Below are 288,358 nucleotides of genomic sequence, written 5' to 3' on the forward strand. Positions count from 1 at the left end.
TGGTACTGGCACAAGAACAGACAAATAGATCAATGGAATAGAATAGAGAACCCAGAAATCGATCCAAACCACTATGCCCAATTAATATTCGACAAAGGAGGCATGAAAATACAATGGAGTCAAGACAGCCTCTTCAATAAATGGTGTTGGGAAAATTGGACAGATACATGCAAAAAAAATGAAACTAGACCACCAACTTACTCCATATACAAAATAAACTCAAAATGGATAAAGGACTTAAATATAAGACGGGAAACCATAAAAATACTAGAGGAATCCATAGGCAGCAAAATTTCAGACATATGCTGAAGCAATTCACTGATACTGCTCCTAGGGCAATGGAAACTAAAGAGAAAATAAACAAATGGGACTACATCAAAATAAAAAGCTTTTGCATAGCAAAGGAAACCATCAACAAAACAACAAGAAAGCTCACTGCATGGGACAACATATTTGCAAATGTTATCACCGATAAGGGTTTAATCTCCAACATTTACAGGGAACTCATACAGCTTAACAAAAGGAAGATAAACAATCTTATATTTGTTTTTAAGTTAAATTTACTTTTGTGTGAATTTTCTAAAAGCAAAACCGATTGCCCCCATTTTATGAATGAATGAGGATTGTAGACCTGGCAGGGGAAAAAGGGAAAGGTGGTGACCACTGAGCTTCCATCATGTTCAGGAACCTGGTGAGGAGCTTTCCATGCATTGTTTCCTTAAATGGAGCTCTTTCATACCAACAACCAATAGGTAATGTCAAACACACACACACACACACACACACACACACACACATTGCCATGAGGTGGGAGAGACATTTTTTAAAAAAATACATTTTATTGATTTTTTACATAGAGGAAGGGAGAGGGATAGAGAGTTAGAAACATCGATGAGAGACAAACATTGATTAGCTGCCTCCTGCACACCCCCTACTGGGGATATGCCCGCAACCAAGGTACATGCCCTTGACCGGAATCGAACCTGGGACCCTTTAGTCCGCAGGCCGACCCTCTATCTACTGAGCCAAACCAGTCAGGGCTCGAGAGACATTTTTTTTTTAAACTTTATTTATTTTTTTTTTACATCCGGAATGCTGGGGGGAGTTTTATAATTTAGTCTTTCTTTCTCTGAAATATAACTGAGACAGATGACGTTACAAAATCAATAAAAGGAAAGGATTCTTTAACAAAAAACAATAACAACAGAGCAATGAGTATACCATTTTCATGAAAAAAGTGCCACCTTGAAGAGTCAGTAGGGGGATGTTAAGTTGATTGTTATCAAGGTATTGTGCCAATCACAGGGCATATGTTGTCAGCCTTGTCTTTGTTGGCTGATTTCCCCAAATGGGAATGAAGGAAGGGAGCTGGCCTGTAAGGGAGAATGGAGATGGACTCCAGAGTCAACCCTGTGGCTTTGTCAGGCTGCCCAGAGGCTCCTGGCCAGTGAACATGCTGCTGGGACAGGGGCATGCCCAGAGTCTACGGAGAAAGGGCACAGGGGCTCTGTATCCTGCCCCTGTGCCCCAGATCGTCCCCGGTGTGCCTCTTCCTTTAGCTGCTGCTAATCTGCATTCTTTGTATTAAAGCTGTAATAAAAGTGCAGTGCTTTCAGGGAATTCTGTGAGTTGTTCTAATACGTGATCAAACCTGCAGGGATAGTGGGAATTCCTGAATTTATAGCCAGTCAGTCAGAAACACATGTAGCCTCTGAGACTTGTGATTGGCACCAGAGCGGGGAGCAGTCTTTTTGAAGAATTTGCCCTTCACCTGTGGGGTCTGTGTTAATGCCAAGTAGTGTCAACATGGACACTTGGGGTGGAAATGGAACATAATTACACTTTTGCTTGTTAACACCACTTTTTATTTCCCACATGATGTAAAAGATAGATGCATAAAATCAAAGATAGATGCAATAAATCTTAATTTGGCACAGAATGGATAAAGATGAGGACAGAGCTAGGCAAAGGAACACTCTTCATTGCCATTAAAGGTGTTGATCCCACACACCAGGTGAGTGAGACTAGTGTGTGCAGAACTCCTTCTGCCTAGAAGCCCTAGAGGCACACCTGAACACACCTTTTTCCTTATCCTCTTCACTTGCCTTTGCCAAGGAAAGCAAAGGTACGTTTCTCTTTGAGGTCTAGAGCTGGTCTACTTGGCCCTTCCCAGATAGGCTTGTTTTTAAGCAAGAGCAGCCACAAAGAGACTTCCAGAAAAATGGAATGTCAGAGAAACCATTTACCTAGGGCCATCTGTGTTGCAACAGTTGTTCTTGCTTGAGACTGTTCTGTAGTAGCACTCCTTCTGGGGGGCCCAATCAGAAGACTAGAAAGTGAAGGAGCCAGGCCCAGCTATGATTTAGCCCCACCTGACACATGAGACAGCAGAACCAGACATGGAGAAGATGTATGACCTGCATTACTGGTTTACTTGCTTTGTTTCTATCCTTTTCTGTTGTTGTTTTCACTGTATCCATTAGGGTTGGGAGGAGGACCAAATATTATCATTATTTAACTTGACTCTTAAGCCTCCAATATTTTTATTAGGTTTTTAAAAAAATAAAGTAAACAAACATATTTCCCAATGTTCTGTGGAATAATAATGCTATTAAGCATCTCTATAGGCAAAAAGTGAATCCTTTGTTTACTGAAGGCATAGAAAATTCTCATTGTTAGACATGCCCTTCCAAGATGTTGGCCAGTTCAAGCAGCCTTGCTACTAGAACAAAGAAACTGCCCAACCCAAGAGTTTCTTATCCATCCATCCATCCACTCATATACTCTAAATAATTTTGGGAGGGAACCTGGAATAGAATAATATGATAAAAAAATAAAAATATAGTTCATTAGCCCATGATTTAAAAGATCATCAACCTTTTGATATATATTTTTCTGTGCTTAACCACTCAAATATTTATAACACTTGAGCCATTCTTACACTCTTTTATAATTTTGTTTTGGGGTTCACTTATGTGAATATCTTCCGTATTGATAAATATTTCACTGTATCATCATTTTCATGGCTTCTTAGTATTCCAGCCTACCATATCATGCCATAACTAGTCTAAGTGTTCCTAGAGGCACACCTGTACACACACCTCATTGTCCATTTAGGTCAGTTCTATTGCATATGTACCTTATGGGGCTTCAAGTGTGTGTGCTTCATCATAGACCCAGAGGGCAGGATTCCAGGATCTCAAGGTGCCAAGAGAACCTCTTTCTAGGTGTCTCAGTAGCTAATGTACTCTGCTGAATGATGAATCTGAAATGTGGCCAGCTTCTCCTTACCCAAGTTACATCATCCCAACTTTGCCAATCTGCTCTTTTGGGGTCACTAGATTCATGGAGTTTATTCCTGGGTGAGTCCTTCTACCAAGGAGACAGATGCCTCAAGTCTTGGAGCAAAAATTTCTTCTTTGGCAGGATCCTTAAGTCCATCTGCTACGAGGGCTCCTGGTATAGTTTAACTGTTACCTGAGTGGCCCAAGACAACAGAGCTTCCATCATGTTCATGTCCGTAGACTTGAGTATCTTGATTTGCTATGTAGAGGAATCCCCAAAGGTCTGGGATGGACTATTGTACCCTGAGCACCAGGAACAAGCTCCCCAGAATTTGCCTTATTTAAAAGAACTCTGTAGCCTTGCACCTCAAGTGTTGAGTCCTTAGACAAGTATCAGCTTTCCTGAGAACTTGTTTGAAATGCAGATCTTGGCCCCACCCACCCCAGAGTCACTAAATCAGAACTACAAGTTCAAGAAGCACTGCGCCATCCTAGCTGACACAGTATCCCTGGCTTGTCATTCAATCCCCAGAGGATCCAACTGAGCCTAATCCTGGAGGGCTAAGATTAAAGCTGGACTCCAGGCCAGAGCTTCTTCATAAGGTGCACACACATCCCCTGGGGATCTTGATCTTGATGACATGCAGACTCTGATTTAGTAGATTTGGTTTTGAGCCTGGGATCCTGCATTTGTCACTCGCTCCCAGGTGATGCTAATACTGTTGGTCAATGGACCACATTTCAAGTAGCAAGAGACTTGTATTTCTTAAAACTTGTCAAACTGTAAATATCACCAAAGCACTTACTAAAAATACAGATTCCCTGGCCATACTCTAGACCTGCTACATCAGAATTTACCAACTCCTCAGGTGACTTTTGCAATTAGATAAAGTTGAGGAATACTAAGAGAGGGAGAGCAGAGCTAAATGTACTCCTTAAGGGATGAGGCACTGAGATGCAGCTAATAGATACTGACAGGCACCAATGGACACGCCCTTGTCTCTCACCCACAAAGCGAAGGGGGATCTGTGTTTCGTCTAGTGGTGATTATCAGGTCAGGATTTGCCCCTGTAATTGATGCAGAGCCTCCTGGCTTCTCTCTCTGGTGCCTCTTGAGTGTTTACAGCATTTTCATGGACTTCAACCCCAGACTCCATGAGCACAGACTGGCAGTCCCACTACAAGGCAGAGGTCCCCAAAAAGCCATTCACTCTGCTAATGGTTCTGTAAAGGAATTGGCTTCTTGAGCCAAGGAAACACACAACACTCCACTGCATGGGAATCAGAGGTTCTCAGAGGAAAAATGAGAATGTAGGGAGTGGCAACGCTCTGAGTGTCTGTCCCTTCCTTGGACTCCTGTGTCTTGTTGCTGTCACCATATTGATGACCTGCAGGGCATGCTCATTCTCCTTTTTCACTAGCTCTAGCACAAAACAAAAGCCACTAATTCATTTATTCTCCCAAGGAGCGAAACCCACCAAAAACCAAAACAACACACGCCGTTTTGTCTCGGTTACAGGACAGGGGTGCTTGAGTCTGGTCTCAGTGCTGACATGGAGCTAAGAGAAAGAAAAGGTGGCTGGTTAGTCAGGAATTGGCCATTGGCAGCAGTTTCCAGAGCCCTTGCACTGGCTTTGTACGATGGGATCAACAACCGTGTGATGGAGTTGGCAATGAAAACTACAACAAGGAGGATGATTATCAGCAGACAGTTCAAACCCTAGGCACACATTCTCCAATAACTGTTAAGCATGTAATATTTGCTAATCACCTGATTAGATGCTGCAAATTCAAAGGATCAAGATAAGTAATATAAAGAGCATATCTCCTAACGTCTGATATAAAGTAAGCATATTGTTAGCTATTAGCATCGCAAACCCACCTCCAGATTGACTATAACAAGGCTTTCCATTAAAAAAAATCATAGCCCCAAAGGTGAGATATTTTGCCTGAGATGCTTAATACTCAACCGATAGGTCCTGCTTCACACTGCAAGTAATGACTTGTCTTTTTCCTTTGAACAGACTGACTTCATATTACTTTAGGAAAGATTCATTGAAACAAAGAAATAACATACCCAAGATATAGTGTTTTTAAAAACATTTTTTTAATGAAGAAATAATTCCATTCCAAAATATAGACACACAATTAAATAGTTTAATCACTTCAAAATATAACATGTCCCCAGGAGGTTCCAACATACACACACACACACACACACACACACACAAAACAATACTTAACAGCAATACAAAAAACCCATACAATAGTAGTTCTGTTACAATACCAATGAATATCATGAAATCTTTAGGGTCTCTGTATTGGTTACTTCAAATGGTGTCAAATTACAGTAGTCATAATTAAAAATGTCTTACAGTTAATTAGCCTCAAGATATGACGCTTCTGATTCCCCCCCCCCCGCCCCCCCCCCCCCCTCTTTTTGGTTCAAAAGTAAAAATGCCCTTTCTTCTGAGGACACTGGAGTTCTTGTTTGTGGCTTCTTGCGTGGAATCGAACCAAGGTGATTGCAGCAACCAAAAGTTGCCGTATTTACAATGTTTATCTACAGTGAACAGCCAGGAACTAATAAGGGTAGACAAAGATGATCAAAATAAAGGCGGACATCAGTGCTAAATTATGATGCAACAGTTTGGCTCATGCATATAAGAAAATACATAGTATATCACAACAAAGGCCACACTCTTATGCAATTAAGTTCACATTACTACTTACAAATGAACCTTCCCTGCCTTATCATTCGAGAATCCATTTTTCACAATCTCCAGCACATCTCCCTCTGACCAACCAAACGTACCCCGACTTCCGTCCTGACCAACCACAACTGATTCCTGAATCCCATACAGTAGACTTCACCCTCCTCCCTCCCTCCGTGAACATGGCGCTGTGGAGGAGGGTTGGCTGTGTTAGACCAGTGCTCATATAGGCCATCATCCCTGATGGAGATGGGTGTGCAATGCATGTGGAACAAGGAACACCCCCGCAAGGTATAATTGTATCTAATGCACGGGACAGGTAAGACCTGCAGGGTTTGCTCTCAGAACAGGCCCCAAAAGTAAATTTGGAGAACCAAGGAGAGAAACCCGCCAAAAACCACCACAAACCAAAACAACACACGCCATTTTGTCTCGGTTACAGGACAGGGGTGCTTGAGTCTGGTCTCAGTGCTGACGTGGAGCTAAGAGAAAGAAAAGGTGGCTGGTTAGTCAGGAATTGGCCATTGGCAGCAGTTTCCAGAGTCCTTGCAATGGCTTTGTACGATGGGATCAACAACCGTGTGATGGAGTTGGCAATGAAAACTATGACAAGGGGGATGCTTATCAGCAGACAGTTCAAACCCTAGACGAACATTCTCATGTAGAAACCACAAAGGGACAACAGATGCCAGCTCAGTCCAGCCGGTGGCTGCCTGCCACCTGCAGGGTCACAGTTCTGAGTTCAAGAACTACCTGGCTATGATTGAGAGCTGATAGCAATGCAGGTAGCTGGGATGTAGTGGTTTTAAGTATTGAGTATGAGGCAGCAGGGACCATCTGCTCCATCTAGAGAGGTACGGCTTCACAGAAGATGGGCAGTGGAAAGGAGATGAACATGAAGAGACATGGACAAAACCCGCAATGAAATCCACCTGCGCAAAGAAATCTGAGAACTGTGCAGTGGTGCCACTTTGGTGTCAGCCTGGTTCTCTGGAAGGTCTGGTTAAGCCCATCAATAGCTAGGACGGGCTCCTTACTAATGTCAACCAAGAGCTTTACTATCCCCAAGGCAAGTGATGTTGTTCTAAAGGGCAGCCAAGGAGAGGGTTTCTGACCAAATGCAGAGATGGGGACATCTCAGGGACTCTGGAGAGGGAGCAGGAAGATGTCAGGATGTGCGTTCTCAGCTGGGCACCCGCCCCCGACTGTGTGGGGTGGGAGGAGGTTTCTGCCAGCTCGGGAAGCAAATCAAATTGCTGAAGCTTTAAGGTTGACACAGGACCTTCCTTGTTTATTCTGAGTAAGGCCTTTGCAGAGACTTTACAACTTCATCCTACAGCAGTGGTTCTCAACCTCTAGTGCATCAGCATGACCCGCGTGCTTCATGAGACACAGATTGGGGGCCTGACGCCCAGAGTTTCTGATTCTATGGGCCTGGGTTCGGGCCCAAGAATTTGCATTTCTAAATAAATTCCCAGGTGATGCTGATGCACTCGGGTCCAGGGAACACACTTTGAGAACCACTGTTCTAAAATGATGTTCTCTTCTTTCTTTGAAGGGAGGGCAGGAATCCCAGAGCAGCTGCCGATTTAAGCACGATGGATCTAACATATTGCAGGATTTTTATTTGCATCAAGTCTTGAAAGAGATGGGTTATTTTTTTTTCCATTTCCCAAGAATCCCTAAGGGAGGTTGTTAGTGCTCCTCCAAAAGGGTCCTCATAAAGGACCATTGACAGTCTTTCACTCTCCCTTCTTCGACAGCTTTTTTGCACACCAGCTTTTCCCTGAGTGCAAAACCCCGACGCCACGGAGAAGAGCCTGTTTCCTTTCTCGTGACCACAGAAGGCTGCATGCAGAACACTGGGGCGCCAGCGAAGGCAATACACATTCAGAAATGAAAGGAGCGAACGTTTTTGCAAGCGCACTTTAAGCCTGTACAGTGAGAGCTGAAGGCCTCCGGACGACCTGACGGGGGGCGGGGGAGGGGAACCTGTGGGCGAGCGGTGCGGTGAGACATGCTCCCTAAAGCTAAACCGAGAGGAACAAGCCATGGAAGAGCAGAGACCACTGCAGTCCGGGTGGGGGTCGTATGGCACCTGTGGTTTATAGACAGCTTTAGTCACGAGTATTTCAAAACATAGTTCACAGTTTTAAGAAGATCTGTGCTGATTTTAAAAACTAGATTCTATATAATTTGCACGTTGTCTTATTTTGAATATGATCTCTATTTGGAAAAAGTATTTACACTAAATTCTATGGCTGATTCGCTAGAATATCTTGAAAGAAAACAACCTCCAGTTGGAAAGAAGCCCACAGACTGGGTTATCCCGGTGTGTTTGGCTCCAGTCGCTGCTCACAGGACTTGGAGGCCCTGGCGGACAGTGCAGGCCCCGGCCCTCCGCGCCTGCACACTCAGGACCTAGGTCCTTCAGGGTCAATGGATAACTACAAGGGGTTGTTTTGTCCCAATTACTGTGGAAAACAATGTACATCGTATAATAAACTGGTTTGCTAAAATCTCAAAGAATTCAGAAATCAAATCCTAGCTATAAACAGTATTAATATTGTCATTGTAAACGGAACAGGTTCAATATCATGTGCAAATGATATTGAAAATGCTTGTTAAATACTGCCATCGTGAGTAACAGCAGCGTGGTTTTTTGTTTTGTTTTTTTAACCAGGGATGAGCCATGTTATCGAAGATGTAGCTGATAAGTTAGCTTTGAACAGAAGTCTTTTTTTTTTTTTTTCCCTTCTTAACACACACACCTATGAACTACACATCAGAGAACGAAACATTAGCTGCACTACAGTCAGCAGAGCACGTCTTTAGGGGCGGGTGTGCCGGGAGCTGCTGCGCGGGGTGGCTCCTCTCCCAGTCGCTGCCAGGCTGCTTCTCCTCTGGGTGGGTGGTGGGCGCAGCGCTCCCCTTCGTCACCAGCGCTCATGTTACTCTCATCATCTGTCTGACTATAGTTTGCCTGGGAATAAGGAATGTGTAATTTTTTTAAAGATGAAAACTGTTCTCTAAGTCAGGAAGCTTAGGACCCTCCCTTTCCCCTGAGACACAACACACACATACACACACACACACACTCACACACACACACACGCGCGCGCGCGCGCGCGCGCGCACACACACACACACACACACTCTCTCTCACACACACACTCTCACACACACACACTCTCACACACACACACACGCACACACACTCACACACATGCGCGCACGCACACACACACTCTCACACACACACCCTCCACTCACTTCCTCTGATAATCGGGGATGAATGTCTTGGGGTAGTGTGTGCTATGTATTGCACCTTCTGAAAGAGGACAAGAACCTCCTGTTGAGTCCCCTGCTCAGTGGGGACTGAGAATATATTTTTTCTAAGAAGTCACTACTGATATTTAAATAATGGGCCCCTGTGGCCACTGGGGGTTAGAGCGATGCAGAGCTGTCCTTTGGACAAGGAGATGAGAGCACTGGCTCACCAGCAAAATGCCCTGCTCATTTTTTTTTTAATCCACTTTTGATCTTCAAATTCCCCAATTTCTGAAGCTAGGCTCTGGCTGGCCGGGGAGAGTGCAGTCGCATGCGGCCAGAGGGCTGGAAAAGGACAAGTCCAAGATCTGAGTGGGCCCAATGGAGCTGTGGTGGACTCCGTGTTGAGTGCTAACCCCTGTGTATACATTTCTTCCGAAGTGGCCAGTGGAGAAGCAGGAAACCAGGTGTTCTGGCTTTTTGTGTTGCTAAGTGTATATTCACCTTCAAATAGGCCTCAGGCTCTTTTTGAGCAGAGGATGGACTTCCCCTGCCTCTGGCGTCCCACCTTGTGGCCTTTCCCCACGGGGGCTTGGTGGGTGGAAGCCAATGAACTCTGAGCTGATGAAGTCGGCTGCCTTTAGGACCCTTGGGTCAGAGGTGCCTGTCCTGTGGGATAATTTCTGGTCTTGCCGTACAGTCAGAAAGTCAAATAGATTTAAAGACCATGAGCTGCTCTAGAATTCCAGCTGTCTTTCTAGGCTACGTCCAGACAAACTGCAGGGTTCTGTCGGGTTGTAAATGAATTTTGCCCGAGTGGTTGATTCAGTGACAGGCCGGCTCACGTTTAGAGTCCTGTGAATGCCATCTAGGCAGGTACAGGATGCATTAAATGGCAGAGGCCACAGCTGTGTTATTTGTTTTTACTGCCAAATTTGTAGCAAAGATGAAACATTGCCCAGGAACTTTCAAAGTACTGAAATATGTGGCTTTTAGGTACAAGAACCAAATGCCACTTTTTATCTGGGTTCACATCAAGGACAATTTATTAGGCTTTTAAAAATATATATTTTTCTAAGAAGTCACTACTGATGTTTAAATAACATGCAGAACAAAAATAATCAAATTGCCAGAGCTCAGCGAAGGAGACTGCTATTAAAGGAAAAAGCTCGCTCCTCTGGGACTAGCTTTGTTAGAACTGGAGCGAATATTTTCAGAAACAGCTCCTGAGAATGTTTTCACTGTAGTTGTAAATGTATCAGGAGAGCAGAAGGCAATGAGGTCAATAAGATCCTTCCATTCACACCGAAAGGGCCTCACAGACCCAAAAGCTTACTCCATTGTAGCAATTATGCCATGAATTTTACTTGCTCAGTCTTAACCTGAGGACTGAGACAGGAGGTGTGTAGTGTGTGAGCTAGAATGTACTCTTTACTAATTGATGCCACAGCAACCCAGCACTGACTTCCGGTCTGGTCGAGCCTTCGGTCGTAATCGGTTGTTAGGACCCTGGCTCTTTATTATATAGATCACAGTTTGATTGGTTGAATGGATGAACAGACACTTAGCATATTAGGCTTTTATTATATAGGAAATATGTATATCTCCTTTTACAATTTAACAGCCAGAGTTGAGTTTACTATCAACTACAGACTTATGGGATTCCATGGTTGGAAAAGACCGCATAACAGCAGTAGATATGAGTCCTTGGGCCAGTGCAGCCAGATAACTGAGAGAGGTATTAGTTTTGATCTGTAATGAGGGGCATCTAAGTGGCCACCAGCTGGGGCCAGAGAAACCATCTAGACATATGGGACAGTGGAGCTGAAGGTGTATGGAACCATTGCACATAGCTGAGCCCTAGCCTTGTTTATAAAAATTCGAGGGAGCAAACTGGTTCTGAGTCCCAGGGGTTCCCGTACGCCTACATCATTGCTACAGCAGCTCCCATGAATCGCGTATAAGGCACGGAGCACAGTGCCAGGCACATAGGAGTGTGCTCATCAACGTTACAGTGTGCCTGCCACCGTTAAGGTCTCTAAGAACTGGACCTCAGTGAGGGAGTCTCCTCTGTGGTGTAGGTATTATCATGCATGTTGTGCAGAGGGAGTGGAGGCTCACAGAGGTCCCCTAATTCATCTGAGGTTATGCTGCTTGGACTTGCGGAAGCTCCCACTTGAACTTGGGTAGATTAGGGACCAGAGCCTAAGCTTCAGACCACCACCCTCCATGGTGCTGCCAGTCAAATGCTGTTCTCTCTCCATTAAACATTCCCTGAGGATTTCCCACATGTGTAGGTAGGTGGGCAGGCCCTTGGGGGAAAGGCTCACATGCCATATCAGTGACTGCACCCTCCTGAATTCCACAAAGGGTTCGAACCAGCTATTCCCAGCATAAAAGGCTGCAGAAGTTTCCCTCTGTGTCGTGCTGCTTTTATCTTTGCCTTTGTTTCGGTTTTGCTTTCGCTTGTTAAGGACACCTCTCTGACATGTTGGGCCCTGAGAACAGCAAGACCCAGGAGCTGACCCGTCTCTGGAAGTGCTGAGCGAGCCTGGACTGTTGCTTCTCAGGGGATGGAGAGGCTCAGACTCGGGTGCTCGTATGGACCGGTGATGTGGCTACGTGGCCCCGGAAAACTTCGGGGGCATATCTGGTGTTGGAGAAGTTTCTGTGCCATTTCCCCTAATGAATAGAGTTAAAAAGCCAGCTCCCAAGGTCGTTTGTCAAATCTCCCCGGGGTGTAGCGGGATGCCCCATAGACTGGGCTGGGTCTTTGACAAAAGCAGGGAAGGAGAGTATTTTATCACAGAGAAACGCCTACGAGAGTGACTGTGAACTTAGGTTGCAAGTTATGAGAATTGAGTGTACAGTGGCCACGTTTCCTCCTAAATCAGAGGGTACTTACTTGAGAGGAGAGTGATAAAAGGATATTGTATTCAACCTTGCAAGCTGACCTGCGGGTGACAAAGGACACAAACAAGAAAGGTGACATGTCAAGTCTGTGATGCAGTCAAGCAGGTGAATTATTTTGTTGGAAGCCATGCACAAAGACAGAGAAAGAGAGAGAGAGAGAGAGTCCAGTGAATGACAGCAGCATCTGAGCCACCAAACAACCATCATCTATAAACACAAGCTCACAGAGCCGTCCAGGAAAACCTCTACAACGCTCTCCTGGGCATATGTCTTTAGCGGGGACACACGGGCCTGTTATAATCTCCTGGCCCCTTTCGTCGCCTTTACTTTGAAGTCACCAGGCATGGGAAGGAAAGGAGAGAGAGAGGCTAAAGATTTACCAGAGATGGCAAAAGCTCCAACTGGATCCTAAGCCATTAACAGACTTTCCCTTCATCCTACTCAGACACGGTTAAATTCCTGATTCATTAAAACAACAGCAACAAATATCGACTATGTTATATGGAATGGCTGCCTCCCTTTAAAATAAAACCTAGAGCCTGGCCAGCATGGCTCAATGGTTGAGTGTCGACCTATGAACTAGGAGGTCATGGTTCAATTCCTGGTCAGGGCACATGCCCGGGTTGCGGGCTCAATCACCAGTAGGGGGTGTGCAGGAGGCAGCCGATCAGTGATTCTCTTTCATCATTGATGTTTCTCTCTCTCACTCCCTCTCCCTTCCTCTCTGAAATTAATAATAAATAAGTAAATAAATAAAATAAAACCTAGAAATCCGGTTACTGTTGCCACCCAAATCCGGAAACTGATATGAGCTCCAAGATGGAGGCCTACCAGGCGCCTCCAACAGCAAGAGCCAGAGTATTGATGATTTCACTGTATCTCTCTCTCCTTCTAGGCAGGAGCGCCAAATGAGCCATGTGCGAACATCCCTCAGATTCCCACGCACACCCTGGCAGCTTCGTCCAGGCTAATTTCCTCCTGTGGATGGGGCCATGGAAATCACAAAGAAAGAGCCTTCTCCGTGGGTCTGGACCTTAGGCGACTTTGTGTCTGCAGCGCTGAAGCATGGCATTACATATCTAGTCACTGGCTTGGCTATTTTTTATGATGGGACCCACATGCTACTTGCTTCTGAAATGTGGGTGTTAAGCCACAAGGGCAGATGGAACACCCCAAAGAGGCCAAAACTTTGCTTCTGGTGTTGGGGTGGGGCTGAGGGCTTCAGTTGTCCTCTTGCTACATTCTTCTTGGGAAAATATTTCAAAACTTAATTTATAAACATATGGGAAATAGAAGAGACTTTGTTCTCTCTGCTACTCTTTTACTAACAGAGAGAGCCGCTGCTGAGCTAAGAACGTGGAGAAAGCCTGACAGTGAAATAACCCGCTGGGGCCTGGGGAGCAGCAGGTCTGACAGGAAAACACCCATGAACCCCCTGAACCCCAAGAAAACAGGGTGGGCTACAGGGAAAGGAAACAGACCAGAAAGACCCACGTGGCCGTGGCGCAGCCTCCGAGGGGAGAACGCATCCCTTCAGGATGAGCTACTGCACCTGTTACGTTCAGTGAATTCTCAGGTGGATGAGTGTAGTCCAGTCTATACGACAATCTGTCCATCCACACTCTGCGGATCCTGGGGCCTGCAGCCCCCCAACATGCCTCGGCGAGGTTTGTCGCTTGCCTGCTACTTACATTTCCCATGAGGTAGGTGGTGTGGGAGGCTGAGGACCAATGAGGAGATATCTTTATGCTGATTCAGTTGCCTTGTGCCAGATCAAGGCATAAAGATATCTCCTCATGTCCCATCTAGGAGGACAAGCGTCTTTGCTGATGATCCAGGAGGGGTATGGACTGTTAGACACCAGGTTTCTGCAGTGTGACAAGACCCTTTTTCACTTTCCAGATCAGAAGTTATCACACAGGGTGAGTGATGGCTATAAGAAATGGAATTTTTAGTGTCTAGAATACATGGACTAAGGAATATAGTCAGAGTATTCCAGAAAGGGAGGGTGGGAGGAAGAAGGCACTGGTTTATCCTAGCTATGTAAAAGACCCAGCCACCTCGGGGCTGGGGCGGAAGTGGGGGATGGTGTGGGCCCGGCCCAGGTACCTGGTAGGCCTCATCCTGCAGCTTCTGTTTCAGGTATTCCTCCATCTTGAGCTCGTTCTCTAGCTGCCGGACCGAGTCATTCTCGTAGTTCTCCTCCTCGGGCCGTGCATAGGGATCCCCATCTTCTGTGACCCTGGGGACGAACCACAGGTGGGGTTTTGGAGCAAATCTTAAAGGGAAAGTCTAAGTGAAATTCATGTGTGAGCTGTAGTTTGCAGGGAACATTTTATTTGTCTTCCAATTCACTTCAATTCAGTGTCTTCTGTTATCAAACAGGAAACTTAAAAAAAAAACCACCTTTGGAAATGTAGGGAAATAGATGGTCAAGGCATTCCCGTGCAGTTTTCCTATGGCGCTGTGGTGATCATAGGTCATCCATGTTTTTCTAGGGTTTACAGGAATGAGAGCCCTTTCAATATTTGTCAGTCTTAGAAAAAGCAGCTTATCTTTCAGGAGCATATAGTTTTCCTGATATGGGGATTTTTAAAAAAATTTATAAATGAAATCCAAGAACGCTTTCTCTAAAGAAAGTGAGCCCTCTAGTGAAATAACGCTTGAGGACACTTGTTCCTAATTTAACCTTCTCTGCATTCTGCATGCGTGTAGGTGTGCTTTATTTTCATAGTGGGATCAAGTCTCAGAATATCAACCAATCATTGTCAGCAAGTGTAACACTCTAACCCACAGCTCTTGATCTCAAAGATGTATATACCAGCTCTAAATCTAAGAAATCCACTTAAGTTGTCCAATTTCACTATGAAGTAGATAAGAATGACCTCCTTCACCAATGTGTGACTATCTCCCTCTATTCACCCCATATTAAAACACCCTCTAAAATGAAGAGTGGTCAAGGAGAAGTTTCTGGAGGGGAACTTAAATGCCATGGCTAGTGTTTATTTATATCTATACAACATGGTCTCATTATTTTTAGAGGTTTGGGTCCAGCATGAATAGGTCTGCGAGGCCTCTATGAGCTTTCTCTACCCAACTCCCGTGGCCGGAACTGCCACCAGCATCCTAGGGACAGTAGTGTGGGGTGGCTTTAGCTACAGTCTTGGATCTTAGGATCCAAATGAGAACATTTTAAGTAACCACCTTGTAAAAGGTTAATCATAGGAAGTCAAATGGGTATGTGTTTACCAGACTAAAACTGGTGATAATGACATCACCATTTTGAGTAACAAATAATTCTCAATGACAGAGGAAAGGACAAGAGAGCAAACTAAAATTAAAAGCAGCCCTGTTAAATGACGCTATAACTGATGTGTTCTGCTCTCACGCTCGGCCTCTCCGCAGCTGGCTTCCCCAGCATGTCTATTTATAATTCCCCATCGTGACTGGTCAGTCTTTCACTCCCTGCTTGGATTGGGAGCCAAAACACCAGGAAGGCCTCTGTTTAGTTTCTCCTTTGGGTCTTTAAACAGCCGTTGATTTTGTAGACAAGTCCTCAGTACTTTTCACAGGAAGCACCACCACCTTCTGGAGGTGTTTGGAATGGTGAGCAATTCCCCTTTCCAGCCTTGTGGTGAACCTCTGCCCACACTTATCACAACCCCGTGAACCCCGCTCTCCGAGAGGCCCCTCTCCTTCCCCGCCTTTGTTTTCCTCTTTCCCCTCCCACGCTGGGCTCTGCAGCTCTGGCCTGTGTCACCCTCGTTTCTTAGCTTCACCGAAAGTCTAGTGGGGACGTCACTGATTCTGCTGGCTTCTGTCAGGGCACAGAAGCCTTATTGGGTGAAAACCTTCGCAAAATGTCTTTTAAGGGTCAGATTTGTACATATTCAACAAGTCAGCCACATTGGATTTCTTTATAATGAGATTTTATACATTTACAGTCTCATGCCACATAACGAAGCTTTGGTCAAGGACCCACCGTCTATCTGACCGTGGTCCCATCTCTATATATAAAAGCCTAAGTGACCATTATGATGGGTCGACCAAATGACCGGTCGCTATGATGCGCACTGACCACCAGAGGGCAGATGCCCAAAGCAGGAGCTGCCCTCTGATGGTCAGTGCGCTCCCACAGCTAACCTCCCTCGGCCAGCCAACCTCCTGTGGTCCCTCCCCCTGGCTGGCCGGCCCCAATTGGCCCCTATCGGCCCTGATCGCCGGCCAGGCCAAGGGACTCCACCCATGCACAAATTCATGCACTGGTCCTCTAGTGAGATTATAATGGAACTGAAAAATTCTTATTGTGTCCTGACATCATTGTTGTCATGTGTTTGTGGTGATGCTGGTGTAAACTGAACTACTGCTCTGCCAGGTGTATGAAAGTACAGCACATACAATTATGTACAGTACATTATACTTGATAATGGTGATAGGCGACTGTGTTACCGGTTTATGTCTTTACTATATGTTGTAGTGTTATTTTCTACTTATAAAGAGTTTTCTGTTAAACAGTATGCTGTGTTATGGTGGCAGTGCCCCTAACATCTCCTGGTTACCTTGTCTCTGATGGCATCAATTTCTCTTGTGCTTGATTTAACCTGATGTTATTTTCTACAGCGACACACTGTAGCGGCTTGTGGCCTAGGAGCAATCGGCTGTACCACGGAGCCTAGGTGTGTAGTAGCCTGGATCACCTAGGTTTGTGTAAGTGCACTTTATGATGTCTGTACAATGACAAAGTCGCTTAACAATGCATCTCTCAGAACATGTCTGTCATTAAGTGGTGCGTGACTGTATATATTTCGATTCCTATTGCTTATATGATGCTGTTCAACCTGTTCTGAAGAGGAGCCTCCAGCATCATTGGGTCCTCCAAGTGCAAATACCGAAGATTCTGAAGATAAGATGACTGACCTCCTCAACTGGTCTGTGAGCCCTGGAAGGTTGGGAGTGATTTAAAAAAAAATACTAGTTTGTATCAAACCAGCACAGTTGCTGAGGGGAGTCAGGCTCTCAGTAAGAACTGGTTGTTTTGGTTACTGATAACTCTCTGGGAATTGTGAGGGGAAGTCACAAGGCCAAAGGCAAACGTCGCCCCTCTACCTCTTCTGTCAGAAAAGGAAGCTGCATCATCTCTTCTCAAAAGAAAGATCAAAACAACCATGTTTTCATTTTCCTTTGCTCCCGACAGTGTCCTGTTACCGAGGCAATACCCCCAAGCAGAAGGTACTCACACATCACTGCGCATGGTGCCTGGGGCAGCTCCACCGTGCATGTACCCTGGTTTCCGGGCGTGGATTTGCGCTAGGAAAGCCTTTTCCGAGGTTGGCGATGGAACCAGATCCTCAAACTGAGTCCTGGCAAACTCAGAATCCACATTACTCTCCGTTTCACTCCCCACCTCTATGAGGTACAATTGAAGAAATAAAGAATGACTTGTTAGAGTCTGTGATCAGCAGGTACAGGGCGAGGCTTAACATAAACCAACCTGCGCTGCATAAAATATTAGCCAGTTATTGTAAGTCAAGTAAGTGTTTATTTCAATTCCAAATGAAAATGGAAACTGAACATGAGTTACTGTAAAATCATTTGGTATACAGCATTGTATTTTTTTTTAAGTATCGGTAATGTTATAAGGAATCTTTTGTGTTCTAATAAATTACAACTTCTGTTTCGCTTCTATATAGTCTTCAGTAAAACTGCTAGTTTTGCTTAATGTTACTTTAATTTAGGAAATATAAACCCGAAGTATTACATTCACTTAATATTTCAGAGCATTATCTATAATAATAAAAGCATAATATGCTAATTAGACCAGACGACCTTCTGGACGAAGCTGGGGCTGTGAGGGAAGCCCGGGTCCTGGGTGCCTGCCAGCGGCCAGAGGGAAGCCCGGGTCCCAGGTGCCTGCTGGTGGCTGGAGGGAAGCCTGGGTCCTGGATGCCTGCTGGCGGCCAGAGGGAAGCCAGTACCGGCAGTGGGGGGAAGGAAGGCCTACTCTTGCATGAATTTTGTGCATTGGGCCTCTAGTAAGAGTATAAACTAATAGTACTTGAGACTTCTACAATAAGAATAACATTTTTAGTAATCTCCATGATATATTAACTACTGCCATTTTTATCCTATTTGGTAATCTTAATCTAATATAGCAGTAACAAGTTTCATTACTTTAATTCTTATTATAGAGATTTTAAGAAATTTAAATCCCATTTTTGTAATATTGAAGTTTTATTTCTTATAGTTGTTGTAATCTCAACTACATGAACAGTCAAATATCTTGCTATGTGTGCTTTAAGGAACAGATGAGATGCATTAGTAACTGGTAGGATAATTATTTGAATATTCATTATCTGAATGACATTTTTAAAGGTCTGTGTAGCATTATGAGGATAAAGAGACTCTCACAATTTTGTGCTATTTATATTCTGGGCAGATCTACCTTTAGAGATACTGCAAAGGTAAATTTCAGGTTAGCCTCATTCAAATAGCCATACATTTCCAAAGAACAGAGTCGAAATTAGTAAATAAAACATCTGACCTTATGAAACCACTTCTGTATCTTGTCACATGAGAGATGTTAACAGTGACTCTCTTTGGCTTCTTGAATTATAATTGAAATTTTTTTTATCTATTCTTTTCTACACTATTAAACTTCCTGCATTAAGCATGTATTAATAATGTTCTCATCAGCTAATAGAAACATCAGTTAAAAACCTGAATATGGCAACCAAATATCACATAGATCTTCAAGAAAATCTTTTTATATTTGACAGTGAGCAGATCTCTCACAGAAGCCCCGAGAACTATTGGGTTCCTCTGCAAAGAGCAGACAAATGAGGGGACCAGGGACACACCAGAGTTGAGCTCTTTCACCAGAGAGGACATGGTGTTAGTGATGGAATCCGCGGCCACTAGCAAGTCATTCCTTAGGTTTCTTCTTGAACCTTAAGTGAAGAAGAAATGACAATAAATAAATAAAAATCGAAGCTTTTCCTTTTCCCGAAATTTTAGGCTGTTGATCATTTCCAAGGCCATTCCCAAGTAAGAAACATTCCACGGCGTCTCCTTCACAGATTCGCCGTGGTCACCTCTTAGAGAGAAGGACACTGTGCTCAGGGCAGTGGCCTCTGGCGTAGGAAGACATGGCAACTGATGGGGGTTCATGTAATTTAGTGTCCAAACTGGGACAATTCTGCAAGCGAGTGAGGGAGGTGTGAGTAATAAGACGGGGTGACCCAGGGAAAGCGGTGTGTGTGATGGCTCTTCTGAAGAACAACCCACACAGACACAAGTCCAACTTTTGCCAGGAGAGCTGCACCTTCCTAGCTGCCTCGATCATTTCAGCCACTACCTCGTGGCCGAGCCCGCCGGATTCTCTCTCTATCACCGCAGCCCTTGTGTCCAATCAGGCCTCCCCGAGCTCCCCCTCCCCTTACGGGTACCTCCTGGGAACGGGAGCCCTGTGTACTGAACGCCCCAGAGCACGGAAAAGAGGTGGGGATTCTTGCTCTGGCTGCAAGGCATGCGCACAGATGTATGTCGGGTACCCTGAACTGGAACTCAGCCCATGTTTCTTCATGGTAGAGAGAGATTAGCATGCTGTTCCAGGCACACTGAGGGTGAGATGGGTCTCTGTGGGCTGGCCTGGGGACGGGCAGGGCTGAGATGGAACAGAGGGCTGATCACCATCATCTCTGGGAAAAAAGGGACCAAGACTCCAAATATCTGACTTACAGATGAATGTATGCAGCACAAGCTCTTTGTGAGCTTGGCCACATTTCATTCTGTCACTTCTCAGAAAGTACAACTACATTGGTGGAAGGATAGATACATGAAAATTTAAAAAAATCCTAGTAGTTAGATGAAACAGTAGTTCTAATAGGAAGCTCAAACTGATTTAAAATTTCCTTAAAGTAAGATTTAGGGAAAGGACATTTTTCCTTCTAAAAATTAAAGTAAAGCCTAGTTATTTTGTATAACTTAAATTATTTTCTTTTTCAGGAGAAAAAGCCCTATTATGGATCTTCCCTTTCCCCTCATAAGAGAGAATACATCATTCTTCCCCTTGCAAAATGTCAGATTGTTGTCCCCAAACACAATGGGTGAGAGGGCCTGTTCCCTCACACTTTTCTATATCTGGATATTATTGATTTTTTAAAACATCTTTTCATATTGTTATTGGTCATTTATAATTTCTCTCTGTTCATATCCTTCACCTATTTTTATTTTGGGGATGTCTTCTTCTTACTGATCTCTACATGCTTTATGTCTAACGGAAATAAAACTTAACTACCATATATGTTGGAAATGGTTTACTCAAAACTATTTTATTTTTGGTCTTCTGACTTTTTGCCTTCGGATAAATTCCCAGAAGTGGAATCGCTGTCTTTCTTGACCTCAGATCCATAGGTAAGAACCTGGAAGAATGCCATGCATGATAAATTGGTAATTTAAAGAAAATGCAAATTATGAACCAAAATAAGCATTAGCTTATTTGTGTGAAAAATAAAGAGTATATGTCTATAAAATACACTTAAACATATCTATCTATGTATCTATAAGTGAAAAGTTGAGAATGACCAGACTATTAATTGTGTTCACTTCTAGGAATGAGATCAGCAGGGTGAGGGTCTGCAGGAGGATTCCCAGCCCCCCCCCCCCCCCGCCAATTTTTTCCAAATTTAAAAAATAATGGCAAGAAAAGTTTTAAAAATTGTTAAAATATTTTCAAATGAGTAAAATCACTTGCCTTGGGCTACGTCCAAACCATGAGTGTGTAAATGGAAGAGGCCACCAGTGAGAGGATGCTGTTTGCCACCTCCCTTCAGCGTTGCGCTCCTCTCTTAACTACGGAGGCCTAACCGGGTAGACCAGTAGTTCTCAACCTTCCTAATGCCGCGACCCTTTAATACATTTCCTCATGTTGTGGTGACCCCCAATTTCATTGTTACAAATGGAACATAATTAAAGCATAGTGATTAATCACAAAAACAATATGTAATTATATATGTGTTTTCTGATGGTCTTAGGCGACCCCTGTGAAAGGGTCGTTCGATCCCCAAAGGGGTCTCGACCCACAGGTTGAGAACCGCTGGGGTAAACCCATAGTATAGAGGCAGATCTAGCTCTTAAGAACATCTGTAGAATGACTGCCCTTCCTTCTTGATCACAGGCTAAAGAGCTGAATTGTTTCATCTCAATCTCGAGTTTGCTTTCACGCAGAGATGCAGGAAATGAGATCTTTCAGAATTTAAAACATGGATTCCATGGATAGTTTCCTGTGATATTCGTGAAAGGATTTCCCTTCCCTTAATGGGCAAAGACGCATAAGAAATGGGGCCGGGCAACAGAAACCTCAGGAAGGAAAGACGGTGAGCGCAGAACAGATTCGACCAGAGTTTCTAAAACTGCTCCCGGCCAGGCTCTGCCACACGCCACGGAATAGCCTAGAAGATGCCCGGCTTTAGACTGTTCAAAGCACCGCGGTGACTTGTTTATCACATAAAAGCAGAACACAATAAAAAAATAAAGCCACTTACTTTGTGCAAACGCCTCCTGCACGTCTCCCCCTACCCCTGTGAGAGAGTCCTGAGGCGTGTGGGCTGGGGTGGAGCAGGTGGACGCAGACCGCACGGGCATGGGGATGGGCCTGCTGATGGTGTGGCTGGGGGAGGAGCGAGGAGAGCCTGCCCCCTGGGTCTGGAGAGACAATGCGAGCCGTTAATGTGTTTTCCCAAGAACACGCCACATGCCACCCATCCCCAAGGCCTCAGTCAAATGTTAACAGTCACAATGACATCTCAAAGCTGGAGGAAATCTTAGATTGTTGAGATGGGCATCCTAACCTTTGTGGCAGGTGCAGGAGATGTGGGACCTTATTATATTATCTGAACTTCCGGTTGTATCTTGAAAGCTAAGAATATCAGTAGAGCATTGTTCGCTACTATATGAGCTGGGTCCCCGGGTCATGAAGTTACTGTTAAGCAGCGGTAATGACAAGGTGTGCCTATTTTTTCCTTGAGGAAAGTGCTACGTGGAATAAAGAGACATCTAAGGAGAAAGTTATAAGTATAAACTCAGGGACTTTTGGGGGCTGGGTCTGGTTTGGACTTCCTAATTTCAACCTGTCTGTCCTGGCCTCATCTGGCGAGGATAATGTAGAGTTAAGTCATGCATGCAGTATTGTGCACATTAAGTCTCATCGTAAGCATCAGACAAGGCATACATTTTTAAATCACGATTTTACAGTAAAAGTTGACTTTGTCAAACTGCTCAGTGGTTTGTGGATTCCAATGGGGAAGAGAAAAAAAAAAGGAGTCTGAGTTTCTAACTTTGGGCTGCTGTTTCCCTGTAGGAAGTGTCTCTCTCTTCGTGTACACAACAGCAGTATTCCAGCAGGCAGAATAGTAAGACTTAAAGTGAGTGAAGAAAAAAGTAGAAAACAGCCAAAAACCATGGATCTCTGCACCCCAGTCCTCAGCAGGAAACCATTAGACAGTCACACCTTGAACCGCGCAGCTTTTGTCTCTACAGTGAGGTCTCTTTAATAATTAGTTTACGAAGGAAGTCAGTCACTCACGATTAAGAAAATGCAAGGAGCCCTGACTGGTTTGGCTCAGTGGATAGAGCGTCGGCCTGCGGACTCAAGGGTCCCGGGTTCGGTTCCGGTCAGGGGCATGTGCCTTGGTTGCGGGCACATGCCCAGTGGGGAGTGTGCAGGGGGAAGCTGATCGATATTTCTCTCTCGTCGATGTTTCTAGCTCTCTATCCCTCTCCCTTCCTCTCTGTAAAAAATCAATTATATATATGAAAATGCAAGGAGACCCTCAGAGCATACACAGCAGATTAGGATTCCCACACATTCCAGTTCAGTCTGGGGGTCCGGTCGGGGAGAGTGAGGGCTCTGCCACACAAGGCCCAGAGGTTCACCAGCCACCCATTCAAATCCCGAGACGTGCACCCAGAGAGCAGTGCTCTGGAATATTCCACTGGGATCTGTGCTGTAGGTTCAGCCTCTTGCAGTTGAAACACACAACATCGGCCCTGTACAATGCCATGCTGTTAGCTTGCCAGGGCTCAGCGTCACACACACAAGTCAAATCCATACACTGGGAACAATCCGGAATCACGAAACAAAGCACAACAGACAGAGGACAGGAAAGGAAGCACTGACGCCCAACGGGCGGGGGACTCCACTCGCTCACTCTCAGCCATACCTGGGAATGGTCTGTCCGGGCCCAAGGAAGAGGAGTTTGCCCGCGTGCGATGCTTGGCAGCCTGCTGGCCCCAGCCCGCTAGGGACGGATCTGCTTTTCCCCAGCAAACCTGGCAGCTCAATCTCATCACCACGAAACTTCTGCTCCTGAGCTACCACGGTCTCTCCCCGCCTCCCAGGCCATTAATAAATGACTTCACAGAGGAGCCGTGCTTTGCCAGGGATCAGGGGTCGTGTCTATCCCTGATTCTGCCCGGGCCGTGCAGGAGGTATCTTTGCTCTAAATGTGCAGAGGTGGCTCCCAGAGCCCAGGGAGGTACCAAGAATTGCCCAGGAGATGAAGCCAGCGTGTCTGGGCAGGTGTCTGAGCCCAGCTGGTCTGACTGCCCTGGGCTGCAGGGGCCTGGATAGGCTAATGGAGGCAGATGGGGGTCAATTGCCTCGAGGGCTGCCTCCCCCTGGCAACCCCTCGGGTGCATCCATTTCAAGTGCTCCCTGCCTTCCTTCTCTGTCCTCCTCACTAAGGAACCAGCCACAGTGGGGAAGGGGGGCTGGAGACAGAGCTGGACAGAGAATTGAAGGAAGGAGGCTTCTCTTAGCAGCATGGGTTATACTCTCAACTCTGGGGACCAGACCCTCCCCTGGGGTAGGAGGCTCACAGTAACAATACAACTCCACTTTGTATGTAATTCACAAAACAAAGCACCTTTCCATACATCTTTTTGGTTTCATTTTCCTGATGATCAGTGTTATGAATGATGGTAGCTTATACTCAAAGAACAATTTGCAGTCGATCCCAACTACTTCAATGGATCCCCCTCACAGCCATATGAGAGATATTATTCCCATTTTTCAGGTTAGCAAACTGAGGCTCTGAGGCAATCACTGGCACTGCAGCTGCTGCTCAGGATTGTGGGCCCTGTGACCAACCATCACATGCTTCCCTCCAGCTTCACAAAGGCAGGAAGGCTTAGCACCCTGAGGGCCAGAAGGCACAGCACACAGACCCACCAGCACGCTGTGTGGCTGTGTGGAAGCGGGGCCTAGGGCTTCCTGCTGGGCCAGGCCATGACCTTCACTTGAGGGGTCATGGGGTGCCGTGCGTGTGCCCAGGGTGGCAGGACAGCCTTTGCGCTGGTTTCCACTCAGTACAGAAATCCAGGTCCACGATCTCTTATCTGCTAATTTGAAATCCAAAGGGCAACATGTGTTGTTTCATAACTGACGTGAGGCTATTTATACGGTATCTGCAGGGTATGGTATTTCTAAAACCTGGAAGATTCCAAATTCTGGGACATTTCAGCTATGGGGCCGCGGGCCTGCATCTCAGTATGTTAATGGCTGTCCTGGGCTGTACTGTACGGCAGCCCTGACCACACCTGCTCCACCAGGCTCTCCAGTGCAGGCTGCTCAGGACCGCCCCCTCCCCTCGGGGCACGGTGCCTGGCCTTTGGCACCTTCCTGACTCTGAGACGCTCCCCTCCGGTGATGTTCTCCCCTGCTCCTCACGCACTGAGCTCTCTGCTCTCTGTGTCTGTCTGAGGCAGTCCCAGTCCCAACCTTCCCCACTTAATGCCTGGTCTCCAAGGCCAACTTTCCCCACTTCTCTCTGCCTGCTTCCTTCCTTCTCTCTGCCTGCTTCCTTCCTTCAAAACTCCTTTGAGAAAAAAATAATTGACTGTAGTTACGTGCTAAGGGAAAAACAACCCAAGGAATCTGACACCAATGTATGAATGACTCAGCAACTATCTCCCAAGTGAATCTCTAATTGGTGCAATTTCAAGCCGTCTGATTACATGCAGAATGTTAGTGGGAGATTCGGTGCTGAAGAAAAGATTCAGCGGCATCCTTCCTGCAACTCGCAACACCCAAGCTGTGTCCAGTTTTGCCTGGACCTTTGGGGGAGGGCCCTGGTTCCTGGCCCCATCTCTCTTGGTGAGGGCAGTGACCAGCCTGATGCGTAGTACCCAGCTCTGGCCTTCCTTTTGTTGCTCTTGTAGGGCCATGAGGAAAGGACAGGGGCCGGCTGGCACTGGGGTAGACCCGCAGAGCAGATACCACTGAGTCTTATGGTCACAGGAGTGGCCTCTATAGAAGGTGGCCACTGGCCTGAGCATGCAGCACGGGTGTCTGCTAACAACTCTAGGAGAGCTAGCTGAACAGTCTCCGTGAACATCCTTTCCTGGAAATGACCCGGTGATTCATGGAGCCAAGACTTAAGGGATGATGGTCCATGCAGATCAATATATAGACCTAAAATTCCCAAGAAGGGAGTTGGTTTATGGAAGAAGGAAAACATACATCATACTTGGAATATTTAAAATACCTCTCCTCCTAGAGAATAAATGAAAAATTCATTTCTACACTCCATCCTCTGAATCCACTCAACTTGCTGTTGTATAAATTTTTTAAAAAGCCTGACAAGATCCATAAATTTTCTGGTCTTCCCCCGACCCCGCAGGAAGTGTTTTGGTTTCCACTCAGCACCAGAAAGGGCAGTTTCAAGGAAGGGACCCAGTGCCTCACTGCGGAACCAGCCCTGCCCGGAGCGATGGCAGAGGACGGCCACCAGGCAGCAGTGGGTGGCACCATGTCGCCCTCCTCCGGACTGGAAAAGTCTACTTCTCAGGTGTGGCTGAGAACACAGCCTCCTCAGGCCTGGTGTTACTTAGGTGCCTGGGAAGGTAGAGCAGAGCGGTGGTTAGCTACCTCCAGCCCTCTCTCCGTCCTTTCTCCCAGCACACACTCGCTGACTGTCATGGGGATGGTTGTGTACCATGTGCTGGGAGGTCACAGGCGAGGTGACTGACTCTGACCTGTCTGGCAGGAGCGTCACTGGACTTGGGCTCTCACAGCAGAGACTTCCAGGCAGGAAAGAGGAGGTCTGGGGGGAAGAGAAGAGCATTCCAGGCCGTGGAGCATCATGAGCGAGGCATGGGAGTAGGAGGGATATTGCAGGTAGGACTGGGATGCCAGTGCATTAAAGCCCCAGGTTCACTGTGGGGGGTGGGACAGAATGAAGCTGGGAAGGGGTGGGGCTTGGTTTGGGGGCCTCAAATGTCATAAAAGGGGCTAGACTTTATCCTGAACTAATTTTTACTTTTCTAGAATTAATTAACCAATCCTTAATATTAAAAATGGATGTGTGTCTTTGTGTATGTGTGTGTGTGTCTTTGTGTGTGTGTGCATGTGTGTGTGAGAGAGAGAAAGAGAAGAGAAGAGAGAGAGAGAGAGAGAGAGAGAGAGAGAGAGAGAGAGAGAGAGAGAAAGAGAGAGAGAGGACTCTCGGAGAGTACGTTTCTGAACACTAGCTATTAGCCCTTATATTGTGGTTGATTATTTCTGATAAGAATTCTCCATGCTCCCTCCCTCACCTTTGATTGCTTCACTCCTCCATAGAACACACACCAGAGAGGGAGAGCAAGGGACACAGAGAGAGGGGAGACCTGAGCTGGTAACATTGGTCATTTCTGGCCTGTTCATGTCCCATAGCATGTCTGGGAGAAGCAGGAACCGGAGTGACGATGATGTCAAGCCATCTAGTTGTCAATAGAGAAGAGAATGGGGGCAGGAGACGAAATCTGGAATGATGTTTGACCGTCTTCCCTGGATGGAGACACTGTTAACTGTAAGGAAGAAAGTGAGTGCCTGACTGCGTGTGGGTGTGCTTGTAAAGTATGGGTCAATTGAGAGAGTTTACATATATCCATGAGTATATGTGTGCGTATACACATATATTCATACTTATGTCTAATATGCATATGGTTTTTTCCAAAGTGCTGGTACGTCCTTTATCTCTTTAAACCAGCCGTGGGCAAACTACGGCCCGCGGGCCGGATCCGGCCCGTTTGAAATGAATAAAACTAAAAAAAAAGACCGTACCCTTTTATGTAATGATGTTTACTTTGAATTTATATTAGTTCACACAAACACTCCATCCATGCTTTTGTTCCGGCCCTCCGGTCCAGTTTAAGAACCCATTGTGGCCCTCGAGTCAAAAAGTTTGCCCACCCCTGCTTTAAACCCATACAACAACCTGGTGAGCCATGTCGTAACAGTCTGTTTGAAATGAATTCCCAGGAAGTTAGCTGACTCACCCAAGATCTTCCACTGCAGGAGAAGAGCTGGGACCACGATAATTCAGGTCTAACTCCAGTCATCTTTCTAAGAAGTTATTATTGAGATCATTCCCAACTCAAGTTTAGTTGGTTTTAGATTGGGACATAATATTTGGAGCTGGAAGTATACCAGAGACCCTGGGACATACCTACCGTCACTGAAATTATACCCCATTCGCCTTCATTATTAAACTTTTTATGAGTGTTCTTTTTGTGATGCCTTCAATAAATCTCAAATATACACAAAGAAGAAAGAGGGTAGGATAATTTCAATTCAAGTTTTGTAAAAAAAATTTATTGCTTATCATATCATAATCATTGTGTTATATTACAGGCACTATTTAGAAAAAAATCATGTTCTTTCCTCAAGGGGAATAAATTCATGCATTATCTCGAACAAGAAAAGTATAAGTAGGAATTATAATACCAGTGTAATAAAGTACATTGAACCACACAGACGGATGATAAAGCAAGTGGAGGTTATTCACTCGGCACAGTTTGTCCTGTGCAGTGTCTTAAATCTGATTTTACAAAGAGAACGTCCCCAAAGGGGAAAGGCTTATAAATAAAGACAGGATTTAGAAGCAGACGCCAGACTAAAGCCTCTAAATTCTCCCCTCGATCAGTTTATGCGCCAGAAGTCAATGTGTTTGGATGGCATTTGTTTATTCCTTGCAGAACGGCCTCTCCAGGATTGGGACGTGTGAGGTTCTGCCTTTAACCTGCCTGAAGGCCAGCGTAAGCAGCAGCCGTCTGAAAGCTACCACTGCATCTGTCCATGTTATTTCGAAGTGCTCCTCCCATAAAGCTCTGAGTGAAGACTTTCTTTTGACATTTTATGCCAACAGAAACCTGGTCCCCTGAGAACCAGTATTTCTGTTTCAATAACACCGCCAATTCTGTTTTCCTTTTTGGCCTCCTTGTCAGCAAGCTCAGAAGAATACTCCTGTCCCTTATAACGAGCACATCTGCATTTTTTTCTTGCCTTCTTTGATTGTTCTAGTTTATGAAGACCTTGTTTATGTTGGCCTTGGTTATGTGATACACAACCTTGTTTTGGCCCTGTCTGTCCTTGTATATTTGTTGTAAGTGACTCCAGGTCCTTTTTAAAAAAGGGGCTTGAGTAGAAAAGCAAATAAATGCAAACTCTCTCTCCCCCCCACCCCGCCCCAAGCAGACAAGGCATTGCTGACATCTGGGTGTTAGGCAGCAGCACCCACTGCTGGCTGCCTTTCCTAGACAGCAGCTGCCCGGGCTCCGCGGGGAGGAGCAGGAAGGAGAGGAGGCAGCAATGCTCCTATGGGCGCTGCCAGGGTTTAGCTCTCTGCATATGAACTTCCTGACTCTCTGCATCTAGTGGTTTATGGACTTCCTGGTCCACTGAGCATCTGAAGAATGCGTTCGTTGCCTGGGAAACGGGAGAGGAGTCCCAGAGGGAAATGGACAGAGCAAGGCTGACTGGTTACAGGACGGACGGCTGCCCTCTCCCTCCGCTAGGAGGGAGGTTCTATTGGGCCCTTCCATGCTTTTCTGATGCACATGCTAAGGGAGGGACAGGAAAGAAAAGAGGCTGCTTGCAGAGGGAAGTGCCACAGCGAGGCCCGTTTATCTCCCATGACCCACGTGTGCTGGAAGTACATAGCAACGCCCCAGGTCTGCATTTATGGGCAATTATACCGGCTGCCAATGTGTGTCCTCCACCCAGGGCACTGCCTCTCCTGAAAAGTGGACTTTCGTTTTAGTAAAGTAATTTTTCCCCACAAAATACAAAAGAATGTAATACATTGTCTTTATTGTCTGACATTACAGATTGGTTTTACACTTTCTTTCGTTCTTTTTTTTTTTTTTTTTTTTTTTTTTTTACAGACCAGGGGAATGAATAAAGGTAAAAATGTGTCCAGCATTTTGCAAACATCCTTTGTTACACACAAACACACACAATGAATAATAGGAAAGAGAATACAGAAGAATTAAAAGGCAGGTTGAAATCGGACAGGCTGTGGTTCTAATCGATCCATGGGAAGAACGTGAAACTTTCTGATAGTCCTGGGGGGCGGGGCGTATTGTCATACACAGCTTGGTACATGCACTTGGAATGAAAGCTGCTTTGTTTTGCTTCCACTGGGTTATTGTTACTGGTTGAGTATGCTGCTCCCTCTGCTGGCCTCTGAACCGCAGGGTTAGACACAGGGTTTCCCTTTAGGAGTTTGGGCTGCAGTGCGAGCTGCAGAGTCCCTATTCCTAGAGATGTAGGTGAGGACCCCGGGAGCTCCCAGAGCAGGAAGGTCCTCAGTGATCACAGGAGGCTGAAGGTGTCCTATTCTTTTGAGATGACTGTCACCCATGGTAGGAATTCTGCTTGGGAGCACGAAACACTGGGACGTGAGTAAGTACTGAGTCCCGTCTTTCTCTCAAAAGATTGAACACGTTTTGGTGAGCAGTGGGGAACTGGGGCTTAGAATTATGTAATAAGAAGAGACAGAGTTGGCTAATTTTTTATAAGAAGAGGTTCCACACCTTTTCAGTAAAATGGAAACTAACTGGCTATTTGTAGCATCACAGGACGCCCCGTGAGCGTCTGCGTGCTGTGGGTTTTACCGCGTGTACCTTTAGCGTCTGTGATGGGCACCTTTCTATTAGGAAAGGGGTTTGCTCCACAAGCCAGAAAGCATGAGGCTGGTTTGAAATTGAGACCCCCCCGGAGATCTAAAAAGTGTCCCACAAATTACAATCTGTTCCCCTTCTCAAAGGTGTAATAGTTCTTCTTTTGATGCTGACAGTAGTCACAGTTATAAAAAGGGCTAAATTTAATATATTTCAGTTCAAGCACTATAGTGAAAAGGAAGCAAATTAGTATGACTTTTTTCTCTCTTTCCAAACTGAAGCATGAACATACATTAGAGGCAAAAGCAATGAGAAAAACAGCAGGACGGCAGGCCCCTCCACTGTTAGTTAAGACCTGCAGTAGGGAACATAACTTACTCCCTGCTTCAGTTCTTCTTCCTACAGAAAGATGGAACCAATAACAGTTAGGTTACCCAGGGTTCCACGAAGAGCATACATACAGGGTGAAGGGGTGCAAGGTGGGGACACATCAACACAGCTCTGGTGGCAGGTCAGCTCTCTTTTTCCCTCCGTGACCTCAGTCCTAAGACTTAGGTATCAGCAACTATGGACTCATCTCTTTTCTCCCTGTGCCAACCATCTTTCAACACAACCTGTCTGTCCTGGTGTTTGTACATCCTGATACCTTAGACTGCTCATTAGGTTGATGCCCCAATGGCTGGTGGTAAATAGACTTCTACCCCAATGCTATGGTGATAGAATTTACAGGAATATAAGCAGGGGGGTATTTGCAGAGCTCCCTGCCACTCAGTGAAGAGGAAGATGGGATCGGCCTTCTTCATTTGGTGTATTTGGAAAGGAAAGCAGAAAGAGCTTCTCAGGGTCATCAAACGAGAGAACCGGCCCGAAACAGCACCAGGTTGCTAATGATCTAGTCCCGTCTTAACACACACAGAACAACAAAAACCGCATTCTACACATCGCATGTCTAACACGCTGACGGTAGCGTAGTAACGAGAAAGCTTCCCAACACTGATGGCGGGAAAAGTCAACTAAGGAATAAAAAAGAGCAAAGAAAACAAAAGAGAGAAGTGCTAACTACAGCAGGGCCTGGCAGGTTCCATGGTAGGTTTGTACCAGTATTTGTTAAAGGAAAGAAAGGAAGGAAGGGAGGGAGAAAAGGAGGAGAAAGAGGAGAAGGAGAGGAGAAGGAGAAGGAGGAGAAGGAGAAGGAGAAGGAGGAGGCAGAGAAGGAGAAGGAGAAGGCGAAGGAGGAGGAGGAGGAGGAGGAGGAGGAGGAGAAGGAGGAGGAGGAGGAGGAGGAGGAGGGAGGGAGGGAGGGAGGGAGGGGAGAGAGAGAGAGAGAGAACAATACAGAAACAATAAAGGAAGGTGTGCCAGGGATGTGAGGGATCCATGGATGGCCTGGGAGCCAGGACCACTGCCTCACAAGAGAGTGGCCCCAGGGACTGTGCCTCTGTCATCTTAAGGGAAGTTCTAGTTGCTGCCTTTGGCACGCACAGTCGCAGCCCATCCTGGCTTATGTCTGTGTCAGGCCAGGGGACCTAACAGCACTGACACGCCTACTGGGCTGACTACAGACATGGGGCCACAATTAGTCTACTTTTGACTTAAAATGCGACTCAGTGTACACTGAACAGGGACCTAGGGCTTCTGAAAGGAAGAATCACTTCCCAGTGAGAACAATGGTTCCAGCACTCGGCAGAGGACTCCTAGAGATCGTCAGTTAAACTGTACCTTCAGAAAAGTAAGGAGATCAGTAACATTTTCAAAGAAGCTCTACTTTATGAAACTAGATTTGTTAGAAATTTATCAGGAATTTCTTTTTGGCCCAAGAGATGAATGTTTCTTAGGCAATAGGATTTAAAAAAAGGAGATATTTCCATCTACAGTTTGCATTTGAGACCCATGGAACTTATGTGACATGTTGCTGAAGCCACTCAGGTAAGACAAAACATTTTACTGAAATTAATAAAGTTACTCCTCTGAATGAGACTACGACCACCAAAAGTTCATTCATCGCTACATCTTCATTTCACGAATTAGACATTAACTTCTGTTCAATTTAATCAGAACTGCTGAAAGCTAGTAAAGTAAAATGTTTCTAAATAAATCCAGTTTTATTACGTTCAAGGACATATGAAACTGGAAATAAGCCGAGAAGTTGTTCCATGATAGTCCTCAGTAACCAGGTTCCAGAAAATAGACAAGAATAAACCTGATACTTGACTGTTATCATGTGATGTAGCTGAGAGAAGTTCTCAAGTCTGAATTTAAGACTGCATTTTGGGGAAATCACATATCGGGATTATAAAAAATAATGCACATTACGTGCAAACAATGTCACAAATGCCAACGTCTTACCTTGAGTAGCTTCATGAGACCTTCCAACTGGACCATTAGCTCCCGCCGGCTCTCCTGCAGCGCGGACATCCTCTGCTCCAGCTCGTCCTTGCGCTGTCTGAGAAAGCGCAGTGGGCATCAGAAACAGCACTCAACCGCCGAGCCACTCACACTCCCCACCTCGTGGGACCTGGAGACGCCCAGGGAAAGGGCCTCTCTGGGGGTTGGACATGGTTACTAGGCAGGGAAATGTCCAATGACTGAACAATTACAGCTCTGAGGTGTACAATTATTTGTTAGGAGTCATACTAAAATAGAAATAAAATCCTTTAGACACTTCTCCCCTTTTATGCTGGATTAGCTTTAGATAAACTCTTTTCTTTGAAAATATTTTTATTGATTTCAGAGAGGAAGGGAGAGGGAGAGAGAGAGAGATAGAGACATCAGTGATGAGAGAGAACCATTGATCGGCTGCCTCCTGCACGCACCACACTGGGAATTGAGCCTGTAACCCGGGCATATGGCCTGTCCGGGAATCGAACTGTTACTTCCTGGTCCATAGATCGATGTTCAACCACTGAACCACGCCAGCTGGCCAAGATGAACTCTTTTCTTAATACTTACTATGTCATGGCCCCTGTGCTATGCCATTGGGTTTCCTTGACACAACAAATCAAAACCAAACCATCACTGAAAAAGGCCAATCCCCATCCAGCTTGTGTGGGTCAGTGGTTAAGTGTTGACCCATGAACCAGGAGGTCATGGTTCCATTCCTGGTCAGGGCACATGCAGAGGTTTTAGGCTCAATCCCCAGTGAGGTATGTGCAGCAGGCAGCCAATCAATGATTTTCTCTCATCACTGATGTTTCTCTTTTTCCCTCGCCCTTCTTTTTCTCTAAAGTCAACAAAAATATATTAAAAAAAGAAAAGAAAAAGAAAAAGGCCAATTCCACAAATTCTCCAAGCCCAAGAATCCTTTTATAAATTTCACAGAAAACACTCATTACCTTAATATTTGGAAATTGGATTTAGAAAAGTACATTTTCCATCTGTTCCATTCTTAGTATGCAAAGTAGTGCCTTTCAGAGGCCAAATATTAATGGTGCATAGTTATTATAGTCAATCTAAATTTTTTGGTTTTGGTTTGCATTAAGTGAAGTCAGAATAAAGAAATTCCTATATAATTGTTTTAACTAAAAATAATCTACAAGGGTTGTCTTTGCTTAATTTTATTTTGTTTTGTAGAACAATTAAACTGCCAACAAGAATGGAATTGTCAGGCATGACAATATTTACTCTTATCATTGATGTTGACACTTAGAGGTATCAAAAATATCTTTACGAGGGGGAATAAATGAAACAGTATGAAGGTGAATATTAATAGCTCACATTTCTGAAGTATATGTATACATTTCAAATCAATTTAAAATTCGATTATTTAATGACTATTAGTGAATAAGTAATACATCTTTTTTCTTGCCCCAAAGGCTTCTCTGTCTGAGTCTGAAATATTGGAACTTATATTTTAACAATGTGTGGATGTTTTAAGCATATGTGCACCAATGTAGGGATGGGCATGCCTCGTCTCAATGGCACAGACACAATATTAGGTGGAGCGACAGCAGGGACTCCAATAAAAAAATGACAATCTGAAAATGAAATGTCACACTGAGTTAGGCCAAGGGCTCATCCTATTGAAGGGTACTCTGTGGGAGGACAGGCTATAGCGATAAATCAGACACCTCTAATTTGCTTTCGGATAGGCTCACTCTATAATGAATGATGATTTTAAAATTTATAAACATACCTCAACTCTTTCTGAATATATTTTCAGCTTTTATTACCACTTAAGGCTTACTACCAGAGCAATCTTTCCTTTGATTTCCTTAACAACTGCCTCTTTCCTGAATCCCGTGGATAAGGAATAGCAATTCTATGCAACAGTGAACGCGGAGCAGAGTGCATAGGAAGTGTCGGGTGAGCATACAGAAATGCCTAGCGTATCATCCTAGTTAGCTGTGAGATCCGGCTTGCAACCTTGGCTTTCCGCTTTGCTGTGGCTAAAGCGAAAAGGAAAATATGATCATTTAGAAAGGTCATCGTGCTCTTAAGATAAAATTAGACTATGATTTCACGAGGAGCAAAGCTCTGCTCCGTTCTCCCCTCTCTTGTCCCTGAGCTAAAAGAACTTTGTGCTGTTGGTTTCTCAACAAAGGGCCCAGGAAGGAGGGAATGGAATGAGAAGACCTCTCTCAGAGCCACAAAAAGGCGTTTCTGTGGCTGTTTCACTTGGCTGCCCCTCAATGTGAACGAAGGCCAAGTAACTATGCAAGAGGCCATTGTCTTGGAGTGCTTTCAAAATATGACATGATGAAAGAATAAAGCTTAGAACACTGGGAGCTGGGTTTCTTAATCTGGGATGTCAGGGTATCTGTGAAGTCCATGAATTGTGAAAGGGCTTAGCACAGAATAAGTGGTTTATAAGTTCCTAGAGAAATGTTCTTTTTTAAAAAATATGGTTTTATTGACTGTTAGAGAGAGAGGAAGGGAGAGGAATAGAGAGATAGAAACATTGATGAGAGAATCAGCTATCAACTGCCTCCTGCACGCCCTCTACTGGGGATTGAGCCCGTAAGGTGGGCATGTGCCCTGATCTGGAATGGAGCTGGTGATCTCTTGGTTCATGGGTTGAAGCTCAACCGCTGAGCCACGTTGCCAGGCTAGAGAAATACTCTTAAAGGGAGGGTATTCCTTCCAGGCAGAAGAAATGTATAGAGCAGTGGTTCTCAACCTTGGCTGCACATTAGAATCACCTGGGAATCTTTTTAAAATCCTGACTTCTGGGCCTCATCCTCTGGAAATTCTGTGTCTTTGTTACTAATGTTGTGGCCCCACCCCATAACAAAGAAACAGAATTTCCGGAGGATGAGGCCCAGAAATCAGGATTTAAAAAAGATTCCCAGGTGATTCTAATGTGCAGCCAAGGTGGACAACCACTGCACTAGAGTATGGAGGCAGGCAAAGCAAATCAGCTGGGGTTAGGTGTCTCAGGCCTCGGGTGTGGGGCACCAGCTGACAGTGAGGGCCAGAGGCACATGGGTTCTTGCAAGCCAGATGCCTTCGTGTAGCTCTAGGCTCAGCTGGGGCCATGGGACTACCAAGTCAGAACCAGAGGGAAGAAATGTCAGTTGGAAAACTCATCAACAGTGACCCAGGCACATCAAAATGCCTTCCCAGCCTGGATTATCAGAATGGAACCAAATAGTTTGGAAAGCAAATGCTCACTGGTGGGAGCTGATGAAAATGCTTATGAAAAAGTCCTAGCCGTCATCCCTCCACTAGAGAATGGGACAGCCAGTAGAAGAGGCAGAAAGGACCTTTCAGGTGGAGAAAACGTACTCAGATGTGCAGATGAAGGACCACTCTGCTTCCACATTGCTTTACTCAGTTATATTTCTCCATGTATCCAACTTAATTTCCAACTTGTGAGCTTGGAGGGCCTACACCCGTGGTCGGCAAACTGCGGCTCACGAGCCACATGCGGCTCTTTGGCCCCTTGAGTGTGGCTCATCTTAAGCCTTAGGAGTACCCTAATTAAGCTAATAACAATGTACCTACCTATATAGTTTAAGTTTAAAAAATTTGGCTCTCAAAAGAAATTTCAATCGTTGTACTGTTGATATTTGGCTCTGTTGACTAATGAGTTTGCCGACCACTGGCCTACACCATCCTATTTGGTGAAAGATACTTTCTAACAGTCATTCCTTTTATAAGTCTTTGAGGAGGAGGAGGATGTGAAACGTCACTTTGTCCTTTTCGTTTTCACCCTTTCTGGGGATGGTGTGGTAGAATGTGCAAGAATTTCCAATCCATCTCTCTGAAGATAGACCAGAAATCAAAAAGGTTGAAAAGGAAGAATCCCTGTTTCGTCCATTAACTTGTTTAGTTATTCTAAAGTATGATGCGATCTCAGCGGCCCCACCAGAAGCAGGCTCTGTAGATTTCCTTTCCAAAACTCAGATTAGCTTCCTGGGGAGGGCTGGTCCCACCAGCCAGGGGCATGGGTCCCAGCCGACGGCAGGCAGGTCCTGCAGGCTGGGCCAGGGGTGCTGCCGTGCTCAGATGTTGACATGTCTGAAGAGCAGGGTTAGAGTGGAACCCCCAGAAACATCCATGACTCCCATCAGTAGGTATTTGGTAACAAAACGGAGCCAAACAGGACCTGCTTCATTTAGTCTCTTCATATAGAGAAAGTAAATGAGGGTCTAATTCTGGAAAAGGTTTCTGAAAAGAGGCATCGGTACAATCAGGGCCCGCTTAACAATGGGAAGTGCTCTGAAAGCGGCAGCAGTAGGTGGTTTTGTTGTGTGAACATCACAGAGAGCACCTAACAAACCTAGATGGTCTACCCTGCACACCTAGGCCATATGGTATCGCCTACTGCTCCTAGGCTACACGCCTGCATAGCATGTTCCTGTCTGTACAAAGCAATGTGAGATTAAGTCAAGCACAAGACAAAATGGTGCCATCCAGAGACAAAGTAAACACAGGATGTGTGAGGCTGCTGCCGGCACAACATGGCACACTGCTTTACCGCAAACTATTCTTTATAAGTAGAAAGAGTCTACGCTAAAACAATGATAGAAAGTACAGTATTGTAACTACATAAAGCGGTAGCATGGTCGTTTATCATCATCAAGCATTGTGCACTGTACATGGTTGTATGCGCTATACTTTTACCTGCCTGGCAGCTCGGTAGGCTGGGTGACACCAGCATCCGCAGCAACGCACTGTGCCACTACGATACGACGACTACGACATCAGTAGGCAACGGGAACGTTTCAGCTCCGTTATAGACTTATGGGATCACCACCGCCTATGCGGTCTGCTGTCTACTGAAACGGCGCTACGCGGCACGTGACTAGACTAGTACTTAAACAGTACGCCCCATGTTAGGAAATACTTGGCACCCACACCGAAGGATGGAAAGTGTGCTGCACTTGCGAACTGAAAGTGCCTGTGAAATGTGACATTTCTATGAGGGAATGCCTTTCAATCTATGTTCGTTTTGTTTGCTACACAAATGGGCTTGAGCATGTGCCATATTCAAGGAGGGAGGGAAGCCCGTTTGACATGGAGCCCAGGCGTGACTTGCCTTTCGCCCACGGGTGCAGAGGGAGCCCCGTCCTCACCCACTTCCTGCTACTTTCTACCTTCCCGACTCGGAGAAGTGCACTGAGGTTCGGGGGCTTGAACCGGGCGACCTAAGGTCCTTCCCAACTCAAATGCTTATGATGACAGAGGAGGTGGGCCCAGGCCTTGACACTCTATTGCAGCACAAGAAGGTGTGTGTTTTAAGATCGCTAAGTAAAGCTACTAGGGACCAGATTTAGAGAAAACCAGACTCCCTTTCATGGGTTACAGGCACATTTTTAAGTGTAAAAATGTTTTGATCACTTGCATTATAAACACACTGTTGAGGGTACAAAAAATTCAAGAAATCTGAGTTAAATTTTTTTCTAGTAAGAGATTTTGTTTCTGACCTAAAGAACGGTTTCCTTTCTCTATATCAAATGAAGGAATGAAATAGAAACAGCTTCTCCCTCAAACCCCAAAATCTCAGCAATAAGGTGTGTGCAATTAAAAACACACGAAGGTCAGAAGTGGCGAAGGGCCGGTCGCTGGCTAGACTGCCAGGCCTTAGAAGACGCAGGCACCCGTATCCGAGACCCGTGGGCTCTTCTTACCTGAGGAGCCGCAGCTCGGCCAGCAGAGTGGGGTTTTGCTGCGCCTTCTCGGGGGTGGGCTGCGAGGCTTGTTCATGCTCCAGCCGCAGCCTCTGGATCTCCTGTAAGATTTCTCTTGGGAGAGAGGAGGAAGGTAAGAAACCAGGGTCAGTCAACGCTCAGAGCACCCAGGACCTCACATCTGGGCAGAGCAGCTCAGGGCCACCGGTGCAAAGAAGGGGTCACCCTGCCTTTCTGAGCAGCCCCCCCCAAACCCAGCAGTGTTTATGAGGCGTGGCTGGAGCTAGCGGGCCGTGTGGAGAGGTTCCGACTCCCTCTCGGGTCCATCTGAGCTGTGAGGAGTCAGGCTGAGCATTCTCACCAGGATCCACTCATCCCTCTAGCAGGGAATATAATGCCGTGGGCATGTCTCAGCTTTGGAAAGTGCACGGCTAACGGGACAACATGCACCTTCCTGTTCTTTATGATCACATGGAAGCATAAAGGGGCTGCAGCTTCCAGGCAGAGGTGCTTGGAAGGGAACCAGGACCACAGGGTGCTCGTTTCACAAAATGAAATGACCGCACTCACTCGACAGGAATGACACTGCTCTCACCGAATTTATCTGAGAAGGTCCCGGTGAGGCAAAGTTCTCTTTCTCTTTCTTTTTTTAAAAAATATTTTATTGGTTTTTTTATAGAGAGGAAGGGAGAGGGATAGAGAGTTAGAAACATCGATGAGAGAGAAACATCGATCAGCTGCCTCCTGCACACTCCCCACCGGGGATGTGCCTGCAACCAAGATACATGCCCTTGACCAGAATCGAGCCTGGGACCCTTCAGTCCAAAGGCCGATGCTCCATCCACTGAGCCAAACCGGCCAGGGCTCTCTCTTTTTCTTAACAATGGATCCCAATGAGAGTAGCCTTAGAGGGAAAGTGGTTTTAAAAGGATTCACTGTAATTGAGTCTGTGACATAAGAGAGCTCTCGGCTTGACCTCTGTCAGGGGTAAGACACGTCAGTCTATGATTGATGTGGGGACAGGGGCTGCCCTGCATTGAGGTGAACATCAGGCCGACCATGAGGGATAGGCGACCCATGTGAGGCAAACGACCCCTAAGTGAGCTGGAAGCCATTAGCAAGGTAACAAGTCACATATTCTTGGGGGAGGGGTCGGTCTCCCAGACAACACAATGCACAAGAGCCAGTAAGACAGAACGAAGTACCAAGAACGGAGGTGAACTTGGTGAGCCAGGGGGCGGCTTCTTCTCAGAAAGGTTAAATTTATGACTTCAACCTTTCTTTGGCTCCCCTTTGTGTTCCATGGTGAAAACATTTCTTTAAGAGAAATATTCCATGGAAACCCAGTAAGTGAGAGGAAGGGTGCTCCTGGCCCTTCTCCCCGCTCTCCAGGCGCCTCTCCAGAGGCTCCAGGGTCTCATTGAGCTCAGCCTGAAAACCAGTGGCCGGATTGAAGATCTCCAGGGTCAACATCCTGATATTCTGGGACTCTCCCTAGTTCTCCTTGTTGGTTCTAAGGCTAGAACCATGGCGGAGCCATAGAGCCCAAGGAAGGAGCAGCTCTGATAAGAAAAAATCATGGTAAGATATGTAAGGATAAGTGAGTGCTTAGTCTACAAGGAACTATGCTGCCTTCTTTAACCGTATTTTATTTAACCCTCATAACATGCTATTATATACAGGTACTACTGTTGTCTGTTTCAGGAATGCGGACATCAAAGAACAGACCAGTGAAAGGACTTGCCCAAGTTCAATAGCACCTTAGTGGTGGAGGTGACCTGAACCCGGGCTTGTTAGCTCCGAAGCTCATATGCATCAGACTCCCTCAGTCTTTGGTACTTGCTCTGGCAGGTCTAGCCGGGGCTTCTCAGAACGTGGCCTTAAACATCCACACAGGAGGAAGAGCCGAAGCATTTTAAAGCTTGACTGCAGGTTGTCAATGGGCACGCACTTTGACCAAAAAGCCACTGTGACCGAGCAGCCGAGCAGCCGAGCAGCCTACCGGTTCTTGTTCTCCAGCTCTGCGATGAGCTGCCTCTGCTGCTTGTTCGCGTCGATGGTGAAGGAGATGTCAGGAGCGCCTCTCTGCTGCGCTGGCTGCTGCAAAACACGAGGGTCACACGGTTCACTACCGAGGAGACAGCAATCGTGAGACGTGCAGCTGAGAAAAAGGAAACGATTTCTATCCCAACAAAAAAAGGCAAATATATACAAATTAAATGGTCATTCCTCTCCCAAGGACCAGGATCTGTGGGTCTGAAGTACAGCTAGGCAATGAAAAGCAGAATAGAATCTTAGGCAGGCAAATACACAGAACATAAAAAAATTGATTTTTAGCTTTCTGATTTGAAGTCTTTGGGGAGCTATCTTATTCTGGCCATGCTGTTCCCATTGCAACGATCCTCTCAGTATATGTGGACATAACAAATGCTCACTATTGAGATAACTCTTTTTCTAGAATTACTGTTCAACCACTGTAATATGCAATTAGAAATTTCATAGTTTTAAAATCATAGTTAGTATGACTTTCTTTTCTTCTTCTTTTGGTTAATATACTTTTAGCATTTCTTTACATGTAATTTAACTCTGATATATATATATGTCATGCAACCAGCTTTATAATTGGTGTATATGCAGTCATAACTTTCTCCATTCTTATAAAATTATATATATAAAATTATACATGTATATATAGATACAAATTAACTTCTAACAAATTATAAATTATAAACAAATGAATCATTGATTAAACACACACACATAATATACTGTGTGTGTGTGTGTGTGTGTGTGTGTGTGTGTGTATGTGCATTTAGTCAAGGGTTAATTTGCCATTGTTCTATAAAAATAGGGTCAGATTCTGCAGGTCTGTTCCCTGCAGGTCCATGGGGAGGGGACTGGACAATAGATGCATGCCCAGTAAGGTCTGGGTGATGTGGGAAAGTGCTTGTCTGTCAATCACACCTGGGAGCGAGTCATTGGGGGTTGAAATCTGAGATACTTAAGTCCTAACCAAAGGGAATTCTCTCTCTCGGCCTCTAGCTTCCTTGAGATTCTTGTTGCAGGGGAAGCCATCTGGGCTCCACACACTGGATTTAATGGACTGGGACTAGCTTAATGCTATGTGGACACGGCTCCACCGTGGACCAAAAACTTTAGACGCTGGCTTGCTTTGCTTCTAGCTCTGCTGAAGCCCCAGCTGCACCTCTTCCAGGACTGGTTGAAGGGAAATGGGACTTTGGAAACCGAGGGATATAATTTCATGTGAATAAAAATCACTCATTTAAATAATAGGGTTAGATTATGTATATGTCACTGTGTCTTGCTTTCTCTGCTCTACAGTACATTGTAGAAATTTCTTGATGTCAATATTTACTGCTTTTAAACAAATTAAAAAAATCTTTCTACCAAAGAATGCCAAACTTTTAAACAGGGCACCCATTGCCTAAGCCTGCTTTTTAACGTCCGGAAGGGTGATTGTAGGAAAGGTTAAGTGTGGTAAATGCCTGGCTTTTGTAAAGCTTCTCTATAATTTTTTAATTAGCAGTTATTTTAAAAGAGAAATGATTTGGAAAAAAGAATTAAGAAAAAGACATAAAAAGAAACGATCTGTGTTGCTAAGGAAGAAGTCTGAGATTCTATGTTTTATATCCGAATGCCTTTCTCGAGCTAAGTCTGCACATGGCAGCTTTGACCTGTTACCCAGGTTTTTCTTCTGACTTCATTGCATACTTTTCTCTTTCTCGTACATATTTTACACATTATTGATAAAAGTAGAAACTTATCTGGGGTCATTGCTTCGCTCTTTATATTAAGCGATCCAGAATTATCCAGAGAAATCAGGCGTGAGGCTGTCTTAGCAATGTCATAACAGAATAACTCAAGCTACGATCTCTGGTACCAGAATGATAGCTGAGAAGGGAAAAGATGGAAGGAGTGGGAGGCCAGACCATTCTTAGGTCTTGAAGACAACACAGTAGCAACTCTTGAGCTCTGCAGTTGTAGCACCGACTATAAGCAGGGGTGGGGAACTTTTTCCTGCCAAGGGCCATGTGGATATTTATAACACCATTCGAGGGTCATACAGAATTATCAACTTAAACATTAGCCTGCTATAGTTGGTCAAACATTTAATTAACTCACCCCTAATGCCTTGGCAGGGCCAGACCAAATGACTTCCTGGGTCATAGAAGGCCAGATGTTCCCCACCCCTGAGCTATAGGATCGACAATGAACACAACATCCTCTCACTCACACTACTTACAGACGAAGTGGACTCTGCCGCCAGTCTTGCCGCGTACCTGGCAATCAGCCTGTGTTCCTCATCAAGCCGGTTTGAGCTCTCCAGCATACTATTGAGAACAGAGCGAGGAGACTGTTAGGCGATGAGAAAGATGGATGCATTCCTATCACCACCAAGGGTGTTGCTATTTCAATGTTTCAGTGCACAAATTTGAAAACTATATAAAATCCTGTTAGGCTAATGATCTCAGACTTGGATTTATAACATGAATCCATAACATGAATCTAGTATGTGGCCAGGAAGGTCACTAATACATCCTGTCTCACTCATTGCAATTGTCTTACTAAGAAAGCTCCAAAGAGGAGTGATGGTTCTGATGAACATTTCTGATGAAAGAATATTTTCTCTCTAGTTTTATTGCTTTTGATATTTTGATTTCCTCATCACACAAGTAATACATGTACCAAATAGGCCTGTTAGAAAATATGGAAGCTAGATTAAAAAAAAAAAAGCAAACAACTGTGGTCAGCCTGCAGTGATTCCCCATTTCCTGGTATTCACTCTTGTGTGTAAGCCTCTCCCTTTAGTATGGGCTGGACTTACTGACTTGCTTCTACGGAATACAATATAAAATATGGAAGGAGTCCCGGAATGTCACTTCCAAGGTTAGGTTATAAAAGAGCATGGCTTCCATCTGGGGCATGTTTTCCCTCTCTGAGCGCTTTTGGATTGCTTGCTCTGTGGGAAGCTAACTTCCATGCCATCAGGTGGCCTATGGAAAGGCCCATGCCATGAGGCGCCGAAGCCAAGCACCTTGTGAATGAATTCACATGGGCAGAACCTTCAGATGAGATCACAGCCCCAGCCAACAGCTTGATGGCAACCTCATGAAAATCCTCTTGAGCCACAGACCCTTCCCTGTGGGCAGGGGAGGAAGGGACCCGAGAATCTGCATTTCTAACAAGCTTCTGCGATCCTCTGGTACTGCTGGTCCAAGGACACTTTGAGTAGCAAGGACCTAGAAGATCTTGAAAATAAGATGGAACATCTAAACTATATAAAATAGATAATTTTTCATGAGCATTTAACTGATAGCCATGTAGTATGTGTGCTATTTTCCAAACATTCCCTTATGACAGAAAATTTTAGGATTTCAGGTTGACATAGGTATAGTATCGATCCCTGTGGATTGACATTTTAATTAGCATACAAAAGACTTGCAGTAAGACAATAATTTCAAAGCGAAAGGAGTCAGTTTTGGAAAATTGATGCTGCAAAGCCGACGTTTGTCTTTATAACACGGTATGTGCACTCTGCAGTTGCTAAAAGCAATAACTGAACTTCTCGTTGCAGCTTTAATGAGAAAGGAAGTTCTACTGCCTTTGCTTTAAACATAAAACTACCCACAAAGAAGCAATTTAATTGGATTTTAACATGTGTATCATTTCTAGCTGGTGCATCAGCGACCCTAAGCTACTTAAACACTGTGTAGAGAACAGGGCCCGTTGCTCCAAGCCCAGGACAACGATGTGCTTGACGGCCTGAAAGTGACTTTGTCAAAAACATTTGTGAGTGTTTTGGTAAATAAATAATAAAAAAAATGTTGATAAAAAAAACTTCACGATCCAAGTGTCTTTTATTATGAATGGCCCGCAAGTAGGTATAAACAATAGGAAGGTTACAGCAAAAAGCCTCCTGGAAATGTGAGATGTGAATTTATGGGATTCGGCCGAGTAAGCTATAATTCATCCTCCATACCTTTCCTCCCCAGCACTGACCAAAAGAGGGGTGGAGAGATATATTTCCCCTTTGTGCACACAAAGGATTTATGAGTCCACATGTGCCATTTCTGTATGTTCAAATTATACAAGAGCGAATGAGGCATTTCTCTGATAAATTCCATTATTTCAAGACTTCAGTTACAAATGGTTGAAAATGAATGGCCAATAATCCCTAAATCATTAAAGAAATATGGATTCCAACACTTGCTCTATCCCTGGCTATTCATTTCAAGACTTTAGAATCAGTAATCTTGCTACAAGACTATGATGAATTAAAAAGGGGCTGCTCTGTAGACTGAATCTTGAATGGGAAGATCTATTATTTTGAAGGCTCTCCAGCGTCTACCTTAAATACATGGCCAGTGGCTGCTGCTAGTGGTTGAAAATGGCACTCTAGGACACTCAAGTGGCCCAGCTAAGCGATGGCTTAGTAAATTGTGATTTAGCAAAGATTTCTGGGAACTCAGGGTTTAGTCACATTTTTGGGTTGTTTCTCTGCAGTCTTGTTCTGACTGCCAGTGTGGGAAAGTCAACCAAATAATGTCACCCAAAGGCCACCAGACAAAGTGGTATGCTTTCCCTTAACATTTTTTCCATTTGTTGAAATGATGATGGGAATTTTATCACCAGAGATTAATTTTTAAGGTCATTAGGCCTCAGGTACTACCTTCTATTAAATGGAAATGGCTAACAGGAGGATTATTGCCTAAGAAAGCATGGTCAGTTAACGCCAAGTGGAGGATTGCTTTAGGAGGTTATGGCCTATGTTTTGCAGTTGGTTGAGAGCAAAACACTACATAGAGCCCTGTTCAGGCCGTCAGGAGTCAGTGAGCAGAAGGCAGGGCGGAAAAGAATGAAGTGATACTGGGGTCCAGGAAGTGATTTTATGGGACTGAGGATTGAGGAGGGAAATGAAGGAACTCTCAATGCTTCAACTGTTGGCACTTTACCGACAGGTTTAAAAGGAAAGTACAGGAAATCATAAAGTGGCAATCTTCATGGATAGTAATAATAAAATCTGCATAAGAATGGCTTCTCTACAGGGGTGCCTTCCAATGCCTTTATTGAGACCTTAACAACCCACTATGTCATAATCATGGACAAGGCCCTACATTCTATCTTCTACAAACTCCCAAGTTCCTCCACTTCCTTCTATCCCAGCTGTCACCGATGTGCTCCAGGCCACAGTCTTCTTTGCCTGAATTAGTGTAAAGGCCTCTCAACAGGTCACTCTGATTTTAGATTTAGTCTTCCCTCCAATTCATTTTCTATCCTGCAGTCAGTGTGATCATTTAAAAATGAGGTTGGCTCTAACAGTCTTATGCATGAAACTCTTCTATAGGTTCTCATTTTTGAGATTCTTAAACAAGATGTATAAGGTCCTGCATCACTTAGCTCTATCTTTTACCCCGCTTACTCAGTAGCCTCACCAAATAAGCACCTCAGAGGGACCATATTCTCTCTGCCCTGAATAATCTCTCTGCCTCCTCCACATACACCCACCTGGCTAATGCCTCTTTATCCTGCTGTTGGCTTTAGCTGCCATTTCTTACCTTTACCTCCAACCTCCAAATTCAGGTTCATAGCTTCTCATGTATTCTACAGCAGTCTGCACTGCACTGCCCTTGTTATAGCTGCTAGCCCTTTGCATTTTAATTGCCTTTTCACTTGTCTTTATCCTCTGCTAAACTGTAACTCCTTTGAGGGCAGAATGGTTCAATGTTTTCACCATTAGCACTGTGCATAGAACACAGCAAGAACTACCTAAGAACTAGTTGGACAAAAGAATGAATAAAGGTTAGCTCTCTTAGCTGGGACTACCATGGTCTTTGGTCCACCTCTTCTATCTTTCTGGGCTCTGCATGCATCCTCAACACTTTGAGAAAACCCGAAGAGTACAGATGAAATACTGTACTTTAATACTAGCCGTGCTATCTAACATGGAACTGTGGAATATTCGCTTTGGGTAGAGTTAAAAAATCGGGATACATTGCATGAGTGCATGCAGATTCCTTATCTGCTTTGTATATGTGCTGAAGTTAATGAAAATGTCCTTATGCTCACTCATAGTCATTATCAGATCTTCACTCCCAATCGTGGCAAATTCTCTTCTGGTTCACGTTTGTTGCTATTGTTTTAAAGATTAGGAAAGCAGTTGGCATCTAAAAGGGGTTAAGATCCCACTCAAAAGAAATGCTCATTCTTAGAAGGGGCGAATAACTGTAGGGATGTTATAAAAGAGTGGGTGGGAGGTTGGGCTGGGTCATTTCTGGATTCAACCCTCAGCCTTCTCACTTACTAGCTGTGTGACTCAGGGCAAGTCAACCTCTTTGTGCCTCAGTTTTCTCGTCGATATGACAGGGGTAATATGGTAACTTACTTCATGGCTAAAAACTCAAAACCCACATAAAGTGTTTAGACTAGTGCCAGCGCACAGGGTAAGACTCTGTGCGAGAATTCTTTTTACTCTTCCCTCTATGGTGCAAAAATTGCTACGACAATGTTTGCGCCAACTTCCTTACCTATAAATTAGGTTTCTGCTCAAGCAAATGTGATTGGTTACTGTTCACTATTCTAGTTTATACCAAAAAGGAGAAAGACAGTTAAGATGAATCAATGACAGAGTTTATAGAAGCAATAGGTGGTCTTTTTATCTCTGATTTCCTAGACAAAGGGAGGAGTTAGCTTGACAGTAATAGCCTTCTCTTCCTTTTCCTTGCTTTTGCAAGCAAAGCTGCACACTGCCATGAATTTCTAACCAAAATGTCCTTTTTGCACAATTTATCCAACAACATATGAGTCCACGTCCCATTCTGAGTTCTTTATTTTAGCACACTTGGAGAAAGCGTACTCTGAAGTTCACTCATTCAACAATATTGAGCACACAAGAGCTATCAGTTCATTTCTATCATATTATAATGGACAGGATTTACCAAATAGAATTTTGAAGTCTTTTTAGATGCCTTCAGTCTTATTCAAAATCAAGGGAGGTATTAACATTGAGTTATTCCCATGAGCCCAGTACTACACTAGCTAATTTACATCCATAGCCTCATCAGATTGGTAGTGTCACTCTCATCTTCTATGGAAACTTAAAATGTATTGAATCTATAACAGAGAAGGGAACACATCTTAAAATCAATTTATCACCTGATTATGCTGAGAAAACCTCTGTGGATACAACATAGCCAATGCAGATATGCGACACTCTTCAAATTTTTATTTCTAGCCTCCTAAGGAAATACCTTTCTCAGAAGTCTAGTTCTATAACTACAGCTCCTAAGCATTTCACAGAAGAAAGGAATAGTGTTAACAAGGAAATGAAACTCATATAAAAGAGACACTGACAGTTAGTGTAGATAACTTCTCTTTCCTTTCAATAGGTTATAATGTACTTACATTTTTCAAAATCAACAACATTTACAGAAAAAGGTAAAATCATAGCCTACACATTAAACATATTAAAGGCATATGATTCAGTGAATTCAATGTTGGACTGAGTTGTGTCTCCCCAAATTCATGTGTCGAAGCCCTAATTCCAGTACCTTACAATGTGACTGTGTTTAGTGATAGGGCTTTTAAAGCGGTGATTAAGTGGGGTCATAAGAGTGGGGCCCTATTGAATATATGACTGTTGTCCTTATCAGCAGAGGAAGGGAACTAGGAATATGCAGGCACAGAGAAAAGACCATGTAAAAGACCACATAAGGAGAAGGCAGCCACCTGCAGGCCCAGGAGAGAGACCGCAGGAGAAATCAACTTTGCCAGCACCTTGGTCTTGGACTTCCAGCCTCCAGAAAATAAATGTCTGTTGTTCAAGTCACACGGCGGGTGGTACTGTTATAGTAGCCCCAGAAAACGAATACGAAACTTTCAGTGTTTCAATTTTGCCCCTATTACTTGCTTTTCTCACTCACATCAGTGAATTGCTGGTGTTTGTCTTTATCCACATGTACCACCTCTCTCTACGTCAAGCTTAATACGTTATACTCTTACATCAAATGTTTAAGGGCTAATTTATAATTGGTGATACTTTAAATAGTAAAAATATTCATTTTACTAGTAAAAAAAGATTTTCTGAGGACTCCCAACAATTTTGCTTAGTGTGAGAGGGAATTCTGTACCCTAGCACTATGGATATTCTACAACATCAACAGATGTTTATTGGCCACCTACTACGTGCCAGGCACTGTGCAAAATGTCAGAGATATGATGGTGAGCAAGTCAGAGAAGGCCCTGCACCATAAAGGGGAAGATAGATAGTAAAGCAAGCAAGCAAGCAACCAACCAACCAATGGTTGCCGTTCTAGTAAGAATGAAATAAATAGTATGCCATGATAGAGACTAATCTAGGAGACCCACCTGAGGAGGTGCCTTTAATCTGAGATTGGAAGCCTGAGTAGGAGCTGGTGCATGTGTGTGTGTGGAAGGAGAGGGCAGGGGCAAAATGGGGACGGATGTTCTAGGCATAGGAAAGATCTAGCATCATGACCTTGAGGCAGTTTTAGGAATAGTTTTTAGGAATCGATCAAAAGCTGATGTGACTAAGTATTGTGATTGAGTGGAAGACCCCTTGGCAGCTGAGGAGGAGAGGCGGGTAGGCAAGAGCTAGTCCCACACAGGCTTCCAGGCCGAGGTGAGGGGTCTGAGTTGTAAACTGAGTGCAAGAGGAATCTATTCAAGGGTCTCAAGCAGGCAAGCCGAGAAAAATTTGGACCTCAGATATGTATCCTAGACCTCGGCATAAAATACACAATTTCTTGTACTTGAGAAAAAACACATATGCAGAACAAATTTTACCCTGGTTATGTGAGATCAGGGGTCTAACTGAGTGACAACAATTGATCTTGACATCAAAGTACAGACTGTAACCTTTAATTGTACCCCTCTCTCCCTCACACAGGGGGCCTTGGCAGAGAGAACTGTGCCAGAAGCTTTTGAATGGTAAGTATTAAGGATATAATTATGATAAGAGTTCGAAGTTCTGGGCTGGTTTTGGATCCTTTGGACTGCCGCGGTCAGTCCTTCTAAACCACTTGTAAGCCCAGGCACTTGATAAGCTTCAGGGAAGGGCTGAAAAAGCCCTCACTATATATTTCGAGAACCCGCCTCCCTCGTTGGAGAAGATGCTTGAAAACACGAAGGCTTTTAAAATGTCACTGGATTAGGAAGACGGCAGACTTCTCCCTGGAGCTACAGTTTATTTGGCTTCTCTGACATCACACCAACCCTGACACAGAAGTGTTTCTTTCATTTAGCAGCAGACTATTTACAAATGAGTCCATTTCTCACTGTGTGAAGCAGTTCCTATTTTTTAAAGGACCCCACATAGTTAACCAGGAGCACATATGAATAATTATGAAAACAGATCTTTTAGCCGAGAACAGCTCTTAGGTTCCTATCTGTGGACCATTTCATGAAAGATGCATAAACGGGGAGGCCGAGGAATGACTGGAACATGGGAGGGATCTTGTGTCAGAAGCCCTGTGTGCAAGCCCTGGCTAGCACGTGACTGTGGATAAGGCACTTCCTGTCTCAGAGCTTACATTTTCTTATCAGTGAAATGAAAGTAATAAGGTCTACACTTAAAGGGCTTCGACAAGCGAGCCAAACGATGTGTGGGGAAGGGCTCTGTAATTTTTGAAGCTCTTCATGAATGTACAATTTACTCATATTCAGGTGCTGTGGTGAGATACAAGAGACTGAAGACAGAACTCTTGCCCCTTTGAAGCTTACGATCAAAATGAGCAATCACAAGGCAGAGAACTAAATACATACACCCTACCAGCTACCATTCTTGTTATCACGATGTGCTCAAAATATCTGTGAGAATACAATGAAGTAACACAGTGGGATATGCCATTTTAGGAAATAGATGTGTGGTGGACGCAGTGTGGAGGACTGTCCCGGAAAGCTTTCTGGAGGGCATACATAGATGTAGGTTCATAAGAGGCAGTGTATTCTAGTGGTTATGAGCTTGGACTCAAGTGACTAATGACCAAAATCCCTGCTCTACTCACTGTTCAGTGGCCATGTGACTGGAGAGTCCTGTAACTCTCATAATTGCTACCGTTACTTCTCTATAAAGGAGAGACGATAGCATTTACTCTATAGACTTGCTTTAAGGGCTAGGGGAAATTATGCAAATAATTATGTGATTAATTTATGTAATTATAAAGTATGTAAATAATTTATATAATTATAAATTATGTAAATAATACATGTACTATTATGTAATTTGTGTATGATTATGTCATTTATGCAACATTACATAAATAAAGCTTTTAACAGCTTAGCCTGAGGCAAGTGCTTTAAAAAAACGGCAGCTCTTCGATTATTACCATTATATAGCTCACCATAATTGAATGATGGTAAAAAGTATAGCTATAATGATGATAAAGGAGGTGAGAGATCACTAACAGTACTCATATAATCGTGGCCGGTGTGGGGAATTGTTAGGAGATAATTAAACAGAAAGGAAACAGAAGGAAGAATGAAAAATTTGAAAGATAAGTTGGAATTTTTTAAGGACAGAAAGAAAGCCATGAGAAATATGGGGGCAGCAGCCATTAAAATGGAGTCGGCTTCATGGATCAGTCTTAAATTCTGCTTTGTTTTCAAAATACAAGTCACACCTAGCTTTCCTCAAGGGGACACATGGCGTCTCTGCTGAGACAGTTTTACGGTCTTAAGTGGCCATCAAGTCACTGTGATTAATCACTTGAGTGGGGAAGAGGCTGCTGGTAACACACTCTCTGAGCTCTCCTCTTAGAGACTTCTCTGTTACAACTTTCATTAAGAAAAGGTCAAAGGAAAGTGGTAGAAATAACCAGAGTGTCCTTAGAACCATGAGGAGAGGACACAGTGTGAGTTCACATCACTGCCTTCAAACACGATTAAATCTTTATCGACTGCACTCTTCTTTAAAGATTACTCATACAACTTATTTCCTTTTGTAATTCTGTATTTTTACTTTCACTGCTTCAGCCACCATATAACATGGGGGAACCAAACTCATTGGGAATAAGATTAAAGCAATCACTCTTTCCTCCTATAGTTTTGAGAGGCTGAGATGTGAGAAAGAGGAGAAACTGTTTGATCTACAAGCTTGGAAAAATTTGAACAAAGAGATGGGCTTAGCAGGAGAGTCCATTTTTATTTCCTGAAAGAGTAAAATTAAACTAATATGCCGGTCACATCTATAAAAATTCAAATTAAGATAAATATGTAACCATTAAATAAATGCTCATCAATGAATCACCTAAAATTATCTCATATACTAATTATGCAAAGAAATGATTCTAAGGCATCAGAAGCAGGAATAGGAAATAACTTTGGAAATAGTCAAGGGAAGAATGTTCTGGAAACAAAGAAGTGGCTAATAATACTGAGTGATGATGCAATGAGCATCAAGTGTTCATGGTATGCTTTCTGAGACATAGTAGTGAAAAGGGGGACCAGCTAATTAAAAGGCAGTTTAACCCATTGGCTCACTTAAAATTTACAACTATAAAAAAACCCATGGGTCCTTAGTTCAGAGGATATTAGAATTATTAAGCAGAATTAAAATATTTCTAAGGAACTGGTTTGCTAAACATGCTTGTAAAATAGTGGCCTAAACCAACCTGAAATATATGATATTTCTATAGTTTGTCCATATATTTTCATTCAAATTGAAAATGTACAATTATTATTAAAACAAAGTAACTAATCAATGGGAGGAATCTCTTATGTCACAATAAAAATAGGAAGAGAAAAACTTGACGAATGTCTTTATCCCAATATGTGGAGCTACCTGAATCCATACATGTCACACATCTGAAAGTAAGCTTGGCATATTCAGGGACTGGAAAGCAGGCTTTATCTGATGGCTACCCAGAAACATTTGTGAGGCAGAGAAAAGTCGAAAGACAATCACTGTTAAGGAAATGGTTTCCAGGGTATGGCCTCATCCCATAACTTCCTCTTTTTCACATGTCAGCAGGGACATACCTGTCCTTGCAATGGGACACATTCCTGCATCACCCTTGTGTGTTCTCTGACGTGGCACTTGTAACACAGAACCTACTGTGGGACCCACATCCCTGCACCCACCTGAGCTGATCCTTAGCACGGAACCATTTGTACACATTGTCCCTTCGGCTAACATATAATTCTACGGCACATTAGTGGGAAATGTCCAAAATAACATTACAGAAGACATTTTAATGGAATCCGTTAAAAAGTGTCTGAGGGACACCTCTGGCATCAGTGACTTCGCCCCCTGCTGAGACCGTGTCCCTCTCTAAGGACAGCCAAGCAGCCAAAGCTGCACTAACCATGAGGGGTTGCTCCGGAGCATGTTGACATACAACCCGATGAGCACATGTTCATCAGCCAGCCTGTCTGCCACATCCAGGCTGTACTGTATCCTGAAACAGGGCAGGAGGAGAGAGGGTGTTAGGAGAGGCGGGCAGAAAGAAGCAGAGCAGGTAGGAGTGCGTTTGTGCGTACGGGTGGGGAAAAAGGCATTGGGAAAACCAAACAAGTAGAGGAAAAATAAGGGCTGTTCTATGCAAAACACAAGCAGAATCCAAGCAATGAAATCCAGAATTGCATTTCACCAACTTGAAAAATACAGGCTGCCAGAAAACAGATTTGCAATCTTCACACCACCAAGGCCAAGGAATTCAGCTGTACGGTAAACACACTGCAAGCAAAGATTAAGTAGCCTTTGGAGAATCAAACCTGAAGCTTAGTCATTTAAAAAAAGAAAAGGAGATCAGGGAAAGTGAACAACAACACAGACGTTTCTACTCAAAATCACTACTTGGTGCTGTTAATGGAGTTGTAACGGAGCTGCTTTTACTAAATCAAACATGGTCTTTCAAACACAAAGCATGTTGACAAAAGAAATCTCCATTTTTTCGTGCAGTTAATTCCAGATTCCAGTACACTCGGGCTTTAACTTACCCTTTGCCCTTCAGAAAAGCCGGAGCAGCCCTAGCCAGCAGTTTGTTCTGCTCTACTTCACTGTCCTTGGGAGGAGAGCTAGTTAATAAGACGGGAAAGCCAAGAAGAGGGTAAACACGGCATTGCATTCAAGAATAGAACTGGCGACAGAAACGCCCAAGTCTACTGGTGGAGCCAAGCTCCATTTGGACAGCTCTCTTATTATTTTGAAATGTTCAAGATGTTTCACATCTCCACAGAGTTGAACTAGGAGTAGAAACCTGGCCTGAGAACCATTCTTACGATTGCACAAACCACCGTGATCCCAGATTTGACCTCTGCTCGTTGCTTAACAAATAGATTGCATTGTGCCTGGACAGAATGGAAATTCATTCAGCATTCATGACAGACGATCATGTAAACAGCCCAATGGTTTGCTACCTCCTGCCAGCCTTTATGTCTCAGTCAAGAAGTTTACTTCTGCAGTCTTCCCTACATTCTCAAACTTTCTGTGTTGAATAGAAAGTTGAAAATTACCGAGATTGCAGTCTTATTAGAAGTGCTTTGTACTTTAAGCACCACATAGAGCAGTGATGACGAACCTTTTGAGCTCGGCGTGTCAGCATTTTGAAAAACCCTAACTTAACTCTGGTGCCGTGTCACATATAGAAATTTTTTGATATTTGCAACCATAGTAAAACAAAGATGTATATTTTTGGTATTTATTTTATATATTTAAATGCCATTTAACAAAGAAAAATCAAACAAAAAAATGAGTTCGCGTGTCACCTCTGACACGCGTGTCATAGGTTCGCCATCACTGACATAGAGGGTTTCAGAAATCCCCAATTACACAAAGTATTACACAAAGTACAAGTGCACACAAAACTGACTTTGAAAAGGAAATGATTAATGTTCTAGGAGAATGTATCTTCCTGATGAACTTACATTTTTTTCAGCATACTAATCTCCACCTTCTGAGACTATGAAACCTGCCTGTCAGGGCCAAATAGCCACTTTAAGCCATGATAGTTGGTGTTTCCCCATCATCCCACCAAAACAGCACCCCAAACCTGGTCTCCTGAAGCATATCCCTTTATGTTTATTTTCCCATAACTACCGTCTCCCTGCTGCCCAAGTACCTCCCCCAACTTTCTTTTTTGTAACTCAAGATTGATGTACCTACTATATAATTAACCTCAGGTTCTTGCAAAACCACTCAAAACACTGTGTGGTAAATCAACGATTTCCCTGTCTTGTTATGCTTTCCTGCCCCTTGACTCCCAGAAATTGTGGGGATAGTTGCTAAATCACAAGCTTAATTATAATTCCATGGGTACAACTTCTGATATTGAATGCGCAAGAAGAAAGGAAGGACCAGTAGAGAAAATAAATACAGGAGGATCTATCAGGGGATGTGTTTGCTACAAACGACTCTGGTGAATCTTATGGGGGGAAGGTGATGTGTCCATAAAGCCCGTCCCACCACGTGACACCAATACTAGCTCTGGAGGAGTCTTGCTGACATCAGTATGTGCAGGGCCAGGGCCAGGGCCAGGAAGAGAGCGGCAGGCCAGATTTTCTGTTGGTGGCCTTCTTCTTTCCTTTTAACTCTTTGGGTCCTTCTCTTCTTCCTCTACTCCATTGATCTATATCCCCTCTTCTCTTCTTTTTCTTCTTCTTCCGAAGTCCCTTCCCCCCCTCAAGGGGATGAGCAGATGTTCTCTGTATACACATCTCTTTCCTTCTTTTTGTCATTTTCTTTTCATTGGCCCATGCCAGGGTTGGTTTAAGTCCTTTCATGCTCCTTTTCCTTCCCCCATGAATTCTTGGGAATCGGTTCTTGGAAAATATGGGGATGACACTACCAGTATTTATGAGTTTGTGGAAAGAAACAATTTATTTTGTTTTGCTACAGCTCTTAGCACCAGGAGTGCTTCTGAGTATTGGAACTCGCTGTCCACAGAGTTTCTGTACTTCCACAAACTAGGCTTACATTCTGCTCCTCATGACTTATATCTGGGAAGCCGAAATTATGACCAGGTAGAGAGGAAGTCAAGTGCATGAGTGAAACAAATCAAAACCAAAACCAAATACTCCTTCAAAATGAAACGGATCGGGGACTTGGAGAGTTGATGGGGAAGCAGGTTTCACATGAAACTTGGGTCTGTAAAGACTCTTCACATGAAGTGCCTTCACCAGAGTTCCTTTGGCAGCTCCTAAGGCGTTTGAAGAAAGAGGCAACGTGAAAAGTTTTCCTCCTGAGTTGTGAGAATAGTGACAATGTGTAGTTTGTTATGATCTCTTCAAAGCAATGGCTGCTCACGATGTTGTACAGAATACTCTGGATTTTTAAACTTTCCTTTTGTAGCTCGGCAGCTTGCTTGGAGAAGTGAGGTGATATGTCCAACTCATCTCGGGCTCTGGGATCAAGCACACGAGCCATGTTCTTACCAAGAAATGAACGCTTCTGCCATGTCCGTGTGTCAGAATGCAGCAATGGCTTTCGCGTCAATCTAGTTCCGTAAGCTTCTGTCTCCTACATGCCCTGTCTTCAAATCTAAATGCATTCTTTCTTTAAGCTCTGAAACTGGGAACTGCCTGAGGCTCCCCTTGATCATAGCTGGTACATTTTTTCTCATCTGAGTTCCCAGGAGAAGCAAGACTGCTATCTCTAACTTTGTATGTATTTTCTTACTGTGGTCATTTTCTTTGCACCAGGCCCTTGCCGATGTACAGGCACAGCCCTTTGCACACATACTATCAGTAATGAGTGGAGTGACAATCATGCCCTGGAGGGTGTGAGAAGGTGCATTTTGAAGATTATGTGTTCTGCTGAGAAAAGGAGGCAGAAATATTCCTTTAGACTACATTTTCTTTATAAAATATTCTCTATTTTCTCACCAATTCCCTTTTAGACCTTTGGAAAATAGTATATATAAAGATAGATGCCCCCTCCCCCCCATGTGCACACACACTGGTTTTGGAAGGATAGAGCAACTTAAAAATATTTCAAATAGATGTAATCCTGTTATTTGCAGAATATTAATATTTTCTACAACTTTTGTGATACCATACTATGTTAGTACAGTTTTGGTAATATTATTATACTTAAAATCCTTTTTTTGAAATATTAATATTTATTGCATGTAATATTATTAGATTTAAGATCATTTTTCTTGAGGAATTGTTTAATGCATGTAACATTATATTTAAAATCTTTTTTCTTGAGATATTAATGTTTATTGCATGTATTAGTATATTTAAGATCATTTTTCTTAAACTATTAATGTTTATTGCATGTAAAAATTTCATATTTATTTATTTAAATTCACCCTTTACACTTGAAGAGTGACAACTGACACCACTAGTTTTATTCAAGTGTAAACATTTTTTTTTTTTGGTTCTAGATAACAGAACTATACACAAAAGCTCCTTGGGTTTTTGTTTAAACCTGCAATATACATTTTTAAGAACCACCTCTGCTTATGTTGGATTACTATGTTAGCCCTGGTCAAAGATATTTTTTCTTTTATTGAGTGTGAAAATAAAAGAATTGAAATGAAAGTCCTGGATGCAGTCTCACGGAGCAGCTGCATTATAGAAATAAATGTTATGTGCAACAATCATGATCACAGTGGTTAACAGGAAAATGATATTGAACCATGGCAAATTAAAACATTTTCATTTTTATTGATTTCAAATAACTGATAAACTTGTGTGGTGTTTGGACTTGTGAGGAATAACCTGTAGAGTTGGCTCCCTCCTTAAGTAACTCTCAGTGTGAATGAAATTTTGCTTCTCACTGTCATCTACACAGTTTAGGTAGAATACAAAAGAGACCACAAGTCAGTTTTGTCGGGAGCTAATCTCTTGAAAAATTGTGTTCCCGTTTCCTGTTCTTGCTTTCAACATCTTTGATCTGAAATGTAAATATCTGCCACATGCACATCAGCAAACAAGCATGAAAATAATTTAGTGTCTAGTGGGGTGATTGTCATCAAGCTGGCATGAAAGTCAAACCATCCTAAGCAGGTACTATGGAAGAAACACTAAGAATTCTTGGCTTACATTGGATTCACTCCGTTTACTATGTTTTCCCCAGACAGCATCAAACCATATCAATTGTACTTTTACCAAGAGAGTCTCTAGAAGTTTGCTAGGTACAGGCCATGCACAGGCAACAACGAAAGCAACTTTATTAACAGAATAAAAGTGGTTGAAGTGAAGAAGAGAGATGACAACAGTTTTAATTATGCACCAACATTTTAGCATCGGAAAGAGAGCTGAGTGGGAAGACTGGCCTATTTCAAGTTTGAAAAGTCTAGCGTATTAGTGGAGCCCTGCGGCTACATGGAATAAAGAAATATTAGCAGAGAGTGATTTTTCTTCAAATTTCATACAACATGCCCAGAATGTGTGAAAGAGTAAAGAAATCCTCAGGCCAGTTAATTTATAAGTTCATCTGTTATAGGATGTTGATGTATAAATTTATCTATTTTTTTCTTCCTGAAAAGGATGAGCTTTAATCTTAGAAAAAAAATAACCCTGAAGAAAACTTTAATTTTTAGATCAAAGGCTGAATTGAGTACCTCAAATTCATTTCTATTCACTTTTGATTACCAAAGTACAAATGCTTAAAATTTAGTTTGAACATTTTTAGTTAGGTTAATAATCTGGGTGGTTTGGTAAAGAATCTTTGGTTAAGCAAAGTGTTTGAAAAAACCGAAGAAGCCATAGTAATTAACCTCTCTTTGGTTGAATACGTAAACCAATCAACCAACTGACCAACCAATTAACCAACAGAAATAACTCACAAAGGCTGCCCACGGGGAACAATCAGGGTTTGGGAAACACTTAGGATGGGGGTGGGGGGGTGGGGGGTGGCTTCCCCATCTGCACCACTGAGCCTAATGCAATATTAAGTAACTGACCAAATGTTATTGTGACAAACCAGAAAACAGCATATCTGATTGTGTTCAACGCACTCTGTGACTCAAGCAATTTTCTAACGTTTGGAAGAGTGACAAGATCCGGCTAGAGCTGTAGATCACAGCCAATGTGATTCCTTTTCTGAGGGGCTTCTGTTATAGAGATTGCATCTATAACAGAAAGCTTATACAAGATATTTGTGATACCGAGGGTAGAAGAATCTAGCTATTTAAACATTCAGAGTGTCCTACTGTGGCTAATGAAGAAGACAGCCATGATTCAATGCATGTATTTTACAGGAAAATCCTAGGTAAGTCTCTCACATAACCTGGGCAAAGAATTTTGGCTGGATAATTAAGATTTTACAAAGGGGGCATGATACCAACAAAGACGGCAAGTGTTCAGAGGCACAATGCTGTGGGCAGTGAAGGGAGGAAAGGGCCTTTTGGGCCTGGCTCCAGGTCAGTAATGATATTTGCAACAGTGATGAGATATATTTCATAAGCTTATATAATGTTGCTGCCCCACCATACATAGCTCTTGGAGCTTTTTTCCTAGTGGTGATGATAGATTTCCATTGATCCAGCCACTTTTTTCTATAATTAATGCATTTATAAGAAAATAATCTAGGTTTAGGAATAAAGTTATGATCAAGGAAATGAATGAGGTGAATTATGTTATTTGAACCACATTCTACATTCTACCTAATTGCTAACCAGCACCGTGCGCGCACGCGCACGCGCACACTCGCACACTCGCACACTCACTCACTCACACACACACACACACACACACACAGACTTCAAAGGGTTAAGGAGAGTGCCTTTGAGATTTCCTCTTTTCTTTTAAGGGAAAAGTGAATCGAGGATATAACTGGAAGTGGATATAAGAAAAGAGGATACAGCAGATGGCGGTGGTAACCAGAGTTATACACTCATAAATCTGTGTGAGTCAGATCACCCGGATGTCAAAAGACTTCAAAGATACGCCCTCGTGCCCTTTGAAGATCAAAGTGGAATGCTTGTAAAGGCCTCCAGGTTGAGTAATGCCAGGAGTTTATGGCGAGAATTCTGAAGGGTGATTTCAATTCATCCTCATTCTGCTTTATCTTTCTAAGATCTGTCACAGAAGACTGAAAACTCAGGCTAAATAAAATATCTGCATGGCAAACTTCCCTACTTTCTTAACATAGATCAGCACATTCTTGGCTTGTTTAGGTTTTATCTGATTTTAAGAGGGGAAGTTGGGGTGGAGTAGGAGTGAGGGCAGGGCTCTAGGTTACATTTATTTGGTTCCATTCCAATCATAGGAAGAATAGGACCTTTAACATATGCCTACACTTGGCTTTATGGGTTTCTATCAATTTTAGGATGCAGACATGGTTAAGAAATAAACAGTGGATCACCACTAGCATGATGCAGTGATAGAAATTAAGCACTGATAGTTTGAAATTGGTTTTGAAATTCTACTTCAATAAGGATTAGATTGCTCTCTTTGGGGGAAAAATGGCCCAGTGGGACAGAAAGGTGTAAGTCCTCAAGTCTTTTACTACACTATGGTCCAGCTCTGTGGCGTTGTCTGGCCTGACCCAGTTAGTGCTAATGATCATTCCAAGAGGCACTTTCATTAAAAGTCTAAGAAATCACCATCTGGGGTTGTGCAAAAGCAGAGTCCTCCAGAGAAGAAAATCCGCTTGGTACTCATCACAGATGAGTATCTGATCTATACTGGTTTGAGGCATGAGATCAATCAAATAAGTGGAAAAGAGAGGAAAGAGCTGAGAAGTCCAGCTCAAGTTGGAAATTCTCAATGGACTCTCTTGAACCCCCAGAAGACCTCTCTCTCCCCTGCGACGTACGACAAGAGGATTTAGTGATGGAGGAGAATGACCAGCAGTCTAGCTATGGAACTACCACTATGGTTAGTGATTCGGGGCTGGGATACTGACCGTGCACAGTGCCCAAGCTGATTTACATACAACCTTATAAGCGAATGCTCCTCAGCCTCAGGGCTGGCTGCGCTTAGCCCCTCAGGCAACCTGAGGGAGTCAAACAACGAGACCTCATTAATACCTCCCCTGGACAGAGCAAGGCCCACTCAGAGAGGAAGGAAGTTCAGTGTACACAGCTTTATTGAACAGCACCCTTCACAGACACCAGGGGCCAATCTCCCTGGTGACAGGAAGAACTGCAAACTCTCAACAATGTGTCTGTGGTTCACAGGGGACATTCCAAAAAGACTGAGAATGGGAGAAAAGGGAAGTGATCGTATTTTGGGTTAATAGGTACCATGCACCCTGGAGGAATCAGAACAGCTCAAAGTGTTATAGGGATATTTTAGAGTAGAAGAAGCCATGTTATCCATCTAGACGCTTCCACCATAAGCACCGCCCGAGCTGAAATGATATAAAATGACCTTCAGTAAGGATGGAGTCGAGCTCTGCCTGACATTTGCAGAACGTAGAGATTCCTAATAAATGCACAACATCTTTCTCAACACATGCAGGCTCTTCTCTAGAGAGATGCCCAGGTCCGAGTCTCTTAGAAGCTTCACGGTTTATGATTTTGTCTTAGAAACGATGGTTGAATTTCTGGTGTTCTGAAAAGGAGAGCTAAGAGGCACACTCTGAGGGCCTATGACTTCACTGTGGAGGTTCTGTGTCCTCAACTCCACTTTTTGCAAACTCCTGCAATTTACAGGAAGGAAACCCCATGACCTGCCATGTTCCGTTGGTCCTGTAATTACAATTATGGGGAACATCTTCATCTCAGGTTCCTGCTATGAGCAAGTACCGGAACATAGGTAAAACAACAAGCAGTGTCCTGAGTCTCATTGTGTTCACATCCTCACTAGAATGTACCAGGATACTACAGTGCAATTGGTACCTCAGACACCTCCTTAGGGAAAAGACTGATTACATGTTTTTGTAAAACATGAGACTGTATTTTTTTTCCCTACTGAAAGGCATTTGCAAGATCTTACAAATAGCTCCCATTACCATTACCTTTGTTTCTGCTTTCCCGTGGGCCTTCTCCAGGTATTTCTACAAAAATTCTCTGGTGCTTTATTTGTGATCTTTGATTAAATGTCTCAGAGCACCTCTTGGCCCCTGCATATTTGTAATGCTGGCCCTAAAGGAATTACTGGATTCACCTGCCCTTTGCTCACAACAGGAGTGGATCTTGTTAAAAAAAGATGACACATATCTACCTTTTGTTTAAGTCCAATAATCCACGACATTATTGTGTAGAAACTACATTTCTAAGTTTGAGCTTCGGCCTCTAGCCTCAGAGACTACAGAGTTCACCAAGAAGAGGGTTCTTTTATATCTGGAGCTTTAAATTAGGAGATAGTTCCCCAGTTTCCTGACTGAAATGGACCTTTCTGAGTGCTATGAAAGTGACTTTCTCAATGAAAAAGAATGCATGTATGTCAGTAGTAAAATTTAAACTTCTTCTGCATTTACTGTGGGTGCACTGTAAATGCACGTTTCTAGACGACTTTAAGCACAAGAGCCATCCCATTCCTCTTTAAATGCATTCAAATGAATGGAATTGAAAGCCATGTGGCAGAAATTTACATAACTCGTTTCTAACAATAGTCTTCCACTCTTGGCTTGCACTAGAATATTTTTCTTGCCACAGAATCAAGGCTCATTACCAAAGAGAGGGCTTGCTATGTCCTAGGATTGGAACTTACCTCCTGGTGATAAAAGGACTTCCTGAGGAGGGGACCGAGTGGGAGAATAGGGTGTCATTCATGCTGGTTACAGGTCTGGGTGGCCTATAACAAAGTACAGGTGGATGAAAAGTTAAAGCAAGTATAAGTCGCAGGTTAAAAACTACCTACCATCCCTGGAGGAGAGGGGGTGGGAAGATCAGAGTTCTATCATAACCCAGGATCAACACAAAATTTTACATTTTCCAATTAAATTTTTTAGATGTTTTAAAGTTACATTTCTTTGCAAATAAGAATCTCAAGTAAATATTGTGAGGCAGGTCCCTGGACACCATAGGAATGTTTATCAGTGAGCTCTGAGCCTTGGCATTTCATTGAGCTACTAGAGGCCCAGTGCACAAATTCGTGCACAGGTGGGGTCTGGCCAGCCCGGTCCCAATTGGAGTGGGTCGGGGCTGGTCCTGTTGTGAGGAGGAGATGGTAGGAGGTTGGCTGGCTGACCCATCTCAATCGGGCCGATTAGGGCTGGGCCAGCTTAGGAAAGGAGCTGAGGGCGATTGACTGGCGGGCCCCGCCCCCAATTGGGGTGGGTGGCCGACTGGGGGGAGGGCCAGCTGTGGGGAGGGGCTGCAGGCAGTTGGCTGGCCAGCCCTGCCCTGATTGGAGTGGGGGGCCCGATTTGGGGTGGGGCCGGTCAGGAGCGGGGGCTGCAGGAGGTTGACCGGCCAGCCCTGCCCCCTATTGGGGTAGGGGGAAGATCAGGGGCGGTGCCAGTGGGGAAGAGGGGCTGAGGGGGCCATTCGGGGTGGGACAGGCCAATCAGGGCGGGGCTGAGGGTGGTTGGTCGGCTGGCCCCACCTCCGATTGGGCGGGTTTGCTGGTCTCAGTGGGTGTCATAGCGACCGGTCATTTGGGTCATTCTGGTGTTATGGTCGCTGGCTTTTTATATATATAGATACTCTTGAAGGAAGCGAGGATTTTGAGGCAGCCTTATATTTACTGCCTTCTAAAGAGAGAAGCCCTGAAAACGTGATCATGATCAGAATGTACATCCTCCTGCAAAAAAGAGGATTTCCGAAGCTCTGGAAACTTCCTCCCGAGTTCCCCGTGAAAATGGTGCTCTCCCAACATGCCCAGTCTGGAAGGACCAGGCTATAAAATCATCTTGTGCTTCATTTGCTCTTTGTTGTAAGTGAAGATGCAAGTAAGCACCACAAGTACTAGTGTGTACTGACTTTCTGTTATCTGGTTGAGGCCTATGTAGGGCGCATGGTGCAAGGCATCCCATAAACTTCATTTTTTTTTCATGTGGTGGGAGAAAAAAAATAGTTTCAACATTCCTCAAAATTGTCCATGTCCCTACACACCAACTCCTCAGGTCTGTCATCCCCTGTCTGATTTTTAATTTCATCCTGTCATTGTTTCCCCATCACTAGTGTCTCAGTTCAGGTAAAATGAAAGCACTACGATCCCTATCTCATCTCCAAGCAGTGTTTAATCTGATTTTAGGTTTACTGTAAGGTAATACATGGTAAGATGAGATGGGATTGACAGCTCAAAAGGTAGGGGATGAGGCAGAGCATCATTTTGAGTCAGAAGAAATTTTATTTCATTATGATTCTATATTTGAGTAGAATTATTTGAAGATGAAAAATTAATCCTAGCCTACAGAGTCTACTTGTGTTGGCCTGATCAAGAGCCAAACTGGTAATGGTTTAATTTTTATCTTAGGGAATCACAGTTAGTTTGCCTTGAGCAGAACACTTTCACTTTACAAGAAGGATGCTAATTTGATGCAAATGTCTGCTGTGAATTTTCCAAAGTCAGGAATATCAGATTTTAAAACAGTAAACAGAATGAAATAATAAAATATCTTACATTGTAGCTTTGGCAAAGTTGAAAAAACACAACTAGACCAACATTTGTGGGTTTTTTGGGGGGCCTCTCTCTCTCTCTCTCTTTTTTTTTTAAACTTTCCCATCTTGCTCTATCTCCAGGCAATGAGAAAACAAGTAGATTTGCAATGCTTTTTAACTAGCCTGGTAAATTCACTTTATTAAACATGGTCATTGCAAAGCAAAGCTGAAAGTTGTAGTTAATTAGTAAATGGCTTCATGTTTAAGGTTCATCATAAAAATGTTGAACTTGGGACACAGAAGGGCTAACCGTGGGAGTAAATAGTGGCTTTCAAAGGAACTAAAATCAAATGGCAAGTTGCCTTATCTGAAAAATATGTCCCATTGAGAATTTTACATGCATTTACTCTTATAAGAAAGAAATGGCTCCACAAGATAAAGCCATGGGGGGGCTAGTGCAAGATTTTCTTCCTGAACAAAAATCTTTGTAGCAAACATTTTTATAAAACTGGCATTCTTCTTCTAAACTGAGTGTTCAGCTCAAGGCAGAATTAGTTTTAAACTAGCCATTCACTTGTTTTGTGTCTCATAATCACTTATAATTATGATTACAAGTTTTTCTAAGTACACTGGGGAGGATTGAACTACTTACCAAGTATCACTTTGGGCAGCAAAGAATTGAATAGAATAGAGACTGTTAATCATGGCAACATTTACAAGCAATACAATAGCTAAGTACAAATGTCAAAATACCAAAATGTCACCCACTTAAGTGGCCATTATGTGCTTATAATAATTTAAAGCAGCTAAGTGAATAGCATATTTAAAAATTAGAAGTCTTAGGTATCCCCACCCAAAATATAAATAAATAAAAGGAGGACCTGGATGTCTATTTAGGGCATTAACATTTGAATAACAAATAGGGAGAAAAAAATCTATAATGCCCAAAATAGAAAAAAGATTCTGTTCTGAGACTGAACAGTCTACATCCAGAATTTCTTATATGCTATATCAACAAGTAAATATTTTTCACAATTTTCAAATGAAGACATTCACCCTGGAAAAATGTATCAACAATGAGGATAGATCAGTCTTTTCATTTAAGGGCTATTTTGAGAATCTGGTTCAATATATAGAACTTTTCTCAGAAAAAAGTACATATTTTGTGTAGTATTTTAAGGGAATCCTAGAACCCAACTTGTGTAATACAGCCCTCATTTAGCTCAGTTAATAACACATCAGATCATATTGACACTATAAATTAAAGTTAAAAAAATCTTAGCCAATTAACACGCACACCCACACACACACACACACACCCCCAATCGTGAGCCAACTGGGTACAAGTCCCTGCAGTAGGAGATATGCAGTGTGAAACTGATTTTATTCCACACTGCCTCACCTCCTAATTCTTTATTTTTTTAAATTTATTTTTATTTTATTGTTTAAAGTATTACAGATAGTAGTACATATGTCTCCTTTTTTCCCCCCCATTGACCTTCCCCCGGCCTCCCCTAGCCCCTGGCACATGCCCTTTCTTGAAAAGGAAGGCAGCATCCTACTTCCGTTGGACTGCAAAGCCCCTAGAGCCAGGCCATTCACATCCCAGATTCTCTCTATCCTTACACCCGGCAGGCAGCTGTGATTGGACGCTGTGCGCTTGGGGTGAAAGTCCTGTCGAGTCTGGTAGAAAGTGACTGTGGCAGAGCACAGAGCATAGACCCGCCCTCACTTTCATTTACAAGTTAGTGATGGTCTCACTATGGGAAGGAAAGCTGAGCCTTAGTAAGAATGAGAACAGCCTTGATGAGGTCATTTTCTGAAAAGTGGTTGGCGCTTTGGTGCTCTCCACATTGATTTACCCCTGGTTTATTTTTAGTAGCAAAATTTCCAAAAGTAAGTTAACTGCCTTGTGCAGAACCGGTTTACATTAGTTTTCGGATGCTCAGTCCATGCCGGCAACAGTAGCCTCTAGACCGTGTATGCTGAGGACAGTGAACCCTCAAAGCCACTTGGGACCAAACTGAACAAAGCCCTGGAGTATTTATCCCAAGTTCACGGACATGGTACTTGCTTGGGTCCATCAGATGCAAGTTACTGCTTTCTAAGGGTCTGGGCCCACAGCAGTGCTGCTTGCGGGTCATGTTCTGAGCTGCCTGAGCGTGAGCTTGGCCTTGGTGACTTGCTAATATCCATAGGTCTGATTGTCCCACCTCCTGATGTCTACACGTAACCGTAGGCTCTGCAGAGCCGTGGGTCCTGCTGAACTTGCAAACGAAAGGCCAAGGCCGTCCATAGGAGGGAACCATCTATCCCTGAGGCTTTCTGAGGCACCTGTGACTGCATCGTTCCTAACTGAGCCCAAGACAACACCAAGGAAACAACCACTCCTCCCCTGCTGTCTTGGCCATGGGGCCGGAGAGAGACTCCAGGGCATGGGGCGGTGTGTGTGTGTGCGCCTGTGCCCTGGTCCAGGCCCCTGTCCACCAAACTCACACATACTTTGGAGAAATATTTTTGAAATGTCTGCTTTTTGATGTTCTGATGAATTTCCCCACCAATCCCCTCTTGACCTGCGCACCCCCCCCCCACCCGCCCCCACCCGGCCATGATTCTTCTAAAGGTATACAGCTTGGGACAAAACAATCTTCGGGTTGACTGCCATCATTAAGATGACTGGCTCTGCAGAAAACTAAAGCAGAGGGCTTTTTTATCTGGGACTCAGCACATATGACATTAAGGTAAAGTGTACTTTAGAATTTTCTTACCACGGTAATTCCATTGATCATTAACTTCCAATTGTGCAAACTCCACTAACATCCATATTTTATAACAATGCTTTTTCCTCTCTAGGTGAGATCCATTAGTGTTGCACACTCTACTTGCACAGCTGGGCATCTGTACTGTATACCTCTACCACAAACATTATATTCAATCTTTGTTTTCTTATCCTCACCCAAAGATATTGTTTATTGATATTTTGAGAAAGAGAAAGAGAGAGAGAGAGAGAGAGAGAGAGAGAAAGACAGAGAGAGAGAGAGAGAGAGAGAGAGAGAGAAAGACAGAGAGAGAGAGAGACAGAGAGAGAGAGAGAGAGAAGTGAGAGAAGTGAGAGAAGTGGAGGCAGCATTCTGACCGGGGATCGAACCTGAAACCTAGGCATGTGCCCTGACCAGGAACTAAACCGCAACCTTTTGGTGTACAGGACAACGCTCCACCCAACCGAGCCACCCAGCCAGGGCTCATTCAGTGGTGTTTTTTGTTGTTGTTGTTTTGTTTTAAATTAAATTTTGAAACATGGTTCCTGACAACTGATATGAAATTGCTTTTCTATGGATCTGGACACATGCCAATAAAGAAAGTTGTCTCTAGAGCAGTGGTTCTCAACCTTCTGGCCCTTTAAATACAGTTCCTCATGTTGTGACCCAACCATAAAATTATTTTCGTTGCTACTTCATAACTGTAATGTTGCTACTGTTATGAATCGTAATGTAAATATCTGATCTGCAGGATGGTCTTAGGCGACCCCTGTGTAAGGGTCGTTTGACCGCCAAAGGGGTCGCGACCCACAGGTTGAGAACCACTGCTCTAGAGGGAAGGCGTGCGGGGGGAGGGGGGGTGCGGTGAGCGGGTAAGAGATCAACCAAAGGACTTGTATGCATACATATGAGCCGAACCAATGGACACAGACAGGGGGCAGGTGAGGGCATGTGCTGGGGGGTGGGGGCGGCTGGGAGAGGCCCACGGGGGAAAAAGGAGACTCATGTAATACTTTAAACAATAAAGAATTTAAATTAAAAAAGAGAAAGATGTCTCTTAATGTGGAGGCAGAGACACTCACACGATGTGGGCCAAGTTGAGCGGCTTCTCCGGCTGGTCAGGGAACATGGGGTGCAAAGGCTCACGGCTGGAAGCACAGCTCAGGGACTTGCTTAACGCGTTCGTTAGCTTCTTAGCTGGTGATTTCTGGAAAGAAGAAGAAAGACAGAGGTGAGGACAACTAATATTTATGTAACATTTTGTCAGATGATTTGCTTTCACAGATAATCATTCATTCATTCACTCAGTCAAGCAATCCTCTTCGAGTACCTACTCTAAGTCGGGAGTCTGCTCCGTGGTAAATAAGCCAGCCAGGCCCCTGGCTCCCGCTGCTTAGTGACACATGGGGCGCTCGGCGGGCCCAGGACCCTGAGCGGGGCCTTCGTGGACAGCAGGAGTCCGTCTGACAGAAACTCAGGGGCTGGGAAGGTGATTCCAGATGGAGGAAGAAGAGGCGAGCAGGAGGCCCATCATTAAAGTCCCACAAGGTCACATAAGGACTGTGGCCTTTCACTCCAATGCAGGGGGGACAGTGAAGTGTTTAAATCATGGAGGCGGCAGCATTGGACCGGATTCTGGAAGGATTGCTCCCACCTCAGAAGGAAGGAGGGAGATGAGCAAGAGGCTTTGTAGGAACCCAGGGGCAAGGTGTTCCAGGCGTGGTAGGACACACCTAACTAAAGGCAAGAGTGGAACTTCAATCTGAGTCTTTTTATTTTTAATATATTTCTTTTATTGATTTCAGAGAGGAAGGGAGAGGGAGAGAGAGAGAGAAACATCAATGATGGGAGGGTCATTGATTGGCTGCCTCCTGTACGCCCCACAAGGGGGATTGAGCCTGCAACCCGGGCATGTGCCGTGACCAGGAATCGAACCATGACCTCCTAGTTCATAGATCAATGCTCAACCACTGAGCCATGCCGGCTGGGCCAATCTGAGTCTTGAGAATTTAAAATTCATGTTCTTTTCAGAGCATCATGCTACCTCTTTTTCATTTAGATTGGTGGAATGTTTACTTTAAAATTCCACAGCCAAAATTATAAAAAATAATTTACCACATATAATTTACTCCTTTCCATGAGTAACCATTTATAATTTTCCTCACTTTCTTTTACACATAGAGCCCATAAGTGGTAATATGTGGCGTTTATCCTCATTCTTTAATAGTAGGAGCACTGCTCAAGAAGTTCCACTTTGGTTTTTGCTAGGAGATGTAATTCTTAGAACACTTACATCAGTAACACAACAAAGCTCTTCACCGCATAAATATCGGGGCTCCTTCGTCTTCTTGAGGAGTCTAATCTGGCTTTAGTAGAGACACTGCCCTCCTAAATAATTTTAGAATCTTCAATCCCTGAGAAAAAGGCTCATCTGATTTTAGCAGTTACATAAAAGAACAATTAAAAATGATTAACCTTCAAACACCGACCCTCCAGAATTTGGGATAGAATAAATTTGAAAATTGGTACTATGTTGACAATAAGAAAACAGGAAGTTCTTTCTTCTATGTTCTATAATCTATACTAAAATGTGTCTCACCATCGGTGTCAGTATATCCTCAGCATATGATGTGACCGACAGTGACAGCGGCCTGGGAGCAGGCATGAAGCCTGAGTGTGTGATGTCTCAGTGAAGAACTGTCCCTTGAACTCAGAGTCTGACAGGTGCTAAGCAATGGACATATGCACACTGACCATGAGTTCCCAATAATCATGCCTGGAAAGAACACTCTGACTTGAAATGCATATTCTGAAGATTTTCCTTTTTTAAAAAAAGCAAGTTACTCTTTAAGTAAGACTATACATTGAATTGAAACACATACAAATATGGGAAAAAACTCATAAAAAGTTTGCATTTTCTTGTGGGAGAACTACTTCAAGAGGAGTGGGCAGGGCTGATGGTATGCCCGTCCCATGAAGCACAAGAACACCACCATTTGAGCATCAAGTTCACGGAGGCAAGTTCCTCCGTAGACCCAGTGCCATGTGCCCCTGAGAAGACATCCAGCACAGGGACAGCCGCTCCCGGGTCGCCCTCAGCAGGTCGCTCACCTGCACTATTCAGGAAAGATGATTTGCTAATGTAGCCACAGTATCCCTCTTCCCCAAAGTAAAATGGAACAGCATCATTAAGCCCACATGCTCACATGTCTTTCCTCTATTTTCCAGTTGTGCACTTAAGAGAACTCCAGAATCTAAGAAAGAAGAAACTAGCAATCATTTTTAAGCAATTCCCACAAAACACGAAAACTGGCAAACCAAAACAAAGACCCATCAAAGGTTGAAAAGAACCTTAATTTATTGTGAAATGATTATGTTCCAGAAGGTGTTTGCTGTTTGGTTGTTAGCTAAATCAGCACCGAGTGATCTACATTTCAAGAAGTAATGTAATTTGAGTCTTCCTATAGTTTAAGTCACAGGAAGCTACACTGGGCTCAGATACGCTATGAAAGAGATCCCAGTAAGATGCGGTGGGTTCGGAGGGAAGGGGAAGAAGGAATGTTGACTACAGGGTAAGTGTACCCCTGAATTCTGTCACCCTCTTTGACATTCCCTAGCATTCTGGGTCGCATGCACACATCCAACTTTAAGCACTGCCTGGCCCTTGCCTTACCCATGACGTGTACTCTTTCATTTGGTGCTGGTTGCTATGGGAACCCCCAGCATGTCCCCTCCAGAAGCAGTCCTGGCAGAGCTGGTAATTGTGACACTGTTGGCATCGGTAGCGGAATCCCATCATGCTCTCGCTGTGGCAGAAGGAACACTCCACCGGGTGGAAGACTGAGGAGGCAGCAAATGAAGAAAAAAATAAGAAAACCAAAGTGCGAGCCAGGATAAGGACAAACACAGCCTGACGGGGAGGGCGTTTTTCCGCCGTGTGCCCTGATGCCAGATGACAGTCGGTTTGGGCTGAGAGAAGCATTGTTTATTCCAGGCATCTCACTGCCCTTTTCAGGCGTGTGTGTGGAGGTGGAAGAAATGAAAGAGGTGGAGGATAGGTGTTCTTTTTAACAACAAGTTTCTGTAATGCCACTTGCTCTTTCTACTCCAATCTCTCACACTACAAGAATATAAATTACCCAAACTGGCCCGTTTCCCCCCCAAACTGCTCTCTGTCTCCAGGAGGCCAGCACAGTCACTGGGAGACTCAGCACCATGGATGAACACGGCTGACCATCCAGTGGGGAGAGAGCAAAAAGGGAGACGTGAGAAAGGAGAGGGATGAAAAAGAAAGAAAAATGGAGGGAGAGCAGGAAAACTAGATGAGAGAATTGAGTTATTTTTTAAAAATGAAGCAGCTAATGGGCTTATTTAATGAGTGACATTGCCTCCATCTAACAGATTTGTTTTCTTTCCTAAGAGGCAGATGGGCAGGGCCCAAGGAGACAAGTAAATGATCTAGATGCAGTTCTAATCAGACAGCTCAGGAGACACAACTGTCTTTGGCAGAAATTGGAATCATAAAGCAGGTAAGGTACAATAGTTGACATTGGAAGCTAACAAATGATCAAATCCAAGTAACTGTCTCTATGCTATGAGCTAAAGATTGAAAACAACAACAATTCTTGCCTCTGGTCACATTATTCTCTGGCTAACCAGCCAGGGAAAAGAATGTACGTGAAAATAAACGAAGATAAAAAGCCAACTGTAACCACAAAGGCATAACCAGCTCTGGAGGTACTGCCTTCTGACTAAACATCGGTCCTCCCTTTTCTGGCTCCTGGGAAAGGCAGGGTGAGTCCTGGATTTAGAGACAACTGCTCGGGGACAGGCCTGCGAAACCCATTTCCTGCAACAGGAAGTACTGAGCTAGAGGGTGAAATTACAGCCTCGTGACGGAAGGTGACTAGCCCTGAACTGTGACCAGTAACATGATCTCAGGTTGCATGATCCGACCTTGATTGCTCTTTGCTTCTGCGGATGAGTAAGAAACATACAAAAATAAATCTATGCTTGGCAGTGATTACAGAGCACCGACTTAATTCATTTTTAAAATCTTCTCCATGAGCAAAACAGGATACATTTATTACTTTTAACTGAGAGAGATAATAAGGGCAGATGCTAGATGTTTTGAATGGGAACATAAACTTAAGCTAACTTTACCTCCAATGTATATTAAAGAAATGTGTAGGAGTTAAGATTCTAGTAAGAGATATGGGATAAATGATTTTCTATTTAAGTCTGGAGAAATCTCAGACTTAAATTGAATAATAAATAAGAACATCTAAAGATTAGAGAAGGAGGCACTGAATTGCTCCACGTTTAAATTTCTTTAAATCTCGTTCTGAACTGTGGTTTCCATTTAAGCTTGGGTGTATCAATATTTACTCCTTTTACCCTAGAAATACTTGCCCTTGTAAAAAAGCACATTTCAAAAGTTTGCATGGCTTTTGTCTTTTACATAACTACAACCACTGAAAGCTTATAATTCGGAGCACATGACAAAAGATGAGTAAGTTTCTCTCATGCATTTTTTCCCCTTCTCCTCCACCTGTTCCTGGCCCAGTGCCTAGGAAGAAATCGTCAATGCCAAGGTAAACCAATATTGGGAATCCAGACCTAAAACAAATACTAGAAAAGATCACATTCCTTATTGAGATTCCTCTAATGTGTCAAGTCTTTAAGCCACATCTGACCTGTAACTGAGGGGTACACAGTGAGATGGAATAAGCTTTTAGCACTGACTGTCTTAACTTGTCCGTGCACCCAGAGGCCTTGTTAAAGAACAGGGAGACTGGTTAATGGCATCCTAAACAGAGCTCGGAACAACGAAATCGATCTCCCTAAAGCAATGACCTTGGCTTAATAACCATAGAGTTGACCGGCTAATTTCCATGATTAAAAAGCCTGCCTGTGCTCAGCAGTGACTACTCACCATTCTCTACATTCGCCAGTCGATGCAGAAGGGGCAGCCAGACCAGGCACTGCGGGGGAGGATCTGACATGAGCGTGTCCAAGAAACCGTTTAACGTGACCTTTTTCTGCATAAAAAACAAAACATAATAAAAATACAACAACACACCAACCCGTGGTCGTTTAGAACAGAGAGTACGCTTAATTTAGCTGCGCTGCAGCTATCATTTGAGATGGAACAGGACGTTCAATGAGCCTCTAATGTATGAAGAAACAGAATTTGAAACCAAGTTCAGCAGAATTTAAAACACGGAGTGTGTTTTACACTTATACACACAACTGAATTATCTCCACTGAGGCCGAGTCAAGATGCTCACATAGAGAAAATTCTGGAAGCGTCACTTTCCCATGGGAGGGACAGGATGAAAATGACGTGGAGAGATGGACTGACATTGCCATGAAGTGTTACCCGGCTGTGGGTCATGGCAGCTGCCACAGTGCCCACATCAGTCTCCTGCATTTGTAGAATAACTTCTCTTGCAGCAACCTCAGGTGAAACCTCACTCAGAGCCCTAAATGTCCCATGTCCTGGAAGGTTTAGGTAGCGGCGGGTCTCATATTTTGGGACTCCCACAGTGCGATGCGGCATGGGCCATACTTTTTCGTCTTCTTTGACAAACATTGGTGAAACTTGGTGGTGTGTCAGACTTGTGTTTCATGTGAGGCTGAGGGACATTTCAGCTCTTTTGATCGGGCAGTGAGAATGACCCGGAGACTATAGGGTTGTTGTTTTTTTTGTTTAAATATATTTTATTGATTTTTTACAGAGAGGAAGGGAGAGGGACAGAGAGTTAGAAACATTGATGAGAGAGAAACATCGATCAGCTGCCTCCTGCACGCCCCCTACTGGGGATGTGCCCGCAACCCAGGTACATGCCCTTGACCGGAATCAAACCTGGGACCTTTCAGTCCGCAGGCCGACGCTCTATCCACTGAGCCAAACCGGTCCGGGCTATAGGGTTGTTGTAGGATTAAATTCGACAATGCGAGTAAACAGCTCAGCCTGGTGCCTGGCTCGTGGTCAGTAGACATCGCCTATTATTATTATTGAGGTGTGTGAAGTTTAGTGACTGATTCACAGGACATTCGTCAGAGGCTGGAAGATGTGCTACGGGTTATCGCGTATCTGAGAACTGCCTGGAGTGACACACAGGAGGAGAGCAGCTGCTGTTCAGAAGCTGCTTCCTTACACACGCTCTTTCCTACCTGCTGAGAGAAGCAGGACCTGGCTGACTGTTCCGTGTAACCGAATGAGGGCCCTTCAAACACGGCTGTGGGCAGTTTGAGGACTTCCCGCAGGAACTGATCATAGCGTCCGTAAACCATCACCCCACTGGAGTCAGAAATCATTGAGAAAATATCTGATGGGAGAAAAAGGAAAGATATTTATAATTCACGTAAACATTTCCCATGTTTCAGTTCAATGTATCTGTTTCAAACAGCACAAATGTGGCAGAATAAATCCCGTCTATGAAAGAATCATGGAAAAGCTATTTTTTATGCTGAAATATTTCTGGCACGGTGTTTTCTTTGGAGTGTCTTTGTAGATGATTCTGGCACATAGCCTTAACTAGTAATTGGGATAAGATTAGCATATTTTGATAAGACAGAGCATATAACATTGTTATTTTGAGGTCAATTATGAACTCATATATAACCCAAGGCAGCAAATTTTGTATATGTGAGAAATATGCTGATCTTGTTATTTTTCAATGTAACTTTATTTTAACTTCTTTTTGTTAATCCCCACTTGAGGATTTTTTCCCATTTATTTTTAGAGAGAGTGGAAGGGGGGGAGAGAGAGAGAGAAAGAGAGAGAGAGAGAGAGAGCAAGAGAGAATCACATCGATTGGTTGCCTCCCAACACACGCCCCAACCAGGGCCAGGTACTTGCCCTTGACCAGAATTGAACCTGGGACCCTTCAGTCATTGGATCAATGCTCTATCCACTGAGCCAAACCAGCCAGGGCTATGCTGACCTTGTTTGAAACACACAATGAAAATTGTGTTATAGCACTGGTGTGTGTGTGTGTCTAGCTAGAAAGCTATACATATCTATATTATCACTGAAAAGTTTGGGTTTTGGTGTAAGATATTGAAAAATGAAAGACACAAGGGGGATAAGGAGGTAACGAAAACACTTGATTAACTCTCCACAGGAGCAGAAAACTTCCTATAAATCATATGTTCTGGGTGGAGGCATTTGATTCACAGGGAAGGGTCTTTGAACTCACGCAGTCAGGAGGCAGCCTGGCCTTGTGGTGGTCAGTGAGGTAGAGCCAGGCTCTGAGATGATTCTCAGCAGAGCCTACGGCTTCCCTGAACCTCTGTTCTTCAGCGTCTGCCACTGTGTGCACTTAATGCATATTAACAGCATAACTTCCCAAGGAGCTTTGTAATTCCTCTGTGGAAATGCCACCACTGGAACGAAAGGGTGTGCTATCGTATAGTTTGCCCCCATGCTGGAGTGTAACGAGGCCAGCCCAGCTGCTGGGGTAAACTACTGGCAATCCAGTGTGCTACCTCTCTTCATTTTGGGCTTAATTTTTCAAGGTCGAAATGTAATCTGGAGACATTACTTCATACCGCAGTCAGATGCTAACCACATTACAGACTTTTATTGAATTATGTGATAAAGATGTGAATTGGCTCTCATTTTCTTTAAATACTCCAGTTTTAAAGGATTTATACTGTGTTTCAAATAGTTTATCAACCATGAGGCTATAGAAATTCTACTTGAGCAACAAAATTAATGTTCTCATCCACCTTCACAATGTTGTTTACCTAATGAATTTTATCTCTTGTGTTTCATTATAATTAGTCAAAAATAAAAAGTTTGCCAAAGGCAGAACTACAACCCTTTATGTAATTCCAAATATAGAAACTCGAGAATTCCAATGAAAGGGGAGGGGGGAGGAGGTGGAAGAAATCTAGGAAAACCAATGGACTTGTGTATTAGAGCGGCCGCTTTGTTTGTCTTTAGGCAGGTTGGTCTGAGCATACTTGGGCCATCCTGACGACCTTCTAGGCTTGGCTTGTCTAGGCCAGAGCACATTTTGAGAAGTAGACGAGGCCTTTCAAATCTTCCAGGAAAGAATTTAGACAACATCTCTAACTAGAGCGAAAGCAGGAGGAGTAGCAACAGTGAACTTTCACAGATTTGAAGCTAATATGAGCCTCACTGATGTGGATGAAGTTTGTTAAGCAACAGCCAAACTAGGGCTCGGTCACTGGGATGAAAGGGAAGTGACTGTTAATGCCACTCAGGTTTTTAAAAATAAATGAGGGGACTCTGAAGAAGCTATCAAAGTAAGTATTTGTACCTTAGTTCTAGGCTCTCTGTCTTCCATATATACATATACATATGTAATATGCTTATAGTATGTAAGACATATGTATGTATACCAAATAGAAGGCCATTTCAAAGATTAAATTAGTTAACAGGTGAAAGCACAGAGATGTAAAGCGCTCACACAGTGCGTGGCACCTCGTACACAGGAAATGGTAGCTATTTTTATTATTAAATTTGAATCACATTTTTTCTGTCTTTACTTCATATAGTTGCCTCCCTATTGGAATTATCCTGCAAGGTCCCAAATGATACTCTAACCACCTTTGTTTTTCCTATAGCGCCATACAATGATAGATGCTTTAGAAGAATTTATATTTGTTGATTTACGCAGCTAAAATTAACAGCTCATACTAAATGTATGTAATTGTGCTCAGCAGTGAATATACAGAAAAATAAGCAGGTCCTAGTCTTGCCCTCTGGGAGGTCCAAGTCTGTTGAGGATGACAGCAACATGTATACATCATGCATCACATGGCAGCATACATTATAGCATGGTGGTGTGAAGGTGGGAGTAGTAGGGTGTACAGGAGCTCAGAGAGGGGCTCCCAGAGGCAGCAGTGGGCCAGGGAGGGTTTCCTCACAGAGGTGAGTGCTCGGCGGCGTCAAGGACAATCAGGGTTAGCCAGGCTTAGGAAGCTGGGTCAGGATGTGCGGAGGCATACGCGCAAGCACAATGCACTCGCCAATCTGCAAGTAGCTCACTGAGTCAGGAGCCACACGGAGCCTGGTAGGAGGGGAGGTGGATAGGGAGAGATTCCCAAGCTCCACGAAGGAGTGTAGATTGTGTCCAGAAGATGCCGGGGAGGCACTGAAGACTTTAAGGCAGGCCAGTGAGTTAGAAACACTGCCTTGGGGACAGGCGTGGGGGCAGAACAACCAGCTGAGTAATAGAAGCTCAACAAGCACACAGTGCTTGGTGCTTGACGTAATACTGGTCTTTTAAAGAAAACAAAACAAGCCTCCCAGAAGCTCTAGGAGAGCACTTGGCATCCCAGGCCCACAGCATTGAGTTCAGAATTCCTTAAGGTCCTCAGGACTACCCAGGAGCCCCGAGCAGAAATATAAACAAGCGCTCCATCTCAGTAAAACAGCAGGGCACAGACAAACAGCAAAACAACAGCTATAATCACAGCAAGAATAATGTGACAGGAGGACTATATCAGGTCAGTTTGGTTAGGGTGCTGAGCCCGATGACTGAGGGGGTGCGCGCGCACTCTCGGCCTGCAGGTGCACAGGGAACACCCCGCATGTTGACTGGCTCCTGGTGGCCCTGAGCTTTGGAAATTGTGCTGCAACCTGGGTTTGCTGTCCCTTCTGATGCATTTAAAAGCAGTTTCCAAAACTCAGCTTTACATTGTCTGTGGTTTTTCTACTTGTTTTGCTTTTTACAATTTCTAATTTATTTGTAGCCAATTACGCCCACCACGCCCACCTGTCCCTGAGGAGAGCTGAGTGGAAACACGGAAACCACCAGGGTCCTTGATGGCACAGGATCAACCTGGTTGATGAAGGGCTGTGAGTTCTGAACTGCGGAAAACGATTCTCTCCAGTTTTCCTCAAACTTATTTTAACATGAGACTCTTTTATCCAGATGCCTGTTGGCATGACACTGAATAGGTATTTGGAAATGTTTCTTTAGTCTGAAAAACACACCCATTTGTCTAATGTCCACAGGGTGACTCAATAAGCAGTCACACAGGTGGGCTTACAACCTGGGCCTCCTAGTTCCCATCACAGCGTTCTCTTACTCAACATTGTGACGTGAACTCATGATATTTAGGCTAAGGGAGAGGATTAAATGAAATTTTTTCTTTTAAATGGCAGCATGTCCATCATTTTAAACGGGCTATATATGAAAATTCTTGCCCCCACACCTCCACCCTAGGGCCACTGAATCAGAAATTCTGGGAGTGGGATCCGAAATCCATGTTTTAAAAAGCATTCCAGGTGATTCTATACATAACATGGGTATAGGGAAAGTAGTCAGGCTTCCCATCTGGTGCCATTTTACTTTTAAAGTATGTGATTTACTTTAACTCTCTGAGTCTCAGCTTCTTTACCTACAACAAATCAACCAACCAAAGCACTCCCACTGTTCTGTCCATTTAAAACTCTACATATTAGTGACAAAGGGACATAAAAGCCCCATAATCACTCACTGTACTGTGGCTATCATGCTTTGATTGGCGTCCAGTTAATTCTCAGTCTACAGTGTCTCTACGCAATTACCGTACCCCCTACCCTGGCAATGTCTACTCCGGCTCGGTTGGAGTTTCTAGCGATTTGAACAGCACTGCCTGAGAATGAAGAAACATACCGGGAGCTTTGGCTTTGGATTACCTAAAAAAGGAAGGGCGGTCCTTCAAGTCCTTATAATGATGGACTTGTCTGTAGGGCAGTACAGTACAATGAACATGAAAAGAAAATATATCTTACTATAATATCACAAAGTCTAGTTGGTAACACTCAACAAGTTATCAATAATAATAATCTGTAAGTAGAAGGAAAGCATTCCTTTCATTAACACTTATCTAATATGAAAATATTTCTATGACAAAATTCAACCATCAATGCAGATCAATAAAGATCATATTTCAGCCTGGCCAGTGTGGCTCAGTTGTTGAGCATCGACCTATGAACTAGGAGGTCACTGTTCAATTCCATGGTCAGGGCACATGTCCGGATTGCAGATTCAATCCCCAGGGTGGGTCATGCAGGAGGCAGCTGATCAATGATTCTCTCTCATCACTGATGTTTCTCTGTAGCTCTCCCTCTTCCTTCCTCTCTGAAATCAATAAAAATATAATTTAAAAAAGATGATATTTCAAACCACTGTCATAGCATGAGGAAAGTCACAGGTGAGCAGGGAGACATGGCAGGACTGAGGAAGAGGGAAATGTGGTGTGGAGGTGAGATAAGGGAGGAGAAACACGAAGAGCAACTTACATCTTAATTTGTCCATGATCTTCCCTCCACACAATGTGGCTAAAGCCATTTTGACAGCAAATACTGAAATTTTGCCATGGCCTTCCCTGTTTCATGATAATAGAAAAGAAAAAAAGAAGATGTCATTTGGAGAACTTCTAGTAACAAGGTTTGACATTTTCTGTTCTGTAGAACTCACAGGACAGCTGATGCATTATGTGAACAATCCATTTAGCAAAGGTTGTGAATACAAGTCAGCACACATTTCCAAACAACTGTCCAATCAGTTTCCTTCTTTCAAGAGCCAGCAGACTCTTCAAGTTATTCTTTGTAGATGGCACCTTGCTCAAAGCATGGACTGGCAGCCAGAGGGATATGTATCATTTAAATATGGGTTAAAGTCACAGAACATGGGTTTCATAAAATAGTTTTATTAATGACAATTCTATCATTTATACAATTTATTTAAACACTGCTTCTGATTTTTCTGGTCAGTGAATTCCTGACTTTTGTTAGAGTAACTATGAGGACTTTTTAACCACACATTTTCCCCCCAATGATCATTTCTTTCCCACAAGCCAACTATACTTAGGTTGATCCACCTACTTTTCAAAGGGAGCTGGTATTTTAAAGGGACAAAAGCAAAAGCTCTTTTTGACTGGTTCTCCTTCTACCTAAATGACACCAGAGCTGCCAAATTTCATTGATTTATGAACCATACTAACTTGCTCTTCACAAAGTGTGATACAAAGGGCATACTGTAAGAAGTGTAATATTCCAGGTAATGACGTTCTAGCTGGAATAAACTCTTTATTCTTACATCCTTAGAATCAGAAAGTGTATCATACAGAATTAGTAATTTACTGCTTTGATAGTTGTTACTCTTAAGAATGACCAAGAGTTATTTAAAATAATAATGTGGCTGAAAGGTAAGTCAAGTCTGTATTGACAAGGGAGTAGTATATAGGATGAATCATTTATATGAATAAGATTCCTATAGCTGACATATTAGGAAAATAAGATGTAATAAATATTTGTGTCTTTGTTCCTTACTAGACTTCAGAGTGAGATCATTTGTTGTTCATCCTTGTTGTTGTCAGTCTTAGCAGAGTGCCTGAAAACCATCTAGCCAGAATGCAAAACCGAAGGAACCCTCTGCTAGTGACACCCCCATTTATATTTCTAAGCCTGGCCACAAGACTATGTATTTACTCATTGGAAATCTTCACTTGGATATTCCACGTCAAACCAAGTGTGTTCAAAATGGAACTCATCACCTTTACAGATCTTCCCCAAAATAGTGAGCCAATCCTATTACTAACCTGCTCTTCCTTCTCTAGTCCTTCTGATTGTTAGAATCCCCGTGTACCTAGTTACCCAGTGAATCCTGGGATGGGGATCAGCCTTGACTTCTTGCTCTTCCTAAACTCACTAACACCCGAACACATGTTGAAGGCATTCAAATATCCCTCTTCACTGTACATTGAACTCATTCTTTTCTTCCCATTCCCACTGCCATTTCTTCCAGCAGCTTTTGCTTTAACACTGTAACAGCCTCTTAAATATCCTGTTTGAATGCTCATGTCACAAATTCAGCCATGTTATTTCATTATTTAAAACCCTTCTTGCTCTGTTTGCCTAAGGATTTGGTTTTAGCCTTTCAGTCTTCTCTAGTCTTATCGGCTCCATTTCTGTTGCACTGCACACCACAGTCCCACTGTTTAAGGCCTCCGCCCTTCCCAGGACTCTCCCACCCATTCATCAAGACCCAGCTCAACAGCTTCATTCACTCTGCTCTGAAAATAGTTTTATTGCTCACCTCCCGGATGTGGAGGCAATGGCTATCCCCTGCTCTTTTGCCTATTATGTGGGACCTACACCGTGTGACCTTGACTTGTTCATTTGCATGTATGCATGTGACTCAACTCCACACTGAGAGACCTTGGGGGCAGGACTGCCTTCTGTGTTAGGTGAATTTCAGTGCTTGGCACTTTGTCTCACACAGAGTCACTGAACAATACATTTCTTATATTAATTAATGACTATTAATCATTATAATTGGTGTTGGCAGAATTTTGAATGGCCACTCATTATGTTGTTTACTACTTTTAGAGCTGGCAGCTATAATAAAAATGCAATCATTTTGTAAAAAACCACCCCATTAAAAATTATTCCATGTCCCCTGCATTCCCAATTGCATGGATAACTAGAAATATCAAAAATTTTATTTTATGAAAGAATTAGTTTCTTTTCCTAAACTGAAACATGGCTCAAATAAGAACAGGAAAGTCTACACAGTGTGGAGGGACAGGAGTAATATAGAGATAAAGCAGTCTTCAAAATGCAAAGAAATTGAACAGCATTATATGTGAGACTTTAAGAGTGATATGAGTTTCTTTCAGTGACTCGGAGCGAACAATTTAACTCAAGAAAGGGAACAGACCACAGATGATGTGGGAACAGAGCAATATCCAAAGGATGAAATGATGAGAGCTCACGGGTGAATGCTTAAACCTCAGCTTTTAATGAAGAAGATCATAGGGAGATTGCCAGTCTTGTATTGTTCCTGGAAATGCAAGATTAATGGTATGAAACCCAACAGTGGTTGTATCGGAGCTATTCTGCCAAATTGATACAATAAATCTCGGTAAATCACCAAGTGGAGGGCAGCTCAATGAGAGCTCTGCAGGAACTCAGGGGTGAAATTAGCCCACTGGAATGTATTGTTATGCAGGCTACGGTGCCAGATGGCAAATGTGACCCCTGTCGGGAAGGAGGAGTCAGAGGCCTCTGCGTTCAGACCACTGACAAACCTTTAAGGAGTTGGAGGAGTGAGTGGAGATGACTGACTCCACAGTGGAGAATGGGGGCACCGGAGACTTAAATACAGATGGATCCTTCCTTTTCTTTCCTTTCCTTTTTGAACATTTTCAGTAGATACAACAGGGTGAAGAAAAGGGTGGTGGGAGGGGAGAGAAAGATTTTCTAAAGGCCTTTGACAAGATTCCATAACAAAAGGCTACTCTTTACTGTCATCTTGGGATCAGGGTCCCTACTTTTGTGTGAAGAAAGAATTGGCATTAAATAAAGAAGCGAGCAGCAGAGAGAAGCTGGCTCCATCCCCAGTGAAGAAATGTAGGAACTACTCTCATTAGAAATGGTCCTTTATCGGGGCTGTTTGACTCAGGAACAGTCAGTGAGACCCGTCCATGGCCAGGAAGTGGAAAGCCAAGCTCAGGAGGATGGATAACAGGAAGCTTTCCGGAGTCGTGTGCAAACAGGCAGGAAAGCAGCCTATTGTTCCAAAGCGAGTCAGCACGTGCCAAGCCTCTAGGAGTGAAGCAGTAAAGCCCAACATATGGGGTGTTGGCTGTCGGCCACCACTTGGGAAGCAGCCCTGCCAGAGTGTATGGCGGAGGAAAACCATAGCTTGTCCCTAAGGCTGTGGGCCAGGCCGCCTCTGAATGGGCGAGCCCAGGAGAGCACCGGAGAACGTCTATCTCTTCTCTCGCTTTTATGAAACGCCATGGCAGCATGCCTGCATTTCACGTGCAGTTCTATGGCCACTCTGAGAAACACGTCACAGAGCCGATGTGCCTGAGGTTCTGTGCTTCACTGGGAATCAGTGATCGATGACAGGACCATACAGCTTTTCTTTGTAAAGTCAAGCTTTAGTGCAGCTGACATTTTAATAGCATAAAAGATACAGTGGAATCTTAAAACAGATATTTACTATTAGCCTGACATTTTTTATTAAAAGAATAATTTTATTTTTAATGTAAAAATTTTACTTATTTTAATATTTTTTTTTCAATGTAGAGTGAGAACACAATGGATAAAACATACTTTACTCTCTCCACCCCCCCCCCCCCCCCCCCACTATTTGTCTTTTTGGCATAATGGAATATATTCCACTTATAAGTCAATTACACTGAAGGTTTTGCTGATGCAAACTTTACTTTCCTGTTCTAGCTTAATGTCAAAAAACACCCAATTATATGGTTATATTGGTAATAACTAAAAAGGTATTTAAAAGAACTAGCAAATTATCAAAGGTACAAACTGGAATTGCTTCATAAATTAATGTTTCCTTTTTTTAAAAAAAATTCCCTTTATAATTTGTTTTCTTACTTTACATTTTTTCAAAATTTTCTAAGGGGCAACTGATTGACGATGGAAACAAGAAAAGCACACCCCCTGGGGTTACTAGACGGAGATTTGCAGCGTGTCTGTCTTAAAAACATTTGACTCATCCTAATAAAAAGTGAGTCATTATGCTCAGATTCCATGAGTTTATAGAGAAAAGCCGATTTCTTTGAACTAAGAACATATTACCTTCAGGGGAAAGTTGTCTGGGCGGGAAAATCTGCTTCGATAAGAAGGAAAAACAACCAATAGATAAGGAAAGGTCTGGGATGCTGGGCCGGGTTCAAAACGGAATGTCCATTTTCTCTAAAAGGCTAAGAGAGGTTCTCCAAGCAGAAGTTAAAGAATCCCATGACAAATTTCACGTCCCTGAAAGTGGGATTTGGAATCTGACTGAGTCTTTTTTGAACAGGCTGGAGGAATTATTTCTCTATCTAGGAGTACTACAATCAGAAGCTCGTCTTCTGCCAATCTGTTTTACAATAACACTTGGTAAGCATTTTTGATACGCAAAGGCACAACACTCAACCTGCACCATCACTTCCGCCTCCGGCTACTCTACCTGGGATGACTGGTTGATCTGCATCACTCACTTAGTGACTCAATAGATATGTAGTGACAATGCTTAAGAGGCTGGGGATATTTACTCACAGCCTATTGGAGAGAAAGCTGAAAACCAGTTAGTTTTCAAACCACACATTTCCACAAAGTGCAGGGAGCTCATCCTATTCATCTCCAATCCCCAGTAATATCCTGGTACCTGGCACATAGCAAGCTCTTTATATGTATACATGCTTTCTGACTTACCACTTAAGTTTTACATTGAGAAATTCTAAGTGTTTGAGTAAAATTACAAACATTGACTTTAATGGCCCTTAATATTAGATTGCACAGTCATGTGATCCCTTGAATTTAGAAGTGATCACATACATAATTTGGGCTAGATCACATACGTAACTCTTGTTTTGGGGGTAGTGAAGCTAACATGTGGACAGATAGAAACTCCTCATTTGGCCCTGGCATCCCAGAGGTTAGCAAACTATCTGGGAAGAGAAGCTCTCATAACACTGGGCCAGGTGAGTTTGCCAGAAGTTTCTCCAGAATGGAAGGGGACAATTCTGTCGACATTGTCTCCCTTACCCCCATGAAATCCCATCTGCTACTCATCCAAAGTATAAGTCAGAAAGAGGAGTGGCATTGAGATGTTCAATTTATCTACAGCTGTGAAAACTCTTCAGAAAGTGATTCCATGTTTAGCAACATAAGTATTTTCTTCCAGAACAAAATTTTAGTGACCAGATGAGAAAATTCTATGGATATCTCGAATTGAAGATGTGCATAGAAAAGCCAAGTAAGCAAAATTTTAAATATTTAGTTCTAGCCATATGGGTAATGAAGAAAAAAAAAGAAAAACATTTGGTTTCATATGACTCTTCTCTTTTTCCTTTGCCTCAAAAGTGAACAACATGTTTTGTTTTTGCACAGAGAAATGGCCATGTTCTTTGTAGCACGTCTTGCATTAAACATCAGAATAATTTTTAAAACTCAAAAGGCAGAAGGATTTTGGCAGAATTCCAGAATTATTTCACATCCATCCATCTTAATAGTGTTGTGGTTCTTTTCATCATGTTGGGGGCTGGGGGCGGGGGTCAGCAGTGGGAATGGATGTTCAAATGGCTCAGCAAGGTGCCATATGTCAAACAGAGAGGAAAAGACCAGGATTTTGTGTTCTGTATTCTCTATGAGAGAATATTGTACAATGGATCTGAGTTCTGGATGGCAGTCATAAAAATGACTCTAAATCTACAATGTGTAACTTGTTAAGTCCAAATATATCTTTTCATACACACTCTGTCAAATATGTCTAAATACCACACACTGAAAAGGCTAGAAATGTGAGGGTAATAATAATACCCTGTAAGAAGCAGGGAAAGCCTGGGGAAAAAGTCCATTAATTCCCATTTAAAAAATGAAACAGAAAGCATGAATAGAAATGAACTTAAACTGCTTCCTGAAATAAAATGATTTTGACTTTTCTCTCCATTCACCTCACCTAGTATGCAGCTGTACTACCTGTAAATTATTTAACCTCTTGTCTCAGCTTCATCACTTACTCACCCTGGAGAATTATGATAATATAGTGCCAGATCTGTAAGATTGTTGGGACACAGCAAATGAGGAGGGCATCTTAGCTATTATTACAATGATTATATTATCATCATTAGAGAATTGGCCTGAAAAATGGAGCTGGACCCCTGAAAATAGGAAAATCACCCCTCCTTTTAATATTTACCACTGTCCTACTATGAGTTTTGAGTGGCTGAATATATGTGAAAATAACATTTGCTAAAACCAAGGCCATCGTCCCATAATCTACTTTATGAGGAACTATCCTAACAAGAAAGATTCTCCTGAGTTGAAATGAGATTAAGTTAACAGACTAAATTGATATTAGTCTTTCCCAGGAATAGGAAGAGAGTAAGACAAGTATATTGAAATCTTTTGTGAAAATAGGACCATGTGCATTAGTGACTGTGAATGTTTGATTTTCTTCTCTTGTGGAGCAGAAGTTAAAATAGAGGGTGTGAATCTTGGTGACAGAGCAAACTTGGACTCACTAGTCTTGGTAATGTATCAGAGATCAAGGAGGACTTAATCTCAGAAAACAACGAAATCAGTGTGACAAGAGCTAAGAAAAGTCAACCTTTGATTTTTTCATTCATTCATTCATTCATTTATTCATTCACTAGGTGATTAATTATGAGCTGCATATTGTACTAGGTGCTGTGCGTACAAAGAAGACCTGGTTCCACTCTAAGGCAGCTTATGGGATCCAGGCAGACGAACAGTAAGACATGCGCTAGAAGAGAACAGCCGAACCAAGTGTAAGGAGCTGGGAGCTGGGAGCTGGGGAAAGGTGAGCAACTCAGCCACGAGAGGTGAATTGCTCCACTGTGTATCCGATTTGAGACCTTACCTCTCAAAAAGGCCACACTTTTAAGAATTATTTTCAAGGTAACCATTATACCTCAATAAAGCTGTTTAAATAATAATGATTTTCATCTGACTTTCTGCCATGTTATTTTTCTTTTGTACTTTCAATTTTCTAAAAAAGAATAACAATAAAAGTCCTTAGAATATTCCAGAGAGATCTGTCCTCATTTCAGATCATTTTCTTGGCAGAGTCCAACTGGGTAGGTCTGGTGAATTTTAAGGCACCATGAAAATAATGACCACTTTTCTTTGAATCCAAGTTCTTATTTTTCATGAATTTACATTGGTGTAATCTCTTTTCTTTTTTATTTTTTCATCATCTCTTTTGAGACCAGGTTCTTAAGGTATCTCTAACTTATACTTTGGATTTTATGTTTTTTTTTTCTTCTTAATGTGTTCATTTAAATACAACAAATAAAAGAAAATCTCTTAAATGTGTGATTCTATAATAGCAACAGCACATCCTTGATCTTCTAGAATCAGGCTCATTCATGTCAACCACAATACAAGGCTCCTTTATAAACACTTGAGTGGATCACGGGATAGGTGGTAGGAGGGGACATCAGATTCCCATACTGGATCTCATTTGGATAAATAGGAGTTTACAACAATAAGAAATAGATCAACATTTCTTTTATTCTTGTTTCTCTTCTTATATTCACTTCTAAGTTGAATTTTCAGATATCAGTACTTCCTGGTAGCTTATATCTCACATTGTCTAAAATGTGAAAAGCCACAAGAGGGGAAATTTGATTATCAGTAGAATGGCATATACTCATCTGCTCTGTCAAAGGACCGAAGGCAGAAGTACCTCAGACTGGGGCCCCTGTGTGAATGTGTCTCTACCATGAGCTCTCTCTATGTAGATGTGTCTATCCATCTACTACAATGAGATCAGGGGCCTTCGTATCTGTGTGAAGAGTAGGAACCAAGCAAAGGTTTCTTCTGAACATTTGTGTGACCTGCGCCTTAAGCTTAGCATTCATCATTCTTGAAATAATTCAGCCATAGTATCATAGTTATTTAAAAAACAGTTACAGCTCTATTTTCTGAAATGATCTTCCCAATATTTCTAAACAATAGTGAAAAATATAACCCTATTAGTTTCAGTCCCATATATTTTACTAAATCCCCCCTTCCTTATTATTAATCTGCCCTGTTTCTATATTTATAGAGTGGGCCCAAATTATCTTTTAGCTTTGATTCTTGATGAATCACCCAGTAGTACTCCAAGAGTGAGCAGGAAATTATATTACTCTCTTTATATTTTCCATTGTGACACTTATAACAAATAAGTCCCTTAAAGACTCGACAGGTGAGTCTGAAAGCTGCCCTGCTCTTGCTAAGGGGACAGGATGGGAACGCTCCTTCTAGGACTTCCAGGGCCTGGCTCCTTCCTGCCACCTGTCCTGAGGAACCACAGCCTCTCTACCTGCCCTGCTCGGTTACCATAGCGATTAGCCCAAAGCAGTACATCAGCTCTGAGGTCGGTACAGACTGAGCATAGAGTCTTTCACGCTGGACGGCTGGGTTTAGAATTGTTTACTGCAACGTGAGAATTTCTCAGAGCGTAAGAATCTCAGAAGCAACAATGCATACTGGTCCGACTGAGCACAAACACTTCTGTTAGCACCCGGGGTTGCAAAGGCACAGCTGGCGACTTTTGTAAGTCAGGGGCATAAAAACGTTAGCCTGTGCCCGCCTTACATACTCCCGAGCACTGGCCAGACCATGAGACTGAGGCTGACACGCGTCCGAGAGTCTTAAAGTGAGATTGCCGAAAGGTCAAGTTAGTAATTTCCCTTTTTCATATTCAAAGCCAGTCGCGAAAGTGGAGGCATTGATACCATCTCTAGGCCAGAGGCTTTCACAAGAACCCCTTTGAAATTACAGGCTGATCATGTAATTCAGGGGCGTTTTTCTATCTCACAAGGCTGCACCATGCCGTGGAGAGGGCACCTCGGCTGAATACCTAAGCGCCCACCCTGCCCCTGCACGCTGAGGCCCCGGACAATGACAGTCCCTTTGTGCTTCAGCTCCTTTACCCATAAAAAAGGAGATTTGGAAGCGCAGTCTTTAAGATCTCAGGCAGCTCTGAAATTCTCTGACTCCGTGAGGGGAAATGATAAGATAATGAGGCTGGATTTCAATCGTGGTGCGTGGATAGCTTCACTCTGCGTTATGCGGCACGTCCTCGGCCAGGCCAGGCCAGGCAGGTCATAGCTACTCTCACTGGGCTGGCCCCGACACCCCTTTCCACCTCTCACTGTTCACTCCAGAGTCTTGTCACTTCCCCTCAGAAACACTGTCTTGGGCAATTTGCAAAGAAGAGAGTGAAAAACATCCCCCTCTGCATGCTTCATTAAATCGCTTCCCTGGCACGCCATCACACACTTTCAAGCGTCCATAGCTTCTAGAAAGCGTGGGCTGAGTTAAATACAGGTCAGGACATAAAATACAATTGTACTCAATTTCCTATTTTGCTCTCTAGCCTTTTCCACAGCAGTTAAAATTTATGTCAAACACAGAGACACTTTATTGAAATAAGTATCTGATCAAGACGAAAGAGGCAGTCGGTTGCTCGAGAAAATTATCTGCAATAAAGACCAAGAAGGCACAAGAGGAGCATGTGAAACGTAACCGCCATTCGGAAGGCACTCACGGGTCAAAGGCCGCCAGCAGGAAGTTGAGCAGGAGGCCGACGGACTGCTCCACGTGGATCTGGTGCGTGGTGGGCATCCGCTTGTTGAGCTGGTAAAAAATGGTGGAGAGCACAGCCTCCAGGCGAGCCACGCTGAGTTCCGTGTTCGGGTCCAGGTTGTTCAGCGCATTTTCCCGCAGAGCTTCTATGACGTTCCAGATGTCCACCAGGTGCACTGCGCACAGGTAAAGGAGAGTGAACGCATCAGGCCACGGTGCAGAGAAAGGCAAGCTCACTATTCACACGTCCCACCTGTCACGGCGCTCACCGGCTGTGTGTTGGACGACTGTAGGGTTGCCATAAGCACAGTACACAGTGCATCATTCCCAAGACTGGATCTACAGTGTATAATAGCATGCAAATGCTTTACTGAATACCACAGTAGATAGTTACTTCTAGTCTTCATAACAACCCTGAAAATATAGCTGTTTTCCCCACATTACAGGTGAGGAAACAGGATCAGGGAAGTTAACTGACCAAACACAAGTCCAAGTCCAGTCAATGGCAAAACTGGCCTTCAAATCCAAGTCAGTCTGGCTTCTTTAAAAAACTGACATAAAGTTGGCATTTAACATCGTGGGCCTAGAAGGTGTAGACTACGTGGATTAGATAAATTTATACATCGCAATCCCATTACCACAGTGTTAGCTAACTTCTCCATCACGTTCTATCATTTCCTTTTCACAGTGAGAACATTTAAGATCTAGTTTCTCAGCAACTTCGAGGTAGATACTATTTGTGATTATAGTTAACAAGTCTATTGGCTTAAAAGCATTTTCCCGTTGTACATGCTAACCCCTAAAAAAAAAGAGAGAGAAAAAAAACCCCCACAACACTTAAATTGTATTATTTGGAAGGATGTCATAACTGCATTTGAGAATTTAAAATATTTTCATTTACATATTCTTAGTAGTATAAGGTTTGAAATAAGAAGAAAGTGGACAGGAAGACAGGGGTGGGGGGGTGGGGGGGTATGAGGTATCACTACAGTGCAACAGCAGAACTAAGTCACAGATAACTTCGCTGGTGAGAGCAAACAGCCAATTAACTTAAGTCATGGTTGCTTTCACTAGCGTGGTCAAGAAATCCATTTCTATTTCTGTTCACCCTGAGGTCTTGTTATGACGTCCCAGAAACCATTGCCACAATCAAGATAATACATCCATCATCCCCAAAAATCTCCGTGTGCTCCTTTGAAATCTGTCCCAAACCACAGATCTGCTTTCTGTCATGATTTTCTAGAATTCTATATAGCTGAAATCATCCGGTGTGCACTCTTGTTTTTTTTTTGGGGGGTGTGTGTCTGGATACTTGTACTAGTGTAACCATTTTGAGAGTCATCCACGTTGTTGGATGTAGTAGTTTGTTCCTTTTTGTTGCTGAATAGTATTCTATTAGATGAATATATCACAATTTGGTTGTCAACATACCTGCTGATGAACATTTGGTTGTTCTGGTTTCTGGTGATAAAGAATAAAGTAGCTATGCACAATCATGTACAAATCTTGGTACAGACATAAGCTTCCAGTTCTCTTGCTAAGTACTTAGAAAGGAAGTGGCTATGTTGTATGGTAGGTGTATGTTTAATTTTGGAAAATCTCCCCAAGTGTTTTTCAAAGTAGTTGCACTATCTTACATTCCCATTAAGAGTGTATGAGAGTTCCAGTTTCACCACAATTCCACCAAATTCTGGATTCACTTTTCATTACACTTTTGCGTTTGGAAATAAACGTTGTCTTTCTCAATGAAGTGCAGTTCCAGTTCCTGAGAAATGTGCATTCCCAAGTTCCAGTCTCCTACAGCTTTGCTAATTTCTGACACTGTGTTGAAAGACACAAAACTGACACCTATTGAGCTCCTCGACTTGGAGTCCAGAGCAGTGGACTTGGAGTCTGAAGACCTAGGTGCAAGTCTGGCTCTTCTACAAGAGTTTACCCTCTTAGCTTCGAAGACTTACAGCCTCGCTTCCTAAGCTATGAAGTGGGTATTGTGTTCCTTAAATGGGAAATGCATTAAGTCAAAAGCAGCAGTGCCTGTTATACAGACACAATACGTTATACATGAACAAATGAATAAAGTAAGTTCATATAATTTTTTTTTGCATATCTATGGGTTTTGACACAGGAACACAAAAAACTTTTCAAATAAATTACTTTAATGTTAAGTTTGGATAAATTCAGATTTATGGGTTTTTAAATTTACAAAATTCTCTGTATATCACACAAGGAAATTATTTGTATTTTTTTATGTTATTTGTCAAATTTTCCACTTTAACAAGCAAGGTGCTCCAAAAATAAAAGCATCTATAAGTTGAATTTATTTATTTTTTGAGGAAAAAAGCTGAGATTTTTACCACTATTCCCTACATATTTGATCTCTAGAGCCTCTGGGTCCAGTCCTTGGGGAGATCTGTGGGTGCAGGACACAAAAAGAGCAGCGATGAGGGGACCCGGCCTGTTGTCCTGATTGGTATCTGTGCTCAGGCCACCAAGGGAAGTAGGTTACTATCTGCTTCCTGACTCTGGGTCGTGTAAAACAGGCACTGGAGAAGAGGCACACGAATGGTGAACTTGAGCATAGGCGGGAAATGGCTACAACCAAGAAGGATAAATGGCTGCTGGGAGAGGGAGGGCATCTGGATGCTTAGGTTTCTCCTAGAGTCTTTGTAGGGCACAGAGAGGCTCCCAGGATTCCCAGGGGTGGAATCATGCAAGTCCATGGAAGCGGCCAGCACGTCCATAGACGGTGGGAAGGTCCCTCAGGAACTTTAGCATCTGTGTGCCCAGCCTACACCAATCTCCTCTCTGCCAAACGCACTTTCTCTGAGATTCCCTCCCTTGATGAATGGCCTCAGCCCCTACATTCTTCCCCCACCCCAGCTAGAATCTGGATTTCATCCCTGGATCCTCATATCTCATACGCAATCAATGACCGAGTCCTACTGGACTCTATCTCCAAAGTATCACTTTAATTCCTCCATTTCCATGGACTCTTATTCCCATCACCCAATTTCACCACCCAATGTTATCACCATTATCTCATCGACTAGGTCCATTCTTTCATCTTCATTCTTTCTCCACACCAACTCATACCACTGTAGCCAGGGTGGTATTTCTGAACTGCATATCTGACTTGTCACTCATTCGCTGTGTAAACTCCTTTAATAACTTCCCATTACGTTGAAACTCTTCAACATGGATGGTGAAGTTCTTTCAGACCTGGCCCCACTTCCTTCTCATCTATTTCTCATCTATGCCTTAGTGTCAACACCACTTCAAGGATGCTTGTCTGGATCTCTCACCTCTAGGTTTTGTACCCTCCTACCTGCCACCTTAGGACCCTGCTCTCCCCATTATTCAGTGGACTCTGTGCAGGCCGGCTGGTTGTCTGTTTGTCTTCTGCATCGTATGTTGCACAGGAAGAGACTCCGTCTGCCATGATACTGTTCACACCCCCAGCCTCACACACAGCAGGAGCTTAATACATATCTGTTGACTCAGTAAACACATGACAAGATGACGACTCAACAGTGAGTGTGCATGTGACTGCTAAAGAGGCAATATGGTATAGTCACGCAGAATCACAAAAGCCTTGGTTTGCATCCCAGGTACATCATCTGTCATGTTACTTGGCTTTTCAGAGTCTTCATCTTAGCAAAGTGGGGCTGGCAAGAGCATCTACACTCAGATGATTACTATACAGAATTGGAAAAAAAGAATGAATGGGGTGATGCTTATAAATTGCTTGGATAGAGCATGTAACTTGGGAAATAATAATATGGACACATAAAGTATCTAGAAATCATATGAAAGCTACTAAAAATAAGTATGTTCTATATTTGGGCTTTCACATTTAAAGTCTCCATATAAGGAAAAAGGAAGTATTAATTACGGCTGTGAGACTAGATAATTACACATGAAAGTACAATGAGGCTTCATAGTTATGTGCAAGGCCCTGCGGTAGGGCCTGGGGACCCAATGGCAAACAATGCAGACGTGGCTCCTGTCTCGGGGAACCGAGTCTGAAGGGGACACAGAGACGAGTCAGTCACACAAACAGATAAGCAGAAATTCTGTGACTTGCTGGGTTACGTTATGGCTGTGAAGAGGCCAGAAGTACAAGAAAAGCACTTCACACGGTATTTCGTGCACAATAAGCATAGTTCAATATCTACTAGTTATTATTGAGAAAGACGAGTATCACAATTCTTTTGCTGAGTTGAAGAGGAACACTACGAAATGTGCTAAGTCGAGAGTCATTAGGCAGTTATCAAGGGGTCTGTTTTAAGGTCTGACAGTTGTATAAATATGTTGCTTCCAGTTGAGCATTTTAGAAAATGAGGACATCTAGGTATGCAAGAATGATGATATACCACTAGATGGCACTGCACACATTTTACTAATAGCTCTCAAGCTGTAACTGTCCATCATAGAGCACCTGCTATTAGGTATAGGCGATAGGAAGTGGGGTTTCCTCATCCATATGACGGTATACGTTTTACACTAATAGACTAGAAAAGGCAACAGTTTGCACAGTGACATTATTTTGTTAACATTAATCATATCAAGAATAAACAAAAGGTTTTCTTAAAAGTAGAATTTAGCTCTTCATAGAATAAAAAATACGGTTAGTGTTAACTGCAGATAATTAATCATGAACACCTCACAGTAGCTTTGTCTTTATAAATAAATGAAAATAAACAAAACTTCAACAGTTTGTCTTAAATCCAAGAAATCCCAGGTGGAAAGAAAAAGGCTAGGATGAGGATTGGGGGAGGAGGGTTTGGGGTTCGGGGAGGGGGGTGGCTTCCCCATGGGTAGAGAAGAATTTTCGAATCTCAAGTGATGTTGCTCATGTGTCCCACTATTTGAATCGGAGATGGACTCTTAGTTCATAGTTAGAGATGACTTAAATCCAGGCGTCCCTGGGGAATGCACAGAAATGCCAAACTCATTGATAGCTAATAGAAATGATGGGTGACATGTTATTGGAAGTAGTAGAATTGTGTGAATAGGGTAAAATACAGAAGAGAGGGTACAGAAAGTACAGGAATATCAAAAGACAGCTTCGAGATTTAGTCTATCGCTGAGTTTGTCCAGAACCAGCCTTCCCGGGACCCCCTCATAGAGACCGGGTGCAGGCCAGTGGCTCTAAGCACAATGCCCCTTTTCCTAAAGCACTTGGAGATCTCTTCAAAATTCCCAAGCCCAGACTCGACCACTCACTGACAAGAATTGAGGAGGGTGGACAAGGGTTTTGACAAAGCTCTGCAGGTGATTCTGCCGACCACTCGTTTAGAAGCCTTGGGACAGCTCTCAGAGGGCCTTCGGGTAGGGAGGGCCAGTAAACAACCATCTTGCGGAGCTTTCACTTCCATCACTTCGGAGGAGTGGCTCTCACTGGAGGCACCTACAAGGTTGGAAAGGGCTCCCTCGTGATGCCGCTGTGGCTGGTCTGGGCCATACTTGGAATTGCAAGGTACGAGGTCTGTTAGGAATGCAGACTCTCAGCACCCCCACCCCCCTTAGACCGAGAGAATCAGAATCTGCCTTTTAACAACGTCCCCCGTGTACATTCACAATAAAGTACGAGAAGTGCCTGAAATCGGTAGTTTTCACTCCTCTCGCATCAAGATGGCCTGCGATGTCCTATTAGGTTGTGAGGTGAGCAGCAAGAAGCTGGTAGTTACCAATTAATTTCTGCAGTTTAAGGGTGATTTCTGTGATTATGTACATACACAGTGTCTTAGAGGGGTTCGAGATTATGTCTATAAGAAGGCCACTCATTGCATTATGATCTGCTTTCATATCATATGAAAGGACATGGAAGTTGGGCTGGGAATGGAAGATGATTTGTTGATATGCCAAAGGGACTACATATGCCATGGGGATATATATATATATATATATATATATATATATATATATATATATCCTCTACTGTGTACACTATGAGTGTGTGCACCCATGTTCACGCCCTCTCAACCCACAGCCTCCCTGGTTATTCATGTTTCCAGTGATGGTATCTGAGTCTTTGCTATGACTTGTTTTCCTATTTTTTAAAAATAGATTTTTATTGAAAAAGAGGATAGAAGAGGGTGAGAGAGATAGAAACATCAATGATGAGAGAGAATCATTGACCGGCTGCCTCCGGCAGGCACCACACTGGGGATCAAGTCTGCAACCCGGGCATGTACCATGACCAGGAACTGAACTGTGACCTCCTGGTTCATAGGTTGACGCTCAACCACTGAGCCATGCTGGCTGGGCTCCTTTTCCCATTTCTGAGACACACAGGCAAATGCAGATTTGACTTGCTCGTCAGACCCCAGCGTAAAGGAGATAGGTCATTTCTCCTGAAAATTCATCCAGTTCTCTCCGCCCTGGACCTAGGTCTCCTGACCTTCAGTGCATGATTTCTGGGTGAAATTTCCACTGTAGCCACACTCTTCAGAGTCTGAGAACCAAGTTCAGGTGGTGTTTCTGATTAGGTTACGCTGTGGGTTTGAAGTGCCAAATGGTGTGTGTTTCATAGCATATTCTTAAAATATGCTTGTTGGCTTGTAGGGAAGTTAATCGTGGTGATTCATTCCTTTATTACCCAATAAAGTTCTGGTGTCCTTGGAACTGAAAGGTGCACACACGTCTAAGCTTTGTCTTTTTCCTGTGACAGCTCTCAAAGGGAAATCTCTTTCAGCATTCTAAATGCCACGTAGAATTTCAATAAAAATGCTTTTAGGGAGCTTTGCACGTGGGTCAGCAGCCACAGGGGTGGGGTGTGAGGAGGTGGTAGAGGAACCCACTCCCTGGTGAGTGTCAGAATGACTCCAGGTCTCTCCTCACACTCATTACCCTAAGCTGCTATAACTAGCTTTCCTTCTCAGCCTTCCACTCCAGAGACTACAAACTTCATTCACAGAACAAGCATTTCTTTAGCCCTTCCTATGTGGCAGGACTGTCCTGGGTTCTAGAATTAGCACAGGCAAGAGGGGCATCTCTGACCACACGGGACTTAAAGGTGATGGGGAACCGAGATGTTTAGCAAACAAGCACATTGAGTGTGCTACAATGATAATCTATTTTCTCTTACAGAGAAAAAAATGGGCTTAGTGATAACAGATTTAAATCCAAGTGTTTCTTCATTTGTATAATGGGAATAATAATATTCACCATGTGTACCTTATAGGTGTTCTGAGGAACAATAAATATTTATATGGAAAACATTAAACTGTAAAGCATGCTATGTATTTTAGGTATTTTTAATTTTTGAGAGAAAACAGAACTTAAAATTTACTGTTACATTCAGAAAAAATTATAAAGCTTCCTCCCCTCAAAGTCTTTCCGTTCTTTACTTTGCTCTGTAAGTTATATAAGATACAATATTTCTTCAATATCCATGAGAGATTATATCCCAGTGATGCCTATTTTAGTTCACTTTCAGATCAAATACTTATCTTGAAATTCAGAGAGCCTCAGCCCATGAGAAAAAAGGATATACCCAAAGCATCACTACTCACTACACATCTATTGCACATAGACGCATTCACATATGGAGAAAGACAGCCATATGCTTCCACATACAGAGCTGGGAAAGGAAGCAAGAAATGAGATTCCAAAACCGTTTCAAAAGGAATTAAATCCCAACCAGTAACTTTAAAGGTTCTATAACACATTATTCTTCAGGTTACAGGTAATTTAACAAACTATGAGAGTCTGGCCATAAAAGAGGTTGTAATTCTCATGGGGAGATACACTCAGATGGCCTAACTGAAGATCAAGATAAGACACGACATTATAAAAAGCCCACATTCACAGTGTAGGTTTAAATAAAGAAGCTACTGGTACTCAAAATACAGGGATGATATGTAGGCTGGAAACACTGGAAAGATTCAGAGGAGGAAGAGGAGGAGGAGGAGGAGGAGAAGGAGGAGGAGGAGGAGAAGGAGGAGGAGGAGGAGGAGGAGGAGGAGGAGGAGGAGGAGGAGGAGGAGGGCGGGCTCAAGTTGGCTCCTGAATCAAAGCAGGATATGAATACATGTTGAGGAGGAGGGAGAATACTCCAAGAAGAAGAAAACCAGGTGGCCAGTGGCACAGAGCAATGAATGAAGGCAGTGCAATCCGGTCCTGGATTGATGGGTTGAGACTGGAGGAGTTTGTGTGGGGCTTATGGGAAAGCAAAGTCTATAGCTAAGGAAACTTTTCTTTGTGCATTATTTCTCACTTCTCTTGTTTTTTGAAAGTAAACAGAAAGATTGAGAATTTGCTACCTGTAAAGTTCAATGCTTAGTTTCATTTTTCAAATCACCATGTCAGCTAATTCCGACCCCCGTCTACAGCCAACCAATGCAGCGGTGAGACCCAGAGGTGATCCTTAGAGCAGCGAGGGGGTCTGACTCCAGCGAGTGGGGTGTGGAGGGCATCCGCAGGTGCAGCACCTCCTTAGGTGACTTTGAAAGACAATGAGGGTTGAGAACCACTGCTAGGGAGTATGACTCCAGGGATGGAGTGAGACAAGTGACAGGAAGAACAGGAAATGGATGTGCATGTGATACAGAGAACTTTATTTAAAAGGCATCATGAGGATCTCAGGAACACTGTGGCCAAGAAATCCATGTGCAAATTAGCCAGCTGTTAAGATATTCTCAAACGAAGTATTTTTGCAGGCAATTGGGCCTTTTATTGTGACAAAATCGGGTTTAAAAACCTTTTAAGAGGGGGGAGGACTCATTACGTGGCATGCTTTGGCAGAGTCAACACACGTATCCTGATGTCATTACGCTCATGATATCAGCCATCAACCACACTAATGAGACACTGAGTTTGGAAAGAAAATGTTAATAAAAGCACAATTTTCAGATTTAATTCCCACTAGTGAGCCACACCTTTCGAAAATATGAATCCAAATATCTGAATAGCTCATTAAATTATCTTATGCTTCCAAACTCAACATCTTCCTTGCTCCCAAAGTATGCCTTTATCACTAACATAGTTCTCTTTGCTAAGGCTCCTAGAAGAGACGCATCATATCTTACAGATAACATTTTAGTTTCACTTTAACTTCCTGGTAAATATAGATGATATAATTATAGAGCTTCAGGATAAGGTCTATAACATATTTTTGGTATAAAAATCAAATAGAGTATCACGCTAGTCCTCAAAGGCTCTGGGAGTACATCCATTGTCTACTAAGAAAAAGTATTCAGTGTTGCTTAAATTGTGTTTGTAGACCAGCATCATTATTCAAAATGAGGTATACAAATTGTTGGCTCAATAGCTGTCATACTGTAAGTTATATTTAACAAAATTCGATTGAACAAGTATTTAGTAAGCCTATTATTTTTCAAAGTATTGTACCAAGGACTGTAAAAATAATAAGAGAAGGTAAATGAAAAGAATGACCTGAACAATAACTAATTTCTCACTGCTAGTGTTTCACTTTGTTCAAAATATATTTAATAACTTTAGAAGCAAGGGAATCTAATATCTTATCTCCCCTCTGGGTAGTAATTTTAGACTTCTCTAGATAAACCCATATAGGTTCCTTCAATATGCTCTTATCATTTCCTATCAGTTACTGACTTCTACTTAGATTCTTTTTACAGCAAACCCCATCACTCATCTCCAATTGTTGTCCTTTTCCACATATCCTAAAAAATATCTTAAGGCTTAGCTCTGGTCGTACCATTCTCTATTGTCTATTGGGGAAAACCCAAGCTTCTAAGCATAAAAATCAATGTTTAGACTCAAGATTCCTAATCTTCAGCCTTATCTCCTCATCTCTAGCTTCTCCTGAGACCTATGCTCCAGTCACACTGGACTTCTCACAATTCCAGAATATTCCCTTGGCTGTCCTGTTTGTGCCTTTCCTCAGCCTGCTGCCTTCATCAGCTACACCCTTCAGTGCACTATCTTTTCAAGGTATTGCACACGTGCATGCCCACAAGGGAGCTCACTCTGATGTACTCAGGTGTAATGACCCTCCCCCTTTGTTGCTTCCAGAAACTTCCACATGTCTATTAGCAATTTATGACATTCTGCATTTCCCACAGTTATTAATCAATAAGTTTCCCCCTCCATTTTCTAGATAAACCCTTGATTGGACTTCAGGAAAGAGTAGGGTCTTTAAAATGATGAGCTCAATTTTATGTATGTTAAGGGCCATGTGTGTTTTCAGGTAAAAAGGTCAGTGGCTTTCATCAGATTCTCCCAAAGAAACAAGGGGAGAGAAGCTGAAGAACCATAGCACTAAGTTATGAGCAACCTGAAGACATGGACTGTGTCTTGGCCATCTCTCTATTCCCCGTGGCTACCCGCAGAATGTGTTGTTCAAACTGGGTGCCCATTACTGCTTGGGGAATGGCCTAGAGTGCCTAATGGTTGCCAGACACTGCATATAATCCCTAGAATCGTTCCTTTGCCTCATCTTCTAAGACACACTGAGCAGGGCTTCCATAGGACCTTCATTATTCCTTGCACACCATGACTTGAGCAGATGGCCAGAACCCTAACTGCCAGGGGCCACGTGACAAGAGGAAGAGCATCCACAGGGCTAGCGACCATGAGGACTGTCCCCCACTTTTCCTTTGTAGCCGTTGATCTCGGTGACCCTGCATCCTGTGCCCACCTGGCTGCGTGAACACTGACAGACAAAGTGCGCAGGGACAGCGCAGAGCGGGCAGCGGCAACCGGCTTGGAAGTGTTACTTTGTCCTGCCCCCACCCTGTTCTGTTCAAACACATAATTGTCGTTGTGCAATGAGAGCAAACAATCTGATAGAAAATAGAAAATGCATTTTATTCCTCCACGCGGACGAGAGCTATGGCCTCATTTCCTCGTGCATGGAAAGCTGTTGGGGAGCCGGGCAAGCATTTGGGATGAACAGGTCCCTGGATGGCTGCAGATGATCTTGAGCGAAGTCAAGAACATGGGAAGTGTATCTTGTGTAGAAAAAACATCTTTAAAAAAGTTAGTAGAAAATACTGACGAGGAAATCTCCAATGCAGAAAGCCAAGGTACACAGTAGGCAAGGTTTCAGACCCCTCTTGGTACCATTTCAAAATCGTGGCTCCACCTCTTCCTCCAGCCCCTGTAGACAATCGTCATGGCCTAGCCTTTGGGCAGTTCCATGAGGCTGCGACCAGCCAGCCCCTGGCTCAGGTGCCTGCTGTTTCCCTGTGACGCCTCAGCCTGACACCTGGACCCCACCCAAGGCTCTCCCAGGTGCAGCAGTCAGTGCAAGCGCAGGCCCCCTGCCCAGTGCAGGGCACCGCAACCGGCTCAGTCCCTCCTCCTTCTGTCTCTTGGGGGGACAGTTCCGGGATGCATTTCACAAGGTTCCTCAGCGGGTCCCGCATGATCTATTGCTTTTCCTTTCTTGTTCCAGTTGTGTTCTGGCTTCAGTATCCAAACAAACAGCTTCTGGTCAAGCCTTGCTGTGGAGTCTGCTTTCCGGGGGAACAGGCTGAAGCACTGATTCTCATCAAGTCCTTGTCTATCATTGATTGAAAACTCCCCGAATAAAACATGGAAGACAGTGGTGACTAGGACCATATTCCGAGTAGATTCTGATTCTGTTTGGTCATATACTTTTCCCTCAGCGTATCTGCTCCACATTATGATATCAGTGTCTCACTCTCAGTGTTGGGTTTGCCAAATAAAGTGCATCTCACTTGACCTCACATGGGAGTTCATTACTTTTCCGAGGAACTAAGCGATGTAGGGCTGGAGCCACTGCTAGCTCTGTGGCAGGCTGCATGGTCACACGCTTGCCTCCTGCGGGCAAGGCTGGGCGGCCTGGGCGGGCAGGGACTGCCATGGCCTGGGCTCGTATCTGGAAGTCGGAAGGTCTGTTCTCAATGGTGTGATTCTATCTGGCGCCTATCCAAGGGGAGCACTTACTGCTCTCCTCACCTGGGACGAGCAGAACCTTTCAAGTCCCGAATGAAAACCAGGTAAAGCAGTCCTAGCCCAGCACTGTGAATGAGTAAAGGTAGCTACAATCTATTTCAACAGCTATACACATATTTGATTAATCACCATACTTCTAAGTACTTTTTTTTTTCTTTAGAAAATGAAGGTTTGCTGAGGGGACTAAAAGGCTGGATATGAGTTTATATAGCAACGTTTTAGGGTGTGTCTACCACTTGATATTACAAAATGAGAAACTTCAGAATACATAGAACACATTCATTAGATTCTAAACCTGAGGTTATTCCAATACGAAATCTGTACACTAAGGAATATCACCACACTTTTGCTCCCCGGGTCCAGCATAACGCTTGGCACGCAGTAAATCTTGCCCACATTTGCTGAGTGAGAAATACACGCGTGACTGATAATAACAGCAAATGCCTGATCATGTCAGCGCAGCCCCAGGAATAAATCGAGGCGGCAGCAGCGATCACTGTCCTGCAGGGTCCCAGGTGTGCTGTGTGCGAGAGGCCGTTCTCCCGGCCCGGCCCTCCAGTCTGTCTTCTGTTTCCTCTGTGTCCCTCAGAGCCCGAGGTCCTGGTACCAGGCTGGGGGCAGCACCCCTGGGTGTCCCTTCGTTGCTCTGATGACTGGCTCTGGGCCGATCGGCAGCCTCCCAAGAACACAGCTTGGCAGACCCGTCCGGGAAGGTCACCGGTCTTGCTTCGGCACCTGTCAGATGGGGCTGAGGAGGCGTGGAAGGCATTCCTCTGTGTGTATCACTCTTTCCCACGTGCCCGGGGCATTGAAAGATGAGGTGCTTTCCTAAATTGTGAGAGTGAAAGTGCTTGGTTGGCATGGCTTCCGGGTAGAATGCAGAGCAGGAGACAGGGAAGGGAGCTGGCTGATGGGACATCCCGATGCCAAGAAACAAGACTAGCGGTGGCGCCTGGGTCACAGGTGGGCAGGGCCAGCAGTCCGATCAGATAGAGCTTCCGGTGTTCTCTAAAAATCAAAGTACTAAGAAGAAAGCAAAACCCTGGAGTTTTAAGATCTTAAAAAACAAAAGCCATGAAAAGGAGGAGCAGAAGTTTGCTCCGACAAAGGGGAAACAACATACCAGGCCAGGGTGCCCAGGGAGGCGTGGTTTTGGCTTCGCATCCCACAGTGGAAAACGTTAACGGCTTGTTCTGCCGCCACCGCCGACTTCCCCACAGGGGTTTTTGGGAACGCTGTATTCCAGCAATGAACTTCCTCTTATTCTAAACATGTGTCTAGGGTGACTCAGCATCAGGGATGACAGTGAGCATCACAAACATTGGGAGCAATACAAACAGAGATAACTATGCTCCAAGGGTTTGTCATCGGCCACTTCATTTCCCCACCAAACCTCCCACTCTTCCGCCGACTCCTTACTGGAGAGAGTCCTTCTAGCTTCCGCTCTCAATACTTCTCTTTTGGGGGATCTATTTCTCTGCTAGAGATTTTTACTTTAAACTTTATTTTTTCACCCAATGTTCTACATGTTCCTCATCTGGAAAATAGAGAAGTCTATGGTCTTGGACGGTGGGGCAGACAGAATCCTAAGATGCTCCCTTCCCTCCCCGATTCCTGGTCCATGTTGTTTACCTTCTCTCAGTTACTCAGACACTAATCCAAGTACTGCTGTGAGGGGGTCTTGCAGAAGGAATTAAGGTCCTGAATCAGTCGGCCTTAAAACAGGGAGATTATCCCGGTGGGCCTGACCTAATCACAGGAATCCTGTAACAGTGGAGTTTCCTCTGGCCGGTCACAGAGCGGGAAGTCAGAGGAACACACTCTGGCTGACCTGGAAGAGGCAGCGAACACCCATGCTCTGACCGGCCTGTGGGGCCATGTGGCGAGGAGTGTGGGTGGCTGCTAGGAGTTGAGAGTACCACCCTGACTGTCAGAGGGAATCGGAACCACAGTCCTTCAACCACAAGGAAATGAATTCTGCCAGCAGCTAGTCCTCATCTGAGCTCCAGATGAGAACCTCAGACCCAGCCAGCACGCTGATTTCAGGCCCTCAGTGGAGAATCCAACATGCTGTGTAGGATTTCCGACCTCCAGAAACCGAGATAGTAAATGTGTGTTGTTTTAAGCTGCCAAGTGTAGCAATTTGTTATGCAATGGTAGAAAACTGATATCGGCATGCCCAAATCCACATGCTTACAAATGAGGCAGAGAGAAGGACTATGCTAAAAAAACCCACCACGAACAGAATATTAGTATTTGTTACTAAAAAAACACCGAAAGGCTATTCTTGCAACATAAAACTAGTCACCTGGATGGTGAAAAGTGGAGCCTATTTGTTCATTCACGGAAGAATATTTATTCAGGTCTTACCACACGGATAACACTCGCTAGGGTTAATTTTGCAGGGGGAGAGAAACCTTTAGGTAAACAGGTATCTGCATTTTTTTCTTTTATGGTTCATAAGAAATCCTGAAAGTTTAGAGCCATTAAAGACAAAAGCAGATATACTTTAAAGCAGCGGTCGCCAACCTTTTGGACCTCACCGACCACCAGTATAGCTGGGTGAGGGATACTTTTAAAAACGCTTCGTTTACTGGAGGAATGATATTTTGAGAAACTGAAAGTTCAGATACAAGTATATATTTTTTTGTCTTTCCTTTTAAACAAAATTTTAATTAAATTTTAATCGATAGGAGTGATAGAAAGAAACTTGAGACTGTGGCCAGAGGAACTGAAGATGGTGTAATGCCAGTTGTGGTGGACAGCACCCCCCCCCCCCCCCCCTCCCCGGTCTCCTTGCTTTTGTTCCCTGTAAACAGGAGGGAGTAGAACTCTGATTTATTTCTCTCATTGCTTTTTGTTGTCCATGAACTTAAGGTTGCATTTCATTCACTTTAAAGTAATTTCTGAAAGAAACACGTGCTGACATTACAGGTATCTGGATCATTAACCATGCCAACGCCGAGCAAGGAAATGATGTGACAGCAGAAGAGCCATTTGTTTAAGGCAAAGGCCGAAACGTTACCATTGCACACATGCCTGTAAGTGGCACACAGGATATTTATTTTCATTGACAGTTACCAGAAAATCTGGAAGTTAAAGAGAAGGCTGTTGATTAGAAGGGAGTATCAGGCCTGGATGTGTATTCTCCATTCTGCACCATTTTTCCTGCAAAATGAAACAGCCAACTTGCCCCTAACTTCAAGAGAGATCTGTTCTTTCACTTTAGTAGAGAATGTGCTAGTTACGGCGTGGGGAGGGGGAAAATGATAGGGTGTAAAGATGAATGGTGAGGAAAGAAGCTGATTTGGAAGACAAATCCTATGGACAAAATTGAAGGAATTTATTGCCTAAAAAAAAAAGGAGCTTCTTATAACTCTTCTTTTATAGCAGAGGGTGCTAAATGTTTCTTGTGGGCAGAGGGGCACCTCCATATAATGAATTAATATTATGTAGGTATTATGTTGGCATATACAGGGTGGGGCAAAAGTAGGTTTACCGTTGTTCTTATGAAAAATAATGCACTAATTAATAAAGAATGATACAAGAATAAACTGTGTTTTATGTACTCATAACTGTAAACCCACTTTTACCCCCCTGTATATACCAAAAGAGGAAAGAAATTTCACATTTTGATAAAATTAAAAATATAATAAATGAGTACAATTTTTTTTAATGCTCATCTATCAATAAGGAAACTGAAATCCTTTTTTGTGAGAAAAACATTTTGCGTGATTGGGGTCACACATTAGTGTTCTCTTTTCAAATTGGTTATAAATCTTCACGTATTCTGAGTTCACAGTCTAGACAAAAATAGGTGCTGGACCCAGTCAGTCCACAGGCCACAGCTTCCTGGCCACTCCTATGAAGTCCGTGCAAACACCGGGATCAGTAATTCTCGGCATCCACAAGGACTGTGTTAGAGGGAATGAGCATGGATGGCAGTGATGGGGATCGGCGCTGTAGACGGGACCCCATAAACGAGCAGGCAAGGGCGGTGGGGGAGAAAATGTGGGGAATTAACTAACACTTCTGATGTTTAAATTTAGATAAGAAAGAAATCTCATAAAAAATGTATGCTCTCCATGCTATATCCAGACAATATTTATTTTTCCTAGAGGGTGACTTTACAAGTGTCAGTTTTTATGTTTTCCCCCTCCATTATACAGTTTTAAAGTTTGGTTCTGGTAATTCACAAAATAAATTTTATCTGTAAATAATGTCTGGACCTCAAAATGAACAAGCCATTTTCAGTTAAGGTCTATCAATTTCTGTGAAGTAAACACTGCATATGAATTTCCAATAAAGCAATGCAGTTACAAATACACTATCTGGATTTTTTTCTTATTTCTTTTATTGTAGAGTAAAACTCCATTATAAGGTACCATAATTTACTTTGAGCTGGGTTTTATTGCAGACAATTTTCTCCCTCTCTTACAGGGGTAGTTAATATTGACGAACACGTCACATAAACACCAGTGCTTCTGGTTCTCTCTCTGAAAGAAAAGCTCCAACTCGGGTTAGAATAAGCCCGGCTCAATCATGTTGGCGCTCTGGAAGTACCCCAGTAGCACAACTGTTCTGTTTATTGCCAGGAAGGAAAACTCAGCAGACACATATAATACTTGCATCAACGTAGAAACAATTTGAAAAAGAAGCTTAATTTTAGCAGAGCATTCAACATAAGCTTGTATTTCTTCTTTGAGCCTTAGTCTTGTCTAGTTCGTGTAGAACGCAATGCTTTTCTCATCCTAAAACGTACAAAGTTTGTAAGGTACATTGTAAAGCAAATCACACGCTTTCTGCTTACTGTCCACCAATTCTTTAAGATTCAGCCCCGTTGTCTCCCTGTCCAGGAAACTCCTCTCAGCAGCCCCCACACCCAGGTCAGGGCACCGCCTTCCCGGTGCTCCCACCATCCCATGTGCGAATTCTTATCATTACACGTCCACACTGTTTTATAAGTCTGTGTAGAAATCCATCTACCCACTAGACTTCGGGCAGCTTCAAGGCAGGGACTGCATTTACTCCCCATCGCTTTGTCCTTGGTGCCTCGCACAGTGCAAACGTGGAGTTCATTCTCAGTTTTTTAAGAGGTAAATGAATGGACGCATTGCAGGCAACTGGGCAGGTGTGAAGGTTCTCTTTCACCCAGGGAGGGACTATCACTATCTTCCAAGATAGTAACTGTTTTCCAAGAATGTCAGTGTAACGATGCCACGATTCTGGATAGAGGGTCAGGATGAGTGCCAGAAAATAATAGGAAGAGGAAGAAGAGATGCCCAAGAAGGAGAAATGGCCTTTATCAGAGACAAGGAGGAATAAAATATGGCCCGTGGTTTGCTGGACCCAGTTAGGGACAACAGTGTGTGCCCTTTGTAATGCTGGTGCAGGGTTGATAAATCACTATAAATCTTCCTTCCTCTCCCCTTCCTTCCCTCCCTCTCTCCTTTCCTTCCTTCCTTTCTCCTTTCTTCCCCCCTCATTTATTGTATCATTCATTCATTCATTCATTCACTCATTCACTCACTTATTCATCCTTACCATTTTGCAATGCCATTTTGAAATTCCCTGCTTCTACTGAATAACTTAAGAGAAATAACCTAAGAGAAGCTCTGCTTGGCAATGTTCTGAGGAGATAGAACTCCTATCTCTACTCCCCTCCCCTGCTTTCTATTTTGAGGGCCACTGGTAATGAGGTAAAGAAAAAGGGGGGACTCCATCACCTTTTCATTGCTGAACACATTGCGATTCTTTAACTCTTTTTGCTTAAATGTGGATAATGTGGATGATGAGGATGCGGGGGAGGGAAAGCTTTGCTTCTGGGGAAGCATTTTCCTTGGCCTTGAACACCAGGCCTGCAATACCCAGACTCCAAGTACAACCAGAGATGCCTTCCCAAGGCCAGAGGGCTCCTCTCACTCCTTTGTTTTGGGGGGCGGGGTGGGGGGAGAGGGGAGCATTGGTTTAGCTTCTGTGAGGAGTCAAAACAAGTTTTTGATGTTTTTCCTCCATTCTTCTCCTGCCCCAAACTTCAGCCCATCTCTGGGGCTGGGGACCAGCTGCAGATGAGCGACACGCAGAAGACGGCACACTGCCTATCCTGAGTCGTGATTAGCAATAAGCCTACAAGTGTGGGCTGGGGGGTGGCCTGCCCGGTGCCCCAAGAAACATCTGGGGGAGACTCTGGGAGGGTAGAGATGTGGACATGGTTGGTTTTTTGTTCACCAACTATCTAATTCTCATGGCAATTATTCAAGAACTGTGTGTATGCACTCAAGATAACATGGTTTTCATTTTTTAAGACATCCATAGTAATTAGAAAATGAGAAGAGTTACTAATTTTTTATAGCAATCTGTTTTTAAAACAAAGTATTAATCTTTCCAAGAGGTAATGAATGTGGCGATATGACGAAAGCACTGACCCAGCAGGGAACATGAACCTGCTCACCGTGATTAGTGATCTACCCCTGCTGCTTACATTTTAAAATTAGGGGAAAAGCTACGCAAGTTCCTTTGTTTCTTTCAGTATTCTTGTCTCTTCTCTTGCTACTGTTGAATGATGGCAAATATAGTTAGTATTCTGATATAAATTTTCTAGTTTCAAAAAGAAACTGGATTGTTTTCCAGAGATTAGAAACATTTCCCTATACTTATAAAGGAAACACAAATAGAAGGAGGACTTCGTGTTTGGTATTTTACAAAGGTCTTGGAAACCATTTGGATGGCACTGTGTTTGCAACACCCAGGCTGGAGAGAAGAAGAACATCCCTCCAGATTTTAACCACTCCAATGGCAGGATGGAACATACCTTAGCAGTTTAGAGTAATTAAGCCTTGAGAATTACTTAGGCATTGTCTCACTATCACTTGTATATCATAACATTCTTTTCATTGTTGTGTAAACATATTTTTGTTAATTCTTACAAGAAAACCTAGTTTTAATAAACTAAGTAATGAGTGTCAATGATAGGACTCATGAAGGTAATTACTGCAAACAACTGGCATACTTACAATTGCATTTCTTCTGAACAAACCGAAGCTTGCATGCTGTTCTGTAGGTAGAGAGTCGGATTCGATCCAGCTCTTGAGCTCCTGGGGGAGAAATGTACACATATGGTATGCCATGTGTGTGGAAGGGAATTTATAACATTTTTAAAGAAAACAACTATAAATATAACCCATGCACTTAATTTTCTTGTTATTAGAACATAAATATAAGTTGAAGATGTGAAAGGTCTGTTCCGTATCCCTCAGGTTATGGGAAGAGAGCACACGTAATCAACACTGAAGGTCAGATTGTCAACCGTGTTCACCGGCCAGGACACCCAACCTCAGCCCTGCAGAGGCTGCCACGAAGGAGCACAGTCTGCTCAAGCTGCAACCTGAACAGCCAGATGGTATCAATAGTAATATCATCGTCATCATTTGAAACGCGCTGTCATTGGTCATTAGACCGAGGCTGTGGGTGGGCACCTGCCGAATGTTGGGCATCTTTTCTGCTTGACCTGAGGCCAAAAGCTTTTGGAAGTCCTCGTTATCTCGCCTGGAAGACAGGGATGGGGATCCCACTACTGTTGACGTCATACGCTGTCAGGGTAAATGAATGACTCTACCCAAGGCACCGAGAACACTGCCTGGTGCACAGTGAGTGCTGGCAAGTATTCACTATTATTCCCCGCATCTCACCGCAGTCTCCCTGTCAACCTCAGAGGAGACTCCTTCCTGAAAACAACCGCTACTCTTCCACCGTGGCTTCCCTTCCCTTCCCTTCCTGACAAAGAGGAACATGCTCCCTACGTTTCTGAGCTGTGTTCCCTATTCATTTCACTCAGGAATCTCGCGTGACTTAAGACGCCCACAGCACCCAGTCAGAATGCTCCTCTGCTCAGAGTCCAAGTTCCTCTGCAAGCTCTTTCCTTCCTATCTTCCAACAAGAGTCCCCACTACTCTAGCCCAGAACCTCCCCTTGCAGACGGCTGCTTGGTACGTAACCTGTTTCCCCCAAATGGGTTCATCTCTAGGCTGTGTCTGGGACACAGCAGACTTTCAACAAAGGTCAGTTCTTCTCTGCTTCTAACTCTTTGGCTTCGTCGAAGCCCGTGCTTCTGGTTCATACAGATACAAAGGCCCATACCTGGTTTTGACATGTGTTGAGCTTTCTCTGCACCAGTAAAAGTGCTCCATAGATGCTTCTGAATATAATAGTTAGGGTAGCAAAGTAAATGAACTGGCCTGAAAGTAATTATATTAGGTGACCAACTACTCGCTCTTCTAATGAAACTTAGGATGAATGAGCAAGTGTCCCTCACTGAGAGTGTTTAGCATTCCCTCAACTCAAACGGATCTCTTTAGATTCATTTAAAAACACTATCAATACTACCATTACTTCATGGTTTAATAAGGCATGTAACTAAATATTAATTCTTACAGAAGTTTATTACTTGACAAACAGGCTCGTTGATACCGGGTACTTGAAGGATCAAAGGGGCAATCGAGAAATTCCCTTCTACATGTTCTCCAGAGGTAGGCATTTTAGCCAATGGCCATGAGGATGATTTGCAATGACAGGGATGATTATAACATAGTGAAAATAAATGGACTTGCTGTGTGAACTTTGACAAGTTTTAAAAGTTATTTCCTCATGTGTAAAAGGGGGGTAATATCAACTTTATTGGCTGGTAACCTACGTAGCTGGCACCTAGCGAGAACTTTACAGTAAGCAGATGGGCCTCCTGTGCCATTCTGAGCAACAACAAGTGACAGAAATTTCTTTTTTGCATTTGATTTTAACTTGCCTTTCTGCAACTTCAATCCATTTGACCTAGTTTCCCTTCTGGAGCCACATCATCTTTTCTCCTGGTGCTTGAGAATTTACTTCTCAAACAATGGGAAGCCACTATCATGATCACTGTTAGCATCTTCATTAACATCTGAAGATCATGTACAAAAGGCCTAGTTATCATGAGTTTAGAGTTTAGCTGGGGAGGTAGCTTCTCCTTGAGTTTTCAGGTCCAAGAGGTTCAACTGCACAGCCATTTGAAGCACAATGTCTACCACTGAGCATGACACACAATTGGCTTCCATACATGGAGGTGGCTATTATTATTCTCATTATCATCAGGCAAAGATTTGGGGCCATAACCTTTCTCATCGTCCTGTTCCATGACTGGCTAGTATCTCCTTGACACAAGATCTACAAAATTAACCCAACCTGTATAGAATATGGGAAGCAACTACTATCACCTTTGATAAGGACACTTACTAATGCAATTCATTCTTGGGCTCTTGGTAAGCTTGTAGTTTATTAAGAAGCTATTTTAAAAAAATCATATGTACTTATACTAAGTCAGATTTTCCCCTATTTTCAATTTAAATGCTTATTTGGGGTGGGGGCTACAGGTAGGATTTCATACTTAGTTTCTTTTATTTTTTTAGCTCATGTTTCTAACCTTTCTGATATTTTTAAAAATTTTATTTTCTCACTGGCATTTCAAAGGGGCTTCCCAGTTTCAGGTTCTCTACATCCGAGAGGCTCAAGGATGCTGGATAACCAGGCAGAGCAATGATCAGAAATACCCGGATGCTAAATCTGCCTTTTCCCCTGGATGAGGTTATCATTTTATTGATGCGGATTTTGGCTCAACCGTCAGGGAAGTCTCAATATCTGTAAATAATCCTTTAGAAGAAGTCATTAGGGACATAGATTATTTGTGTAAGTTTTTCAAGAATAATGATTTAAGCCCCAGGTAGAAAAGGATGATGATGCAGCACATAGTTCAATTTCTTAGTTCCAGCAAGATCTTAGCTTCTGAGCAGAGAAACCCTGGCTCCTCTGCACCTCCCTCCCATAGAGGTCCCGGGGAACGTGGGGCAGGTGCGCCTCTCCAGGAGCAGGAAGAGGGAAGGAGAGCTGATACGTAGGGCCAGGAGTGCACTGACTGCTCACCTGCCCCATCACGATGTGGACTTAACCGACCCTCTGTTTTATTTAAGAATCAGGAAGAGATCTGTAGGTCTGTCAGTGTTTCCTATTTATGTATATTCTTCTTGGCTGAGGATGCAAGGCCTCAATATTAATAGGGTTGTGGTGAGCAAGGAAAATTAGCCTTTCATATAGCAGCACACTACCTTGCACAGACAATGTAAGTGGAAAACACAAGATCCATAATGAGTTCTGAAACCAAAAAAAAACCACACCCCAAAACAAACAAAAAACCCTACCTCTGACCTGATGTATGGCGTGCAGGCTCTTGCTCAAAATAAATGTATTTGTCTCTGCCCCAATAAACCATACACTTAATTCAAGTTTACATGTGCAGTCTCTTCTTAGATTCACAGCCTACCTGGGAGTAGCTGCATGTCTTCTGTGTCCAAATTATTGCTTAAAACCAAGGGCCTCACAGGGCCACAGAAGAGTCTTCTGGTCCTTCTAGGGGCCACCCTCCAGGTTGACTGCCCATTACCTACCCTTTAGACATGGTCATAACACTACCTGCAAATCTCCCTAATTGTATGGTGATCCAGCTCATGTTGCTCCAACACATGCACAACTTAAGAGACTTTGTTAGTGTCTTGATGAGATTAAGGCCCATTTTTAGCCTATGATATTTTCCTGAGCTAACAGTCTAGTAGCCTTATTAAAAAGGGAAATTAGCTGACTTAATTCCTCTATAAAAAGAGATGGAATTTGAATAAATGAATAAGGAAGTAAAGTTAATAGAGCAATCCTTGTTCTTAGCATGTTGAAATGTCTAGGGTTACCACTATCTTTTGTTCAGGATCTGAACAGTGCCTCGCTGTTTGGTAGTTGTTCAAGGACTGCATGACTTTGAAAATACTGGAAAGCAGAACCCCGGGCAGGGACATGGCTTTTTGTGTGTAATGGGCACTATTAATGCAATTGACAGTGAGCCCACCTTAAGCTGCTCCATCAGTATAAGCTCTGACTGTGAGGAAGCAAGGCTGGAAGGGACACTGTGTTTATATGTTGGCTTCTCTGGATAAACTGGTCCCTGAGACTATGAGAGGTGGTTCTGAAGGAATTTTTTAAAAAATATACTTTATTGATTTTTTACAGAGAGGAAGGGTGAGAGATAAAGAGTTAGAAACATTGATGAGAGAGAAACATCGATCAGCTGCCTCCTGCACACCCCCTACCGGGCATGTGCCCGCAACCAAGGTACATGCCCTTGACTGGAATTGAACCCGGGACCCTTCTGTCTGCAGGCCGACGCTCTATCCACTGAGCCAAACCGGTTAGGACATGGAATTCTTGGACACTTAGAGCAAAACAACAATGGTGAAGCCTTGACAGAAAATCAAATTGTATATGAAAAGAATTGGTCAAGAACAAAACTTTGGTAAAATCTGACTTCAGATGGCTGGGAAGATACTGAGATAGGCAAAGAGAAGTAGAGTGGTCAGAAAAAGCAGAGGACCAGACCAGGGTGGTGGTGACACAAGAGAGAATTTGCAGGATAGTGACCAATGGTGCTAACATTTTGAAGAGGCTGAAGAGCATGAGAGATAAAGAAGTAAGTAAAAATAGTCATTGCATCCACTGTGGCCTATGGCAGTAGCAACACTCATGTCATTTTTCTGAATTTTTAAAGTCAATTTTCCTAAAACTCAGTGTGCATTGCAGAAACACGCTCTGGGTTCCATTCAAACTATTTACCCGCCGACTGTAGGGAGCACTCTGAGGAGAGACTGCCTTCAGACAATTCAGCAGTGCTTGTTGAGTGCCCACATTTAGCCTTTGATTTCTGGCTCAGACCTTTCTTCTCTTGTTAGGAAGCCTCCCAAGTTCTGAAAGAATGTTTTCCCATCAGTTTCCCCTCAATAAAACCTACCTATCCTGTGTCCTGGAGGCTTTTAAACCAACATTCCAGGGGAATGGATTTGAAGGTAAATGCCCGGGTCTGTCCCTAAGGAGGAGCTCATGGCGAGTGACGTGAATGTGCGCACAAGCACGTGTCACACAAGGCGGAGTAAATGTGCTCTGGCAGCAGGAAAACAGAGAAGGTGAATTGAATTACAAGCACAAACTATTGATTCTGCTAAAATCCAGGTTAATAAACTTATTTAAGCTGATAAACTTATTCAATGACTGGAAAGGCCAAGGTGAGAATGACATTTACATTTAAGCAGACTTTTCAGCTTTAGTCTAATTTACTAGCTAAACTGATCATTAGGGCATTATATTGAAGGTGCTTTTTGGTTTAAGGGCAGCTCGCCCAGAATTTCTTTAATCAAGGAGGCGGCCATGGAGCTACTATTGTTGTTGTTTTTATATGTAAGGCTAGTCTATTTTGCTGTTTTAGTGAGTCCACGTTACTCTTAATTTCATTTCTTTGCCGTTTCTTTCTACTTTCTGCTTGTGGTTATGAGCTCAGAGTAGATGTGTTACGCACATGTGCTGCAATCACTTGAATTTGCCAGTATTTCTTATCAATTGTTCTTCTTATTAATTGTTATTTTCTGCCCTTGGCCTTTGTAAAGCCAATATGCCTTAATGTTCCCCTCAGCTTGACTAAACTTTAGACAGGCTTCTTCCTGACTCTAGGCCTCTGACCTCCCTTTTCTTAGAGCTTTTACTTAGAAAACTTTCCATTGTAAACTCGTTATCTGCTCCATTGAGACATAAATTCCCAGTTTCTGGCCAGTTTTATAGCCCAGTTATATCCTTCCTAGGACCTGGGAGCCATTTCTTTGAAATGTAATCACTGAAGGAGCTCTCCCAACTTGAAACATTTAGAACTCTCTCTCTTTCTTTGGCTATAAAAGTTATGTTGATCTTTCTTTGAGTTGGACAACTTCAACTCAAAAGTCATGTGTGACATATGCATTTTTCTGTATTCAGCACTGCACCAGGGAGAAGGCACTTAACCTTTGGTATTTTAAAAATCATTAAATAAGTACACGTTTATAATTCTTACAGTGTGTTTGCCAATAAAGTATTTAATGTAACAATAAATTCAAATATTTCCCCTAAGAGTTTACTGTTTTTTTATGTTAAATATTAAAATTTTTAAATTTCTGTAACAAAACACTGGCCCATGATGTACCTGGCTCCTGCCCTTTCAGTCTAAGAACCTGTGATATGGGAGGTTATCTGTGCTGCCTTGTATTTTGTTAGGATGGGCAGGCAGTAACGAGGTTCCTTGCTCTGTTAGATCTGTATCAATAAGGTCATAAGTCCAGGTGACCGGCCATGCCAGAAATGAAGACACAGTACCCAACATGGCCTAGCAAATTGGAAGGTCATGGTGGAAACACTCACAGGCACTGCAGACATGTTTCTAAAAGTGGAAAAAGCAAGGAGCATGATTGAGATTCCCCATCTCAATTTTAATTTTCTTTCCTTTGTGTTAGTTCCAACACTGTCTTGGTGTCACCCAATTATTGGGAAATGATAAAGGGAAATATGAATCTTATTATCCGGGACTTTCTTTATCTGCTCTGACCCTCATTCTTGCCAATCAGTTCCAATCTTCAGTAGAAACTTAATTTTTGTCTATTGCCTTTTCAGGGAAAAAGGCTTACCACTCACGTCTGCTCATCCTCATTCCTTATGCAGGGAAAAAAGAGATCAAAAGACAATAAGAGAATTGTACTTTTCTCTTCATAACTTTTCATTTGAGATGTGTGCTTTCCTTCCAATGTCAAGTTCTTCTTCCTTATGAATAAGAAACATGGTCTACAAGGGAGACATTATCGACTACAACCATATATATATATATACATAAACCAATGGCCTCTATTTCATGGGTTCTCCAATGGAGTCAGTCTTGGCTTGGTTTCCCTCTATAGCAGGTGCCCTTGGGGGCTCTTTTAAAAAATATTTTTATTGATTTCAGAGATGAAGGGAGAGATAGAGAGAAACATCCATGATGAGAATCATTGATCGGTTGCCTCCTGCATGCCCCACACTGAGGATCGAGCCTGCAACCCAGGCATGTGTCCTGACCAGGAATCGAACCATGACCTCCTGGTTCATAGTTTGATGCTCAATTACTGAGCCATGCTAACTGGGCGTGTGGGTTCTTTTTAACTTTTCATCTTTTTAGAGACTGGTCTGTGGGACAGATCCTTCCCTACGGCATGAAGCCTAAATGACAACATATAGTTTGGACTGGTAACCACACAGGACTCCTCTTTCCCATAGAAACAGATGCCATCATTCAGTAGATGAGACATTCAATGATTCATTTCACAAATGTTATCACTGCCTACAACATGCTGGACACTGACAGTGTAGAGAGATGAACCCAGACTTTGAAGTTTAGTGGACTCTGTTAAACGCCAACATTAAATAGTGTTTCTAAAGTGTTGTGTATGTGTGTACATATACATATATTTAGGTCCATGAAACTTTTCCTTCACATGAAATACAGAGTGTAGTAACACATTGTGATATTTCACTAATTTAACTTTTCCCTTCTAGGAGGCAAAAATGCTCAAAGTTACATTTTATGCAAAGAAATTTGGGATTTTAAATAAAAGTACCCAAGTCATAGAATTTCATGTATATTCAATGGCCACGGTAGGGCCTTCCATGAAAGTTCTGTACTTACTCATCTCTGCAAACAGCTGTCTTCTTTCTGCCATGGTATTTCCTCTTTTCCCGCTATCTTCAATCATTCTATGAGACAAAATGGGCACAGCGGGTATTATCCTCCTGCTAATGAGGCAAACGGCCATTTCCATAGAAACACACTTGCCGTGGTTATGCCACAGACACAGAGACAAACTAACACTGTGTATTTCGAAAGTATAGTTTTACTTTTACTAACTTAAATTGCTGGACATATTTTTGCATATATAATGTTGCTGTATTTGTTTGATTTTTTTATTTTTTAACACAAAAATATCTACAGCAGAAAATGACCTTGTGTTATAACTAAATACAGTCCTATCTAGTCTGTTAGGTGATACATTTTTACGAATATAGAGTCTAATCTTGGGAATTCCTATGCAGAATATAAAGCAGATATAATGCATCTCATTCAACAAACGAGGAGACTGAGAGTCTCGTGAACTTTGTGACGTGAATGGCACAGACGTTTGGGCTCCAAGACCAGCATGCCTTTTACCACATTCTGCTGCAAATTGTCCCTTGTGCACCCAAAACCTCCACTTAGAAACAGGTGATTTTCTAAATGTTCACCTCTAAGTTGAGTGTTTGGAACTTGCCACCGTTTTTCTGTACATAATTTCATGGAAGGTGGTTGGTTAGGTTCACATCTCTCTGCTTAAATAAACATACTATCTATAGTGGGACTCTCTTAAGAAATACCAAGAGTTAAAACAGAGAATGAAAAAAAGCTACAAAAAATTAAAATTTGACTTGAGGAAAATGAAGATAATGAGAAAGTTAATGGAAATGTTGTTTAGTCTGATAGAGGGCTTTGGGCTAAATATTAAGGATTTTACAGGATGATGGAGGTGATTTTTTATGATATCTAATTAAACTTCTAAAAATTAAAGTTTCACCTCTCTTATATACGTGTGTGTATACATTTCTATGGATCCCATTATGTTTTGATTCTTGGGCGTGGTCAGCATGAGGCACAGCTGGTCGTTGTGCCTGTCTTTCCATGGACCCTCTTTCTCAATATGGGTCTTTGTCCATAATATTTATTATTATTTATTTTTGGTCTGGGTTGCCCTCTTCCTGTGCTTAGCTAACTTGCAGTTACCCTTCAGGTCTCAATTTAGACGTATCTTCCTCTGAAATCCCTCCTAATTCAATGATTGGCTGGGTTTATGCCTTTCCTCTGAGCCTTCATAGCCCTCAACGCTGAGCTTAACAAACCTTTATTGATATCCTCTATTCTCCAGACACCAAACAAAGCTCTGGGTATAAAACAGTGATCCGTTCCAGCTCCCGCCCTCACTGTGCTTCCACTCCAGCGGGGAAGACATAAAAGCATATAAACAACAAATGCACAATGAGGTCATTATAGCTGTAGAAGTGGCAAGAAAGGTATGTGACTGTGAGAGAGGTTGATCACGTGGGGCTGAAGTGAACAGAACCACTCGCGGAAGACTGCTCAAAAGGTGAGGGTGCTAGTTTCTCTGAAAAGGGCATCAAAGGAGCAGTGACTCTGGGACAGTTCTAAAGGACGCACAGGAATTTTCCAGGTAGAAAGGAGTGGAGGAAGGACTCGGGGAAAGCATGGCCCTTTGGAAAGTGTATAGGGTGCATTTGGCGATTGGGGCTAGTTGGGCACTGCAGGGTGCAGTGCTCATGGAGATGCTGGAGAGGTGAGCGGGCATCAGAGCCGGAGAACCTTTGTCACGTCCAGACAGTCCGAGCTTTGCTCTGGGGCACCGGGAGCCATCCGAGGTGTAAGTAGGGATTGATGTGTACGGATTTAGATTTTGTCAAGATTACTCCCCACGGTGAGTGCAGGAGAGACTGGGCCGGCAGGACGGCAGGGGGTCAGAGCACATGACTAAGGGACTGGTCCAGTGAACTGGGTACTTCTGTGATTCGGGAGTGACAATATTCTGTGTTAGGCGAAAGTCTGATTTGAGAGATTTAGGACACATTCAGCAGCACGTGGTGATTGGCAGGTCACAGGGAGAAGAGCAGAGCGGACCTGAGCCTCTGCCTCCCCTCAGCATCTCACACAGAGCAGGAAGCAACCGGAGGCCCGTGGTGATAATGAGGTGGTAGGAGGTGAGCTCCCTGTCACCTGGCCCCAGTCTCATCGTTAACACAGAGCTGCAGGCCGGACAGGGAGAGCCCCTCTTTGTCCTCGCCTATGACAGAGTAGAACAGCGTGGGAATCAGCAAGGTACAAAGAACACACCTACATGTAGGTCACGGGCTATTAGAATAAATGTGAATTGTATTTTGAAACAGGGAGAACACATTCACATTGAAATATCACGTCCTCCAGCCACTTCCTTCACATCTTTAACCCACTGTCATCCACAGCATACGCTTCCATGACACGTGGGCACAGAAGACATTTTAAAGGGAGAAGCTTAACCCAATGGTGTCTTACATTTGGGTGAATTTCCCCAGATTATAACATGCGTTTGCCGGTAGCCTTGCGAGGAGGAAGGGGAGATACTGTTCCCAGGTTACAGCTGAAGAACTTGAGACTCCAGCAGGCAGAGTGGCCATAAAACAAACTGTATTCTCTGGCAGGGCCGGAAATGGAGCCCTTTCTACTTTTTGTTTTTAATTTTAAAACTCTGAAGCCAGTATGGATTCTAATCACCAGTCACCGTATTCCAGCTGCCACAGTTCAATACAAATAAGATCCTTCTGAAGCTGGTAACGAAGTTGGTAGACGCTGGTGACCCAGGCCAGAAGGGGAATGGGGAGGAGGGTCCCAGCTCTCTCGGATTCCCCTGAGCGATGCCTCTGTCTACTTCTGAGCGGATCCTCCTGTTTTAAAACACCGTTACCCTGGAGATAACCATGGTGATTGAGATCATTCCCAGCACCAAGATTTCTGTCAACCCAGACACATATCGTCACACCAACTTGCACACCGATTCACACTCTCAGTGCCAATCCGCAGAAGCCAGCGGGGTTGTTAGAGGCGCCTGGCTCTGTTGCAGCCGCTGCACTTCGGCAAACAGCTTAGGATGCGCGGACCTTGTGGGCAGGGCGACAAGACCGTGCCCAGGCTCTCCGTTCCCCGTGTCGCTCCCAGCGGGTGGCAAGGAGATGCTGGCTCAGCGATCGCCAACGCTGCCCACTCCCCAGAGTTAATCAGCGCAGGGAAGGTCACGCCACGGGCCTCGCCTCCTCTGACTGATCTACGGGCAGCACAGAAATGCCCGCTCCATTTCTGCTCATGAAAGAGGCCTCTGATGTGACTTCCTCAGATTTACATACGAGTCTAGTCTTCGGCAACATAATAAAAAGTGTTCCGCGCTCTTTCCCACAATTCCATTTGCTTCCACGTCCTCGTCCTTGACGGAGAGGGACCCCAGAAGCAGGAGGGTGCTGCCTCTAAGATCAATGGCAGCGATGCCTTTCTGACTGCCTTTTACTTTGAACGTCACCTTCTGCTCCTGGAACCTGGGCCTGGTTTTGGGGGGCCCCGGGGCATGAGCACGCTGTTCCAGGGTAATGACGAGCTGGAGGCGTGAGGGGCCTGGTCTTCCCTGGACAGTATGTGCCACAGCAGCTTCCATCACACCAGCCTGGAGAAAGGGTCAAAATGCAAATAGCGGATACACTGAATCTGGGGTTGGAGCCCAGCAAAGGCCTGGGGTGGGGTGGGGACCAGGTGGTGGGGGCCAAGGGGGAAAAAGAGGGGGAGCAACTGTAATGTTCTCAACAATAAAGATAAGAATAAGATAAAAGTACCATAGGTGTTTCTGATACCCAGCCAGGTTTGACCTGGAAATATGATACTAGTTGAGTTTGACCATGAGCTTAACTGTCCATTAGGGTGGAATTTTTACTTTGCTTTATACAGGGGTCCTCAAACTACGGCACACGGGCCACATGCAAATACAAATATTGTATTTGTTCCCGTTTTGTTTTTTTACTTCAAAATAAGATATGTGCAGTGTGCATAGGAATTTGTTCATAGTTTTTTTTTAAACTATAGTCCAGCCCTCCAACGGTCTGAGGGACAGTGAACTGGCCCCCTGTTTAAAAAGTTTGAGGACCCCTGCTTTATAATATGTTTCTCTAGCTTGTAAGACACACTATCAAATCTACTTTGAGCCAAGGGAGAGGTAATTCATTCTTTGGGGAATGTGAATACACAGAAATATATACATACTTTAATATGGGTATCTAACGAGGTGAACTTTTAAAAAAATAGAAAATGCCATTGAAAATGAGAAAACCATTTTCATTCTGGGAAGAAGTACTCTCAGTGGCACTTTCCCGTCGGGAAGGAGCCTGCTGTTCGGGGTAAGTGTGTGGACACGACGTTTAAGGATGTTCGGTTTTGTTTGTTTCATTTGATTTCATTGGGCTTATGAGGCAGGGCTCCTGCTCAAGACAAGCTGGTACCCGCCCCCCCCCCCCCCCCCCCTTACTATTGGGAAGGCATTAAAGATGGCAGAGCGAGGTGGGAGCCACTTGGCCTGGGGAAAGAGGAGCCTCTTGGAAGGAAGATGATCAAAAATGGAATTCTGTCAGTGAGTTCAAAGGTATAAGAATGTCTCTGAAAGACGGGGGAACCCTGCCGAAGAGCCTGATCAAAAGGACCCCAAGGGTCCCAGGGACGACGGCCATAAGGAGGGGTGGTCTGTACTGCTGCCGCCAGCACTGCATTGGGACCTAAGTCTTTTTAGAGAATCATGTTCTATCCGATATGAGGTGCCTTTGGGACAGTGTGTGTGTGTGTGTGTGTGTGTGTGTGTGTGTGTGTACGCACACGTACGTACATGCATCTGCATTTCTCAAGAGCAGTAATGTTGGGGTATAGCCCCCCTGGGTCAGGCAGAACTATGGCTGACCTTACCACGGGGTGAGTGTTCCCTGCCCTCCTGCTGGGACTGTCCAGGTCTTAACCTTTGGGGGAGGGTGTAAGGAAGTGACTGCCTGTCAATTACTTGGAACTTTCTTGATTTAGTGTAAGATGTCGCTGTTCATACACATAGGTCTGTGTCTTTTTCTTACCTATCTAACAAATGAAAATAAATGAATGAAAAGTCCCTTCCGTCTGTAATTAGAAGACTATTTTTCACCGATCTTGCAATAAGACAACTCCAAATTTTGTAAGTGAATTTTTGAGCCCCATTTATCTCATTACATTGAGGTCATATACAGGCATTTATAAAAGTAAAATAGATTAGTAAACTTTAAAGATTGTAATTCCTGTCGGTGTTGCTCAGTGGTTAGAGCACTGGCCTGAGCACCACCGAAGGGTCTCGGGTTCGATTTCTGGTCAAGGACATGCACCTGGTTTGCTCTCTGTCTCCAGGCTGGGACGCTTATGGGAGGAAATCAATCCATGTATCTATCTCACATCAATGGTCCTCTCTCTCTTCCGCGCCCCCCCCCCCCCCCCCCCTTCCACTCTCTCTCTGAAAAAGCAATGGAAAAAATATCCTGGGATGAGGATTAACAAGAAAAACAACAACAAAAAGATCATAGTTCCAATTTTTTTCCAAGTGAGTTAAATTTAGCTTCTCAGTGAAAGGCTGTGATAAGACAGAATGTATTAGGTGACTAAGCAATGCAATGCTATCTAACCTGCTGTTCCTTTTAAGATTTAGACCCTTTTAATGATTTGATAAAAGGTATAGACTTTCATCCCACCAAAATGGCCATGGCCATGTCCATGGATACACAAGTAAAGGAATTATGGTTCTTCGCATGGGCTCGTTTAGGAGAAGGCCAGGATTTAGTGAGAATCAAAGGTGGCTTTATTTGATAGCAGCACCAACTCTTAGTGAAAGGGACCACCAGTTCCAGTGGGTGCATCTACAGAGCAGCTGCCCAGGGGAGAGGCTACGAAGGCTGGGGGTGGCCTCATAAAGCCAGGAAAGCAGGACAGATGTCGAGGTGGAGCAATGCTGACGGGACAAGGCAGTGATGGGCTCCTCACGTGGTAGAAGCCAGAGTGCCTGGACATACAAACTCAACATTCATGTGTCAGACGGCAACTCTCATTTGGGAAGTCCAGAGCTTTCACCATGGCTGGCATGCCTCCGGGCACTGGGAAGGATTTTCTCACGGGCTAGTTGTTATCTCAGCTTCTGGGAGTGTGACCTCCATGAGGAGAACTGAGAATCAAGATGCAGGCCAGGGAGGCTTGCATGCTTTAGTATTTCCATATTTTTCATTTTTTAGAGTCAGGGGGTGCTGAATTTGGAGAGGTGGAAAAGGGAAAGGCAGGCCAGAATACCATTTTCTGTGATAAAACAAGAAAATCTGACTTTTTCTTGGAGAAGAAATAATAATAATAAGGATAAGAATAATTACCACAATTTAAAACAATTGCTGTTTTTTTAAAAAAGCTCACTATGTTCCAAGTACGATGCAGAAAGTTTTTCATTTGTTCTTATAAAAACGCCGTAATGCTGGTATTATTATTTCCATTTTACCGATGTGGAAACCAAGCTTTGGAGAATTAAGTAATGGCTCAAACACCTCTTAAGGAAGACCAAAGTGGCATTGTGTGAAGTAAGACTCATGGGAACTGCTCTTTTTCCCTACAGATAGTGTTGGTAGGACACTGCCAATACATACTACTAGTACACACACTGAGTTGGGCTAATCCGTGAGATAAGCATGAGAAGATGTTCAGGGGAGTGAGGCAGGATGGAGTAGTGAGTTATGCATTGTCACACTTTCGCTAAGGAAGGCAACCTGCGAGTCAGAAGGTGCCTATAACCTCTGCTTCGCCCCCCCCTCATTTTCTTCCATCTCTCCTCTTTCTGTTTTATTCCCTTTCTCTGATCCAGCCTTCCCTTCTTGCCCTTCATTTTCTTTCCTAAACTAAGCTCTTTCATTCATTGTCTTCATTTCTATGTGCTTTGGGGAATTTGACTCAAACCATCAAAACAGACAGTTCTTAGCTTGAGTAATAAAAACCAGGCAAGAATAGTGGGCAAAGGAAAAACAGAGTTATGATGAAAAAGTTCTGAGGATCTAACTATAAAGCTAATAATACTGTATTTTAAACTGGAAATTTGCTAAGAGAATAAGTCTTAAGTTTTCACCAAAAATAAAAAAAATTAAACAATTAGGCCCTGGCTGGGTAGCTCAGTTGGTTAGAGTATCATCCCGATACACTAAGGTTGTAGGTTTGATCCCCGGTCAGGGCACATACAAGAAGCAACCAATGAATGCATAAATAAGTGGAACAAATCAATGTTTCCCTCTCTCAGATCAATTTAAAAAAGGTAACTGTAACTTGATTGTGAGAATTATTTCACAATGTATAGGTATATTAAAACATTATGTTGTACACTCCCAATATATTACAATTTTATTTGTCAATTATACCTCAAAAAAAGCTAGAAAATTTAATTTTCTGCCCTTAAAAATGCAAATTTCCCTGAGAGAATTGGAAACTTCACCTTAGTGCATTAATTTAGCTGCTTTCTTTTTAATACCTGCTTGTGATAAACAGCGTGAGGACATGGCAATGTTCATTGACCGGGAAAAGGAAATATCATGGCTCTGGAGTGCTGCCTGGGGAGGTGAAGGCTGCTGGCTCCAGAGGCCACATGAGATGAGAGAGATGGGAGAGCAAATGGTGGGAGAGGGCGAAGGCAGGTAGGTGCAGAGAGGTATCAACATGGCTGTTAGGATGTATTCATGGATTCAGAACCCATAACAAGGTGTAAGATGACAGAGGGGTCCAAATGCAGCCTATGAAGAGTATGAAAAGATCATAGGGGGCATTGACGAAATTAAAAAAAAAATCTTCCTTCCCTACTAATTCTTCTCGATGTCTCTGAAAATTTATTTGTGCCAAAAAAAAAAAAAACTTTTAAAGGGTTATGAATTCTAGATTGCTGAAGGAGCTATTTTGTTCTCATTTAAAATGAGGACTGAAGGAAATCTAAATTTAACCACTTTTCAATCTAGTTTACTGTGTCAGTAAAAAGTGGAATAGAGATCAACCCGGAGCTAAATATTAATTAATATCATGCTATTTTTTCCCCTTTTTCTCACTCACACTCTCTCTATGGAGAATATCTCAGGCTAATACTATATACAGCAACGTAGAAATCAGCAATGACATTGTAGGGATTCTGATGACTGCCATCCAGTGCAAGCACAGCCAAGTGTATGGCGTTAAAGCATGCGCACGCCAAGATTAAGTAGGCCACCTGGAAAAGAAGCAGGCAGAGTGGATGAGCAGCCACAGTGATGGCTGCAAGATCCCCAGCAGCAAACAATAGCATTTTGCACATCATGGTCCTGTCCCGAGACCAGTGCTGCCTGGTGTGACAGGAGGACAGAGTAGAAAGAGAAGAAACAGAGGCAGCCCTCATTTCTTGCCTCTGGATCTGTTTTCTATGAATTATCAGGCTCTTCATTATGTCCCTTCGACTGAAGAGATTTTTTGTCTGAAATGAAGGAATGACCAGAAGAAGCCTCTGTTTCTTGAGAGAGCCATGGTTCTAAGTTGGTGGCTGCCAAGAATTTGATGGGGAAGAATAGCTGGTGGGAATGTGCCTTCTTTTCCAGCCTTGAACCTTTCAGGCCGTCTGAACCACCCTGCTGAGGCAGAGGCATGAAGCCTGGGTAATGTAGCAGGAAGGGACTGAGAGATTCATTCATTGATAACATCCACAGTAAGTTACCGTTAACCAAGTGCTTACCATGTGCACTAAGCATTTTACAACAAGCATCCGACTTACATCTTATCCTAACTCTGAGATAGGTGATTTTATACTATTCTGTTTTTTCAGATGAGGAAACCAAGGCTGATGAGGTAGAGAATAATGCCCCCACCCACCCCAAGGATGCCCACATATGGAAGCAACCTAAGTGTCCATCAAAACATGAATGGATAAAGAAGTGGTGCATATATACAATGGAATATGATTTCGCCATAAAAATGGAATTTTCCCACCTGCATCAACATGGGGGGGGACCTAGAGGGTATTGTGCAGAGTGAGGTAAGTCAGACAGAGAAAGCAAATGCCAGATGATTTCATGCATATGTGAAATCTAAAAACAAAATACACGATCAAGCAGAACAGAAATAGACTCAGAGATATAGGAACATTTTGACAGTTGCCAGATAAAAAGTGGGTTGTGGGGCTGGGTGAAAGAGGAGAATGGATTTATAACAAATTGGTAGTTATAGAACAGTCATGAGGATGTCAAGTACACCACAGGGAACACAGCTAATAATACTATAATAACTATGTATGTTGTCAGATGGGTACTAGGTTTATTGGGGTGATCACTTCGTAAAGTTATATAAATGTCTAGTCACGGGGTTGTGTACTTGAAACTAATATATGTATGTCAACTGTAATTTTAAAATAAAAGTATTTTTAAAAAATAATATTTTCATTTATTAAAATATGAGGTCATACATCTGACTATCACAATAGAAGAATCACAGTCCCAGCACACAGGACTTCTTTCTCAGGAGGTCCGGAAGTCTCGTTCCAAATTTGGAAGACAAAGAGCTGAAGAAAGTATAAATAGGGAAGACTTCCACCATGTTGGGGCCCAGAATTTGACAGAGACGTTCTACTCTGAGCCTGCTAGTGCTAGCGTAATAATAAAAGGCTCCAAATTAATTTGGCTTATTGATTAAGGCGTCTTCTGATTTACAATATAACAACATTAACCCAATTAAAACATCACATCCTTTTATTGCTATATTATTCTTACAATAATATAAAGGATAAAGTGATATACAATATAATTATATAGAAGACAGACCTGCCCAGAAAACAAAGCTAATTTTTGAATCATAATGCCCCAAGTTAACGCTTGTAAATGGAATACACACACACACACACACATACACTGTGCTTCTCTGACTCATGACGCCCATACTTCAAACTACCCCAACTTCACAGACGCACCACTGGAAGTAGTCACAGTGATGTAAAGAAAGAACGGTAGCACTTGGACAAAGCACTGTTAGATAAGCAGTATCGACAGCGCAGCGAACACACTTTTGAGACTGTACAAGTCCCTCTTGCGATGCATCCTATGTGTCCACTCTGTGAATCCGAGGAGACTGGAAGCCAGTGTTCTGGACACACGCTTCCCTGTCTGCATTTATGGAAGCAGTGTCCCTGGACCTCGTGAGAACACAGCGCAGGATGATAGCAGCAGGCTCAGCGTCCCAGGCTGAACAAACAGTTCTTTCTTAACAAAGGCTTTTGCTGAGGGGCACTCAGGCCATTTCCTGATGCTGGGCACACAGACACACCCTCCCTTTCACTGTCATATTCAAGGCACCAGAGCAATGGTGCATTTAATAGCATCTTAGTGACTTCAAAGACTTAATTAGCCTAAACTACTACCTGGAAATGATTAGGCCCTGAGAGAAACGACTGCTAAAAACTGTTTTTAAAAAGCTCCACAAAGCTGTTGAAAGGGATGCTGGGACTTAGGAAGTTTACAATAAGTGACCAACAGTTACCCTTTGAGCTCATATAGAATACAAAGCCATCCCTTTCAGCTCTGAGCTGTTAAATTACTAGGCTTGACGCGTGAATCAGTCCTATCTCTTTATGGTTACATAAAGTCAGGCCGCTCCAAATACAAACCAGAGCCTGCGTAACGTTTCAGAGGGAAACAACAATCGTGTGTACGTAAAGGAGGCAGAACAAGAAGGTCCTCATCATTACTCTCCCATCGGTAACGTGTCTGTGCTACCGGTTCCCAACTTGGTGGTGTCCCTTGGTGAGAACAATGAAGCTCAGGAGTCAAGGGGTAGGTCCAAGGCTGCACAGCGAAGTAGCAAAGCCAGGATCTATAATAATCTATAATAATAAAAGCATAATATGTTAATTAGACCGGACAGCCGAACGACCTTCCAGACGTCCTTCCGGATGACCTTCCACACGAAGCCGGGGCTGCGAGGGCCAAGGCAAGTCTCCATGCCTGCGAGGGCCGAGCCCCTTGCACGAATTTCGTGCATCAGGCCTCTAGTCAGACTATAAATTTCCTGGGTCTTGGCTAAGGGATGTTTTTTGGTCTACCATAGTGCCTCTACAGATCCTGGCCGCTATTCGTCTATTTGGCTTCATAGATCAATTTCTGTGAGCCAGTCCCTCTACTGTAAATACTCTCTAAAGCGCTCCTTTCAAGAAATGCATATGGAATGTCAGGGATGGAAGGGGGGGATGAAGAATGAGAGCCTTGGAGTTCACAGGTGATTGTCCTAATCACAAGGGTCCACGGAAGTTCTCCGAAGCAAGCAAGTCCTTGTCCGGTGGCGCCACATGCCTGGAAATGTTTTAAACTTGAGCTATTGTTCTCCAAGCCAATGAGCCCTTGAAACAACAGAGTCTTTTAAAGTTGATGTGCCTTTGCTCATTCAAACTTCAGGGTTATGCCAATTTTTTATGGAGGTATATAGGGAAAGACTATTTCTAATAGTGAAGGACAGAAAGAGAACTGGACCTCTCACCTCTGAACAAAAAGAAAAAAAAAGGTAATTTTTTGTTTTAAAATATGTCCCTTATACATGGCAAATGTGTTTATTTTTAATACTAGTGGTCTGGTGCACGGATTTGTGCACATTGAAAAGAAATTAATTAGAAGAAATATTTTAATATCACTATTTGCCCTTTCTCTATAATAGAAGTGTCAACCAAATTCACGATCGACAATGACATGCGTGAAACACATGTGTGCGATTGGCGCCAGCGAGAGCTTTATATGTACTGTGCATGCGAGAGTCAACATTTATTTTTAAATTGCCAGTGCGCATTATATGTACTGGCCAGTTGGTCAGTCAGACAGTCGGACGGACATACGGTCAGTCACTTAGCCTTTTATATATATACTAGAGGCCCAGTGCATGGGTAGGGTCCCTAGGCCTGGCCAGCGATCAGGGCTGATCTGCAGGGCAACCGGTGGGGCAATCAGGAGGGCCCCTGCTGGCACCTGCCTTGGCTGGCCTGGTGCTGCCTGCTCACAGGCCCCACCCTCCACTGCTGCCACTGGTTGGGGCCTGCGGGCTGGGGGCAGCTCCTGCACTGAGTGTCTGCTCCCTGGTGGTCAGTGTGCATCATTGCAACTGGTTGTTCTGCCATTTGGTTGATTTGCATATTCGGGTTTTATTATATAGGAAAGATAAAGCCTGCTTTTATCCTAATCACACAGGATCAGAATCAGGTGTATTTTAGTTTAAAAAGTTCAAGCTAAATACAGGAACTTTCTCTAGCATAGTTTTCCACTCAAAACCTCCATGAGTGTGCTGGTCCATGGCTCTGGGCACTCACCCAGGACTGGTAAGTCTCACTAGGCTCTAGATATAAGGGGAGGGGAGGGGGCATTATTATCAGATCAGCGTTTCTATGCTCTCCTCTCACAGACATAGAAGACTCCTCACTGGACAGGGAAGGGGTTCATCAGGTCAGGACAGCAGATAGAAGGACAGAGTAAAGAGGCCAAGGTGCAGTAAGAGAGACCAGGAGCGAGAGGGGATGACTCAACTCTAAATCGAGTTCAGGCTTAGCCTGGTTGACTTGGCCTTCTGAGTTTTTGGTAAACTATGTGTTTTGAATTGCAAACAACCAGTATGAATACCTAGTTTTGAAAGAAATCAAAACACTACGTTAAGTGTTGAGCTCCCAGGATATCCTCCGCACTGGCTGGGCCTGGACTGTGTGCCTTCCTTGGTTAGATGGTGTGCTTCTATTACTGCAGCTTGTAATTGCAGTGCTGCCAGTGGAAAGCAGGCTCTTTCACGGGACTGTAAGGCATTCCATGGACCCACGTGTGGGAGAGTGTGCTGTGGCAAGATTTAGTTGGGTGGAAACAGAAGGCTGCCCCTGGATTTTCAATTTCCCATCTCCACCCACCCTGCTATGGGGAAATCAATCTTGTCTTCATCAAGGCCCAAAACAAAGGCCCGAGTCCGGAGTTTCTGTTTCCTATAAAAGCTTAGTCCTTTGGAGCCCATGGGTCTGCGGAAGGCCCTAGTGGCTGCTAGACCCACATGGCTATGGGCGTTCCCTGGGATGGTATTATCGCAGGAGCATTTTCAAAATAACCAATCAACTTCCCAAGCTTTCGTGGGCTTCTGATGGGTCCACCTCCCAACCAATCTCTTTTCCCCAGGCTAGACTGACAAGCCTCTATAGTCAAGCACCTCCCCTGCACCATTTTGACCTCTATTGGCATGCTCTTACCTCCCCCTGCTCCTCACCACCCCCACCCCATACCAGAGTAGGGAAAGGAGGGCTGTCAATCCTTGGCAGGGCAATGCTGTGATCCCTGAGGTGTGCAAAGCAGAAGCTTCCTGGTGAAACAGTATCTGATACCCTTTGCTCTCTTCCTTAGTGATAGCTAGCTACCTACGCTAACAACCTGAGCTAGTTTAGTAGCCATGCTTGCTGTGTTCAATGGCCCCTGTAATAATCTACGTTGCATTTTATGGAATGGAAGTAAATGCAGGAGGGACTTCCCACTGCCTTTAATTAAAAGTCCAAAATCCTTACTACAGCTTTGCAGATCCTGAGCAGTCTGGCTCGCAGGTTCATCAGCTCTCTGCTCACTCACTGCACTCTAGTGACACACGTCTGCTGATTCCTTCACCTGGAATATTCTATTTTCTGTTCCCCATGAATATCCCAACCCTCTCAGCCCTGAACCTGGCCAGCTCCCCTTAGCATCACTCCCCCAGGGCAGCCTTCCCTGATTTCTCAAATCCATTCTAGTTATCTGCTTTCAAAATGCCCTCATAATTTACTTTTATAACAGTTATCACAATCTTACCTAATAATAGACAAACATGTAAATTGACCATCCCTCCGCTATGCTCACCAGCCAATCAGGAGAGTATGCAAATTAACCCCCAAAAGATGGCAGTTAATTTGCACACACAGGCGCGGAGCAAAGACGGAAGACTGAAGAGGCTTCGCTTCTTTGCTGCGGCCGGAGCAACAGCCTGGGTCCCGGGTGCCAGAGGAAAACCGGTGCCAGCAGCTAGGGGAAGGAAGGCCTATTGCACGAATTTCTTTGTGCAATGGGCCTCTAGTTATAGTCATAAAATACTTCATTAATTTTTTTTGGGGGGGGGTGTCTGTATCACTCCTAAGACACACTGTCAGTTTCACTGAATGCATGCACTGTCTCAACAATGTTCATTTGTAGATTTCTGTGCACAGGAGTTAGATAATGCCGCAGTAATTACAGAATATAAATCTGACAGGAAGTACACAGGATAAATTAGAGCTGGGGAGAGACTACACTGTTTTGGAAGATTTGGCCTGGAGGGGCTGGCAGCGGACCTCACAGACAGAGAGCTGTTCCCCCAAGCTGGAGGGCTTCCTCTCTGAGCAGCCAGCCTTTGGCTGTATATCCTGTAAGAGGGGGGACCATGATGGAGATGGCTCCACTGTTGCTAAAATAAATGACTTAGAAATCAAATGAGAGAAAGCATTCACTTTTACTCTTATAGCTTCAAATATATATTTAAGAACTGGGGAGATGTAGTTAAAAAGAATATACCATCTTGGAAGTAATTAAAATTTGACTTTAGGTGAAGTTTCATGATCATTTCACAAAATAACTTGCACTTATATGTTGTTTTAAATTTTAAACTGTATGCAGTTTGTGAACTTAGATAACAATTTCCATAGGTACGATTTAACTCAATCTCCCTAATAAATGTTACCTAGCACTTTCTTTGATGATTGAAATAGTCTTTATATACATTAAAATGTACAGTCCTTTCATTTAAGCCTCAAAGGCCAATTTTGGGTAACTCTGAATATTTTCAAAGTAGGCAAATATCCTTTGAATACTAATATTTTCATAATACAGCTGTTTAAAAATGAATACAAATTAATTTTTACTGCTCTCTAGTTTTGAATGGAGCTAATTTCTTCCTGAGCCAAAGAAGATGAGATGAGTTGCATGGTGGCACCTTATGCCTTTTAAAAAAACTGAGGGTATATTACAGAGTTGGGAGATCAAATTATACAAGGAACAAGTAGATAATTATTCCCTAAATCTCATCATTTCTAGAATCAGGCTATTTTTAATTTTTCAAAATTCACTACTGAATTTTTCATCACTATTTTCACACAGGACCTATACTCCACTTGGTTGATCCATTTCGTTTTTGGCTAAAATGTGCTATGAACATTTTTCAACAGCTCATAATGTCACTCTTATTGTAAATGCACAATTTTGAGTAGTCCAAGGACATGTGGGCAAGTGTCTTTTAATACCCAGAAGTTCAAAATATTTAAATGAAGCCCAAAATGACAGAATACTGACCCCTTTATAAAACTGACTCCATCCTCTCTCAGTCCAGCCTAGTGGACTTAGAATCTGGAATTTAGTTCTTTGCATACAAGCTTCCATTATTCTCTTCTTATCTGTGACTCTTAAGATCCATGACACAATGGCTATAGAAAGCAATTTAATTCTCAATTGGGTGACAACCGCGTACTATAAAACCAATGGGATAGGATGTACATTTTAAAATGTTTTGCCTGGGTGAGTGTATTCATATTCATTATGACTCATATATAATTTATTTGAAAAATGTCTGTCTCCTCCAGATTTTAGAACTGAAATATCTAATCCACGGAGACAAATGATAAAGAGTGCATGCACACATAAGTGCAGTACGCAAATACTAATTAGGGAAAGTGACAGTTTAGAATTTAATGTGGTTTTGCTCTCTCCTGATTATAACTTTTATCAGTGCTAACAGCCAACCTGAAGGTACAGCTACAGTGCTACATTAGAGCATTCTCCGTGTGAGGGCACAGAACCAGACTTCCCAACTCCCTGGCATAGATGTTTGCTAGGTTTATTTGCTGCAAGTAAAGTTAAATTCTGCATATTGAACACTGTTTTCCCATTGATTTCAAGATTTAATTGAGAAATAAATTCCAGAATTGGTAAGGTCATCAGAAGTCGTCTTTGGGGGTGGGCAAAACCCTGTACGATGTAATGAAAGGCGGCAGAGAAGGAGAGGAGAAAGTGGCTAGTTTCTCATGCACATTTTAGTGCCTTTATGTGAACAGTACACCTTAAAAGTTAGGCCCAGGTAGAGATGCCTTGTATGGTTTGGCAAGTAAAATCACAGTGTGTTGGAACATGAGACAAAGCAATGAAGTAACGCAATGAATTTTTAAGAGCTGTACTAATTGATAATAATAATGACAATGATAAAATCAACTGAAAAATATTCAACTTAATTTATAATGGCTTTATTCTCTTCTTCGTATATGATGCTCACCCATCCCACTTACATCCCACATTCTCAAAGTGCCTAGCATGTAAGATTGCCAGAGGTAACCAATAAAAATATTTTTTTTACTCTAAGTAGGTCTCAAATATCACATAGGACATACGTCTATTACAAAATTATTCATTATTTATCTGAAATTTAACTTTATATCTTTCTGATTTTTATTTTTGCCATGAAATCTTTTCTTCTAATTAATTCCTCAACTGTAGCCACGTGGCTAAAACAGATAACCAGGAGGTTGCTGGGCAGGGGCAGGAGGGCCGCACTCAGCCCTCGCAGGCGCCTTCCCTCGCTGCTGTCTGAAATCTATTTCTTTGTCTCAGGCCACAGAGGTAACGCCAGTGTCTGTGCTTGAAAATATGCTGTCACTGCACATCCAGGCAACTCCACAGGGCAGGAATGAGTTATAGTCCTAGGTTACTCTATAACAGTGATGGCGAACCTATGACACGCATGTCAGAGGTGACACATGAACTCATCTTTTTGGTTGATTTTTCTTTGTTAAATGGCATTTAAATATATAAAATAAATATCAAAAATATAAGTCTTTGTTTTACTATGGTTGCAAATATCAAAAAATTTCTCTATGTGACACGGCACCAGAGTTTTAAGTTAGGGTTTTTCAAAATGCTGACACACCGAGCTCAAAAGGTTCGCCATCACTGCTCTATAAGCTTCATTACAGCACGTTTTCCTGTCAGAAACTGCTGTAACATTAAAGTTAGATTATTAGGTGATAGGCTGCTAAAAGGCAAAATAGCTGCCGTGGAAAAATATTAGGGGGGGCGGAACCCAAATATTTCAAAGAAATAATGGGTAAAAGAAGTTTTTTGGACTGGTCTGTAACCTACTGATCATGGGTTGCTAGTGAGACCGTGTGGAGGTAGGCAAACAAATATTTTGTTGTCCTTTTTCAGCTTCGGGGAGAATGATTAACCCAAGAAGAATAGGTAGGAGACTCATATGGCGGAGAGAGCAGAAAATTCACAGGAACAAAGAGTCAGAAATTGAGGGTCTGCTAATCTTCCCAACTCCTAGGTGGCTCAGGACATTCCGAGAACATCTATGTGCGTTCACTCTCCCTCATCTGCCCTGTCACTCCTTCCTGTAAAAGTCACTGATTCTAAGGAAAGAGAAAAACACTCCACTCCTATCTGTTTGTCCAATCATCTATTCATCAATGCGATAAAGTGCTAAATATGTGAGTCAGGCACCGAGCGAGGCATTGGTGGCACAGTGATAAACATGAAGGAGTTTCTGCCTCAGAGAACTGATGGCCTAATGGGAAGACAGACATTAAAATATGATTGCAGAAATAACGAATGACAACTATGCGAAGTGATACTCACAGAAGTACAGATACTGGAAACACTGGCCACCTACTACAGAATCATCATCATCACAGTTGGTTATGCATTTACTATGTGCAAAGTATTTTGCATCCCTTGTAGCTAAAACTCAAACAAATCTTAGAAAGGAGCAAGGTTGGTATTATTAGTGTGGTTTTTAAAAGATGATGGAAAACTTCTTTTTCAATGTATGACGTTGACTGTCTTCCGAGGAGACCATTGGAATGTTCTGCCAGCATCTCGATGTATTTGAACGTGAAGGTTTGGAACACGAACAGAAGAGCTAAATTTCTCTGCAGAGCAGGAGGGATAATATTTGTATATTTGTCATTTCCAAGAAAGGATCTGGAAGCAAGTGTCAGGAGTGGGGGAAAAAAAGGAGGTGGGCGGGGGAGGGGGAGTAAGACAGAGGTCTCTGGCGAGATGAAGAAAGCTGTGTGCCACTCACCCCCTCCCAGTCCTTGCCAACCCCAAACCTCCGGTGAAGTTACTAGCCATGCCGGGGGAGTGGATTCTTCGGTGGACACTGGAGAGGGCAGAGTTTCACTTGTGATCTACGGGGGAAATGGGAACAGGGCTTGCATAATAGAGACAGAGGAATGATAGGTTAAGGGACAGTGGTCCCCAAGAATTCCCGAAGGCTGGGGGAAGGCTTAGGCGTTGCTTTACAGGAACTTTCTCTGACTCCCCAGGGGTCAGGAAGTCCCAGCTGACCAGTGGATTAACCAAATGAGAGCATGCAGACTCAGACAGGCCCCGGACTTGGCTAGTGCACCAACATTATACCTAGCTCTGGCTCCTGGGTCCGCATGCTCCCTAATTTGCCATGTTTTCTCAGTTCTGTCAAGAAGGGCACCGGGGGCCACAGGCAATACTCACCCTCTATGGCTCTGGGGGAAATTGGCCGCTCACTGAGCAGGGCACCGGCTGGCCGCTCTCATTCAGAGTCCCCAGCAATCGCGTGGCTTTTCTGCTTCAAGTTCAAAGCGTTTTCGCATAGTTCTCAACGTATGGGATTTACATCTTCCGAATGAAGAACTGAACAAATTGTGCTAACTAAAGCTCAAGGGTTGTTTTTGTTGTTGTTTGTGTGTTGGTTTTTTTACTACGAATTACTCATCCAGCAGTTCCTTCCCAGGCATCATCTCCTACTGCAGCTGGCCACGCGCAGGCGCTCGGCTGGGGAGCCAGTGGGAGGCCTGCCTTTGCTGTGCTGCTTGTGGACAGACTTCAAGAGCAACGCACGCATCTGCGGGCTCTGGAGAGAAAACCAGGGACAGCATGTCCTGGTCGGGCGGATGCCTACATTTATTTTTGGAATTGTTTCTTGGATGTGGAGAGAGGAGTTTTTTTCCCATACAGAACGGAGGACAGGAAACAAGAAGGTTAAAGGAGGTCTGAAAGCTCTACTAAACTTATCTGGTCTGCCACCAGGTAGAGTAAGCCCTCGGCGGGAATAAAGAAACGTAGGTGCCTTTCAGACTGTCTGCTTTGGTGGGGAAACGGCCACATCGATGAAGACCATTATTCCGGTGCCATTTATATCTCTCCACCTGGAATTCCCCATCTCCTGTCCTTTTTGTGTGTCCTAATTTAGATTATGCTTACTTTTATATCTTTGAGAGTACCTAGTATGCTGTTGAAAATACTCCTTTTTGGGTATTTTTGTTTTTAAAAATCTGTCTTTACTGGTGAAAGGATTACAGATGTCTCCCTTTTTCCCCCACTGACCCCCTCCATCCTGCACCTGCTTCCCCCCTTCCCAGGCCTTCACCACCCTATTGTCTGTGTCCATGGGTTATGTATATATGCATATAAATTCTTTGGTTGATCTCTTACCACCCCTACCCCTCCATTGCCTTCCCTCTGAGATTCCACAGTCTGTTCCATGCGTCTATGTCTCTGGATCTATTTTGTTCATCAGTTTATTTTGTTCATTAGATTCCATCTATGAGCAAGATCATGTGATACTTGTCTTTCTCTGACTGGCTTATTTCACTTAGCATAATACTCTACAGGTCCCTCCATGCTGTCTCCAAGGGTAAGAGATCCTTCTTTTTTACTGCTGCATAGTACTCCATGGTGCAAATATACCACAGCTTTTTATCCACTCGAATACTGATGGGCACATACTCAGTATACTGGGCTGTTTGAATACTAACATGAAATATGCTTCCACTTCTTCAAAAATGTTTAAAAATTTCAGTGCAGGATATTTGAATCCATTTGAATGCTCCACCAGATTTTACGTATGGAAATACCCCGCATGTCACCTCCGGCGCACGCTCTGCCATACTGCCCTCTTGGCCAGCTTCCCCAAGCTGCTTTCAGGGGAGACAGAGCCAGCGGCCAACTAGATGCTAGTTGGGCAGGAATCAGACGTTAGTTTGCCCCTCGCCCTTTCGCAGGCGCAGAAACTCACCTCTCTGTCCGCCCTGATGGCAGAGGAAGCAGCAGTGGGAGCTCAGAACCACAGACCTGGTGGAGGGAGGCGTGCGATGGTGCTAGAGGCCCGTCGGTGCAAACCCTCGCTGCCTCGTGCTCTCTGCGCATTCTTGGCAAAGACGCTTTCCTCACCCTCAGTCTCCTCTGAAATTTCACTTGGAAAGAAACCCACTTTGTGTAATTCCGTGAGGACGGATGAGGTAAGTCTGTCAGCTGACTGGCGTCGAACCTATTAGTTTCTGTTACTGAATCTGTCCTACCGTCCTCCCATCATCCCTGTCTTCCTCTTCTTCCGGAGCTGTGCTTGTAGTCTGTTGGTGTGTGTGTGTGTGTGTGTGTGTAGGGCTGTCTTCAGAGATGGAGGCAGACACGGGAGCCAGGGCTGGGGTAGGAGCGCCCCATCCTCCCGGCCACGGTGAGCACTGGGAGTGGCGCACACAACCCCCCGGCCTTTGCCTCTTACTTGCTGGGATCCTGTCTGAGTTACTAAGGACATGTCCCTGCTGGGGAGGCCAAGGGGATGGATGGTCTGTGATGAGGGCAGCGGGCGGCTGTCCACCTGCCGGCCCCGCCCCGGAGCCAGTGAGAGCCACAGGGTGGCTATGCCTGAGCAGGACTCGCTGGGGGGGAAGCTGAGCAGAAGAAGCGGAGATCTGAGTCTCCAGATCTAAGGTCTGAAGCCACATGCACGGGGCTCTCTTTATTCCCTAAGGTGGGTCCCCCCCACTTTTTACTTATTCCCCTAAGGCAGTCCCCCCTAAGGCGGGTCCCCCTTTTTAAACCGCTGGAGGAATCCCCTCTCTTCTCGGCGTTTCTCCTCACAAACTAAAAAGAGCCGCATTTTATCCCTCTTTTCTCAAAAGAATTTCTGCCCTGATTCCTTAATATTTAGAAAAATTCCAAACATTATACTGACAAGAGAAAAAGTCTGAGATGTTCTAGATTAAATCACAGCAACTGGAGAGAAGAAGGGACAGGAAAGCCGAGCAGTTAGCAGCCGCGGGCCAGGCCACAAAAGCCGCTCCCACGCCGAGTGCACGTGGGACCGTGAACCAACCTCCAGGCACCACCTCACCCACCCAGGCCCCTGGTCCTGAACGCGCCGGAACTGCCCGGGCTGAGGAGCAGATACTTCTCCCTCGCTGCCCCCTCTCCTGCCCCCTTCTCTGCAGCCAGTGTAAATGCTTTCAAAACAAAGTACGTCCCCAAAACATAATGAAGAAGAGCGTGCTTCAGGTCTGGAACGTTGGACCTGCTGCTGGTGGTTGGGGTGGCCAAACTTTTTGACTCGCGGGCCACAATGGGTTCTTAAACTGGACCGGAGGGCCAGAACAAAAGCATGGATGGAGTGTTTGTGTGAAGTAATATAAATTCAAAGTAAACATCATTACATAAAAGGGTACGGTCTTTTTTTTTTTTTTTTTTAGTTTTATTCATTTCAAACGGGCAGGATCCGGCCCGCGGGCCGTAGTTTGCCCACGGCTGGTTTAGACTGTGCGCCAGGACCTGGCCTTTTTCTAGCCAGCAGAAGGCTGCATAAAGCCCCTTTCTTTTTGAAAGAAAGCTTTCCGACATGGGTAATTTTGTTTAACAAAGAGAATAAAATCATTCTCTTCATGTTTTGGTTAATATCCTCCTTGCCTCTTTTCTATACATAGCTGCCTTCACACTGAGTATGCAATTTCAAATTCTGCCTCTATGCCATAGTTTATGTCACAGCATTGCAAAAGTACTACCTATCCACAGAAGGGAGCTCAGAAAACCCAGGAACGTAAAGAGAAAAGTTAATCGATTACCCATACATTAATCATTACTAACATTCTGCTTCCTTTCCTTCTCTCTTTCTCTACCTTTAAATTTCAATATCAAGTGCATGGCTGGTGATGTTTTATAAAATGCATATTCTCTCTCACTAAACACTTTTATAGGACATTTAAATTATTTCCTTCATATAGATGTTCCATAATTTAATTGATTAAATCCTTTATTGACTCTATTAACCTATTGTTGGGCATTTGCCTGTCTTAAAATTTTCTTGTTTTTAAATAATACTGTGATGAATATCCTTGTTTATAAATTTTTCAAATCTCTTTATTGATTAAGGTATTACATATTGTCCTTACTCCCCATTTTCCCCCCGACCCCCCTACTCATGCAGACAACAGGGGGGTGAGGGCTTGTTTATAATTTTTTGTGTAAAAGTATTTCCATTCAGATATTCCTAAAAGTAGAATTACTAAGTTACTGCTCATAAGTATTTTAAGTAAATTACCCCTAGTAAAATATTATCAAACTGTTCTCCAAAAAATTTGTAGCAACTTCCACTCCGACCAGTAGTCTATGATATAGTTAGATAACCACCTTGTGGGCAGCTGCATAAGATTGCTTAGTTATGAAATCACTAGCTATTCATTTTCCTGTTATAAGGTGTTTGGTTGTTTCCAGTCTTTAACTGCTATAAGTAATGCTAAAAGAGTCTCTGTACATACATCATTGTGTCCATTCCATATTATTTCTCCAGGTGAATCAAAGTGAAAATTTTATCAAAGGTTGCAAATATTTTCAAAGTCATTGAAACTTATGCTACTGTCAAAGTGCTATCAGAATTATCATATTAATTTATACTTCCACCAATAAAGTATGAGAATGGCTTCCTGTAACTTTGTTAATGAGATTTTTTTGATATGCAGAAATTTAAAATGTTGTCAAATATAACTTTTTCCTCTTTGAACCTTCATTTTTATGCTTATAAACTCTTTTCTTTTGCATATAACTTAAAATTCCCCTGGGTATTTATGCAAAAGGAAGGAAAATATATCTCCACTTAAAGATTTTCACATGAATGTTCACAGTGGCTTTATTTGTGATCATAAAAACCTGGAAACAACCCCAATGTCCATCAACAAGTGAATAAATAAGTAATAAATAATGCAATAAACATATTGATACATGCAACAACATGAATGAACCTGAAAATATTGAAAGTGCAAAAAGTAGACAAAAAGAGTATTATGAATGATCCTATTTATAAAAAACTTAGACAATGCAGACTAATTTATAGTGTCCAAAAGCAGAGCTGTGGTTGCTGGGAAAGGGGGAGGGGTGGGTGGGCTGCATTACCAAGGAGCCTGAGGGAACATTTGGCGATGATGGAAATGTTTGCTATTTTGCTTCTAGAGATGGTTTAAAGAAGGGTATGCACATTGTGCCAACACTTGTTAATTTGTACACTTTAAACAAAGTGTAGTTCATTGTCAATTATATGTCCTAAAGCTGTTTTTAAAACTCCCCAATATTTTCTTCTAATTCTTACATCTTTGTTTATTATAAATATCAAAGTATTAAAGTATTAAGTATTATTATAAGTCTAATCTAGTTGGAATTACTTTGTATTATGAAGACCTTTTCCTTCCCAATATGGTTTGATTTGCTGCATAACAACAATAATCTCCCCTAGTGATATGTACTGCTTCTCTAGGATGCCTGATCATATATGCTAGCATCTGTACATACTCCATGGTTGTGTCTCTATCAACACCTTCTTTAATTATAATTCAACTTAATTATAATTAAGCTTTATAATTTACTTAATAGCTGGTAAGAAAAGCTCTCCTTCATTTAAATATTCTTTTCTTGCCTAACTTTAATCCTAAACAAGAGTCTCAGAACTTAGCATTACTGTCAGAAGAGAATATTTAAATCCAAAGGATTATTTTAATACAATTTTATTTTATTTTTTAATACAATTTTAAACACCAAAGGTAATAACTGTTGCAATTCAAAAGGGCTTTTTTTTACATTAAAAAAAAGTATTCGCAAAAAGAAGGCCAAAGGACGTCAGTTTAGCTCAATTGGAAAAATCTGTTGCTGACGATCACATGCTCTGGCTTTGTTTCTCCTGCCCAGACTGTCATCATTGGTTCTCACAGAGCTTGGTATATCAGGTAGACAAGAAAGAGAGCTAAACTCAAGAACAATGTTGGACAAAGGAGGGCTGTAAAGAAGACAGTTTGTAAGTATGAAGGCCAAACACACACCTCTGACTATAACAGGGCATTGCATCGGCAAGATAAACTGATACATACTGTTTGGTGGTTGTGTGAATATGGGAAGGAGTAGTTTGGGGGCTCATAATAGTTTCCTTTTATTGGTTTTACATAGGTATAAAGTGCCTGCTTTTTTGTCTTTTTATTTTAGCCATTTGAGTTATTTTAAATCTGTTCACTTAGATGTCAGAAGTTAGATTAATTTCTTAAATTAAAAAAAAAAACCTACTTCATATTTTTTCACATTAGTTTCCCACATTAGGAATTGTAATTGCTGACTATTCTCTTTTATTCCAAAATAATCTTTTCATCACATGTGTGAGAATCAGAATGATCACCTAAGAGAGGTACAAAGAGACAATAATCAGGCAGTTAACATGTATTAACTACCTACTGTGTACATAAACTACCTTGCTCTTCACAAAAAATGAGAATTTAATCGGAATAATCTAAGTAAATGCGAGTGCTCTTTGTTTGTAATAGCAGTTTTCTAAAGCCAAATGGTGGTCACTGAAGAGAGTTTTACTTTTACTAGTAAAGTTGAGAAGGGCTTTGAGCAAAGCAGCAGGTGCGAGTGACTCAGTAAGTGAAAATCTATGTTTTGCTTGCTGACTCAGTGCCCCTAAGAAATTCATTGAGCTTGATTTTCCTCTTAGTTATCAGGGAGTGATAATGTCATCTTCCTTGAAGGATTATTAGGAGATTTAAATATAATGCAATCCAAATACTTTGCAAACGGTAAGTCACAATACAAATGTTAGTTTATTATCCTATATAATAAAAGGCTAATATGCAAATCAACCAAACGCCAGAATGACCGGTCACTATGATGCTCACTGATGACCAGGGAGCAGATGCTCAATGCAGGAACTGCCCCTTGGTGGTCAGTGTGCTCCCACAGGGGGAGTGCCGCTAAGCCAGAAGCTGGGCTAACAGCTGGTGACTGCAGTGGCGGTGGTGGGAGCCTCTCCTGCCTCCGCAGCAGCACTAAGGATGTCCAACTGACAGCAGGGAGGGGACCTAAGCTATCAGTCAGACATCCCCCAAGGGCTTTTGGACTGTGAGAGGGAGCAGGCCGGGCTGAGGAATTCCCCCCTCTCCCCCAGTGCACAAATTTTGTGCACCAGGCCTCTAGTGGTTAATAAAAGCCTCTTCAGATAATCACACATAACATTTGCAGAGATGACTTTGGAGACCTTGTGAGTGACTAACTTTATCAATGTACTGCCTAATAGTTGAAAGACACCTTCTCCTAAGCTCATGGAGAGGTAGCCATCTCAGATGGGGGTGACATAGCAGAGGACAAATGTCTAGAGAGAGATTTTCTCACCACATCCCCCCCCAACCCCCCCAGAAAAAGAGTGGTGGGAGGTCTGCTGGTCTACTTCCCTGTCCTTTGGCACATGTACCCAATGACATAATTAGCTGAAGCACTCTGAAGTCACCAATAAAGACAAAGGGAGCTATAAGAGTGACAGATGCAGATGATGGGCACTGCTGGTCACCCTTGAGGCTCACCTTGCCCTCTCTCCTAGGTCCCTCTAGAGTCCTCACATCCCTGCTTCCCTGAGCCAGGGTGTCCCCAAACCTCCTCTACTTGGTCTTTTGCTCATCTCTCAAACACACCCCACTGTAGTACCATTCTCTCCAGGAATTCCAGCGCATCAGAGCTGTTGTTCTTGCACTGCTTGTATCTAGAATGTTTAAGTTTTTTTTAATTCTGCATCTGTTGACATTCTTAATTCAGTTGTATTGCAAGTCACCTAATTTTCCATAACATTCTTTCTGTACAGAAGGTGACAGTCCACCTACCTCCCAACTAACCCATATCATAGGGAAAAGAGCAGAACCCAGAGGTGTACCTGATTTTGCTCTAGGGCAGTGATGGCCAACCTATGACACAAGTGTCAGAGGTGACACGTGAACTCATTTTTTTGGTTGATTTTTCTTTTTAAATATATAAAATAAATATCAAAAATATAAGTCTTTGTTTTACTATGGTTGCAAATATCAAAAAATTTCTATATGTGACATGGCACCAGAGTTAAGTTAGGGTTTTTCAAAATGCTGACATGCCGAGCTCAAAAGGTTTGCCATCACTGCTCTAGGGCCTGGTCGGGTTCTGTCTGGAACCTTCCATGTGACCTTGAGGATTCTGCTACCAATCCCCTCCTTTCAATCTGGCCTGATTCCCCTTCCTGGCTGTCAACCTCTCAGGAACTCCCTTAGGTTATGCAAATGTCAGAACATTTAATTCCTAGCAAGACCACAATGAACAAATTGATATACTATTCAAATACCCAGCCAGGAAAGGGAATATGCTTGCTCTCATAATAGTATCATTACCAGTGTCATTCTTTGGCAAAAGGTCAGAGCTACGTAGATGTGTATATGGAACATTTCTGTGAAGCACATTCTTAGAGATGAAAACTTCAAAGGTGCCAAACTGATTGGTAGTATTGGGTAAAAAAAGGAATTCCCTCAATTTACAATGGGCATGCTCCTAAAAAAAGCTGTACTCAAACTTACATAAGAAAAATCCAAAGCTGCCCTAAAAATCTTACTGTTTCTGAGCAGTGCTGGGCAGAAGGACATAAATACCAGAACACCTTCTAAATCTTATTACACAACAATAATTGCTAACATCTTACCATCATCTTACTAAATGTCAGGTACTTTGTAAACAGCATCTCTTGACATATAATGGACTTTCATGGAGTAAGAGTAGGCTAGCTTAGTGGTTGAGCCCCACTAAATACGGCTCTCTCTCTTATTAACTATGGCCTTGGGGAGATTACTTTACCTCTCTGGTCTTGATGTCTTCCTCTGTGCAATAAGGATGATATATAATAAAAGTGCCTGGCTCCTGAGGTTTTTTATATGTAGGGGACATTTTATTTGCAACATTAGTTGTGAAGAGAAATGCATGTAGGTGGAAAAGGGACTCACAGACGTTTCTCCTCTCTAAGGTCAGGATTTTAAGAATGCCTGACATTTGTATACTTACATTAGCTCAGCCGGTCTGCAGCGGGGCCCAGGCACCCTGGCACTTAAGCCAGGGCCCTTTTCTCCATACCGTGCTGCCTGCCCACGTTCTATGTAAAGATAAAGAAGTGGAGCAGCTGGGCAGCCACACAGCCACGCCTCTGCTCCTCACCGCTTTCTCCTATCAGCTCAGCAATATGAGCTGGTGCAGTTGTTCCATTTCTCAGATTTTATAACCATCGCAGTAATGAAAAACTGGCAAATATGTTTGGCTTTATTTGGTTAGGCCATTTTCCTCAGAGAGTTGTTGGGTCCAAGGCTCTGCAATATTTAAAGCGTTTGCTGTGCACTGCCAGGCGGACCACTTCCCTTCGAAGTATCAGTTTAATTCTCACCACAGTGTGCGACGGTTCATGTTTCCTACACCCTCCCTAACATTGGGTATTAACTCCTCCTCCTCTTCCTAGTTCTCTCTTTTAAAATTATTCGCTAAAGACTAAAATAGTATTTGTTTATTTAATTTGTATGTATTTAAAAATAATTAGTAAAGATAATACCAAAGACATGATCCATGAAAGAAATAACTGAGGAGATGGACGTCATTAAAGTTTAAAACGTCTGCTCTGTGAAAGACAAGATCGAGAAGGAGAAGACAAGCCCCGACGGGGAGAAATCTTTTCAGAAGATCCCTTCTTTCATCAGGTTGTTCATTTCCTTGTTGTTCAGCCCTTCTGTTAGAAGCTGTTGTCCAAAACATACAAAGGATTCCTAAGCCTCAACAATAAAGAACAAACACCCTGATTACAATATGGGCAATGCCCTAAACAGGCACCGAACCAAACAAGATATACAGATGGAAAATAACATAGGAAAAGTTGACCACCTTCCATGTCATTAGGGAAATTCAGATAAAAACAATGATGAGATACCATTGCACAGCTATTAGAATGGCTACAGTTCAGAACACCCACAACATCAAATGCTGGTGAGGAAGCTGAGCAGCAGGAAAACTTATTCACTGCTGGTAGGAATGCAACTTAGTACAGACACTTCGGAAGACAGTCAATGGTTTCTTACTAAACGAAACATACGTTTACCATATGACCCAACAATCACACGCCTTGGTATTTACCCAAAGGAGTTGAAAACTATGCCCATACAAAAACCTGCACACGGGTATTTATAGCAGAAGCAGTCAACTGTTGTTTAGTAGGTGAATGGAATGTCTAGCTGATATCATTATTAGCTTGGTCTTCAAAATACTGTCTCAGGGCTCAAAGGTTATTATTAATTTTATAGATGAGACTACACAGTCAATATGATTCTTCTTTATCACGATTGTGTTGAATATCTAGCTCCTTAATACAGGTAAATGTTTACAGATAATTAACTATTTATCAGAGGCTAGGGAGCTCTAGAAATTAAAGCCAAAATAATAAGAATTATTCAACACTACCAATCATCCAAAATTTAACAATAAAGCATATTTAAACAAGGGATGAGAAAAACATAATTCAATTAAACAATATTGGCAAAATTTCTAATATAAAGCAATGGCATCAAAAGTCATTTTGCCTCTTAACAATGTAAATATCAAAACAACTGTAAGTGGCTCTTCCACTTATATTATGAAAAATAGTGTGGAGTTTTCAAAACAACAACAACAACAACAACAACAACATACCACCCCAAAACTAAAAATAGAACTACCATATGATCCAGCAACCCCTCTTCTGAGTATAAACTCAAAGGAAATTAAATCAGTACCTGGAAATTAAAGGAAATCCCATGTTTATTGCAGCATTATTCACAATAATCAATGTATGTAAACAACCTTAGCTGTCTGTCAACACATGAATGGACAGAGAAATTGTGGTACATTCACACAATGGAATATTATTCAGCCTTAAAAAGGAGATCCCGCCATTTGCAACAAAATGGATGAACACGGAGGACATTCTACTAAGTGTAGTGAGCCAGACATAGAGAGAAAAATACTGAATGAACTCAGTTATATATGGAATCGAAAAAGTCAAATACATAGAAGCAGAGAGTAGAATGGTGGTTACCAAGGGCTGGGGGATGAGAGAAACAGGGAGATGTTGCAGTCACATAGGATGAGCCAGTCTAAAGATCTGCTGTACGGCCTGGTGACTACTGTTCATATTGGACATTTGCTAAGAGGGTACATTTCAGGTGCTTTCAGCACACACACAAACAAATGATAACTATTTAAAGAGAAGCTATGTTAATTAGCTTGACTATATTAATCATTTCACTATATATATGTGTGTGTATATATATATATATATACACACATATATATATATATATATATATATATATATATATATCAAATCATTGTTATATTCCCTAAAATATAAAATTCTTATTACAAAATGAAACTTAAGCCCAGCTGGCATGGCTCAGTGGTTGAGCATCGATCTACTGGTATGAACCAGGAGGTCACGGTTCGATTCCCGGTCAGGGCACATGCTTGGGTTGAGGGCTCGATCCCCAGTGTGGGGAGTGCAGGAGGCAGCTGACCAATGATTCTCTCTCATCATTGATGTTTCTCTCTCTCTTTCCCTCTCCTTTCCCCTCTTTGAAATCAATAAAAATATATTAAAAAAAGAAATACAATTAAAATCACGAAGCATAAATGGACTTAATAAATCTAAGTTTCTCTTCTTGAAGAAAGAGTAGTTTATGACTAAACTTGGGATAATGTATTGGCCTTGATCATGATCAGGGCCAATGAGTGGCAAGTAACTGATTTTAGCTGAGAAAACATGTTTCAACGGCTCTCCTACAGGAAAACACTCGGGTGGAACAGGGCAGGGAGTTTACTCGAATAACACGGAGATGCTGCCGCTGCGGCGTTAGCTGATGCCTCCAAAGCTGCCAACTCAGCTTTGCTCCGAGAGCAGAGAAGTCGCACAGGTTCGCCCCCAGCGAAAACATTAAACCACATGTCTCACGAGAAAACCAAACATCAGCATCAGGAGGAACCACGAGCAAGAAACCAAATAAGTCATTCAGGAAGGAATTTCCTCCTTTAACGTGAGCCTGTCAGAGCCTCCCCCTGGGAAGCAGGCTGCCAGGGGATCTGCAAACAAGGCAGGAGGAGGCTTCCCCGCTCTGGGGACTGAGGCTTCAGAAGCCACCCCAAACTGCTTGCCTTCTGCTCTCACCCGCCTCTACGCAAAAGAGTTCATTTTATACTAACCCGGATTGTATTCACTTCTATTTTTAAATCCTCTAGACACATCCGACCACCATGCCTGAAAGAACAGAATACTAATGGAAATCAAATATGTTGTAAAAAAGTATAGAGAAAACAGAACCATTCCTGTTGGATGAGGCTGGCCTGCACATGATGAAAGGGGGAAAGCCCAGATACAATAAATACAGAAGGAACGTGCAGGAGAACTCTGTCCCGCGGCTTAGCTTAGGACGGGAGCCGAGCAGCTTTGGACCGATGCCACGACCAGGGGTCCTCCAAGAAAAGGGGACCCCTGAGAAGCACAAGGAAACCCTGCTCAGCTGCACATCGGTCTGACGACACTGGCTGTCACATTTTATTACTTCCTCTCCAGGTCCTTCCCTGTTACTCGCACACACCCCCTCGCACACATTGCCACAGAACTAGAAACACTCACAGCGCTTTAGGTTTGCAAATTAACGACACGAATTTGAAGGTGGGGGAGTCGGAGAGGGGGACAGGAGACATCTGTCCTGCGCCCATGTGGGGGCGGCAGTGAAATGCCACCCGAGTTATGCCACTGCCACAGAAGCAGTAAGAGTTCAGTTCATAGAGGCGGCTGTGCCTTACCTGGCTGGCTGTGTAGTTAACTGCAGCACCAAGCCCCCAGTTCTTCCTCTGAAGCACTACATAGGCTGAGCTCTACAGGATCTGACCTTACGCATTTCCCCAGAAGAAACTCCACAGTAACCTTTCACTTCAGTAAAACGCTGTGCTCATTCTTCCCCTTGTACTCAACACACAGCAATCTAATACACCTCATCATGTGGCCCGTTACCATGGTAGCAATGAATCCAGCTGCTGAAATACAAAAGACTGACAAAAAAGTTGCTTTTCTCCCCTCCACCCACCCTGACAAAGTCAGATTTTTTTGTGTGTCTGAATGACAAGTCGAATTTGAATATATTTTTGTTGCTGACTCAACTTAGTGAGCAAGAAAAAAGAAGAAAAAGGAATAACAGAGGTATAAGAACAGAAGGTGTCCAAAGCATTGTGACCAACTAATGAAATAACCGCAAGCAGTTTTAAGTTGCCTCTAATCCCTGGGAATACTGATGATTATCTACCACTTCTGTTAACCAAACATTTTTAAAGGCCAGTTACCAACTCAACAGGAAATGCAGCAATACCTCACAGCTCCTTTAAAAATCTAAAAACATGTTAAATGACTCAGTAAACACAGATGCTGAAAACACTACGTTAGTATTTGAAGGGCTAGTCTCAAAGTGCTTTTCTAGGGCAAAGTGCTAATCACAGCTCAGAGGTGGGAGGTAAAAAGCTCCATTCTAAAAATCCACCAGCACCCTGTGTTTAACCATTATTTAAACAGATTCGGTTTCAGTACTATTGAACGTGATCACAGCTTTGGATTTGTGGTGATACAAACTCCTACAAACAACCAACTCTACTTGGGCTTTTACATGAGGAGTGGAGGTCTTGGAGTGGGGACACTGGCAACGCTGAACAATCCTGGGGCCCTCTCCCCCAAACCAACAGCTGCATAATCAAGCTTTAAGGAAGCCCCCCAGTTTATTCCTAGCGCTCTGAGGAAGGCTGGTGAGGGTCCTGGTGCCTGGGGCACAGGGCAGGGCACAGTGGCTGTTTCTGGAATAGATAAAGCAGGGGATGAGTGTGCTGCCCGGCTCGTGGAGGGAACCCCCATGGCGCGCAGCCTTCCCTGCTGGGCTGAACTCAGGAGGAATCTGCACAGGCTTCTCCTCAGGGCTCCGCATGCAAAGGGAGGCGGAGGCCAGGAGCTCCTCAGAGGAGCAATTTCGGAGTCAAACCGACGTGGGTTTGAAACCGGACTCCCGCCCATATTAGTTTTGTGGTCTTGGGTGGATTATTCAACGTCTCCAAACCTTAGCTGCTCTTCTGTGAAGTCCCTACTTTAAAGCGTTATGAAAAGGATGAAATGAGAAACCTGCAAGAACTGAGCTTTAAACACACCACGTGCTCAACAAACGATGGCTGGTGTCATTTAGTGAAAATGTTCGTGCGCTTTGAGGAAGAGGGACGATGAGAAAGCTCGCTGGCACCTGACTTTCCCTGGCTGATCAAACTGTCACTCCCAACCGGACACACACGATCCATCTCACCCTTCACAATATGAGTTTGGATAGTGACACCATATTAATACAATGATCATTTCAGACAAATAGCGAGGCTTGCTTGCTGTCCCCTACAAACCCTCTAGGAGGTTCTGACCGGTCAAAAGGTTGTGCATATTCCCAGTGCTAAATGAATTATGGGAAGAGTGTTAAACTTGAAAGTTGATTTAAAGAAGACTCTAAACATAAAAGAAAAATGCACCCAGTAAAAGAGCTCATTTTGATATTTATGTTGTATTCTCAAGGAATAGTCTATTTTTTTCCCAATTAAAATGGGGTAGAAGGAATTTTCATCACAAGAAGCTGCAGAATAAAAGCTATGCGCCCAGGCTGCCTATTTAACAACTTACTGATGTCGGGTCACCAGGAGCCTTTAGAAGGTCCCCTTGATCTGTAACAAGGGCTGTAAACAGCTCACCAATACAGACCTTTCTCCACCGTCATCTAACTCAGGAAATTACCTGACACCAAAGCCAACTGCACAGGCACATTAGCATTCAGATCTCTTTGAAGACTTGCAGGGCAAAGAGGCAGCTGGGGGTTTAAAAACAAAACGAAGCAAAAAAAACCCCAAAAAACGTGACAGAGAAAAATTTCCATCACAGGAAGTTGCCAGAAAGAATAAAATGAATGCCGCTGCATGTTGCAAGGTTTCTCTACCATTAAAAAAAAAAAATCCCTACAATATATCTGTAGAGATTATTAAAATAGTGTTGTGACTCATGACGGCACAGCCCTGTGAAGGGTGTGAGGAAGGCAGAACAGCCAAAAGACAGGAAGCACGGGCCCTGGACAGTCGCACCCCTAGTCCTCCGCAGAGCAGCTGACGAGGGAGACTCAGAGAACCACAATCTGAATAATTCATAACTGTTCTCAGGTGTGGCTGGCTGAATAGAGACTCTTTCACTGTTTGCTTTCATTTCTTTACCTTGAGCCTTGTTTTCCTCCTACTGATTGGTCATGTACCTAAATGTTCTTCATTTTGTAAATTTAAGAGTCTGCCATTTATCTAGTGAATGGAGCCGGCTACTGGAGCATTCCACATGGTCAGCAAACATCCTGTGTCAGGTGGGAAAGCGACTGGTTTGAATTCTCCTGAGCATTAGCGCATATGACGTCAGTATATTTGGTTCCACAAAGTTTTAAATCCCCTTTGGCCAATGTTGGGATTAACGTCTCGCTCAGTGTGAAGGAACTTTGTAATCTGTGCTGGTCTGACCCACTTAATTCCTAGGAAGAATCCAGTCCCCTGGGGAGAAACAGTCTTGGCCACATAAAGCTCCAGAACGAACAGGAAGTGGGCTCGCCAAGCCCTGGGCCCGCAGAGAGGGAAGGGCGCTTGGAGGTTATCTGCTTCACTGCTCTCTCTTCAGACACGAGAGCACCTAATTTCCCACAAACTCAAGGTCACAGAATGGGCTCTGAGGTCACAAGCTTGAATTAAGCAGCCTGGCTACAAAAAACCCTTGGCTGCTAATGTCAATACAATTAAAATAAGACAAAACAATTTGAACCTCTGCAGGTGCAAATTTTTTTGGGGGGGGTCACATTTAAAAATATTTTTTAAGATACCACAAGTGTTTTATTTTGGGGGGGGCAAATAAGAAAACTTGCTAATAGCAACAATGACAAAAAGAGATTCTAATCTGAACAATTTTTGCAAGCACATAGTTTCTTGGGTCACTTTGAGCAGCTGACCGAAAAAATATTAATCAGATTAGTATCTACTCTATTTCATTAAAATTTCTTATGAAAGAACCAGGCTGTTGCAAGCTATCTCAATTTATATAACTCAATATCAAGATATTCTATTTTACCCTTAAGATGTTTTCGAAACATACATCGCTCTTTTGCATTGTATGAGTGGTGCTGTAAATAATAGGGGTTCTTTGTGATTTCCTGCTGTTGACACATCACGGAAAATATATTTTTTAAAAGCACTGTGAAATTGATGGCTACATATCCTACAGATAACTTACTGTGAACCTTGAGTCATTTTATCCTGCTCACCTATGGAAATTTATTCCCAAATGTAAAGATTTATGAAATAGCATTGAAGCACACATGGTTCCACTCTCTGAGGTAACCAAGGTCTGCATTTTGATGTATTTCTTCAATTTATGTATTAAAACTCTTGGATCATTTTGAATTTGCTTTCTTTTGTTTAATGAATGACATGTAAAATAAACACAGTATGGTATATATTCTTTCAAAATATTTAAAATATTTGCATAAAATTCTATTTGGATACATCAGAATATATTTAGCCATCCTTATTGTTAAATACATATTTAGCTCTTTCCAGGTTTCTTTTTATAAGCCATGTACCTTTATATATAAACTTTTGGTCCTAATTTGGCTAATTTCTTTTGAATAGATTCCTGTGGGGGTGAGGGCTACTGAGTTTAAGTTAGCAAGTCTAAGCACAGGATTTTAGAATTGGCAGGATGCATACCCATAACTTTGTATAATACTTCACTGTATTGATGAAGAAACAGAGACTCACTGAGGTGAAATAACTGGCAGGAAGTCTTGCCATGAATTCTCCCAGGGCCAGAACAGGACCTGGCGTCCTGGGTCAGCTCCCCTAGCTTCGGTAATGTCACCACGCTGACTCTCAATGGCAGTTCATCTTGGAGGTGCTCCCTCCCTGACTCAGTGGTACCATCTGTGGAACTCCATGAATGTGCCCCAGAGTCCACGGCAGGAATGGGAGTTCCTTGGAGGTGCGTGACATTGGCTTTTCTGTCAGGGACAAGCCATATGGCAGTATCTCTGCCACCTTCCACTGGCAGCAAAAGCGAGTGGATACTGAGAAGAAGCAAACATATTCCCAGGCCAGAATCTGTCCTGAGGAGGACAAGATGCAAAAAGATTCCAAGAGAGTTGGGAGGTCAGGTTGCTCATAACATTAGTGAGTCCCGATTGATATAAAATTAGGAAGAGCCCTGACGGCTCTGCATTCTTTCATGGCCTTGTATTCTGCCAAGAGGGTCTATGTGTTGAGTGGCAGACTCTAGGTAGCTCCCAGGGGGAGGGGAAGAAGTGTGCCCGCTCTTCCTCTGGGACAAGCCCATACCCGGTAAACCAGGTGTGACTGCATAGCCAGGAAGATGCCTCCATTGGAGTAAATCTGTTCTTTTTTAGCACAAGGGAGAGGGGAGGGGCATGTCTGAAAATCAAGTCTACCTGTGAAGTCAAGGAAACAAGGAGACTCCCGAGACCTTGCTCTTGAAAGAATTCATTTTCTTAGTCTGAATACACAGAACTCAGAGGTCCTTGTGTGTGTGTGTGTGTTTGTCTCTTGCATGTGGCTCATTCTAAAATGAGATGACTTATTCTAATTCAGTATGTTTTAATAAGTGCCTCCTAAAAGCACATCCTATATAATAAAAGGCGAATATGCAAATCGACCAAATGGCAGAACTGGTTGTTATGATGTGCACTGAACACCAGGGGGCAGGTGCTCAATGCAGGAGCTGCTCCCTAGTGGTCAGTGCACTCCCACAGGGGGAGTGCTGCTCAGCCAGAAGCCCTGAGCCAAGCTCATGGCTAGTGAGCGCAGCGGCGGTGGTGGGAGCCTCCCTGCCTCTGTGGCAGCGCTAAGGATGTCTGACAGTTGGCTTAGGCCCACTCCCAGGAGTGGGCCATCTGTCAGACATCCCCTGAGGGCTCCTGGACTACGAGAGGGCACAGGCCGGGCTGAGGGATCCCCGAGTGCATGAATTTCATGCACTGGGCCCCTAGTATAGTATAAGATGTCAAAAAAATAGAAATGCCCTTCAACCTGGAAGGGGAGATAAGATATGGATAAAGAAAATATAGCTGTAGATAAAATAAATGAGAAAAATATAATTAACTGACTTGACAGTAGATAGATAATTTAATTAGTGTAGTTTAGGCAGAATATTGTGGGGGGAGTATCCATTTAGGGTGGTCCAAGCTTGGAAAGCGTTTGCTGTTGGGATGTTAGATATAGTTTCCCAGATTCTTGAACTTTGTGTTTACAGAGTTGGAAATGTGAGCACGGCAAACATTCTGAATGTCTAGGGAGGGATGCATATGTACCCCACGAGCATAGTCAGTGACGAAGATCAGATGTAGGTATGATAGAAGCTGGGTTTCTCCCTTCCTTTCTAACCTCCCCCTGGGAAAGGACACGTGGTTAAGTTGTCAGTGACAAGGTGAGGGGAGAGGGTGGGCGTAACTGCCCATGAAGTAAAATGTGCATGTATATCATAGGTAATGGCATGGAGAGACCAAAAAGCAGATGCAATGCCGTGCACCCAGCAGGCCCTCAGTAGAAGTTAATTATTCATGAGAATTATGATAAAAATAAAGCCTATTAGAAAATGAGGCAACAATAAAATTAAGGCAGGACTGTAGGGGAATAAATTATTATGGGAAAACACAGAATAAGAGATAGTTGGAAAAGATGTAAGGTGAATTAGGGGGAAAGGTAAAAAGAGAAGCATATATAGTTCAAGAGAACACATAGCAAAATTACCCAGAAGGAGAGACAGAAGAAGAACTGAAGAAGTACACCTTATTGAGAAAGTGGAACAAACTGAGATAAATAACAAACTAACATGTGACACTTCATTCTATACACTTAAATGAACTCCAGGGTTGGAATGAATGGAAAAGGTTCATGTGGTTCACACCTTTTATGTACATTGACTCATAATATAAAGACCCGGGGCCCTCTGGACTCTCCTGGCAAATGCTCCATTGGCAGGGACCATTCACCTGCGTTTCGGAGGTGCCCATTTATGATACTGGGGAGCTCACTGGAGCCAACCTGGGAGGTATTACCCGAGCTCCACGCCTCACACTGGCCATTCTCCACCAGGCCACTGCGTGCCGTTCACAGCCTCCCGGGCTGTGAAATGGAGAAGCCATACCCCTCGGTGAACGATAGCCAGGAAGGGAAGTGACGGAAGCCTGTGAGGAGGCACTGAAGCTGCGGAAAGGGTGGCTGCACACAGACAGCGTGAGCAGGTGCTCCCTTTCCGCTGACGGCCCCGCAGTGGGCTCCTGCCAGGTGACACATTAGGAAGGCCCTCCGGATGTGATATCCAAATCACAACCTGTAAGTAACGCGAGGCAGGAAGGCCTGGCATTCTATGTTGTTCATCAGAAATCAGAAGTGTTTTTGGAGGACACTTTACATCCCATTCCGTTTACAGCCTCCCAGTGACGTGTGCAATGGAGAAACTTAGTGTTTCTATGCACCTCTACACACACACTGAATAGAGAAACGCTGAACAACCCTAACTGTAACCCTAACCCCAACCCCAACCCCAACCCCAACCCTAACCCTAACCCAAATGGGGAAAGCCATTGGAGAGCATGAGTCCTAGCAGATTCTTTGTTCTGTATTCTGTGAAAATTTTGTCAAAGATGTTAGGGTCCAGTCCCATTGCTTCTCTCGTCATTCTGTAAATAGTCTTGTAAGACTATAGGGAAGGACATTATTTTTATGATTTAATGAGCTACTTCTGAGAAAGCTAGTGTTTCACCAGCTCATTAGAAACGTCTGGGACGGCTAGGGCAGAATTAAGGCGTGGGTCACCCAGCTGAAACTAACGTCAATGTTTCAGTTATTCACTGATGTTCTTCAGACTCTCAGACACACCTCCACTGGTTACTAGGCAACCACAGCTTATTGAAATTAGTATACGGTAAGCATAAACTTTATGTGTGAGTATGAAAGGGATCTTAATATTTTAGTGAGAAGACAATCATGAGCTGAACTAGCCTATTATCTTTGTTATTAGGTGATATGAAATACGAGGGCCTCGAACATCTTTCAGAAAGTGGGTTAATAAGATTTTACTGAAAAGGCTTTGTGCTTACAACCTACACACAGCAGCCTCAGCGCTGGACAATACAGAAATGTCAGTCATTTTTATCCAATGGAGGAATTCCTGTTAAGAACTGAGTTATGACAGAGATTGGCAAGCCCTGCTTCTGAGGCCCCTCCACTCCTGGTCTGGGAGAGAGGGAGAATCCCAGAGAGAAGGGGAAGGTTTTAGATTAGGGTCATTTTATCATTGTGTTTCCCGTCTGCAAGTGTTTCCTGCCAGAGGAGAACTCAAGTTCTGTGGAGAGGGGCCCAGGACCCAGGTGGTGGCAGGCTTTGTCTCTCAGGGTGGAACCCACATGGAGGTGGCATGTGAACTGAGGGCAGAGTCTGTGGCAGGATAGAACAGGGTGATGTCTGTTGAACTGGCCATGAGAGAGTCATTTGCTGTGGCTGAATGGGAAGAATGGAAGAATGCAGCCGGATCTGGAATGTAGCAAGGCTTTTTTCTCTCCAAATGATGTTACTACCCTGGGAAGAAATTCAGCTTCAGAAGGGAAACCATGTGATCCTGGAGTTTATATTTATTAGGAAGGCATGGTGTAATATAAAGACCTGTTCTGAGAAAAAGACAGCCACCTTACTTATCTATGCCACTAGAATTGGTATAAAAGTGCATGTATTTATCTGAGTCTGCAAGCATATTATAAACACACATAGCCCTAACCGGTTTGGCTCAATGGATAGAGCATCGGCCTGCGGACTCAAGGGTCCCAGGTTCGATTCCGGTCAAGGGCATGTACCTAGGTTGCGGACACATCCCCAGTAGGAGATGTGCAGGAGGCAGCTGATCGATGTTTCTCTCTCATCGATGTTTCTAACTCTCTATCCCTCTCCCTTTCTCTCTGTACAATATCAATAAAATATATTTAAAAAAATAAACACACATAATCATGGTAAACTTCCTAGCCCACTGTTACAGAATTGTTAGGAATTAACAGAATAGAGAGGTACATTATTCCTCTGCTTAGATGATTTGAAACCATCAGATTCAAAGTTTAAGACTGTGCTAAAATGAACTATACAGATTCAAAAGTCTGGTTTTAAAAGTTACAAGATCAATTGATGGTTAAAATACAAGCTAAAACAAACTGTCACTCACATGAACAGACCAATATTAAAGCACATTATCATTAATTTTTGTTAACTCACCGTAATCCTTATTTTTTTGTTAGGAAAACAACACAGTTTTAAAAATCATACTCACATAAAGAGAAATAGCATTATGCAAACTCTTCTGAGGAAATAAAGGGCCAATTGACCAACAAAAGACAACTTAACAAGGCAGGGACAGAACTCGGAATGCCAATGGAATTCTTGTTTTTTTCTAAGATGCCATACAGTACTCAAAGACAGACACAGCAGTGTACATATGCTCATACTATAAAAAATTCTTTTCCGCCCTAGCTGGTTTGGCTCCTGCGGACTGAAGGGTCCCAGGTTTGATTCCAATTGAGTGCATATGCCCAGGTTGGGGGCTCGATCCCCAGTATGGGGCATGCAGGAGGCAGCCAATCAATGATTCTTTCTCATCATTTATGTTTCTATCTCTCTCCCCCTCTCCCTTCCTCTCTAAAATCAATAAAAATATATAAAAAATTAAAAAAAGAATTATTTTCCCCTTCTGTATTTTCAACACGTTATCCACATAACAGTAGTAGACCAAAGATATAGCTATGTATCTTGTTGTTTTAATATATCAGGTATTTATGGAACACATATGTTTAAAAGAAGTGAATATGTTACAATCACTTCAGATGCCATCTTTAGCATCATATTATGCTTGTCACTGCCTGGATTATTGTGGTATTTCCATTAAAGGGCAATTTGGGTTTTCACGAAATTAAATATTCACAGTCATGCACATAAGACAATAAGCAGGATGCGGGCCAGGGGGACGTTTCTGGTTTGTTCAGCCGTATGTCTAGCACCTGGCAAAGCTCCTGATAGTCACTTAATTCTCAGTAAGTATTTGATGAATAACAAATCTACTTCTACAGATTATAAATAAAACCCAAATCAATCTTATTTCCGCAGTCTCTTCTCCTTAGACTCAAAACTTCTCTTGGGGGAAAGTAAGATCAAGAATCTGGGAACACTGGCTTGTCTGTTTGGTGGAGGGTGGCGAGGTGGTAGGAGACTCAGATGGGTCTTGGTTGTGGCTTTGTCGCTGATCGTTGGGATGGTACATAACCTCTCTGGGCCTCACCTTCCTCAAAGGTAAAATTAGGGAGTTGCTAAGGTCTGAATGTTTGTGTCCCCCTCGAATTCACATGTTGAAATCTTAACGCCCATGTGGTAGTATTAGGAGGTGATTAGACCGTGACCGTGGAGCCTTTATGAATGGGATTAATGCTCTTATACAGAGACCCCACAGAGCTCCCCGGCCCCTCCCAGCAGGTGAGGTGGTGTCCAGTTATGCACCAGGAAAAAGGCCCATCCCAAAGCAACACCAGGCTGGCACCTTGTTCTGTTCTTCCAGCCCCCAGAGTTGTGAGAAACACATTTCTTTCTTTCATAAGCTACCCAGTCTCTCATATTTTGTTATAGCAGCCAGAATGGACTAAGACAAGGGTCTAGGATACACTTTCGAAAAAATATCCCTTATGAAGTCTAAATTCTGTAATTCTAATCTGTGGCAAATTTAACTGGGATAGTACTTGGAGTAATTATACTTCATTTTTCCCAGGCTCCCTGGTGCCTAGTCCAGAGCCAGTGAACCTAAGAGATGTGTAAAATATAACTAACAAACGAATGACTAGTCATTACAGGTATAAATGTGTCCTAAGCATCATTAGAATTTTTCACAAAAGGAAGCAACCTTTCACTATGCATGCTGCTTCTTTTTTTCCCCCTACAATTAAAATGAAGTCAGAAGATAGCTGTTTGAAAAGTTTGAGTTTTATTCATATCAATTATTATTTTTATACATAGTATTTGAATAGTGTGATTAGAAAAATTAGAACACATTTACACACTCTCTTGAGAAGTGCTAACAGTATCGCTATGTCTAGGGAAATTTTTATTTTGCATCCTAAACCAACTCTTTCATAATTAATCATAAATACGCATTTCATAAATATTCTTAAAGAGAAAAAAGGAAGTGAGACAGAATCCTTGCCTTTAAAACTCTCTTCTCTAGAGGCGATTGTAGATAACATGCAGCCCTAAAGTCCTATCAGTCCACAGTTTTGGACATCATCATTTCCAGGCATATGCTCGCATCAATAAGTGAGTTTTGTGCATAAGTAGGTCTCAGCCACAAGATGCTACATCTCTGAAGCTCTCATTGCACAGGAATAGGGCTAATTTTAGCATCAACCTAAACATAAACTCATTTGCCAATGAGAAAAAGATCTGTAGACTTATAAATAGCTTACTCCTCAGGAAATATATTTTAAATAGAACGTTCTAGCATTATTATACAGGCATATTTGCATAGGATTAAATTGTAGGATCTTTCAGAGTGGCAGTTTGCTGCAGTGAAAAGATATGGCTTACCGTTCTGGTTCTGCCACTTCCCAGAAACATGACCTTGGCAAGTCACCTGAAGTCGTGGAACCATAGTTTTCTTATCCAAATAAGGGAGAAATAATAGGCAATCTTAGGGGTTATTACGAAAGTTAAATAAGAAAATGTCAGTGTGGTGCATCTGCTTTGGTGGCTGGGACCGAGTGGCATGCAGTGGCACAGGTCCTCTCAGTACAGCCCCTGCCCCGTAATGGACTCTCTTTTTGCTTGTAGTGGCCGCAGTGTCATCATCTTCACTGGAACCACGCAAGCATATCTCAAAATACAGCCCTTCCTACTTCATCCAGCACCAAGGTGACTACTTTGAGCTTGGTACAGGCGATTCACAAATTAAGCATGTCCTGGATGAAAATTTCAGAGAGAAGACAGATGGATAACACAAGAACTTCCAACATGAGCCCGTGAGTGATTGAATGAGATGGCTTTTTCTTGGCGGGGAGGGGGGGCGGTCCTGTCATCTACAGTAAGAACTGATCTTCTAGAAATGACCCACAGGGTTATGTGAACTCAGAGATAGGACTGATAACTGTTGACACAGGCGGGGTTTAGCAAGGACTTCACAATGACTAGGCTAGTGCAGTCACCGAGGGGAGCATGTTGTTTGTGGGTGAGGGGGATTTGAAGGGGGGTGAGGAAGCGAGGACAGTCTAGGCAGAAGAACCGGCCTGGGAAAAAGTAAAGGCACCAAGAGCATGGCTTAGGGAAGGCAGATCATGCCTCTGTTAGCAAAGGTCAGCTGACGAGCAGAGAGGAAGGCAACAGGACTCAAGAGGTCTGCTGTGCCTGTGTTATGACATGCTTAGGAACATAGGACACAGGCGTAGGAACATAGGGCACAGGCGTAGGAACATAGGGCACAGGCGTAGGAACATAGGGCACAGGCTTAGGAACATAGGGCACAGGCTTAGGAACATAGGACACAGATTGTGCTCTGCAGCTGCTGGGGGAGCCCACACTGGCTGTGAAACAGAAGTGGGTGGTGGTCATTAGGTCATACTGGCCACTGTTGGCTAGGCACCCACGATGTCCCAGACACTTTCCTGTGTTGTTTTCTGGGTGTTATTTTCTAGTCTCACAACAGACTAGACATATCTTTCCAGGTGGGGAATGTGAGGTTCAGAGAGTTCAAGTAACTTGCTGCTCAAGATTACACGTTCTTAAATTAAGCAAATGGCATGAAAAGAGCAAGAGCAGATTTAAAATATTAATTTCAGAACAAACCCTTAAAGAATGGAAATAATGAGATCTGAATGTAAATGAGGAAATTGATCTAGGCAGCAATGTTTTAAAAGGAAAAGAGAGGAGGAACACTGGAAAGAGGGGATTTGTGTTCAAAGCAAGGCCATTCGAGATTTTGGCAAGATCTAATGCAGGTATATTCTGGAAGGACCTAGGCTTGTTAATAATAAACACTGTGGCCTCTGAGTTTGAAAGCTAGTTAATGACTCTACTACACGAGAGACAGTTGAACATGGTAATTAGCGCGCAGGCTCAGAAACCAGACTGGATTTGAATGCTCACCCATCTTACTTAAGCTTGGGCAGGTTATTTACCCTTCTTGGACCCTATTTTACTCATCTTTAAAAAAGAAGACAATAATATTACCTATGTCGTGGGGTTGCTTAAGCATGAAATGACACCTACGTGTGTGCATCACAGTGTTGGAGGAATTTGGTATGCATCAGCCAGTGTTGCTGTGTGCCTTTGCCCTCGTTCACCAATCATGTATTTAGACGTTCTTTACAGTGTGCCAAGCCCTGGGCTCGTTTCCAGGGACATAAAGAGGGCTAACCCATTATTTCTGCCTTTAAACACATGTGATTTCCCCCACGTTATGCTATGCGATTCAGCAGAAGTACTACCGACTGCATTTAGGTTAAAGCACTTTCCTGGCCTGTTTGGGCACCAGGGATTTTAAGTCTCTATTCATCATGTTGCTCATTTGTGTAATGAACATGTCCACTCCTCCTCCCCCGCTCCTCCTGTCGGGCATTTAGATCCATCCAGCCGGAGTTGTCTTTATGAAAGGCGCGTCCCTCTGCCCACGGGAAACATCAGGAACTCAGTGAGACCGTTTCAGCAGTCTCCTCCTGCGTCTACGTACCGGACCCGCGGAAGTGGAGTGTCGGTGCCACTGACTCAGGCACCTCTCCCTCGCTAACTCATTAGCCCTATCTGTGATGTAGTGTCTATTATTTGTGGGTGTATTTCTCTTCCCAAGAGTATTTTTTCTAAACAGATGACTTTATAAAGCCTTATTTTTTTAAGCTGGAGAGAAATGTGACAAATTAGAATTTTCAGTGGCTGTACCAAACTACGGGAGACGTGTGTTGAGAACACGGGTTATTCACGGCGTCTTTAACCACACCATCAAGTCGCTCATCCTTGTATTTCCTAATTTTCGGCGATGAAGGGGGTACAAGTAATTCTGCTCATAATGCATTTTCACATGGTCTAAAGGGTTCTCAGGCATCGAGGTTTAACAGATGAAAACTGTTGGTAGGAGGGACACCATGCCTTCTTGCGTGTGCCCACAACACACTAACATGGACAGGTGAGCAGTGACAGTGGCCTCCGAGACAAGGTTGAAAAGGGACACGTCCACATAAATAAATGAGAAGGAAAGGAACACAGCAAGGCACATGCATTTAAAATAACCAAGTGAAGTGCCTAAGTAATGAAGTGAAAAGCCACTTGAATGCCAAGGAAGCCCTGTAGCGTGAGTGGGATTGTTGGGACAGTGGTGAACTGTTTACCTGTCAAAAGAGACAGACACTGGCATCCTGATCACCTTGCTTTCCCACAGAGCCAGTGTCTGCTATGGGAAAAGTGGATGTCCTGATCATCAGGCACTAAGCAGCAAACCACCAGCATTGGAAGGGAGCGGTCGGGTCCATATTGAAATAGAGCAGAAGCCCTAGATGTAAGTGTGAACGCAGGAATGAGGGCGATGCCCCACGGAGAGGTTCTTCTGTCACACGTACAGAAGTCTAACATGTGAATATTAATGAAGAAAATATCCGCCAGGCTGGCCTGGCTCAGTGGTTGAGCGTCGACTTATGAACCAGGAGGTTGTTGGTTTAATTCCCAGACAGGGCACATGCCCGGGTTGTGGGCTCATTCCCCAGTAGGGGACGTGCAGGAGGCAGCTGATCGATGATTTGCTCTCATTATTGATGTTTCTATCTCTTTCTCGACTTTCCTCTAAAATCAATAATATATATATATATGTATGTTTTTCTTTTAAAGAAAATATCCTATTTGGTATGCATTTGAGAATTTAAAAAATCTCATTAATGTGATAAGCAACTTGGGAGTATCAATAATTATTTTATTAACAGCAACGAATTAACACTACAGCATCACATAGCTTAGAATATGGCTTTAAAATATTACGTTAAATGTTTTTTTTCCCAGTGTAAAAAAAACCCCAACTTTACATTTAACTTTTAACTTATTTCCTGAAACTCATTTATTTTCCTTGGGAGAAACATGTGACCCCTGTTCTCTTTTCTTGGATCGAACCACGACTGTACATATTGAAAACATGGAACTCAATCCAGGGAAATGGTTACCCAGATGATGGAAGGATTGAGAGGCTCCCCTGGGAAGGGTGAAAATCTACTGGATGGAGATTGGCAGCAGCAGGAAGACAAAGGCACTGCCACTCGCAAGTCTCAAGGGACAAAGGGAAGAGGTGATGTTACTGTAGCTCAGAGTTCAAGGTCACGGGGCCAGCTCCCCTGGAACCAAAGTAGGAACAGGACAAGGAATGGAAGCGGAGGTTTAAACAGGTACAGACCAGCACAATAGCAAAACAGAGAGTTAAGTAAATACGCTTTCCACTCTCATTTTCTCCTCCAGGGTCATGTTACACGAAGGGAAATTGATTTACTGAGATTTGGAAAGGGCACTCAACTCAGCGCCCGAGAACTGCATTCTACCCACATCTCCTACATAAATGAAATCGCCGGTTTAGTTCCACATACCATGCCAGTAAACCCAATTTACACACCCTTAGGATGATGAGAGAATTATCTGCTGTCATTTTGAAGATACCCAAAGCATAAAGGAAGCATCACTCTCTTTTGGATTAGATTTAGACGGTGGCCGACGCTCGGGCAGTTGCATTGATTCAGAATTGTGATCAGAGGTATAATCTGAGGTTCTAGAAATCCCCATTCTTCCAAGGAGCCCCTCAAGCCACACTTTGAAAGCTGCACTCAGGGGGATGTGGAAAGACACACGACCTCCTCGCTGAGACCACACTCAGTCCCTCCACGCCTCTCCACTTTGCTGTGCAATGACTGGCATTCTGCAGAATTGCAAAGCGCCAAAGGGCAGGCTCCCGTCTTTTGAAGCACGGAAGGGGAATTGATGTCTGATGAGGTAAAAAATACTTATCCGTCCATTTTATGGACGAGCCAAACAAAGCGGACTGTGCACATGTGGGCAAGTGTGGGTGCTCCACGGTCCGCAGCTGTTAGAAACTCACCCAGCCTGAGCCGTGCCCGGCTTTAATGTCAGCATTAGCAACCCTCCCTGCCCTCCAGGGCAGCCCCAAATGCCAGCCTTTCCCACACGCACTGGTTAATGATTACACTGCCATTACCCCGGCACATTCTCCTCTAGTTCATGCCATTAAGACATGGTTCTGTCTCATTTTGGCTTATTACTCTGATATGAAATACGTTAATATATTTTAAAAATTAGGTGACCTTTAGCATAGAATGAAGTATGATGCATTTGCTTAATAGAGACCAGGAAGTGAAGTCTAGGCCATCGCTATACCTCGCTCCTCAAGAGTTCACCTGGTGTCTAATGATGCAAAATAAATAAAAGGTGCAAGATTATGGCTTTCACTGCCGGGCACCTCAGGAAAAGTACAAAACGTTGGTCAGATTTAACCCCATTTTTCTTTCCTCACAAGGAGAGAAGCACTTTAAGGAGAAATAGTTCAATGTCCTTAAACTCTCTGTCTCAGACACTCACCTAAACTTCAGTGAAGAAACAGCATGAACTTTCCAAAACCATCTGTTTGTTCTTTGAAACGGCACGTGGCTATGGCATTTAAGGACTCCCCAAGCACTTCATCCAGCGAATGGTAAATCCTATTTACCTGCAATGAGAAAAATAGACTTTTATTTACGTAAGCAGCTCATACTTACATGTTTATTATAGAAACAGGAAGCCAGATCAGGCCTTCCTAGAGCATGTGGTATTTTACAAATTCTCTCACACACTAATAATGACCTGTAATTCTCAACTTAGAGCCTTGGTTTTCATTATAAGCCAGTCGGAGAAAGACAAGTATCACATGATCTCACTCCTATGGGGAATCTAATGAACAAAATAAACTGAGGAACAAAATTGATCCAGAGACATAGAAGCATGGAATAGACTGTTGGATCTCAGAGGGAAGGTGGGGGTGGGGGTGGGGGTGGGTGGGAAGAGATCAAAGACCTTGTATGCATATATGCACAACCCATGGACACAGACAATAGGATGGTGATGGCCTAGAGTGGGGGTGGGGAGGTGGGAGGGGGTGGAGGCTGGTTAAAAGAGGGCAATGGGGGAAAAAGGGGGACATAGGTCATACTTTCAACAATAAAGATTTTAAAAAATATTTAGAAAAAGAGACATTTGTGCAAGAAGTCATTTTATAGATGAGGATGGTGAGGCCCAGGGGGTGAAGTGATGTGCAAGATTAAGCAGCTAGTTAGTAACAGACCTTAGCATAGTGGCCTTGAACCCTGGGCTCTAAACCTAGCTTGATTAAACACCCAGAAACAGAAAAAGATGACATCTCCTGTGTTTTCCAAGTAGGCGCTTTCCTGGAATAGTGTGTCACCATAATTTCTACGAAAGCCAAGGAAATTACGGTTGAGTCAGTGTCCTAGACCAGCACCTCGTCTACTGATTTAAGCTCTAGCAGTTGTAAGTAGGTATAAACCTGAAATTATTTAATGATCCACAGGATTTATGATGTTTGTAGTCATAGCATAAATAATACATAGTTCAGAAAATTGCCTGTTAATGTTTCTTAATGAAGCAGAACGATTTGACAAGCTGCTGCCTTCTGAAAAGACTCGCCTGTGAGAACTTAAGGAGATTGGTTCTAGATTTCACTTCCCAAAGGCGACGATGTCCTGTCCCTCTGACGCAGCTCCCCTGCCACTCTCTCCATCATTAGTGTTTCTCATCATTCTCTCTTCCTCCATCCTTTCCCCTTTCCTTCTTACCAACACACAGGCTGGCTGTTTACTATCCCAGGTGCTAGATGGCTGGAAGCAGCAGAGATTTGAAGCTCAGAAACTCCCATGTTAAGATGAAGGAAAAAAGTGGGGAGCAGGGGAGATCACAGAAAATAAAGGGGAGAAGGCATTGGATAGCACGGGGGTAGAGAAGGAAGGGCCAGAGGAGCCTCGCTCTGCACCTGATGAAGGGTACAGGTGCCCCTGGTTCCAGCTCCACCCTGTGCTTTCCTCCCCCAAGTGTTTTCTTGAACCCCAGGTTGTCTAAAATGATTACAATAATTATTTAGCTTCCACGGTTTTAGGCATCCTATGATTTTAGATTCAAAGAGAAAATTCTATTCAATAATCCCCCCTGCCTCTAATCCGGGTTCTCAGGTGTATTCACTATTGCATGAGATTTATTTAATGGCAGATAAAGAAAATGTCATGACACGATTAACCCTTGTTCTGCCATGTTAGAATCCAACCGTCTCTCCCTGTACTTAGATTCTAGATACACTCATGCATTTGGCATTCTTTGAATTAGATGTATTATTGGAACAGTAGTACTTCAGATATGTTTGTTTTCTTAAAATACATGTTACCATTTTTTTTAAATTAAGGCTCAGATAAATTAGATTTATGCATCTGGGAATAAGTTAGATATTAAAAACATAAACCCCCCTCGCATGAAAGTAGTTCTCCAAGCTGTAGCATCAAAAGATAAATGGAAATCTTACACAATATTATAGGTACTTTCTTTTAAGACCACATATTCTTAAATGAAAGGCACTTCATTTAAGAACATTCAACTATATCTATATATATAAAAGCGTAATATGCAATTCAACTGCACGGCGAAACGACTGGTTGGCTATGACGTGCATTGACTCCCAGGGGGCAGGTGCTCAATGCAGGAGCTGCCCCCAGCCCGCAGGCCCTAATCACTTGATCGGGGCCTGCTGGCCAACCTCTTGATACCTCCCCCCGGCTGGTAGGCTCTGATCGCCCGATGGGGAATGGGGAACTGGGGGTGGGTGGCAGTGAACATGGGTGGCGCCAGGGCCCCAATCGCCCTGCCGGTTGCCCCACACACAAAGGGTGACTGGTAGAGGCGGCAGGGGGTGGGGCCGGCTGCTGACAGGTGGGGAAGATCGGCTCTGATTGCAGGCCAGGCCTAGGGACCCCACCCGTGCACGAATTTCGTGCACTGGGCCTCTAGTCTAGCAATAAAGAGACACTCAAGACACCCTTTGGTAATGGCTTCTTAGGATGATGCTACTAGTTGCTCCTCTACTTGGCAGTTTTGGGAAGGATGTTTTGCATTTAATTTTTTCCCCCGGTACCTGGGTCATCCCAGACTGCAGTAGACTCGGAGGCTCAGACAGAGACACTGTGTTCAAGTCCCCCACAGGGTGGCTCAGGTTGTGCACCTTAACTAGGATCTATGACTCCAATAGAAGTTACAACTTGGATGACATCTTTATCGTAAGCTGGCTTTAGTTTCTGCTGTTCCTCCTCCACCAGGACATGGCCATCCAGCCTGTTCCTCACGGGCTCTGATCGAAAGCTGCTGTCTGATCTACAGGCAGCTCCATCCCTCCCCTCTTGGCTTCCGTCCCCTGGAGCAGGCAGAACTGAATCGCATCCATCATTCTTTTCACTCTTGAGCCTCCCAAACTGCCACCAACTTAAAAGCATCAATCCCACTTTCTCCTCTTGCTGCTGCCCTGGACACGGGCAAAGCAAATTTCTCATGTGAACAGTAACAGAAACACTTTCCTCTCTTTAAATTCTTATTTAAATTCTCCATCAGCCATCACACTCTAGTTTGACTAACTAGATATTACATTTAGTGTCATGGGGTAAAATAAAATACTTTCTCCTTTATGTAGCTTCCTAAAGAGCTTTCCGTTCAGGGTCCCGACTGGAGTGAGGAGTCAGTATCTTACCATGGAGCCCCACAAGTGAAAGAAGAACCTTGTTAACTTGGAAGTGCCATCTTTTAGGCCTATGGATTGGATGGAAGTTGCAGGAGGCAGATTTTTGCTCAATAAGAGAACCCCATCAACTTGGAGCACACATATTAGCATGGAGTCGATAAGAAAGAGAGTACTCTTCACACCAGTGGTGTCGACTTAAATACAGGCTGGAGAATCATTTGTGGTGGTGGGATTTGGTCAAGCACAAGGATGGTGTAAAGAGTCACCCCCAACTGAGATCCTGTGGGAGCTAGCCAAATATTAGATTGGAGTTAATATCCACATTTTATTTAGACTTATGTCTTTACTGATCTACCCATCGAAAACAGCACCCCTCTCTCGCTCACTTTTTAAAAAAAAATATATTTTAATGCTTTTTTTACAGAGAGGAAGGGAGAGGGACAGAGAGTTAGAAACATCGATGAGAGAGAAACATTGATCAGCTGCCTCCTGCACACTCCCTACTGGGGATGTGCCCGCAACCAAGGTACATGCCCTTGACTGGAATCGAACCTGCGACCCTTCAGTCCGCAGGCCGACGCTCTATCCACTGAGCCAAACCAGTTAGGGCTCCCTCGCTCACTTTTGCTTGCCCTGATATATTCTTTTGCATAGCACTACTTAATATTTATTCATTGTCACTGCACACTAGAATATAAGCTCCATGAAGGCAGGAGTTTCATTCACTATTGTACCCCTGATGCTCAGAACAATGCCTGACCAAGAGTAGGCTTTCAGTAATATCTGTTGTATATATATGAAAAGAGAATCCTATATAATAAAAACGTAATATGCAAATTGACCATCACCCCAACACACAAGATGGCTGCCCCCATGTGGACACAAGATGGCCTCCACAAGATGGCCAGCAGGGGAGGTCAGTTGTGGGCAATCAGGCCTGCAGGGGAGGGCAGTTGGGGGCAATCAGGCCAGCAGGGGAGCAGTTAGGTGTTGATCAGGCTGGCAGGCAGAAGCAGTTAGGGGCAATCACGCAGGTAGGCAGGCAAGCAGTTGGGAGCCAGAAGTCCTGGATTGTGAGAGGGATGTCCAACTGCCCGTTTAGGCCCAATCCCTGGCCTAAACGGGCAGTCGGACATCCCTCAAGGGGTCCCAGATTGGAGAGGGTGCAGGTTGGGCTGATGGACACTCCTCCCCTCCCCCGTGCACAAATTTTGTGCACCAGGCCTCTAATATCTACACTAATAAAAGAGAAACATGGTAATTAGCGTACGACTGCTACCCTTTTCATTGGCTAATCAGTGAGTATATGAAAATTAACTGACAACCAAGATGGCGGCCGGCAGCCATGCACTGAAGCAAACAGGGAGGCTTGCTTGCTCCAGTGACTGGCAGACTCCAACGTTCCCCGCCTGCCGCTGCTGGCCTCTGACCTGGCAGTTTGAAACATTGTAACAAATATAGAAGCTAAACAAAACCCCAGAAACCAGCTTTCAGCCGCCGGGATCTCAGAGCTGGAGTTATACATTGTTTCGATTATAGAACACAAACAAACCAGCGGAAGCCTCAGAGCTAGAGCCAGAGCTAAAGCTGGCCCAGAATAAAAAAGGAAAAGAAAATAAGGAGCGGTTGGGAGCTTCAGCCAATCGCCAGCCTGAAAGCAGCCCTCAGCCCCTCACCCAGACTGGCCAGGCACCCCAGTGGTCACCCCCACCCTGAAGGGTGTGTGACCAGCTGCAAACAGCCATCATCCCCTCATCCAGGCTGGCCAGGCACCCCAGTGGGGACCCCCACCCTGATCCAGGACACCCTTCAGGGCAAACCAGCCGGCCCCCAGGCCTCTATCCTATATAGTAAAAGGGTAATATGCCTCCCAGCACCGGGATCAGCAGAGCTGCGAGGCCTCCTGGCACCAGATCAGCGTGACAGGGGGCAGCGCCCAAACCCCCTGATCGCCCTGCGGCTCTGTGTGTGACGGTGCGGCGCCCCAACCCCCCCCCCCCCCCCACTTTCCCTGCTGTGTGTGTGACAGGGTAGAGCCATAACCTCCCCATCGGCCCTGCCCTGAGTGTGACAGTGGCAGCGACCCAACCCCCTGATCGGCTCTGCTCTGTGGGTGATAGAGGGCGGCGCCCCAACCCCCCCCCCCCCCCCAACGGGCCCTGCTCTGTGTGTGACGGGGTAGAGCCATAACCTCCCCATTGGCCCTGCCCTGAGTGTGACAGTGGCGGCGCCCCAACCCCCTGATCCGCCCTGCTCTGTGTGTGACAGGGGGCGGTGCCCTAACTCCCCTATCAGCCCTACTCTGTTAGTAACAGGGGGGAGCTCCTCAACCCCCTGATCGGCCCTGCTCTGTACGTGACAGGGGTGAGCTCCCCAACCCCCTGATGGGCCCTGCTCTGTGCATGACACGGGGGAGCTCCCCAACCCCCTGATGGCCCTGCTCTGTGCATGACAGGGGGCAGCGCCCAACCCCCTGATTGGCCCTGCTCTGTGTGTGACAGGGGGTGGCGCTGCAACCTCCCCATCGACCCTGCCTTGAGTGTGACAGGGGGCGGTGCCCCAACTCCCCAATCAGCCCTGCTCTGAGCCCGGCCAGGGGCTGCACCTAGGGATTGGGCCTGCCCTCTGCCACCCAGGAGCAGGCCTAAGCCAGCAGGTCGTTATCTCCCGAGGGGTCCCAGACTGCGAGAGGGCACAGGCCGGGCTGAGGGACCTCCCCCCCCCCCCCCCGAGTACACAAATTTTTGTGCACCAGGCCTCTAGTGTATATATATATATATATATATATATATATATATATATATATATTTTCTCTTAAAAATATTCTTTCCTTAATAATATTTTATCTGCTTTCCTGCACATCCCAGCTCTACTCTTGGAGCTATTATACCCAGACCTTGGTGATCCCACTCCACCCTTGGAGTCCCTTCACTGTAGCACATGTTATCATACAAAATTGCCACTTTATGTGCAACTGAAGGGCAGGGACTGTAGCATTTCTTTCTTCATCATCTTTAGCACGTCATCTTTAATGATAACTAATTATCCTCACTAAATGTTGATCTGATTGATGGTGGAACAATGAGCAAACATGAAGCTCAGTGTTTTCTCACTTGGTTCCTACATAGGGTGGCATCAACTTATTCAGATCATTTCACCGGATTATTAGCTATTGGCCTAAGAATGTCAAAGTGGCGTAGGAAGCTACAGCAAAGTGGATGTGGGATTGTGGCCTTTGGACTAAATTCAGAATCACCCCAGACACAAGGCTATTAGTTCAGAGTCAGGGAGAGGACAGCGGGGAGATGGGACTTTCTGGATGCTTGAAAGCTGGAGACTCGGGCACTCTCTCTGTTCCAAGGATTTGTTCTTGTTGATGAAGGATTCTGTCCGAGCACCAGGAAGGTCTTGGATGCCTGCACATATTTCCTATTACGGTCATAGAGTGTTACTTCTAGCTCCTAGGATAAAGAGGCTTTGGCACTGGGACAGTCTGGCATTCAGATCCAGTGTGGCCCCATCACAGAAGGGCAAACTCACAAAGTGTGCTGGGCCCCTCCCACCAGGGATTCTGGGCGCCAGGCGAAGTGCTGCTGAGACTGGCTGCATCTGCTCGGTGCTAGTCAGCCACCTCGCTTCTGGGAAGTCTTTAAGTCTTTGGCCAGATAGGCAAATGAACCTCAGAGGACACCTGTAATTTCTTCCCATCAAATTATCGCCCAAGGATTGCAGAGGCGTGGACTCTAGTTAACGATTCTATGAATTCAGGCACGAATACAGGGAAAGCAGAGTCCCTGCCTGCTCACTTCCTTGTCATACGTCACAGGACCGGAGGACATCTGAGCAAGTGAAAGATGGCAGCAGCAAAGCACTGAGGTTCGCTCTTGACATTTCTAACAGACAGGGATAAAAAAGTCATGCTCCATCACTTGGGTTAAAATAAGATAGTGCAGAGAGAACAGCATTTGGACAAAATAGCTGGCAGAGGAATGGACTTACACATCCAGCCCTGAATGGAGAATTTTTTTACACCAGAGAGCGAGAGGCCTGCTGGTACAGAGACACCCAAGGAAAACTGATGGTGACTCGCCTGTCAACATCAGGTCAGGCGGGTCTTCAGCCAACTGTTGTACAGGTGCTGGGAAGAAGCAGGTGTTTGTAAAGGATTTCTCAGCTGTTTCTCGCACAGCACTTTTTCAGCATTTGTGTTTCCCTCTTTCATGTCTTACTGTAACCTTAAGGCAGTTGCTTTAATGCAGATGATATTTGCATTTTAAAAGAACATTCTCCCCCAGGTTTAATGACTTGAGCTCAGAGAGGAGCACCATCGCTAAGAAATGAATGAGCAACCATAATTGTTTTTTTTTTCAAAATAAGAAATGGAAAAATAATTATCTATATGCTAGTATTTATGAGAAGGCAGATTTAATTAAAAAATGAATCAAGAGATGGCTGAAAACTTAGTTGTTTTTTTTTTAAATCAAAGTAACTTTCTTTTTAGGAAGTGTGGCAAATTCAATGTATTATAAAAAAATAAGTATATCTTTCACAATCCCCTGTCCAGAGATAATCACTATGCATGTTTTATACATATACTTCCAATTGTAGAGACATATATATGTATATGCACACACACATATACACCTATAATTTTTAACAAAATAGAGGAATTATAGACTATATATAATTTTGTTTCAAGTTTTTTTTTAACTTTTTGTATTCTATTATTAGTAATTCATGTGTATTCAGCATAAATACTCTTTTATAGCTATGAGATTTTATCAAACTTGCTAATTAAAAATATAACACATATGTAAAAGGAGGACTTATGTTACACTTTCAACAATAAATATTAAAAAAAAAGAGGAACAAGAACTACAAAGCAGAAAACAATGAACAAAATGACAGTAGCCAAGTCCTTACCTATCAACGATTTTAAATGTAAATTCACTAAACTCCCCACTCAAAAGACAAAACAAACAAACAAACAAACACATCTGAGGACATGTGACATCCATTATCACTGAATGCTTCTTTAGTTTATTCATGGACTTTATATACACTCACACTTACACAAAACACATTTCTGGTACATTTCAGGGTAAGACAGTAGGTCATCATTTTATTTTATAGTAGTGCTTATTTGGTTGTAGAAATCCCTACTGCACAAAACCCATGTATCCCACAATATCAGAAAAACGGGCATTTTCTCAGAATACTCTTGAAAAGAGAATGCCTATCTCATTTTGTATCTTTTTAAAAATACAACTGCAAAACCAATAAGTGTCTCATTCACTGATACAATCAGTAAACTGAACTATCTCAAATTTTCTAAGATGAAAATCTCTTTTTATGAATGAAATAGAACAATATGCAACTGAAACAGAGTATAGGCCAAAACTACCCTGTAGGGGTGTGACCTCATGAAAACTTTAAATTCTTTGTTTTGAAATTAATTCCAAGTAAGGCAGAAAGATTAACATAGTTTTGCTGACGAAGAAAAAATAAAGTTTATCCAAGCTTAAGCCTTTGTCTCTTACAGCTGAGTACACCTGCCTATTGGTCTAAATAATTGCATTGAACTGTAATGCTTAAGTCAAAACTTGTCGAAGATTTTCCAATTAATTTATAAAAAGACAGAATTTTAAACTAGCCACATACAGGTATATCTATCATAAATTCTAGTGAAATTTCCATGGTAATATGTGACTATTGATGTCTTGTTCATATTTTATGTCATTCATTTGTTAAAGTCCTGCACACTTCTAAGAGAATAATGAGACAATGTGATTTGATATGTGTGTCTGATTGAGAATCTTATTTAAAAATGGAGATGAATGATACAGCATTTAATTTTGTATCAGTAAGTTGCCATGTCACTTTGGAGTAAAAAATAAAAATGACACTATCCCCTACATCATAGGTTCTCAACCTTCTTGTTCTGAAGACCGCCTAAGAACTTTTGTTTTTGTGTTCTATCAATATGTACCTTATTAGAAACTGATTTAGAAATTTGAAAAATCTTTATTTATAAATTTACTTATGTAACAATGGAAAACCCATTAAATGTAACAAATAATATGTAAAATAGAAATATTTTCCAAAACTAAAAAAATATGGTGAGAATTAAGGGACGTTTTTACATTTTGGGAAAGCTCTTCAATGTCTGGCATAACAGAAGGAAGATAGCTAGACGTTCAGATCTGCGTCGGCATTTAACCTATTGCAGGACGTAAAGAAAGTCCCACTCACACAGACATGCAGCTTGAAAAGGTAGAGCACTTTCCTAGCCTTTCAGATAATGTGAACAAGTTGCCATTTCTTAAAGGTGAGTTGCAATGTGGAATCTGATTCATATCAACGAACTTTGCATAATCCATCCCATTAAAATCCATTACCAGCCTCATACTTGGTGTAGATTTTTAAATTTACATGTAATTTTATAACATCGTGAATCTGTCCTTTGGAAAGCATTGGTTCACTGAGTGATGCAGATCTTCCCACTGTTGATTCATTTCATTTTCAATAACGACAAGTTATGTTTGTCAGGATCACCATCAATCTCATCAGAAAAATCTTCTAGGGATCAGGAAGCTGTCAAGCTCACAGTGGCAGATGCACGCTTTCCAAAACTCTTATTTTACTTCAAAGTTTGAATTCTATCGTTGTCAGAAAATACTGTTAGTTCCCTCTGAAGTGACAAGATCGCTTCATATATTGTCAAGGAAATTGTTCCCAAATCCCGTGTCTAAATGACACAGTGTGTCTGCCAGTGGCTTCTCTCACGTACACGTGTTGTTCTGGGGAAGACGTGGTGTGTTCAGTGTGCACCCCGATCTCACTGCCAGATACCACTGTCCCTCAATATATTTCAAGAGTGCTTCGTGCACACTGCCCATTTCCTCCCACGGAATATTAGAAAGATGTGTATTAGAGCCTCAATATTTAATACGATTTTTTGTTGTTGATGATGCTATGAATATTTTTTTACTGCCTCTAAGCAATATGTTCTCCCTTATCTTCCTTGAAATTATAAGAGGTTCACTTGGTCTGTTTTCCCTTTTACCATCTTTGCTATTGACTTGAGTACCAAAACAAACAAACCCATAACCAAAAAGACCAAAACAGCTCTTAACCACAAGAAAATAACAAGGCAAGCTTGTTTATAAGTAACATTTGATATCTGGGCTTGGTGTTGGGAAAATAACAGGGAGTGGTAGTAATGGAGTTGAAATGAGTGTGTGCCCTGTTAAGAGAAAGTACCCCCCTTTAGCGGTGCCTTGTAGAGGCATAGGTCCGGGTGGCCACATCTTCCTATTCTCCTGTTCAGGGTGGAAATCCAGATGTTTCCATGACATGCTCAAATTTATAAATGTTGCCTCAAACTGAATAGGACAAACATGTTGACAGGGTTTGTAGGCTTCCAAATTTAGGATTTAATTTCATGTTCCTTCCATCTCATGGATCAATAGACTTTGCACTTGAATCATCTCTGTCACCACTCAGTGGGGACCCCATGATGGGAATGGGGTCCAGAGGAGCCCCCACCTCCCTCTAGTGGTTAGAAAGTGCCAAAACAACCAGCTGAGCACACACATTGTTTATTTATTGAAAAGTTTCATCTCTGTGAAACACACTAAACTCAGCAAAGCAGACTCCAGCTATTGTGCATGAGATGTGACCCACGTGGTCATTTTGTTGTGAGTTCGTATTAGACTCTGGGATAATAGGCAACAGAAACAAGAAGCCGGGACCTCAGCTCAAGCCAGGGCTGGAGTTTCTGAAACCACAGTTCTAGCCCTACCCACCAGGAAAAGAGAAGAATCTTAAACAGGTGTGCCCGACCCGGAGGCAGGGTTGGCAGTACATGCTGTCGGCTGGCAGGTGTATATTAAGTTTTATGTGCATAGATGAGATAATGCGAAGGATCATCGAGCTAAAGTGGTATCTAGGCCTTCTGGCTAATTTGATCCCTACTTTAAGTATTTAATAGTAGCTCAGCACTTATTAATTAATGGAGAGCATCTTATATCCTTTTGCTTAGAAGCTTAGCTTGAGCAAAACATTTTAGGGTGGGCGTTAAATAAGAATTTTGAATAGGTCAGTCGTATAGAGTGAATAAAGGTTTTTGAGAAAGTTAAACAACGGATCCCCTGACAGCCTTATTCCCTTTGGATGCCCAAGTGGTCCTAGGACAGGTCCCACATACTGTATGCCTGTGGCTCAGATGTCAACTCCGAGGGGGGCTCCCTCTGCTGCTCCCTCCCCCACTTTGCTTGACCTCCTTGGCATGCTCGGATAAGTTAACGGACTGAAAGACAACCGCTTCCCCAAGCTTAATTCTTCACTACGCTTTTGTTTTAAAAACAGTTTTTGAGTTGGGAGAAGGTCAGCAAAGTCAACCCCAAGGACGCGGATGTTGTTAGCAGGCCGGCTTTTCAGAAGCTGGAGGCGGCGCAGCTGGTGGCCTGGCACACGGTCCCCGGGGGCGCCCCGTTCACGGTGAGTCAGCAGCTGACAACACAGCATGGCACCCGCTGACGTGCCAGATGATGGGTGCACGTGCTCCCGCAGAAAGCATCCAGGAGGAGCTATTTCTTTTCCAGGTGAATTTAGAAGGAAATCCAGACAGGTCATTCAGGCCCAGAGGCTAGTTTGTACAGTGGGGCCTTGATTTACTAGTTTAATTCATTCTGAGACCGAGCTCGTTAAGGAGCTCGTTAACTCAAATTACTCTATTAACTCAATGCAAAAAATCAGCCGAGAGACAGATGGTATCTCAAAAAACTCGTTAGTAGGGACACTCGTAAGTCAAGGCCCCACTGTATTTGGGTTCATGCGTGTGTCTGTGTTAGAGCCCAGATACTGATACACATGGATTTCTTTTGTGAAGAAAAACATATTCAGATTGAAAGCTGAAGTGTCAGAAGTCTGGCATCGCACATGGGAATTGTGCTCAGAAGCCATGTTCCAGCCCCCGGCTGTCCCTCCAGCAGCTCCTGGCCACGTGCGGCTACTGCGCAGCGAAATGCTCCCCATGCAACATGCAACGGAGACGGGGTAAGCGCAACACAGACTGCATTTCCCAGGCAGAGCGCGGAAAGGCATGGGCGACACCTCACCAGTAACTTCATACTGAGCACATGTTGAAATGATAATATCTTTGATATATTGGGGTAAATAGAATATAATTGAAATCATTTGACCCGTTTCTTTAAATTTTTTAATGTGGCCACTAGAAAAATTTAAATTACATACTAGTATGTGGCTCACATTGTATTTCAATTGTCCAGTGCTGCTTTAGAAGGTGATATTGATATCATTTCCTTCCAGTATCTCTCATCTCTATCCCTCCGACCCTTTCCTCTCCTCCCCTCCCCTCCCCTCCCTTTCCCCCTCCCCTCCCTTTCCCCCTCCCTCTCCATCTCCCTCTCCCTCCCCGAACACATGGAAGGGATAGAAAGGGGCCATGGCAGTGGGGCATTTGAAAAATACAGGCTTCAGGCAGTGCCCTGGGCGTCCTGGATCTGCCTCTTGCTTCAACAGTGTTTGGACGGATGGACCAGGGACACGCCTTCCTCTAGCCTCCGGCCTCCCTCCAACCTCCCTCCCAGTCCCCATGGACAGAACCACCTCAGCCATCCTCAGCCTCCAGACCAGCCCACACCGGTTTTGACCTGAACTCATAGCCCACAACCATGAGCGCCCAAATTCATCGGAATTATTATTCCCGGAGGCAGAGGCTGCCGCCCGCCTGGCCAGCTCCTCTGCGGGCCCCACACCCACCTCTCTCAGGGCTTCTGTTTCCTCCGCGACCATGTGGCTCTGGAGGGCAGGTTGGCAGAGAAGCAGGAGGGCCCAGTGTCTCATAAAGGCGGTGGCCGCCTTCTCTCCAGGACGGGCAGGAGCCCCCCCAGGATATGGGCAAAACTCAGGCCGCCATAGAGGCCGCCCTGGCCCTGGAGAGGAACCTGACCCAGGCCCCAGTGGATCTGCAGGCTCTGGTTCTCCCCGCGCAGAGCTCAACTCCGTGACTTCCCAGAGAACCACTTCCGGGGTGAGGAGGAGAAACTCATCAGGAAGATGGGCGACACCTGGCTCACCTCTGCAGGCTGCCGGCCCCAGGCTGGGCTGGGCTGGGCGAGTGTCTCTTCGGAAGGCTCCCCCTCAAGCACGATTAGGAGCCTGTGGAGCTGAGAGGCCTTTGAGGGGCCCCTCTGCACCCCCCTTGGTGTCTGGCTTCTGCCTGAGCTTCTCCCCCAAACCACTAGGCATTCTCTCCCAGGGAAGCCCTCCCATGCATTGGACCCAATGGAAATAAAGCTTTTTGCCGCTAAATAAATAAAATAAACAGGCTTCAAAATTCCATGGAAGGGGCTGATGTGCAGATACCAGTTCTCTGTGCCAAATGGGCCCAGCCCCGGCCAAGCACTGAGTGACGTCCTGTGCTATCGGCAGGCCTTGACTTTGGAGCCAGGAGTGAAAGGGCACCTGTCATAGTTGATGTAATTCTGTCCGCTCTACTAAGAACGAAAGGGCACAGCCAGAGCTGGTAGGAAGGGTCTCCTTCCCCTTCTTAAAGAGCCACACGAGCTCCGCGGAGGCGAACTGGTGCAGCTTCCTGAACTTGTCACTTCTGTTTGAGTTGGATGCTCTCAAGAATTATTTGACTGTGTCGGTCAAGACTGCATCATACGCAGTGGGCTAAGATGTTGACTTAATAAAGTTTCTGATAAAAGCACAATCAGGGCACTAATTTGGCTCTTTAAATCAGCCGGTGAGAAATGGTAATTTCTAGAATGTGGGGTTTTGTTTGTTTGCTTGTTTTGGGTAGGATTTTGCCCCCCTACTAAGTGATCCCCCTGAGCTCTGACTAGTGTGGAGAGGTCTCTGGCAGCCTTGCTCCAGAACCTGGCTCCATCCTTTTGAGTTTCAGCCCCTGAAGCAGTGGCATGGCCCGACCTCTTTCACCGTCTTCTTGGCCAACACCCACTTTAAGGACTTTGGAGTCTTGGAGGTGAGCAGATGCCAATTTGGGGTTCCAACATCACCCAGCTCTTATCCTGAAGTTGCTCTTTCATCCATTTTAACTTTATCTACTGACTTTAACTTTTGTGAGCACAGGTGGCAAACAAACCGCAGAGCAGAGCTCTCGCTGATGGTGGCCGGGCCATCCTGAATGGCTGGCCAATGGCGATCTGCGGTGAGAGGATGGCAGGGGTCCTGGCTCCCCCGCTCCTTGGATGAAAGGGGGAAGTTCCTCAAACCTTTCTCACTCAGAGCCATGCAACGTCTTCCCTTCTTCCGAATCAATAGCCTAACTTTCCTTCTGATTAAGAAATTCAGACAGGTCTCTGGGGGTGCTTCTTTTGGAGAACGGCACCCCCAAAACCTCTTTTTAGTATCCTCCCTTCTCTAAATGGAAACTGATACATGTGAGATGTAGTATATTTATTTAAAGTTATGGAAATATTTTATTTATTTATTTATTTTTTCAAGAAAAATAGGTTTATTTGGGTTTTGCTTATCTGTGCAGTTATTCAGTGTCTGGTAAGTTAATGCTCAAGAAAAAATATTAATTTTTATTAAAATGTTCTATTACTTTATGTTAACGATAACTCATTTATTTCAGCCCTTTGTATTCAGCATGTCTATAGATAAATAAACCTAAGTTTCTATGAAAATTGAAGCTCTTGTTTTTTTGCAGCCCACATGAACTTAAACCTTGTTTATTTGGCCCGTGTGAGCCTTTGACTTTTTTCAGTTATGGAAATATTTTAAAGAAAAATAAACCGGTTTGCATTTTAATGATTTTTCACACATATGCTTTCTCTGAAAAAAAAGGTCAAGTGTTACATTGAGTGTCACAATATAAACATTTTCATAAGGGATAAAAAATAGATCAATATTTTTACCACTCTTTGGGTTGATTGTTCTTTAATCCTTTCAGTTGGGACAATGAAAGGAAATTGATTTATACCACATTTCACTCTTTGACAAGTTTTTGTTTTTAGGTCTAAATTCTTGACAGGCATTTCTGAGTCATACTACCCGCCCCCCCCCCCCCCCCCCCCAAAAAAGCATCTATATTTGGAAAATATACAAAAGAAAGGAAAGTGTAAGGAAGCCACAACAAGCTTCTAGCATTGGCAGAATAGCAGCCTTATATTATTTAATTCCAATGACTGGGATTAAAATGATGCTGAGCAAAACTATGCAAATATGGAAAGATTATGTAAAATAAACTATGACCTAATTTCACTAAACATTTAGATAACTGCAGTACAGCATTAAACAAAACATTTAGAATTTCACCTTCTCTTTATTCTAGATGTTATTACCGAGAAATATAAGAAGGAATCCTATTTACTGTAAGATTTTTATAGGTTGCTACCAAAACTCCTTCAGAGTCACCACACAAAGGAAGGCCGCCCACTGAGGGCTGTGACAGCTGTAAAATGTGGTTGGGGGAACGTGACCGGGTTTGGAAGGCTTCAATGGGAGAATTTTTAAAAAGCAACTCAGATTGCTCCCTGACCTGGAAGTTCAGGAAGAAAGGGGTTAATGGTGATTGGCAGCTCATTTCAAGCCTTTTTAGCACCCCCTCACCACTAACAGAAGAAAACAACACAACTCTCAGACCTTTAAGATGAGAAGAAACCCCAATTCTCTGAATGTGATTCCTAGCAGGACAGGGTGCTGAGGATAAAACCCACACTCTGTAGCCTTCCCTGCCTTACTGTGAGCAGCCTCCTTCACCTTTCCTAGGATTGACAGCTTGCTTCCTTCTCAGTCTTTAGCAACACAAAAATTGGAAATAAAATCATGACTATGTCTAATTAAAGAAATAAGAGGAACGTATAACAATGTTTATAAAAGGAACTTGTCAACTGTGTTAAACTTTGATAATATTATAAGCTGTCCTGTAAAAGAATTCCTCAACCCATAGAATTATTGTCAAGAACATAAAGTCTATTCATATAATTCGATTCTTTCACTTGCAGGAAGATAAACAGTTGACAATTAAATATTACTTTGTGTGTTGTGTGTATAAGAAAACGTGTATGTGTGTGTGTGTGTGTGTGTGTGTATAAAGCTCTCCTCATTTGTTTGTTTCACGGTAGAGTGTGAAAGTTGATAGGTTTGAGATTTAGGTAAAACAATGACTTATTTTCTTTGTATATATGAATATTGACTTTTTTCTCAGAGTTTGTTTACTCCATGACAAGATGATAAGACTCCTGAAAAAGACTGACCCATTCACAATAGAACAAAGTAAGAGTTTCATTATACTCAATTGCATCAAGCTCTTTGATTAGAAAAATACGTGGGCAATCTAACTTCCAGAAAAAATTATATGTTGTTACTTATTAATAGTAAACCTAAGTACTTACAGAAAAGAAAACAGAATTTAACCTGAGTAGTGACCCTGTGGATATTTTTAGAAATTAATACCTATAAAATTTCTGAGATAAAATGAAAACATATAAGAAAATTGACAGTTGAATAGGCAAAATGCATAAGTCTGCTGATCTTATATAATAAAAGGCTAATATGCAAATAGACTGAATGGCGGAATGACCCGTCACTATGACACGCACTGACCACTAGGGGCAGATGCTCAATGCAGGAGCTGCCCCCTGGTGGTCAGTGCACTCCCCCTGTGGGAGCGCCACTCAGCCAGAAGCCCTGAGCTGGGCTCACAGCTGGCGAGTGCAGTGGCAGTGGCGGGAGCCTCTCTAGCCTCCACAGCAGTGCTAAGGATGTCTGACTGCTGGCTTAGGCCTGCTCCCCCAAGGGCTCCTGGACTGTAAGAGGGCGCAGGTTGGGCTGAGGGACCCCCCATCTGAGTGCACGAATTTCGTCCATCCAACGCTCATATATATGAGCGTTTCCTTCTCATTTTATAATCATTCATGAAGATGAACATAATACTTAAAATGTTTACCTGCATAGTTATTCCTTTAACCACTCTTGCCTTAGCCAGCAAGCAGGATTCAGAACATCTTAGAGCAAGGACATGATGTGGATGAGGGAGAGGAGTGGGGGAGGGGTAATTGGCTGAGTTTGCTAGATGATGTTCATTTTCCTCTTACTCTAAAGTACCACCAATAGTGTAAAAAAGGCGGAGACAATGATTTCCAATAACTGACCCAGGGAAGGCCATGGGCGGGTGGCTGTAAAGTGGGAAGATTCTCTCTTGAACCAGCAGTTTACTTGCCTGCCTACTGAAACTGGGCTTTTCTTTATTGCCTGGCTGAGTGATAGAATATCACATGTTGCCAGCATGTACACAGTTCTGAAAAACTTACATATATTAGTAAAATAATTCTTTAACATTACATATACAGATATACACATCCTATCTAATAAAGAGGGAATATGCAAATTGACCCTCACACCATTACAAAGATGGCAGCGCCCACAGCCAATAAGGAGTGAATATTCTAATTGACTTCCTCGCCCTCAAAGATGGTGGCATCCACACTAATAAGGAGTGAATATGCTAATTGACTGCCCTGCCCTCAAAGATGGTGGCGTCCACAGCCAGAAGATGGCGACGTCCAGTCCCCTCAGCCCCCCCAGCTCCCCAGCCCCTGGCCTTGCCATGCACCTGCCTCTGGAGTCCCCCAGTCTCCTCAGCCCCCCAGGGCCACCCTGGGCTCAGGTAACGAGGGCCGGCTGAGACTTGCTCTGCTGGCAGTGGCAGCAGCAGAGGTGTGATGGGGTGTTGCCTTCCCCTGATCGCCAGGTCACCCCCCGCCCCTGAGGGCTCCCGGACTGTGAGAGGGGGCAGGCTAGGCTGAGGGACCCCCCTCCAGTGCATGAATTTTTATGCACTGGACCTCTAAGAGCATATCTATAATTCTTTTGAAGTTTTACAGTCAACTTTCTAAATACATACAGTGTAGAAATCCCACATGGAAGCTAAATTCCAAAACCTTCTGAATTTTGGGTTTGGAATGTGAAGTTTTTTCTCAGAACGTGGCTAAGAGATGTGGATGGGGTCAGATGTGGATGGGGTCAGATGTGGATGGGGTCAGATGTGGATGGGGACAGATGTGGATGGGGTGAGATGTGGATGGGGTGAGATGTGGATGGGGTGAGATGTGGATGGGGTGAGATGTGGAAGGGGTCAGATGGATGGGGTCAGATGTGGATGGGGTCAGATGTGGATGGGGTCAGATGTGGATGGGGTGAGATGTGGATGGGGTGAGATGTGGATGGGGTGAGATGTGGATGGGGTGAGATGTGGATGGGGTGAGATGTGGAAGGGGTCAGATGGATGGGGTCAGATGTGGATGGGGTCAGATGTGGATGGGGTGAGATGTGGATGGGGTGAGATGTGGATGGGGTGAGATGTGGATGGGGTGAGATGTGGATGGGGTGAGATGTGGATGGGGTGAGATGTGGAAGGGGTCAGATGGATGGGGTCAGATGTGGATGGGGTCAGATGTGGAAGGGGTCAGATGGATGGGGTCAGATGTGGATGGGGACAGATGTGGATGGGGACAGATGTGGATGGGGTCAGATGTGGATGGGGTCAGATGTGGATGGGGTCAGATGTGGATGGGGTCAGATGTGGATGGGGACAGATGTGGATGGGGTCAGATGTGGATTGGGTCAGATGTGGATGGGCTCAGATGTGGGTGGGGTCAGATGTGGATGGGGTGAGATGTGGATGGGCTCAGATGTGGATGGGGTGAGATGTGGATGGGGTGAAATGTGGATGGGGTCAGATGTGGATGGGGTCAGATGGATGGGGTCAGATGTGGATGGGGTCAGACAGATGTGGATGGGGACAGATGTGGATGGGGTCAGACAGATGTGGATGCGGACAGATGTGGATGCGGTCAGATGTGGATGGGGTCAGACAGATGTGGATGGGGACAGATGCGGATGGGCTCAGATGTGGATGGGCTCAGATCTGGCTGGGATCAGATGAAGGGAGAGAAGCCATTGGCTGCTTCTCAGCTCCTGCGGGGGAAGGTTCAAACTCTTTGACACACATCCCGAGGCTTTCGGAGATCTGGTGCCTGCCCGCTTCTCCAGCCTTCTCTCTGCACTCTCCTCCTCTCCATTCTTGCTAGATTGTGTCCAGTTTCTCAATAAACAGCATTTTCTCTCACCTCCAATTATTACACATACTTTTTGCCTTCTGGCAATTTTTCCACTTTTGTCCTTCTTCCAGCCTGTCTGTCTGGCTAACTCCTACTTAGCCCCAGGGCTCAGCTTTAACATCACTTCTTCCAGAAAGCCCACCTTCCCTGGTACTAGGTTAGCTCTCCCTTCTGTTCTTCCATTGATCCTGCACTTCTCAGGGCTCCTATTGTAATGACCTACCTGTTCTTGGTCTTCGCTGTGTATGGTAGGCTCTTTGAATGCAGAGACATGGCCTAGCTGTATCTCCAGTACCTAGCTCCATTCCTAGAAGACTTATTACCTGAATTTGTTGAATGAATGAAACAGACAAGATGGGTATTAGGAATGTTGATCTGACTGGAGCATACCCCACATTTTTGAATGAAAGGAACGTAGGCTCAAAAAATGAAAGTGACTGGCAATGGTGTATGTTCATTAAAATGTTATAAAATGTTAAATAGTAACAATTGCTAACATTTATTGAGTGTCCCATATGCAAACACTGTGCTAATTACTTTCCAAGCATTATCTCATTTAATCCTCATAGTTACCTCATGAGGAAGGTATTGCTAATATGTGACACCATGAATACAATTATACATAAATAAGAGCTGACTATCATATAAAACATTGCGCCTATACCTTACATACCACTTATAGTTCTGGCTACCACAGCTCACAGGATATATATATATATATGATGCATCTAAAGGGCACAGGGTGTAGCCATATAAAGACAGGCTTAAAAAATACGGGGTATTAAAAAGATGTGAAGTCTATGAAGCTTTGAATGACTTGGAAAAGCTGACAAGAGACTTATCCACTGAAAATCCACTAAAAGTTCAAAGAGGCAAGTTTAAGATCCATAAAAGGTTGTACTACCAAATATTACTAAGAGTAGTTTGAAAATAGAAAATGATTTTTAAACATTCAAATGACTCATGAGTCATAGAACTGTAATAAATTACTAAAGAACATTAGGATTTAGAGGCAACTTCTTAATCTAAGTAAGAAGAATAACTAAATTCTTTCATAACATATCTCCTGGTGCCAGTGTAATTAAAAAAACACCCATATTTTTAACAGGACCCAGAGTCAAATTCAACGCAGTATGTTTATGTTCTTTACTGACATTATAACAGATATTCATAACTACTACTCAATTGTAGCTACTTCTTCATATAGGCCTCATACAGTGTCTGTCTCTAAGCTCAATAAATGTTCACTGAATACTAAGAGAGTGATCAGGGGTGCCACAGGCTAAGAACCTGAATTTTCATTCTATTTTGAGGCAATGACATTGGCTCCAAACCTAAAAGATGATTAAGAGCATCTAAAAAGGAAGGGATCTAATTGCCACCATTACTATAAAAAGACTGTGTGTCCCCAGGGGAATGGGAGCAAAGCAGGTGTGTACAATTAGGGAAAGCAGTACACACACACACACACACACACACACACGCACACCCCTCTCACTGTTTTCAGTGGATACATATAACTGGAACTTCAGCCTTGAAATAGAATGAAGAATTCACCTGACACACAGTTTTTCTGCTTAGAGTTCCTTTTTAGTGGTTTGGCAGTAAATCCAGATTTACTTGTAAGGTCAACCTTTTCTCTTTAAACACTTTATGAGGATTTTCATTTCCTGTGCCAGGTGCCAGAAAGCAGGGGAATCAGAGCTCTGCTTGGCTGATCTGGGCAACGGGGAAGCTTAAAAAACGAGTAAGATTCCCTTGACTCTCAGATTCGTCTGTGTGTTTGATGTTATCTAAAACTTTTGAGTTCCTTTTTTTTTTTTTTTTTTGGTAGAGTGAGAAGTGCCAGTTTTAAGATAAGTAAAGTATACAAATACCTCCCTGGAATTATAAGCAACACCTTGGAATCTGAAAAGCAGCTTTGTGCCATTTTTACTAGTATATTCTACCCTACTTCCAGATACAAGCTGACGTCAGGACAACACAGTGGATTTCCCCGGTTCCCTCAGTTTCCCATCGCTCCTTTGGATCACACAGAGCACAGTCTTGAAGGGAGGGAAGAGCGGGGGAAACAAGGACAAATAACTTTAAGGATGTTTGGGGAGAATGTTTTAAACAGAACTGAGCATATATCAAAGAGGAAGTGAGGAAAATCCCAGTACACACGAAATCTAAGAACAAGGTTATAAACATCCATGTGCTTGGCAGAAACAATCAAGTATTTCTTGGTAAAAATCATGGTCCCTCCAGTTTTTTTTCTCCATAGATCAACAGACCATCAAATAATCCACTAACTTATAGCTCAAAAGAGTGCATTTGGGGTGAAAATTATTCAAATAAGCGATTTAAAAAGGAAACATCCAACACGTGGAAATGTCGCTGCCAGAAGGGTTCCAGGAATGAGGCTCTGTCTTTCGACTCTATACAGATGTGCTCCACTGATTGTGGGTATAATGTCCTTGCAGGAAAACCGCCAGGCTCCACAGCAGTGCGGGCAGCCATTTTTGAAGACATATCAGGTCCTAAGACCATAATATTCCTTTGCCCATGTTATTGTAAAGCTGATGGATAAACACTAAAAGAGCCCTCCTTAAGCCTCTGGGAAATCACTATGATGGCCCTTTTCAAGATCATAAATACAGACAGAGATCAATTTGCAAGCCAAGTACGAATGGGAAAAGGGCTCAGAAGAGAAGAATGGAATTCAGGAGCATCAAGTTTCCAGTCTTCTGTACAGAGCGCTCTTATCTCCAAAGAAATTCTAATAAAGGCCGGAACCACTAGAGCTAATCTGAAATAGCAGAACTTTGGATTCAAGGATAAAGTTCTAACATTATTACATTTATTTGGATTACTTCTTAAAACATTAATTTGAAAAATTAAAAGGGACCCAACAGTAGTACCACATTAAGAAGATATTAAAGATGGTCCAAAATTTACTTTAAAAATCTTTAGGGGTAAAATATTTGGATGCTAATGATAAAGATATTCCCATTCCCTCTCTCTCTCTCTCTCTCTCTCTCTCTCTCCCCACTATAATTACGCAGTTTCCCTAATTAATTTCTTGAGGACAAAGCCAAACAGAAATATAGCATAATATGGCATAAGTTTTAAAGAACCCCAAGAATCTAGCCCCAAGTTTAAATGCTTGTTTTTGAGCAAATCTTCAGAGTTGGGACAAAGCTTCCACAAGATTCTGAAGAAAATAACTCTAAATGTCTTGAAAAATCTATTATTAGTGGTAGCAGTCACTGCAGTGATATTTCAAAAAGAATAATAATGCAGTATAGAACCAGAGAACTTTATTGCTACATAATATGTCCATCTAGTCCAATTTCTGTTCACCTACAACATGTATTTCACATCCCTCCATCTGCTCTGCCTGGGACCACAGCTATACTACATTTCCCAGGTTTCCTTGCAGTTAAGTCATGTGATTAACTTCTAGGCAATGGGCTGCGGACAAAAGTGATATGGGTCACTTTCAAGCCTGCCTCTCTAAAGCTTCCCTGTTTGCTCACCTGTTCTTCGCCCCCTCACTGTTGAATGGACACAGAGCACTCTGGAGTCTAGCAGGAAGGCAGCGCCATAGGATGAAATGGGCCTGGCTCTCCGAACCACCCCATGGAGGAAAGCTACCTGCTTACCAAGAATGCCTACCTGACACTGGCACGTGAAAAAGAAATTTGGGGATTTATCTGTAATAATAGCAAGTGTCGCTACCTAATTTGTGATCTACGTGGCTTTTGTACAGACATTGGCATTAGGGATATCAGCCAAAATGGCCACTGTCCATTATACCCATTTTGAATCCTGGGATATTTACTAAAGAAAACTACTGGACAGTTCCCCGTGTCCAGTCAAATGAAGATCAGAGGTCCACCTTAACTCCTCCAAGAATTCTACCAGTCTCTGGAGCGTAAAAATTATCCAAGTCAAATGGAGATCTGTAAAGAACAATAAATAATTTAAATATATGGTCCATGCTTCAAAAGAAATTTTAGCATGAACTCTGGTACTTCTGATGTCATACTGCTCATTAAAAAAAGTAATCTGAAGTGGCCATCTCATCCCACACATTGACTTGCAGTGAATTAAGTGGTTAAAAGTTAAAACTGGTGATTATTACTCAGTAAGTGAATGTGCAGCTGACCCTTGAACAACATGGGTTTGAACTGCCTGGGTGCACTTTCACACAGAGAACACGGATTTCCCCCCAGTAAATATACAGATGGCCCTTCTTATCACTGGTTTTACATCTGCAGATTCAACTAAACTTGGACAAAAAGTATTTATTATCCCCAGTTGAGAATCCACATATGTGGAGGGCTGAATGTAAGCATTGTTCTACACCATTTATATAAGGGACTTGAGCACCCATGGATTTTGGTAGGCACAGGGGGCCGGGAACCAATCCTGCAGACAGCAAGGCAGCACTGAGGTTTGTGGAAATTTACAAGTTAAATGCAGATTTTTGCCTGCACAGGGCTCAGCAACCCTAACCCCCATGCTGTCCAAGGGTCAACTGTATTTTGCTTCATAGCTCAAACTAACATTTGGATTACATAAATGTGATCAACCATGGACATAAGATGCACTTTTCCACAATAAAGTGCAAAATATGACACTTACGGTTTTTTATTATTTATATGAGCTTCATCCTTCGAATTTTAAAACTCTCAAATTGAAAATGCTTACATCTAAGAGACAAGTTTATTGGTAATACTAAGCATAAATACATTTAGAGTTCAGAATAGATGAATAAAAGATAGGAATTTAAGTAATGTGCCCAGTATTTCACTGTGACTTTTCATCATCTAATGAGAAATGTTTTACTGCTAATTGGGCCTTTCTTATATAACTGATACAATGACTTTTTAAGCTATTGAATGAAAGGATAAGTGTTGTTGAAAAATCAGGAAGTACGATCAGACATTCCTCAGAACAACAACAAAAAGCCAACGCTGCAAATACTAGCACATATCTAGTCTCTGCATTTAAAATGATCACATCCTATGCAGTTAAAAACGTAAATAGGAAGGGGTGGGATGTCTGTCTCCACCTGTTTATTTTTTTTTAGAATATATTTTTATTGATTTCAGAGAGGAAGGGAGAGGGAGAGATAGATAGAAACATCAATGATGAGAGAGTATCATTGATCAGCTGCCTCCTGCACGGCCACTACTGGGGATCGCGCCTACAACCTGAGCATGTGCCCTTGACTGGAATTGAACCCGGGACATTTCAGTCCACAGGCTGACGCTCCATCCACTGAGCCAAACCAGCTAGGGCTCCACCTGTTTCTTGACATCTGGGTTAGATTAAGGGAATAGGCGAGGACATGTTCCTAGAGGAAATATTAATAAACGAGACCCAATATTTCACAAAATAGTTACAAGACTAAGAAACGAGTGAAAGTAGAAAATGATGCTAGCTAGCTTTTAGAATCGATACAGCCAAGGAAGCGTCCACCTTACGGGCTTACCCCCTCTTCCAGGTTTCCAGAAAAGACACTGAGAAACTCAGCGACTCTTCATGGGCTCTAGTGGCATTTACCAAGTGTGCTTTGCTCCAAGGCCTGGTCTAGGCTCCCTCTCCATTGCGGGCGGTGATGCAGCTCCTCCATGCACTGAGTCTAGTTATGAACACACTGTACTTTGATCCCTTTTCGAGGTCTATTTTTTTACCCCACATATAGAGACACATATTTGTAGATTATTATGAACAGAAATATCTAGAATGGGAGGGGCTGCTGTATTGTAAAGTTAATACCCCTTTAACAAAGCCTAAAGTAATTTTCCTCTTCTTTCAGTCAACAGTAATTCTCAATTACCTGCCCACATTAGCGGGTGGGATTAATAACACTCTCAACCTTTTCATGAATAGGCTAAAAAAAACCCAACCCATATGCAAATCTTATGCAGTAAAAAGCACTACCCTATGGGGTATATCCAAGGTTTACTACAAGTGCACAATATTGAAAATAAACCTCTCTAGAACCTCACTATTCATCTAAGTCCTCCGCATAATGTGAAAATCTCCAAAGGTCTTCCAAAACTAGAATCTACAGGCTAGAGCCTGGCTTTATGATAATCTGTTTCTAAGATGACAACTCCTACATTATGTCAAAAAGCTATGTCATACCTAAGCTTGACAAACTTAGGAAAGGATTGAATTTTCTTCCAGTGCGAAGGTGATCCTAATGAATGTCTCCAGTTCCTAACCTCACAAATGTGCACCAAGAACTCCTAAAGGGCAGCAATTAAAAGAATGAATTTGCCATCTGAAAATAAATTCAAATACTTAATATATGTTAAAATATGTTCTCAAATACAAGGAACATTAGAAGGAATATGATGAGCTGTTTAGAATCTTACGTCTTTTTATATTTACTGTAATAAAGGATTCATTGTGAAAAGGTCTACAGATTCTGGCACACTACAGCAATACTAGGAAATACTAATGCCAGATACATTTTATATCCATATTAGGCTGCAGAAATAAGACTGGTTGAAGGGAACTGCAAATTAGGGTGTTTTTTTTTTTTTACTCAAGATTTTTACAAAACATCAGTGATGTTCTCTTCAGATTATAATGTGAGGTGCCAAATTGTGTATTTCTAAAATATTCTGGATGATTACACGTACACAAATCCACAGCCAGTAAAGCATCTAACTCAAAAATAAACTTAGTTAGAGATGCTTAAGTGACTACAAATCCTGGGAGAGCCTTTTAGTTTCCCACTAAGATTTAGGATACATTTCAAAGCCTGTCATTCCAGAAAGTCTTTTGAAATGATAACCATATTTATTCTAAAATCTTTAAAAAATTTAATTATCTGCCATGCAACTGTATTCTCTATATAAGTCCTCCTAAATAATGGGCATTCACAGAAATAGCCTCTTGATAACAACAGTCAACTCCTATGTGTCTCACGAATCATTCAGCTCTGTGACCATTTGGACCCTCCACCTCCCCTCTTTCCCTATAGTTCACTATATATGTATTTCCACTGCTTATTAAGAATTCCACTACAGGTGAATAGGACAATAAATGGATATAAATGGACCAGGGTCTGTTGAGGGAAGACAAACTACTCACTCAAATGAGGTCTGGCTAATTTGGGGATTTCAAATATTTGTGTTATTCCTATTTCCTGCTATCCCCCTTAATCACATTGGCCATGACAAGAGTGATAGATAGTTTAGAGACAAGCTAATATACAGTTGAAGAAAGATGGATTATTTGATGACTTCTAGAGTTTTGCTCTAGCAATGTAGGTTTGAGTTACAGGAATTTACAAATTTTAAAGATGTATAAAAATAATGCTTAATAATATATGGGGATTTATAAATCATATCATTAAGGAATATACAATCTGATTGCTGTGACTCCTATAATAATACTAATTTTATTTATCAATATTTCATATTGGCCACTAATCCCAAAATGCAGAGCAAGGAACACAATCCTAGCTTTAAAAAAAATGATAGCTTGCATCATTTAATCTAAAATATGTTTAAGGACAAAATTGGGGAAATGGTCAGACACTTCTCACCAAGAGCCTAGACAATGAAACTATGGATCCCGGTGAGATTGATGCCAACATTTCTGGTTTACTCAGTGAATATATCCTCAAAACTTCTTCAGAGGATAATAAAGAATAAGCAGATGTCAGTAAAGCAATGAAACATATAGCAATGAAGGTAAATCAGAACTGGGCTAATTACTACATTGATGATAGATCTGTTGTCATGCTGTACTTAAACTCAGGAGCTGGGGAGAGGCAACTGTCATTGAAGAGTGATTCTTGTAGGTTTTTGTCACAAAATAAGAACATACCGACATGAATCACATACTTTTCAATGAGTGTTAATTTTGAAAATCATGCATTCTTCTAATATTGCTATTTCAACATATTTGGGGCACCAACCATGGGGAGAAACCATAGGTTCTGATTGTGGTTAAAAGCACCAGTGGTAAGCACTGGAGGGCGGCCAGGAGGGCTCCACACCATGACACATCTTGGTATTCTGCTTTTAAGTTACATATTCGTTCTACCCAGTAAAGGCTGGCAATGACTCCAAGTTAAAAGAATGTTACCAGAAATAGTCACCAAATTCCTCCCCCCCCCCTTCCGAACCCCCTAGTCACAGGCTCCAGCCCAAGTTAATATCCAGAGATGTTCTAGACAGCCTGCTGCTGAATTCTGGCACGCTAGTGGTTGGCATGGGTTCCAGGTGAGTGTTCCATAGCCTGGGACAGAGCAGTCCTGTGGTAACATTTCGGGGAGGGTTTAAAGCAAAGGGCCTTAGCATTGGAGCCAAGGCAACACGATTCCCCAGCAAAGCCTGCAGGACAGTGGAATGTGCAAGCTGTTCTCCTGTCAGGAGACTGAGTTCCCCTCTGCTAAGGTGGTAAGACTGTGTACTTGAATGGCATTCAAGAGTTTTAAATAGTGAAAAAAGGTGCTCATTCCTAGCAGGAGACACTCTTAGAGCCCTGGGAATGCCAATGGAAGGTGGGAATCGCCCGGAGACACCCAGTTTCATTTGGGCAGCACTGAGGGGGGTGCCAGGGCAGTGCCAAGGCCTTTATTCTAGTCCTGGGGACACTTTTTTAAATCCTCACCTGAGGATATTTTTTAAAAATATATTTTATTGATTTTTTTCACAGAGAGGAAGGGAGAGGGATAGAGAGTTAGAAACATCAATGAGAGAGAAACATCGATCAGCTGCCTCCTGCACACCTCCTACTGGGGATGTGCCCGCAACCCAGGTACATGCCCTTGCCCAGAATCGAACCTAGGACCTTTCAGTCTGCAGGCTGATGCTCTATCCACTGAGCCAAACTGGTTAGGGCAGAGGATATTTTTTCCATTTACTTTTAGAGAGAGTGGAAGGGAGAAGGAGAGACAGAGAAACACTGATGTGAGAGAGACACATTGATTGGTTGCCTCCTGCATGCCCCCAACCAGGGCTGGGAACCTGCAACTGAGGTACATGCCCTTGACTGAAATCAAACCTGGGACCCTTCAGTCTACAGGCTGTCACTCTATCCACTGAGTCAAACTGGCCAGGGCCTGGGGCCACTTTTGATTTTGCTCTAGGATGCCCCCAGAGTATTCCCAGAATGCCTCAGTGCCCCCCGCCCCCCCCCGCCCCGACTCTGTTGCTGTGGGAAGGATGTGGTAATACCTTCCTGGGAAAGCTTCTGCCTATTGCAGTATTTCCTGATGTCCAGTTGGTAATCAATACATCTGAACTGAAAGGCAGCAATAAGTAATTAAGTAATAAAACGAGAGTTCTGAATATAATGCAATATTAATGCCTATTTGATGGGTCATGGTTTGCCAGGACTTTGCTCTGTGTGACTGTTTTTCAGGGCTGACTATTTAAAACCCAGCATACCTGAAGCTATGTGACCTCATCCAGTCACCTTAACTTTCCGGTACACAGTGCTTTCTGTCCTTGTTATCGGCCTCTTCTCTCCACTTTTCACTCTAAGCTGCTGAAATCTCTTATATCAGCTTAACTTACGTGAAAATAAAATAGAGAACCATAGATATGAGTCGACAGGAGCTGAGCAGGGCTGTGGAGGACAGGACATCACTCATTCATGAGGTAGCCAGGAGTCAGAGCCAGCTCAATGGCACACAGCGCATACATACATGCGCACACACACACACACTCGTGCCTAGCATATGGCCTGGATTACAGTAGCATTTGGTAAATGTTTCTAGGATGAATGAGCAAACAAATAAGTTAACAGATGTCCACTACTTGGCACTGGGAGTCCTTGTCATGGGCATTGGGTCTTCTTGAGGCCACAGTCCCCATTGGAACCGAGATAGGGGGTAGGAAGTGTGACAGGGACCAGTTCCTGGGCTGGGGCATCAACACAGCATAAAACCAGGACAAGTGCCTGATTACCAAGGACAGAGCATTGCAAACCTGAAGCCACTTGGGCAGGGAGCTGTCGCTGCGGGGAGAGGTAACGGAATGGTCTGCAATAAAGGGTGTTGATAATATAAAAACATAAGGCCCAGTATCTCCGCGTGTCCCCCAGCTGTAGTTAATAACCATTTCTGGCAGAGTTGGAAACAGACCAGCAGAAATTTGCATCAAAGGCTTTTACTGGGACCTTTAATATCATGATTTATATCTTAAAAGAGTTTATTGTCACTGGGCTGTGCAGAAAACAACCTCTGCATTATCATCCCAATTCCACCTCAGTAAATCTCAGGGAGATGTGTTCAAATGAAAAGAGGAGAGGAATTTAACATATCCCACATCTGTCATTGTTTTGCCCCCAAAGAACTAGCACGGTTAGGAAGCTGGAAGAATGGAGTGGTCCTGCCAGCCCATCCGCAGACCTGGCCGCCTGCCCCTCAGCTCCAAACAGAGAGAAATGCTGAGCCCACGTGGGAGCAGAACGCCTCCACCATTGCTGACTTCAGTTTCCCTGGCATTTCCTTCTCCCCAAGAGCTGGAGCAGGTCAAGGAGAGCCATGCTTATAGCGGGAGCACGAATCATTTCAATCCAAGGCCCACCAAGGTCTTTGCTGGAATGAGTTCTTGCATTTCTATGGGGGCCATTTCCCAATCAGAGGGAACATTGTTTTTGCAGTGGTTTGGGGTGTGCGAAAGCTCCAAGGTGAGGTCCCTCACTTAAACTGCCCTTCCTCCATGATGCGCTATCGCTTTACTTGGATATTACCTGAAACTGTATTATCTGTTTTTCTCCTTGTTTTTTTTTTTTTTTTTTTTTTAAGCCCAATCATATATAAGCTCCATGACAGGAAGGAGGACGCCAGTGGGTGGGTGTCACCCAGGGTGATTTTGCTGTCCCTCTCCAGGGGGCATTTGGCAATGTCTAGAAACATGTTTGATTGTCACAACTGGGGTGGGGATGCTACTGGCATCTTGTGGGTAGATGACAGGGATGCTGCTAAACATCCTACAATACCCAGGGCAGCCCCCACAACAAAGAAGTATTTGTCCAAATATCAATGTGCCCAGGTTAGAATCTCCGGTCTAGTCTCTCCCGCTCCTCGTACAATGCCTGGAAACTGGTCGGTGATCCATAAGCCTGTATTAAAAACAAGAATAAACGTCTGAACAATTCTTCAAACCTATGTTCCACATACGGAAATACACATTTTGTGTTCATTGTGGGCACGAGTACCACACTTTTGTATACTTATAAATTAAGTAAACATACATGTTTACAAATGAAGGTGATGGTGAGGTGCCCCCTCCAAGAACGTAGAAAGGTGGGAACTACGATGTCTTCTGAAAATTAAACTATAAATCAACACATAATGAACTGAGCTAGGGCCTGTGGGGCCCTCTTGAGGATAAAGAATGGAGCCTGGGCGAGTCTTACCCAAGCGTCAGTCTACAGCGTCATCTACGAACATGATTTCTGGAGTTTGTCTGCCTGTGCTCATCACTTACCAGGCGGTAAATTAGCTGAACAGTGAGTGTCTGTTTCTTCGTCTCTGACATGGGAATAATCAGAGCACTTGTCACAGAGGTGCTAGGAGGAGTAAACGAGGTGATGTATTAAAGTAGTTTAGTCTCTACAATGACTAGTACATAGTGAGCCCTTAGTACATAGGAGCTGTTATTTACAAGACTGAACTGTAACTTCACTCAGGGTATTAGCAGATCTAAAGGAACAGCATTAATGAGACGTGTGTGTGTGTGTGTGTGTGTGTGTGTGTGTGTGTGTATGTGTGTGGTGGGAAAGTCAGCAGTGGAAGCACAGAGTCAGAGGAGTTAATATTTATTGCTTTTTAAAAAAATCATATGCAGGTATTTTATTGTGTTCTGTATCCATTACCTCATCTAATTCCCAGGGATAATCCTTGGCTAAAGAGGCTAAGTGCCTAATCAAAGGACAGATGGCAGTGAGAATGGCCCTAGCTGCCTGGGACCTGCCTGAAAATGGGCAATCCCTGCTCTCCCCACCACAGCAGGAAGAGCTGCCCAGGCAAACATGACAATGACCAGCCCACATGGAGAAGCTTCTGAAGGCAGATTCACCTTCACTGTGGAAATGCATGCTTGGTTCATGCTCTCAACTGTTTTAATGACTCCAGCTCATTTCTCTTAAACGGTTTTAATCTTAATAAACAACTCTGGTTCTACGTCCCTTCCTATATCCGCCTACAGGCAAACAATGGGCAACTAGCCTGTGAGAGAATCCTTGCAGCACTTACATGTATCAGTATAGAATTTAATAAACTGCTTTGTGGTTTTCTAAGTGCATGCCCGTGAATGGATATAGGAGTCTGTGTTTGAGAGAGAACTGTCTGTATCTGTAAACATAGGAGGTCCAGGCCCGGACAGCAATGCTGTTCAGAAGAAACACCACCAACCATCGGATGGCCTGAGGGTTTGGGGAGCTAGGGGCTCAGATCTACTCAAAGTTGTGGCCTAATGGTATCTGAGGGTCCAATACAATGGCACGTTAATTAATTAATTTATCATACTTATACCTGGAAAAAGTTCCCTCTTTGTAGATGGTCTCCTGTTGGGTACTTTCTTTTCCTGCTAATTCTGGTGGAAATGTATTATTTTTTCCTATAACTTCCCCCTTCACAGACAGCATTTTTTAGGCACCGGGTTTTACAGTTTGAAGGATCTGATAAGAGCTGCTCAGGGGGCGGGTCCATGAACCACACTTCATTAAATCCTGGTTGCCCCAGTAAATAGAAGAATCTGCCACTGATAGCAGCCATGCTTGGGGCTGTGGATATGCTTAGCTTCTTAGCTCTTGGCACAATATTAGGATGTAATTCCACCGATTTACTTTCTCTTGGGACAATTTTGGGGGGAAATATCAGCAGCTAAGTGAGCAGGGCGCTGTGTCAGTAAGCACGGCATTTATTTGTTTAGAGGCTCAGCCTTCTTGCAGGCTCCTAACCAGCCAGCAGGTGCTGGCCACTTCCACCCTCTCTCCTGGGCTGACTTCAGAAGAAATGACCTGGAAGTTGGGACCAATGACAACATCTCCCTCTAAGTACCCACTGGACATCGGTTTCTCCTACAGCATTTCAAACTGTCATAAAAAATTACTAAACTCATTTTAATCAACAGCAATCATCTTAACTAACAAAGGCATAGCCTTATGGCACAGACAGGACCTTGGGTTCTGTAACCGGATGACTTAAAAGCTGTGCGTGAGGAAGGAGATGCTTTAAAATCAGACAAGATACACTTGGAAAGCGATATTCTGTCCAGTAGTGCTCTTCAAAGTGTGGCCCATGGGTCCCTGGGGGTCCCCAAGACTTTTTCAGGATATCCACAACATCAATACTGTCTTCATAATAGTACCGACATGTCTCATGCTCTACTCATCATGCTATCATTTGCACTAATGGTGCAAGAGCAATGGTGAGTAAAACTTTCAGCAACTTAGTAAGAATTGAGGGAGTTAGGTCAGACTGTGCTAGTAGTTTTTTTTATAAAAGCATTTGCTTCACATAAGTGTGTCCTTGATGCAACAGTAAAAATGATTAATTATTGATTATATTCCATCTCAATCCTCAAATAGATATATTTTTAAAATTTTGTGTGATGAAATGGAAAATATACAGAAAGTATTTCTGCTGCACACGAGAGAATGTGTGTGTATGTATGTGTGCGCGTGTGTATGTATGTGTGTGTGTGTGTATGTATGTGTGCGTGTGTGTATGGGTGAAGTACTTGTGTAACAGTTTGTGAGCCAGACTAGCTGTTTTCTCATGCCACACGACTTTAAGTGAAAGACTGACAGGCAAACCATGGTTATTCAGGCTTGGGTATTTCACAAATAATTTAAAAAATGAACGAAGTGAGCTGCCACTTCCGGTAAAAGAAATGACAGATTTGTTGCCAATGATAGAATGGGGGCTCTCAAGCAAAAATTAGGATTTTGGAAAGCTTGCATTTGCCACCAGGAACATGACAGCTTGCCAGGACCTAAAATACTTTTCTAATGAGGGTGATGGTGATATTAACAAAAGTGACTTTTTTTGCTACTTTAAAGTGAAATGTGTCAATACTTGGAAGATCTGCACAACTCAGTAAACCAATATTTTCCAAATAACCAATGCGTGATGTTGTAAAATCATACAAAGTATGAGGCAGACAATGGATTTTTATGGTAATGGACTATGCAAAAGTCATTAATATCGCTCAGATTCCACATTGCAACTTACCTTTAAGAAACAACCACTTTTGAGTTTATGTATTGTATCAAAGAATATCCACAATTATCTGAAAAAGCTAAGAAAAAACTCCTGTCTTTTCCAACTACATTATCTGTGTATCTTGACTTTCTAAATACACTTCAACCAAAACAACATATTTTAATAGATTAAATGCAGAAGTTGATGTGAGAATTCAACTGTCCTTTATTCAGGCAGACATGAAAGAGATTTTCAAAAACCGCGCTACTTTTCTTACTATTGAAAATTAGTTATTTTCAATAAAAATCTATTGTTTATGCAAATGGTTTGTTATTTTGGATTTAATTTATAAATAAAATATTTAAAGTTTCTTAGTTTTAATTTCTAATTTAAACAATATTAGATTTTACCTATACAACCAAAAGCTCTCTGAAGTTCTTAATAATTTTTAAGAGTGTAAAGAGACCCTGAGACTCAAAAGGTTAAGGTTAGTTTATGTACAGAAATGAGTTGGGCAAAGGAAGTAAGTACTTTACAGAAAGGGTGATCAAAACACAACCACAAAGAATGAAAGATAAAATCTCTGCAAGTTATATTGTCCAAATCTCAACCTCAAATCCAAAAAGTGGCTTATAATACACTAAATAGGCACTCTCTGTTCTTTATTTTTTCCTTTAGTTGGGATTTAGGTAAGCACTTCCATTTCCCCCAGTAATACTATTAACTACCATCTATTAGATATCTACTATGGGCTGCACAATCTACTAGGGATTTTGCATGTTATCTTCTTAATCAATTAAATTGATATAACTCCTATTTAATTCCACAAAACCCTATTTTAATTATGCCCAAATATTTGGTTGGATTTAAAAGAAAGGCAGGCTTCCCTCCCCCTACTACTTATCCGCTTTTTTCTTTACACTGGAAACTCTAGCACTCTACAGTCCTTCAGGTTGGGTGTCTTTGGGGCTAGACCAACTCTTTTATCAACAAAGGCACAGCGATTGGTGGTCAGACCAGGAAGTAGAAATGTGGTGTGTGTGTGTGTGTGTGTGTGTGAGTGTGTGTGTGTCTACAAAACATATTACATTTAGCAATTGTAGGAGCCCATTGAGTATCTGACCATTAGTAGTGTGTGTATTCAATTTTTTTCTGTTACCAGCTCTCCCTCTCCCATCTCCACCTGCCTCCTTTACTATTTCTCAGCTTGCAACCTTTTCACTTCACTAAATAGCATTTGTTATGCCTTGTAATGTGTCTCATCCGAACCTTCCTGTCTACATTAGTGCTGTGCACATGTCTTCATCGTGAATTAAATTTAACATTTATTCAAGCAATACCATTCAGGTTTATTTTTAAAGTTTTGTATTGTTTTATATTTTCCTTGATTTGGGCATTGCAGCATCACAGCTTGTACATTGGTTACTATAAACGCCTTGCATTTCAATTATTTAGAGTTTAAGTAGGAATTTATGACCAGAGCACAGATAACATTATATTCTGACTTAAATTTCAGAGTCTCCCTCATTTCTAAAATATGGCACAATGTCTACATGTTTAGTCTGTGGACTCAGATTGTCTATATTTCAATATTGGTTACTTATTACTAACATACAGAAATTTCTGTCCTATCTCTTGGTTTTGTCAGTTGTAAATGGAGATAATAATAGCACCATAAGAAATAAAAATGAATGAGTTCCCGGTATATAATATCACAGAGGATATATTGACTATTATTTATTTATTTATTTATTTATTTTTAATTATTGTTAATAATTGCAGGTGGGACTGTCCTAAAGGAAAAAGAACATCTCATTTCATTGATTAAAATGAAAGTAAACATTCATATGCTTTAAATGGTGACTTGAAAACAATAGAAAATCTTTCATGAATTAAAATGAAGATTTCTGCAGAAACAATTGTGGTAAAGGCGAGAATTCCCTGACCAAATACTTTGCTTCAAAAGCTCTGGGATGAACAATGAGGGTCAGCTACGGTTGGCATATTCCACAGGAACAACATTTACTAGCAGAGTGCTGAATGATTTTTGAAACAGATGATAAATCGCACTGATAGAAAGATTCTCTCTGACAGGGCACAAGAGTTCAAGCTGAGTTCTGGCATTTTCTGCAGAGGACTTTTCCCAAAATACACTGGGGAACTGTGGAATCAGGCGCCATGCCCAGAGCTGGGCAGGAACCTACCACAAAGCAAGCTGTCTGTATGCCGCTATCATGCTATAAAGAGCCTAGGTGCATAGGGGCCACTGGGCTGGCTTTCTAAATGACCCTCCCCTAAATGCTCATTAACAAAGGGAATGCACGCTTCCTGGACTCGTAAAGAAAGTGGACCCCAAATGCCCCAAATGGACAAGCCACTTATGTCGGTGCCACCACACGAGCAGAAAGGAGCAGCATGATGCCAAGTAGCCTGCTTCTGATGCCAAGGGATCTATAAATCCTTCCTGTGAAGTTTACAGAAATTCCACTTTCTTGCATTAAAAGCTTAGTAGACTGAACATGTTATGAGACGCACAAGATGATGCTGATTAAGTAAAATTCATTAGGATGGTGCAGTCAGTAAAATACTACATTTCTGCAAACTGGAGGATGGATAAATCCACGTAAATGGGATTAAAACAACATAATGTAATGGTCATAGAGGATGGATTTCAAACTAAAATGAAACATATGTTAAAATAAGATGTGCACATTGGTGAAGCTCCCAACAGGAGTCTCGCTGACTCAATGCTGGGCTAGCGCAACTGTCCCACTGCGCTGATGTCATAGGAAGCCACCCCTGTGAGCTCCTCCAGGCACAGTCACTCTTGGGCGACGACCAAGTTTGGAAATGGGAATCTCTGGTACGCAGCCCAGGTTAGAAGCTCCTGGCAGCTCATCTCCAGGTAGTGAAAGCAGCATACTGGTGTCCAGTTGTAAAATCTGAACTCACGTTATCCTCATCACAATCTTTGCTGCTGTTTCTCAACCTGATGAATCAGAACTGCGCCAACTGATTATTTTGATGACGGCTTTGTTGCCTTTAACAGAACTAGTCACTCTCTGCTTCTTAAACTTCCTTTCTTTTTTGCTTTGTTTTCTGCAACATCATTTCTCGATGGTTAAATAGATGGGCTACCTCAGTGGTCGGCAAACTGCGGCTCGGCAAACCACGGCTCCCGAGCCACATGCGGCTCTTTGGCCCCTTCAGTGTGGCTCTTCCACAAAATACCGGCTCTTCCACAAAATACCGACTTCTGCGCATGGGCCACGAAGTTTCAATCGCACTGTACGTGCGCACCCACACGTGGTATTTTGTGGAAGAGCCACAATGAAGGGGCCAAAGAGCCACAGGTGGCTCTCGAGCCACGGTTTGCCAACCATGGGGCTACCTCGTCAGGAAGATCTCTTTCAAAAGCCAGCTTCAATACTAACTTGCAGTAAGTAACGGAACCTTTTGAATCTTAGTTTCTACAATTGGACAAATAAGGTTAATCATATCTCCCAAGTTATTGTGAAGATGGAATAAAATAGAAATCCTATCTAATAAAGACAGAATATGCAAATTGACCATCACTTCATGACAAAGATGGCAGCGCCCACGGCCAATAAGGAGGGAATATGCAAATTAATGTGACAAAGATGAGGGTGGCTGGCCCAGAGCGAAGGTGGAAGGCGGCTCTCGCCCCGGAGTAAAGGCAGGAGGCAACACCCAGCCCCAGAGTGAAGGCGGGAGGCGGCGGCCAGAGGGAAGGCCCAGGTCCTGAGTGCCGGAGGGAAACCAGTGCCGCAGCCAGGGGAAGGCCTATTCTTGCACGAATCTTCGTGCATCAGGCCTCTAGTAATAAAATAACTCTTAACCCTTATACAGGGCTTTCTGTGAGTCAGGCACTACTGTATGTGGGACATTAACCCTTGAGCCTTTATACCAGCCGTGGGCAAACTACGGCCCGTGGGCCGGATCCGGCCAGTTTGAAATGAATAAAATTAAAAAAAAAAGACCTTACCCTTTTATGTAATGATGTTTACTTTGAATTTATATTAGTTCACACAAACACCCCACCCATGCTTTTGTTCCGGCCCTCCGGTCCAGTTTAAGAACCCATTGTAGCCCTCGAGTCAAAAAGTTTGCCCACCCCTGCTTTATACCATGCCATAAGGTTGTTACTTTTATTCTCCCCACACAGCTGACTTTCTGCATCATCTGTGTCTTTAGGCACTTGGGAGCTTTATATTTATAATAAATGATATTGTTATCCAGGGAATATGCAATTTTGAAATGCCAGAAGGTTACTGGAAATTCTCTTACAGGCAGTTCTTTGAAAAGGCATCAAGCAAGATTTATCTGGATCAATGAAAAAAAAAAATCTCAAAGAACATAATGCAATTTGAATGCGGTATACGTAGAGGCCAAGGGAGGTGAGTCTTTCTCCATAAGTGGACCACTCACCTGATGGCTCGCTTTCTTTATACAATTGAATGTCCTGTCTACAACTCTTTACGGCAAAGAGGGTAGATAGAAATCACTGTGTCACAAGACGATGTGAATCCCTTACCAAAACACTTGAAAGCATTTCAGTAGAATTCATTTGGCACAGAGCTGTTTTGCATCTTTTAACTTTGTTTTATTAAAAACAAGACAGTGGTTATCAGAGAAGAAATGCATAAGAATGCTACATGCCCTTCATTAGAGCTAGAAAAAATGACCTAAAGAAACTTCTGAGTATTTAATAGCCACTGTAGACAACTTGATTATTCTTAAAGATTAGAATTTATATTCTTAGAAATAAGACATGGCCAGACAGAAGAGGTACCAGAAACCCCCCAGGTAACTAATGTTAGAAGAAATGCTCGCATTATTGGAAAGCCACTAGGAATGAAGGAACAGGACGGAGCATGGCAAGGAGAATCTTTCCTATTCCTTCCCGGGCTGAGCACACAGTCAACAGAGAGGCGGGGCTGTGGGTGGAATTCCCACTCAGCACAGCTGCACTGGGATGGGCCAGGCGCTGCCTCCTTCCTTCCCAGACACAGGAAGCCGAGCGGGGGGCAGCGGGGGTGTCATGTTCTAGGGGTGCAAAGGGCAGAGAACATGGCACAGGGCATTATACAGACAACCTTGCAAAGCCTCAGAGTCATTGATCTGCAGCGATCAAAGAGGCCTGTGTCAGTACCATGGCCCCCCACGACCTCCGTGACGTATTGGTATCTGTGGACCTAAACTTACTGTCTCAAGTAGATATGTGGTCACTAGCGAGGAGCAGGCAGCAAGGCAGAAAGACGCTATGAAAACCTTGAGGGGCCTGGGAGCAGTGGTGGAGAGGGGTGAGGGGAGCCGGAAGCATGGGCTCCCCGGGGATGAAGAGGGCGGTGGGGTCGCAGCAGCAGGATAAGGGGAAGAAAACGCAGTTTGCACAGGCACCACTGGGATGATTTTTGGTCCCCCAACTGCCGTATGTTCTCACACAAACATTCTTGGTCTCAGGGGTGAATTCGTTGGTTGGTTTTGACTAATTGAGTGAAAGTAAACTGCAAGTTAGTCAAACTGTCAGCTTTCTTGATGTGGTATTTTGAATGAGCTGCTAGGTTTTTTGAATGTCAGACCCATCTGTGCTAATAGACTTTGCTCAGCAGGATTTAAGGGGATGTCTCTGTTCTAGTAATGATGGGCTTGTTCGCTCTATCATTCCTACCTGGCTCCTCTAATGACAACAGCATACCCTGTGACTCGGTGGGAAGACATGAGCCCAGCTAGTAATGTGAGTCAGGACAAAGTGAGTCCTTTGCTTTGACACCATGAGCACGAACCTTGGACCACCTAGTGTACCAGATACAGATACATGTTTCCATAGCTAAGGTGAGTCATCCTTAATCAATAAGTAACATCTCAGGATAAATCCTCATCGCTATGCCCACGTTCAAGACCCACAGGCTGTATCTGCACAGCTTATGGAAAAGGATGCCAAGCAGAGCAGACACCCGAGTCTTAAGAAAACGCAGCCACATTAAACCTCCTCGTCACTGAGATCTACTTCTACGCCTTGGGTGGAAATTGAACTGATCTGCCTTGCTTTTCTCTTCAGAAGGTCTTGGGGATTCCTACCTGCAGTAAATGCTCTGCTGGTTGCTGGCAAGCTGTTGAGTCTATCTCTTCTCCCGTATTAAGTAAGCCAACCAGTTTGTAATTTCCAAAGATTTCATCCCTTCTTTTAAAATTCTTCAAAATGAAGTGTTCTCTTTTTCAACTAAAGGACACCTTATGAAGATTCCTAAAATACCTGCAATAGGTCCTTTTGTATATAAATCTTCCTTTTCATGTAACATTTCCACTTCTGTGTCTCTCATATTGTTTTAACAAATGCTGACCCATTGTTAGCTGTTTTGCATCTACTCCTTTGTGGTAGAGCAGGCCAATTACTGGTAAATGGTTTCTTCTACGTCTCAGTTACAATGTTCTACTGAACACCTTCTATAAGAGTTAGGGTTGCATACATGCTCCTTAGTCCTCTGTATGCATCTAAGGTAATAACGTTGTGCATCTGTCTAATGCTTTATAGATTCCAAACTGTTTAGATGAATTTTACAGCAAACAATTCTTCAGAAAAGCAGTAACTGTCAGACTCATCTGTTTACTGTGTCTTTCTAGCCGCTTTCCATGAGCCATTCACTGCTGGATAAACTACAGGAACTTCCTGTTCTTATCAGATCCAGTCTGGGTTCCTCATCTTGGCATTTATGATGCACCCCCATCCTACCCTTTCTTATGCAAAGTCCTCCCAATGCTCCCTAAGGTGGCCTTCTGCTTCAGCCAGGCTGGCCTCCGAAGGTAATGGGTCAGTGCAGACAGCTCTGTCTTCCTTTACTGTTTTCATTATTTCAGGGTTTCCCTTCTTCTGCTTCTGCAAATACTTCCAGCATCTCCCAGCCCACCTCACAGTCCAGCTTCTCCCAGGTATCCTTTAATCTCTCTGGTTGATACCAACTTCTCCCTCCACGGAACTCTCAGAGACTTTCTGATTAGAGATCTTCTATTTCCTTCTGTATGTAATTGTACACTTTATAATATTGTCTCTATTTATAGCATCCTCTTACCATTTTATGTGTAGGCCTTATCTCCCCAAGGAGATGATAAGTTCCTTGAAGGAAAGGACAATGTCATGTTTGTACTATTGCTCCGTTTTATCTGAGGCTGTTCAGGCTGTACGGGTGTATGTCACTTAAGAGGCTTCCCCCAGTGAAATGAACTTCCCTCCCTGCCATCTCTTACCCTGGATGCTGTTGAGTCAGCTAGGAAAGCATGTGTCTCAGCTGTTTCCTGCTGTAGACTGTAACCTTTCGATGAGTCGCAGGCCTGTCTCACTCATCTTTTTATCTCTCAAAGTACCTAAAATTGCACTGCTTATAAAACGAATTTAACAATAGCTGCTAAAGAAATTTCTATTAAGTTTCAACTTTGTTTAACATGGAATATTCCCTGTGGTCCTTTTTTGAGGAACAAACATTTGCCCAATGAAAAATGATTGTGCTTGAATAGATTATGTTGACATTTAGCATGAGGAGAAAAGTTGATGCTCTCCTAATTCGTTTATTCAAAAATAATGTTAAAGTCTAAATTTAAATATAAATTGATCAGTTGTGTTATCAGACCATCATTATTTAAGAGGCATCTGCTATATCAAAAATGTAAAAATAGATATCAAACATAGTAAGTACTTTTTATTAGAAATGTTCATATGTCAATATGTTTTCTGTTTTCAGCATAAGATTTTTATCACTCTTAATTACTTGACTTTAATATGTCTGTAACTGGCAAAAGTAAAATGAAAATTATCTTTCCATTGTAACATTCAATAAAACCTTATAACAGAACCAATCAAGAACTGATGAGCCTTTTTATTTTCTTGCTATCTTGAGTTCAGTATGGTCCTATGTCTTTATTTGTTTGTTTGTTTTTGTTAATTCTCATCTGAGGATACTTTTTCATTTATATTTTAGAGAGAGTGGAAGAGAGAGGGAAAGACAGAAAGAAACATCAATGCGAGGGAAACACATCGATTGGTTGCCTCCTGCATGCACCCCAACCAGGGCCTGGACCGGGGAGGAGCCTGCAACCAAGGTACATGCCCTTGACTGGAATTGAACCTGGGACCCTTTGGCTGCAGGCCGACGCTCTATCCACTGAGCCAAACTGGGTAGGACCTATGTCTTTACTTAAAGGGGACGGAACTTTTGATGGACTCAGACAATCGTGAGAAAACTTTTCACTGGCCCTTTGAGTACTTTCCATTAAAATTCAGTTCAGTGCTCTCTCTTCAGCTTAGCAAAAGCATCTGTCATGTTTTCACCACTTAAGAACTTGAGTTGAAAATATGAGCATTTTCCTGTTAGGAAAGTGCTGTGTCTGTGTAAAGTTAAAATAGCTTCTGGGGATAATTTTCAACACATTTGGGAGAATTATAGCTTTAAAAATGCAACTTTCAGAAAACAATACTGATGCTTCCTTCAGTCATGTGACTGCATTTCTTGCTATACACAATGCTTCTCTCTCAGCAAGTGCTTAATTCCTGGAACCATTAGCCTACTCTCAGTTTCTCTGCCTGGCCCATGGCCGGAACACAGCATACTGCTTCCACATAACAGGTGCTCAGAAGTATGTGCTGAATAAATGAATGCATGAATTCACTGAAGGATAGAAACATTTAGCCTTAGTCCCCTTACGTTCTTGTACCTGTACTCACTGTACTGACTGCCTCTAGACTGGTATGTCCTCCTAATATAATGATGCCCATGAACTCCTATGACTAATTAGTGAGAATTAGATGGAGAAGCAGGGGATCCAGAAAGATAAAGGCCTTTGTTCAAACAAGAATAAAAAGTTGTTGTCATATAAATTCTCTTAGAAAAGGCCCTTCCATCTGCCAGAATATTCTCTAAAAATCCGAGTCTAAGGACTATCCAGGATGAATGGAGTCCCTTTGGTTGCTATTTACTGCAGCTCCTGCAGAACCAAAATGGAAGTCCTGCCAAGTCCGTCTGTCTGGTTTTACTTGAGGCTCGGATTCTATTTCCTGAGTCAGACTGCTGTTCCCTGTTTGGGGGAAGCTGCATCTTTCGGTCGTTGACCTTACACCGGCAGGGTGATCACGCCAGCAGCTCCAGGGCATTCCTGTGCATTGCACCCCTCGGAGCTCTGGCCCCTGGGGTTCCTGTCTTGGACCTGAATATCTGGCCACGGTTTTTACCCCATGGTCATTTTTAAGAAGAACAATCTTCATATTTTCAAGAGACTCTGATGTTACCCGTATCATAATGTCAAAGTAGCATTTTGGATTAAGCCAGTATGGCTTTCTGACAACAGTTCAAGTTGTTTTTTTGATGGTACAACACACTTGTTGAAAACATGGGTTGGCTGTAACATTTCTGCAGGCCTGTTTGATTTCTTTTCAAAGGATGCAGCGACAGTTCTTAATATAGTTCTTTCTAAACGTGTTTTTTTCTGAAAGCATATTGTAATAATACATAATGGTCTTTAAAAAAACCTTCAGCTCGGCTGGCGTGGCTCAGTGGTTGAACGTTGACCTATGAACCAGGAGGTCACGGTTTGATTCCCGGTCAGGGCACATGCCCGGGTTGTGGGCTCGATCCCCAGTGTGGGGTGTGCAGGAGGCAGCCGATCAATGATTCTCTCTCATCGCTGAAGTTTATATCTCTCTCCCCCTCCCTTCCTCTCTTAAATCAATAAAAAAAAATGTATACAACTTCCTTCAGACACTATGTGATCATTTGTAGGAGTTAAGAGCAGGAAATTCTTCTGGACTGAAGGCTAGCACTGTATCTACCTTCCCTTGATCAAGGAACAATAGCATATACAATTTGCAATAAAATGCTGAAGTTTTTTTAATGGCATTTTCAATGAAATAGCCCCAAAGCAATTCAGTCACTCCAAAGAGGTTTTTCTTTTTAATCATAATTTTGGTTTGTAATCAGTAAGTGACATTGTGCACAAATGCCTGTTCTATGGATTTTCCTTTGTAAATCTGTTTTGGAATTTTAATCTAACAATTCCAATTTTCTTTTCTGAGTCTTCCAATTGTCCGTTTCCATGAACTTTTTCCATGTGAGCAATTCAAGTATTTTCACACCTGTCTTGTTTAAATGTGGTATATTAAAAACGTCCTTCCTAGCCCTAACCAGTTTGGCTCAGAGGATAGAGCGTCGGCCTGCGGACTGAAGGGTCCCAGGTTCGATTCTGGTCAAGGGCATGTACCTTGGTTTCAGGCACATCCCCAGTAGGAGGTGTGCAGGAGGCAGCTGATCGATGTTTCTCTCTCATGGATGTTTCTAACTCTCTATCCCTCTCCCTTCCTCTCTGTAAAAAATCAATAAGATATATTTAAAAACAAAACAAACAAAAAAAAGTCCTTCCTTCTGACTTCCCATGTGGCCGTCCTCTCTGAAAGCTGGTCACTTACCTGCTCTTTCTTTCCCATCAAGAGGTCCCCTCTCCAGCGGGGAGTTCCCTGGTGGCACAGAGCCATGCTGGCTGGGAGGGGATGCTGCAGACAAGATGAAACTGTCTTCCTTTCCTTTTGTGTGGCTATTCCAGGTTCCCCCCGCCACCCCCCCCCCCGACAATCTTGAAGTTTCTTCAGTGGACTGCAGAGCTCTCCCAGAGCTGCTTTAGTTCATGAATCCCTGATTAATTATTGATCTTTGTGTGTGGGGGGTGAAGACCACCGTTTTGGTGATGTCACTCTGGCGAATTCTTCCCAATGCATCTTGAAGAAGCTCTTCTTCCTCAACCCAAGTTACTAGTGTTCACGTGGTTCTTTCTCAGCCTTCTTTTCCCTTGGGTATAAATGACTTTCCAATCAATGTCTCTACACAAGACATTCCCCTCCCCGCCATTTATCCAACTGCCTAATGATATCTTCACTTAGCTATCCCACAAGAGCTCCGACTCAAAACAGCCCTTGCCATTGTGTTCATCCTTCCCACAGGTAAGCCTTTCCCACAGTTCCTAGCATCATGAATGATATTACCACCTATCCTGTTGCCAGAGCCAGAATCTGGGAAGCATCCCTGACATCTTGCTTTCCCTCCTGCTCCCCTGCAAATCTCTCAATCATATTGCTTCCATTTCTAAAATCTCCTGGATGTATCCTCGTGTTTTTTTTTCTCTCAATGCTATTATCCCTGTGACTTTCTTATTGGATTAGGTTCTAATGATTCTTGCCTGGGACTGGCAGTGTGTTGCCTCTGCTTTCTTCCTGGCTTGGTATTCCTGCCCTCCAGCATTTCTCCAGGCTGTGGTGACAGCAAATTTTCTAACATTAAGATTGATTAAACTATTGCCTGATCACAATGTTAGAATGGTTTCTCATTGCCTTGGTATATATTTGAACCTCTCTTAGTCTTAAAGACCTTTTTTGTTTACCTAAATTTGAAGTGTATTTTAATATTGGTTTATAATATATGTTATTAGAATCTGGGCAAGTTTGTGCAAGAATAAACATGTGTACACACATATACACATTCACATATTTTTTTCTTTTATTTATTTTTTAATATATATTTTTAAGGTTGACAGGACCTTTTATGATATTTCTTCCTATTTGTACAGTTTTATTGCGTACCACTTATTACAACATATTTTATATTTGAGTAATACTAAGCCATTTCAGTTACTTAAAAATACCATACTTACCCTCCAATAATTGTCAAATGAAGTTTACTCCTTCCAGAACATTGTTTTACATTTATTTTATGCACACCTCCCCCAAATATGCCTATCAAACTTGGAGTTCCCTTTCAAGTTTCTGCTCATTTATCTTTCCCTCTATTACTCCTCTCTCTACTGTGCCTTTTGGAGCTTATGTTGTGGCATCTGTCACATGATATAATGAAGATTTACTTATTTATATGTCTTTCCCCTACACTCTGTGAGCTCCCTGAAGACAAAGATTGCATTCATGGAACTCATACAATAATTGGTACATGGCTGGTAATCAAAGTAGATGGTGAGTGAATGAAAAAAGGAATTAAAAAATACAGATTATCTTCATTATCAATGGTCACTCATTTTTTAAAAAAATGAGTGAAATGATTTTATAAAAGTGAAAAATGCTAAATCATAATTGCAAGTAAATTTTTTAAATTTCTCAATATGACATTGCTAGAATGCCCTCTCTTCATCCACAGCACAACGGTCTTAAAACATCAATGATATAGTAATTTCCTAACAATGAAAATGTTGGTCTAAACCTCCCAAAGTGACACAGGCAGAAAGGACTAATCAAAAATGGCTGAAAAACGGAGATGAGTGTACTTCTAGTCACAGAGTATGCCCGTCTGCTCCAGCCTTTGAAGGACCTTGTCCATTGGCCTGCTCTAGTATCACGATCTGACACTAAAACAATGATTTATAGTCACCACTGACTTAAAATGCTTTACGGACCAATTTTTAAATCTTCTGTCCCCAGTTTTTCCTCATCAAAAATGATTTCATGATATTGTGGTCAATAATCCAGAGCCAGATGAACTCCATAAAAGAAAGTAGCTTAGGCTGGCAAGACATTATTCTAAGGGCCAACAAATGGTTGTCATAAAATTTTAAAAAGCCCCAAGATGTAGCAGAACAGAACTGGACTGGGTTTTACTCTTGGCCCTTGTGTTCTTGGATAAATTAATCTCTCCAGGCTGTGCTTCCCTCTTCCATAAAACAAACATAAAACTAGATTGACTTAGTCAGTAGATGATGTCCAAGCCTGCTCCCGGCTCTGAAATATGGTGATTCAGTGCACTGGACCCAGCAAAACATTAGAAAATCATATGATCGGAGAGGAGGGGGAGGTGTGCAGAGGGGTAAGTGCTCATAAACTGTGCATACTAGTGTTTCAAAGTCATAAGACTCTAGCATGAAGGCTGACTCATTCTAATCGATTTTATGTGCCGAGAACTCTTCCAGTCATAATTCATTTTCATAGGTACAATATCTTCATTTAGATTAATACATCTAGTGCTTCAAAATTATAAGGTAAGAGCAAGACGCAATGTGGGGAAATGTTGACAGGTAAGCTGAGCACGACTGAAAATGTCAAAGTGTAATAATATTTACTGATGAGTGTAAACGCTGTAAAATTAATGACAACGGCCTCTCTCTGTTTACTGCTCCTCCGCACAGCTCATCGCAGCCTGGGCAGAGGAGGCTCTCCCCTGTTCTTTCAGGTCTGCAGGGATGAGGTGCCGTGGACTATGCTCAGGGTCTGGAGTGTCTGTCCCACCTCTACAGGTATACAAGCCGTGCCCTTCAAGAAAACGTGATTTTCCACGCCTTTTTCTTTGCTAAAAGAATGACACGGGTTCTGGAGAAAGAAAGGGGCACCCATGAATCGAGATTTACAGACATCAACGCCCAAGACTGAAGGAAACTTCCAAGAACTTCACATCATCTTCTACCTGCTAAATTTTCACTAGAGGGGAATAAACTGGTCTATAAAGTTGGAAAGGATTTAGCCCAGAGTACAATGTATATGAGATGTACACTAGGAGCTAAATGTTTCTGAGCAAATAAGACCACACCAGTTCCCTCGAAGAATTGTTAAGATGGAAAAGAAGGAATTTTAACAGGTTGAGATTTATTATTGTGAATTATATATTTTTGAAACATATTTTATACATGCTTTGTAGAATATAGGAGATTACAAAGAAGAAAATAATCTCCTATATTTCAAGATTTAGAGATATCTGCAATTAATATTTTCTTCTAGGATTTTTCTATTAATATATTTACATAATCATGGTTAACTGCTCAATTTTTTTGACCTCATGGTTATTGTTACATTATGACATCAGCATTTCCCCAAATCATTAATACCTTTCATAGACATCATTCTACTATGTGCAATATGCTGAGCTCATAAATTTTTCACAAGGATTATCTCATATAACCCGTTCAAAAATCCTGGAACATAGCCCTATTAGTATTCTCATTTAACAGATGAGAATAAAATGTCAAAGAAGTTAAACCAACACCACACAGTTTATAATTAAGATAGTTGCCGAACCGGTTTGGCTCAGTGGATAGAGCGTCGGCCTGCAGACTGAAGGGTCCCGTGTTCAATTCCGGTCAAGGGCATGTACCTGGGTTGCGGGCACATCCCCAGTAGGGGGCGTGCAGGAGGCAGCTGATTGATCTCTCTCATCGATGTTTCTAACTCTCTGTCCCTCTCCCTTCTTCTCTATAAAAAATCAATAAAATATTTTTAAAAAAGAAAAAAAAAGATACTTGATTTAGCTCATGGAAGAAATGTACAACAAGCTTAAATGCATATAAGACCACATAATATTTTATTGAGTACTAGTAGCCTGGTGCCCTTTCTCTATAATAGAAATGTCAACAAATTCATGATCAACAATGACAGATGAAAACACATGTGTGCAATTGGCGCCAGCAAGAGCTTTATATGTATCATGCATGTGTGAGTCAATGTTTATTTTTAAATTGCCAGTGCGCGTCATATGTGCTGGCCGGTCAGTGGGTTGGATGGTCAGACGTATGTATGGTCAGTCACTTAGCCTTTTATATATATACTAGAGGCCCGGTGCACAAAAATGTGTGCACTCGGGGGGGGGGGCCCTCAGCCCGGCCGATGCCCTCTCTCAGTCTGGGACCCCTCGGGGGATGACCACCCGCTGGTTTAGACTGCTCCCTGGGTGATTGGGCCTAAGCTGGCAGTCAGACATCCCTCTGGCAGTCCGGGAGCCCTCGGGGGATGTCCACTTGCCAGCGGGGAACAGACCTAAGCTGCAGTCAGTCATCCTTAGCGCTGCTGAGGAGGCAGGAGAGGCTCCCACCACCACCGCTGTACTGGCAGCCATCAGCCTGGTTTGTGGCTGAGCAGAGCTCCCCAATGTGGGAGCTCACTGACCACCAGAGGGCAGCTCCTGCATTGAGCGTCTGCCCCCTGGTGGTCAGTGTGTGTCATAGTGACTAGTCATTCCCAGTTGTTCTGCTGTTAGGGTCAATTTGCATATTACCCTTTTATTATATAGAATAGAGGCCTGGTGCATGGGTGGGGGCCAACTGGTTTGCTCTGAAGGGTGTCCTGGATCAGGGTGGGGGTCCCCACTGGGGTGCCTGGCCAGCCTGGGTGAGGGGCTGAGGGCTGTTTTCAGACTGACCAAGCCCTCTGGCGATGGAAGCTCCCAGCCTTTCCTTTTTTAATTTATTTTTTATTCGCTCCAGCTCCGTGGCCATGGCAACTGAAAGCAGGTATCTGGGGTTTATTTACCTTCTATAATTGAAACTTTGTTGCTTTTAGTGGAGCTCAGAGCCGGCGGCAGGCTGGCTTCCTCCATCACTGGAGCAAGCAAGCCTCCTGCTTGCTCCAGCTCTGTGGCTGCCAGCCGCCATCTTGATTAGGTTAATTTGCATATAGTCGCTCTGATTGGCTGGTGGGTGTGGCTTAAGGCATAGTGAAAGTACAGTCAATTTGCATGTTTGTCTTTTATTAGTATAGGATAGATATTTACCAGAGTTTTCATAACTATTCCTCTTTTTAAAGTGCATTATTATGCATGTCATCCATTCCGTTGGACATACCCATTTTGTAAATGTAATGAAAGCAGCCTATCCATGCCACTGGTACCACAGAGACAACTGACCACGCTCCATGCCTCAAACAGAGCTCTGTGAGATCATCTCAATGGTGAGAGAATGCTGGGCCATGCTTTTCTTTTCTCTCAACACATTGTTTCAGAGAACCTATGAGGCACATCTGAGGAGTATCAGAAAGAATCCTGGATTAAAAATCAGGAGACCTGCATTTTAGACTGACAGTTAGACTGGTGTTTTTTTCTGTTTTTTTTGACAACTACTTAATCACTCCAGCCTCAGTCTCCTGGATGTCAGAATTCCATGAGGAAACACCAGCCCCTGGGCGTGATGGTTAGTCTAACTCATCCACTTCTCATAAGACAGCTTCCCAGGCAAGCTCTTTTCTAGCCGATAGGAACCTCCTCACGTACTTGGCCAATAGCCTTGGCTGCTAGAATAGGACAAACAGATGACATAAACACTCTGTAATCAAGCGTGACCTTCCTGCTTAACTATTCTGTCAAGAGTCCTTGGATACAAACTCCAAGAAAGTTAAAACTTGCTCAGAATGAAAGTCAATAAAGTGAATGTGACCTGACTGATAACAATAAATATAAACTCTGAGCAAAAATGGAGTGTGGATAAGAGAATAGCATCAAGTTCTTTGGGGAAAACAGATTTCAAATGCACCTAAGGAATGTTACTGTTTTTATTTATACACTATTCTGAGCAGTCTCTTTTAAAAATATATTTTTATTGATTTCAGAGAGGAAGGGAGAGGGAGAGAGAGATAGAAACATCAATGATGAGAGAGAATCATTGATCAGCTGCCTCCTGCACGCCCTTTAGTGGGGATCGAGCCCAGAACCCAGGCATGTGACCTGGCCACATTCAACCACTGAGCCACACCGGCTGGGCTCTGAGCAGTCTTGTTAGTTATACTTCATGGCTTAAAATTCACTTCCTATCTTCAATATTAAAAACATACAAGATAGTGCAAAGCACTGTTAATTCAACAAATACTACAGTCTTCTCCATGATGAGAAACAGTGGACCACTAGGTCACACACCACAATCGGGGAAAGCATGAATTACCCCAATGATATAGACGAGTGTTATTATGAAAAATGAAGTAAATTGGGTTTTGCTCCAGTATGATTAGAAACAGAATTTCAAGGAAATAATTATATTGTGCATTGAAAATTAATCATTACTACAACTGAGCATTCAATTTAGCTCTAAGAATCTAGGCAGTCAAAACAAAAAAAGGAAATTGATAGATCATATAGTTTTCCTCATAAAATAAAGCCTACAAGTTTATCTTAGAGATAAACTTTTTCCTGACACAAATTCCTCTGAGAATTGTGTAGCATAGCTCCTGATTCTGAAGATAACAGGTAACATTTAGCACAATTTTACTGCACTTATTCAAAGTCATTCTTTATTTTCCCAAAGTGTGATGCATTATGGTAAATTTCAACAGTGCTCAAGGGCACAAAATTAAACGTTTACTCAGTAATGATGTTGTATGTGTATGGAGGGGGAAGGGAAGAGTTACGACATGAGCTCTAGGCATGTGATTCAGTTCACACAGCACTCCCAGAAGATGTCTTGGCATAGTCTCAGCACAGCCAATTCAAGGTTAAATCTTTTGACAGCTGCTAGAAGTGCCACTATTCTGTGTGGTTGATTGAAGAAAGATCTATATGCTTACATAGCAGGCAAAAAGGTGGCAGAGGTGACATCCTTGAAAACATGAAGAAGCCTGACACAGATGGTCACTCTAATACACAAACACGTGGATACACTTTTTCTCAAAAAGACAAAATAAACTTCTGAATCTGCTCTTGTGATTTTATAAATTCCTCAATTTATAAACAATTTTGGCCTAGAAATTTTTATGGGCTGTTCTCACTACTACACTACCCAAATCCCCAAAAGAGACTAAGAAATACCTTTCATATCTGACTATATGAGTGGAAAGACATAATGATGAGCTGCTAGGGCATTAAATGCTTCAAGCAGAAAGAAGAAACTGGTCTAGTTTAGTATTGTTCATTTGAATACTAGAGGATGTGCATTTTATTTATTTTTAAAAATATTTTTATTGATTTCAGAGAGGAAGGGAGAGGGAGAGAGAGGTAGAAACATCAAAGATGAGAGAATCATTGACCGGCTGCCTCCTGAGCACCCCGCACTGGGGATTGAGCCCACAACCCAGGCATGTGCCCTGACCTGGAATGGAACTGTGAGCCATGCCGGCCAGGAGCATTTTATTTTTAGTATTGCTAATGTAAAGTCTTTCTTCCTGGAAGCAATTTATAAAAGACATAGTTACATATGAAGGCCACTCTTGATCCTGACAGCAAACTATGTCATCATCATAGCTCCTATATTTCTGGAGGCTCGGGCACATGAGCAAATCTCTAATTCACCTAAATACTAATCCAGTTAATTATGTTACAACGTGTTTTTTTTTTTTTATAGGATTTGAAATTGAAATTGAATCTGTCAAAATAGCATAATGCTTGAACAGCTTCATCAAGAATTCCAGATGCTTTCTGGGTTCTCATTAATTGGCATCATATGCACTTAAGATTCAAATCACAGGAATTTAGAGTCATAGACACTTTTAGATTAAGCACTGCTCTAGACCACCAGTTCACATTTCACTAATTATTATACAGAGCTATCTGGAAATGAACTTCCTCACTAAGTATCAAAATGGTACTTCTTTTGCCTCTATATAATCCTGTATCTTCTGACCTTCGGATGCTGGATAAGGTAGACTATGTTTGTCAGTGGAGAAATGTCCGGCAAAGCTCAGAACTTGGAGCACTTACGGGAGACGGCCACAAGATGCCCTCAGAAGAGATAGAAGGGACCCTTCAGGACAAAGAACTCTGTGGGAGGAGTCCTGATTACAGCACCAAACATTTCCCCCATCTCTCTTAGTAAGTGTCCACAGTACTGCAGAAGGGCGGAAACTATGAGAAAACGATGAAGTGTCGTCTCTTTATATAAGCTTTCCTTAGAATGTTCATTTTGGAACCAGGCTAGAGTTTATTCAGCTTATATCAAATACATTTTTTAAAAATTGAGCTTAAAAAACATGGGAAGCTCCTCTTCCCAGTGGTCAAAATTATTTTCATAGAATCAGGTAAATCTTCCAATGTTTTATGAGCAGATTACTGCAATATCATCTCTCGTCTTTGCCTCTATTCTTGTCTTCGTTAACATCACCATCCAGAGTGGTCAAGCTTCCTAAAACACACTTCTTGCAATTCATAGCACCTACACCTGCTTCTCAAGCAAGGAAAGTTTGTAATCAAAGGACATGCTAAAGGATGCCTTTAGTGTGTTGGGAGAATGCGAAGCTATTGGACTGACATGGTGTATCTTTTAGAAAATGTAGAAAAAAATTATTCGAGAGTAAAATGTAAATACATTATAAGTTCATAACATGGCAGGCCATTTTGAATTCTGGCTCTAGACTCTCACGTGGGTATGCATTTATTTTCTTTTAGCTTTGCTTCCTTTGGGTGAGGGGTTTGCATTTCAGAAGCACTAAGTACTCTAAGGAAGACAGAACAAACCACTCAGAATCACATAAAGAGCCTTCCATACCTATTGGCCTCTCCACACTCACCGCCTTGCACTCTAGCCTCGAACTAGAAACATCAAACTGTTGATCATGCCTCCTACACACACCACCCAGTTTCCTATCTTTGCTCATTCAGTCCTTCAAGCTTGACTGTCTTTCCATTTTTCTTTTCCTAGGTAACCCCCACTCACCTATCAAAAGCCGATATAGTTGTCACCTCCTTCAGAACATTCCTGGGCACTTTAATATTCTATTACATCATATATTATGACTAAACTATCACCTTAAGTACCTGTCTCCTGGGCACTTCTCAAAGACAGGGGCTTAGCTCAGCGTAGGTCATTTAAAACGTCAAATACAGGGTCTCACTCTGAGATTTAGGAAGGTCTTGCTCTAATATATATGTTGTGGATCATGTGATTTTGAGATGAGTTTTGGTTATGAAATGCTTATAAAAAACAAGTGCATGATTATTTTCTCTTTTATTTGTTGTGAAACTTTTTGTAGTAATGAAAGAACATAGTAAATTAAACTTGATTTTTCTTTCATTTTTTATTTTGAGAATATATGCTCTTGTATAAGCTATAAGACTATCTAGACTTTATTACACAATATTTAAATTTGTTATCCTAAAGTTTCAACTATTCAAATAGATTCCTAAAGAATTGAAGTTTAAAAAAAATCTGAGAGCCCTCCAGTGGTCAAAATAATATATGCAAATAGTCACAGTTATTTTCTCAATATTCCTCCCTCCAAAGAACTTAAAATATTTAATTCTTCTTTTTAGAAAAATGCATGCTTTACTTCCTTATAACACGATCATTTTACATAAATTGTTTTTTTCGCACTACAAGGAAGCAAATGTTTATCCAAATCATTCAAGTAAACCACAGAAAACAGCAGCCCAAACCACCCACTTATCAATGAGAGATTCTGAGTAGTTGCTAGAATTAAATCACAGAAGGGCAATCCTAAATCTTGTCCAGATAAGAGTAATTTAATCCCTTCTAGTGTAGCCATTGAGCAAAACGTGGCTGTATGGGAAAACCACTGAAGATAAAGAAAGGATCCAGGCAACCCTCACTGTGGCTGCTACTTCTGTGCCCCCCTGAAGCGCAGAGATGGACTTTAATGTGCATATGCGTAGACTGGTAAAAGCACAGTGTGTGCCTGTGTATGTGTGTGTGCGTGTGTAAATTGTAATTTTAATGGTTTGCATAAGAGATGCGTTGGCTTCTCTTTCCGGAAATGCATATCTTACCCCACCAGGCAGCAGCCCTTAGGTTTGCTTCATCTCTTTTCATCAGATTACCTCGTGGTTTTGGCAGAAAGCCCCGAGGAACGCCTGCCTCTGCCTGGAAAGTTATCAAGCGCTAGCACTTACCCAAATGCAGCAACACTGATGGGTGAGCCTGTTGTTTGTTTTAATTAAATTCTGATGCGACTTTATTAAAAAGTAAAGCTTGTTTTAAAAACTCTCCCCCAAATTTAGATTCAGACAGACGGTGCTCAACATAGGATTAAGATTCCTTTTTTTGCAAACATAAACCAATATACTCAATTATCATATTCTAAAATCTTTATAGACTACCCCCCAAATCCATATTTATTTATGTTAAAAAGTTAGCAACCCCAGAGGAAAAAATGCTAAGAAACAAATGTATGCCCTATAATTTAATTCCTTGCTGATATTGTTTTTGCTTATTTCCTAACTGTTTTAGACAGAAAGAGGATGTTCGTCAGTTTTCCCTTTCCTATAGTAAGGAATGCAGACTTGCCAATGTAACCAATGTTCTCAAGCTTTAGAAAAAAGTCAAGTTCAGTTAGTGTCTGAGAATGACCTTGAAGAAACGCAGCCTCCTGCAGGCAGTGTGAAGGTCATGCTCAGAAAGCACCCTCTCAGGGGGTGAGTGCCCGGACAGAGTGGGCACCTGAGGCCCTGGGGTGCCATCGAGGAGGCTGAAGCAGTAACTTACCCTGGTGCAACGAGAAAAACAGTGTAACTTCCCACCAGAATCCTCTGCCTCATTAAGTTAAGCACTTTCCTCGCGTCATTTTAAAGAAGAGACGGTGGTACCGTATATCGGAGTAACTGAGATTTATATGCTGGTGTCTGGTAACTGGCTGGGCGGAATATTTTTCAGCATTCCAAATGCTTTAGGGGCCAGGCAGCTCCAGAAGGTAGATGTCATGGCCACCTAGTTTGGCAGATTGGAGGAAGAGGTAGAGTCCTGGTGTGTGGTTATTCAAAGAACCCCAAAGGAGCGACCTGCAGCGCTGGGGGCGGCGGGGGGAGGGGGGGGAGGTCTTCAGAGCCTCCTGCAATCATTTTTGAGGCGCTGCTGCAGTCCCTGCGGCTTCTGAATGTGATTAGGGCCCCAGGGAAAAACATGGACAGAAATCAGAGGGAAAACTTATGCTAAATTGTGCTACCCACACTTTTAATTGACTTTCTCTTTCTATGATGCACAGAGAAGCTATATTTCTCAACTACTTTTCTTTTGAAGATAGTATATTGGTTTATGCCTTGCTTTTATTATTTTATTTTATTTTTTTGAAATATGTTTGTATTAATTCCAGAGAGGAAGGGAGAGGGAGAGAAGAGAGATAGAAACATAAATAATGAGAGAGAATTATTGATCGCTGCCTCCTGCACGCCCCACATTGGGGATCGAGCCTAAAACCAGGGCATGTGCCCTGACCGGGAAACAAACTGTGCCTTCCTGGTTCATAGGTTGACATTCTGGATTATGCCTTACTTTTTAAATGGAGGAAAAATGAAATATACTGATAAATGAAAAACGAAATAATATTGCCAGATTGGGCAAGGGGATGAAAGGAGACATGCTCCCTGTCACACCTAAATACCCTGATGCCTGTAAACGGAACCTCACAGCTAGGATTTTCTTTGAATAGATCACTAATAGATAAGAGTTAACGGGACAACTGGTTCATTTTAAGTGGTCACAGCACTTAGTGGAATATAATGCCCACTCTAAAGAAAAAACTGAACATTTTATTCTTGTTAGTTTAATACCCTTCTTTCAGAAAAATCCCCATAGGTGGTAACTTTAGTAGGGGATCTTTTGAAATCTAACATATTCTTTTTCCTTTTTAAGCTTCAAAACTGTTTACCTTAAAGGAGCAGAACAAAAAAAATCAAAAAATAAATAGATGTTAAGTTGAAGATGACTTTTCTCTTCACAAGGCCTTCATAAAGAAAGGCTAATGAAGTCTAATGAATTAATGATGTATAATCACATTACAAAATGGAATACTAGTTTTATTTTTTTTTTATTTTTTTTAAATATAGTTTATTGATTTTTTACAGAGAGGAAGGGAGAGAGATAGAGAGTTAGAAACATTGATGAGAGAGAAACATCGACCAGCCGCCTCCTGCACATCCCCCACTGGGAATGTGCCTGCAACCCAGGTACATGCCCTTGACCGGAAAAGAACCTGGGACCCTTCAGTCCGCAGGCCGACGCTCTATCCACTGAGCCAAACCGGTTTTGGCATGGAATACTAGTTTTAGAGTTTTGAATGAAATGGGCAAAAATACAAATCCCTTTTGAATTCTGGGTTCTGGTGAACACAGCCAGTTTCCTTATCTGTGACTGTATCACAAGTCATATGCCTGAATAAAATTGAGCAAATATTATTGAATGCCCTATCCACTTACAATTTGATTTCTGTTGGTATTAAAATCAATGATATTTATCAAGGGAATACAAAGTGCCCAATACTAAAGATATTTTTAAAGGTCCTTTAAAGTTCTGAGCTTTATGTTCTCAAGGTATTAAATGAGCTACGACATTATCACACTTTTAATTATTAGTACAATAAACAAGGGGGTGATTTAAACCAAAATTTACTGAGTGTGTTAAAATGTGTATAAAAAGAGGACATATATATATATATATTTGATATATATATATATTTGATATATATATTAATGTATTATTTTTATATATTCTAATTATATATATTCAAAATAGCTTGAGAGACACGTAGTTAAAGAGAATCATGGACATCTCTTTAGTGTAACATTTTAAGAATCCTTAATGCTAATGGTCACCTAAATCTCCAAGCGAGGAATATAGTATACAGTGATGCTTAAATTTATCCGATCCAGCATCCTCATCCTTTTCTCTTCCATATAGCATTTCCTAGAATTATTGCTCCCAAGAGCATAAATTGGATTTGATGATTTAAATTAAAACCCAAAAGACCTTAAAATATTGACTTAATAATTTTTCAACTTTTAAGTGTTTCATTAATGTTTGAATTCCCCAGTTACATCTTGTTAGTACTTAAATGCAAAGCAAAAAGAGACTATCAGAGTGATGGAAATGATACTTGAAACTATGCATTTCTATTCCCTAATATAGATCACCATGCCTCTGTGGCATTTTTTAAAAGCCCCATCCTTTTACTTTGCCTCCTGGAAAAGGTGGGGGCCGGGATTAGAATTACATTCAATTCCCCTTTTCTCCATTTCTCTGCTCCACACGATTGGTTTCTAGAGATGGGAAAGGGTTAATGTTTTACATTTGCTCTCTACAGTCTATAGGGATTGCCCTACCCAAGGCTCTTTTCCCTTCCCCAACTGTGAGCAGGTAAATATGAGGACAGGTAAAAGGGCAGGATTCCCAAGGACTGGAAAAGCTGACAAGCAAGGTCACAAACACTGGAAATGGAAAAGACTTAGAGAGCCACAAGGTCTCCCATGGGAATGAGAGTCAAAGGGTGTTAACAGGGGAAGGGCCTTGGCATCAGATTGCAGGTAGCCTGCCTCCATGTTACCAAGTATAGACCAATTGCTGTTGACAGGTGAAGTCTACATCTCTGAAGCCCTTCTGGGGGTTTGGAGCGTCTGTGATCCATTAGTGTGGAATTCATTTGAATTTGTTGTAAATATGTCAGCCCGTTCTCTTTCCCAGGCATGTGTTAGGATTGTATTCCTCACCCAAATAAAATTAGGTGTGGCCACTTTGTAAGCTTTGGTCGAGGAAATGAGAGTATAAGGACTATTTCCAGGGCAAAGCAATAATGTAGAGAAGGCCCTCCAGCCAACCCAGAATGGATAATTTGCATGAGTGAAAAGGAAACCTTGTTTTTAGAAGCCACTGAGATTCAGGGGTTGTTTGTAACCTCAGGAATCCACACGTAGTGTATCTGGAATACTTCCGATGTCTGCATCTTACTTTTACCATACATACAAGAAAATAACACATGCCTCCTCTGCAAAATAGTGGGAAACACTGGATGCATCTTAGAAAGGAATCTACAACTTATCTGAAGTGTTAAAAACAACATCTTTTGATGAGTAAATGTGTTTCTACAAATGTGTAGTACTGAACAGTCTAAGACCAGGAAGTTCATATGCATTAAAAGATAAATTTTGCTCAAAATTAACTACATCTTTTAATAAAATTAGTTAAGGCATTTATATTCTTGAACTATGATTAATTCAGTGAATTCATTCTTTCAGCACTCACAAAGTTGTGGTATACCACATTACATAGGAATGGAGTACAGAAAGTAATATGAGACTAAATAAGAAATGATAAAAATAATTCTATCGCTCTCTTTAAAATACACGGAACTTAACAAAGCTTCGTGACTCAGGGTGTCTGAGTCATCCTCACACTGTATGTATTTTGCAAGAATGCAAAGTCCAGCTTTATTTATGCAAATAAGTGTACTTTTATTTTATATTAAGATCCAATTCATCCTCCTACGTGACAATGACACATGTTCTACTTAACTTACTTTTTAAATTAGTTCAGGGATCTTTAAGCTATTTTATAATGAAAACAGTATCTGCTAAAAATGAGATTTAAAGTAATTAAGCAATCCCAAGACTATTCTAAAGCTTGGCTTGCTGAGAGGATAACAATAATTATTGAGGCAAGGCAAAGTGATGTTTTAAACAAGTGTGGAGATTAGCACAAATAAATTAAGAATATAAATGAAATAATAATATAAATACATTTTAAAATTAAGTCCATTGTTTTAAAAAGGCAAACTCCAGTGTCAGTGTACTGTGAAGGGGGATAAAGAAATAATTTCACTGTCTAGCACAGTTAAGGTACAAGGCAGGAGCTTGATACAGATTTGTTGAATTAATGAGACAAATTAGCTTAGCTACTTGGAAACTACATTTTAAAATCAGCCCGTTTTCAAGAGCTAGTACTAATTTCTTTTCACAATGAGGAAAAATAGAAAAGACCAATATTATATTTTCATATTTTGTGGCATATTCTGGGTTCTCATCTAAAGACTGCTTTTGAAGATTTGATTATATTCAAGGTAAATTTTTACCGTTTTCATATTGGGGCTTTTGTCTTTGTATATGAGCCCTATATGAGGAAACAATATAAGCCAAAGCAAAGTTTCTTCTTTTTCTAAATCTCTGGAGTTGGCATACAAAGGCTTACAATAAATGGGTGAAAAACCTGTAAGTGATCTGAGGAATATAAAATTAGTTAAATATCTTTAGAATTAATAAGCTGTATTTCGCTTGGTTCCCACCAACTAAATTCAATTTTTAAAAAGGAAATGCAGGATTTCTTTTAACTTAAAATAGCAAAACGCGATTATCTTGCTCATCAAGGCCTTAACAAGTGTGAGAAAAAAAATTTCAGCCAACTTTAAAATTAAGGTCATGATGTCATATCACATAAGCAATCACCTGCTCTCCGTCAAGCACCTTGCTGTGATCCGAAAGCAACCCAGTGTGCTCTGAGGATTCAGATTCGGATCGCGGGCAATGGGATCATTGGAATGTAGTTGTGTTGCACTGACTTTTTTCACTTGTGCTATTTGACAGGCCAACAGAGGACATTTGGCTCAGGTGGACTAGAAAGTCCCGAAGGAGAAAGTGGCCCCAGACTCATTTTGTGGAACCCCAGCCTGCGGTCACCCTATGCAGCACAACAGGAGGCAGCCGCACCGGAGGGTGAGACAGCAGGCCAACGACAAGGGCCACTTACAGCCACAGCCTCACAGGCCAGCACCAATTGGGTTGAGGGTTGAAGGACAATGAACTCCATCGAATCAGACTTCTTAGAACACTCACATCCCCCCCGTCTCTGCCCCTGGCGGTTTTGGCGCATAAAATTCAACCCTAAGGGCAGCGGAGGCCGAGTTCTAACCTCCAGTTGTGGCTCCATCCCCCCATTCAGTCTAATAAAGTCCCCTCTTACTTGCTCACTGTGCTCGCCTAATTCCTTGAGTGAGTCCAATCTTACACTATTCAGCACTATGGACCAGATCTGTTGAAACATGTCAGTTTTCCAAACTCTATGACTTTCTTTTTGATTATGAATCTCTGAAAATATATAGCTAATTTATCATATGTAAATTTCTATCATCTTTTTAAAAAATGTTTTTATTGGATTTTTAGAGAGAGAGGAAGGGGGAGGGAGTGGGAGAGGGAGGGGGAGAGAGGAGAAGAGAGGAGAGGAGAGGAGGGGGGGAGAGAGAGAGAGAGAAGAGAGAAACATCGATGTGAGAGCAAAACATAGAAACATAGATAGGCTGCTTCCTGCACACCCCCTACAGGGGATGGAGCTCACCACGGGGCAGGCATCCAGACTGGGAATCACACTGGCTACCTTAGGCACATGGGATAGCTCCCAACCAACGGCGGCACCTGGGCCAGGGCTATCATCTCTTTCGCCATCACAATTGAGTTATACAGTCTCATTTGGTAAAAATGGAAATAGATAACCTCCTCCTTCAGAAAATAGCAATAACCAAACATGTTTTCAACTAGTTCTAGTTGATATAGAGGACCATTAATGATTGCTATTCTTGGCAAAAAGTCTAAAGTCAAAGAATCATAATGTTTAGAAAGACAAAAGAGTAAAAGAGGAATGGCTGAGGAAAACCTTTCTCAAGTTGTCATTTGTTCATTCCCTAAGCACAGTTTGGATGCTTTCTATGTCAATTACTGAGAATACAAAAATGAGTAAGACAGGATTCCTGTCATCAGGGGTTCCCAGAATGAGGGTGAGCTATACAGTTAAAGAATGCACAGTGAAGGTGACTTATGAGATCCACCTTGAAGAAGTAGGATTTTCCCACAAAGAAGATGAAAAATGGAATTCTGGAAGAAAAACGTTCCTAGACTAGCTCAGAGGTATGACAGTGTACAGAATATTCTGGAGGCAGCAATCATGTCCAGCAAAGTGTTGGTGATAACCAGGGAAGTGGAGATGATGCCAGAGAAACAGGTCACGGCTTTGTGGCAGGCCTTTAAGACACACTAAGGGGTTTATCTGGAGAGAATGGTGAGCCACTGGAGCTTTTAAGTAGGGAAGCAATTCATTCATGTCTATGATTTTTAGAAGATAGGTGTGACATTAAAACAAGTATAAAGATTAGCACAAATAATCCTAGTGTGGGAGATGTGTAGGGGAGAGGGGAGAGTCAGGTTTACACCTGGATGACCACAGTAATACCAAGTGAGATGACAAAGACCTGAAGAGAGCAATTGCAAAGAGGATGGAAAGAAAAGCATTTCTTTAAGGTAATTCCTTAAATGTGGCGATACTGTATATAGGCCAAGAGAAAGCAGGAGACAAGGTGAACAGCTGAGAGTGATGGCAGTGGGGTGGATTAGAGAGACTAAAGAGATTACTGCAGAGAGGGGCCAGCTAGGGACAAATGAAAGGGCTGTTAAGTATTGTTGACAGCTCAAATAAGGTTGGAAACCATGAATCTTCCAATAGGCATGCATTTGCAAATTTCTCCAAAATGCCTAAATAGATAAGATAAAAACTAAAATTAGTCAGAAAAACTCCCTGAAATCATCAATGATATCAGCAGACTGCCTGATATCTTCTCTAGAATGAGTGTAAAAAAAAAGATTATAAAAACAGCAGAGTGAATTTCCATTTCTGGTAACAATAATGAAATAATTTGGGCTGATACTCCCACTGAAGTAACTAAACATATTTAAAGTATGAAAACAGCAAAGAGTCAATAGGAAGGTGGAGACTTCACACAGGGAAATTTTGAAAAGACCAGAACTCAGAGAGGGAAGCTCCTCTTTGAAAGCTTTTGCCCTTGGGCACATGAGTACCAGGAACAAAAGGTCCCAGAAACCAGCTGTACTCTGGGCAGCCTCATGGGTTTCCCAGGGATATCAAAGCCCACAGTCCGGCCAGGTCTGCAGGTGAGCACTTGAGTAAACAAACCCAGCTTTAAGGCCATATCTTCCTTCAGGGAAGAGGGAACCCCAAATAAGCCACTCATCACTCAGATCTGCAGCCCCACTTCCCGCACAGGAGTAACTGAGGAACCTTAGGGGCTGCGCTTGGACTAACATGGCTCTGGCCTGACACTGCCCTCAGGTGCCTGGCAGCAGCACAGCAAGTCTTCTCTGGAGGAAAATGTCATCACCACTAGGTCTCAACTTATTTGTAAAAATCTTTCTTTAAATGTATTTCCAGCAGATGATCGAGAATATCCAAGCAATCAAGAAAATAAGACACCATAAGTGAGAACTGACAAGAACAATAATAACCCAGTAACACTTGAGATATTGGAATTAGCAGACATATATTACAAAACTATATCCAAAGAAATAAAATCCAAACTTGAAAATTTCAACAGGGAACTAGAAACTATGAGTGACGTAATAGTTGCAGAGAAATATTCATTTGCCCCATTTTCCTGTCAACAGTATTTGGCCACATAGTTTAAAATGCTTACATTTTTAGAATTTAAAAACTTTTATACTTGTCTTCCTTTTCTTTTGACACACTGAAAACAAAAACAAAACCCTATATTCGGGTTTAAGCCTATTCTAATTAAGCCTATTCTAATTATATTTATATTTCAATCAGAAATATATCAGTTAAGGAAAAGGTAAGTCTACATTTAAGTGTTTGGGTGTGTACTTGTGTGTGTTGTGAGCACACACGTGGTGAAAACTAACAGGTTCACCACTATTGTCAACAGTTCAGGACACACGTGGGTAAAGCAAGGAGAACCGATGTTCAATGTTGCCAGGGACAATTTTCAAAGAGACCATCCATTTGCATAGACATGAACATTAACTTCAACTTTTACAACCTAATGAGTTCACTTTAAGTATTGGGAAAGGTTCACTGTGATTTGAGATTAGGTATTTATATTGAAATGCAAATATTCCTGATGGACTAGTGCACTGACTTTACTAGTAGAACACTCTACTGTCCCATGATTCTCCCTTGAAGGTAGGTCTTTGCTGCCAGACAAGGCGGGTGTTTAGCAGTGATATTCATTAGGGGTTGGGAGGGAGGAGGCGGTGGGAGAGGGGGAGAGAGGAAGAGGGAAGGAAGGATGGAGAGGGCACCCAAACCGAGCTCTGACAACTTTACATCCTGTCTGGTCTGGCTTGATTATTCAGTTGTAAAATCCAGTGACCCTATCAATATAAGGCTCACTTTTCATTTTAGAAGCAGAACAGTGTATTAGTTATTCCTATCAAAGTTGAGTGAGACATCCACATGAAGTCATTCATTGTTTGCATCTAGTTTAGCCAACTCAGTTCATTAGAACCCAGTGTATTGGGCAGAACAAAACCCGGCCGGTGGCATTGAACGACGGGTCAGCCCCACACTCTGCAAGGAGAGAGCCAGCAGGTTCATTTCCCCACAGAAAGGAGCGCCTCCAGCCCACACGGCGCCCTGGCTCATGGACAGCATGGCCCTGACCGGACGCCGAGCACCTTTGGGAACGCTGTCTCTAGAGCCCAGCTGAGAGGTCAGTTGACAAAACAAGAGACCCAACCTATACATGGTCAAAACATGAAGGGAAACTGAAGTTTGTCATTCTTTTTTTTTCCAAGAAAAAAGTTCTGAAATCCTTAAAACACAGTGTGGCAATAGCCCACTAGACAGCTCTTCCCCCTCCACTCCCGCCTGTGCACCCAGGAGGCCTCCCTGTACTCAGCAAAGGCCAACTCTTGGGGGGGGGGGGGGCGGGTAAGGGGGAGGGAAAGAGGAGGAGGATCCACTGGGAATTAATGAGGCGACACCGAAAAATAACTCCCACTAATGAATTGTTCTCTTCCATGGAAAACTGCCTATTTTCTCTCGTTTGTTTTTGGGGAAAACAGAACATCATCTGAAGGCTCCTATGCACCTTCAACCACGCTTTCCCCTTCTTTACTTTTTTTTTTTTTTAATTAGGAAGTGCCATACATAGTGCCCTGCAAGGGGAAAACTCCATCTCACAACAATAAGACAGTGGCGGCGTGGTGACCTCGGACTACTGACACTGTAACTTAGGAAGAGCAGGTGACTCTGGGGGCGTCGGCGGAGGGAAAAGTGAGGGTAACGCAGCGTGAAGTTCCAGGCGTGCAAGGCAACTTTCAAAACTCAGCCCCAGTCCTCTCCGCGCCAAATGTCAAATGTCTGCTCTCTCAGGGGAGGTAAGAAAGTTCCTACGCTGGGAAATCTTCACGCTCGCTTTTTCATTCACACACATAAAACGAAAACTTCAACATTCACCTTCCCAGGGAAGAGGTGCTCCTTAACACCAGTCCTTCCCACTTACCCTGGGGCAGGGACCGCGGGATCTCTTAAATCCTTTTGATTCCAGGACGTCCAGCAAGAGATGAATTCTCAGCACCTTCGCTTCAAAAGCAAACTTGAACCAAACTGCTACTTGCAACGGAGACCCTCCCAGAACTCTCCCACCTTCAGGGAGAGATGGGAGCTCCGCGCAGCCTCCGAGCCGGGCGCGCACTGTGTCTATCTTTAACTTGAAAATGATTTGGTTTCACATTCCATCCAAGTCCCACTGGCAGATGACTGGGGCGAGCTCACCAATGGCAGGCTCTGGGCCCCCGCCCTGCAGCCCCTCCTCCCTGTGACCGCGCTTCCTGTGGCATCCCGGCTGATGGACTCAGCTGTCTCCCTACCTGCCCGGCCTGGTAAGAGGAGACGCTTTCATTGACGGCTATTAGGAAACACTGGGAAACTGAAGATCCGGCGGCTGGGGGACTCGCTGTGCTGGCTCCCCCTCCCTCGCCATCCCCTCCCCCGCCTCCCTGCCAGAGACCAGGCGACTTCCAAACTTGGCCTTCTGAAAAAGAATGTTCTCTGCCTGGCATTCCTGGACGCAGGGCGCGAGGCAGCTCCAGTTTGGTTCTGTTGCTCAGCCCGAAAAACTCCCCAGGCACACACAATACGAAGTAAGTTTCCTGGATTTTGTCTTGACTTAGGGGACGATGGAGCATGTTTTGGGGCATTACAGATATTTTTGTTGCCTCACAGCATTTAAATGTTAATATTCACAGACAATTTCCCCCAGAATGGCTAGGGATGCAGTGAGACAAAAACAAGTGAAATGGTACATCTTTAGTTGAAAGTTGAATGTCCTTATTGGTGAGTGAGTGGGGGCCCATTAGAGGAAGAAGTCACGCTGCCTGCTTGGCAGGCTTCTGGAGCAACTGTGGCTGTTCTGTGAGAGGAAGCCTTGTTTACAGGCATCGGGAGAACCCCGGTTTCAATGGTCCTAGGGGTGCACGGCAGACAGCAGACAGCAGGAGGAGAGGGTGCAGACACTGCTACCTCCCTGTCAACCCCCCCACCCTGTTTTTTCAAGAATTGTCTTGCAACACTTAGTGAGGACTGGGGGAAAAGTGTGTGTGTGTGTGTGTGTGTGTGTGTGTGTGTGTTGTAGGCACACACACACACATCTGAAAAAAAGAGAAAATGAGTGGAATTGAGAAAAAGTACATTTCATCAAATAGGATCTGACAAGGATTAAAAATGAGGAATTCCTTTAAATCACTAAATAAACGTGTCTGTTCCATATTTATTTAATGTCACTGAGGTAAAGATCTTCTGCTAAAAATAATGTACCTCTTCGTGATCAAAGAGTAAATTTATTACAAGCAGTTTTCTAAACTAGACAACTTCTTGAAAGGCCTAATTAAAGATGGATCATTGCAGCAATCAAATGGACCCCAACCCCAATGCAGCCTCCAAATCTCAGCTGGTGGCTGCCACCTCCGGCCAACTGTCAGCTGGCAGGCTCGGCCCGGGCTGCAGCTGCTCCTGCGACTTGCACAGACATCGCGAAACTATGTGACAGTGAAAGGTTGACTCTAAAGAGAGAGCTTTCCCTTTGTTTGTGGTTGGTTTTACATTTTCTGTTCTAGGTGGTCTTTCACCACATGCAGAACAAGAGTCATTCTAGGGCAGTGATGGCGAACCTTTTGAGCTCGGCGTGTCAGCATTTTGAAAAACCCTAACTTAACTCTGGTGCCGTGTCACATATAGAAATTTTTTGATATTTGCAACCATAGTAAAACAAAGACTTATATTTTTGATATTTATTTTATATATTTAAATGCCATTTAACGAAGAAAAATCAACCAAAAAAATGAGTTCGCGTGTCATAGGTTCGCCATCACTGTCTAGGGCATCATGAGTGAAAACATGATTAACCGGCATCACATTACTAAGTTACTTCAGTGATACAGTTTTCTTAATACTCGCCCAAAGGTGTGCTTACTGATTTTTAGAGAGAGAGGGGGAAAGGGAGAGAGGTAAACACTGTTGCAAGAGAGAAACATTTATCAGTTAGCTCTCATACGCGACCTGACTGAGGATTGAACCTGCAATGTTTTGATATATGAGATGAGCCACCCGCCCAGTGCTATTGCAGTGATATCTCTCTCTCTCTCTCTCTCTCTCTCTCTCTCTCTCTCTCTCTCCTCTCTCTCTCTCTCTCTCTCTCTATCTATCTATCTCATCTATGTAGATATAGGTAGAGATATAGATATCTATATCTATACAGGTAGAGATATAGATATCTGTATACATATATATTTAATCTTTATTGTTGAAATTCAGTGATATTTTGCTATCTCCTACAGAATTGCTTTTTACCAGCTTGCTCACTCCTTAACCTGTTACTAGATGTCCTTAAAAGTGATTAAATAAAGGAAGAGAAGAAACTTCATTCCTATTCCCAAAGTCGATTATTTTAGGGACATTTCAGGCCATATGAAATGCTGATAAGGGCATCCAAGTGACTTCAGAAATAAGTAGAAAGACACACTTACCCAGAGAGCATGCATGCCTGTCCCTGAGCTTCTGCCCTCTTTCAAACACTTCTCTCCAAGGCTAACGAAGGTGTCAAAACACATGTGAACCAAGCACCCGGACAGACCTGGCAGCAGGCCCTCTAGTTCAGCGGTCGCCAACCTTTCAGACCTCACAGACCACCGGTTGGTGACCGCTGCTCTAGTTCACGTTCAGCCACACTATGCGCTCATGTTGAATTTTGGGTGAACATGACCACAGAACCAACACTAAGAAATATCTGTTGAAACTGAAGAATTGTTTGTTCAAAAGTATACATTTTACCCTATGGAGAATGGTTGTATGTTGGCTCACATTTTAGATAAATATATCTTGCATTTTTCTTAATGAATTTTTTTCAGGAGAAATTATATCTCCTTTCAAGCCATTAACCAAAAGATTATATGGAGGGTGTATTGGGTACCAAGCACTGTCCCTGAAGCCCTGTCCCCAAAGCTCACTGTGCACTTTGTGTCTGTGGGAGTGACTCACTCTACATACCAGCATGGAGAGTACGGTATTAGTAAGATCACTTTGGCTAGTCTGGCTGGCTTCCAAGAAAAATAAAGAAAAAAGGAAACGTCTTTCTAATATTTCATATTAACTAGTAACATAGAACTATTTCCTTTATTGAATAGTTATTGGTCATTTCTTTTTTTTCCTGTTTTGTTAATCCTGACCTGAGGATATTTTCCCCATTGCTTTTCAGAGAGAGTGAAGGGAGGGAAGGAGGAAGGAATGAAACCCAAGACCCTTTGGTGCACAGGCCGAGCTCTAACCACTTAGCAGCACCGGCCAGAGTACTGGCCATTTCCTTATAGAGCAATATTCATCAATTAAGTATCTCCTTAGGTTCCCAACTTTATCTTCCCTTATATTTCTTCTGTGCCAACCATGGAAATTCCAGAACAGTTTGCAACAGTAGGAGTAGCATTAGTCTAAATCTAAGGTTGAATGAGCACAATGAGAATTAAAAAAAATTTTTTCTTGCTAAACTTCACAAGGCAATTGATAAGATTTATGATGGCTAGAACTCAGTGTTTATCATGAATAAATTTTACTTTTCTCTTTTATAAGGTCTAACATGAGCGTTAGAATTTGATCAAAAAATAACTCCCAAGGCTTGCTTCTAAAAACAAACAAAAAAACAAAACAAAACAAAAAAACTGGGCATGCAACAGGCAAAGCAAGTACCCTTGATTTATTATGAACAAGCAGTTAATCTCTGCTCCATTCTCCAGTACTAGACTGTATTAGCACAGTTCTGTGGATGGCAAACGTGAGCAGCAGGCTCCTTGTAGGGGTGAAAGGGGGTTTCAACTCACATCTCAGCTGATCTGGGAGGCATTCCTGTGTCTGAAAAAACTGGTCTTTGACAAGCAATGGCCATTGTGGTCTTCCTCCCTGCGGTCCTTCAGAGACCGGCCTAGGGGGTATTCTCAGGGTGATGGTTTTGCAGATGAATCTTTTTTGCTTATTGCATAGCATTTATTTCTTAAAAGCCTATACTATTTGTTATAGACTGAATATTTGTGTTCCCCCAAATTCATGTTTAAACCAGGTCCCCAATGTGATGGTATTTGGAGGTGGGGCCTTTTGGAGGTGATTAGGTCAGGAGGGTGGAGCCCTAATGAGTGGGATTAGTGCCCTTATAAAAGAGATGCCAGAGAGCTCCTCTGTCCCTTCCGCCACAAGAGAACACAGCAAAAAGACACCCAAGAACCAGGAAGGGGCTCTTCCCAGACACCAAGTGTGGGTGCCTTGATCTTTGACTTCCCAGCTTACAGAACTGTGGAAAATAAATTCTGTTGTTTATAAGCCACCCAGTCTATGGTTTTCTGTTATAACAGCCTGAATGGACTAAGACACTATTTATGCAAAAATGAGGGTTTGGATGGGGTAGCACTTTTTCTAAGGAAAATTAATAAATCCAAATAGTAGTTGTTGAAAAGTAATTAAAATAGGCACTGCCTAAGAAAAAGTAGAAAAACTACACATAAACAACATTAGAAAACAGACATAAAAGGGACTCAAAACATACTTATACCAGAAAAAATAGACTTTAAAACAAAGGCTGTAACAAGAGACAAAAAAGGACCCAGAAATTCAACTTCTGGGTAAATATTCGAAGAAACCCAAAACAGTAATTTGAAAGGATATATGCACCCCTATGTTCCATGCAGCATTATTTAAACAGCCAAGATATGGAGGCAACCCAAGTGAATAAAAAGTAGTGGCACATTTACACAATGGAATATTACTCGGCCGTAAAAAAGAATGAAATCTTATCATTTGCAACAGCATGGATGGACCTAGAAGGTATTATGCTACATGAAGTAAGTCAGACAAAGATAAATGACACATTATTTCACTTATAGGTGGAATCTAAAGAACAAAATAAGTGAACATGTAAAGTAGAAACTGTTGCAAAGGACAGACTGATGGTCGCCATAGGGAAGTGGGGGTTAGGAATGGGTGAAAATGGTGAAAGGATTAAGAGGGACAAATTGGTAGTTACAAAATAGTCACAGGGATGTACAGTATAGGCCAGTGATGGCGAACCTTTTGAGCTCGGCGTGTCAGCATTTTGAAAAACCCTAACTTAACTCTGGTAACGTGTCACATATAGAAATTTTTTGATATTTGCAACCATAGTAAAACAAAGACTTATATTTTTGATATTTATTTTATATATTTAAATGCCATTTAACAAAGAAAAATCAACCAAAAAGAGTTCGCGTGTCAGAGGTTCGCCATCACTGGTATAAGCAATATAGTCAGTAATTTGTAAAAACTATGTTTGGTGCCAGTTGGGTACTTGAAATATCAGAGAAATAACTTTGAAAGTATTTGCTTGTCTACCCATTATGCTGTACACATTAAACTAATACAAAATAGTATTGAAAAGAAATTGTACTTTAAAAATAAAATGAAAAATAGAAGAAAAAATAATGCCTTTTTCATGAAAAAATATAGCAACTATACACATTTGAAATTTTAAAGGCTATTTTGGTTTGTCAATTTTTTTCTCTATAGCTTATAGTTGAAATGAGCTCAAGCAAAATTTTATTTTATTAAAAACGGATTTGCTTCTTTCCCCAGCCCTTCACCTGCTCTCATTTTGCATATTAACAATAATGACATGTGGGTGGTGGGATGCCCATATGTAGCCATGTGCAAACAAAATAAAGTGACAGATACCTTATTTAGACAAATGTAATCTCTTCTAACAGTTCTTTTTTAAAAAATATATTTTTATTGATTTCAGAGAGGAAGGAAGAGGGAGAGAGAGAGAGAAACATCCACGAGGAGACAGAATCATAGATTGGCTGCCTCCTGCAAGTCCCCCACTGGGGATCGAGCCCACAACCCGAGCATGTGCCCCTGACCGGAATTAAATCTGGGACCTTTCAGTTCACAGGCCAACGCTCTATCCACTGAGCCAAACCGGCTAGGGCATCTTCTACCAGTTCTCTAAGAGACATCCCACGAGAGGCATTTTAGGCATTTGGATAAGTTGGTAGTGGAAGTGATACTGTTGTAATTTACTAGTTATTATTAACAAGAAAGGAGCAAAGGGAAGACCAAGTATTATAGGCATGTCATTGGGCAGCTTCCCCAGGAAGCTAAAGCCTCACACTCCCCAGGGAGCCCTCAGTCTATTCCCGCGGAGCAGATCGCTGGGGGAAGGGCCCGGGCAGGGAGGAGAATACACACACACACATGCCTCCGAGTCAAGTTGGGGTGACCATGGGAAGGTCTGTCAGTCACACCTGGGAACAGGTTATTGGCCAGAATGGGCGTGACTACTGCAAGGGCGTGAAATTTGGGGTATTTAATCCCCTAAACAAAGGAGTCCACTCTCTTGGTTCCCTTGACGCTCTTGGGACGCTCACTGCTTGGGGCGCACCCTCCTGTATTCACCCACATGCACCACGCCATGTGGACCCCACACACAACGGACTAATGGACTGTAACTGGCCTGTGCTGACCTGGACCGTCCAGCATCAGACACAAGGAAAACTCTGGACACTGGCTTTGCTTCAAGCTCTGCGGACTCCCCAGCTACACTTCTATGACTGGACTAAGGGAAAAGGGGACTTTGGAGATCCGGGAATGTAATTCACAAAGATAAAGCTTATCTCATCCTCCCCTGGGGGCCTCTGGAAATGCTAATTCCGGTGGCACCCCAAGAACCCCACTCCCACTAGTAGCAGAGAAAGACCACCCACACTTTTTTCTCAGGCAACAGGTTTAAGAGACATTTTGTTCCTAATATTTTTGGGTCCTCAAGTTCCATAGGTAACTCTCTATTTGGCAGGCCTTTTTCATGCACACTCTGGCTGCCACCCACAGCCCTTTACAGACAGAGGTGAAAAGAACCAAGCAGAGACGGAGAAGCTGACTAAGGGTTCCTGGGTGCAAAGCTATGTGTCTGTGGAATGGGGGCAGAGTAAGAGGGAAGCCAGCCCCTGTGCAGAGGGCCTACTTTGTGCAAAGAACCTTTATATACTTTATTCCACCTAATCCTTAAACACCCTATGATTTAGGAATCATTATTCCCATGTAATGATTGTTCCGGTCGCTGGGATTCATAAAAAAAGGTACATAATTTGATTTTGTGTCTGTCTGATTCCAAAGCTTTAAATTCTTTCCATTGTATTGAGACATAAAGAGGCTACCTTGAACCTTGAGGACCTGGCGCTATTTCATTGCGAGGCAAACCCTATGTGTGTGGGAGAGGAGTCGTCTCCTGGGCCAGATCACCTTCAGGTGGGATTGGGGGCCTGTCCCAAGGTGAGACTCTGCAGCAACAAAAAGGGGCAGAGGGAGCCTTATGGGAGAGCGAGGAGGACATGCCTGGTTTATCTGATCTCCCGTTTATTCCAGTCTCACTTGAAGCTATAAGAGTGTGGGGCCCTGGAGCCCAACTCTGGGTTCTCATTCTAACTCTGCCACCTCCTGCCCTGAGTTACATCACCTCCATATACCTGTTTCTCACCCCCACGAAGATGAGGATAATATTGCTCTCATTAAGTAGCTGTTGTGAGTACTAAATATGTAAAAACAACTTAGAAAAGTTGCTTGCACACAGCAAGTTCAATTAGAGGTACTATCATCATTACCATCAACATCTTTACAATCATTGGCAGTAAATATGTGAATCAGAATATTCTCTCCTTTAATATCTATCGTTTACAACAGTGGAAGGCCTGGGGAAGGTAAGAAAAACAGCAGATTTGAATCACTAAGGGAGTTTTTAATATAACAATGACTGGGCCCCAAAATGGGCCCAACTGAATCAATCTAATCAATCACTGGGGGGTGAGTTGGGAGCATCGGTTTGTTTAAAAAGTCCTCCTGGATTCTAATGGGCAGCCAGGGTAGAGAACTTCTACTCTATACTACCTATTTTTGTAGTTTTCCCTTTGATCTTTCTTACTGGGGTTGAGATTGAACTGATGCATCAAAATACCTGATTGAATTTTGATCTGATTTCTAGGACTTCAAGCACAAACACATTTTATATTACAGGAAGTCAGTGACCATGGCCATTTGTTGCAAATTTTTATATTACAAAGAAAAACGGGTTCTGTTTTCCCCAAATTAATAGAAGACCATCTGATGCTAAACTTAACACTTGCTTCATGACCTCGACCACGCTCTGTTTCATATGTGGTGTGTGTGTGAGTGTGTGTGTGTGTGTGTGTGTGTGTGTGTGTGTGAGTATTACCTAATTCCGGAACAGGAGAGGATGTACAAAGGCATCAGCTGTGTTATAAAATCCATAAAGGTGGAGTGGCACTGAGCAGAACCCTTTGTGGAGAGTCAGAGACTAGGGATGGTGAATCCATTCTATTACCTCAAAGTAGATAGAACTCTCACTAACATCAAAGCGGGCACCTATTAAGTGCGTAAAGAGCGCCTCAAATTACCTGGCAGATGTGTGAACATTCCAGCTCCCTTCACTGAGTATTGGGTGGACCATTCATAGACTGATCCAGTCAGGTCTCTTCCTGAATGAGAGCACCTGGGAGTCCACGGTGTGAGGCTGGCACAATGAAGGGGGATCCAAGATGCGTATAGTAGTGGATTTCAGTCCTGGCTGCACCTTAGAAACACTCATGGGATTTAAAATGGCATACTGATTTCTGGGCCTCTTCCCTGGAGATTCTTATATAACAGAGCTTTTTAAAAAATATGTTTTTATTGATTTTTAGCGAGAGAAGAAGGAGAAATAGAAACACCAATGAGGAGAGAGAATCATTGATCAGCTGCCTCCTGCAATGCCCCCAACTGGGGTGTGAGCCCGAAACCCGGGCATATGCCCTGACCCAGAATGGAACCAGCAACCTCCTGGTAAACGAGTCGACACTCAACTTACTAAGCCACACTGCCCGGGCTGATAGATTTGAAATGGGGAGTAGATTTGGGTGCCTCCACAGTATAATTGAGGTTAAGGACCAGTGTGCTGGACAGATATCAGCTTGGTATCCCCAGATGACTCACTTTATTTTTTTTACATTTATTTTTTTTTCTTTATTGATTAAGGTATGACATATCTGTCCTTATCCCTCCATTGCCCCCCGCCCCCCAACACTCATGCCCTCACCTCCCCTGGTGTCTGTGTCCATTGGTTAGGCCTATATGCATACATACAAGTCCTTTGGTTGATCTCTCCCCCTTACCCCACCCTCCCCTACCTTCCCTCTGAGGTTTGACAGTCTGATCTATGCTTCTCTGTCTCTGGATCTATTTTTGTTCATCAGTTTATGTTGTTCATTAGTTTCCACAAATGAGTGAGATCATGTGATATTTATCTTTCTCTGACTGGCTTATTTTGCTTAGCATAATGCTCTCCAGTTCCATCCATGCTGTTGCAAATGGTAAGAATTCCTTCTTTTTTTACCGCAGCATAGTATTCTATTGTGTAGATGTACCACAGCTTTTTAATCCACTCATCTGCTGATGGGCACTTAGGCTGTTTCCAAATCTTAGCTACAGTAAATTATGCTGCTATGAACATAGGGTGCATATATCCTTTCTGATTGGTGTTTCTAGTTTCTTGGTATGCCATACACAAAAATAAACTCAAAATGGATAAAGGACTTAAACATAAGACAGGAAACCATAAAAATATTAGAGGAATCCACAGGCAGCAAAATCTCAGACATATGCTGAAGCAGTTATCTTCAACAATACAGCTCCTAGGACAATGGAAACTAAAGTGAAAATAAACAAATGGGACTACATCAAAATAAAAAGCTTCTGTACAGCAAAAGAAAGCATCAACAAAACAATAAGAAAGTCACTGCATGGGAGAACATATTTGCCAATGTTATCACCAATAAGGGTTTAATCTCCAACATTTACAGGGAACTCATACAACTTAACAAAAGGAAGATAAACAACCCAATCAAAAAATGGGCAATGGACCTAGATAGATACTTTTCGAAAGAGGACATAAGGAAGGCCAAGAGACTTATGAAAACATGCTCAAAGTCACTAATCATCCGAGAGATGCAAATCAAAACGCCTATGCAGTACCATCTCACACCAATCAGAATGGCTATCATCAAAAAATTAACAAATGATAAGTGCTGGCGAGGATGTGGAGAAAAATGAACCCTCGTGCACTGCTGGTGGGAATGCAGACTGGTGCAGCCATTGTGGAGAACAATATGGAGTTTCCTCAAAAAACTAAAAATGAAACTCCCATTTGACCCAGTGATCCCACTTCTAGGAATATATCCCAGATGACTCACTTTGACTATTCTGAGTTCAGGGATCCCCAAACACTGGAATCACCTGCAGGACTTTAAAAACTGCGCACGTCTGATTCCGACCACCAGCATTTTCTGACTTACAATCCTAGTTGTTAGTAAAATTTCTTCACACATACAGTAATGCAAGTCTGTGCATATTCTTCAGAATGTTTTTTTAAATATTTGGAATAAAATTGAAGTAATCGGGGTTAAGAAAAAAATACACAGTAAGCATATAGCAAGTCACTTATCCATTCATTCCTTTAGTAAGCATTTACGGAGCTCTTAATTTGAGCTAGATATTGAGTATAAAAAAGTAATTAAGACTCTGTCCCTGATTTCAAGGAGCTCACAATGTCATAAAACGGAGACATAAATTACATGCAATTCATTCCCTCATTCATTCATCAACTTTTTGTTGAGTGCCTATGCTATAGCTCAGCGGTTCTCAACCTGTGGGTCGCGACCCCTTTGGGGGTCGAATGACCCTTCCACAGGGGTCGCCTAAGACCACCGCAAAACACATATATAATTACATATTGTTTTTGTGATTAATCACTATGCTTTAATTATGTTCAATTTGTAACAATGAAAATACATCCTGCATATCGGATATTTACATGATGATTCATAACAGTAGCAACATTACAGTTATGAAGTAGCAACGGAAATAATTTTATGGTTGGGGGTCACCACAACATGAGGAACTGTATTAAAGGGTTGCGGCATTAGGAAGGTTGAGAACCACTGCTCTAGCTGGTGATAATTTGGGTGCTGGAGATACAGATGTGACCACCTCTCACCCCGGAATTTAGATTCTAGTGGAAGGCCTTAGAGAGGGACAGCCTGGGAATTTAATTCAGGGAAGCAAACTCCCACCTTAGGATGGGCTTATGGGAAGGCTTCCTAAAAAGAAGATAGGAGAACTGATTCTTGAAGAACTTGGAGTTAGGCAGCGAAGGGGACATACGTGTGACGATTAATTTTATGTGTCAAATTGGCTGGGCCCTAGTGGGCAGATATCAGGTCAAAAATTATTCTGGGTATCTCTGTGAAGTGCTTCTTGTGGATGTGACTTAAATGTAAATTGGTGGACTTTGAGTAAAGCCCTCCATAATGTAGGTGGGCCTCACTGAATTGGTTGAAGGCCTTAATAGAACAACGGCTGACCTCCTAGAGCAAGGAGGAATTTTGCCAACAGCCAGCCTTCGGACATGAGCTGCCACATCAGCTCTTCCTCAGTCTCCAGTCCAACAGCCCACCCTGCAGATTTGGGCAGCCTCCCTAATCATGTGAGCCAATTCCTTAAAATCTCTCTCTCGATATATATGCACATCCTATTGATTCTGCTTCTCTGCAGAACCCTGATACAGTATGCACTTGAGTCAGATGAATCTTTCCCTGTTCTTCTTAAGACCGAGTCCCACTTTTGACTTCTCGCTGTTTCACCAAGAAACAGATGCCACCAACACCACTTCTTTCAATCCCTTTCCATGTACCTCACAGGTCCCCCTCTCTCTCTATTGGTTCAGTCCTCCTCTTCGGTTTCAAAGAAAAACTGCGCCCTTCGCTTCCTAAGGCTCATGTTTGGTCTGTGTTCTATAATTATCTGCTGGCTCACAGCTGCAGCTCCTTTCTGCTTCCCCTCGGGTTGTGCTCAAGCCTTCCCCGCCTGCTGCGCGTCTACACACATGCATGTTAGCGTGTGTACGTTCATGGATGTGATTTCATCTCCCAGTGGGCGACACCCCGTGAGTTCAGATCTTGTCAGACGTTTCACAAGGGGGTGAGTGCACTGCAAGTGGCTTTTCATTGTCAAAGTTGTGTGCTGACGAGGACATGAACTCGAGATGGCAACACGTGTTTTCTCAGGCCAAGTAAGGGTCTCCATCGACAGGTATGGATATCCTTGAGTAATAAATCACTTAATAAATGATGATTATTTTGGAGATAAACTTTAAAAAGCAATAATAATAAAAGGAGCCCTTTATATTAGAGAAAATAAAGGTTAGCTAAAGAAACGGGGGGAAAGAAGAGAAGGAAAGGAAATCTGGAGACAAAGTGAAGGTGAGAGGCAAGTGGGAGCTTAGGGAGAGTAAGGTAAGCCCGGACAGAACACAAAGATTAGTTCACCCAATGCCTGGAATGCCCTTTTTCTTTGTAAAATGACATCAATGACAAATTTCAGTGGCATTCTCTGTCCCTCTCAAATTTGCAAGGACACATTGCCTTGACAAACCATAGTAATGCGCGCACACACACACACACACACACCACTACCCCGCAGTGTAGAGCGTGGTTTGAGACTATATAATGTTGAATTACTGGCAGTATAGAATGGATGGCTTCTGATGAACTATGAAACCCCACATTTCATTTTTCTTGGCCTTATTTTTGTAAAATTACCCTTCATTTAGTGTGAACAACAAAGACTGAGATTTGTGTTGAATGTGCCTCATTTTCCAATCTATTGCTCATGTGGAGTATTCCTATTTCTATAGAAACAATAGCTTTTATTTTTCTAATATTTCAGAGAGCATTTTCTCCATATTCATGGAAAGGAAACTGCATAATTGTAAAAATGTAAAAAGCAACGTATAACTGTATCTATACAAAAACACCTGCAGGATAAAGATCCTGAGAGTGACATTATAAGTAGGGCAAGGATAAATGCTTTACAGAGAACAGCATTCCCTGTTGGGTAAAAGGCATATTAAATTCTAATTAGATACATATATGTAGTTTTTCAATACAAATGCTAGCAGAGTAGAAAAGACACTGCTGGATTTTTCTAAGCTGCGCCGAAGCTTGAGAATCATGCCTTAGTTGAATTTCATATCAAAACAGCAGTAGAATAATAAACAACCAGCAACATTGTATGCGTCAACTCTAAGGTAAAGGTTGTTTATCTATTGACCTGTTGGCATAAATCCCAAGTTCATAGGTTTTCATACATTTGTCAGTTATTATAGAATGGCATAATAAAATAGCATAATCAGATTTTGTACATGTTCCAAATTAATTATTTCTTATTGACCTATATACTTTGTAATTCTGATTTATAAACTCCGACATAAAATCTTTATACAATAAAATTTTAAATAATTCCCTTAAGGATCACATCCAAATTCTTACATTTTCAATCTAAAAAATATATAATGGTGAAAGAGTACATTTTATTTATTTATTTTTTATTGAATTTATTGGGGTGACACTTATTAATAAAATTATATAGGTTTCATGTGTACAATTCTAGAGTACATCATCTGTATATTGTATTGTGTATTCATCCAGAATCAAGTATCCTTCCATCACCATTCATCCTTCCTTTACCCTCTTCTACCTCCCCGCCTAACCCCTTTCCCTCTGGCAATCACCATACTGTTATTGCCAATTTTTAGTTTTTAAAACCAACATACTTGCTATAATCTCTTCTTATAATGCAGAGAAAATGATTCAAAACCTGCCAATGACTGTTACCATTTAATATAGCTACATTCAAGATGTCTAAATTTACTCTCCTTAATATATATATATATATATATATATATATATATATATATATATATATTTGAATGAGTTGATCAACACTTAGGTTGCCTCCCTATCTTAGCTATTGTAAGTAATGCTGCAATGAATATATGAGTGCATATGTCTTTTTGAATTAGTGTTTTGTGTTTCTTCAGATGAATATCCAGAAGTGGAATTGCTGGGTCCTTCTTTGTTTCTTGTGATAGTCTTTGTTTAAAAGTGTATTTTGTCTGGTATAAGTGTTACTGCCCCCGCTTTTTAATTTTTTTTCCTGTTTCCACTTTCATGAAATATCTGTTTCTATTCCTTTACTGTTAGTTTGTGTGTCTTTCGATTTGAAGTGAGTCTCCTGGAGACAGCACGTGTAAAAGTCTTGTTTTGCTATCCATTTGGCCACCCTATGTTTTTCAACTGGAGCATTTTGTCCATTTACATTTAAAGCAATTGTTGCTAGATGCGTAGTTATTGCCTTTTTTCTTTTATTCATTTATATTATTTTTATTATTACAGATGTCCCCTATCCACACCCCCCTGCCCTTTGCTCATCTCCACCCAGACTCCACCCACTTCTCCCCGGGGCCCTGACCATGTTATTATCTTTTATTTTCTTATTCTTAAAGAAGTCCACCTTTAATATGTCTTGTAATACTGGCTTGGCAGTAATGAGCTCCTGTAGCTTTTCCTTATTTAGGAAGCTCTACATCTGTCCTTCAGTTTTAAATGGTAACTTTGCTACCTACAATAATCTTGGTTAAAATAACTGTGTGTGGTGTAAATCAGGTGGGTACTAGATTTATCAGGGCGATCACTTCATCAGTTACATAAATGTCTAATCGTTATGTTGTACACCTGAAACTGATATAATATTGTATGTCAACTTAATTGAAAAATTAAAAAAATATTTTAAAAAGATATAAAGGGATAAACAAATTATAGTATAGTCATACAATGGAATTCTACTTAGCAATAAAAAAAGGAAGAGCTATTGATGCTTGTAACAACATGAGTGACTCTCAAAAGCACTATCAAAAAATCAAATATATTTATATATGCTATATATTATATATTCTATTATATATATGCACTATATATACTGGAAAAGGCAAAACTATAGGGACAGAAAGCATATCAGTGGTAGACAGGGGATGGGAAAAGGTAATTGATTACAAAAAAGAGGCATGAGGAAAACTTGGGCTGATGGAAATATTCCACATCTTCATTGTGATGGTGGTTACATGATTGAATAGTTTTTCCAACACACATAGAACTGCATATGTAATGGGGTGAATTTCACTGTATGAAACGATGCCTTAATAGACATGACAAAAAAATTACCTGACACAAATGACCTAGAAAATAGTTACTATTGTTACTACTATACGAATGTTGTAGGGAAATGCCGAGTTACGAAAAGAAAATGCCACGTTCAACCATCACTTAATTTCAAATTTGTGCTATATTGACCATGAGCCATGGAGGAGTTTGCTCAGGGTCCTTCCTATAGAAGAAGTTATAGCCATCAGGGTATTTCAGTTATTAACGTAAAACATCCTAATTCACTTAACAGCAGACGTAAAGGAAAAGGCTGCTGATAGCATCCAAGGATACTGTGGGTTTTGATCTCCAGGGATTAGACATGAAAGGTCCTTTTATTCCTAATGTATTTCGCACTGCTCATCAGGAAGGTCTTGGAGTCCATGTTACGGATGCCTGACTGGTGTTGTATAGCAGTCAGTGGGATGCCCGAACAGCTTTCTTTTTCATGGGAGATCAGAGTCAGCGTTGCAGTTTAGAAACTTCTCTCTCGCTGTGCCTGTGACAAGACGTCCTGCAATGAGCAGAGGATCTAGTGGAAAGATCTGGCATGGTGGCCCTAACAATCGCAACTACACAGTCCGTCTCTGCAATCAAAGGCCAGGGGTCACGGACATGTGTCCTCACATAGAATTTTTTCAAAACCCTTCCTCTGAAACGTGTACATTGGGTTATGGAGGGAAGCCTATGTATTCAGTTCAGCTTTATTGTCCACTAGGAAATTTTCAAAAATGCTTGTCAAACTTTCTACCATGTTTAATCCACTAAAAACTGGCTTCCTAAGTTCAAAAATTGCTTATATTAAAGGTCCCAAATACAAAGATTATACTCTTAATCAGATTAACATCACCTGCCACCTTTTTTTTCCTTCTTAAAGATTCTTTTCTCTCTTGCATCCTATGCCACCCCTCTGTTTTCCTCCTGTTTTTCCAGCAATTCCTTCTCAGTCTCTTCCTCGGCCAGTTCCTCAAAGATGGATTGCTTTTGGTTCTTGCTTTACTCTTTACTCTCACACAGCTTCCCTTGGTAATCGTATCCATTCTTCTGTCCAAGCCAGATCTTTCTAATTACCTCTAGACTTGCATGTCCACCTGGCTACTGAACATTCCCATGAGTATATTCCATTAATAACCTCACAGTCATGGGGTGCTGGACACATCCAGGCAGTGAGCCCGAAGCGGAAGAGACTTGAGCCTATCACATCGTCCGGGCCTATGAGAGCACTCACATTCCTCCCCTCTCTCCTCAAGCCTGTGCTGCAATGGAGGTGACAATGGAGCTCTGAGTAGCTCTAGTAGATGGAAGGGCAGTCCCCAAAAGATAGGTTCACCTCGAACCTGTGATTATCATGTTATTTGGGGAAAAGGGTATTTGTAGATGTAATTTAGTTAAAGACCCTGAGATAAGATCTCCTGATTAGGGTGGGCTTTAAATCTAATGGCAGTGCCCTGGTAAGAACCATTAACTGGTTAAAACATGAGAGCTGCAGAAATGAAAACTGAAAGAAAGCACAGGAAAAATCATGCTCTTAAACAGTATTCTTTTCTTTTTAATTAAATTTTTTGGGTGACATTGGTTAATGAGATTATTAATATTAAACAACAAATCTAAAAACGATACCTCAGTCATTTAAATTATTTTTATCAAAGTTTTCTTATTATTAAATGTTTCTTTTAATTTGTATTTCTTTCTAAAATGCGTATTTGTTTATTACAATATAGATTCTTTTCTAAGTCATTTGAGGGGGAAAAAAAACAAAACCGTAGCAAAGAAGTCCATGGAGCTATTCATATGAGGTATAGTGAATGCAAATCCATTTCCGTAAGGCGGGCTCCCTGGCTATATCATTCATAATTACATGTGTTTTGTTTTTCAAATGCAAAGAGCTGTGCTTGGTAAATCCCTATTCTTTATCTTAGATCTACAGCTGCAGCCAGTCCATGCACACACTCACACACGACTCTAATTAACCCTGTTTGTGCAGGTCAGTGCATTTATGACACAACTAAAACAGCTACAGGAGGAGAGACAGATATATTTAATAGAATTGGTGATTTGCATATAAAATGATCCAATTAAAAGGCTTCGTATGTATTTAAACAAATGAGTATAAAGCAGCTTAAGAAGCATAATCCACCTCAATCTAAAATTTTATTGAAAGACAGATGGATGGGAAATAATAGGTATAATCTCTACCGTCACTTGTATATTTCTAAAAATACTCAAATGCTTTATTTCTCCACAGTGAGAGGGTTTTACATTTAGTATTTTTGTAGGAGGGTTTTTTTCTCTCTCCAAAAAAAATTAAGAATACGACTTTCACAGCTAAAGCTAGGCTTTTCAAAGACCCTTTAAAAGAGTGGGTGAAACGAGTGGGGGAGGAGGGTGACAGGACAGAGTTGGGGAGGGGTGGCGGGCAGCTCTTTACAGAGAAAGAGAGAACATATGTGTGGACAAAGAGTGAGTACAGTCAATACCCGTGAGATGAAAACACCATGAAATGTCCTGTGTCAGTTTCCCTGGGGTGCCGCAGCAGCTTAAGAACTGGTTAAGTTAAAACAGACATTTATTCTATCATAGTTCAAGAGGCCCAACGTCCAAAATCAAGGTGCCCGGTGTGCTCCTTGGGGAGTCTCTGGGAGGACCTCCCATGCCTTTTCCCCAGCACAGGTGTCCCTGGCAATCCTCGGTGGTTTGTGGTAGCAGAACTACCATCTCTGCCTCCTTCTTCACAGGGCCTTCTTCTCTGAGTGGCTCCCTGCCTGACTTTCTTATGAAGATACCAGGCCCACCCTGATCTAGTATAAACTCATCTTCACCATTATGCCTGCAGAGACCCTACTGCCGAAGCAGGTCATCTTCTGAGGTTCCAGGTGGACATGGGTGTGGTGGAGACTATTCAACCCAGTAAAACCCCTCAAGCTTTGAAGTTTTCAAGCCTCATATTGTAACTTGTAAGATAAATGCCCATTTGTTCAGCATCCATTTAAATTTGAAATATGTCTAAAGGCATATTACCTTATTACATGACTTCCTTTTGTTTTGCATGTAATCAATAAATCTGGGGAAGGTCTTTAAGAAGAGCATAGAATTTTCTGTGCACTCTCTAGTGGGGGATTGTCAGACAACTATTCTCTCAATCAGTGGTCCTAGAACTGTAAGTCTGCTTCATCACTGACTGGAGGCTTCTGAGCCTCCAGGTTTGCTGGGCCCCGCCCTCAGAGTTGGACCTTTGTACTTCTAACAAGGCCCTGCTGATCCCCAGGCTGCTGCTTGGGGACCACACCTGAGATTCACTGCCTTAAGTGACAATCAAGTAAGAGCCCCCATTACTCTCTTAAAGGAACACCTTTTCCCTCATTTGCCAGATCCCTCCTCCTACAGTTATGAGTGAAAGTGGAAAGAAGTAGAACGCATGGTGAAGAAGGACAAGAAGGAAGATGCCACTTATGGTGGCATAATTTACCTATTATTAACTTCTGATTGATGAAGAAGTCTAAGGATAGAAGGGATCATGTGTCTGATTATACCAACCTATGTCTACCTTGGGGTTCCTGAAAAACTACAGTCTTTCATATTTATAAAAGAGGAAAAGCTTTATTTTCATATTTCCTGAATGCGGCTTAGTGTGTCTAAATTTTGCTGGGTTTAAGGTAATGTCAGTGAAGAGTAGTAAATATGGTGACATTAGTGGCATGGTTTACTTTCTTTTACTTAAGTAGAGTGTTATGGTGCTTATGTGTGTTTTAAAAGAACCTTTGAGCAAAATGGACTATTGTGATAGTTTTTAAGAAAAAGGATTTGAATAAATAAATGACCTGCAGCAGCAGAGAAATAGCCAATGGCTCCAAACTGGTTTTAGAGAAATCACCATAAATATAGCCATGTAACCTTACCACAGGCTCTGGAAAAAGGAAGTGATAGTAACATCTTAAAATACAAATAATGACAATCTGGAAGAAAAATACATGCAAATGTTTAACTTTTAGTTTTTCTATAATGGAATAGCTGTGATATAGTATTCATTTTCCTCTGCCCAAATATAGGTAGATAAAAACAGTTGTGATAATACAAAATTCCTAGATCAGTAAAAATCATGCTATGAGAAAAATGCCAATATAAGAAAATTATAAGTCAAATTATTGCTATAAGCATCCATTTATAACTTTTTTCTCTAACATAAGCATGTGCAGCAAAATGTTAATATTATTTCTATCAGTTATGAGGTATAAGAATGGGTTATTTTTTTATGCAGTTAAATAATCGATTTGTTTAGAAATCAAAGCATTTTTAGGTATTAATAGCATTATTAGAAAGCCATACTCTGGGTAGATTCAACTATAATGTTGGGAAGGCAGCAATATCAAATATATAATTTAAAAGAGAAAACAGGTTCTTTGGCAGTACTTCAAAACTGTAAAGAGTGTAATCTTGTATATAGTGTGCGTTTTAAAATACATGTAACTACATCCCCAGAAGGCAGTGCTTTCAGGACTGAGTAATTCTGTACAGTTGGTAAGGATCCCAGTGACAGTATTTCAAATTTCATCTCAATTTTTAAAAGGATATTAGGTAAACAGAGTATTTCTAGGGAAACTTATTTCATCCTTGACAGTGATGTGAAAAATCTGTTATTGTCATATCATGTTTGCTGTAGTCAGTGTTTACAAAATTATTGCTACATCTTAAAGAAAGGAAGAAAAATATAATTTTTTTCTCTTCTAAGACTATTCTCTTCATTATCAAATGACATACCTTATAACTATCAAACATATTGTGAAGATTGTAATTCGCATTTAATTCAAACAGATCAAAAATAAAAATACAGAACTTAATATGTTAAGCCAAATAATTTTAGATTGTTTTTGTTCACTGTCAATGTTTAATAAAAAAACTATCAAGACATATTATTCAAATTTTAAATTGCTGCAGATTCCCAATAACTACTATGAAAAAGTAAAATGTATAATATATTCAGAATATGCAGTGGAATCAAGACTCATTTTAATGAACCTCAAAATAATCTTTTCAGTTACTTTTGATAACACTATAGTGCATTTACTTTAAAAGGAATTCTAAGTAGTAAATATCTTCACGATCTTAGAATTTACTATACCTTCCTCATTCTTATAATTAGTTAAATAACATAATGTTTGTTTTGGAATCACTCCACCAGTGCTTACAGTGTGTATCCATGTTCCTGGCACAGTTATATTGTGGATATAAAATAAATTAAAATGCAATCCCGGCTCTCAAGAACATCATTGTCTCCTAAGGTAGGTATGCATAAAACAAAAGTCATCACCATGTGTTGAATTCTATAATATAGGTACACAGAGTGCTACAATACAAAGAGATAGCTAACAAAGAAGGGATGATGAGAGAAGTTCAGTTAAAATCTCAGTCCAGGCCCGGCTGGTGTTGCTCAGTGGTTGAACATCGACCTATGAACCAGGAGGTCTCGGTTCTATTCCTGGTCAGGGCATATGTCCGGGTTGCGGGCTCGATCCCCAGTGATCGGCAGGAGGCAGCTGATAAATGATTCTCTCTTATCATTGATGTTTCTATCTCTCTCCCTCTCTCCCTTCCTCTCTGAAATCCATAAAAATATATTTTTAAAAATTTTAGTCCAGAAAGAAGAGTTAGGCAAAGTGGGATTTGGGTGGGAAAGGCAGCATGCATTCCAAATAAAGAGAACCCTCATTGTGAAGGGTTCTGAGTTGAAAAAAGAAGAAAAAAGAGCAGGGTGTAATGAAAGAGTCTGTTGGTTTATTAAGGTGAGCATGGTCTGGTACATAATTATAAAACGAAGAGACAGTCATATTTTCAAGTACTATATAATTTGTACTTTTCTGTACATATTTGGTGGTTCAGTGCACGTAATGACAAAGGAAAGGGAGCATTAATCCCAGGTTATTTGGGAAGAAATGGATGGCACAGGAGAAAAAGGAAGCAGTTCATCTCTTAGAATAACTGCGAATATCAAAGACGTCTAGAAAGTGGCTGTCCTTATTTCTGATTTTAGGAGGAAGTACCATAAGAAAAAGAGGATGAAACCTTTATTTTCTGTTTAAGTTGGACACAGTCAACACTAGATTTAAAGGTCGCCATTATTTGAGTCTGGATTCAGTGGTTCTCAACCTTCTGGCCCTTTAAATACAGTTCCTCATGTTGTGACCCAACCATAAAATTATTTTCGTTGCTACTTCATAACTGTAATGTTGCTACTGTTATGAATTGTAATGCAAATATCTGATATGCAGGATGGTCTTAGGCGACCCCTGTGAAAGGGTCATTTGACTGCCAAAGGGGTCGCGACCCACAGGTTGAGAACCGCTAGGATAGATGAATACACCAACTAGAGAACTGGCCACCTCTTTCCTCTTGCATCTTCTTTCCAGAACACGAGCTAATTCTCTTTGTAGTCTTAGACATGGCACTTAGTTCTCATCCCATAATTACAAAATGGTAATATAGCACTGCTTATACATGCATACAGTTTTTAAGTTTCAAGTAAAAAAATAAAGATAGTATGCATTTAATTTCTATTTGGTATGTCTGGAATACTATAATTTTCTATTTTTTCCCCACTTATCCACAGAACTTAATTCAGTTGCTTACATTGGTTACACTGCACTATAAGAAAGCAATTAAACAACTGTGAGTTTGGAATTTTAAGTAACTTTGAAATAATTAGTTCATTTCCTTTTAGAACTATTTCTAATTACTTTTTAATAATTTGCCCTAGTTGTCTTTGCTTTATCTTCATCCTCTCTGCCTTCATAGAGTCATCTAGGGAAACCACGCTCTATAGGTGACATACATGTAGTATCTGACAGGAACTTCAAGCTATCAAATAACGCTTTGAATTAAACCTCTCCAGACAGCTTGCTTCTCCGGTGACCACTGTCCCAATGGCAGCACTCTTAGTAGCCAGCATTAAGGGTGGCCACGGGTAACAAGCACATGCCGCTTGTCATGGTCACAATCTATCACGACCTCCATCAACAGCCTTATCCTGAGCTCCTCTCCTGGTGCTGCCCCTCCTTCTCTCACTCCAGCCTCCCACTCTCCTGCTTCCCTCAATATTGACACATACATTTCAGTTTCTGGACATTTGTCCTACTGTTCCCTTTGCTTTCTCTAGTGTCTACATGGCTTAGGCCCCAGTTTCATTTCGGTCCCTGCTCAAACGTCACTTATTACAAAGAACCCGCTCCTGACTTATGTAAAATACTTCTCCTGTTCCACGCATGTTCCAGCCACTTTCTCCTCCCTTACCTGGTTTACTTTTTACATGACACATTAGACATTTCTTTCATATTTACTTATGGTTTTGGGGCCTCTATTGGAATATGTCCTCCATAGGAACAGAAACTTTGTTTTGTTCACAGCTCTCACCCCAACACGCAGGTAAATATTCAATGAATCAATGAATCAAAAATAAGCAAACTAAAACTAGCATCTGTGCCTGTGATGACATACTGGTCTAAACTTTGGGACTCTTTTTGGTGTTTATTAATAAACTAGAGGCCCCGTGCACAAAAATTTGTGCACTCGGGGGTCCCTCAGCCCATCCTGTGCCCTCTCGCAGTCTGGGACCCCTCCGGGGATGTCCACCTGCTGGCTTAGGCCTGCTCACCGGGGGATTGTGCCTAAGCTGGCAGTGATACATCCCTTGGGGGATGTCCACTTGCCAACGGGCCAAAGCTGCAGTTGAACATCCACAGAGCTGCTGAGGAGGCAGGAGAGGCTCCCACCATCGCCAATGTGATGCCTTCAGCCTGGCTTGTGGCTGAGCAGAGCTCCCCCTGTTGGAGTGCACTGACTACCAGGGGGCAGCTCCTGCATTGAGCTTCTGCCCCCTGGTGGTCAGTGTGTGTCATAGTGACCAGTCATTCCCAGTCGTTCTGCTGTTAGGGTCAATTTGCACATTACCGCCCTAACGGGTTTGGCTCAGTGGATAGAGCATTGGCCTGTGGACTGAAGGGTCTCAGGTTCGATTCTCGTCAAGGGCATGTACTCTGGTTGCGTACACATCCCCAGTAGGGGGTGTGCAGGAGGCAGCTGATCGAAGTTTCTCTCTCATCGATGTTTCTAACTCTCTATCCCTCTCCCTTCCTCTCTGTAAAAAATCAATAAAATATATTTGGGGAAAAAAATTGCATGTGCACATTACCCTTTTATTATATAGGATAGAAGCCTGGTGCACAGGTGGGAGCCAGCTGGTTTGCCCTGAAGGGTGTCCCAGATCAGGGTGGGCAGGGGACCCCCCAGCTCCCTACGATCGCCCACGCCGCCCCTGCTCGCGATCGCTGGCTCTGCCCATGCTCACGCCTAACACCTCTGGCCAAGGCATTAGGCCTGGGCAAGAGACCCCCAGCTCCCCACCATCATCAACTCGGCCCCTGCTCCCTGCAATTGACTGCTCCGCCCTAATGCCTCTCACCCAGGCATTAGGCCTGGGCAGGGGACCCACAGCTCTCCAAGGGACCTCCTGCTCCACCCCTTCCCAGGCCTAACGCCTGTGGCCAAGGCATTAGGCTTGGGCAGGGGACCCCCGCAGCTGCAGCCTCCCAAGATCATGGGCTCCACCCCTACCCAGGCCTTACGCTTCTGCGTTGGGCCCGGGCAGCGGGGACCCCCAGCTGCAGCTGCCCCTGCCCCGGCCTAACACCTCCTCTGGCTGAGGCGTTAGGCCTGGGCAAGGGACACCCCCAGTTGCAGCCGCCTGCGATGTGGGCTCCACCCCTGCCTGGGCCTTACTCCTCTGGCTGAGGCGTGAGGCCCCGGCAGTGGGGACCCCAGCTGCAGCTGCCCCTGCCCAGCCTAACACCTCTGGCCGAGGCCTTAGGCTGGGCTGGGGACCCCCGCAGCTGCAGCCGCCCCTGCCCCGGGCCTTACGCCTCTGGCTGAGGCGTGAGGCCCAGGCAGTGGGGACCCCCAGCTGCAGCTGCCCCTGCCCAGCCTAACGCCTCACTAACTCCTCTGGCCGAGGCGTTAGGCTGGGCTGGGGACCCCCCGCAGCTGCAGCCGCCCCCCCCCCGATCGTGGGCTCCGCCCCTGCCCGGGCCTTATGCCTCTGGCTGAGGCGTGAGGCCCAGGCAGTGGGGACCCCCAGCTGCAGCTGCTCCTGCCCAGCCTAACGCCTCTGGCCGAGGCTTTAGGCTGGGCAGGGAACCCCCGCAGCTGCAGCCGCCCCTGCCCCGGGCCTTACGCCTCTGGCTGAGGCGTGAGGCCCAGGCAGTGGGGACCCCCAGCTGCAGCTGCCCCTGCCCAGCCTAACGCCTCTGGCCGAGGCATTAGGCTGGGCAGGGGACCCCCCCCCCGCAGCTGCAGCCGCCCCCCGATCGTGGGCTCCGCCCCTGCCCGGGCCTTATGCCTCTGGCTGAGGAGTGAGGCCCGGGCAGTGGGGACCCCCAGCTGCAGCTGGCCCTGCCCAGCCTAACGCCTCTGGCCGAGGCGTTAGGCTGGGCAGGGGACCCCCGCAGCTGCAGCCACCCCTGCCCCGGGCCTTACGCCTCTGGCTGAGGCGTGAGGCCCGGGCAGTGGGGACCCCAGCTGCAGCCGCCCCTCCCGGGCCTTTTGCCTCTGGCGGAGGCGTTAGGCCCGGGCAGAGGATCCCCCAAGCTGCAGCCGCCCCCTGATGGGCTCCACCCCTGCCCGTGCCTAATGCCTCTGGCTGAGGCGTTAGGGCAGCGGGGACCCCCAGCTGCAGCCGCCCCCCCACCCAGCTGCAACCGCTCCCTGATCGTGGGCTCCGGGCAGTGGCTGCAGCCACCCGGAGATCCCTGGCTCCACCTCTGCCCAGCTCCCATTGCTGGCTCCACCCCTACTTCCTGCTATCACTGGCCAGAGCGGCAAAGGCCAGGATTCTCCGATCTCCCCTAGGGCCGCCTTTGCCCTGCCCCCCGGCTCTTAGCTCCCCCCTGGGTTTCCGATCACTGTCAGTGCCAGGGGGCTTCTTCTGTGCTTTCCATTTTGCCTCCCTGCATTGTGCCTACATATGCAAATTAACCGCCATCTTTGTTGACAGTTAACCGCCATCTTGGCTGGTGATTAATTTGCATATCTCGCTAATTAGCCAATGGGAAGGGTAGCGGTCGTACGCCAATTACCATGTTTCTCTTTTATTAGTGTAGATTGGTTGATTCTAATACACTAGTATCCTCCAAACGAGGTGCTAATTAAATGCATCTTCAAAAGATCAATGATGCCATGTTGGAAACCTATTCACATAGACTATGAAAAGTAATGAGTGAGAAATCTAATTTATATTAAATCCTGAAAAACACACACACATGTTAAACATAAGCCAAGTAAGAGACTAATGTTAGGTAGGATGTCTAGGGAGAGACATAAAGGAGAATGCATTTAACTGAACTGAAGGCTGAGATGTAGCCAAGAAGAGAGTCGTAGGGATGATAAATGGTTGCGACAAAGAGAACAACATGGGGTGATTCTGAGAGAGAAGAGTCTTTGCATATTCAAGGAAATACAATGCTAACTGAAGGAAGTCAGAGCCAACTGCCACAGGTGACTCACTGTGGAAGAGGCAGGCCAAGATCACATTATTTTGGGTCTCGTATGTCACTGACATATATAGGGTGTCCCCCCCCAAATGTATACACACAAAATGGTTTTGATTGATCAGGCATTAGAGAAAACAGTGCCATTCTGCAGTCCCCTCATCAGCGATGCTAGAATACCTCTATTAAGGTCTGGAGGTACTATCAGCAGTTTTGACTCCTGGCTTGGGACACTTAGGAGACTAACCCAGGCCTACTAGATGTCCTTGGTGTCAGGAAGGGGTGTGCACAGACATGGTCAAATGATGAATATTTCTTTAAGCTCCCTGAAATCAAAGCACATGGTTTGGTTAATTTCTTTTTGAATCACTTGGTACTTTTTCCTTTTTTTTTTTTGTTTCTCTTTATTTTTAATCCTCACCTGAGGATATGTTTTTTGATTTTTTTTAAGAGAGAGAAAGGGAAGGAGGGAGACACACATACACGGGGAGAGAGAGAGAGAGAGAGAGAGAGAGAGAGAGAGAGAGAGAGAGAAAGAAACATTGCTGTGAGAAACACTGATTGGTTGCCTCCCATGAGCCTCCGACCAGAGATCTAATGCGCAACCTAGGTATGACTCGGAATGGAACCCATGACCTTTAGGTGTATAGGATGAAGCTCCAACCAATTGAGCCACACCATTCAGCATGGTACTTTTTCCTTTTAATATTTTTATGTGTTAACACTGAAAGAAGTGCCTAAATTATAAAATGGTCTGCATAATGTTAAGTATCATCTTTTTTTACGTTAGATTGTTTCTACTAAAAACACGAAAGGAATTTAGCCCAAGAGAGACAGGCCCACCCCTTTGGACTGCCTGCTGACCCTTTCCTCTTGCTCTGGTTCCCTGTTTAGGGAGCTCCTCTAATTTAATAACCACCGTGTGTGAACCCTGCCAGACTGCAGACAAGGTAGGCCATCCACTTTTCAATTACACAGGGTGGGGCAAAAGTAGGGTTACAATTGTTTGTAGGGAAAATAATACAAAAATTAATAATAATACAGGAATAAACTCTGTTTCATAAATTCACAACTATAAGCCTACTTTTGCCCCACCCTGTATGTCCAAGCGCTAAATTCACAGCAGATAAATGCATGTGAAATGGGGTGGAAGAGGAGGAGGTTATTCGTTAAAAGGGGAAAATCAAAGTCTCCACCGAATTATAATTTCAGGATGAATATTCCAAGCCTCAAAAAACATACACACACACAAAAACAAACCAAACTAACACACACAAAAAACACCACCAAAAACCAAATAAATAAAATAGGAGGTAAAAGGTTGCTGCAACTTCCAAAAATATCCAGTCTTCAATCATTAAAATGTAGCTACATTTCTATGATACTCTTTCCAACTTTCATTAAATCTAATTGAGTTTAATTTCTTTTAGACTTATCTCAAAATCATCCAAGACAGTGGCTGTGTTACAGTTCGGTTGCTGTGCTTCAATTTGGCTGATAGATGTAGGCAGATGTTGAACCTGGGATATATTCACAAAGCCATATTCTTAAAGCCAAGGCATAGTACCCAATAGTCTTCTTCTAAACAATCTACTCCAATTTTTGTCATCTGAGCTCAGTCCTGTGTCTTTTTAGAAGTGATTTTCAAATGTTGAATTTGTCCTCCTATATCTATAAATAAAGAGCACAATTTTCATAAGCAGAAATGTTCTGTTTTCCAATGAAGAAAAAGTGAAAACAACTCATGAAGGGAAACAGTAAGGTACATTTCTAAGAACCCAGTGTAGTTTGAAAAATAATAATGGATGTCGTTCATAAACTGGCCTGCATCAAGGCAGCCTGTAATTTTCATTGAGTCACGCCTTATGTGTACAGGTCAGCACACAGAGTAATTCTCGCCTCGTAAGACTTCTCTCAGGATGTCTCACAGTGACACATGCAATAGAGTAATTCCTTGGCTGGCTGCAGCCGAGAGTAAAATCCATAGCAAGATTAATTGTTGTTGTTTATAACTCTCTTTTTGATGGAGGCAGAAGGAAAGTAAAGGCAAGAAGATGACAGGTTGACTGAGACTCCCTGGCATAAAGAGTTAGAAAATTAATAATTTACAAATTATCACTGGGTGCTTTTGAAATATATATATGAATATACACATTTTTTCTTTTGCTGGTAAGTGACAAGGCTTGATGATCAAATTTACAAAAGGCAGAAAAACAATTTTTATCAAAATATTATCATCAAAACTCTAATCTTTATAAAAATTGTCTATATTTGTAGCCAATCAACATATGGTGATTTATGTTGTAATTATTCCCTCTATATCATTTAAGACAATAGAATAATAACTAATATATAGTCATATGAAAATTACGACAAAATAAGAGTACACAATTACTGTGTAACCTCCCCTCCCCGTGGTCCTTCCCCTGTGACACACATTTGACCGCCCAAAAAGTCACTTGAACTTTCTTTAAAGGTTTAGTGCTGATGTGATGTTTATGAGATAATGTTGGATGCTTCAGCTGTGTCATGGGTTTTGAGTTTTTTGGAGAATGGAACTTATGTGACTAATTTGTTGGCATATTTATTAGCATTGAATTGGTCAAGCAGGAAGTCATGCCTGATCCTAGAGATCCTTGGTAATTGAATTAATCTTTTAGACTCATCTCTTCACTTACTATAAAGGCAGGTTAATTCAAATTTACAAAACAATCAAAGTTAACTGGTAATGTTAATTGAAATCTTAAACTGAGTAGGGATGATTCTGGTCTAGCAGGATGTGTGATGGGTAAATGAGGCCTTGCTTACAATATTTAAGTGCGAAAATGGTGGCTATTCCATGATTTACCCAAATAGGATGTTTTAGGACCCTTATAGTATCACTGGCCGAAGCAGAATGCTGAATGGAATGAGCCATGAGTGGTCGCCAACCGGTGGTCCGTGGACCACTGGTGGTCTGTGAGGTCCGAAAGGTTGGCAACCACTGGTTTAGAGTCCATGTAGCCTGAGTATTGGAATAACTGGGTTTAGTTTACAGGACAAATTTCCATGTAAATTAAACATAGGACACATCTCTATGTAAGTTAGTTAGCATCACTGATCTATGGTTGAAGTGTGAACCCAGTTTCGCTTAGGATAAATTAAAATTCATGCCTTTGGTTGGAAGCCACAAGCAGGGAGCACGTGAACAGAAGAAGAAATACAGTCCCATTGCTGGGGGCAGTGAGACCCGTGTTTCCTTATTTTGGGGCCAGTAAAATCATTTTTGGAAGCATTTGGGCATTTTTATGCACACGTAACCAGTTTATGTGAAAGGTGCATTTTAAAAATGACTCCTGCAATAAGTAGCACAGAGCTGCGCACCGGCAGATTCTGAATGAATGATCTCCGAACAAAGGCACCGCACGCAGGGCTGTGCGGAAGCTGTGCCCGCTGGCACCTGGGGTCGTGCTGAGAGTGCTGACCCGGCAGAAAAGGGCCTGAGAACAAGTTTCCACATCTGCCCTGAGAAACCAATGGTTTTTTTCTCTGTTTTTCTTATTATACAAAAGAAGGAACTTAATTGGACAAACTGCACTAACCTCCACCTATTGCCATTTATAATAAAAATATTTTTAAAACGTTACGTTGTTAATTCAGGAAATCCTAGAGTCGGGCAGTTGTTAGCTACTGTTGTCAACTATTGTGTAACCTGGTTGAATTCACCACACATTAGGAAGTTTATAATGAAAACATAACTGAGACTTTTTTTTTCTTTTTGTTAATCCTCACCCTGAGGCTATTTTTCCATTGATTTTTAGAGAAACTGGAAGAGCAGGGGAGAGACAGAAAGAGAGAAACATCGATGTGAGAGACACACATTAATTGGTTGCCTCGCGACTGTGTGCTGGGGATCGAGCCTGCAACCGAGGTATGTGACCTTGATCGAATTAGAACCCGAAACCCTTCAGTCCGGGAGCCGATGCTCTATCCACTGAGCCAAACCAGCTAGGGCTACAACTGAGACATTCTTAAAAGATTAACAATTTTCCATGCAGTGGATATCCTAGTGGAATATAAATTTTCATTCAAAGCAAATCTTTGTCCTCCCCTGCAACACAGCGCAGTGGTTCTGCCCTTCTACCCCAAAGGGACTCAAGATTCCAGACTCAATGCCACTGCAGGGCTGCTCATGTCACTGTCACTACCATCTCCTTTCCTGCTAATTAGAACCCCTGTTCTGATTGGCTGCCCTAACTCTTAATTATGTCTCTTTTCCAACAAGCACTTTGGTAAATTTGGTATCCTGCTAAGGTCTTATCCATCGCCTTCTTAAGACAGGACTTTGCATCTATGCCTCCCACACTCACTTTGTAGGCAATCTTGCTGGACAAGGATGATGCCTTTGAACTATACCTGCCACCTGCTAGAATCAGATTTCAACACCAGCACATTTTCCTGAGGCTGCACCTGCAAGTCTGGATAACGCCATCAGCAGTAACCAAGTGCTTCTGACACTATTCTAAAGGCATTGGGCGTTTATTGACCAACTAGAGGCCCAGTGCATGACATTCGTGTACTGGGGGGGGGGGGGGGGGGGGTCCCTCAGCCCGGCCTGTGCCCTCTCATAGTCCTGGACTCACTGGGAGCAGGCCTAAGCCGGCAGTTGGACATCCCCCGAGGGGTCCTTGCACTGCCACAGAAGTGGGAGAGTCTCCCACAACCACTGCTGCGCTTGCCAGCCATGGGCCTGGCTTCTGGCTGAGTGGCACTCCCCCTGTGGGAGTGCACGGATCAGCAGGGGTAAGCTCCTGCATTGAACGTCTGCCCCCTGGTGGTCAGTGCGTGTCATAGCGACTGGCTGTTCTGCATTTCGGTCAATTTACATATTAGCCATTTATAAGATAGGATTGTTTTTACCCACTGCAAGTTTCCAGGCTTCCTCCTCAACACTGAAGATCTCTTACTTCCTAGTAGAGTGAGAATAATTACAATGTCCAATCTCATGCTCTGAGGCACTTCTTCATAAATGCACAGGCAGATAGATACCTAAACTCCCCAAATAGGTTCTAAAGGTGCTATGGAAAATGGCCACCAATTTTCCAAATTAAACACCAGTGCTATGTAATTACAAATATGTATATCACCTAATTTAATGTTCTTAGTATATCTACTAAGTTTTTTAACTCTCCATAAAAGGTTTACAATTATATGGAAATTTTCATTACGACTGCATTCCTTGACTTTCTTCACCAATTCTGTTCTAAGATTAAAAAATAAAATCCCAAGTATGATTTTGTTTAGTTAGCTGGATATTGCATGACCTCCTTTCAAGGGACAGTGCCCTCTGAAACAGGACCTACTTAATATTACTCAATTATATCCATTGTCTGCCAGCACACCAAGAGTTCCTATTGTCAGATAAAAAGAAACATGTTCTATTTAACCAGACTTAGGACAGAAAATATATGCTAATATTGCAGTATTCTATGTTATATATGTTTTAATTAAGGTAAACTGGAGTATAACACGATTTACATGAAAAATCCATAGTAGATAGGTACTCAGGTCTGGACAAGGTCTTGTTCCTAGCCAAGACCAAATGTGAGGGGCTAACAGTACTCTATGGACTTTTAGCTGTATTTGGAACTTCATGCCATATTTTCCATTAAATTTATTTACTTTTTAATTGAATTTATTGGCATGAGATTGGTTAACAAAATTATATAGGATTCAGGAATACAATTCTATAATACATCGTCTATATATTGTATTGTGTTCACTACCCTAAGTCAAGTCTCTTTCCATCACCATTTATTCCCTCATTACCCTCTCCTACTTTCCCACACACCTCTTTCCCTCTGGTAATCACCATACTGTTGTCTATGTGTTTTTTTCCTTAATCCCTTTTTCACCCAGCCCCCTTACTCCCTTCCCTCTAATAGCTCAGTCTGTTCTCTGTATCTATGAGTTTTTTTCTATTTTCTTTGTTAGTTTATTTTGTGCATTAGTTTCCACATGTAAATAAAATCATATGGTATTTGTCTTTCTCTGACTGGCTTATTTCACTGAGTATAATACTCTCCAGGTCTGTCCATGCTATTGCAAAGGGTAAGATTTCCCCTTTTTTGTGGCTGAGTAGTATTCTATTTTTTATCCACTTATCTACTGATGAACATTTGGGTTGCCTCCAAATCTTGGCTATTATAAATAATGCTGCAATGAACATAGTGGGTGCATATATTCTTTCAAATTGGTGTTTTGTGTTTCTTTGGATATATTCCCAGAAGTGGAATCACTGGTTCATAAGGCAGTTCCATTTTTAAATTTTTGAGGAAACTCCATACTGCTTTCCATATGGCTGAGCCAATCTGTTCAATTCATATTTGGTCTACTGCTTGCTAAAGCCAGCTTCCTCAGATTCTTTTATTATCATTATAATTTTGCAGGGCAATTATGTATTGCCCAGGTGATGGTTTATGCCTCTGTATTTCATGTGCTATTCTTGGGCCATATATGAGACTTTGCATTGGCAGGGAAATATATTTTGAAAAATTTAGAAATTGGACTCAGCCTAGGTCTGAATCTGGCTCCATCCCTTGGTAGCTAATGGCCTTGAGCATACTTGACCATTTTGAGTTTCCATTTTATTATCTACAACATGGGGATAATAATGATAAAGAGGTGTCATAGGGTCTAAGGAGATAATGCATGAAAACTACTTACAACATAAGCAGTCAATGAATGTGGAGGAATATAATCAATACCACATATTTTTTGTTGTTATTCTGTCAGACTTAAGTGATCAAAAGATCACTCCTGACTCTAGGAAATAGACCACAATCTCATAATCAATGAGATACTTTATGAAACTTCATCATGGAAGAGCCAGTCATGAGGAGCGGGAAGGGTTCACTAAGGAAAAATGTCAATGCAAACTGGCTTCATGAATGTCACTAGATGGGAATACACAGTGGATTAAATTAACCTGAACTTCTCAAGGTCTGAGAGTCTCTGTGAGCTCTCCAGGGCAGGGAGAGAACTTTCTTCATTTTGTAGGTTCGTACACATATAAAATTTAAATGGAAACTCTTTATAAGGATGGTAAACACACAATACAATGTATAGATGATATACTGCAGAATTGTACCCCTGAAACCTACATAATTTTATTAACCAATGTCACCCCAAGAAACTCAGTAAATATAGAAAATATTAGTATAGTCAACAAATACATATTGGGTTTTAAATTCTGTCATTATCAAATAATTGAAAGTGGAATTTATAAGTAGTAGTTTTATGTAGTTGTGGCATATATTATAGGTGAGAAGATGGATCTATTAGTGTTTACCAGGATCCAATAAATCTATGTATGAGTCACTTTAATAGCCCATAACACCTAACACCATTTTTTGACTAGAAAGGTAGTTTTAGAAGATTTGTACATAACATGAGTAATGCTGACAGGAAGATAAGAGTTTGGGGGACTTTATCTGGATGGCACTGATGAATGAATCTCTGGCAACAAAGAGAAGTGAACTACTATTCTGGCAGGCCACATGCTTTCATCTCCACCCATCATAGTCAGTTCATCCTTGGCTGGGGGAGGGGAGCACTGGAGACTCCTTCAATTAGTAAAAGGAAAAAAGCAGGGAGAGATCTAGACCCACAGAACAGAGATTTAAAGTATTTATAGCCCTGCTGGCGTGGCTCAGTGGTTGAGCGTCGACCTATGAACCAGGAGGTCAGGGTTCTCCCCAGCCAGGGCACATGCCCGGGTTGCAGGCTTGATCTCTAGTACAGGAGTGCAGGATGCAGCCGATCAATGATTCTCTCTCATCACTGATGTTTCTATCTCTCTCTCCCTCTCCCTTCCTCTCTGAAATCAATAAAAATCTATATAAATAAATAAATAAATAATAAAGTATTTATAAGTTGCAAAGAGGGGCTAAATCTAACCAAGTGAAAATTTAATTAAATATGCCTATATATAGAATAATAGAAAAATAGAAAAATTGTGAAAGATATGTGAAGGTATTAGTTGAATATAAGATCAACATACATAAGTCACTGTGTGATGTGCTTGGGGGAAAAAAAAGCAAGTTAGATTTTATGCTGTATTATTGCATACAGAATTATAAAATGCTAATTCTATGATATTCAGTGCTGGTTAAACCATCCAGAGTACTCTGTTGAGTCAGTGTCAAACTGACAAATTGGAAGAGATTTCATGGAAAGAGTCCAAACTGTTGAGTGGGCTTGAAAACCTTATGAGAATGGTAACCATAAAAGCTGAAGTTATTGAACTAGGAGAGAACCTGGGAGGAGGAATGATGTATGAGGTTGAAAAGCCATCATGTAGAAAAGCAGTGAGTTCATTTGTGTGATTCAAGTCCAGAAAAAAGATAAATGTGAGGAGATTATAGGAAGCTATATATCTGAAAAATAAAGTTAACTCTAGAGGTGGCAGATAATCAAATGGATTTCATGGAGAAATAGTGAATTTCCCATCACTACACATTGCCAAGGTAGGGCTATAAAGAAGACTCAAGTGTCCAACTGATGGGGTTAAAATTGATGAACGTCTATGCATTTTATAGACCCAGGAATCTGTGACTCAGTGAATTTCCTATCTTATTATGAATATTCTTTGTGCTAATAGGTGTTCTCATATACATTTTAGCTACAACATGCAAAAAAGGTAAACCCAATCACCAAAATACTAGGAAATATGCTACAGAGAAAAAATATGAAACTTAAGGTAACAAATTATGCATTTTTTTTGTTTGCTATTTTCTTTTAATACTATCACTATAGCATTTTCATCAAATTATATTTAAAAAAATACATTTATATTGAACAGCCTAAAGAGCTAGTTATATCAGATATTATAGCAATGTTTGAAGACACTGCACCAACATAAACACAAAAGACACATCTAGATATAGATTCTAATATCATTTCTGGAAATTTTATTGAAGCTCTAAGCAGGCTTAAGAAAGTGGACTGAATAATAGAGAATCAAATACACAATTTTGCATAACACTAAATAATATTATCATGGCATATCATAGGTTTAAGGGCTCAGAGGTCAGATCATTTAATTTCCTTAACTCTGGTCTGCAGCTTGTTGCAGGTCTGTACTGAGGTTTTCATTAGCACATTAAATAAAGAAAAAAATGAGGACAATACATTTCTCATAACGTGAAATGTAGTCACCTTTTAAAGCATGAAATACTAATTATTTGATGAAATGCTGGTGAACATAGTTGTGATTTTGTGGTGTGTGGTTGTTTTTTGTTGTTGTTGTTGTTGTTTTTTGATGGTTGGTGATCTGGTGTCCATTTTTCCAGGTTTAATTTTTAAAAAATAATAGAGGTATATAAACCCACAAAGTCTGTTAATACTCATTTAAGCGACAATGCTTCCCTGCCCCCAATGCTTCAATTGGAGGCAATCTACATTTACAAGTTTCTTTCAAGTAATCTAATGAAAGGTCAGGAATAAGAGGCTCCAAACAGCCCAGTTCATGCTTGGGATTTCTAAATTATCAAGTCAGTGAACTGCTACTGCCTTTGCAGCACATCAAATTTCCAGTGGGTATCCAAATGCCTTTCGTTTTCCAGTTTACCAGTAACTTTAGGAAACTAGAATCAGATGTAGAAGTCAATCCAGAGTAAGAGGCAATAATCCTGCAATTAATTAAGCAATACCAGTTTTAAGTAACTAACAAAGAATGCAATGAGTTGGAATGTGTTGCCTATTAATAAGACAGAATCTATTTTAGAAATTTTCTTATAGGAATTTTAGTGATTTTATTGTAAGAGGATATTCAAAATAAACCTACATCAATTTGATTTGGCTTCTACTTCCTGCACTTACATATGCTCCCACAACATCCTATTGGGAAGTTCATTTAACTGCTAGTTGTCTCCCAATACTTTTTGTCCTTTCTCTCACACTAATAAATTTATGTGGATGCATGGTCACTCAGCATAAAACTCAACTTTCCTTAGAGCCAAGCATGACCAATTAAATTCTACCAAAGTAATGTGGGCAGAAGTGATGTGCATCCTTAAAACAATTGCGTGTGCTCCCTCCACCTGCTTCTCCCTCCTCCAAGCTGAGAGATGGCCAGAACATCTTTAGCCGACAAATAAACACCACAATTTGAAGATGACTTAGTATCCTCAGAGACTATGAGGAAGAGAAATAAACATCTTACTTGGTAAGCCACTATACTTTGGGGTCGCTTTGTTATAACAGTCTGTTCTTTAAAGTGGAAGTTTAATTGGAAATATAAATACTTAACACAGGAAGAATACAGAATACCAGAATATATTACTAAAATATGCTATCTATCTATCTATCTATCTATCTATCTATCTATCTATAAAAGCCTAAGCGACCATTACGACTAGTCAACTGGATGACCAGTTGCTATGACACGCACTGACCACCAGGGGGCAGACCCTCAACACAGGAGCTGCCCCCTGGTGGTCAGTGCGCTCCCACAGCCAACCTCCCATGGCCAGCCAACTTCCTTCAGTCCCTCCCCTGGTCAGCCGGCCCTGATCAGCCCTGATCGCCGGCCAGGCTAAGGAACCCTACCTGTGCATGAATTTGTGCACCGGGCCTCTAGTATACACATAAGTTCCTATCAAATGTTAATTTAAAATTACACTTACACATACTTGAATACAGTGGGAAAATAATTACATAAAGGTTAGTAAAAATATTTATGACATAGAAATATTTATAAAGAATGATCTGAAATATGCGAAAGTGCTTTGAAAAAATGCCTGGAAGAAAATATCCCACAACAATACCTGAGTTTATCTCTGGAATTAGGATTATAGAAGCTTTCACCTCTACATCTTTAATAGTGTTTCTGTGCTTTCCAATGAACAGAAAAATAACAAGTATTATGTGTATAATTCATTTGTATAAAAATATAAATGACTTCTTTGCATAAGTGCTTCTTATAGCAACTCTAACAGTGGAAGAGAGAGCACCTGCAATGGAACTCCCACCCACATCTGTAGTGGCATGCCCATTGCTAACCTCCTAACTCAAGGCAACCAAAGCACCTACTCAGATTTCAGTTTTGAATTTCCGAGGATATGTAAGTAAATTTTAAAATCTACTGGGACTAGAAACAATCCCATGTGTAATCCACACATAATGAAGGTTTCATGTAGATCAGGTAATGTACACATTCTAACTATAGAAACAAAATCTGGCAAAGTACTTAAGAATAATTCTTATAGTTCATTAAGGAAAAATGCCAGATAGCATTATGTTTTTATTGGTTTAAAATCGACATAAAGTAATATATTCTTTACGTGGAGGGCAGATACTTCTCCAAATCTCCACAACACCCTTTTTTTTCTACCTGGCCAAAGCTCTCCTTGAAAAACCAAGCCCATATCTCTTCTCTGTCATTCACTTCTTTCTTCCACTTGTGCTTTTCCTTCCTATTCTTAATTAAAAGCTAGACATTTGTAATGCAATTTGTTCATCTTGCATCACAAGCCCTATCCATGCCATCTCTTTCCTTCACTTATTATATCCTAAAATCACAAGAAAAAAGCTTTTAATGATAGGAAATAAATGATTATGTGATTGGTTTATGTATTTAATATACTATACTTTTAGTAATTTTCAGGCATTAATGCTGCTAGTGATTTTTATTTTTACCTGGCTCTAACCCCATTCAATCCCAGGATAAAATATTTCATCATTCAATCTTAGCCCTAGTGAATTCTCTTATCCTGGTGCGACTCAATAATTATATTAATCAACATAAGTTCATGGCAAAAAGCTTTAACCCTGTTTAACATCAATTCAATTGATAGTGGTTACAGCTTACTGACAATGATTCTGAGGTTACATCCTTGGTACAATCTATATATATAAATGGCTAATATGCTCAGTGTCCCTCCCTCTGTTCAACCGGTCGCTATGACACACATGACAACCACCAGGGGGCAGACACTCAATGCAGGAACTGCCGAGCTGCAGTGACTTGGCAGCGGCGGATCTCAGGTGACACACCCCTAAATCAGAGAGGGTTATGTTGCTGCTGGGGCAGTACTGGTCCTGAATCTGGTTTATTGCACACTTGCGCTTGTATTCCATACCCTATGTGACAGCAACTTTGCAGAGTGCCCTCTCGCACTCTGGGACCCCTCAAGGGATGTCGGAGAACCAGTTTCGGCTCAATTCCCGCAGGCCAGGTTGAGGGACTCCACCTGCTGGAGGGACCCCCGCTCATTCTGCAGATGCCTTTCCAGCCACGGTGCCACCCCAGGTGTGGCCTGCCAAGGAGGGACAGGAGAGGGACTATGGGAGGTTGGCTCCAGGGTGTGTCTGGCTCACCTCACCCAGTTCCACCTCACCAGCAACCTTCTAATTAATTTCCTTTCAATGTGCACGAATCTGTGCACCAGGCCACTAGTAGGGTTACAAAATGTCATGAGTAAAGTTTCATTATCACAGGCAAGAAGATTCCATTTCTGATTCAGAGGTAACTTTCACTGGAGTTATAAATATTAAAAAATAAAAACATCCTGAGTAATAAGGAGTTTTATGTACATATTTTCTTCAAATTACTTTTGATTCATAATGTGAAAATCAACAAATTTCTCTCAAAACTTAGTGTTTAGAATAAACAATCCTCTGTCTGTATTTTTAGCTTCTATGTAGAAAATACAATTCAAGTTTTTATCATATAATAATGTATGGCTATTATCTTATTTGGATTTCTTTTTCAATTGCATATGAGAAATATGTATTACCCATTTACTAAATTAAATAAATAAAAACCCACATACCAATTCACCCTCTTCTCTGTGCTATAGCAATAATAGCCCTAATGCTTGTATAAAAGTGTTCAAATATATTAGAGCTAAAATGTTCTCTTTTGTTGAACAGCAAATGATATGGGAGGGAAAGAAGCAAGAAGATGTACGTGCCTTTGTTGAGTTTCGGGTACAGAGATAATGTAAGGCAGCAGGCTGCTTTATAATAGCAGAGCGACACGAATAAATGAAAAAAAATTGCTGGGACAATAAAAGAAAGATATTCTCTCCTTTGCTTCCTTGAAGTCAAACTCTGTTCTATGAACTATCAGAACAACCTGCTAATTACCAGCTAAATTACCATATGACTAATAGGGCAAAACCATGTCCTTTTACATTTTTGAAATGTTGGTTTTTAAACTTCTTCAGGTAAGGGGCTTAGACAAATTCTTACATCACACCAATGTTACTATTAATTCAAAATATGAATATCTGATGTATTCTGAAGGTAATGGAATGTATTTGGGATTTTCTATTAACTCCCACACCCTTTCTTGCTACTATAGCAAAAATGAGAGTCCACAGAAATTTTTAATTATGAGAATAAGAATATGAATATCACAAGAAAATTCATGTAAACATCACTCAAAAGCACTTTCAAGAAAAAGAAATCTAAGGTAATTCTGTTACCAGTCACTCACTTCATAATGATGTTTTGGTGACCTCCTGACCCCATCACATGTACCACAGTGACCGCGTGAGATTAAAATGGAGCCGAAAAGTTCCTGTCGCCTGGTGACGTGGGAGCTGCTGTGAAGTCACGTGGTGTGCAAAGCATTACTCATGTGTCTGTGGTGATGATGCTGTAAACGAACCTTCTGCACCACCAGTTGTATAAAAGTATAGCACATACAATTATGTACAGTACATAGTATTTAATAATGATAATAAATGACTATGTTACTGGTTCATGTACTTAATATCCTGTAATTTTAATAATTATTCTAGAATGTACTCTTTCTACTTATAAGAACGTTTGCTGTAAAACCGTATGCTGTGTCCCACTGGCAGCAGCCTCATCCATCTCATATTTACCGCCTCTCTCGATTACATCATTTTATCTCGTGCTCGATGTAATCCTGTGCTGTTTTGTACAGTGACGTGTAGAGGCTTGTAGCCTAGGAGCACTAGGCTATCCCATATGGCCTAGGTGTGTAGTAGGCTCTCCCATCCAGGTTCAAACGCACTCTGTGATGTTCAAATGGGGAGGAGATCGCCTAACAACGCCTTTCTCAGAATGCATCCCTGTTGTTAAGTGTATGTTGGCATATTAGAATGCAATGCTTATTAAAAACATAAGACTAAGAAGCACATTTACCATATCAGATGCTCTACCAAGCAAGTCACAATTCTTATAATTTTACTTCAATGCATTTAAATTCTAAAATTTTAGGCACTTCGAATAGGATGAATGCATTAACTTAAGAACAAATGGCTACAGTACAACACACAGAGGGAGGCAGTGCAGTAACATTAACAATAACTTGCAATGATAATTCCAGGGGTCTACAGCACAATGTTGGGATCCAATGAAGGGGGTGGAAAATGAAGAGAAAGTGTGCTAAGGCTTTTATGGGAAGGGGGGGAGGAAGGTAGATTAACTCTAGACTTTGATGAAAGATTATTACTTTTATTTTAATTCTATTTTTTTAATATATTTCTTTATTGATTTCAGAGAGGAAGGGAGAGGGAGAGAGAGATAGAAATATCAATGATGAGAATCATTGATCGGCTGCCTCCTGCACACCCCCTACTGGGGATCAAGCCCGCAACCCAGGCATGTGCCTTTGGCCGGAATCGAACCTGGGACCCTTCAGTCCGCAGGCTGACGCTCTATCCACTGAGCCAAGCCGGCTAGGGCGATTATTACTTTTAAAAGTATCTTGCAAATTTACGAGTAATTATTAGAAGATTTTAAATGGGATGCATAAGTTCAGAATAATTAGAGGGGAAAAAGCAGAAAAAAGATTATTTGTTCAATTTTTTAAAAGGCAGGAAAGAGGCAAAGAGAAGCAACAAGAAAGTATAATAAATATCCTACATAATAAAAGCCTAATATGCTAAGTGTCCAGTCGTCCGTTCAACCAATTAAAGTGTAATATGCTAATGATATGCTAAGGCTGCTCAACCACTCACTATGACATGCACTGACCACCAGGGGGCACAGACAGTTGACCGGTTGACCAGTCACTATGATGTGCACTGACCACCAGGGGGCAGATGTTCCAACTGGTAGGTAAGCTTGCTGCTGGGGTCCTGCCATTCGGGACTGAGTGAGGAGCAGGCCTAAGCCATCAGTCAGACATCCCCCAAGGGCTCCCAGACTGTAAGAGGGTGCAGGCTGAACTGAAAGACCCCCCCCCCCCCGCATGAATTTCATGCACCGTGCCTCTAGTATAAAATAAATGCAAGGAATGAATCCAAATTGTTAACAATCACAATAAATATGAATAAACAACATAAGTTTTCTGAATTTCTCAATGTTTAATGCATTAGAAAATAAAAATATTTGATGATTTAAAGAAAAAAAGGGAAGGAGGGAATATATCTACTACTTTTTATGTACCCAATTAAGTAAAAGATAAACAACAACAAAATGGTTTTCTGTTTCATTTGATGGAAAATATGCCATCATTTATAAACAAAGGAATCATAGAAAGGAAAATATATAATAACATAGGGGTGAGAAAGACATATGGAGAATGGTTGGGCCTAGATATATAATTTTTGGAAAAGGAAAAGAACAATTTCTTTTTTTCTTAATGGAAGAGTAAATAGAAATGTCTGCAGATATAGGCCTTCAACATTAACAATAACCACTAACACTTCTATAGTGTTTCCTGTGTGCGAGACACTGTTCTAAGTACTTCACACATATTAAATTATTTTATCTTCACAACAGTCTCCACTTTAAGCTGAGAAAACTGAGGTGCCGAAGACCATAGCTCATACAACTAGAGTGAAAAATTTGGGATTTGAACCTAGATAGTTTGAAAACATACCTGTGGAGAGACCAAGATGGCGGCGTAGGTAAACACCGGAGACCGCTGCCGCAAACAACCATTTCAAAAATACAACTAAAAGACTGAACGGACATCACCCAGAACCACAGGAAGGCTGGCTGAAGAGAGACTCTACAACTAGAAGGAAAGAGAACAGCAAATCGAGGCTCAGAGGCGGCGCAGTGTGGAAAATACAAAGGTACCGAGGTGCGCGCGCAAAGCGGGCTGGTGGCTGAGGGCGCGGTTGTCGTTTTCTGTCGGGAGTGAGTCTCAGACTCTGGGCTCCAGATCCGGGCGAGTCTCTAGGGACCCAGACTCAAACGGGAGAAGCGGGATTATCCGGCATCAGTTGGGACCTGAGGGCAGCTTTCTCTCCGAGGTTTGCAGCGGCTGCCGGGGTTCTGAGAAGCAGAGCCTCTGGGAACGGGACTGAGAGCCGCCATAACTGCTCCCTCCGCCCGCCCTGTTGATCCCGCCCCGCCCAAAACCTGCGCACAGCCATTTGCCGATCGCCTCAGGCAAAGGCTGGATTAGCACCTCCCCAGAAGGCAGACGTTTTCCACACAGCTGATTTCCACAGCCAGCCGGCCTGGTGGTCAAACCCCTCTAGTGTTAACTACAACAATTAAGGCTTGGCTAGAACAAGACTGCACACAGAGACCACAAGGGGGTGCACCAAGAAAGCATAAAAGATGCGGAGACAAAAAAACATGACAGAAATGGAGGATATGGAGCTAAGAATCGCAATTTTGAGGGCTTGCCATAAATTTGTGCAGAGCCTCACGAAAACTAATGAGACCCTCGATGCTACGATAAAGAAATTAGAAAGTAAGCATACACGGACTGAAATAAAGAATATTATACCCAATAGCAGACCAGAGGAGTACAATAATCAAACCAAAGATTCGACAAAAAACACCCAATTGGAAAAGCAAAATGAAAAAAGAATCCGAAAGTGTGAAGATAGTGTAAGGAGCCTCTGGGACAGCTTTAAGCGGTCTAATATCAGAGTCATTGGAGTGCCAGAAGATGAGAGACAGCAAGATATTGAAAACCTATTTCAAGAAATAATGGCAGAAAACTTCCCCCACCTGGTGAAAGAAATGGACTTACAGGTCCAAGAAGCGCAGAGAACCCCAAACAAAAGGAATCCAAAGAGGACCACACCAAGACACATCATCATTAAAATGCCAAGAGCAAAAGACAAAGAGAAAATCTTAAAAGCAGCAAGAGAAAGAGGCTCAATTACCTACAAGGGAATACCCATACGACTGTCAGCTGATTTCTCAACAGAAACTTTGCAGGCCAGAAGGGAATGGCAAGAAATATTCAAAGTGCTGAATACCAAGAACCTACAACCAAGATTACTTTATCCAGCAAAGCTATCATTCAGAATTGAAGGTCAGATAAAGAGCTTCACAGATAAGGAAAAGCTAAAGGAGTTCATCACCGCCAAACCAGTATTATATGAAATGCTGAAAGGTATCCTTTAAGAAGAGGAAGAAGAAGAAAAAGGTAAAGATACAAATTATGAACAACAAACATGCATCTATCAACAAATGAATCTAAGAATCAAGTGAATAAATAACCTGATGTACAGAATGAACTGGTGATTATAATAGAATCAGGGACATAGAAAGGGAATAGACTGACTATTCTTGGGGGAAAAAGGGGTGTGGGAGATGCGGGAAGTGACTGGACAAAAATCATGCACCTATGGATGAACACAGTGGGTGGGGAGTGAGGGTGGAGGGTGGGGTGGGAGCTGGAAGGAGGGGAGTTATGGGGGGAAAAAAGAGGAACAAATGTAATAATCTGAACAATAAAGATTTAATTTAAAAAAAAAAAAAAAAAAAAAAGAAAACATACCTGTGTTTTCAACCACTATTCTATCTTATTGAGACCTATGTGCCAATCACTTAGATAGAATTTTAAAATAATAATATTTCTGCTGAGTAAATTTGTTCTATTAAAGGGTGTCCCAAAATTCATGCAAGAAGTAATTTTGATAGAAAACACAGGTTTATAATTAAAAATTATAAATTTTTTATTGATTCATAAAGTATACAGTATGTATGGAATAGCACATCAGGTAAATGGCCTCCACGGCTTTGCTGGCACATACGCAAAGCCATGGTCTTCATTGCTCTTCATTGTCCCTGCTCCTGGACTATAATTCGTACTTGGTAATGCTTATCAAATTGAAGGGATTGAAATCAAAGGGCAACAGATATTAGAATCTGATTCAATAAACCAAGTAAAATTAGGCTTTTATTTTTTGTTGTTGTTGTTGTTAATGCTCACGCAAAATTCAAATCTTGCGTGAATTTTGGGACACCCTTTATTATAGTGTCATGAAAGATTTTAAATAATGTGATTGAGAATGGGAAAGGTCAGGACATTCCTAATTGTGAAACACTGCCCACACACACATGGGTAGGACATCAGGCATTTTTGACTCCTGCCCACTAAATGCCAGAATTCTGTATTTTAATTATACAAATAGCACACAAAAGCATTCTCATGATAATAATCTAAAATAGAGAATTTTATAGAATAAAATCGCCTTCCTTCACTCTAACAATTCTTCTCGCTTCCTCAAATATAATAGGTTGGGTGTTGTGTCACAGAAAACTGTAATCTGAACATAACTTTCTAACATAAAATGAGCTGTGAAGTACATACATTTTTTTCTTTGCTTCATTTACTCTAATGATGTTTTTATACCTGAATATATGGACCTCTCTAGTGTTTGATTGCCCAATAAAACAAATACATGCAGCTAATTTGTAAAATCATTCTCCTATTACTTGATTTAAACTTTTTAAACTTTTTGATCTTCTAATATATTAGACATTGAGGACATGGAACTCAAAAGATAGACCAAATTCCTGCCTGCTAAGATGGCTCAAAGCAAACTAATGCCAAAACTCAAGTAAAACAAATATGCAGCTCAATATCATGAAAGCACTTTAAACCAAATAAATATCTTGCTCTAATCCGAGGGAAAAATGGTGAGTCTATTCATCAACCCCAGTGGTTCTCTGAGCAGGTGGTGTCCTCATACTCTAGTAAGCGGAGGTCCAGGATGCTTAATGTCCTGCCATCCATTGGCTTACTTCTTCCCAAGAAGAGTACCCCAATCTTTCTTTCAAGATCTTCAAATGTTCCTTGGGACATTCATATAAATGAAAAACCTGTTTACCATTTTTTAAAACTTATATCCTAAAAACAACCACACACAAAGTAGTTTGTATATAGTTCCCATTGGATTTGAGAGCAGTTTGTACGTTGGGGGGAAATTTACCAAGTCTTGCTCACCATTCTGGAAAGTCATGTCACAGAGAGCAATGTCACTAAGCACCATTCGAGGCATCAGTATTAGACATTTGTATCAACACTGTACTTGGAGCTGCCACCTCCATGGTGCAAGCATCTTAATATATTTTTTTTAAAGGTTTTGAGATCAAAGCACTTAAATGTTGAAATGAACATTGTTTTATTCTAAATTATTTTCCTTTAATTTCTCCTTTTATGTTTCACTGCTATGATTATATCGACATTTTGTCTTAGCTGTGTATAAATAAGGTTGTACTATTACCTGTGAATTTTATTTCAGGAGAGTTTTAGACATGACAAAATATTTATTTTAAAGAGGGATTTAGGGCTTGATAGGCCTAAGAATTGGAGTTACATAGATACAGGTCAGACAATCCACTTAACTGGAAAAGATGAGTAATGGAGTTCAATGAGGTTAGTTTTTGCCTGACTTCAGAAAAACAAAAAAAGAGTAATTTAAAGCTGGAAGCAAATTCAGTTACCTAATGCAACCTCTTCACTGAACACATGAAGAAACTGAGAACTAAGGGACATGGCAAATCTCAAGTGCCAGGTAGTGGCTGGACAGGGATTGAACTGAAACCACGTGACAACTCTTGGGGTAATCTACCCACTGCCCTCTGCAACTGAGAAAGGGAATCAGGTAGGTGAAATGGAGAAAAACAGAAGGCACTGGGCAAGCCACCAAGTCTGAAGGTGGCAGTTCTTTTGGTGACCAGAAAATTTTAATCTTCGCCCTCAAAGTTGGCTTGTGCCAAGTGTAAAGTGATGATAGAAATTTGAGAATAAAAAGATATAGGAAGAAAATGGAAAAGTCAACTCTGGAAACACCGACATATACAGCCATGGAAGTCCATTATCATTATTTTTACTTTTCCTTTTAATTATGGATAATTTATTACTGGGATAACTGGGAGAGTCTTTACCTTTGGTATGCTTTAGATTCAACAAAGGCCAGACCACTATTACGCACGCAATGCCTAACAAGAAACATGTGCTGCTTACAAATGGTTCAATTTCCAGGGGTATTAGGAAAACTCAGTCAAAAGCATCTCTCCTTGGGGATAGCTGAACTTCTGCTTCCCGAAGCATGCCAGCAAGAACACAAATTTTGGTGGAGGGAGGAGGAATGGGCAGCATGACTGATTTGGACCATCACTGTACCCCCAGTGCTAACACCAATATATCAACCAAAGAGGCGCTTACATATTCACAAAGGGAAGAGAAGGATGGAAGATGGGAGGAAAGAAATGAATTAATCCATTTTTGGCCCTCTCATAATATTCAAATACCGTCTGAAGAGATAATATATTTTTTCCCAGCACTCTGCATGAATACATATTAGCAAACCTTATTGTTCTGGCTGTAATGGCATGGAAAGTATGAGTTAATGTGGCTTCCATCTGGTTTGCCTCTTTACCTAGGGCAAAAATTGTTATGATTCAACAATGCCTTATATTTGAAGCTTTTTTCCATGAAAAATATCCTTTCAAGTACAGTTTAATTAATTATCTAATAGAGGATGTGTTTTTAAAGTCCCCTCCATCCCAACTCTGTGCTAAGAAAACAGTTTCAAATGGCTAAGGTCTTAGAAGACTGATAACCCAGTACACCTTTATTTTCTTTAAAATTCATTCATTCTTCAAAGCCATTTAAACTGCTCCTGAGGAATCCAAACAATGTCTCCCAAATATAAGAAACACAAAAACTCTAAAGCCCTGCTTATATCTAGAACAACCGTCACCAGATTTTTATCTGTACCATAAAGTGCCTGATCAGATCTTTTAATATAACGTCGAGAACACAGTCAGATATTTACATAGTGAACATATATTTTGTTTCTTGTATGGTTTAGGCATATATGACACACATTTTCAGATTTATTTTTCTCTTTCACTACAATGTTTTCTGTATATTTTTCCCCCTGAGAAAGGATTGCATTGTCAGGAAATCTGTGCTGCAGATAAATCCCTAAATTACAACATCTCAACTCCTGTCCTTGAAGATCTTCCTACAGAGAGGCGTACTAAGAGGATGTCTTAGCCATTCTTATTGGGGGATGGCGACCCTTCAGTCCCAGTAACACATATAAGTCTACAAATTGGACGGAGCAGAGGTTCACTGCTGATCCTTAACCCATGTGGAAGATGACACACGTAGACTGGGGCTGGTACACTGGCGGGCACCGGCATCTCCCACTGCCTGCATCCTGATCAATGGAACTGGGAGTCTATTTTCAATGGTCAGAATCCAGAAGAACAAAAACCTATCATTTTGCTCAACTCCCAAAGTCTCCTACATGATTTCATCAGTGAAAATGTCCTGCCTTCCTGCCGTAGGGTATTAGAGAGCAGGGAAGAGCTCACCCCCTTGGGTGATTGTGTGGATTTTAATCTTGGCTGCAATGACCCCAGCTACTCAGTGAAACCTGCTAACATGACCTAGTCAGAAGGAATCTATTTCTTTCCTCCTCCCTCTCATTGCTTTCTGCTTCCACGCACTGCTTATCCCAGGCTGCCCTGTGGCTGGAAGTGTAATGATTCCCCTGGATTGTGTGCTAATAGAAGGCGGTAGTTTGGGCTCATTTTTCTTTGCATTCCTGGGGGGAGGGGATAGTTCAGGAACTGACACCTAGGAGGCACTCAGTAAATGCTCGCTGAATTAAATTAAATTACATTAAATAGTAGAGGAGACATTTTTATTCTTTGTGATCTTTGGGCCATTCCCTGAAAGGCCCTCTGGTCAAAAGATTTAACCCTTTCGCTGAAGATTTTCATGCTCACTTCAACTGCAAGGGAGAGTTTTTAACAGGAAGGGCAACAAAACTTCCATCTGGCTACTTAAAAATTGTGTGGAAATAAAGTATTATCTTTCTTTGTTTCAGGGCTTTTCAGATGCTTAAAAAATTTTTTTGGAATCCAAAGTCAGAAGTGGTTTAAATTTCTTACCTGATTGGACAGAGAACAATGAAAGAATTTAGAGTAAGAAAAAAAACAACAAACTGGACTGAAATGAATTGAGACATTCACTTGGCTTTGTACCTTCAGATTACAAAGTCTTCACTATTAAACATTTTGGGTTTGCATTTGCAGCTGAATACCTTACATAGAAGATAGCCCAATGAATGAAGTTACCCTTAAAAAAAGAAAAAGAGCAGAAAGCTATAAAGTGGATAATGAATGTGCGAATGAAAGGCAAAAGGAGAGTAAAAGGCTGTTGTTATCCTTTACTGATAGCATAATTTTATACTTTCAAAAGAAATAAATAGCTTATTTAACCATGTCTTCATAACTCTTGATGCAATGGGGAGTCCGAGCAGAGTTAGGATGTGTCTACCAGAGAGACAGGGAAATGATCTGGGGCTGAAAGTGACAGGCAGCTGTTGAGAGCCAGGCTGGAACCCTCATCTCCTTACCACCAATCTCTGCTTCTTTCACTGGTGTGATGTCTTGATGCTCCCACAAGCATCATAAATTAAACTTAGTCAAACACACAATTCATAAGCTGAGGTAGACATTTCCAGCAAAACTGTGTTTCTCTTGTGTCCTTCGCTTTTAATACCATGTTCCCATCCAGATTAATCTCTTGAAACTAATAATCAATCGCCTCTACCTGATATCACTGACTCTGCAGAAGCCCCTGTAATTTTAAAGCATTAGAAAAAGAAATCCCCAAGTGCTAGTTACTATGTGATTTGAACGGAAATGTCCAACTGGACATTGGAAACATGCTGTCCAGGGTGTCTGGGAGTGGAGGAGGGGTGGGAACGGAGAAGGAGATAGGGGATGCTGATATTTGAGGAGAGGGCATTCCCTGATGATTCCTTGGTAACGATGACAAAGAACTTTTGTTCTGTACTTCATCAGCTGAATTTCTAGAAGGAGAGCAGAGGGGTTAAAGAGGGAGGTACTGGAACAGAGAGCTTGGGGTTGAATTTTGGCTATTTAATGTGACTTCCGAAAATCTTCTCTAGCAGTAAAATTGGGATAAAAATCATTATCTTCTTTATAGCATTGTTACACGGGTTAAGTGACATAAAGTATATTAAAGTGCTTAGCAAAGACTTAGGCATCTAATATGTCCCCAATAATTTAGCTATTATTATTAATAGTAGTATAGAATTATTAATAGGGATTGGGGGGAAATGGAGATAGGGAAACCGAAGAAAAGGAAGGGTCTTTGTGATAAGAAACCAAAAGTGATACTGAAGACAGATTTCTAAGTGATGAAGACAATATGATTTCTTCATGATTTCATTTTTCTTGAAGTAGAAAGGCACCTAGATTGATGGAGCACGAACACACGAGGACTAAGAGTAAATGGTCCATTTAAAAGACTTAATGTCTTTATTAAAATGTCATCATTCTTTCAAGTCCCAAATTAGGATAATTAGCCTTGATGAAGATGTTTACATCCTCAGTCTAAGCATCAGGCTTGGAGTGACCATCAGGGGAGTTTGTTCTGCCCTGGGAAGCAGGGGGCTGTCAGACCAGTTGAAGCTCCATTTGGGTGAGAGTAGCCAATGCCACCATCAGATGTTTCCTCAAGGATACCGTGGCTCAGAGTGATCTACACAGCTCCTGCCCTCATTTCCAATCTCACAGACCGAGAGGAACTTGCTCTCAGAGAATCGAGGAACGCTCTCATCATCCCACTAATGAAAAATACTGTGTGACTCAGTGTTTCCTAGTAGCTATCGACACTTTAGCTGAAAGGAACCACCAAAGAAGGACTTTCTGAAGCACATTTTCACATTCCATTTTTTCTGAATATTCTTAGCTCTACCCTGGGTTAAACCAGACTTTCAAAGAATCATGAATTTACATTGCATCATACTGGTGAATTATAATGTTGTTTTTGTTAAAGTGCAATTTGGCATGATAACATCAGCTTCTATCAAGAGACAGTTAAAAAAAAAAACCAACAACTTTAAAAGATATAGCTATATGAAAACAGTTGAATATCTTGTTCTTTACAGTACACAAAGGCCATTTTGTGACTGTCCTTGGGGAAAATGCTCTATCATTTCCTAATCAGAAGCAGTTGGCCTTCTGCTAAGCAACCGGTTTGTTTTTCTCTTTATGAACAATGTAAATTGTATAATTCAACATTTGCACCCCTTTCACTGGATACTGGAAAGTCTGTGCCAAATTTTTGTCTAAGCTCTAAAAACATAGCAAAATTTTTCAATATATTCTATGTTCTTTTGCCTTTATTTTACTTTTCTTACCATTATATTCTCTTTGCCTTATATTTCTCATCATTAAAAATGTATTTTACCTTGCCATATTGTATGCGGACTTCAGTCATTTGTTATAACTTAATGAATAATGAATGAATGAATGAATCAGTATTTCTGATGACTTAGTTATAGTATGATATTTAAAAGGATAAAGGACAGAGGCATATACACATTCAGAGTTCTAAAATTTCAGATGGCAAGGATTTTAGAAGCAGGCAGTCACTAGTATAGGTTTAGCAGCTCAAACATAGTGGATGCAAATATCTCTCAAATTCTTTAGGTCTTTTCCTCATGGTGGCATAATGGCTGCTCTAGCTCCACTAATTCTGCTGTTGATCAAGGCAGGATGAAATTGATGGAAGCAACAGACACTCTTAGGGGTTAGAACTGTGTCATATCGTCAACCATACTTACAAGGGAAACTACAAAGGACAGTCTGTAATTACAACCTATAGAGTAAGTGCAGGTAACTGAGTTGGGTTGGAATTAGGTGCTGGCTGTGGCAACGTATATTCTGCCACAGGCATCAACCCTGGAAATATGGCAATTCATTAAAATGATCCTAAACTTCCAACCATCGGTTTAAGTTTGAGTCATATTCTGTATTTTCTACCTTTGCAAGGAAAATACAGGCTCATGTTTAAAATGTAAAGTACTTGCACAATATCGGTGGTTTGTGTAAGGGGCACAATAATGCCCGATGATGGAAAGACATTGATTTTCCTGACAGCTTAGCAGGCCCTGCACCCAGGAAGGTGGATCTGATTATGGAACATGGCACCAGCGCATTAGTTCTGGGTAGTGCTTTCCTTTTAGAAAGTATTCAACCTAAGACACTCTCAGTTACTCAGAGTATAAATGCCCATTTACTTTATTTAAATCAGGAAGAATATATTACTACATTTGGCCCTTCAGAAGGTGAAATTAACAGAGCACGATTTCTATGACTATTGTTTTTACAACTCCCACGTTCTGCTTTGTAGCTACACCCTGTAGTGTGTGAGTTGATACAAATAACCCATGAGAGTTTGTTTGTTTGGAGTAGGCTCTACCAGCTGGTTTGGAAATTCTAGAATCATTTTCAAAATATATTTTTATTGATTTCAGAGAGTAAGGGAGAAGGAGAGAGAGAAACATCAATGATGAGAGAGTCACTGATTGGCTGCCTCCTGTAGGCCCCACACTGGGATTTGAGTCCACAACCTGGGCATATGCCCTGACCAGAAATCCAGCCATGACCTCCTGGTTCATAGGTCAATGCTCAACCACTGAGCCATGCTAGATGGGAAATTCTAGAATTTTTAATGGAACAAACTCCAAGCTGTAAAATTAACACTGTTTTTCAGTTCCAACTTGGACAATCAATTCTAATAGGTTTGGCAGAAGTTCCCTGAGCTCAGTCAATTGTCTGATTGCGAGGTCTCATCAATGCATAACAGTCATAGAGGAAGTCCAGGCTCCAGGGCATGCTTTCATGGCAACCATGTATTAGAAACAGATGGGTTTTGAAGGCAGAGGCATGGGGACTCTCACTTGTTAAAAGATGAAATAAAAATAGAATTAAAAAACAAACCAATCACAGTAACAAGTATATTAGCATTCTTGTGAACTCATACAGAGAAAACATTCAGCTTGCAAATCACCTCCTTAAAAAGCTGGGCATAAAAGCACTTTCAATGGGCAATAGGGTCTAGTAACTTCACTTCAAGGAGAATTTCTCCAAAAAGGTGACTCTGTTAAGCTTGATACAAGCTCAAGAAATGCTTGGAACTTTAACTGCAGTATCTGGACCCATTTATTATGGTTTAGTGTCTAAGTAACAGTTTAATAGCTGAAAATTGGGTGTTCCAGTCTCTGTCTCACCAATGGTTTTCTTTGACCTTGGTCAAGCACTTGACTCTACAGAATTACTTTTCCAGGCTTTTATTTTTGTTCTGTAGAATAAAAATAACTTTAAAAATGGTAGATCAAATATACAAGTCACAAAGCTGGAGAAATTAAACTAGCAACAACGTGTCTTGACTCTAAATATAGATTTGTCTCACCACTTAAATGATTTCACCTTTTTTAGTCGGAAGCAAGGAGACTTGAATAAAAACAAAGCGAAACACTGTCTTGTTTCACTGAGGTTTCTGTCTATATCTAGAATGTCTACTATTAAAATGCCATTCTTTATTAACTGTTGGCAGCATCTGGTGAACCACTAAAAATACCCTTTTGTAATGGGACTAAAGAAAGATAAGAAATCTATTTCTCCACGAGTAGACAATTCTCCTTGGTTTGTGGAAAGTACTACTTAAAATAAAAGGGTTTGACTAAATGCCCTCTTGTGTTCCTATCTAATCAGTCTTAGGTGGTACACTCCTTTAGCAGAAAGAATTTACCTACCAGATCCAAGAGTGGCAACAGGTGCATGCACACACACACACACACACACACACACACCACATTTCCATGTAGGCATGTATCTATGTGTTTACAGATATGGGAGGAATTACAGAAAAGACAGATATAAAGAGAAAAGTGACAGGAAAAAATGATGGCCGAACTCTCTGAGAGCAGTGAGCCTGAGAACAGTAGCAGGAAAAGCCAGCGGAGCCTTTCATCAAACCCTGTCTGAGATTTCAGAGTCTGTTCCCAGTAGGATCAATAGATTATCCCGGTGCCTCTTGCAGATGAAAAACCACACACACTTGGAAGCTGATGTTCCAACTTTAAGTCAAAAGAAGTAACCAAGGAAAAGAAACCACCTTTATAAACGTGGCTTCTCTTTTCTTCCTCACTGAGAAAACAAAATGTCAAGAAGAGGCAAAATAAAACTGTGCATCCTTAAATAAATGGAGGTCAACTTCTTATGCTGGGGATGGTCAGATATTGTTGGCACAGTATTGAGTCAACTTTGTGAAGAACAGTTTCACAAAACTATAATTTTACATATTCCTATTATTAGGATTCATATTTCTGTGATGATTTGAATAGAGGGATATAGCAGCTTTCTTTTATTGGTTAATGCTAATAATAATAGTTGATACTTAAAGAATGCTTAATGTGTGTCAAGCAGTGTTCTCAGTATTGTACCTGTGACTAACCAGGATCCTATACTATAGGTACCATTATCCCTGTTTTCACAGATGAAAATTTCAAAGCAAATTTCCCAAGAGCACACAACCAGCAAGGGTTGGCTGTTAGGATCTGAGCTCATTCTATGTGGGTCTAGAGTCCCTGCTCCAAACCATGACACTGTACTACCATCTAAGAGTGTTCTACATTCACCATATTTTCAATCAATAGATTTTAACCTAAAGAATGGAAGAACACTGTACTCAAGAAGACAAAAGGTAAAAGCTGTTATATCACTACTCCTCCTCCTTAAGTATCCCACTTCTTTTTTGTGAAACAAAATTTCATAAAATTTTGCTATCCTCTTAAGGCCCTAACACCAAAAGCCCAGATGAACAGTGGATCTTTGGCTTCTAACAAGAACATGTGTGATCATGTTCTTTAATCATCTATCTCCAGTCATATCTCTCACTAGCAAATATTCTGCTAATGTATGACTTAGTATTCCATAGGAGTGCTGAGTTCAAGGATGTACCAACAATCACAATCCCACAACACCGAGAAGTTCGTAAGAAAGAGCACTGGGTTAGACCAGCTTCAGTATTGTGATGTGAAAATAATGCTAACCTATGCACAGAAAGGGTCAATGCATGCATGAGAGAATAGATGCATGAATCATTTTAAACTTCTTGAAAGCATTTTGCCTGGTCAAACCATTGCCTTTTTGTTTTCATTATTTCCAAATAATTCCATAGAAGTTCTCTTTGGTTTCCAACTAAAACCTATTGGCTCTTTCTGGATCAAACAAACTGCACTGGGAAATTATTTATTTCTATTTCTACTGCTGTGTGTCAGAGGAGTGGTTTTCTTTGAGAAATGGAATGAACGGCCTACTATGGAATGAACGGCCTACTACGGAATGAACGGCCTACTACGGAAAGAACGGCCTACTACGGAATGAACGGCCTACTACGGAAAGAACGGCCTACTATGGAAAGAACGCCCTACTATGGAACAAGGTGATCGATGAGTATGCTCTCCTTCAGTAGAAGGTGGAAGCTCTGGTCTCACAGTGCTTACTCAATACATCTAAAGAAAAACTAAAAGTCTAAACACTCTCACATAGGGCTAGAGCAGGGGTGGGCAAACTTTTTGACTCGAGGGCCACAATGGGTTCTTAAACTAGACCGGAGGGCTGGAACAAAAGCATGGATGGAGTGTTTGTGTGAACTAATATAAATTCAAAGTAAACATCATTACATAAAAGGGTACGGTCTTTTTTTTTTTAGTTTTATTCATTTCAAACAGGCTGGATCCGGCCCGCGGGCCATAGTTTGCCCACGGCTGGGCTAGAGTGTACTCAGAATCGTGTGAGGTAGGCCCCGCTGAACTCAGGCATCGGACAGGAGCAGCTGCAAGAGCAGCAGAGGCTAAAGGAAAACTGAGCTAGAGAAGGACAGAGAGCGAGAGGAAGTGGAGTGAGAGAAGGAAGGGAGAACGGTGGAGAGAGGAAAGACAGCAGAGGAATGACATCTCTGCCCTGGTTGCTCAACATGTTTTCCTACTTGGGGCTTGGGCAGAAGCAACTGGTGTGACTCTGCCTGCACCACTGGGCCTGCACCACCGGCCACCCAAATGCCATAGCAGGGCTGGGGAACATCCGGCCCCTGGGCCTGCAAAATCATTTTATCTGGCCCTGCCAATGCATTAGTGGTGAGTTCATTAAATGTTTAACCAAACATAGCAGGCTAATTTTTAAGTTGATAATTCTGTATGGCCCGCGAATCTACACGAATAAAACAGAAACATGCAAATTGGTGTCACTCCGCTACCCTTCCCATTGGCTAATCAGGGCAATATGCAAATTAACTGCCAGCCAAGATGGCGGCCGGCAGCCAGGCAGCTTGAAGCGAACATGAGGCTTGCTTGCTTCAGTGACGGAGGACTCCCAACGTTCCCCGCCTGCCGCTGCCGGCCTCTGAGCTTGCAGTTTGAAACATTGTTACAAATACAGAAGCTAAACAAAACCCCAGAAACCTGCTTTCGGCAGGCCGGGATCTCAGAGCTGGAGTTGAAACAGTGTTTCGATTATAGAACCCAAACAAACCAGATACCTGCTTTCAGCAGCCGAGGCCTCAGAGCTGGAGCCAAGCCTCAGAGCTAAAGCTGGCCCAGAATAAAAAAAGAAAAAGAAAAAAGGAGTGGTTGGGAGCTTCAGTCACCTGCCAGACTGAAAACAGCCCACAGCAGCTCACCCAGACTGGCCAGGCACCCCAGTGGGGACCCCCACCCTGATCCAGGACACCCTTCAGGGCAAACCAGCCAGCCCCCACCTGTGCACCAGGCCTCTATCCTATATAGTAAAAGCGTAATAGGCCTCCCAGTACTGGGATCAGCGGAGCTGCGAGGCCTCCCAGCACCGGGATCAGCGTGACAGGGGGCAGCGCCCACACCCCCTGATCGCCCTGCGGCTCTGTGTGTGACAGGGTGAGGCGCCCCAACCCCCTGATCAGCCCTGCTCTGTGTGTGACAGGGTGCGGCGCCCCAACCCCCCCCACCCACGGGCCCTGCTCTGTGTATGACGGGGTAGAGCCATAACCTCTCCATCGGCCCTGCCCTGAGTGTGACAGTGGCGGTGCCGCAACCCCCTGATCGGCCCTGCTCTCTGTGTGATAGAGGGCGGTGCCCCAACCCCCTGATCCGCCCTGATCTGTGTGTGACAGGGGGCGGTGCCCCAACTCCCCTATCAGCCCTAATCTGTGTGTGACAGGGGGGAGCTCCCCAACCCCCTGATCGGCCCTGCTCTGTGCGTGACAGGGTACGGAGCCCCAACTCCCCTGATGGGCCCTGCTCTGTGCGTGACAGGGGGCAGTGCCCCAACCCCCTGATCGGCCCTGCTATGTGCGTGACAGGGGGTGGCACTGCAACCTCCCCATCGACCCTGCCTTGAGTGTGACAGAGGGCGGTGCCCCAACCCCCCAATCGGCCCTACCATGAGCGTGACTAGGGGTGGCATCGCAACCTCCCGATCCACCCTGCTCTGTGCACGACAGGGGGCGGCGCCCCAACTCCCCAATCAGCCCTGCTCTGAGCCCGACCAGGGGCTGCACCTAGGGATTGGGCCTGCCCTCTGCCACCTGGGAGCAGGCCTAAGCCAACAGGTCGTTATCTCCCGAGGGGTCCCAGACTGCGAGAGGGCACAGGCAGGGCTGAGGGACCCCCCCTACCCCCTGAGTGCACAAATTTTTGTGCACCGGGCCTCTAGTGATGTTATAATTATCCAAATGGCCCTTGGCAGGAAAAAGGTTCCCCACCCCTGCCTTAGAGAGTTGAATGCTTATTATTCCCACTTTGCACAGTGTTCTTCGAGGATTCGTGTAGACTTTGAGGATTGAGCCATAAGAACTCCATCTCAGAACTCCTCAGAATGGTTGCTTCCACATGGACTATGAAGCTGACATCAAGTCTGATTCCTTTAAAAGATGTGTCACCTTGGGTATGTGTTGAATTTAATTGTTCCCCTTTTTATGACCTCAAGGCAGAATTGGGTAAGTAGTGGGTGTTAGAAATTTGGCTGCCATCCAATCCACGCTGTAACACATCTATTAAGTACAGCTCCAGTAGGTCCCACTCACTTGCTCTTGAGTGCAACGCTCTCTGCGCAAGTGAATCACTTTAGTCCTCTATCAGATACAAATGGCCGAGCTGTCCCAGCTTCTTGGAATGTTTTTCTTTTAAATTCTTTAGAAAAATCCACTCATGTCTCTACAAAGTCTTAAAAACTATAACTTTTCTGCAAGCCACTGAGGACAGAAAAGGCACCCTGTCTTTGCATACCAGAGCACCAGCCACCATAAGAAATAATTCTGCTCTGTACAAATCCAGTCAAGGATATTGATTACTTGGAAAACTGTTTGTAATTTAACTTACTACTATCTCTTTAAATGGGATATTCATAATAGGAGTCAGATGCTATCCTACCAAGCATTATGAGGTGAGTGGTTTTCGGGGTTCTTTTTAAGTGAGCTGACTTTCAAAAGATTTTTGAAACTGATTCTTAAGGCTGGAAAGTTGCATTATGGGCTTCAGGTTCAAAAGCAAGAATTTAGAATTTTTAATGGTAATGTAAACAGTAATTATGGCATGCTGTTTGTAACATGTCAAAGTATGGACGCAATATTTCCAGTTGGGGAAAAAATCACCAAGTTAGGTACAGTCATACAAAATGAAAATTTATATTTTTGACAAGGATATTTTCATACACAGGATCCACAGAGCACAGCAATTTACTACAGACTTCTACTTATTGCTGTTATTTTGCATAAAGGTCACCCTTTAAGTTGTAAACCACAAAAGCAACATATGGCTCAACCCACAGTTCTCTAAAGCTGTGTTATTGTTTTAATGTCTCTAAGAGGAATTAGTAGAGAATACAGTACACGAAACATCAGAAACAACCATCCGCATGACTGTTCAAAAATGTAACCCATTGCTAGGCAACTCAGTAACCACCCAAAGCTCTACAAGGCTAGACTGTTGTCCAAAAAATACACAGAATTCCACCAGCAGCCCCAAGACACTTGACACATAAAAGCCACCTTTACATCCCCATTGCCAGATTTCATTAATAAAATTAAAAATAGAAAGCACGGGGGCTAAAAAACACAAACAAAGGGGACATATGTAAGACTTTCAACAATAAAGATAAATTAAAAAATAGAAAGCAAGGTTGTAAAGGCCATGGTCATTGGAGAGCCATCACTGGATAACTTGTCACTCCATATTAGCCCCTAAACTAAAGTTACGAAGATAAAAGACAAATGATCTTGAAGTTTGAGCTACGTTTTATCTGCATAATCTTTAGTTTCCTCAACTGCAAGGTAAGACTAACAAACCTATCTTACTTATCTCACAAATTATGAGGCTCAAGATAATATATATGAAAATGGTGTGGGAAGTCTAAGGTGCTATATAATTGTGAAGTATTATTATCCTATGCTCATGAATTATATGGAGGCTCTGTTAGAGGTGTCTTTGTTTCCTATTTAGATGGATACAATGCTTATAATTTATGTGAGGTGATCTGAATATTTTTAGTGATCATAATTATTCTTTCAGGTTTTCACTTGGGCAAATGGAACCCTGCACAGGTAATACATCAAGGTAGACTTTAAACATGTAAATACCATTTGCTCATGCTGCAATTTAAGTTCTATCACCATACAGTCATCTTCCAAAGTTAGCAGAAAAATAAATGAAATGTATTTGTCATTTTATTAAAATGGGAAAATTAAGAAGAGAAAAATACTTTGGGAAAGAATTCTAATAGTATTTTCCAATAACGAATATGTTGGTAAAATTAATGCATTGCAGGGGGTGACTTTCCTGCCTCTGCTCTTCTTAGGAAATAGATCGGGCCACCTCGTGAGTGTGGAAGTGAGAAAAGTGCTGGAGCCACAGAGGCTCCCTTTCCGAGATGAGTGATTATGAGTTGAAGAGGCTCTGAAACAAGTCACTCTATAAGCTTTACCAAAAGCTTATAGATCAAAATGTCAATTTCTTTGCTTGAATGTTTTAATTAAGGGTTGGGAGCTGTGGTACATGTAGCCTTTCTGTTCAAGAATCGGTCTCCTGTGGATTAAAGACACAACCGATGAACACGCATGTGGCCGGAATGGACATGCGTGCTGTGCTGCCTGCCCCTGTGTGGGCCCATCTGCTCTGCTGGCGAGGTGCCCACGGCAAGCTGGCCCATCCCACGAGCCGAGCTGTGCCTGTGAGGGTCCTCGCGTGGGCACTGTGGCGAGGGCTGGCTTCCGCGAGGAGTCCTTCAGCCAACCTGCATATGGGTCTGTTTGCACTTGACCACACTGGTTGGCTCTCACGGTTGTAAACTAAATGCTCCTCGCGTGCATAAAAGGAGGGCAGGGCTGTACTAACACTTCAGGCACCAACGAACACAGAACACATGCACCCCTTCCTGCAGAGAAGGGCTCCGAGTGGACGACAAAGCCACACATGAAAGAGGAGGAAAACCACCCATCTATATGATTGTAGTGACAGTGAGAAAGGACGTGAGTCTAAAAGTCCCAGAATGAGCATCTGCCTTGTCCCGTGGGACGGTGTGTTTCCCTCCCTCATGCACTTGTCTGGAGGTTTGGGAGAGATGGCAGTGTGTGTGGGGCATTTCCCTGGCCCGGGGAGCACTGATCACCCGAGGTTCCTTGCCCTCTTCATTGCCCTCTTTCAACCCAAATCTGAAGGCGCTGAAGCGAAAGACAGGAGGCAAGACCTACGCTTCAAAATGGAAGGATAATAGCGAAGTATTTTAATGACTAACTGAACAGCTCTGTTCTTTATGAATATTGAAGAGCAGTAACAAAAGGCAAACAAGACCATGAATAAAATAATTGACAGAGATCAGGACATGTCATCTACATTCACATACATTTCCAATGTATGGCTGGGAGACAAGGATCAAAGTCATCACTACAGGAGAAACCAGAGGGTAACAAATGCTATATTGACTCATTCATTCATTCATTCATTCACTCAATGAATACTTAATGAGCACTGACTATGTGCTAAAGATACAAAAGTGAACCATTCCCTCACAGAGCTTACAGTCTAGTGGGGGAGAGAGACAAACAACCAAAGAGATGTGTGCTATGATGTCTGGTAGTCATAAAAGCTACGAAGAAAAGTGAAGCAGGTAAAAGGGATCGGGAGTGAAGGGGTACTATTTTATATAAAACGGGCAGAGAAGGCCATACTAAAAATATTTGAACAGAGACCTGTGTGAAGTGAGACAGTGAGCCATGGGAAGCTCTGGGGTTGGACAAAAGGTAGGGGGAGACAGTAAGTGCAGAGGCCCTGGGGTGGGCACAGTAGTGAAGTAGAGGGAAGGAGGACAAGGAATAGAGTGGTAAGAGGTGAGGTTGGAGAGAGACGAACAGATCATACAGAAGTTGTAGGTAATACTTGGATAAGGACCCTGACTTTTAACCTAAGTGTGATAGGAAGAGACTGTAAGTTGTAGGCCATGGACGAATGCAATCTCTGATGTACTCGTCTCTCAGGACTAGCCATGGGAAGCAACAGTAGAAGCAGGCAGTCCAGTCATCCAGGTACCAAAATAATATAGACAAGAAGTAACAGTGACTCGGATTGAAGGGCTCTCGGTGGAACAGGTGAGAGGAGGTTACACCGGGGCATATTTTGAAGGCACAGCTGACAGAATGGACTGCTGGATTGGTTACGGAGTGTCGGGGAAAATAGACAAGACCACCACCTAGGTCAGGGCATGAGCAACGGGTTGACTTCTGGGAACACACTGAGGTGAAGGAAAACTACGAAAGGCGCATATATCAGGAAAGAGAGCTAACAAGAGCCCTGTTTGAAATGGTGCGTAAGCAGTTGTAAATAAAAGTCTATAGTTCAGACTGCTGTCATCAGGAAATATGAGAAAAACGCTAAGAACTCATCCGTTACATACCAAATGCTCCATAAGTTATGGTTGTTATATTGTTGTTGCTGCCAAACTGACACCACATTTTGCCTCTGAGATGTTACTCGAGGAAAAGTTTGATGAATGGGAACAGACTGACTTGATAGAGCAGAACCAGGTCTAGTTCTGATCTAGAGAGATAATCTGGGCAATGCTATTGTGCTGAAAAGCAATACTCACTTAGAAAGGAAATGGAAGGGAACAGCCCCGGCAAGTCCAGAGCAATGGTCCTCCGATGCCAGCCTCACCTGGAAGCTGTGAGAAACGAAATCCTAAAGATCCACGTCAGATCTACCGACGCAGAATCTTCAGGATGGAGCCCCAGAATGTGTAATTTAAGTGGCCCCCTGGCACGATGGACACGCTGCCTGAGGACAGTCTTCCAAGCCCTCTAGACGTGAAATGTTTGCAGCGCGGGCTGTTAAGAGAGCCGGACAGAAAGACCATTGTGGTCGTCTTTTATAAAAAGTGGGCACATGAAGCCCATTTCTTAAATACATCCGGACACACCTCTGAAGTTAGGCTTACATTTTCAGAACGGTGCTTCGGGGGCCACCAGTGACCCCCCCGAATGCTGCTGCACCTCAAAGAACATGAAGGACACCAGCTAAAATAAAACACAGTGATCATGCCCAAAGAGGGGAGGGTTCAGAGAAACCTGAGCTTTCGTGCTGGAGGGGATGTAAGTGACTCCACCCTGGAAAACAGTTGGGCAGTTTCTTACACAACAACATCCAGACATCGCACACCCAGGCACAGCACAGGGTGCGTGTCCTGCCACTGGGATATAAAGCTGAGAGCAACAAATGAACAAACAAGAAAAGCAAACAAACAAAAACTCATGGACACAGACAGTGGTATGGTGGCTATCAGAGGGAAGGGGTGTGGGTAGTAAATGGTAAAGGGGGTCAAATATATGGTGACAGAAGACTTGACTTTGGGTGGTGAACACACGAAGCAATATACCGGTCATATATCATATAAACGTACACTTGAAACCTATCTAATTTTATTAACCACTGTCATCCCAATACATTTAATTTAAAAAAAACACGCCCTATTTGGCCACACTTCAGTGCGCCATTTCTTCTTTAAGGATGCCTCAGATATTATGTTTAAATGATTTAGTGTTTAATAAAATCAGTGTCATTCGCCATGGGCCTTACATGTTATATTGATGGCTCTCAAAAGTGTGGTCCCTGAATCATCAGCAGCAGCATCAACTGGGAACTTGTTAGAAATGCAAATTCTCAGCTCCTCTCCCCTACCCCCACCAGATCTACCCAATCAGAAACTTGAGGTGTGGGACCCCGTAATCTGTGTGTGCAAAAGCCTTTCAGGTAATTCTGATATTTGCTAAAAACTTGAACCACCGGTTTTTAAATTTTATATCCATATATCCATTTCCATGTGTATATCTATATTCATTTCCTGGGTCCCAATTCCTCTCTGAGTTGATGTAAAATTAGGACAAAATTTATATGATCACAGAAATTCTTGAAAAAAGAAATTGACTCTTCATCCTAATCAAATCCTCTGAGCGCTGACACCACACTTTCGCCACACATTAAAGTCCTTACACATCCCCTGGGGGAGGGGAGGAATTCTGAC

At 42.6% G+C, this 288,358-nt stretch overlaps 1 protein-coding gene across 8 annotated transcripts; it reads right to left on the reverse strand.

Moving 5' to 3' along the window:
• Window positions 1-5,721: 5,721 nt before the first annotated feature.
• Window positions 5,722-226,424, reverse strand: DTNA (dystrobrevin alpha). Of its 8 annotated transcripts, XM_070421203.1 has the most exons (24): window positions 226,076-226,424; window positions 161,832-161,958; window positions 114,949-115,016; window positions 107,384-107,464; window positions 88,426-88,639; window positions 78,645-78,730; window positions 73,553-73,707; window positions 72,309-72,414; window positions 70,047-70,213; window positions 67,456-67,580; window positions 61,780-61,863; window positions 60,029-60,118; window positions 53,170-53,247; window positions 52,536-52,628; window positions 42,458-42,545; window positions 40,196-40,293; window positions 38,194-38,307; window positions 32,468-32,564; window positions 21,724-21,883; window positions 19,039-19,128; window positions 17,419-17,587; window positions 14,291-14,423; window positions 12,174-12,222; window positions 6,391-8,981 (listed from the first exon to the last, which is right to left on the reverse strand). In XM_070421203.1, the coding sequence occupies exons 3-23, from the start codon at window positions 115,013-115,015 to the stop codon at window positions 12,205-12,207; spliced, it is 2,313 nt and encodes a 770-aa protein (XP_070277304.1). In that variant the 5' UTR covers window position 115,016; window positions 161,832-161,958; window positions 226,076-226,424; the 3' UTR covers window positions 6,391-8,981; window positions 12,174-12,204. The 8 variants fall into 8 exon arrangements, with proteins under 8 accessions (XP_070277295.1, XP_070277304.1, XP_070277296.1 ...); XM_070421195.1 differs by lacking the exons at window positions 52,536-52,628; window positions 53,170-53,247 and having other exon boundaries at window positions 226,076-226,422; XM_070421198.1 differs by lacking the exons at window positions 52,536-52,628; window positions 53,170-53,247 and having other exon boundaries at window positions 6,428-6,480; window positions 226,076-226,422.
• Window positions 226,425-288,358: the final 61,934 nt, after the last annotated feature.

Source organism: Myotis yumanensis, unplaced genomic scaffold (assembly GCF_028538775.1).
Source record: "Myotis yumanensis isolate MYYU_CA2020_CCGP unplaced genomic scaffold, mMyoYum1.0.hap1 SCAF_7, whole genome shotgun sequence".
NCBI lineage: Eukaryota > Metazoa > Chordata > Mammalia > Chiroptera > Vespertilionidae > Myotis > Myotis yumanensis.

What these genes read in the sequence shown, in the direction of transcription:
- DTNA (XM_070421203.1), bottom strand. Translation starts at nt 115,015, where the DNA reads ATGATTGAAGATAGCGGGAAAAGAGGAAATACCATGGCAGAAAGAAGA. An exon ending in AGTCCTTTTATCACCAGGAG is followed by an intron (nt 60,119 to 61,779) that starts GTAAGTTCCAAT and finishes TGACTCCCTCAG; the next exon opens with GTTGCCTGAGGGGCTAAGCG. An exon ending in CTCCGGAGCAACCCCTCATG is followed by an intron (nt 42,546 to 52,535) that starts GTTAGTGCAGCT and finishes TGTTCTCAATAG; the next exon opens with TATGCTGGAGAGCTCAAACC.